Genomic DNA, 270,200 nt, shown 5'->3' on the forward strand with positions numbered 1-270,200 from the left:
TTGTAAAACATACAAGCACAAGAAATAGGAGGGGTCAGATGCCATTCAGCCCCTCGGGCCCACTCCTCCATTCATTGTGACAATGGCTGACCCTCTCTCTCAACTCTATTCTCCCAACTTCTCCTTGATTCCGCTCAGAGAATTACACAACAGCACCACAGCTTTCAAACTATTCCTGATGAAGGGCTTATGCTCGAAACGTCAAATTCTCTATTCCTGAGATGCTGCCTAACCTGCTGTGCTTTGACCAGCAACACATTTGCAGCTGTGATCTCCAGCATCTGCAGACCTCATTTTTTACTCGAAGCTTTCAAACTTAGTCAGACAAGGAATATTTATGCTACAGTGCCAGGCGATGATCATCTCAAACAAGAGTGTAGCTAACTACCTCGACATTCACTGGCATGACCATGACTCAATCACCCAATATCAATATTGAGCAGAAACTGAACTGAACCAGCCATTGATCTTAAAGGAGGGATGGACTAAAACCTGACCAGGGCCAGGTTGGTAAAGAATTTGAGTCTTTTGGAGGTTGAGGCAGAGACCAATTCTTCAGTATACTTCCATGAAGTCACTAAGTGAAGCTTGAAGATTTTATCCCGAGAGAACAGAAATTATATTGTAATCCATATACTGAAGTTCCCCAGCAAGGTTGTGTACTTTCTTGGATTTCCATTGGTTGAGGTTGAAAAGCTTTCTGTCCATCCTGTAGACAATGTCCACACCATCAAGAAACTTGTTCTTGACAAGATAAGAATGGTGGTGATGAAGTTGGAAAAAAACATTAGAGGCAATGACACAACCCTGTTTGATCCCTATCTTGGAAGTCACATACTGCCATGAGCACCATGGCTGACACCTTGGCATTGGAGGAGATGAAAGATATTGGTGAATGTCATTGGACAGCTAGCCTTTGACAGGGTTCTTCCTTGGCACTTCCTGTTTGACTGAGTCAAAGGCTTGGGTCATGTCAGTGAAGGCCATGTAGAATAGTTAGTCCTGATCCAGGCGTTTTCCTTGGAGTTGCAAAACAGTGAAAATCATGTCCATAGTTCCACGCTTTGGTCAGAGGCCCACACTGGCTCACAGGAAGGATTTATTGTGAGACTGGGAGAAGGTGCTGAGTGAGGTGATGATGCTGCTGGCGATGGAGAATAGGAGGATCCCTTGGTGGTTCCCACAGCCCACTTTCTCTCCTTTCTTCAAGACAGTGGTGATGGTAGAATCCCTGAGATCGGCAAGAATTTCTTCTTGTCCCAGATTTTGAGGAACAGTTGACAGAGATGATGGGTAAGCTCGGCTCCTCCAAGGTTGAAAATCTCTGCTGAGATTCCATCTACTCCTTCACCTTTTCCATTCTTCATGTGTCTAATGGAGGCTTCTAGCTCTGCAACATTAGGTTGGAGTCCAACATCATAATTGATGGGGAGTTGGGCTATTTCCTCAGACACATCCTCATCTACAATTGTATTGCAATGTAGAACTTCTTTGAAATGTTCCTTCCATTGGAGGCTGATGTTCTCTCTGTCTCTCAAAAGGGGGCTATCCTTACTCCGCAATGGTTTGAGGCCAAGGCTGTTGGGTCTGTATATTGCCTTAGTGGCACTGAAGAAACATCATGTATCCTGCGTCAATCATCAGGTTCTCCTCTCCAGGAAAAGTTGTAATCACCACCTCCTTCCCTCAGTTGCCCTTCGCCTACTCTTCAAGTCTCCTGCAGGGCAGTGGTATCAATGTGGAAGTGCCTGAACTTACCAGCAACAAGGGATGTTCTTCATTCCAGACAATTGTTTTGCTTGTTGTCCATAAGGGTTCCTACATTTCCAGGTTCCGAGACTGAGCTTGACTTTGGTTTCAGACCACAGATAGATGAGCCCGCTGGATGCAATTTTCCAGCCAGGTTGGTGATGGAACAGGGCATCTTTTCTAGCCCGTTCCTCATGCCAGGTGAGCAGAATGGATCCTGCTGCTCAGCCAAGAAGAAAGCCACTGAAACACTGTCCCGTTTCTATTCCAGAAATGAAACAACCACGTCAAACTCCACCGCCTCTGTGCTACTCTGAATCTAGGGACCTCTGGCTCTCATAATCTCTTCTTGTCACCTCTCACCGATCACCACAGGGGTATTTTTTAGATTAGATTCCCTACAGTGTGGAAACAGGCCCTTTGGACCAACAACTCCACACTGACCCTCCGAACAGCAACCCACCCAGACCCATTCCCCTACATCTAACACTATGGACAATTTAGAGTGGCCAATTCACATGACCTGTATATCTTTGAACTGTGGGAGGAAACCCACGCAGACACAGGGAGAGTGTGCAAACGCCACACAGACAGGTGCCCGAGGCGGGAATTGAACCTGGGTCCCTGGCACTGTGAGGCAGCAGTGCTGACCACTGAGCCACCGTGCCACCGTGTGTTGTGTGTGGTGGGCATGGGGTGGGGGAGTTTGAATTCCTCGAGATAGATGCCTTGTGAGTGACATCTTTTAACTGCTGTTGCACATCAGCTGACAGACAGTCCTTGACAGAGGTAGATCTAATTCCATTGTAATGAAATCTTGATGAGTGGGGATCTCCTAACTGCTGTAGTGTTATTCCGCTGTTGCTGTCATCGATATCATATGAGTATCTTCTGCCTGGATTGCTGTTGATGACTTGTTCTGGATTGCATTTTGTCTTTTCCTCCCTCCAAGCTTACTTACCATGGGTGGCCCTACCAGGAGTTGGAAAATTCCCAACAGCATTGCTGTCAGGATCAGCAGAGCACTCAAGCCACTCACCTCAGCAAGTTGGCAATCCACGGAACCATCTATACTATTTGTAATGTTGATGTTGGATTAGGATCAGGAGAATACTAGCCCTAGCCCTATCACAGGATTTGTTGATTAATAGTTTGCAGAATGATGGATACACAGGAGTGAGCCCCAGGCTGGAGTTTAATCAAGGTGTTTGCATGGTTTATATCTGTAATAATGAGTGATCAGGAGTGTACAAAAGACTGCAATTGTATTGAGAGATTCATATGCTTTATTGGTAGAAAAATAGATTCACAAGAATAAGTTACAGAATGGAATCTAATCAAGAAATCCAGGGTGGCTTTTATATATATAGAATAACACATTCAGAAAGTCAGCTGCAGACTGAAATCTAATCGAGGGTTTCAGGGCTGTTTACTTATAGAATAAGATACCCGGGAGTGAGTTACAGTCTGGAATCTAAATGAGTGGTTCAGAATGGTTTACTGTTGTGGTTCTGCTCGCCGAGCTGTAAGTTTTTGCTGCAAACGTTTCGTTCCCTGGCTAGGGAACATCATCAGTGCGGTGGGAGCCTCGTGTGAAGCGCTGCTTTGATGTTTCTTCTGGTATTTATATTGGTTTGTTCTTGCCGCTAGTAGAGAGAACACCCAACGGAGAATTCACCACAAGGATACACAGGAAACCAACACACACAGACCAAGTCTTAAACTATGAAAGTAACCACCCCAACACACACAAACGAAGCTGCATCAGGACACTATTCAAAAGGGCCACAACACACTGCAGTACACCAGAACTGCGAAAAGAGGAAGAGGAACATCTATACAAGGTATTCGCCAAAAACGGATACCCACGCAACTTTATCACCAGATGCCTAAGAGATAGACCACGGAACGAGGACATGCCACAACCAAAAGGACTAGCCACTCTACCATACGTCAGGAGTGTCTCAGAACTGACAGCCAGACTACTGCGACCCTTAGGACTCATAACAGCACACAAGCCAACATCCACGCTCAGACAACAACTCACTAGAACAAAGGACCCAATACCCAGCATGAACCAAACTAACGTAGTTTACAAAATACCATGCAAGGACTGCACAAAACACTATATAGGACAAACAGGAAGACAGCTAACAATCCGCATCCACGAACATCAGCTAGCCACAAAACGACACGACCAGCTATCTCTAGTAGCCATACACTCAGACAACCAGCAACATGAATTTGACTGGGAAAACACCACTATCATAGGACAAGCCAGACAGAGAACAGCCAGAGAATTCCTAGAAGCATGGCATTCATCCCCAAACTCCATCAATAGACACATTGACCTGGACACCCTATACAAACCACTACAGCTGAAACTGACACCCGGAAACGGCAAGAACATCCATCAACAGACACATCGACCTGGACCCCAGATACAAATCACTGCAGCTGAAACTGACACCCGGAAGCGGCAAGAACAAACCAATATAAATACCAGAAGAAACATCAAAGCAGCGCTTCACACGAGGCTCCCACCGCACTGATGATGTTCCCTAGCCAGGGAACGAAACGTTTGCAGCAAAAACTTACAGCTCGGCGAGCAGAACCACAACAACGGATACCCGAGCTACAAATCTTCAATCAGATTTTAGAATGGTTTACATACAGAATAACAGATACCACAAGTGAGTTATAGTCTGGAATTTAATTGAGGGTTTGGGATAACGTATATCTAGGAGAACAGAGATCAGGAGTGAGCTACAGGTTGGAATCTAATCAAGGGATTCAGAATGATTTGTAAATAGAATAACAGATTCTACGAGTGAGTTATGGACTGGAATCTATTTGAAAGGTTCAAGTTGTTTTTGTAAAGAATAACAAATACCCAGGAGTGAGATGCAGAATCTAGTCAAGAATGACTTGTATATAGAATAACAGATACCATGAAGTGAGTTACATGCTGGAATCTAATCCATGGGTTTGGGTGCTTTGTATATAGCATCTCCATCGCCCCTCCCCCAAGTCCCTCCTCCCTACCTTTTATCTTATCCTGCCTGGCACCCTCTCCTCATTCCTGATGAAGGGCTTATGCCCGAAACGTCGAATTTCCTGTTCCTTGGATGCTGCCTGACCTGCTGTGCTTTAACCAGCAACACATGTTCAAATATAGTATAGACACCCAGGAGTACATACTGTCATCTGATTGAGGGATTTGGGGAGGTTTATATATACAATAACATATACCCAGGAGAGAGTTGCAGACTTGAATATAATTGAGGGATATGAGGTGGTTCATATATAAAATAACAGATACCTGAGACTGAGTTACAAGCTGGAATATAACCAAGAGGTTTGGGGTGATTTATAAATAGAATAATAGACTCCAGGAGAGAGTGACGTACTAGAATATATTTGAGGGGGTCAGGAGTTTTCTGTCCAGTTTGGGAAATCAAAAGATCCAAACAGAAATACTGAAGAGAGGAGTAGGCCATTCTTCCCAATGCACTGTTCAGCATTTTCTTGACTGATCTGCCATCTCGTTCTCTCCTAAAACCCTTTGACAATTTAGTCCCTTGAAATCTGTCTATTTCTTTCTTCAATATATTCAGTGATTTGGCCTCCACAACCTTTATTGGCAGGTTCGCCAATTTCCAAGTGAAGAAACCTCTCCTTGGCTCAGTCCCTATTACCAAAGGAGTGATTAAACACTGCATTCTACCAGAAAAAAACATTTCATTTCGATGCATATTCAGTCAATGTGCTTTGTGTTGCGTGACATCATTGGGGACAATAGTAACAGTCTCTCTGTGTCTCTCTACAGCACTACACTCCGCCTCCTCTCAACGTTGAATACCCTGGAGTCGGTTTTCACAGTCTTAATGCCAAATGTGAAGGTCAACCCCATTTGACTTTTCTGGAGCAGTAGCAGTCTTACCCATTCTGTGTGGCATGGACATTGGTCACTGTTCTGATGACCTGCCGGCGCACTTTCCTGTTCCAGAACCAGACCTCACCTTCCCAAGGGGAGCCGTTATGACATACACTGCAGGCACGAACAAGAGTCAGGTGGTCCCCTCTTTCCAGGACAGTGTCTCTCTGAGAGACGTAGGCTCAATGGGGTGTTCGGGTTCCAACCAGCAGTTGGCATGCTGCCACCTGGTGACGGAGCGCTCACTCTGCCATGCCGTGCCTGGGTGCGCAGTGGCTGTGGGCCCAGAGGCCAGGCTGTACAGGAGCTTGGAGAATCTCCACTGGACTGCGGTGGCCGAGGGAAACGCTCACTCGTTCAGCCCACCTTGCCAAGGCACCGGGAGGGAGTTCATCTTCCACCACCGGACGACAAGCGATTGGTACGAGGTCTCGACAGGGCGCCCTGACATCAACAGCCTGTTGCGTGCTTGCATCAGTCCACGGTCGGGGAGGCCTGAGGTGGGACATTCACCGACTTTCGCCAAAGTGCCGCAATGGCTTTTCCCGTCAATGACTGAGAAGGTCCTGAACGGTGATGCTAAGAGGGGGCTGAAAGAGAAACTCCGGTTCCACAGCCATAAGGCAACAGAGGTCAGCAAACCTATCCGCCCTCAGGCCTTTCCTGAGGATCTTTCTGCTTCAAAAGACTGCACTGGAAGAGTGAACCACGGGCACTGCCCGTCGCGGTATGGCAAGTTCTTGAACAACCCCTTGGCAAGAAAGCCCTCTCAAAATGGCTGCTCAGCTCCTCAGCAAAGATCACAGCGATTGAGCAGTCCTGCGGAGATCAAGGAGGAAGCCATGCGGAGGTTGAAGCTACGCCGTCAGAACAGCACACCAAACCTGATAGCCCTCCCCTCCAAGGAGGAAGGTGGCGAAGTGGTTAAGTCCCAGACCACAGAACCGCTGGCCCAGCCTGAGAAGAACATGCCCAAAGAGCTGTCAACAGCAGCGTCTGAACGGAGGCGAAACTTCAAGGCACGGGTCCACATTCCCTCGTTCGAAGAGTTCAAAAAGCTGAGGAAGAGGGAGAAATGCCAGGCTGTAAGCACTGACGTCCAGTTGCAGGAAAGCAAGAACTTTGCCACTCTCTGTGGCACAGTGAGGAGGACGACTGGTGGCAGTTGTCCATCACTGATTAAGATGGACCACCACAACCCGTGGAAGAGGCAGCTGACCAGATGCCAAGGACTCGCTTGCTGTGACCCCAGACCCTGCCGCTGTCAGCTGGAAGCCCAACAGCTTTGTTCACAGATTGGCCTTATGCCCACTGGGAACAGAGGCCCTGGGAAGGCCTCTCCAGCCCCACGTATCCAGGCGACGACCAGCCTGGGGGAGCATCATGCTTCCCCAGACCCAATCTGCACCAGCCCGGCTCCTGGGTCACCCTTGCAGACAGAAGTGACTCTGCCCCATGGGTGTGAGGATCTGGCGAAGAGGCCAGAGCCCACAAACCATGCAGGATTCAGTCAGGATTCCAACCACGTGGAGAAGAACATGATAGGCGAGGCCCAGTTGTCGTGTTGCCCTTCGCTCCTATTGGAAACGGCTGCCGATCTTTCTGGCTATGGCGTCAGGTTTCAGCAGATGAAAGACGGCCTGATAGGCTCAGCCATCGACCTCATCAAAAAAAGGTAAGGCAAGTTATTAACTCAACCTTTGACTTAAAGCAGTTCATCATCACAGTTACCCAGATAGGCAGTCAACCATTTCTCAAGCTTAGAGTGGTGCTGGAAAATTGACATTTCGGGCAACAGCCCTTCATCAGGAGGATTGATGAAGGGCTTTTGCCCGAAAAGTCGGTTTTCCTGCTCCTCGGATGCTGCCTGACCTGTCGTGCTTTTCCAGCACCGCTCTAACCTTGACTCTAATCTCCAGCATCTGCAGTATCCACTTCCACCTAGTCAACCATTTGTGGCTATTTTCTGCAAGTTTATTGAATTTATTAAGTACCAGCAATCCAAATATGATGCTGTAGTTAATTAGACAAAGAGAGTGTGCAGCCATGAGAGATGAGAACAGTTCTCCCAATCCCAAAGCTGTTCTGTAGAATGGAGGAGCAGGGCAGTGGTTTTGGAGTGGGAGAGTATTTGTTCGCGACATCGTGAGTCTTTGGTGGTAACAATCTTGCTTTTCCCTCGGACAGATATAGGGGGACCCCCGGTCTTCTTTCAAGAAGACGGTAGCTCGATTGGTTCGTGACTTCATGATGCCAGGATGATCATTGTGCCCTTACCGTCTCCAAATGACGGTTGGTTTTCATTCCTTCTAAGGACAAAAACATATTATTTTCTAAAACACTGCCTTCACTATAGAACAGTGGGGCATCCGATAAATACTTTATCTACCTTTGTAGAGGCCTGGTGACTGCTGTACCACAGTTAGGTGAGGTCTCTTGCTGCACAGGAAATACTAAATATAGAATACTAACAGTTTTATAGGAGACCCCAGTTTTCAATTGACCCTAGGCCATCTTGACAAGGTAGTAAATTAATCACTTGCATATTTGACCCTTAGCAGCTATGCAGCTTGCTTTCCCTCACTCCTCCTGATGACTCGGGGATTTAAGAAGCACTGGCCGGACCAATAATATCAATGGAGAGGGTGGGGAGGGGGTGGGAGTGAGGACTGCAGATGCTGCAGATCAGAGTCGCAGAGTGTGGTGCAGCATCCCAGGACCACACTCTTTGACTCTGATCTCCAGCATCTGCAGTCCTCACTTTCTCCCCATTGATATTATTGCCGTACCTGATGAAAAGCTTATGTTCAAAACATCGGCTCTCCTGCTTCTCGGATGCTGCCTGACCAGCTGTGCCTTTCCAGCACCACAGTCCTTGACAATGATATCAAAGGCCTAATGGGATTTCCAAGACATCAAATTAATATACAAACCATTCTGAAAGCTTTTCATAGGTAACAGTCAGACTATGTTTTTTGTCTAGGGTGTAGGTTTGCTCGCTGAGCTGTAGGTTTGATATCCAGACATTTCATTACCTGGCTAGGTAACATCATTAGTGGCGACCTCCTTTCTATTTATATCTTTCTCCAGGATGGGGTTCCTGGGGTTTGTGGTGATGTCATTTCCTGTTCGTTTTCTGAGGGGTTGAAAGCAGGAGACAACAGCTTCGCTTCACTTGGAGGTCGCCACTGATGATGTTACCTAGCCAGGTAATGGAGTGTCTGGATATCAAACCGACAGCTCAGCGAGCAAACCTACACCCTAAACCCCAACCTGAGCTACAAACCTTCACAAACCTTGCGATGTTTTTGTCTTTTGTATAGACAGAAACACAGTTCTATATTATGTGCATGCATGTGTGTTTGTGTTATGTGTCTTGTTAGTGTTAATTTACTGCCACTTGCAGAGATATGAGGAAAGAAAATTTGATTTGACAATTTTGTGGCCTTGATTGCAGGACTGAGAGAACATGTTGAGGTTTCCTGATGGGTAAAGGTGAATCAAACTCAGGCAGTTGATGCAAATGTGAAAACTGGCACTCAGCAAACATATTCAGGAGGGCTGCAGACTCAGGAATAGAGAGGTTAGGGTCAGAGGCTGAGGAGGAAATTCAGCAGAGCTGACAGAGAGGCCCTCTACCAGTTTCCTCATTTCCCCTGCCCCCACCTCACCCCAGCTCCAACCTGCCAGCTCAGCACCATCCTCATGACCGGTCCTACCTGCCAATCTTCCTTCCATCTGCTCCACCCTCCTGTCTGACCTATCACCATCATCCCCACCTCCATCCACCTATTGGACTCTTGGCTACCTTCTCCCCAGCCACACCCCCACCTCCCATTTATCTCTCCACCCCGATGGCTCCCTGCCTCTATTCCTGATGAAGGGCTTTTGCCCAAAATGTCGATTTTCCTGCTCCTTGGATGCTGCCTGACCTGCTGTGCTTTTCCAGCACCACTCAAATCTAGACATCGGTACTCTGCACGTGGTGACCCAAATGAATCCTACTCCTTTTCATAGTAAGGATTTTAACAGCAAAGCATGAAAACGTACATGGTTAGTGGAGGAATCCTGAGCAAACCACAACAGAGTGGGGGTATAGCATGCAGGGATGGAAGGATAATGTACAGGAATGGAGAGACAGTGAATGGGATTGTGAACAGGGATGAAGGGAACAGAATGTGGGATAATGAACAGATATGGGAGAATAGTGAACAGGGATGAGGGACACTGAGCAGGGATGGAGGGATAGAGAACCGAATAGGGAGATAAGGAATGGGTTGGAAGGATAGTGAACAGAGATAGAGAGATAGTGAACAAGGATGGGGGTTAGTAAACAGTGATGGGGGTTAGTAAACAGTGATGGGGGTTAGTAAACAGTGATGAGGATAGTAAACAAGGATAGAGGGATAATGAAGAGGAGGAGGAGGGAAGAAAGAAATAGAGATGAGAGAAAATGTAGTATGATCAATGTCTTATTTTGCTATTTCCCTTCATTTTTAACTGTAATGCTACAGAAAAATTAATTGTTGAGTCATAGAGTCAAACAACACTGAAACAAACCCTCCGGCCCAATTCGTTGATGCCAACGGGATTTCCTAAACTGAACTAGTCCCATTTGTTTGCATTTGGCCGATATCCCTCCAAATCTTTCCTATCCAAATGTCCAAATGTCTTTTTAAATATTGTAATTATACTCACCTCTACCAAATCCTCTGGTAGCTCATTCCATACACCACTCACTGTGTAAAAGGTTTCCCCTCAAGTACATTTCAAATCTTTCCACTCTCAATTTAAACCTGTGCCCTCGAGATTTGGATTCCTCTACCCTGGAGAAAAGACTTGGCTATTCACCTTATCTGTGTTCTTTGTGATGTTATAGATTAGATTAGATTACTTACAGTGTGGAAACAGGCCCTTCGGCCCAATAAGTCTACACCGACCCGCCGATGCGCAACCCACCCATAAACCGATATAAGGTGATAACGAGTATCCAGAAAAAGTATATTCCTGTTAGGGTGAAAGGGAAGTAAAATAAAATTAAGGAGAATCCAAAGAGTTTTTACAAATGCATTAAGGACAAAAGGGTAACTAGGGAGAGAATAGGGCCCCTCAAAGATCAGCAAGGCGGCCTTTGTGTGGAGCCGCAGAAAATGGGGGAGATACTAAATGAGTATTTTGCATCAGTATTTACTGTGGAAAACGATATGGAAGATATAGACTGTAGGGAAATAGATGGTGACATCTTGCAAAATGTCCACATTTACAGAGGAGGAAGTGCTGGATGTCTTGAAATGCATAAAAGTGGATAAATCCCCAGGACCTGATCAGGTAATTCTATTCATTTTAAAATTGTGATGGAAAAGGATAGACCAGATCTAAAAGTTGAAGTTTAAATTGGAGAATGGCCAATTTTGACGGTATTAGGCAAGAACTTTCAAAAGCTGATTGGAGACAGAGGTTTGCAGGTAAAGGGACGGCTGAAAAATGGGAGGCCTTCAGAAATGAGATAACAAGAATCCAGAGAAAGTATATTCCTGTCAAGGTGAAAGGGAAGGCTGGTAGCTGTAGGGAATGCTGGATGACTAAAGAAATTGAGGGTTTGGTTAAGAAAAAGGAGGAAGCATATGTCAGGTATAGACAGGATAGATCGAGTGAATCCTTAGAAGAGTGTAAAGAGAGTACGAGTATACTTAAGAGGGAAATCAGGAGGGCAAAAAGGGGACATGAGATAGCTTTGGCACATAGAATTGACAATCTAAAGGGTTTAACAGATATATTAAGGACAAAAGGGTAACTAGAGAGAGAATAAGGCCCCTCAAAGATCAGCAAGGCGGCCTTTGTGTGGAGCCACAGAAAATGGGGGAGATACTAAATGAATATTTTGCAGCAGTATTTACTGTGGAAAAGAATATGGAAGATATAGACTGTAGGGAAATAGATGGTGACATCTTGCAAAATGTCCAGATTACAGAGGAGGAAGTGCTGGATGTTTTGAAACGGTTAAAAGTCGATAAATCCCTGGCCCTGATCAGGTGTACCCGAGAACTCTGTGGGAAGTGAGAGAAGTGATTGCTGGGCCTCTTGCTGGGAAATTTGTATCATTGATAGTCACAGGTGAGGTGCCGGAAGGTTGGCAAACATGTTGCCACTGTTTAAGAAAGGCAGTAAAGACAAGCCAGGGAACTATAGATCAGTGAGCCTGACCTCGGTGGTGGCAAGTTGTTGGAGGGAATCCTGAGGGACAGGATGTACATGTATTTGGAAAGGCAAAGACTGATTCGGGATAGTCAACATGGCTTTGTGTGAGGGAAATCATGTCTCACAAACTTGATTGAGCTTTTTGAAGAAGTAACAAAGAAGATTGATGAAGGCAGAGCAGTAGATGTGATCTCTGTGGACTTCAGTAAGGCGTTCGACAAGGTTCCTCATGGGAGACTGATTAGCAAGGTTAGATCTCATGGAATACAGGGAGAACTAGCCATTTGGATACAGAACTGGCTCAAAGTTTGAAGACAGAGGGTGGTGGTGGAGGGTTGTTTTTCAGACTGGAGGCCTATGACCAGTGGAGTGCCACAAGGATCGGTGCTGGGCCCTCTACCTTTTGTCATTTACATAAATGATTTGGATGAGAGCATTAGAGGTACAGTTAGTAAGTTTGCAGATGACACCAAAATTGGAGGTGTAGTGGACAGCGAAGAAGGTTACCTAAGATTACAACAGGATCTTGACCAGATGGGCCAATGGGCTGAGAAGTGGCAGATGGAGCTTAATTCAAATAAATGTGAGGTGCTGCATTTTGGGAAAGCAAATCTTAGCAGGACTTATACGCTTAATGGTAAGGTCTTGGGGAATGTTGCTGAACAAAGAGACCTTGGAGTGCAGGTTAATAGCTCCTTGAAAGTGGAGTTACGGGTAGATAGGATAGTGAAGAAGGCGCTTGGTATACTTTCCTTTATTGGTCAGATTATTGAGTACAGGAGTTGGGAGGTCATGTTGCGGCTGTACAGATATTGGTTTGGCCACTGTTGGAATATTGCATGCAATTCTGATCTCCTTCCTATCGGAAAGATGTTGTGAAACTTGAAAGGATTCAGAAAAGATTTACAAGGATGTTGCCAGGGTTGGAAGGTTTGAGCCAAAGGGAGAGGCTGAACAGGCTGGGGCTATTTTCCCTGGAGTGTCAGAGGCTGAGGGGTGAGCTTATAGAGGTTTACAAAATTATAAGGGGCATGGATAGGATAAATAGACAAAGTCTTTTCCCTGGGGTTGGGGAATCCAGAATTAGAGGGCATAGGTTTAAGGTGAGAGGGGAAATATAGAAAAGAGACCTAAGGGGCAACCTTTTCACACAGAGAGTGGTACGTGTATGGAATGAGCTGCCAGAGGAAGTGGTGGAGGCTGGTACAATTGCAGCATTTATGAGGCATTTGGATGGGTATATGAATAGGAAGGGTTTGGAGGGATATGGGCCAGGTGCTGGCAGGTGGGACTAGATTGGGTTGGGATATCTGGTCGACATGGATGGGTTGGACCAAAGGGTCTGTTTCCATGCTGTACACCTTTATGTCTCTATGACTCTGGACTTTCTAGCCTCACTTTATGTAGTTGAGCGCTTTTGGTCTCACCATGAATTCCCGTTACCAGTATCTTCTCTGGAATATATATCTCCTCATCCCTCAGCATCACAGACTGAGAGGATTCTGTATCCCATAATATTGTAACCTCCTTACCTACTGCTCCTAGCCTATCTGAATAAACATTACTCTTGCATGTATACATTTTTAAGCAGATCTGGCACTTCCTCCTTAATCAACCTCTGATCATTTTGTCCATTCTGAGGCAGTGTCTAACTCCCTTTGTGCTTTTTGTTACTAGTCCAACAAAACTCCCAGGCTTGCCTGGTTTTCCTACATCTGGCTTTCTCCTAGCCCACCAACACTGTGATTTTGTATGGCCCACTTTATTATAAAGAAAGCATCGAAGCTTTTTAACTTCTTTGTCCAGCTCAATGGTTTCTTTTTTACCCTGTGGTAAGTTACCCTTATGATCTTCACTGAGATTTACCTGTCCATTTCCACGTGAGGATTTCTCTTTGCCCCAGTTTCTATCCCTCATGGACTGAAACTGATTCTGGAAGCCAAACCATGGACCAGCTCAGAATCATCAGCCCCTTCAGCTGCTAACCCTTCCATTTGAACCCTCTGCTCTTCCACATGAGATCGCAAACTTCCTCACTAAGGTTATCTTCAGCCTTCATCTCCAGCCTTTTAAGCTGACTTTCCTTTTTAAGTGTCAGTTTTTGAAGTTCAAAAGGTCCCTCTTTTTCTTTCTCCTCTGCTGCTCTCTCTCCCCTCTCTTCTGCTTTTAATCAAAACTCAAACTGTTGCATTTCTGCTGCCCCTTCCTTATCCATTGCCTCTAACTCAAGCTGCTTCATTTGCAATTGAATCTCTGCCATCTCGATTGATTCTGATGGTTCCTCCAGCATGTTTAAATGCCGAGCTGCTGCTGTAATTACCTCTCCTTTCCTCACAGGAGCAAGCAGTTCCGATTCCAGTTTGTCCGCTAATTCCTGCAGCTTGGTTTTATTCCCCTTTTGCAAAACTTCCAAAGTCACCGCATCCATTTCCAGAAAACTTGTGGCAACTGAAACAGCCATTGCTATCCCAAACTTTGTCTACCCAACTAAACCAACACTCGAAATAAAGACACTAGCACCTACCACTCGCGGTTTAAAATTCTGCGAAGAGCCCCCAGTCTCTTATGGACTAGGCCAGACCACTCAAAACATTCCTAAGCAGGCAGCCTAGGCCATAACATTGCAATTTGTTTCAGTAAGTATACCGTGAAAATTACCTGGAGTAAGTTAGGTTTTAAAGCAGGCAAAAATTTATTCACAAAATTGCACAATGAAACACAAAGAACAGAATAAAGAACCCCGACAGAACTCAGGCTGTCCAAACTACACTTAATTATGCTGTTCTGAATATACACAATAGTCCCAATAAGCAAACACTCTTAAAACAGTACAAAAAAGGAACAGATGCTTACAGGTTGAAGTTAAGACAGAAAGAGAGTGAGAGAGTTTCCACACAGCTCACTGTTGAACTTCTAACTAGTTCTGGACTGAACTACTCAGCTAGAGAGCTGACCACTTGCCTTTCTTTATACAGGTCACTTCTAAAACATGACCACTTTGGCCTGAAGTCTCATCTGTTTACAGAGAAACAAAAGGCCTCTCAAAATCTTTTTCCTCTCTGTACCAAACCAGACTGATCAGAGGTTGACGACCCGTCTGAAAAAAGTCAAGGACAGAGTACCCTTGAGAAAAGGAACAGCTTTTAGAAAAAAAGGGATTAGCTTTGTGACAACAGTTTCAAAAGTTGGTTGATAATTGTTCTTGGGGAGTGCCTCAGATGTTTTATTGTGTTAAGCGTGCTTTGTAAATATAAGTTATTTTTGTAAATACTGCTAAAAGGAGAGGGGAAGTCGAAGGATGTTGTCTTACACATATCGGAATTGAAAAGCAAGAAAGCAATTTTCGATAGGAGCCAAAATCTGTCGCCTTCAGTCTCTGTTTAGCAATGTTTATGTTCTATACAACAAAGCAATTGCAAGTTATGTTCATTCCTTTTGCCTCTGTTTGGTTAGTACAGCCTTGGTGCAAGTCAATTAGATTAGATTCCCTACAGTGTGGAAACAGGCCCTGAGGCCCAACAAGACTGCGCCGACCTTCTGAAAAGCAACCTACCCAGGTCCATCTCCCTTTAACTAACTTTAGTTAACTAATTTAACTAATGCACCTAACACTATAGGCAATTTAGCATAGCCAATTCACCTAGCCTGCACATCTTTAGAGGAAACCCACACAGACACAGGGAGAACATGCAACCTCCACACAGACAGTCACCTGTGGCTGGAATCGAACCTGGGACCCTCATGCTGTGAGGTAGCAGTACTAACCACTGAGCCACCATACCACCCTTGAAGGGCATTAGAATTATTCACAACTTTCTTCCATTCTTTCATAGGGTCAGCATGTTGCTGACAATGTCGACATTTGCTAATTGTCCTTGAACTGAGTGTAGCCTGCTAGACCAGGTTGGAGGGCAATTAAGAGCCAATCACATTTCTATGGGTCTAGAGTCAATTGTCAGGTCCTGACTCATCATGAATGCTGTGCTAATTCCCAAAGAGAACATGAACATCCTGACAGATTTGATGCCATTGGAATCAGGTGGCACTAATCCATCAGGCATCTTCCCTATTTCTTGTGGGGCTGTCGAGTATTGCCTGGTTTCAACAGAGGAGCTAGCACTGGTGTTAGGAAAAAAGAGATGCTATTTTACAGCTGTTTAATCCATTAACATTTGTTATTTTAAGAGCAAAAAGCAGGATTGAGACCTTTAGAGACTGGATAGCAGAGGTGCATAATCTGTCAGGCATCATCCGAGAAGCAGGAGAGTCGATGTTCATCATGAAGAAGGGCTTATGCTCTAAATGTTAATTCTCCTGCTTCTCAGATGCTGCCTGACCTGCTGTGCTTTTCCAGCACCACACTCTTCAACTCTGATCTCCAGCATCTGCAGTCCTCACTTTTTCCTGAGGTGCATAATCTCCCAGGATGATGCAATTTGTACTTGATTTTGATAAGTTTCTGTTAATTGTTAGGTTTTATTTATATTACAGTGTCCTACCAGGAGCTGTTTAACCCATTTTTAGAAAGGGCAATTCAGAGCTTTTGTGACACAGTGGTCGTGTCTCTATCTCTGAGCCAGAAGACCAAGGTTCATGTCCTACCAGCTCCAGAGGTGTTCCATTACATATCTGAACAGATCAATTAATAATTATTTAAGAAGGATAAATAGTGGCAGCACACTACCTCAAACATGCAGAGTCTAACACAGCAAAGTTACTTGCTGAAAGTGAGAAATGGAGTATGTGACAATCAGACACCTTCAAAGAAGATTTAATCTCTGATTGCGGTGAATTGCAATCATGTAAGTAAGACCTTACAGAAGCAACGATTTCTAATTCATGATGTTCCACTGCGTCTCCAAATATTAATTATTTACGAAGCAATTTCCTTTCTTGGTGACTAATGGTGTCATCAATTGTGAAGTGTGACCCCTGATCGCTTATTGTTGACCTAATGTTGACTGATACGAGCTAATGTTACCAGAGGGGCTAACACTTAAAAGGCATCCCAGCTGATGTGTTTCAAATGTAATTCCATCATTGTGGTTTGATCCAGGATGACTGTTCTCCCCTTTGTCATCATGTGTTTGCGAGGCCAAATTTTCTCTCCCCTTGCATCATTCCTTACCACTTTTCTCACATCCTCTTCACTCTGGGTCACAGTTTGATGGTCACTGCCACTTTTCCAACAACTTCGCCCAGAGACAGTTTAACTATGATGGCATCACTTCACCCAGCGTTATCCTAATGCAATGCCACAATGCGCACGCACACACATACACACACACACCCAGAGTGACCCAGGAGCTGTATTGACTCTGAGACAAGTGATAAAAAGTCTAGTCAAAGGAGAATCTTAAAGGAGGTTGAGAGATAGGGAGGTTTGGAGAGAGGTTTAAAATCAGGGAGATAACACCATAAGACATAGGAGTAGAAGTAAGGCCATTCGGCCCATTGAGTCCATTCCACCATTCAGTCATGGCTGATGGGCATTTCCACTCCACTTACCCACACTCTCCCCATATCCCTTAATTCCTTGCGAGATCAAAAATTTATCAATCTCTGCCTTGAAGATATTTAACGTCCCACTGCGCTCCGTGGCAATGAATTCCACAGGCCCAACACTCTCTGGCTGAAGAAATGTCTCCTCAGTTTTGTGGAGTAATGGTGTAATGGTACTGTCCATGATCCATTACGTCAAAGGCCCAGCTAAAGCACTGGGGACTGGGATTCAAGTCCTATCAAAGCAGTTGGTGGTACTTAAGTTTGATTAATAAAATCTGGAACATGAAGCTAGTCTCGGTGATGGTGGCCAAGGAATCATCATTGCTTGTTGTAAAAGATTGTCTGATTCTTTGGTGTCCTTTAGGGAAGGAAATCTGCCCCCTTCTTGGTCTGGCATACAGTAAAATCTGAAAGCATTGTGAATGCTAGAAATCAGAGACAAAAAAAAGGAATTGCTGGAAAAGCTCAGGTCTTGCAGCATCTGTAGAGGGAAGTCCACGTTAACATTTCGGATCCAGTGACTCTTCCTGTAGCCTACAGTAATATGGTTGACTCTAGCTGTCCTTTCACGTGGTCCTAGCCAGTCACTCAGTTCAAGGGCTATTAAGGACTGGCAACAAATGCTGTTCCTGTCCACACCCCGTTAAAGAAAATATGTTGGAACACGATCTTTTTCCTGCTCAAGAATAACCTCCAACATTGATGGTGATTTCGAATCAGTGCAGGGAAAATTCTTGTCCTGGGTGACAAACATTGAGTATCTGTGAGAATAAAGGCTAATTCTAATTCTGATCTTGGATGTGGAGGATTTTAATGGTTAGATTCACGACATGATGAATCCAACAGCAGGAGTGATTAACCGCGGCAATCACTTTGTAGCATCGAATAACACTTTCAATGCCTTTGGCTGAAAAACAATCAATATGGCGCAAATAAGATTTAGAAGATCAATACTTGGTTATAACAATCAGGAAAGACTGACTGGCTTGGGTATTATTGCTTGTAAAGGGAAGTCTGAAGGGTGACCTGATAGCTGTCTTTATGATTCTAAAAGGCTTTGATCTGTTAGACATAAAGAGAATGTTTCTGATATATATTTTACCAAATCCGCATATCGGTCAGCATGGTATATGCTGTGGTCACCAAAACCATGTAAAACGTTTGTGTAGATTCACTATTATCAATCTTTCTTATTGGTATTCATCTAATTTACTGATAGCTTGTGGGGGAGTATGCTGATATGAGGTTTTCAGCAGAAGTAAAGCTCATCTTGATAAAGAGCATATTTATTACATTGTACTGAATGGCTAATTACATTACATATAATATACACAGTTATCTCTTGTGATATATCAGGCTCAATTTAACAGTAAGTACACATTGGTGAGAGCTACATGGATTTAACACTGGAACAATTGGTACTAAAACTGGTTAACTGCTCTCAAGAACAGGCTGGATGGGTGGAGTTTATGTTGTGATGCCAGTTAATCCTTTCAGATATTAACTGCTTTATCCAACAGTTTCCAGTTAATTGTGGAAGCCAGAGACTCGTGGTACATTTAAATAGAAATGTAGAATATAGAAGCAGGAGTTGGCCATTCGGGCCTTCAAGCCTGCTCTGTCTTAAGAGTCATAGAGTGATACAGCACAGAAACAGACCCTTCGGTCCAACTCATCCATGCTGACTAGGTTTCTCAAACTAGGAATAGCCCCATTTTCCCACACTTGGCCCATTACCTTCTAAACCTTTCCCATTCATGTACCTGTCCAAATCTCTTTTAAATGTTGTAAGTGTACCTGCATCTACCTCAAGAGAGAGGGTAATGGTGGAGGGTTGTTTTTTGGACTGGAGGCCTGTGATCAATGGAGTGCCACAACGATCGGTGCTGACTCCTCTACTTTTTGTCATTTACATAAATGATTTGGATGCAAGCATAAGAGGTATGGTTAGTAAGTTTGCAGATGACACCAAAATTGGAGGTCAATTGGACCGCCAAGAAGGTTACCTCAGATTACAACAGCATCTTGATCAGATGGGCCAATGGGCTAAGGAGTGGCAGATGGAGTTTAATTCAGATAAATGCAAGGTGCTGCATTTTGGGAAAGCAAATCTTAGCAGGATTTATACACTTAATGGTAAGGTCCTAGGGAGTGTTGCTGAACAAAGAGACCTTGGAGTGCAGGTTCATAGCTCCTTGAAAATGGAGTCGTAGACAGATAGGATAGTGAAGAAGGCGTTTGGTATGCTTTCCTTTATTGGTCAGAGTATTGAGTACAGGAGTTGGGAGGTCATGTTGCGGCTGTACTGGACATTGGTTAGGCCACTGTTGGAATATTGCGTGCAATTCTGGTCTCCTTCCTATCGGAAAGATGTTGTGAAACTTGAAAGGGTTCAGAAAAGACTTACAAGGATGTTGCCAGGGTTGGAGGATTCGAGCTATAGGGAGAGGCTGAACAGGCTGGGACTGTTTTCCTTGGAGTGTCGGAGGCTGAGGGGTGAGCTTATAGAGGTTTACAAAATTATGAGGGGCGTGGATAGGATAAATAGGCAAGATCTTTTCCCTGGTGTGGGGAATCCAGAACTAGAGGGCATAGGTTTAGGGTGAGAGGGGAAAGATATAAAAGAGACCTAAGGGGCAACTTTTTCACACAGAGGGTGGTACATGGATGGAATGAGCTACCAGAGGAAGTGGTGGAGGCTGGTACAATTGCAACATTTAATAAGCTTCTGGATGGGTATATGAATAGGAAGGGTTTGGAGGGATATGGGCCGGGGGCTGGTGGGTGGGATTATATTGGGTTGGGATATCTGGTCGGCATGGATGGGTTGGTCCAAAGTGTCTGTTTCCATGCTGTACATCTCTATGATTCTATGACTCTAGTTCATTCCACATATGAACCATTATTGGTGTGAAATGTTGTCCCTGAGACCCCTTTGAAGTCTTTCCCCTCTCACCTTAAATGCCCTCTAGATTTGAATTCCCCTAATCTTGGGAAAAGACCTTTGCTATTCTTCTTACCTGTGACCCTCATCATTTATAAACCTCTATATGGTCACTCGTCAACCTACTACGCTCCAGGAAAATAGACCAAGCCCATCCAGCCTCTTTGTATTACTCAGACCCTCCACTCCCAATAACATCCTTTTATTCACCTGATTATGGCAGATCATCCGACTCAGTGCCCTGTTCCTCTTCCCCCCACCACCCACACACAATTCTTTGATCCCTTTAGTCCTAAGAACTGTTTCTACATCTTTATTGAAAGTTTTCAATAATTGGCCTCAGTTTACTGTGGTGGAGAATTCCACATGCCTACCACTCTCTGAGTGAAGAAATTCCTCCTCATCCTAAAAGGCTTATCCTTTATCCTTTATCCTGGGTCTGGACTCACCAGTTATCCAGAACATCCTTCCTGCATCTTTAGTTATGTTAGAATTTTGTGGGTTTCTAAGAGAGCTGCCGTCATTCTTTTAAACTTTCGTGAATATAGTTCCTGATGAAGGGCTTTTGCCCGAAACATTGATTCTCCTGCTCCTTGGATGCTGCCTGACCTGCTGTGTTTTTCCAGCACCACTCTCTTGACTCCTAGCTAATCCAGTCTCTCCCTGTTGTGAGTCCAGCCACCTCAGGGATCAGTCTGGTAAACCATTGCTGTACTTCCTCCCTAGCTGGAACATCCTTTCTCAGAGCAGGAGACCAAAACAGCATACAATACTCTAGCTGCGCGTTTACAAATGCCACTGTACAGTTGGAACAAGATATCCCTGCTCCTGTACTCAAATCCCCTCTGTACGAAGGCCAACAAACTATTTGCCTTCTTCATCGTACGCGGCACCTACACTCTTATAAGACCATAAGACATAGGAGTGGAAGTAAGGCCATTTGGCCCATCAAGCCCATTCTGCCATTTAATCGTGGCTGATGGGCATTTCAGCTTCACTCTCCTCGTAGCCCTTAATTCCTTGTGAGATCAAGAATTTATCAATCTCTGCCTTGAAGACATTTAATGTTGCAGCCTCCACTGCGCTCCGTGGCAATGAATTCCACAGGCCCACCTGTGGATGCCATTGCTAAGCTCAATAGGCAATTCAGACAAAATGGTGGAGGTCAGGAAGTCTTGAACCTAGGGTGGCTGAGTCCAAAACTAGAGGGTTTAAGGTGAGAGGAGAAAGAATTGAAAAGGAGTAACGTTTTCAAGCAGAGGGTGGTGCATGTGTGGAACGAGCTGCCAGAGGAAGTGGTGGAGGCTGGTACAATTACAACATTTAAAAGGCATCTGGATGGGTATATGAAGAGAAAGGGTTTAGAGGGATATGGACCAAATGGTGGCAAATAGGAATAGGTCAGATTGCGATGTCTGGTCAGCATGAATCTGTTAGACTGAAGGTTCTGTTTCCATGCTGTATGATTCAATAGGAGAAAAGCAGTAACAAGGCCCTCTGGATCTGAATTGAAACCTGAAGAACAATCTCATAAATCCAGGTTTTCCTGCCTGAGAAAGTGCTGATATTTGTAATCAGCAGTCATTGCTGGCTTTTGTGAGACTACATCTTCTGCAGTTCGATTCAGTGTTACATAGGCACTGTTTTTGACCCATGAGCCTCTGAGGGTGGATATGTGGTGAGGGGCTATCGAGGATTTTAGATTAGCCTTTGGTTTCGAACAAATGACCTTGAGGAATGGGAAATTCATTAGCGTATTCATCTCTCTGCTATTTAAGACATTCAATCATCTATTACAAGCGAATTAAAGACTTCCCTGAACTAACAGGGAGGGGAGATGAAGTGAAGGGTTGAACAGTGCAATAAGAAATACAATTTTTAAAAAAATCATTCAGATGTGAAATTGGCATTGCAGGATTTATTGCCCATCCCTAATTTTCTATGAGAAGGTGGCGGGTGAGTCACCTTCAAAAAACTTATGCTGTGCATATGGCACTTAAGTTCATAAGAGCAGAATTAAGGCATTCAGCCCATCGAATCTGATTCGATCACGGCTGATACGCTCCTCACCCCATTTCCCTGCCTTCTCTCCATGTCCCTTCAACCCATCACCAATCCAAAACCTGTCTGACTCCTCCTTAAATTTACTCACTGTCTCAGCATCCACCGCACTTTGCGGTAGCGAATTCCACAGATTCATGTCCCTTTGGGAGAAGTAGTTCCTCCTCAACTCTGTTTTAAATTTGCTACTTAAAACGATGAAGGGGCTTGGAGTAAAAAGAAGTAGATATGAGATTAAGTGTAAGAGGTTAAGGACAGAGAGTGGGTGATTTTTTTTTTATAATAGGCTCTGACCAGAGTGAGTGTTTGAAGCAAAGACCAAATCAACCTTTTGATTAGATTAGATTTACAGTGTGGAAACAGGCCCTTCGGCCCAACAAGTCCACACCGACACGCCGAAGCGCAACCCACCCATACCCCTAACCTAACACTACGGGCAATTTAGCATGGCCAATTCACCTGGCCCGCACATCTTTGGACTGTGGGAGGAAACCGGAGCACCCGGAGGAAACCCACACAGACACGGGGAGAACGTGCAAACTCCACACAGTCAGTCGCCTGAGTCGGGAATTGAACCCGGGTCTCCGGGCGCTGTGAGGCAGCAGTGCTAACCACTGTGCCACCGTGCCGCCCACTAAGAGTGGGTTAGATGATTTAAGAAGCGGGGAGGTACAGAGATGAGGAAATGTAACAGGCACATAGTGCTGTCTAGGACCATTGCTAGTTGCAAAGGATGAGGCCAAATTTGGTCCAATAGAGGTGAGCAACCTGCTTTCTTACTGTAATAGCTAAAACTTAGGTATTGAGCGCCTTTATTGGCAGCAGTTCATCCAACATCCATTCTATCCTAAGAGCCAGGGTATACAAGAGAGAAAAAAGAGGACTGCAGATGCTGGAGATCAGAGTCAAATAGTGTGGTGCTGGAAAAGTACAGCCAGTCAGGCAGCATCCGAGGAGCAGGAGGGTCGACGTTTCGAGCATAAGCTGCTCATAGGGAATGACATTCCTGACAAAGAGCTTATGCTTGTAACCCGGACTCTCCTGCTCCTTGGACTCTGCCTGACTGGCATCACCACACTTTTTGAGCCAGGGTACACATTCCTAATCAAAAACAAAAACAGAAATTGCTGGAAAAACTCAGCAGATCTGGCAGTGACTGTGGAGAGTAATCAAAGGAAACCTTTCAGGTCCGGTGATTCTTCTTCAGAATAGTGAATCGTAACATCCAATGTTCTGCCGTGTCAACACATGGTGAGTTCAATTCCCACTCCAGTGACTCAGGCATAAAATCCAGACTGGGGCAAGCAATGTCAGCATGGAGGGAATGCTACATGGTCAAAGGTACGGTCTTTTTGGATGGAGGCCCTATTTACCCTTTCATGTGAAGGCAAAAGGTCACCTGGCACTACCATAAGGAAGGGCAGGAGGGTTCTTTCAGCCTGCCAGCCATGTTAATCCCTTGATCGTCCTCAATAAAACAAAATAATTTGGTCATAGCAATGTTGTTAAAGAGTCATAGAGATGTACAGCACAGAAACAGACACCTCAGTCCAACCCGTCCATGCCGACCAGATATCCTAATCCAATCTAGTCCCAACTGCCAGAACCCAGCCCATATCCCTCCAAACCCTTCCTATTCATATACCCATCCAAATGCCTCTTAAATGTTGCAATTGTACTAGCCTCCACCACTTTCTCTGGCAGCTCATTCCACACACGCACCACCCTTTGTGTGAAAAAGTTGCCCCTTAGGTCTCTTTTCTATCTTCCCCCTCTCACCCTAAACCTATGCCCTCTAGTTCTGGACTCCCCAACCCCAGGGAAAAAGCCTCAACTATTTACCCTATTCATGACCCTCCTGATTTTATAAACCTCTATAAGGTCACCCCTCAGCCTCAGATGCTCCAGGGAAAACAGCCCTATCCTCCAATCCTGGCAACATCCTTGTAAATCTTTTCTGAACCCTTTCAAGTTTCACAACATCCTTCCGATAGGAGAGAGACCAGAATTGCACACGATATTCCAACAGCGGCCTAACCAATTACCTGTACAGCTGCAACATGACCTCCCAACTCGAGTACTCAACACTCTGATCAATAAAGGAAAGCATTCCAAACGCCTTCTTCACTATCCTATCTACCTGCAACTCTACTTTCAAGGAGCTATGAACCTGCACTCCAAGGTCTGCTTGTTCAGCAACACTTCCTAGGACGTTACCATTAAGTGTATAAGTCCTGCTAAGATTTGCTTTCCCACAATGCAGCACCTTGTGTTGATCTAAATTAAACTCCATCTGCCACTCAAGATCCCATTGTAATCCAAGGTAACCTTCTTCTCTGTCCACTCCACCTCCAATTTTGGTGTCATCTGCAAACTTACTAACTATACCTCTTAAGTTCACATCCAAATCATTTATATAAATGATGAAAAACAATGGACCCAGCACCGATCCATGTTGCACTCCACTGGTCACAGGCCTCCAACACCACCCTCTGTCTTCTACCTTTGAGCCAGTTCTGTATCCAAATGGCTAGTTCTCCCTGTATTCCATTAGATCTAACCTTGCTTACAGTCTCCCATGGGGAACTTTGTCGAATGCCTTACTGAAGTCCATTTAGATCATGTCTATCACTCTGCCCACATCAATCCTTTTTGTTAATTCTTCAAAAAACTCAATCAAGTTTGTGAGACATGATTTCTCACGCGCAGAGCCACGTTCACTATTCCTAATCAATCCTTGCCTTTCCAAATACGTGTACATCCTGTCCCTCAGGATTCTCTCCAACAACTTGTCCACCACCAACGTCAGGCTCACTGGTCAATACTTCCCTAGTTGTCCTTACCACTCTTCTTAAATAGGAGCACCATGTTAGTCAACCTCCAGTCTTCTAGCACCTCACCTGTGACTATTGATGTTTCAAATGTCTCAGCAAGAGGCCCAGCAATCACTTCCCTAACTTCCCACAGAGTTCTAGGGTACACCTGATCAGGTCCTGGGGATTTATCCACTTTAATGTGTTTCAGGACATTCAGCACTTCCTCCTCTGTAATCAGGACATTTTTCAAGATGTCACCGTCTATTTCCCTACGGTCTATATCTTCTATGTCCTTCTCCACAGTAAATACTGCTGCAAAATAATCGTTTAGTATCTCCCCCATCTCCTGCAGCTCCATACAAAGGCCGCCTTGCTGATCTTTGAGGGGCCCTATTCTCTCCCTAGTTACCCTTTTGTCCTTAATATATTTGTAAAAACCCTTTGGATTCTCCTTAATTCTATTTGCCAAAGCTATCTCATGTCCCCGTTTTGCCCTCCTGATTTCTCTCTGAAGTGTACTCCTACTGCCTTTATACTCTTCTAAGGATTCACTCGATCTATCCTGTCTATACCTGACATATGCTTCTTTCTTTTTCTTAACCAAACCCTCAATTTCTCTAGTAATCCAGCATTCCCTATACCTACCAGCCTTCCCTTTCACCCTGACAGGAATATACTTTCTCTGGATTCTCGTTATCTCATTTCTGAAGGCTTCCCATTTTCCAGCCGTCCCTTTACCTGTGAACATCTACGCCCAATCAGCTTTTGAAAGTTCTTGCCTAATACTGTCAAATTTACCCTTTCTCCAATTTAGAAATTCAACTTTTAGATCTGGTCTATCCTTTTCCATCATTATTTTAAAACTAATAGAATTATGGTCGCTGGCCCCAAAGTGCTCCCCCACTCACACCTCAGTCACCTGCGCTGCCTTATTTCCCAAGAGTAGGTCAAGTTTACACCTTCTCTGCTGGTAGGTGGGACTAGATTGGGTTGGGATATCTGGTTGGCATGGACAGGTTGGTCCAAAGAGTCCGTTTCTGTGCTGTACATCTCTATGACTCTAGCTACATTCACATACTGAAACAGAAAATGTTCTTCTGCATGCTTAATAAATTCCTCTCCATCTAAACCCTTAACACTACGTCAGTCCCAGTCTCATAGAGTCATAGAATTACACAGCACGGAAACAGACCCTTCAGTCCAACTAGTCCATGCCGAACATAATCCCAAACTAAACTATTACCACCTGCCTGCTCCTGACTCATTTCCCTCCAAGCCTTTCCCATTAATGTACTTATCCACATTATCTTTTAAATATTGTAATCATACCCACATCCACCACTTCCTCTGGAATTTCATTCCACACAAGAACACCCTCGATGTAAAATTTTGCCCCTCACGTCTTTTTTAAATCTCTCTCCTTCACCTTAAAAATATGCCCACTAGTGTTGAAATCCCTCATCCCAGGGAAATGACACTACCAATAACTCTGTCCATACCTCTCATAACTTTGTAAACTTCTATAAAGTCACCTCTCACCCCTCCTATGTAGCAGTATAAAAAAAGTCAGAACTATCCGGTCCTCAACTTGCACCCCACCAACCTCTGTATACATCACATCATCCTTCGCCATTTCCGCCACCTACAAACAGACCCCACCAGCAGAGAAATGTTTCCCTCCCCACCCCATCCGCTTTCTGTAAAGACTGTTCCCTCCGCAACGACCAGGTCAGGTCCACACACCCCCACCAAACCTCCCTCCTGTCCTGGCACCTTCCCCTGCCACCGCAGGAATTGCAAAACCTGCGCCCACACCTCCTCCCTCACCTCCATCCAAGGCCCCAAAGCAGCCTTCCACATTCTTCAAAGTTTTACCTGCACATCCACCAATGTCATTTATTGTATCCGTTTCGCCCAATGCAGTCTCCTCTACATTGGGGAGACAGGACACCTACTCGCGGAGTGCTTCAGGGAACATCTCCGGGACACCCGCGCCAAATAACCCCACTGCCCTGTGGCCAAACACTTCAACTCCCCCTCCCACCCCACTAGGGGCATGCAGGTCCTGGGCCTCCTCCATCGCCACTCCCTTACCACCTGACACCTGGAGGAAGAATGCCTCATCTTCTGCCTCGGGACCCTCCAACTCCATGGCATCAATGTGGACTTCACCAGTTTCCACATTCCCCCGCCCCCCACCTTATCCCAGTTTCAACCTTTCAGCTCGGCACCGCCCTCATGATTTGTCCTTCCTGTCCATCTTCTTTCCCACCTATCTGCTCCGCCCTCCTCTCCAACCTATCACCTTTACCCCCACCTCCATCTACCTCTCGTACTCTCAGCTACCTTCCCCCAGCCCCACCCCCCTCCCATTTATCTCTCCACCCCCAAGTCTCCTGTTTGACTACCGTACTTCTGTACACCAAGCATTACGCTTCAAAGGTGGCTATGGAGCATCATGGGACATTCATATAAGATGCTGTAGCAATGCAAGATTTTTCCCTTCAATAAATTCACGCAGCAACCTAAAACCCCAGTAAGAGGAAGTATCACCACAAGCTTCTAACAGGTTGTGTGAGAGTCTGGAAAGGGAATGACTGCATGACTCGTGTTCTAAAAGGCTGCAATGTGGGACTTTGTTTTGATCAGTGCGTTCTGCTTCCTTTAACAGCTGCACTGCAGAAGCTGCGGCTGTACCATCAGCCCATCTCCAGGAGCTGGGTGACATCACCATCAATGAACAGGACAATCAATCAGGCCCGGTTTCCACGGCGACCCTGGACTGCGGCGCAGAAGGCAATCAGAAGCTCGCTGGTGTTCATCGGCAGACAGATTGTGTAAATAAGTGCGACTTTATTGCTTTTGGCTGCGAGTCGAGAACGCTTACAGTCGGCTGACCCTCGCAGGCAAGGGAATAAGGCAGGAACAGCTTGGTGGTGGTGACTAATTGCAGCTTGAACCGATACAATCCACTTGGATGTCAGTGGTGTGGCAATGTGATGCATTATGTTATTGATGAACCCTTGAGAGAGATAACAGTGGGAGTGTAGCATTGTAGGGCATTGCTAGATGTAGACAGACCACAGCCTATTGAATATGTCTTCGGTCATCCTGATAGTCATATAAAACAATGCTAATAGAGTTGTTGGTTAATCTGGCAATCAATCTCTATCAATTAGCTTGCAGCAGGCCCAGACATGTGGTGAGGAAAATTGTATCAAGAGATTCAGTTGGTTTACATCTATAGAATACTGGATACTCAGGAGTGCATTACAAGCTGGCATCTAATCAAGAGGTTTGGGTGGTTTTTGTGTAGACTTAAATCTAATCTAGGGTTTAGATGGTTTATAAGCAGAGTAAAAGAGATGGTCTCATGGGACACTGGGTAGCATCTCTACCACATAGCCAGAAGTTCCATGTTCAAGTCCCAGCCTTGATAACCATGGAAAGTGAGGGCACGGTCACACCAGGTCGATGACTAACCTGCTACTCCTTCCAGTATGCCCGATGGCAGACAGTATGAGTTGAAGAGTGTGGTGCTGGAAAAGCACAGCAGATCAGGCAGCATTTGAGGAGCAGTAGAATCAATGTTTCAGGCAGAAGCCCTTCATCAGGAAAGGGTTATGCCCAAAATATTGATTCGCCTGCCCCTCCGATGCTGCCTGACATGCTGTGCTTTTCCAGCACCACACTCTGGACTCTGATCTCCAGCATCTGCAGTCCTCACTTTCTCCTGGCAGACAGTAACAGCCTCAGAGTCTGCTGGTCAGCCAGAACCCCACCTGGGTTAACTCCAATGCAACAGCCTCCCCATGCTAAAAGGCTCCACTTTAGGCTGTACTCCATGGTAAATATCTTTCTCACTTTGAGAGACAAACCAAAAGGTATAATAAAATGATGGATCACCAGGATAATGTACAAGTTGGAATCTAATTGAGAAGTTTAGGTTACTTCTAAAGAAGAATGCTAGACAGCAAGCAGTGAGTTGCAAACTGGAATCTAATCAATAGTTTACATAGTGGATATCTGGGAGTAAATAGCAAGTTGCAATCTAATTGAGGCATTAGGCTTGGTTAAAAGCAAATTACTGCGGATGCTGGAATCTGAAACCAAAAGAGAAAATGCTGGAAAATCTCAGCAGGTCTAGCAGCATCTGTAAGGAGTGAAAAGAGCTGACATTTCGAGTCTAACTGACCCTTTGTCAAAGCTTAGGATTGTTTATATAGCAAGGAGTGAGTTACAGACTGCAATCTAATTGAGGGGGTGTACTCATTTGTACAGCAGGGAGATAGTTAGTGAGTGGAATCTAATCAAGAAGTTGGGTGGATTATATAGCAAGGAATGAGTTACAGACTAGGATCTATTCGAGAGGTTGGGGCGGTTTATAAAGCAAGGAGAGAGTTATGGACTAGAATCTAACCAGAAGGGCTTGAGATCGTTTATGCTAACAACAAAGCAAAATTCTGTGGATGCTGGTAATCTGAAATAAAAACAGAAAATATTGGAATTGGGTCAGGAAGCAGGGATGGGGAGACAAGAACAAAGCTAATATTTCAGATCAATTAACTTTTCTCACAATTGGAATTTAGAAATGTGACCTGTTTTACACAACTGCAGAGATAGGGAAATGGTGCAGGAGGGAGAAAAAGGAAAGGTCATAGGGATATGGTGGAAGGCAGGACAGATTGAATGACAGAAGAGATAATGTTACAAGGCAAATAGGTGATGATGAGACAAATAAAGACACAATTGGTTGAGAGAATGTGTGAAAAATACTTATCAACGGCTGTCATCAGAGAAAATTAGGGCACTTGTTATGAACTGAAACTGTTGAGTTTGCTGCTGCTCCTGAATAAAGATGGGATGCTGCCCCTCGATGCTGCGGTCTCTGAGCTTCATTGGAAGGCTGCAGCAGACAGAGGGAGCATGGGATAAACAATTAAAACAATAGGCAACTAATTACTTGAGGTCACACTTCAAGACTAAATGCAAGCAGTCAATTTGCACTGAGTCTCCCAGGTTCAGAGGGGACAATATTGTGAGTGGAGAAAGTACTAGATCAAAAGATGAAATTTAGAGGCCCTGGACAGTGGGGAAGGGTGGAGGTGAAACAGGTGGTGTGGACCCCCTTGCACTTGTGTGAGAAGATGCTGATGGAAGGGAGAGGGCTGAGGGATAATTGAGGAGTGGACCAGGCTTTATGCAGGGAATGGTTCCTCTCAAAGGCTAATAGAGGAAGACAAAATGAGTTTAGTGGCAACATCACCATTGACTACAGAAGCTGGAAGGGAGGCAAATGAGAACAAGGGGAACCTCTTCAAGATGCTGGGAGAGAGAAGGTGTAAGGGCAGGGAAGTAGGATGGGGGCATCCCATCTGGAGATTTAGAATGATGGGATTACAAGACTCAAGTAGTAGGGGTCTTGGAACCCTCAGCAAGTCTGGCAGCATCTGGAAGAGTGAAACAGAGTTCACATTTCAGGTCGATGACCTTTCATCAGTACTGGAAGATATAATAAATTTAACAGTTTCTAAGCAGGCCTGGAGCCACCAAGCACTGGAAGAGAAGGGAAGAAAAGGGTAGAGTGATTGTCTGCAGTCAGATGGAGGGCAGAGTGATGAACTGATGGAAGGGAAGTTGGTACCAGCAAATAAAGTTGAAAAATGTGATGATGGAAAAACACAGCAGGCCAGGCAGCATCCGAGGAGCAGGAGAATCGACGTTTCGGGCATAAGCCCTTCTTCAGGATTCTTGAAGAAGGGCTTATGCCCGAAACGTCGATTTTCCTGCTCCTCGGATGCTGCCTGGCCTGCTGTGCTTTTCCAGCATCACATTTTTCAACTCTGGTCTCCAGCATCTGCAGTCCTCACTTTCTACCAGCAAATAAAGGACAGTAATGAGGCAAAACAAGAAACAAAGATGGGATCTGGAGATGATGTGAAATGGTGAGAGTGGAATGGCAGAGGGTAAAGGACAAGAAGATCATGGCTTTGGTTGGCTGGGACTGTGATGAGAAGGATCTGACCACCCACTGGTGTGTTTAAATTTGGTTCAGGAATATAGAATTGAAAGCTGGTGGCCACGAAACTATCATTAATTGTTTACAAACCCAATTAGTTCATCAGTAGCCTTTGGGGAAGCAAATCAGCTGACCACCTGGTATGGCCTACATGTAACTTCAGACCCAAAGCAATGTGGTGGACTCTTAACTGCCCTCAGAAATGACGAGGTGAGTCTGTAAATTCCAGGGCATTATGGGATGGACAGCAAATGCTGGGGTGCCAGTGGTACACATCCTGTGAAAGAATAAAGAAAGACAAAAGTGATTGTGACTTGCCCAAGGAGCAGACCACCCTGCTAGCTATTATGTCATGGGGGAGTCCCCAGCTTGCATCAGCAGCCCCCAAACAGTCTCTCCTCTCATTGGCCATGGTAAAGCCCCTTTCATTATCACCACTGATGATATTCCGGAAAAGAATGGATCAATTCTTTGTTTCACGCTCTTTCTAACGTTTCTTTCCCTCTCTTCCTCAGCATTCCCTCCCTGGATGCCGAAGGTCAAGCTCTGACGCAGCCTATGGGACTACAGAGAGTGCCAAGGCCCAACGTGAATGCCGCCTGCGCCCCCATTTCAGCGACCCCATGCCAGCTGATGCAGTCAAACGGAAGCAGTTGGAGATGAGGATAGCGGCTGCTGCCTGGGGCCTCGGTCAGAAGAGACGGCAAGAGAAGGACGGCAACAGTGGGAGTGAGTAAAACACTGGCTGTTGGACTTCCACATGTTGGGTAGCTCAATTGGCATTCGTCTCTCTTGAGTGAGAAGTGGTGGTGTCGAGTTCTGCTTCAGCACAAACAATGGGAGGTGTTGTTTGCATACGGAGGGTCCACCTTTTCATTTCTTTGCTTGCATCATTAGCTTGGAGGACTGCAGACGCTGGAGATCAGAGTCGAAGAGTGTAGTGCTGGAAAAGCACAGCAGGTCAGGCAGCATCCGAGGAGCAGGAGAAGGGCTTGTGCCTTAAACGTTGATTTTCCTGCTCCTCAGATGCTGCCTGACCTGCTGTGCTTTTCCAGCACCACTCTAATCTTCACTCATCTTAGACGGCAAGTGAGTCAACCACATTATGGTGGGTTTGGAGTCGCACATAAGCTAGTCCAAGTGATGACAGCAGATTTCCTTCCCTCAAGGAGGCCAGTCATTGACTGATACACAAACAGTCATTGATAGATTTTCGGGCACTGAGGGTATCCAAAGGTATGGGGTGTGTCAAGAATATGGAATTGCTGTGAACATCAGCCATGATCATATTGTCAGTGAAGCAGGCTTGAGAGACTGAATGGCCTGTTCCAGCTTTTACTTCTTAAATGTCGAGGTATCAGAGGCCGTCTGATGCAAGGGGAACTCTTGCAAGTGGATTTATGTTTGGATTCTTGTTTGTCCTCTTGCCCTTGTGAAGTCTAGAGATTGATAGACCTGAAATATTGAAAGAAATGTTAACTGATTTTGAGAGACCACTGAAATGAGTGCAATCACTGAATAATGAGTACTTACCGGTAAAGCTACCCCTTGGGTATTTAGTTATAATTAAACCTGCACTGATGTCTAAAGTACTCACATTTATTACTTTATAATATCACACAATATTACCCCAATAGTGACTATTGTTGTTATCCTGTAGTACCATCTCATGGTGTGTATTAACTCCTGTGACAGTGTTACTACTGCAATGACCATGTATGTTAGCATGCCATGACAATACATGTTAATATCTCATAACCATGTTGAAGAGTGTGGTGCTGGAGAAGCACAGCCAGTCAGGCTGCATGCGAGAAACAGGAGAGTTGACGTTTCGGGCTTAAGCCCTTCATCAGGACTCTCCTTCTCCTCGGATGCTGTCTGACCGGCTGTGATTTTCCAGCACCACAGTCTTCGACTTCGATCTCTAGCATCTGCAGTCCTCACTTTCTCCTAGTATCTCATAGCCATGTGTATTAATATCCCATAATGTGTGCTCTTTTCCATGATGGTGTGTTACTATCTGCTGATGGTGTGGTTACTGTCCCCTGACATTGTTTTGCATCCCTTGACAATGTGTGTTGCTGCCCCTTGACACCAAGTGCTACTATCACTGATGTATTTGTTCTGTGTTACTAACCTGATCGTGTGCATTGCTACTGTGTTACTATCCTCTGACATTGTGTGTTAATGACACTGTATTTTAATATCCCGACAATGTGTTTTTATCCCTTGACACTATGCATTACTGTCCCTGTCACTGTCTTGCGCTCTCCTGTCACTGTATGTCACTATCCCTGACATTGTGTGCTAATGTTCCCTGCCCATGTGTGTTACTATCCCCTGACACTATTACTGTCCCCTGACATGGTGTGTTACTACCTTATACCATTGTGTTGGTTTCTCCAGCATTGGTACCACATTGGCAATGATCAGATTTCTCAGCTCCCAGAAATCTACTAATGGTTGTGATTTCATCATCTCCAATACACAGATCCACTTTCCAACCCCTCCATCAGGCTGGCTGACTCCTCTTCTAGCTCAAAGCCAAGAGATGGTCACCAGGGAAGAACCGGCTCTGACAACAGATCAAAGCATCGCTGGAGTAACCTCAGCACAGACAGTGGTGTGGTGGGACTGAATGACAGAAGTGAAGAGAGGGAGGAGGAAGAGGCTGAGCGTGAAAGGAAGAGCAGAACAGCAGAAGTAGAGAGAGCGGACAGCGGTATTGGGCCAGCCATGGCCAAGAAATGGAAAAGTCGGGTGGGGGAGACAGCACGTTCAGTGCAGGCCTGGGTTGTCCATCGACCCTGTGTCGACTGCGGAGAGAGAGACTTCTCAGAGGCAGACCTGAGGGATGCCATGAAGATACGAGAGAACCTCTGTGGACAGTGTGCAAAGCGCAGGACTGAGCGTAAGGAGGCCATCTTGGAATTTGTCAACACAGAATCGAGCTATGGGGAGGACCTCCGCATTATCAAGGAGGAGTTTCACCTCCCCATGCAGGCGGCTGGACTCCTGACCCCAGATCAGCTAGCGGTGATCTTCAGTAACATACAGGAACTCATAGAGGTCAATGAGAAATTTCTGGAGAGGCTGCATGATTCCACTGAACAAGCCTTTGATCAGGTGAGCTCAGCCCTACGTTAAAACACAAAGAATTAAGAAGTGGAAGCAGGAGTAAATGAAACAGCCCATCGAGTTTGCTCTGTCATTAAATATAACGATCTTCAGCTTCAATTGCACTTTCCCTTCCCGCTCCCTAAATTCCTTGATTTCCTAATACACCAAAAATCTTTGTGTCGCATAGCCTTAATGATGGAGCATTGAAGGAACAACTCTTCCTCCCTAATATTTGAGATAGACTTGGAAATAAAGTTACTTTGCTTAAATAGCACCTTTGCAAATGTGTTGCTGGTCAAAGCACAGCAGGTTAGGCAGCATCTCAGGAATAGAGAATTCGACGTTTCGAGCATAAGCCCTTCATCAGGAATAAGCACCTTTATCAACACTCAAAGCAATATAGCCAATTAAACATTTTGATATGTAGTCACCATTGCAAGGTAGGAAATACAGCAATCAGTTTGAACACATCAGGGTCCCACAAACAGAAGCGCCTTCTTCAGAAAGGTGACAGAACCTGAAGCATTAACTCTGCTTTCTCTGCACAGATGCTGCCAAACCTGCTGAGTTTTTCCAGCAATTTCTGAATGTTGTTCCTGATTTCCAGCACCTGCGGTTCTTTGGGGTTTTTTTCCCTACAAACAGAAATTTGATATTAGCCAAATTACCTACCTTTTGTTAATTGAGGGGTACATATTTGTCAGATACCAGTGCAGTATCCCCCTAACCCAGAGGTGTGCCTGTCATGGGAGTGTTCGATGGGGGACAATATGGAGGGAGCTTTACTTTCTATCAAATCTGTGCTTTCTGTACCCTGGGAACATTTGATGGGGGGACAGTGAGCTTTACTTTCAGTTTCAAACAGTACAGAGAGGTTTACTTTTAGTTTAAAAGAGTATAGGTACATTTACTTTCACTTTAAAAGCATTGAGAAGTTTTACTCTGAATCTAACCCTGTGCAAAACCTGTCCTGGAAGTGTTTGATTGGGACAGTGTCGAGAAAGTTTTACTTTCAGTTTAAAAGAGGAGAGAAAGCTTTACTTTCTGTTTAAAGGAGTAGAGGGTGCTTTACTCTAAATCTAACACCACGCTGTGCTTGTCTAAGAAGTGTTTGAAGTAGTTGTTACGACTCTGGGTAAACCTCCCCTGCTCATTTCAACCAGCAGCACAGGAAAGATTTACCTGTGTGGAATCTGTGAAACTTCGACAGGCAAAGAACTATCACAAAAGTAAAAGTTAACACCTTTATTTTTTAAACTCTAACAGAGAATAATTAACTAACAATTATTTACAATTCCTTTCTCTATCTTTTACTTTCCCCTCTACAGTCCTGGTGTGATAAAAATCCCAATTAATATTTGCAAAACAAAATTTTTATCTCAAAACCAGGCAGCTTTCAGTTCTTCTCTGTATTCCTGCCTTCTTTTCTTTGTGGGGATTCTGCTTCACGGAACTTTGAGAGATAAAGGTACCTTTAGGAGAGCACTGTTTCTGTAAGCTGTCTTGTTGGTACTGGCTGTTCTTTTTGCTGCTCCGGGTAACTGTCACTGCAAAGCATCAGATTGTTTCATTAGTTTTAATATTGTCAAAATACCAAATTCAAACTTGATTGCAGTTTGGTATCTTGGGGCATAATTTATACTGATTGGCCGAATTTGAATTTGTTTTTGTCTCATAGCAACCCAGGTACTGCTAACTGTTGGACCAAATGTTACATTGTAAATTTTCCAGTACTCTGTGTGCTTCTCTAAGTCCCTGCTGGCTTTTCAACTCTCTTAAAGGTACAGTACACCTTTACACCTTCATAAGTGTCCAAGAGAAAGGGGAGACCCTCACAATTGAACTTGACAAATATTCACATATGAGCACCTTCCATTGCAAAGCAATTAGAATAAGAGGACCTTTCCTCCCAATCTTTGATATAACTAATCATAAGGCAAAAAGTAATCCACAAATGGTAATTCCGGCTGAAATTGGTAAACATCAAATGACCCAGAGATTGACCTCAGCCAAGCACCCTATTATTAGCCTGAGCCATCTTTGCTCACGCTGCCTAGTGACTGGGGGAGATTGGCACCTAAGGAGTGATCAGGAAATGTAACTTAATGAAATCAGTGATCAATTTTAAAGAAACCCTAACCACACTCAAAATAGGAATCCTATAGTTATATTAATTTCAATTCTATCCTCTGCATCTTATCTGTCCGTGTATAGATAGCAGAGAGATTAAATTCCAACCAAAGAATCATAGAATAGTTACAACACAGGAGACCGTTCAACCTGCTTTAATAGTGCTGGCCGTTTGAAGGAACCTAATTCCATCATCCTGCCTTTGATCTCCAGCACCTGCAGCCCTCACTGTCTCCTAGTTGATTTCAACCTTACTGTGAAGCCTCTTTCAAGTATGCCTACCTTGAAGAAGTTCTCCTCCTCTCTCTACAAATATCTCAGTGAATCCGTCTCTCACTGCAACCCCCAAGTCCTCTCCTCTGCCCTGAAGCTCTTCCGCCACGTCCTCTAGCAGACTCTCCATCACTGCCCTTCCTGACCTATCACCTTCTCCCTCACCTTCATCCACCTATCACTTTCCCGGCTACCTCTCCCCCAACTCCAAACCCCTCCCATTTATCTCTCAGCAACGACCCACAAGCCTCATTCATGACGTAGGGCTTATGCTGGAAACGTCGATTTTCTTGCTCCTCGGATACTGCCTGACCTGCTGTGCTTTCCCAGCACGACTCTCTCGACTCTTTCTCCTTTACCTCGTAACCCTTCACATTATTTTCAGATTATAATCAATTCCCTTGACTGTTTCGACTGGACCTGTCTCCACTACATTCTCAGGCAGCGCATTCCAGACCCTAACCATTGACTGTGTGAAAACGTTTATAGGCTTATCATCATTGACTTTTTTTTTAACCAATTATCCAATTTCTGTGTGCTTTTATTTTCAATCCTTCCACCAATAGGAACACTTTCTCCTTATCTAATCTGCAATTACCACATAATTTACAGCAGTGTTTACATAAACAGGCCATTCAGCTCTCTGGTCCCTGCTAGTGCACATGCTCCACTTGAGCTTCCTTCCATTTAACACAACAGCAGTTCCTTCTATTCCATTCTCCATCAGATATTTATCCAGCTTCCCCTAAAACACATCCATGACATTCCTCTCAATAATCCCAGAAGTTTCACATTCTCCACACTCAACAGTTACTAATATTTACCTATCAAAGAGCATCTTATGAAGATACCAAGGATGCTGCTGATTAGTGTTTAAGGGAAACGAATCTGAGTGTGATGCTGAACTGTACAAAAAAGATCTCTCATTTTTACAGATTTGGCTGATGTGAACAGTGGAATGGGGTTATCCTATTAAGTATCATGACGATCTCCAAGCTAGGTGGACAAAATACCCCACAGAGAATCCTGTTGGGTAGCATTGCCTGGGTGGGCACACACAAAAAAGAGGCCATAGCCTTGATTGATTCAGAGCCTGAGGACTTTCACTACAAAGGCTGTCAAGTGAACAAGAGTCACTTTTAGAGATCATGGGAGAGTGTGGAAATTGTATGTCAGTGTTCATCAGCAAGTTCAGGAGAGGAAGGATAGAAATGAAAAGGTCAAACAATATTATTATACCTTGCACTCGCAATCCAGTCACTGTGGTCTTTGTCCTTAGTTGTGCTAAGTCCTGCTCAAACATTCAAAAAAACAGCTGAAAATGTATTGCCGGAAAAGCACAGCAGGTCAGGCAGCATCCAAAGAGCAGGAGAATCGATGTTTTGGACATAAGCCCTTCTTCAGGAATGAGGAAAGTGTGTCCAGCAGGCTAAGATAAAAGGTAGGGAGGAGGGACTTGGGGGAGGGGCGTTGGAGATGCGATAGGTGGAAGGAGGTCAAGGTGAGGGTGATAGGCCGGAGAGGGGGTGGGGCGGAGAGGTCAGGAAGAAGATTGCAAAAAAACAGCTTTAGTATTCTACCACTTGTTTTTAATTCCCTCTGTGGCCTCACTATCCTTTCTGCCTCCAATCTTCTGGAATATCTGCGCTCCTCAAGTACTGGACTTCCGGGCTTAACAAATTTGACTGCCCAATCATTGATGACGCCCTCGGATACTGAGGCCTGAAGCTCTAGAATCTCCTTCCCAAATCTCTCCACATATCACCTGTCCTTTTAGATGCTTCATAAAACCAACTTTTCTGACCAAGGCGATCCTGTGGCTTGGTGTCAGATTTTTGTTGAAGTGGTTACGCAAAAAGTTGTCAGACATTTGACCGCGATAACGGCACTCTATCAATGCCGGTTGTCATTGTCTTCTTACTGTTCTTTCTTTTGAATATGTTGCCAGGACGATGAGGACTTTTTAACCGTGTGCATTGGCGAAATGTTCCTTGAGTTTGTCAACATGCTGCCAGCATTTCAGACATACTGCATCCATCAGTCTACCTCCATCAACATGCTGAACACACTGGAGAAAGAGAAGGAACTCCTCAGGTAAAAATCACCAAACCTCTTCACAATTTGTAGAACCATAAATCACAGAGAAGCATAGGAGCAGAGTAGGCCATTCAGCCCATCGGGACTGTCCACCATTTACCACAATAATGGATGGTTGAACACCTCATTGCCTTTTACTCACACAATTAACACACTCAGTTTACTATACGGAAATATAAATATTTAATCCTCTAAATAGCCCCAGACACACACACACACATAAACAACTCACTGACTAGTGCAGTAAGAGAGACAGGAGAGGACGAAGCTGAGAAATGTTCACAAGAAAATTTAACCATGGAGCAACTCATTCTTTGACCCTTACTCAGAGTTCAGTAAAGTGATGGAAGGGATCAAAACCTGTACGCCATCTACAAGACACAGGGAAGTCTGATGAATTACTCCTCATTAGCCTGGATGGGTGCAGCTGAAAATGTGTTGCTGAAAAAGCGCAGCAGGTCAGGCAGCATCCAAAGAGCAGGAGAATCAACGTTTCGGGCATGAGCCCTTCTTCACATTCCTGTAGAAGAGCTCATGTCTCATGCCCGAAACGTCGATTCTCCTGCTCTTTGGGTGCTGCCTGACCTGCTGCGCTTTTCCAGCAACACATTTTCAGCTCTGATCTCCAGCATCTGCAGTCCTCACTTTCTCCTGGATGGGTGCAGCTGCAACAATACTCAAGAAGCATGACACCATCCAGGGTAAACCAGCCCACTTGAATGGCACCACATCCCCAAATATTAACTCCTTCCACCACCATACTCAGTAGCAGCAGTGTGTACTCTCACCTCACCTCACCTCTGGAATTCAGCTCTTCTGTCTGTGTTTGAACTAAGACTATACTGGGTTCAGGAGTTAAGTAGCCTTGTGAGATTCAAGAACAGCTTCTTCCTGGCTATTATCAGATTTGTGAGTGGACCTCTCGTATCTGAAAGTTGATCTTTCCCACTCTTTCTCTGTGGCTGTAACACTATATTCTGCATTCTGTTCTCTTATCCTGATGTATTCATACAAGGTATGATTTGTCTGGCTGGCAGGCAAAACAATACTTTTCACTGTATCACAGTACATTTGATGACAATAATAAATCAAATCAAATCAAATCCCAAAGTTAGTGTCAGTGAGCAGGTTATTGCTGAGCAGAGGCTGCTTGATGGCACTGTTAGTGATCTTTTCCATCACTTTACTGATGATTAGCTGGTTGGATTTGTCCAGCTTTTTTATACATGGTAATTTTCCACATTGTTGGTAAATGCTAGAGTTGTAGAGTGAGTGTGTGTGTGTGTGTGTCTATTTAGAGTTTAAATATTTATATTTCCATATAATAAACTTGAGTGTGTTATTCAGTTTTGCACTTCCTTTCAATAAGCCCTATATTATAACAAATTAATAATTTAGTGCTGATTAATCTTTATTTAAATAGTAGACAAAGCAAACGACTTGTCATATCAAAAATTGGGTAAAACAAAATTAAATTGGTTTTGTGACCTGCAGAGTAAGGGAACTCGAGTAAAATGGTGCACTCCTCCCATCCTGGTGATAACACAACTCACTGCCTAGTGTAGTAAGTTACATATGGAAGAGAGACAGGAGAGGACGAAGCTGAGAAAAGTTCACAAGAAAATTGAACCATGGAGCAACTCATTCTTTGACCCTTATTCAGAGTTCTTATTTAGTTGGGGAGTTTGGAGAAAGAATTAGAGCCATACCTCTCAGAAGTGAAATTAGGGAAGAATTCTTCATACAAAGGTTGATAGAAATTTAGAACTGTCTTCTGCAAATGACAACTGACGCTGGGTCAATTGATCATTTACATCTGAGATTGTTTGATTTTTATAAAACAGGAGTATACCATCAACAAGATGCACTGCAGAAATTCAATACTCCCTAAACAATACTTTCTTGACAGGACTCAGTTTAGCTCAGTTGGCTAGATTGTTGGTTTACAGAGTGATGTCAACAGCATGGGTTCAATTCCCGTTACCATGGAGGATTCTCCTTCTCAACCTCTTCCCTCAGCTGAGGTCTGGTGACCCTCAGGTTAAGTCACCACCAGTCACTTCTCTCTAACGAGTGAGCAACCCCTATGGTCTGGTAAGACTATTGTGATAGTGTGACTTTCCTTTCTCACGATTATTGTCATCTACAAGGATTTATGAATTTGAATTAGATTACTTACAGTGTGGAAACAGGCCCTTTGGCCCAACAAGTCCACACCAACCCTCCGAAGAGCAACCCACCTAGACACATTCCCCTAACACTACGAGAAATTTAACATGGCCAATTCATCTTACCTGCACATTTTTAGACTGTGGGAAGAAACTGGAGCACCTGGAGGAAACCCACACAGACACAGGGAGAATGTGCAAACTCCACACAGACTGTTGCCTGAGGTGGGAATTGAACCTGGGACCCTGGAGCTGTGAGGCAGCAGTGCTAACCACTGTGCCATCGTATGTAGCAGATACATGGGAATACCACCATCTGCACGCTCCCATCCAAACTTGTAAATATATCACTGTGTCTTCAGTGTCTCTGGATCAAAATCCTGAACATCTTCCCTAACAATGTTGTGGTGGTACTAACGTCAAATATAGTGCAGCAGTTCAAAGAGACAGTTCATCACCTTCTTTAGGGCATTGAGAGGAATAAATACTGACCCAGCTAGCAACAGCCATACTCCACAACAGAATAAAAGAAACAACAGGTTAAAGGGATAAAAAGATTTTTTTCTGCAGAAATTAACCTTTGTCCAATAAGTTTTAGTGCTTGAAGGCAAACAGGATAAGTTTGAGATGTTCAGAGATAGTTGTTGGTCTGATTTTCTCGCACACGTAGACGGTGTCACCAACTGATGCCAGCTGTCTCTGTGACATTGGCAGATGCGAATTGCTTAAGAAACACAGTCTCTAGAAGTCTTCTAGTCAGTCTTCAAAAAGATAAGCAGTTTCCATATTCATTTCATAACAGAAATTAGAGACATGAGCAGCTTGTTTTGTAACAGGCCTCTCTCATCTGAAATGTGAACACAACTCCAAATCCAACAAAATACTGTTCAAAGACAAAAGTAGTAAAACCTAGTTAAAGAAGTTTACGTATATTGCATCCAGTTCTGGTCTCCCTGCTATAAGAAAGATGTTAAAATTGAAAGGATGCAGGAAAGATTTACAAGGATATTGCCAGGGTTGGAGATTATGAGCTATAGGGAGAGGCTGAATAGGCTGGGGCTGTTTTCCCTGGAGCGTCAGAGGCTGAAGGTGATCTTCTAGAAGTTTATAAAATCATGAGGGGCATGGCTCAGGTGAATTGCCAAAGCATTTTTCCCAAGGTAGGGGAGTCCAAAATGAGAAGGCATAGTTTTAAGGTGAGAGGGAAAATATTTAAAAGGGACCTAATGGGGACCTTTTTTTATGTAGAGGGTGGTATGGAATGAGCTGCCAGAGGAAGTGATGGAGGCTGGTACAATTGCAACATTTTAAAAGGCATCTGAATGGGCATGTGAATAGGAAGGATTTAGAGGGATATGGGCCTCTAAATCCTGGCAAACGGGACTAGATTAGTTTAGAATATCCGGTCGTCATCAATGTGTTGGACCGAAGGGCCTGTTTCCATGCTGTTCTCTCTGAAGTGAGTTCAAGCAACCAGGAATAGCAATTATGTGGAATCACTGCCAATATTTCTTACTTTTATCCTTGAAAATAAATCCAGGTACCTTTGTAATCCTTCAAACTCAAGTCTAGAAAAACTTTCAGGTGGCAAGCCATCAGAATAGTTGTTATGGTGGTCAGTATATTGAGTTCAGATGGTGGTGCTGGAAAAGTACAGCAGGTCAGACAGCATCCGAGGAGCAGGAGAATCGATGTTTCAGGCATAAGCCCTTCACCAGGACTGCTGCCTGGTCTTCATGTTGATGTGCTCCAGGTGGGACTCATGGATGCTGCCTGACCTGCTGCACTTTTCCAGCACCACACTCTAGACTCTGATCTCCAGCATCTGCAGTCCTCACTTTCTTCTACGTCAGTATATTGATTACGCAAGTTAGTGACTTGCAATACTAAGTCTGTAAGATGTAAGAGTAGAAGTAAGCTGTTCAATGAGATCAGATTTGATAATGTTCAATTCCACTTTCTTGCCCTTTCCCCAAAACCCTTGATTCCCTTACTGATTACACGTCCGTATTTCTCAGCCTTGAATATAGACAACCTTGATAGCCTTGCGTGGTAAAGAATTCCACGGATTCTCAACCCTCAGAGAAAAATATCCTCGTCTTAAATGTCCGGATCTTTACTGTGAGGTCATGCCTCCTGGACCTAGACATACCCACAAGGAAAAGCAACATTTCAGCATCTACCCTGTCAAGTTCCCTAAAAATTTTATATTTTTCAATCAGGTCACTCACCTCTCATGCTTCCACAATCCACTGAGTACAAACAAAACTTACCCAACCTTCCCTCATAAGAAAGTGCCTCCACATCCAATACTAGGCTAGTGAAAACTTTCTCTGGACTGCTTCTCATGCCAGTCAAAGATCTTGAAGCAATTTGCTCTCACCATTAACCAAGTATTCTTTGACTTACTTCCAGGATCTTCCTTGACGTGTCGCAGAATGACAACACCGCCCTGCGCCGGATGAATCTGCGGTCATTCCTGATGGCTCCACTGCAACGGGTCACCAAGTACCCACTCCTCCTTAGTCGGATCAGTAACTCCACGCCAGAGTACCACCCAGACCACTGCAGCCTGCGGGAGGCAAAGAGCAGGGTGGAGTCCCACCTGGAGCACATCAACATGAAGACCAAGCAGGAGGCTGCCCCACCCTGGTCGCTGCGCTCCTTCCGCCGGGACAGCCGGCGTAACCGGGAGGTGGTCAACATTGAGATGAGGGAGATCGCCATCAAGGCTCTGGGCTGGCCGAGGGAGGATACCCGCTTCCCGATGGAGGGTGTGCTCCAGTCCTCTCAGCCCAGCGACGGCCAGTGGGCCAAGAAGGGAAGCAGGTCACTCAAGTTCCAGACCCTTCACGTGCTCCTGATGGTCAACGTGGGCCGGGAGCCAGAGCCCAGCCAAGATGGCACGGTGGCTGGGAGCGGGTGGGATCCGCCTGTACGGGACGCCGCGCTGGTACTGATCAGGGACAAGAGTGGTGGCAAGTTCTCCCTGTTCCGCCGCCCCATCCACCTCAGCCACTGCGTGGTGTCCTCGGACCCAGACTGTGATGACACGTTTGAGCTGCTGGACATCCGAAAGGAGGCATTCGTCTTCCGCGACACCGACAAGCACCGGACCCGGCACTGGTTCAGGCTGATCAAGCGCTACTCACAGGATCTGGGCTCCTGGCGTAAAAGACGTAATGCACTCCCCAACATCATGATTAATGCGACTTACAGCCGGTCCTGAGCCCCAGAGTGAAATGGGGTCCATCTTGCCAACCCCATTCCCTCCCCTCTCAAATAAAGCAACGTCATTACGGGAATGGATACTAAGTGGGACAGAAGCGGTCGGGGAAGGGAGGTGTGGTTTGGGAGGAATATATAAGGGAGGGCATTAAAACCTGTCCTTCTGGATAGAGTTGCCAACGTCCAGGTTTCCCAGGGATTGAAGGTTAATCTCATCGACAGTACTGTGCAGCAAGAGGGCAAAATCATTGGGGCATTAAACCATAGGAACAATAATTTGGGACAAAACATTCAGAAATACCTGGGGAAATGCAGCTTAAGTAATTGAAGTCAGCATGATTAATTAACAAAAAATTGTGTTTAAGTAACTCACTGGTATTTTTTTGATAAGGAAGGGTTAATGAGGGCAACGAAGTGGGCCAAGAAGGGAAGTGGGTCATCAAGTTGAAGGCAGCACAGTGGCTCAGTGGTTAGCACTACTGCCTCACTGCACCAGGAACCTGGGTTCGATTCCAGCCTCGGGTGACTGTCTATGTGGAGTTTGCACATTCTCCCCATGTCTGCGTGGGTTTTCTCCGGCTGCTCTGGTTTCTTCTCATAATCCAAAGATATGCAGGTCAAGTGAATTGGCCATGGTAATTTGCCCATAGTGTGAGGTGAATTAGTCAGGGGTAAATATAGGGTAGGGGAATGGGCCTGGGTGGGTTATTTTTCGGAGGGTTGGTGTGGACTTGTTGGGCCAAATGGCCTGTTTCCTCACTGTCAGTCGTTTAAACTTCCAGACCATGCACATGCTCCGAATGGTCAGCCTGAGCCCGGCCAAGATGTCTTGGTGGCCAGAAGTCAATGCTGCATATAGACTTCTCCAAAATATCAGATACAGTGTCATGTAACAGACCTAGCAGGAAGATTAGCGCTTATGCACTAAGAGGGACAGTAGCAACATGGATATGAAATTGGCCAAATGACATGAAACAGAGAGTAATGATTCATGGATGTTCTTTGGGCTGGATGAAGGTTTTGAGTGCACTTCCCCAAGGGTCAGTGCTCCTAATATATCAATAACCTAGCTTTTGGAGTATGGGACACAGTTTCAAAGTTAATCGACAATACAGAACTTGTTAAGTATTGTGAATTGTAAATAAGGCAGTGTAGAACTTCGAAAAGGTGCAGACAGGTTGGTGGAATGGGTAATGAAGTGGTAGATTAAGTTCAATTTGGAAAAGTATGAAGTGATTCATTTCAGTTAGAACAATGTAGAGACATGGGAATCTAAAACATAGGAACCTGGGGGTATATGTGTATAAGTCATTGAAGGTTAAGATCATGGTTAATAAAGCATAAGACATGTTTGGCCTTGTCAACAGGGGTATAGAGTGCAAAAAAAAGGAAGCTATGTAAAGAACATGCAGCAGAGAATCTGGCTCTACCTTGCGGGTTGAGGTGACCATTTTTTACAATGTTCAGCTTTCCAGCATCTGCAGTATTTTGTTTTTGTATTAACTCTGGGAGAAAACACTGGCTCGGCCTCTGTTGGACTATTGTGTCCATTTCTGGGCACCACACTTCAGGAAGGATAACAAGACACTAGAGAGAGTGCAGCAACGAATCATGAGAACAGTTTGAAAGGTGAGAAACTTCAGCGATGAATATGGATTTGAGAAGTTAAGACTGTTTTTCTTGGAGCAGGTCGGAAGTGGATTTGATTGAGGTGTTCAAAATCATGAGAGATCCAAACAGTGTAGATCAGGATAAACTGTTTCCAATAGTGTAAGGATCCAGAATTAGAGGGCACCCATTTTAATAAATTAGTGGATATTAGCAGAAACAGTTTCACACGGAGGGTGATTAGGATCTGGAATGTGTATTCTGAGGGAGCCAGAGAATTATAGAATCATACATGTTATGGACCAGGCCAAAGCCCCTCAAAACATTTCAAGGAAGTAACCTGCACCCTAACTATGTTAGTTGTTTTAAGCAGGTGTAAGTGGATATTCAAGGAGTGATGCAGCTGGCCCAAGCACTAAGTTTTAAACAAAACAGAATTTATTTGCAAGATTACCGAATGAAACGCAAATAAAAGAGAACAGAATATATAATAATATAACCTATCCGAAAACCCAACAGATTATCCCAACTTAATGATGCTGTTCCAGATACTTGCAACAATCCCCATAAACATCCCTTGGCACAAAAGATAAAATCAAACACAGGGTCTTCCAGGAGAGAGAGAGATGGCAGAGAGATTCAGCGTGGCACACCTTCTTCCATGGAGCTGTGTCTCGGACCAGCAGCCTCAAAACTGACTGACTTCTCAAACCAAACCACACCAGAGTGAAGCTGTGCTGGGAGAACTGGCCACTCCCCTTTCATTGTGTAAGGGATTGTTTTCTAAAACTTGAAAGCCTTTTTTCTGAGGCAGTATCTGTTAGCTATAATCAAATTGGCCCTAAAACCCTTCAAACCTGGACACCCCAGCACCTGTGTCTGTACAACCATTCTGAAAAAAAACCAAGAACACCATAACCTTGTGAAAGCATCACCACACCTCCCCCCATTTAAAAAACGAACCATCAATATCCAAGCTTGCCTTCATTTTAAAACCCCTTAATGCTAAATTGTTTGTACACGACAATACCTATATACATTACATTGACAATAATCATGTAGGAGAAAGTGAGGACTGCAGATGCTGGAGTACCAGAGTTGATTCCTGAAGAAGGGCTTATGCCCGAAACGTCGATTCTCCTGCTCCTCGGATATTGCCTGGCCTGCTGTGTTTTTCCAGCACCACATTTTTCAACTGTTGACAATAATCATGCAAACATTCACCACTACATTTTGTCCCGGTGTGTTTTACTCCTGCCATTGAATGCCTCCATTTCTCATTCAAATCTCAACAATGCATCAGCAATCACATTTTCTCGTCCTGCCTCATGCACAATTTTCAAATTGATTGGCTGTAACAATAAGCTCCATCTAAACAGTCTGGAATTTTTGTCCTTAAATTTCTCCACAAACTTCAATGGTTTATGATCAATGTATATTATTGTCTCAGATACATTACTGGTCACATAAACATTGAAATGTTGTGACGCCAACACCAAGCTCAAACTCTTCTTCTTAACAGTCGAATATTTCTGCTGATGGATGTTCACCTTCCTGGAGAAGTAACCGATAGGCCTTTCTATCTTCTCGTCATCTTCCTGCAAGGTTGACTGTGTGGAGTTTGCACGTTCTCCCCGTGTCTGCGTGGGTTTCCTCCGGGTGCTCCGGTTTCCTCCCACAGTCCAAAGATGTGCGGGTCAGGTGAATTGGCCGTGCTAAATTGCCCGTAGTGTTAGGTAAGGGGTAAATGTAGGGGTATGGGTGGGTTGCGCTTCGGCGGGTCGGTGTGGACTTGTTGGGCCGAAGGGCCTGTTTCCACACTGTACGTCTAATCTAATCTAAAGAGCACAGTACCAACACCCACATCACTTGCATCGGTAGACACCTTGAATGGCTTTGCGTTATTAGGCGTGGCTAACACTGGGGCAATAGTTTACACAGCTTTCAGGATGTCAATGCCTTCTGATAATTCGCTGTCCACTGAAACTTCTTACCTTTCTTTAGCAATTTGGTGGAGCAGCCAGACTGCTAAAATTTGGCACGAATTTTCAATGAAATCCACGCAATCCCAGGAACCATACTACTGCTCCTTTCGTTGATATGGGAAACTCTCCAATTACCTTTGTTTTTGCATCCCGTGGGGCCATTTGTCCGTGTCCAGTAACATGGCCCAGGAAAGTGACTTGTGCTTTGGCAAGTTCACTTTTAACCAGGTTTATCACCAAGCCTGCCTCCCAAAGTTTGTCAAACAATTCTGTTAAGTGTTGCAAATGTTTCTTCCATTTGTGACTAAAATTCACCAGATCATCAATATCAATTATACAATTGCATAATCCGGAAAATATCTTATTGGTCAGTCTGTGAAATGTGGCTGGTGCATTTTTCATACCAAATGGCATGACTTTAAACTAATAAGTTCATTCAGCATTCTGAAAACCGAAATCATCTTCGCTCTTTCGGACAAAGGTACCTGCCAGTATGCTCTGAGCAAGTCCAACTGAGAAACATAAGATACTTGTCCCACTTTTCAACACAGTCCTCCAAACATGGAATCGGACATGCATCAGACTTTGTAATGGCATTGACTTTGCGATATCCACATCACCATTGGGTATCATCTGGTTTTGGCATCATGACTATGGGTGAGCTCCAGTCACTATAACTCACTTCGATTATGCCATCTTGGAGCATGCATTCAATCTCATTCTGAACCTGTGCCAACTTTAGAGGGTTATGCCTATAAGGATGTTACTTAATCGGAACAGCATCTCCAATATCTACAGCATGCATAGTCAGATTAGTACTTCCGAGCTTATTTCCACATATCTCCCCATGTGATAGTAGTAACTCTTCCAGGTCATTTCGATTTTCCTCTGGAAGGTAACTCAATAATTTATCGCAAGTTTTGACAACATCTTTATTGTCCAATTTAATTTGTGGCATGTCTAATTCAAAATCCTCTTAACTTGGTTCTTCACTCTGTGTTGTAATCAATAACGCAGACTTCCTTTGCTTTCCTTCCCTGTCAAAATTCCTTTTGAGCATATTCACATGACAAACTCTTCTGAGATTTATTTCTGTCTGGAATCCTTATCAAATCGTTCACCTCACTCAATTTCCTTTCAACTTGATAATGTGAAGATATGGCAGTGAACCCATCTGTTAATTAAACCAAACATCCTGAAAAGCTCACCTCACCTCATAATCTATTAAAATAAGAGTGATAGAGACCTCCCAAATTCCACTATTAAAATAAATTAATATAAATTTATTCTTTAACTCTAAAAGTGAACATTAAACAACAATTATTGACAACTCTAAACCCCCTTTCTCTTAACTACTTATTACCTGCCTCCAACTCCCGTGTCTGCGTGGGTTTCCTCCAGGTGCTCCGGTTTCCTCCCACAGTCCAAAGATGTACGGGTCAGGTGAATTGACCACGTTAAATTGTCCGTAGTGTTAGGTAGGGGGTAAATGTAGGGGTATGGGTGGGTCACGCTTCGGTGGGTCGGTGTGGACTTGTTGGGCCGAAGGGCCTATTTCCACACTGTAAGTAATCTAATCTAATCTAATATTCTGTTCCAATAAAACACTAATTAAAATTAAATCAACTTAATTTCTAAACCATTTAGCAGCAGCTGTCATTTCAGTATCTGTCTTTTCTGGCTGAAAATCTCCCTGGGTCATCATCTTTCTTTTTACTGAGAAGATGATTAAAAGGTACCTTTGATAGGGAATGTTTCCTAATCTCTTGGGTCCCTTTCGATAGCAGTTGCTCTGTCTGATTTTCAAACTGCCAGCCATTTTTATATCTCCAACATCAGATTGTCTGATTGGTTTGATGTTGACAAAACAATAAATTTAAACTCAATTGGGTTTGGGGTTAATTCAAACTCATTGGTTAAATTCAAATAGTTGTCAAAACAGCAACCAACTCAAAAGGTTCCTCAAATGCAGGAATAAATATTAAAGGTGCGGGTTTTATTACTAGTTGTGATTTTCCAATTATCTGATATGTATGACATGTCTGGCAAAATTCAACTACATCCTTGTGAAGTCCAGGCCAGTAAAAAAAATGTATTTGTATTTTAGCTTGGGTTTTTCTTACCCCTAAATGACCCCCTACTGGTAGTTCATGCACCACTCACAACATGTCCTTTCTGTAACCCTCTGGCAATACGACTTGATGAACTTCTGCCCATTTCTCATCTCCCTGAATATACAATGGTCTCCATTTCCTCACTAAGGCATCAATTTTAAGATAGTAGCATTCAGGGATACATTCGGATTCTTTTTCCAAGTATGCCTTTTGATACAATTGCTTTAAATGTTCATCTTCAGTTAATTTATTTGAGCTAATGATGTCTGCTTTGTCATCTACCTGCTTCTGGTTTGTTCAACCATCTGATCAAACAGGGTCTCTGCTAATTACATGTCAACTTTTTTATCTATACTTTTTGATCTCTCTGATTTCAAATGGTGACATTGTAACCTCGTTATCACACACAGTTGGGAAAAGTCCCAGGATATGAGTCCTGCAATAGATCAGGTTCCTGAGTTTCCACTGGCTTTTCAACCACAGTAGGCAGCACTCCTACCTGTGAACCAGCTATATCATTAGCAAGAACAAATTGTATTCCTGGAGCTGACAGTTTGTCCAGTACTCATACCTCAACTCCTCCATTCTTCACTGGACAATCTAACCTTGCTCTACATAATTGGTGCTTATTGTCTCATTGTGAATTCCCATTACTAGCAACCTTTTCAGGAAAATTGTCCTTCAGAGGTACATATCTCTTCATCTTTCAACATCAAAGATTGAGAGGATCCTGTACCACTTAATATTGTAACCTCTTTACCTGCTGCTCCTGGCCTATGCGAGTAAACATTACCTTGGCAGGTATATGATTTAAGAAGATCTGGAACCTCCTTAACCAACCTCTGACTGGCTTGTACATTCTGGTGCAACTTTCTAGCCTCCACTAAGCTTCCCATTACCACTCCAATAAAATTCACTGGCTTATCCTGTTTTCCTACATCTGGCATCCTAGTGCTTTTCCCTACCCACCAACACTGTGATTTCATGTGGCCTACTTCATTGCAATGAAAATACCAGAGCTTTTTAACTTCTCTTTCCCCTTCAAGTGTTTCTTTTTTACCCTGCGGTAAGTTAACATTATGATTTTCACCGAGACCTAGCCTTCCCTTTCCATGCGAAGATTTCTCTTTTACTCAATTTCTATCCCTCACGGATAGAAAGCCAAACTTTGATTTACGGACCAATTCATAATTGTCAATCATTCCATCTGCTAAACTTACCATTTTAACTCTGCTCTTCCACATGAATTCTCAGTACACCAGGAAGTGAATCTTTGAACTCCTCCAAAATAATTGTCTCTCTCAGAGCGCCATAGGTTTGCTCTATTTTTAATGCCTTTATCCATCTATCCAAATTACTTTGTTAGGTCCTTTTAAACTTAAGATTTGACAAGGTCCCTCCTGAAACATTCTCTGTAGGTTTTTGGCACAAGCTCATATGCACTTAAGATGGCTTTCCTCACTTCCTCATACTGCCCATGTACAAATACCTCACTAGATCTACCTACAAGTTTTGTGTGGATCAACAAAACCCACATGATCACTGGCCACTGCATTTGTTTAGCCACCTTTTCAAATGAGATGAAAATGGCTTCCACATCCTTCTCCATCAAATTTAGGCAATGCTTATATTTAAACATCCTCACCAGGCCTTTGGCTACCATGGGTTTGCTCATCCTCACTCTCTTCCTCACTTCAGCCTTCATCTCCATCCTTTTAAGCTGAGTTTCCTGTCTAAGTGCCAATTTCTGAAGATCAAACTTCCTCTCTTTCTTCCTTTCCTTTCTTTCTCTTTTTCTTTCTCTACTCTTTTTCTTTCTCTTCTTCTTCTGCTCAAGTGAATGGTTCATTTTCTCTTTCCTCTGCTTTTAATCCTAATTCGAACAGTTTAATTTCTTTTTCCCTTTTCTTTCATTTCTAACTCAAGCTGCTTCATTTTCAGTTGAACTTGAGAGCATCTCTAAGGATTCTGACGGTTTTACTTACCTTTTGTAAAACCCCTAAAGTCACTTCTTCCACCCCCAGAACACCCTTAGTGACTGAAAGAGCCATTGCTCTCCCAACCACTGTTTAAACCAACCAAACTCAACACTCAGAACAAAAGACACTAACACCTGTCACTCGCTGCCTTTGAGTCCAACCACCCTAATCCCAAATTGGAACTATAGAACAAATACTGGACGAGCCCCTCATCTGTTAAGGACCAGGCCAGACCCCCCCCAAAACATTTCTAGAAAGTGTCCCAGACCCTAACTTTGCTCGTTGTTTTAAGCAGGTGTGGAGTGGATATTTCAGGAGTGATGCAGCTGGCCCAACCACTTAGTTTTAAACAAAACAGAATTTATTTGCAAGATTACTGAATGAAACACAAACAAAAGGGAACAGAATACAGAATAACTTAACCTATTTGAAAACCCAACAGATTATCCCAACTTAATAATGCTGTTCCAAATACTTACAACAATCCTCATAAGGAATAACAAGAAGATGGATTACTGGGCTAATGGTAGGCTACTTGGAAGTGTGGATGAGCAGAGGGATGTTGGTGTCCATGTACACAGATCTCTGAAAGTTGCCACCCAGGTAAATAGTGCTGTGAAGAAGGCATATGGCGTACTGGGCTTTATTGGCAGAGGAATTGAGTTCCGGAGTCCTGAGGTCATGTTGCAGTTGTATAAGACTCTGGTGCGGCCTCATCTGGAGTATTGTGTGCAGTTTTGGTCGCCATACTATAGGAAGGACGTGGAGGCACTGGAACAGGTGCAGAGGAGTTTTACCAGGATGTTGCCTGGCATGGTAGGAAGATCGTATGAGGAAAGGCTGAGGCACTTGGGGCTGTTCTTATTGGAGAAAAGAAGGTTTAGGGGAGATTTGATAGAGGTGTACAAGATGATTAGGGGTTTAGATAGGGTTGACCATGAGAACCTTTTTCCACGTATGGAGTCAGCTATTACGAGGGGGCATAGCTTTAAATTAAGGGGTGGTAGGTATAGGACAGATGTTAGGGGTAGATTCTATACTCAGCGGGTTGTGAGTTCATGGAATGCCCTGCCAGTAGCAGTGGTGGACTCTCCCTCTTTATGGTCTTTTAAGCGGGCATTGGATAAGCATATGGAGGTTATTGGGCTAGTGTAGGTTAGGTAGGCTTCGGTCGGCGCAACATCGAGGGTCGAAAGGCCTGTACTGCGCTGTATTTTTCTATGTTCTATGTAAACATCCCTTGGCAAAAGAGAGAAAATCAAACACAAGGCCTACTATGAGAGAGATGTGAGAGAGGTAGCAGAGAGATTCAGCATGCAACATCTTCTTCCATGGAGCTGTTTCTTGGACCAGCAGCCTCAAAACTGACTGACTGATAAAACCAAACCAAACCAGAGAAAAGCTGAGCTGGGAGAACTGGCTACTCCCCTTTCATTGTACAAGTGATTTTTTTAACTTGATAGTCTTTTGCCTGAGGCAGTATCTGTTAGCTATAATCAAATTGACCCTAAAAACCTTCAACCCTGGACACCATTGAACTGGAGTCTTTACAATCTCTCTGAAAAAAGAAACAAGGACAACATAACCTTGTTAAAGGAGAAGCATCATCACATACAGTATAGAAGAGGCATCTCGGTCCATTGAGTTCGTACTGTCAAAATAATGGAGGCAGATTCAGTCAAGGCTTTCAAAGGGGACTGAATTGTGGTCTGAAGAGGGAGAATGTGCAAGGCTATAGGAAGAAAGCAAGAGAAAGGCACTTCATGAGTTGTGCCTCAGAGGGCCAGAACTGACACAAATGACCTCTTTCTATGCCACTACCAATCTATGATTCTGCAAACAAAATCTCCTCGAACAAATTCTCTTAATTGTTTATAAAAATATCGGAAACAAAAAAGACTCAAGTAACTATCAAGTAACTGTGTCCCCTTTAAACTGTATGCCCACACAGTGTTGCCTTTAAGACACGTATAATAAAATTTAAAAGATCCGTGCATTTAAATAGTACTCACACAGCAACCAAATATTAGATTAGATTCCCTACAGTATGGAAACAGGACCTTCGACAGAACAAGGCCACAGCAACCCTCCAAAGCGTAACCCACTGAGACCCATTCCCCTACTCTATATTTACCCCCAACTAATGCACCTAACACTGTGGACAGTTTAGCATGGCCAATTCACCAGGCCTGCACATCTTTGGACTGTGGGAGGAAACCAGAGCACCCAGAGGAAACCTACACAGACACAGGGAGAATGTGCAAACTCCACACGGAATGCCACACAAGGTTGGAATCGAACCTGGCTCCCTGCTGCTGTGAGGCAGCAGTGCTAACCACTGGGCCACTGTGCCACCTCTATTAGAAGGGATATTTGTCAAAGGTTATTCAATCAGGCAATGAGGAGTTCATTCGCTTGTAACTTGATGACAGAATGGCTTAGTCTCCATGATGATGTGTTTAACAACCAACAGCAAAAGGGTTGAGATGGGGAAGTTGAAGGTAGGAAATCAAACCTCCAACAATACATCAAACTACCCTTGGCCGCCCAATCTCTGAGTCTGGCCAACCTTTTCCTCTGGACTGAATGGTGATGGGGGTACAACACAGAATAGAGCTGAGTGAGGCTCTTACATGGGGACAACTCAGTGAGGCTGGGGAGGTTGGGAGGATCTGCTTCACTGCTGTCGAATTGAAAACCTCACAACTCTTGCCCTCAGACAGAACACAAACTGTTTTGCCAAGCTTCTTGAGTCACTGGAGTTTTTGATAGTAATGGTCAATTGCAACTCTAGGATAGTGACCAGCAATGGAAGACATATTCCATATGTTTGAAGGGAAACTAGGAAAGTCATCATATTCTCATGATATTGCTGTTAATTAATTAGGTGGTCACTCTGTCATAGGAAGGATATCATTAAGTTCAGAAAAGATTTACTACGATGTTGTTGAGAATGGAAGGTTTGAATTACAAGGAGACTTGTTTCCCTGAAGCATTGGAAGTTGAGGGGTGACCTTATAGATGTTTATAAAATCATGAGGGGCATAGATAAGATGAATGGCAGATGTCTTTTCGTGAGGGGGCAAGATTTCAAGACTAGAAGGCATATTTTTAAGGTGAGAAGAGAAAGGTTTAGAAAAAGACATGACAGGCAGCTTATTACACAGAGTGGTTTGTGTAAGGAATGAACCTCCAGAGGAAGTGGTGGATGTGGGTTATGTTTAAAAGACATTTGGATAAGTACATGAATAATAAAGGTTTTGAAGGATATGGGCCAAGTGCAGGTAGATGGGACTAGTTTAGTTTGGGAATATGGTCAGCATGGACTGGTTGGACCGAAAAGTCTTTTCCTGTGCTGTATGACTCTATGAACTCTCTGGCAGGTTATGGCCATTTTGGGAAGGACCTGCAGGTGGGAATAGGTTACCAAGACTCTAGTTGCAGATATTCCTGGAGAGATTGGGGGGTGGGGGGAGGGAAGGAGGGTGCATTGCATCGCATGATCTCCAATTGTCAATCCCCACACTTCCCAACATATTATCTCCAATATTATTGTGATGAATAAACAAATGTCTTCTGAAATATTGAACGGAAAAATGTTCTTAAATGACTCGTCCACCACCCGTTTTGCCCACAGTAGTGTCCTGGAGATTAATCTCTGACATCTGGATGAATCCTGGAGAGTTGGCAACGCTACTGAAGGGCTGGTATGGGGAGAAAAATGAACATTTGTGTGTTTAAAAATACAAACATTTCACATCCCTCTCACATTTCAGAAGTGTATGGATATAAATTTGAGCCTGAGACGTATCAGGTTACTACCTCCAATAAAAGCACAGTGCAGTATTGAATGCACTTTCCTGTCTTCACATTGGTCTACCCACCAGGAAAGTTGACTGTGCACAATTATGTTCTGTGTATTAGTCTAGTTCATGATACATTCTCTGTTAGTATCTCTCCTCCAGGAGTGTCCAATCCGGTTGATTTTTGACTGAACCCAACAGTTTAGGCACGTCAGTGTCACAGTATTTGATGCTTATTTAACATTGTTCAATATTTCTATCCAGAGGCGGAACTGGTTTCTGTCAGTCTGTTTATTCGTTCCAAATATTTATTTTCTTTTTGACGGGCTCCACTTTATGTCCAAAACAAGTACAGAGAATGCTGGAGAAAGTCGGCTGGCCTGGCAGCATCCATGGGGCGAGGGAAACCGAGGGTCCGAAAGTGAAAGGTGTTGGGAAATTTGAGAGAGGCAGAGGGTCGGTTAAAATGGTGAAGAAGGTCACCGACACTTCTTCAGAACTGTTCTGCATGTCTGTCATGTCGTACCCAGACCGGTCTCACCAGTGGTTGGCATGAGCTTGTGTTTTGGGGTCCCACTAGCAGCCCTTAGCAGCCTTCTCCAGGCCTCAGGAAGCCTCTCGAATAAACAACATAGCTCTTCCTAAGGTTAATGTGGGAGGTCAGGTGAGGCTGGGCTCGCACGCCAGTGGCGTGAGCGACTGGAGTCCATTGGGTTCTCTCTTCGGCGGGATCTTTAAAACCACCATCTTGGATTTCCATCTGCTCCCTTCTCCCTGCCACATTTGGGGGGAAGGCTGAATGTGGAACCAGATTCGAGATTAAAACCCTCCAATTTGGAGACAGGTCTTGGCTTATCGGTCATCAAAAAACAGTCCTATTCTGGTCTCACTCCTCCCGTAACCACTGTTGGGCTGAATGGCCTCCATCTGTGCTGTAACGATTCTGTGATTCTGCTGCTCCCCTCCCTTTTCCATCTGCCCCATTGAGGATAACATTTGAGAACCCATTTGTTTTTGAGGGGGCAATTGAAAGCTGGTGGGTTAATCCAAGGAGCTAATTGGACCAATGGGTGATCTGGCCAGGATCTTTAAAGTGGTATATAAAGGAAGCAAGGGTGATGTGAGAGGATAGGAGAAAGTGAGGACTGCAGATGCTGGAGATCAGAGCTGAAAATGTGTTGCTGGAAAAGCGCAGCAGGTCAGGCAGTATCCAAGGAGCAGGAGAATTGATGTTTCAGGCATGAGCCTTTCCTGAAGAAGGGCTCATGCCCGAAACGTCGATTCTCCTGTTCTTTGGATGCTGCCTGACCTGCTGCGCTTTTCCAGCAATACATTTTCAGCTCTGATGTGAGAGGATAACCCATTTTCACTTGGCTAGTTGTTCTGGAATGCATTACCTGGAAATCTGATGGCACTAGGTTTAGTTGAGACATTCCTGAGAGTACTGGATGATTATTTGTATAGAAAGTGCATGGGCGATATAGAGAAAAGGCAGGAGATTTGGCACCGGGTAAGAAAGCAGCAGACACGATGGACCGAATAGGTCCTTTCTGCGCTGTAACAAGCCTGTGATTTTGTTGCTTCCCACTCCCCAAACGACCCAGACGGAAATGTTTTGGAACTACTGCTTTAATGCCGCATCAGATGTCACACTGTAGAATGTTCCAGGGGATAACAAAATAGTAACAAAAGCAGCAGTACATGGAAAATGAATAGTACTCGTACAGAAAATACTAGTCATTTGCAAGTTGTTCTTCTGCAATCCTACTTTGCAACAAATGGACAACAATTGAGATGGGGGTTGGATTGGGGGTGGGGCGGAAGGAAGGAAAAAACAGACCCATTTTGATCCAGAATCTGAAATGTACAAGCTATTGCAACTTTCCTCTGAATGATGTCAGCCTGTTTATGCGTGGTTAATATTTATGAATTTCAAGCACTATCCAGGGGTTCTTGTGGCTCCTTGTTAGGATCTGCACCTCTGGACCAGAGGAGGCCTGGGTTTAAGTCCCACCTGTTGCAGAGGTGTGTAATAACATACCTGAGCAAATTATTTAGACAATATCGAAAAGCACACCTCAAGCGATCTTGTGGCATCGTGGTCATTTCTCTACCTTTGAGTCTGCTTCAGTGTGTAATAAACAGCTCCCAGGTTGGTTCAAAAGTATCTAAAAGCACAGCACATGTTAACACCTTTACTCCAGATCCCACAGTGCAGTGAGCAGATCAGCCACAGGGCGTTGTATATATAAAAATGTCACATTTCTCAGCAATATAGAGGTCTGCTACCTCACCTGAGTTGGGTTAAAAACAGCAATAAAAGAAGCTGGTGCTGCAGCAGGTTATCACTCACTGGGATCTGAGTTTAACAGGAAGACAGTCTCCTGACTTGCACTCCTTAGTATTAACATTTCTCCACTTGGCGAGCACAGAATTTCACGAGGAAACCTAATTCACTTGGAACATAGATTCATAGTAGAGGGGTCAGTGTAAACATGTCACACTGTCATTAGTGTCGATAGTGTGGTGCTGGAAAAGCACAGCAGGTCAGGCAGCATCCGAGAAGCAGGAGAATTGACATTCCTGACTGAAGGGCTTTTGTCCAAAACGTCGACTCTCCTGCTCCATGGAAGTTGTCTGACCTGTGCTTTTCCAGCACTACACTCTCGACTCTAACCTCCAACATCTGCAGTCCTCACTTTCGCCACAGTCATTAGTCCCTCAATAGTGCTGCTGTTGGTAGCAAATTGTACTGCAGTGTGAGATGTTTACAAGAAGAGTTGATAACTAAACCATAAGAATCAATTGGAGTCTAATGACCTGAAACGTGATATTCCTCAACCCATAGATGCTACTGAACAGTGCCTTTAATGGACTAAGATGGCCCAAGATGTTTCAGCATTTTCTGTTATCACTGCATCGTAAATGTGGGTTTATAATGGAAATTTCTGATAAAAGGCACACTTTGTCAAAGCTTTTCATCTTGTTCTTCGGACAATTCTCAAGAAATGTAGATGTGAAGAGAAGCCAAAATTTACATTATGTGAAAAGAGAATGCTGACTGGCAATGCCATGCTTGTTCTCCATGGTAATGCTTCCATTGATCAGCACCCCTCTGCCAACCAACCAATCAGAACTCTGCTCTCACTCAGTAAAAATGAATTCTTCCGCGGTTACGTTAGGGCCCGGGTGTCCTTGGAGAAGGAGCATGCGGTGTCCACCAACACCCTGGAGTTGTTCAGGGAGAGGTGGGCGCCGCAGGGAGTGGAGTGCATCATTTCCCCCTCCAACGCTATTTTAATTTAGTCCTTGCCCTCCCCTTCACTGTTTTGATCACACAGCATTGCCCTTTGATGTGAAGGGCACTGCTTGTCACAGGCCACTCGGGTGTTTTTCCTACTTTTCCTGGTGGAAGAGAAAAAAAATAAAAATGAATTCTTGCAAATTGTCCAGATGAGTGCAAGACAAAATGTCTCACTAAAATGTGTCTTTTTGCGGCAATACTAAGGCTCTGTACGACGAAACAATTATTTGCATAATGGAAATGTTAAAGGAAGACTTTGAAAAGGAGTACAAAATTGTCTCTGTGCATTGAAAGAGGAACCACAATTAGTTATGTGCAATATTAGCATCAGAAATTTTTGCATTTATATCGCACTTTCCATGACCAGCATATATTGCAAAAGCTTTACGTTCAATGTTGTATGTTTGAAGTGTAGTCACGTTGCAGCATCAGAGATGTGGCAAGGGAGGCAGCGATGCCACGGTAATATCACTGGACTAATATTCCAGAACCGCAGGTTGATAATCTGGGTCACTCCCACCATGGCTGATTGTGAAACGTGCATCAATAAAAATCTGCAACAACAATGCTAGCCTAATGGTGGTCTGATTGTCAAAAATACCTTCTAGTTCATTAATGCCCATTCAGGAAGATCTGGTCTGCTCTACATGTGACTCTAGGAGAAAGTGAGGACTGCAGACGCTGGAGATCAGAGCTGAAAATGTGTTGCTGAGTAGGTTAAAATCTTCTAGGAGAAAGTGAGGACTGGGAAGTTGATTTCAGTAAGCCTGACATGATTTGAACACGCAACCTTATGATCTGGAGTCAGACGCGCTACCGTTGCGCCACAAGCATTTTCAGATGTGACTCTAGACCCACAACAATGTGGTTAACTCTTAACTGCCCTGCGGAGAATTACGGCTGAACAATAAATGTTTGACTTTCCAGCAACACTCGCATCCTGTAATGAATTGTAAAGAAGCTCTATAACAGTACTGTAATAATGATCTTGAGATATCTAATTTTGTGATGTTAATTTAAGATAAATATTGGCCAGGATGCCAGGGCGTTCTTCCCTAATCCTTTTTTTGAAATAGTACCCTGGCGACCAGATGCATGTCGGTTTAATAGCTGATCCAAACATCTGTACTACCAACTGTACAACACTCTCTCAGTTCTGCACACAAGTGTCAGCATGGATTTCAGCACAAAAATCAACGATTGGGATATGAATCCAAAAACCTCTGAGAGAATTCTGTCAACAGGGTTCAAAGATTTCACAATTTTAGTGCACAAAGCAGCATGTACATGAGAATACTTCCCAGGCTGTTCTCTTTGTTCTTTAATGGGATGTGGGTGTTGCTGTTGTACTCGTTGCCCATCCTTAATTGCTATTGAATTGATGGTTTGCCTCACAGATTTATGACTTGAATTTAAATTCCACTGTCTGTCCAAGTAGGATCTGTACATCAGAGTTTACAGAATTTATCAGACATTACTGGAACTCAGTTGATGTTTGCCCTGTATAATCTTGAACAGTTCAATTGATTCTGGAAAATCTTGAAGTCCATCTTGTGTGACTATAAATCACATATTTCCTTCACTGCCGGTGACTTTGAATTATTGAATTGCTTGGAACTCAAAAATGTTCAGGAGAGATGTTAGCACTTCTACACACAAAGGGAGGTAGAGTTTTGGAACATGTTTCCACAAATGGCAGTTGATATTACATCAGTTGTTAATTTTAAGTCAGATTCATACATGTTTGTTAAGCAAAGGTATTAAAGGATATGGGCCAAAGGCTGGTATATAGAGTTAACCCACAAATAGCCATGAGTTCAGTTAATGGCAGAATAGGGTCAAGGGGCTGAATGACTTACTACTGTTCCTGTGTTCCTATAATAAATGTTATCCTCACCATCAGGTAATCACTGCATTTAAATTGGAAAAATCAGGCATCCCAACTCATTAGGTAAGAAACAAAATCTTAAAAACCAAACTCTACCATTCCCCTGTTGATATCTAAATTTCTATGGTTGGATTCTGATGATTATAAAGCAAGGAAGTGAAACTGTAACTTGACAACTGGCCGACCACATTTGGAATATTGTGTTCAGTTCTGGACATCTTATTTAAGGAAGAATGTTAAAGCCTGAAGGAACTGCAAAGGAGATTTACTAGAATGAATGGGTTGGTGATGTCATTTCTTATGGTAATGTCATTTCCTGTTCCTTCTTTCAGAAAAAAAAGCAGGAAATGACATCACCAACCCAAACACATAAATAGAAAGCAGGAATCATTAGCAATGCTTCACCCGGAGGCCCACTGAAGATGTTACCTAGTAGAGTGATGAAATGTCTGAAAATGAACCTTCTAGCTCAGCAAGCAAACCTACATCCAGAACCTCAACCTAAACAACATGTCTTCTCAAAACTCGCTAATAAGGTTCTTTGCTGAACATCAACATTCATCAAAAGCCTCATTAACTGATTTATGCACACTGAGCCAAGCAAAGCTAAATTGGAATGTTAGGTGATTTTCAAAAATTAAGTATTTTGATATCTAATTTGCACATTAGAAACTTAGAAATCTGGCCACTCGGGTGTTTTCCTATCTTCCTGGTGGTAGAAATTGAATAAAGATCCGTGCACCTTGTGTCTCTCACTGTGTCTCACACCTGCACACACACACACCATGGGTGCTGGGGAATAAATAAGCACTACTGCAGTTAGGTGGTAGTGTGGGGGTTTTAAAAATAAAAAAAAGAACAGGAGTGTCAGAGGTTCTGTTCACTCTGACAGCTGGCTCTGAGGGAGCTGGATCAGTGTGTGCGTTTTCAAGGACTCTCCTCCTTGAAGGTGTCAGAGGGGAAGGGGGCTGTCTCTGAACCAGCTGCCCCACACACAAAAAAATAGAAACTTAGAAGTAATTTATTCACAAAATATGTCGTGGGATAGACCGGAGTCATGAATTGGATGCAACTACAGCATCAATGTTGTGAAGTATTGTCAGAAAGCCTTCTGTCAATACTGTTATTATACAGAAGCTTGAGGAGTCTGTTGTTCCTTGTTGCTTTCTCTGCTACAGGTCAGCCAATCTGAGTCAACAGGTCAACCAGGCGGCATCCTGCTCTCCTCTGGCATGTTAGTGTGACTGCTTGAAATTGGGCATTCTCGCATTTGTCTTGCTAAGTGCAAGATAAAAACCTTCGGCAAACAGTATCTCTTTTCTACAGTAAGCAGGAGAGTAGATATTGGAAAAGTTGATGATCTGAGTCATCTGGCGTTAATAGACCAAATGTCTTCACCAGAAGTTCCTTTTAATAATTTAGTGTGAGAACTTCTAATTTCTTTTTTGCACAGCTACATACCCTTGAGCCTTTCACCAAACCTAGTCGAGGCCAGATAGCTCAGAAAAACAAAGTTGGTGAAATATTCACAATTATAATGAACTTTTCACCTCAGCAAGTAAAAACATTTTACAACAGAATTTTATTCGAAATTTTATGCAGTTCCCTTTTCCAAGGATCTCTATATAGACAAATGTTTTAAGGAGCTGCACAGAACATCGAGTCTGACTACTACTCAAATGGTGGCTGTTCTTTTTCTTAAATCTATCTACCTGCCTTGGTTCAGTAGTTACACTGTTTTTATTATTAATGAAGTGTAGTGACTGCTGCAGTGTAGGAAGTGTGGCAACCAGTTCGTGTAGAGTGACCTACCACAAGCAACAATACGATAATCAACTTTTCCTCAACGTGCAGCTGCTCAGATGGTCTGTGCGTGCCATTCAATGCGTCAATACCATTCACGGCATGGACTTCCAGTTCCTGAAGTAACTGCTGCGCACAGAGCTCTGGAAGCCCATGCAGTAGGAAACAAAATTAGTGGAAAGGCTGATGATAATGACCAGATAATTCTGTTTTCAGTGATGGGGTTTCAGGGACACTTCTCAGCCTTGACACTACTGCTGTTCAGAATACTGCCATGAGTACCTTTACAGCTGTGCCAAGGGTTAGACGGTGAGTTGGTTTAATATTTCATCTGAAAGCATGAATTGGTAGCTTACATTTTGTACTCAGGTCCCTGGTGTTATACTTGAATCCATGATCATCTGACACAGAGGTGACAGTGTTTACCATTGAGCCCAGCTAATCTCGAAAATGTTGAATGAACACGGTTACATAATTATCCCAGAAAAAACAAAGCTCCTCAATTTATTAGAAACAGTATACTGTTTCCCATGAGACAGTTCCTAAGTACTGTCAAATACTTCTTTACAATTATTTAAAGGTACAGGAGGAGGCCATTCAGCTGTTTGTACCTGTTCTGCCATTCAGTGAAAGCCTGGCTTTTCTCTATCTTAACTCCATCTACCCGCCTTGGTTCTGTGCCATATGGTTTTCATTCCAACTTTCAAGCTCCTTTCTTTAAAATTTAAGCTATTTTTCTAATCAACCTGTTCAGAGATGCTATTACACACCTCTGGACTACAAGATGATCCCTACCCAATGTGGTAAACGTGATACTTTCTTAAAATGGAGCAAAAAAGACAAAACAGCCACTTGACTGGCAGCACATCCAACACCTTCAACGATCACTTCTTCCACCACAGACACACAGGATACACTTCAACAACACCCCTTACACAGCACCTTCCAAGCCAGTGATCTCCACCACCACTGTTACATGGGAACACCACCACTTGCAAGTTATATCCAAGCATTCTGACTCGGAAATATATCACCATTCCTTCACTGTCACTTGGTCAAAATCCTGGAACTCCTTCCTTAACAGAGCTTAAAAATGTGTTGCTGGAAAAGCGCAGGTCAGGCAGCATCAAAGGAGCAGGAGAATCGACGTTTCGGGCAAAAGCCCTTCTTCAGGTTTCCTGAAGGCTTATGCCCGAAACGTCGATTCTCCTGCTCCTTTGATGCTGCCTGACCTGCTGCGCTTTTCCAGCAACACATTTTTAAGCTCTGATACTCCAGCATCTGCAGTCCTCACTTTCTCCTTCCTTAACGGCACTTTGCACCAAAGGATTGCAGCAGTTTGAGAAGGATGTTCACCATCACCTTCTCCAGGTTAATTAGAGATGGGCAATAACTGGCCCAGCCAGCAATGCCGACATTCTGTGAATGTATTTTTAAAATCTTAGTCTATATTAGGTGTTCATTAGCTAGGCCACCTTACTACATACACCTCTCTCTCCATCATGTTTGACAGCTCATCACTGCCTGGATTGTGGCTACACCATAATCTGGCCTTTTTAAAAAACTATCTATAGTTAACACCACCTGCAAACTTACAAGCAAAGATTCAGGCTGTTGTTGTATAATGAAAATAAATGCACATTTGTCCTGAAACCTCAAGACTCATGAGAAACTGACTTGTGAACTGTGTTTTAACTTTGTAAACTTTTTTTCCTCTCTGGAATGTTTTTTGTAGCATAATTGTAGGTAACTCCTTGTTGATTTAAAACTTGGACCAGATGTTACTGAGATGTGTACAGTGTATTATTGTGCATCTTATAATAATTAAAACACTATTGCATCAGATGTTTCCATAAAAGTTCTTGATAAATCTAGAGGATGGTCAAAAAATGCAGTTTTTAAAAATCAACGTCAATTACAGTACCCTCACCTTTCTTCCAGATCAAGAGGAGCTGGGCAGGGCTTGTAGTGCAGTGATAGTGTTTCTACCACAGGTCCAGAAGGCTCAAGAACCACCTGCTCCAGAGGTGTGCCATCATACATCTAGATAGGTTGATTTTGTTTTTGGAAAGACCATCTAAACAGCTGATAACATCTGAAAAGCCTGTTTATTCGTTACAATTCTGAACTATACTGTACTCTGAATCATAGGGCTCTTGCAGGACAGGAGGCTATTCAGCCCATTTTATCTGAGCTGGCCTTTTGAAAGCATTCTCTGTTTACACTGATTTCCTACTTTTTTCCATTGGAAGTATTTATGCAATTTCGTTTTAAAGTTATACTGAGTCTGCTTCCACCACCTTTTCAGGCAATGTATGCATGATCATAACTCTGCATATTCCTCGTGGACCCTTCGGTTCTTTTGCCAGTGATCTCAATTTTGTGTCCTCTGCCGGTGGAAACAGTTTCTCCTTATTTATTGTCACAGTCTTTCTTGATATTAAATGTTTCTCCTGAACTGCCATCTTAACCTTCTCTGCTTTAACCTAAGGACAGTAACCCCACCGTCTGTACATAACTGCGGGCTCCCTTGACCACTTGAATGATCCATTTTCCAAGAGCACACACAAAAGATGACAGCCTGAGACAGTGTGCAGGAGAGGAGCCAAGACAGTAAGGAGACAGAGTCAAAGAGGGAAATGTGGAAATATAATCAATTGTAAACATGTTAATAAGCTGGCATTCTCGATTGTGGGAGGACAGAGCCCTCTGGTGGAGAATTATTTCAGTTCCAGTTACTGCGGTCACAATGTAATCAAAGCCAGCCAACCCCATCTTGTTATATAGAGATAAAGAGATGTACAGCACAGAAAGACACTTCGGTCCAACTTGTCAATCCCAACCAGACATCCCAAATTAACCCAGTCCTAGTTACCAGCATTGGCCCATCTCCTGCTAAACCCTTCCTATTCCTATACCCATCCAGATGCCTTTTAAGTGTTGGAATTGTACCAGCCTCCACCACTTCCACTGACAGCTCATTCTGTACGTGCACCATCCTCTTTATGAGATAGAATTAAAAGGGAACCTAAGGGGTAACTTTCTCCTCTCACCTTAAACCTATGCTCTCCAGTTTTGGGCTCCGCAACCCTGGGGAAATGACCTTGGCTATTCTCTCTATTCACGCCCTTCATGATTTTATAAGCTTGTATAGTGCTTTTGGGGTGGACAAATACAGTCTGTTCTGACATAACATGATAGTTCCATTCCTGTGCTATCCCGCGTTATAAGAAAATTGTACATGAGCATCACCATTTAAACCAATGGAGCCGGAATCGCGTTATAGCCAGTACAGGTAAGGAAAGTTCACATTCTACAAATAATGGTCAAAATTCTTCAATGGTGTCATGCCCTTTAACTTGCTTGTCGATAATTAATCGATCTCAGGCTTCACTGCTCTCTAGGGAAGAAAATTCTACAAACAACATTCCAGAAACTTTCTCTTCGTCTCCTTAAGATGGGGAACCTCTTAATTTAATCACTAATCCCAGTTCTAGACTCTCCCTCAAGCAGAGGTATCCTCTCAGCAACCACTCTGTCAAGTCTCCTTAGGATTTTTATACATTTAAGAAAAATCATCTCACATTTTTTTAAACAACAATATATGCAGACCCAACCTGATTCCCTCAGATCTCCCATTTTATTAGTCATAGAGATGTACAGCATGGAAACAGACCCTTCGGTCCAACCTGTCTATGCTGACCAGATATCCCAACCCAATCTAGTCCCACCTGCCAGTACCCGGCCCATATCCCTCCAAACCCTTCCTATTCATGTACCCATCCAAATGCCTCTTGAACATTGCAATTGTACCAGCCTCCACCACATCCTCTGGCAGCTCATTCCATAAATGTATCACCCTCTGCTTGAAAAAGTTGCCCCTTGGGTCTCTTTTATATCTTTCCCCACTCACCCTAAACCTATGACCACTAGTTCTGGACTCTCCCACCCAAGGGACAAGACTTTGTCTATTTATCCTATCCATGCCCCTCATAATTTTATAAGTCTCTATAAGGTCACCCCTCAGCCTCTGACGCTCCAGGAAAAACAGCCCCAGCCTGTTCAGCATCTCCCTATAGCTCAAATCCTCCAACTCTGGCAACATCCTTGTACATCTTTTCTGAATCCTTTCAAGTTTCACAACATCTTTCCGAGAGGAAGGAGACCAAAATTGCACGCAATATTCCAACAGTGACCTAACCAATGTCGTGTACAGCTACAGCCACAACATGACCTCCCAACTCCTGTACTCAATACTCTGACCAATAAAGGAAAGCATACCAAATGCCTTCTTCACTATCCTATCTACCTGTGACTCCATTTTCAAGGAGCTATGAACCTGCACTCCAAGGTCTCTGTTCAGCAACACTCCCGAGGACCTTACCATTAAGTGTATAAGTGCTGCTAAGATTTGCTTTCCCAAAATGCAGCACCTCGCATTTATCTGAATTAAACTCCATCTGCCACTTCTCAGCTGGAATTCAAATTCCAAGCCAAATGGCATCCTTCTACACTAAGCCGTTCTATCAGATAATCTTCTTTCTCCCAGCACATCTTCCAAAAATAAAAACACAAGCAATCCTTTACATTTGGTTTATTCCACTTGCAGTCCATAAAAAGCCTATTCTAAAATTAAATGAATTGAGCAAACTTTCAGTGACAACGGTAAGAATGTATTATATATTTCCAAGAAACATCATCACTAGAAAAATAATCGGTGGCATGGATATTTCTTTAGAAGAAAATAAAGATGCGCCCAACGCCGCTTAACACAGAGGGAAATTTAACCTCTTAACAACTAAATTGTGGCAGTATGGGCTAAGTTCATTCCCTTGGCCATACAACCAAAATCTTCCCTCTTTCCACTGACATGGTTCCATCAAAAACCCATGTCTGTCAATACTGTATTTTCGTCCTTCAACACACCATCAGCCCTTCTCCTCCCCCTCCCCCACCGCCCACAACTTCCACCAGAAGTTATTTTTCTGGCACCTTTCCCTCAATGGGTGCATCTCCTTTTCCTAGCCCTCGTATTGACAGATCGTACACCACTTCCTCTATTTTTTTCACATCGTACTTCAGGCCGTCATAGCGCTTCCGCAGGGAGTCGTTCTTCAGATTCAGCAAGCGAAATCCGGAATCCAGCTCATTGATAAAGGAGGAGATTCGGAGTGGCCGGGAGTAGTCACCAGCAGTGACGCTGTTCAGAGCGAGCCTTGACTACCCAGTGGCAAGCAGGAAGAGAATGGGAAATATTATGTTATTACAAGAGCTGGTGTAAGCAAATCCATTTCATTACCCCTCCAACTACCCTCCTCCTACAAACATACAAATCAGGAGGAAGCTACTTGGCTTCTCAAGACCGCTCCACCCTTCAGTACGATCAAGTGGATCTGACCACTCCACGTTCTTAATTATTACTTAACAAGAATCTATCCACTTCTGCATTAAAAATATTCAGGTGCTTTGGTGCCACCACATTTTGAGGAAGAGATCCAAAGACTCATGACCCTTTGAGAAAACATTTCAAATGGGTGACCCCTTATTTTGAAAGTCACCCCTAGTTCTAGATTCTCCCAGAAAAGGGAACATCCTCTCCACAACTAGCCTATAAAGACTCTTCAGGTTCATACCTGTTTCAATAAAATTGCTTCTTATCCTTTTAAACTCCAGTAGATGAGAGCTTAGTCTGTCCAACGTTTTCTCATTAGACGACCTGCCTAAGCCAGATATTACTCAAGGAAACCTTAGAGTCATAGAGATGTACAGCATGGAAACAGACCCTTCAGTCCAACCTGTCCATGCCAACCAGATATCCCAACCCAATCTAGTCCCACCTGCCAGCACCTGGCCCATATCCCTCCAAACCCTTCCTATTCATATACCCATCCAAATGCCTATTAAAATGTTGCAATTGTACCAGCCTCCACCACATCCTCTAGCAGCTCATTCCATACACGTACCACCCTCTGCTTGAAAACGTTGCCCCTTAGGTCTCTTTTATATCTTTCCCCTCTCACCCTAAACCTATGTCCTCTAGTTCTGGACTCCCTGACCCCAGGGAAAAGACTTTGTCTACATATCCTATCCATGCCCCTCAAAATTTTGTAAACCTCTATAAGGTCAACCCTCAGGCTATTTCGCTCCAGGGAACATCCTTGTAAATCTTTTCTGAATCCTTTCAAGTTTCACAACATATTTCTAATAGGAAGGAGACCAGAATTGCAATATTCCAACAGTGGCCTAACTAATGTCCTGTATAGCCGCAACATGACCTCCCAACTCCTGCACTCAATACTCTGACCAATAAAGGAAAGCATACCAAACGCCTTCTTCACTATCCTATCTACCAGCGACTCCACTTTCAAGGAGCTATGAACCCGCACTCCAAGGTCTCTTTGTTCAGCAACACTCCCTAGGACCTTACCATTAAGTGTATAAGTCCTGTTAAAATTTGCTTTCCCAAAATGCAGCACCTCGCATTTATCCGAATTAAACTCCATCTGCCACTTCTCAGCCCATTGGCCCATCTGGTCCAGATCATGTTGTAATCTGAGGTAACCCCCTCCCCCACCACTATCAGTTCTCCCACCACTAAATTACCAATGTACAACTCCTCCCTGCATTGCCAGTCCCTCCCCTCCCCCAGCACCCCATCACCAATGTTCTTCACTGCAGAACAAGGAGTTGAGGCTGGCTGACACGATAGTAAAGTGGGGGGGGGATAATGGGGAAAGCAGGGGTAAAGAAGGACATAAAAGAATGAACTGCTCTCAGGTTCCCCACTTATGCGGCCATTGCTTTTGCTTTCATGACAAGTGAATAACAGCAAGTTATGGCTCAAGGAGCAAGATGCAGGGAGGACATTTAATACAAACAGGCCCTGTCACTCATGCATCACCCACAAATGGAGACAACTTTGCAAGAGCAAGAAGCTTTGCTCATTTTCCTCTTCTAACCACCTCCCCCGCCCCCATCCCTCCTGCTCTCCAAAGATGGATAACTCACTGGTAATAGGGGAAACATTTGTCATTAAATCCAACATGGGTCTGATGTGAGAGCAAGGAAGACGGGGGAAAAGAGTCTCTGGAGCTTTTATAGTGATCAACCAGGACCTGTGCCTGTACTGCACACAGGCAAAAGAAAAAGAACCAAATCTAAAAAGGAAATTACAGCACAAACAGAGTGGGACAAACAGTGTCTCAGCAGGAATCAAACAAAGATACCGGTCTCAAATCCAGGATATTTGGTCACCCTGCCCCCACTCCCACATGACAGTTTCCCTGCCAGGACTTAAACCAAGAAATTTACCTATCAGTGCAGCTCAGCTATTTCCTGATAATTCATCCATATAGTGAAGTCCAGGACAAAGCTTGAGATGCAAATATTGGCAGTGTTTGTCAGCAAGACTGAATAGATTCTTGACTGTAGAAAAGAGAAATCTGAGGGGTGAACTGATAAACGGCGTTAAGATTAGGAATGGATACTAGGCAAATGTTGGAAGATATTTCCAGCAGGGAGTCCTTCACTATTTGATAATCACAGACAAATATAACTGTGAAATCAGGAGAAATTAATTTACCCAGGGAGTCATGAGAATGTGGAACTCACTACCACGAGGAATAGTCAAAGTGAATATCATAGATAGAAAGGAAAAGATAGATATGTTGACAGGGTGAGATCAAGTAGGGAGGGAGAAGGCAGACATAGAGCATAAACACAACATGGACCAGTTGGGCAGAATGGCCTATTCCATCATGGCTGAGCCAGTCCTTTCTTCACATTTAGGAACCTCTCTAACAGAGGTCGCCAGGCAGTGTAGGAATTCTGTCCAACTTATGTCCTTCTGTAGCTCACTCTTACCACCTAGCAGTGTGAAGTGTTGGTTAGACAATCTCTCCTTGAAGACACTGGAATAAAGGAATCTCACCCACAAGAGACGGTGTGAGCAGCATGACCGAATTGTATATTCCCAAAGAAAAATCCAGCACATAGACTTTTGACCAGGGTTGGGATGAAGTACAAATGAAAACTCCAGGAGAACAGCAAACAATGTAACTGCTGTGGTATTTGAAGGAAGTGTTAGTATTAATTTAATAAACTGGTTACATGGAGCATCATCAATGATTAAGAGATCACAAGAATCAAAGATTCACGGGTGCTTTAATGAGTCATTGTGCAGCAATTGGTAGCATGCATTCTGTCTACTTTCTCCATTGCCTAGTCCAGAGAGATAGTAAAAAGTGAGGTCTGCAGATGCTGGAGATCACAGCTGAAAATGTGTTGCTGGTTAAAGCACAGCAGGTCAGGCAGCATCCAAGGAACAGGAAATTCGACGTTTCGGGCCAGAGCCCTCATTCCTGATGAAGGGCTCTGGCCCGAAACGTCGAATTTCCTGTTCCTTGGATGCTGCCTGACCTGCTGTGCTTTAACCAGCAACACATTTTCAGCTCTGCTTAGTCCAGAGAAAGGCAATTTTGAAATACTGTCTATAAGATTATGAATGGGCCTGATGGAATTGATGCTGAGGGGATGTTTCCTCTCCTGAGCAGTCTAGAACTAGGGATCACAGGTTAAAAATAGGAGGCTTCCCATTTACAGGACAGTCATTACTCTTGAGAATTCTCTTCCTCAGTGAACAGTGGAGATACTTTCATTTAATATATTTAAGGCTGAGTTTGACAGATTATTAATAAAAGGGAGACAGGCAAGAAAGTGCAGTTAAGGCTTCAATCAAAAGATCAGCCTGATGTTATTGAATAGCAGAGCAGACTTGATGGGCTGAATGGCCTGCTCCAAATAAGACCCTAAGACATAGGAGCAGAATTAGATCATTCAGCCCATTAAGTCTGTTCCACCATTTAATAAGATCAAGGCTGATCTGATAATCCTTAACTCCACTTTCCAATGGCCTCAAGACACTGCAACTCTTGTCCGAAACGTTGATTTTCTTGCTCCTTGGATGCTGCCTGACCTGCTGTGCTTATCCAGCACCACTCTAATCTAAACTCTGGTTTCCAGCATCTGCGGTCCTTGTTATTACCCACTTAAACTGACTTAATCTCATTGTATGGGACTGCAGAGAGCAACTGCTTAAAGTTATGCCTGTTAAAGTCCTGATGGATAAAGCAAGAGCTATTAAAAAGAGTCTTACAAGGTGGACTGAAACCGGAAAGCAGGTAGTTTGCAGTCAAACACTGATGTAATCATTTACTTCTCCCAGTGATATTTTATAACTTATACCTCGCAACGTTAGTTTTAGAACGAATCAAGAATGACTACATGGAGCTAGTTAATTGTGGTCCTATTTAGTATTGAAGGTGCTAGAAAAGCGTAGCAGGTCAGGCAGCATCCAAGAAGCAGGACAATCGACGTTTCGGGCATTAGTCCTTCTCCGGCTCCCCGGATGCTGCCTGACCTGCTGTGGCCAGCACCACACTCTCTACTCTGGTCTTCAGCATCTGCAGTCCTCATTTTCTACTAGTCGTATTTAGTGGTTTAATTACAGATTAATGGAGGATTTGTCGAATTTAAGAAAAATCTAACCTGGTTGGACACCTCTGTGGCCATCAGCCCGAGATGGGATTTGAACCTGCATCTTCTAGCCCAGAGGCAGAAACACAGCGCCACAAGACCCAGATGAATATATGTGAATAGCTGACCATCTTATTATAATTTCTTAATCATCAACTACACTCCAATCTAACTAGTTCATTGAGATGTTAAACAAATATTAAATCATTTGCACTTATTGTGGGCGTGAGCTAGGGACTGGAATCTGATGGTTAGTTAACATGATTTGCCTACAGAATAATAGTTTGTGGGGATCAATACTACAGTACAAGAGATCCACAACCCTCGTGTTTGCGTAAACAATCAATCTTTCAGTTATTTGCTCTGCTGGTCTGTCCACCTCTAGGTGACATTCCTTCAATCATTGCTCTGTCTTACCAGTTCATTCGCCAGGATCAGCAGTCCTGAAAGATAGTCCTCAATATCGAGATGAAAGCCTTTCTCTCGGTGCACTTCAACTGCATCCCAGTTTCCAAAAAGAAAGTTAGAATTAGAGACTTAGCGAGTGTATCTTTAGACAATTAAAACATCCTCTAAATAAGGTGCAAAACACAAACTAATACAAGACACAAGATTGCCATTTGGCCGATCATGCCTGTGTCAGCTCTTTGCAAGAGCTATCGAAAGAGTTAATAGCATTCACCTGCCCTTTCCTACAACTTTTTGCCCTTCAACGTGGAGTACCGAATCTGTTTCCACTGCTCTCTTCAGCAGTAAATTCAAAATCATAATTTGCTGTATAAAAAAAAATTCTTTAATTCCCCATCTATTTCTTCTGCTAGTGATCTTTCCTAACTGAGACTTCTGCTATAGTGGGACAGTTTTTGCTTGTTTACGCTATCAAACATCTCTTTTATTTTCATGTATGTCCATTACATCACCTTTACCGTTCCCTGGTAGCAGGGGAGAATTCTCAGCTTCCCTCAACAACAAAAATCCCTCAGCCCATGTAAATTCTTCTCTCCAAAGGAAGTCCATCCCAAACCATTCAAGACAGACTTGGCTCTGGTTGAAGCCGAATTAGTAAAGTATAAAGTTTTGGTATAATTTTTCCTACTATACACTGTTTGTAACACCCAGGATCTAGTTTTACTTTATGTTGTACTTTCTCCTTCAAAACATGCTTCTATATATGAACCATAACTTACTCTACTACTGCAACCTATTACAATTATATCAATGTTGATTCATTTATTCTTTCATGGAATCTGGGAGTCACTAGCAAGTACAATATTTGTTGTCCTTCCCTGATTGTCCTCAAATTGAGTGACTTGCTTGGCCAGTGAAGAATCACCTATGTTGCTCAGGGTCTGGAGTTGAATGTAAGCCCAACTAGATAAATTTCCTAAAAGAACCTTGACAAACCAGATGGGATTTTTATATTTATTCATTGGATATTGATATTGCTGGATGGGCCAGCATTTGTTGCTGGCCCCTAGTTACTCCAGAGTGGTGATGAGTAGCTGCCTTGAAGCCTATTTGCTGTAGGTACTCCTATAATGCTGAGAGAGGGGCTTGCTGAACTTTGACCCAGCAACATTGAAGGAATGGTGATATATTTCCAAATCAGAATGGTGTGGGACTTGGAATGGAACATGCAGATTGTGGTGTTCCCATGCATCTGCTGCCCTTGTCCTCCAGGTGATACAGGTACAGATTTGAATGCAGATGAAGAATGGGCTGCTGAGTCCTGAATGATGTTCAGCTTTTTTGGTGTTGTTGGAGCTACATTCATCCATGCAATACACTTGTGATCTGTGCCTAGTAGAGGTGGATAGTTTTGGGGAGTCAGGCAGTGAAGGTTACCCATTGCAGAATTCTTAGTCTATGATTTTGTCTGGTTGTTATAACATTTATATGGCTAGTCTGGCTGCAAAGCGACCAGAATTCCATACAATATTCGAAATGTGGCCTAACTAAAATTCTACACAGCTGCAACGTAACTTGGCCATTTTTATATTCTATACCAATGAAGGCAAGCATGCTGCATGTCTCCACCTTCAGGGAGCTATGGACCTGGATCCCTCTGTATGTTGATACTACTAAGGGTTCTGGCATTTACTGTATACTTCCCTCCTCCATTAGATCTTCCAAAACACATCACTTTGCATTTGTCTGGATTCCCCAGCTGCCATTTCTCTGCCCAAGTCTCCAGCCTATCGATATCCTACTGTGTCGTCTAGCAACCCTCCTCACTATCAGCAGCTCCACCATTCTTTGGGTCATCTGCAAACTTACTATCATTTATATTTATTACAAACAGCAGGGGTCCCAGTACTTTTCCCTGCAGAACACCACGAGGTCATAGATTTCCAGTCAGAAAAATTCCCTTCCACCACTACTTTCTGTTTTCTATGACTATGTTTTCATCTTAATTGCTCATTGCACATCCCATGTGACTTCACCTTTTCTATCAGCCTGCCACGAGGGACCGTGTCAAAAGTCTTGCTAAAGTCCATATAAAAACATCTTTCCAGCCCTCAACCATCTTTTACACAAAAAAACCCAATCAAGTTTCTGAGATATGACCTTCCTGACATAAAGCTATGCTGCCCCTCACTAACAAGTCCATCATTTTTCCAGATGTGAGTAAATCCTATCCCTATGAATCTTCTCCAATGATTTCCCAACCACTGATGCAAGGCTCAATGGCCTGTAATTTCCCAGATTGTTCTTTTGTTTAAGAAGGACAGCAGGAATAATGTTGCCATTCTTCAGTTATCTAGGACCTGTCCTGTGATTAAACAGGATAGAGATTTCATACAAGGCCCCAACAATTTCCTTGCTTGCCCGAGAATATCAACATACTCCTCTCAAGCTTCACCATCCACCATGTTCTTTTGTGAATAGCGATGCAAAGTATTCGTTAAGGACCTCACCAACTTCCTCCAATTCCAAGCATAAATTCTCTCCATTGCCCTCGAGTGGACCTACTCTTTCCCTAGCTACCTTCTTGCTCCTTACACAATAAACTTTGTTTTACCTGGCATTTTTTAAACCAGCACACTCAGTAAACGGGCAAAAGTTATACACCTGAAATACCAGAAGTTTACTGTATTATTGCTATTTCCAAAGATGCGCGTTGGAATGCTCTCTGTCAATAAGTTTTAAGGCAAAGTTGCATTATTATTTTGTGCCATGAATAAAGTATAACAGTGATGTGCATACCCCATGCATTACGTTTCTATTACTTTTTACACAGATTATGTGGACCTCTTGATTAAGCAGAATATTTGATCAACTGGTAAACTCCTTGTTCCATAGGAGCCAACTAGTAAAATGTTTGTTGAATGTGTAAAAATCACCTTGGGATTTTTCTTAATCCTGTTTGCCAAAGGGCCTCTTCCAGCCCTCTTAATTCCTTGTTTGAGTTCTTTCCTGCTATCTTTGTATTGTTCAATGACTCTGTCTGTCTTCAGTTTCCTAAATCTTATTTCTCCATTTTCTTTTTTGACTAAGTTCTTTTTTTCATCCAAGGAATCTTGCCATCCTTATCCTTCATTTTCACAGGAACATGGTAGTCCTGATCGTTAATCAACTGGGCTTTAAAAGACTCCAACGTGCCAGATGTGGACCTACCCTCAAAACAGTCGCTCCCAAGATATATTGTGCAGCTCTTGCCTAATATTGTGGTTGTAAGTCTTTCCCAATTTAGTACTTTCACCTAAGGTCTACTCTTAACCTTCACAAAAAGTAATTTAAAACGTACAGAATTATGATCACTGTTCCTGAAATGCTTCCCCACTGAAACTTTGATCAGCTGGCCTGGCTCATTCCCCAATACCAGGTGTGATATGGCCCTTTCCCTCATTAGGCTATTTACATATTGTTTCAAAAAACTACCAAGGATACACCTAACAAACGCTCCCAATATTCAAGCCCCTCTAAGGGAGTCGCAATCAGTACAGAAGTTAAAATCACCAAAGTTTTTACACTTTTCGATGATCTGTCCACACATCTGTTCCTCTATCATGCTGACTGTTGGGAAGCCTGTGGTACAATCACATCAAAGTGATTGCACCCTTCCTATTCCTGAGCTCTACCTGTATGGCCCGCCCCCACCACCACATATCCTCCATCAGTACAGCTATAACATTCACCAATAAATCAATCATATTTAGTTCCCTTCTCCACATCTTTAATAAGTGCTGTGAATCAGAATGACCCAGCAAGCCACTCAATTCAAGGACAATGAGGGATATACAAGTGCTGGCCTTGCTAATGATGTCAACATCCAAGAACACTAATAAAGAAAAACAGTAGTGTCACGCACTTCCTAGTATTCCTGCAACAGCTTCTCGGGTCACCAGGGTTTCAGACTCCAGATAGACGACAAATGCTGCAAGGAAGATGAGGCGTTGCAGCACGAACCTCCAGTGCTCATTAAATCTGTAGAACAAAATTCAGCATAAGCACGAAGCATTTGTATCTGCACTGATGACACCATTATATACGGTGGGGTATTGGTTACAGTGCCGATTAGCAATGTAACATTCAAATCTCAATGTGGGTGATTAAAAGTGGACAATTTTCATATCCAGAAATACAAAAGCTGGCACGGATCGGGTATCCTTTACCTGAAAACCTCGGGATCAACCCGCCCCCCCCGCCTCCACAGAAGTAAAATTTTTAAAATTTTTAGTTTTTCAATACAAGGCATTAAATAGATTTGCACAGCTTTTTTTAAAATCGCTTTTCCTAACTTGGGAAGTAGGGTTAAAATACTTTGCGGTGTCCTTTCGAATTTCTGGGACATGTTGAGATCTGCCAATTGTATTGAGAGACCTTTGTCACCTCGTTTAATGGATCAGTTAAATAATTCAGAATGATTATTACCTCCTGCAATGACTGCACCCAACTATTATTGATGAGGCTTATGTATATCAGTAACTATTCGCAGGGGAGAAGAACCACATCCAAAACAATCACCAATAGACCAGCACTTACTAGGATACACCTGAGTCTACTATAGGTCTTTTTGGGTCTTTTGGGAAAGAAACTTTGCTTAATCTGAGTGAACCTAAAAGCAACATTTCCAGCCCCCCACCAACCAAACACACTTGATCAGACCTGTAGGCATGTTGAGTTCACACCTTTGGAAAATAGCTTCAGTTTTCGACCTGCTCAAGTGAAGCTCAGTTTTTATCCAAAAGGCACAAACCCAATGTGTCTACTGGTCTGTTCAGGTTCACTTTTGAAAAGACCTTTCAGTTTTCAGACGGGCGGAAAAAGGACACCTGACCTGCATCAATTATGGCAACTACAAAGTTAATTGCCAGCAAAATCTCAATTGGTTCACAAATGTCCCTTGGGGAGAAATACTGGCAACAAACCAATATGATTGACTTTGAAACTCCCTCTGAAGTGGCCTCATCAAATTATAACTATGGATTGGGCAAAAACACCAGTCTTGCCAGTGGTAGGAATTTTTAACAAGGCATGCAATGAATGACTGATCAGAGCACTTATTTAGATAGTCTTTTTCTGTTCTTTCAAAGGATGTGGGCATCATTAGTTAAGCCTACATTTATTGCCCATCAGTTAATTGCTGTGGAGCAGGTAGTGATGAGCCACCTTTGTGAACTGCTGTTTAGTACAAGCATACTGCTGTTGGAAAGGCAATTCCAGGAGCCTGACACAGTAACAGTGAAGCAATAGTTCTGACTTTGAATGATGCATGGCTTAGTGAAGAACCTGTAGCAGCATAGTGTTCTCATGTACCTGCTGCCCTTGCCCTTCAATGTAACAGAGATCGATTATTTGGAAGTTGCTGCCTAAGGATCCTTAATGAGTTTACTGCAGCGCATTTTGTACATAGTACAGACTGCTGCTATTGAGCATCAGTGTTAGAGGGAGTGAACGTTTGTGGATAGGATACCAATCAAGCGGGCTGCTTTGTTCCGGTTGATGTCAAGCTTCTTCAGTGTTGTTGAAGCTACATTCATCCAGGCAGCTGCGGAGCCTCTGAGCTGCTCCTGTAACCACAGTATTTAACCACAGTGAGTCAAGTTTAGTTTCTGGTCAATGGTAAACACGGAGGATGCTGGCACAGCATCAAAACTCATTTCTGATTTTTAGAGATGACAATTCTTTCTTACTTTTTAAAAACAAATAATTATTTTGCCGTAGCCTGAACAAAGCTTATGTTCAGGTGCAGATAAGTTGTAGAAACATAGACAGCAGCAGCACTGATGTGTTGTTAAACCTGACCCTGAGTGTTTGGGGGAGAAAGGCAGCCTAGATTCTTTAAAAGGAGTAGAGAAAAAAAAAGTTGAAAGAGTTACAAATCAAAGCAAAGCATTGGGAAGGAAAAGAACAGATGGCCCATCAAGAGCGTCATGTACTCGATGGCTACAGCACCATAACTAGGCACTGGGAATTCTACCTTGAGTCTGAAACAGAGCCCTCTTAAAAACTGCAGAGTCAACAAGCCAGCAAAGTTGACTCCAGCTCACCAATGTTTGGAGAAACAGGAGCCGCTCAACACTCTGTCTACTCTCCATGAAGGTTTTGTTCCTGTCTTTATATCCCTCTGAAGACTCGTCCTCATCATTCGCCCTGCCATCTATTTTTATGTCATCTGTCATTGTCCAGAGATTGGACAAAAAGATTTCACCCAAAACTAACCCATTTTTTCTACGCAGAAATTTAGGGGTTTACTTTTCCCATCCTGATATTTCTCACTAACCTGTAATAATGGTCTGCAGGGAATTTGGTTTTCAGTTCGTCCAGTTGTGACCTCACAGCAGCAAAATGTTCACGTGCTTTCTGGCACTTCTTCGTTACTTACACATGTGGAAAAAAGATCAATTTGACTAACATAAATCTTTATTAACAGGGCATCTTATTATGTTAAGACCATTAAGTTCACCACCATAATTTGAAGGAAAACAGAGAGATTCTCTCTCAGGTACTGGCCCAATATTAATCTATCCATCAAAAGCAGATTATCAGGTCATCAACACTGTTTTATTGTAGGAGTTTGCAGTGCCCAAATTTAATGCTGATTTCCTACAACCGTGAATATTCCTCAAAGTACTTAATTGGCTGTAAAACAGCAATTGGACAACTTGAGATTGTGGAAGGAGCTGTTCTTTCTTTATATTATGCCCTAATGTTTGGATGGCCAAGGCATGCTTGAGAGACTAACAACGCACTTCACTGCATCGCGATCTGAAGAGGTTGTCTGCAGTTGTTTTGCAGCTTTATAAGACCTTGGTTAGGCCACACTGTGTTCATTACAGGGAGGATGTGGAGGCTTTGGAGAGGGTGCAGAAGAGATTTACCAGGGTTCTGCCTGGATTAGATGGGTATGAACTATAAGAAGAGGCTAGAAAAACTTTGGCTGTTCTCTCAGCTGAGTGTTCTCTCTGGAGAGGCTGAGGCTGAGGCTGAGGGGAGACTTGATAAAAGTCTATAAAATTCTGAAATGCATAGATAGGGTTGATAGTCAGAATCTTTTTCCAAGTGTTGAAATGTATAAAACTAGAGGGAGATGCATTTAAGGTGGGGGGGGGAAATATGAAAAGGAGATGTGAGGGGCAAGTTTTTTTTTTACACAGTGTGGCAAGAGTGGTGGTGGTGGAGGCAGATACAAAAGGGTGGTTTCAGAGATAAGCACATGAGTATTGCAAGAAATGGAGGGATATAGACCAAGGGCAGGCAGAAGGGATTAGTTTAATTTGACGTCATGTTCGGCACAACATCATGGGCTGAAGGGCCCGTTCTTGTTCTATGTACCTGCACAGGGATTCGGGTCTCAGATCAGTTAAACAAAGATAAAATACTGTACATACTGGGGACTGGAAATAAAAACTGAAAATACTGGAAAAACTTAGTGGATCTGGCTATACCTGGAGTATTGGGCACAGCTTTGGTCCCCTTATTTAAGGAAATGTTAAATTAGATTAGATTAGATTCCATACAGCATGGAAACAGGCCCTTTGCCCAACAAGCCCACACTGACCCGCCAAAGAGTAATCCACCCAGACCCATTTCCCTCTGACTAATGCAACTAACACCATGGGCAATTTATCGTGATCAATTCACCTGGCCTGCACATCATTGGACCTTGGGAGAAAACCGGAGCACCCAGAGGAAACCCACGCAAACACGGGAAGAACGTGCAAACTCCACAGAGACAGCCACCTGAGGCGGGAATTGAACCCGGGCCCCTGGTGCTGTGAGATAACAGTGCTAAAGATGTAGTGGCATTGGAGGCAGTTCACAGGAGGTCCACTAGATTGCTCCCAGAGATGAGGGGTTTGTCGTATGAAGAGAGATTGAACAGTTTAAACCTATACTCTCTGAAGTTTAGAAGAATGAGATACTCAAGATGATAAAAGATGTGGATAAAGTAGACGTAGAGCGGATGCTTCCTCTTGTGGGGCATTCTAGGATGAGAGGTCATAGTCTTAGGATAAGGGATAGCAAATTTAAAATAGAGTCAAGGAGAAACTACTTCTCCCAAAGGATTGTGAATCTGTGGAATTCGCTATTCCAAAGTGCAGTGGATACCGGGACAGTGAGTAAATTTAGGGAGGGGTTACGACAGATTTTTAATTGATAACGGGTTGAAGCGTTATGGGGAGAAGGCAGGAAAATGGGGGAAGAGGAGCATTTCAGCCATGACGAATGGTGGAGCAGACTCAATGGGCCGAATGGCCCTGTATCTTATGAACATCTAAAGACTCTTCTCAAAACATGGACTCTCCTTCTCACTTTACAGATGCCTCCAGACCTGCTGACAATCTTCCAGCACTTTCTCTTCAAATCCACCACAGTAGCTGCGATTCTTAAGTAATAAGGGGGGTCAAATGGGGGTAAGAGGGAGTGTAGAGCTGAGGCTAGTATTGCACAACAATCTCTCATCAACAGCAATGGTCAGACAAGCTGTTATATGTGATGTTAACTGAGAGATAGCATCAGTCAGCACAATGGGAAGAAATGCCTTTAAAATGATTCCATAGGACTGTTTTCATCCACTCATGCAAGGTAAGGTATCAAACTAATATCTCATTGGAAAGATTGCATCTCTCTGGGTGGAACATTCCTCAGTTGTGCTCAAGCCCTGGAATGGGGATTGATGATGGAACTTTGTGATTCAAGGCAAGAATGCTATCAATTGGGCTACAGCTGATGCACAAAGCTATCACAAAGTTCTGTCAGACACTCAACAAAAAGACCACTGGGCACATCATACGTGGACTCACTGACAATACAATGCACTTCCACCCCACAACCACCCCCTCATGTCCCTGCCCGATTATTTCATCTTGTTTCAAAGAACCAAAGAAAGAGACAGAAGAGGGAAAACAGGAGAGAGACACACATGCAAAAACATTACAACTTTACTATCTTCCATGGTGCAATGAGAAAATAAAATTGAACAGCCAAAATAAAGAAAGACATCACTGACTCCCTCTTCTTCCATAGCAGCACATGAAAAAGTCAATACAGCCCATCGTATCCATGTCAGTTCTCCAGTCATGCTACTCAACAAGTTCCATTCCCCTGCTCTTTCTCTCATACTCACCATCTTTCAGGCCGGATGCCTGATGGACAGTCTGCAGCAGGGTAAGTATCTCACGAGCTGTCTGTTCAAGGACTTGGACAACTTTTCTTATTTCCTACAAAAGAGCAAGAACAATGACAGAATGGGATGTACACAGTCACAAAGCGAGTTAAAGGAGGAGAAACCTCAGAATCCGCCACTTTAGTCAGAAACAATCTGTGGACCAAAACATGATACTGAAACAGGTAGACAGGGTGGTGAAGAAGGGATTTAACATGCTGGCTTTCATCAGTCAAAGCACTGAGTATAGGAGTTGGGATATTATGTTACAGTTGTACAAGTTGTTGATGAGGCCGCACTTGGAGTACGGTGTTCAGTTTTGGTCACCCCATCATAGGGAAGACGCTGCTAAATGGAAAGAGGACAAAGAAGATTTAGGATTTAGGAGGCCTGAGTTACAGGGAGAGGTTGGTCAGAATAGGACTTTATTCCTTGGAATATAGGAGAATGAGGGATGACCTTGTTGAGGTGTATAAAATCATGAGCAGCATAGACAGGATGAATGCATATAGTATTTTTCCCAGGGATGAGCAATTGAAAACTAGAAGGCACAGGTTTAAGGTAAGAGGGAAGAAGCTGAGGGGCGTCTTCACACAGAGAATGGGGAGTACATGGAACGGGCTGCCAGAGAAAGTGGTTGAGGTAGGTACAATAGTAACATTTTAAAACCATTTGGATAGGTACATGGATGGGAAGGATTTAGAGGGATATGGACCAATGTGGGGAAATGGAACTAGCTGAGTGGGCATGGGTCAGCATGGACCAATTTGGGCCAAAGGGTCTGTTTCCATGCTGTACTACTTTATGACTCTTGGTATCCTGTGGGCAGAGCAAGCTGCTATAGCACTGGATTTCATTTTTGTATTCTTTCATAGGATGTGGGCATTACTGACAAGGCAAGTATTTGTTGTCCATCCCAGCTGCCCTTGGACTGAACTTGTTAGGCCATTTTAGAGGGCAGTTAGGAATTAACCATATTGGTATGGGTCTCAAGTCACATATAGGCCAGACTAGCTGGGGCAGATTGTCTTCCCGAAAGGATTTAAACAATTCAGGTGCGCTTTTACAACAATTGACAATGGTCCATTGTTAGACTAGCTTTTTTTTGAAAAAGATCACTCCAGAATATATTCGATTACAACTTTACTATCTCCCATGGTGCAATGTGAACTGATGCCCTTCTAGCCCAGGGCTCTGGATTGCAAGTCCAGTGGGCACTGGTTTCTTATATCCCATCGTTCTTGTTATCTTCTCTGGGGTTCCAGATGTCCTACATTATTCCAAACATTGGGTTAAATTTGTACTGAAAAGTTATGAAGACTAAACATAAGATTTTTAGGCATGGGAGCAATCCAAGTAGAACTTGGCCCCACCTGAATGGAAGAAGTCTGCTACAAATGTAGAAAGCTGGAAAAACTAAACAGGTCTGGTAGGATCTGTGAAGAAAGCAGAATTAATGTTTCAAGTCTGGTATAACGTTTCTTCAGAACCATTTCCACTGATGGTGCCAGAGTTTTGTCAGAATTATGGGTTTGTAGCAGATTACAGTATCTACAGTATTTTGTCTTTATTTGAGGAAAGACCTGCTGTTAGTTATGGTAATTTCAAACTCCCTTCCTCCCTTTTTCAATCTCATTGGAAATGTAATATCCCTATATCGTGTTAGCCATGGCTCAGTAGGTAGATTCTGTGGTAGCGACTGAGATTCCCAGATGGTATGTTGCCTCCCGGGTACCAGGGATGTCCTGGATCAAGTCTACAGGATTCTTAAAGGGAGAGGGCGAGCAGCCTGAAGTCATGGTATACATCAGTACGAATGACACAGCTAGGAAAAGGGATAAGGACCTGAAAAGCGAATAAGGTAGTTAGGTCAGAAGCTAAAAGGCAGGATAAGCAGAGTAGTAATCTCAAGATTGCCACCAGTGCCACAGGCTACTGAGGGTAGGAAAAGAGAGCGAATGCAGCTGAATACTTAGCTGCAGAACTGGTATAGGAGGGAGGGCTTCAGATGTGCAGATCATTGGGACATCTTCTGGAGGATGTGGGACCTGGAGGATGTAGAAGGATGACGGGTTATACCTGAATGTGAGGGGCACCAATATCTTGGATGGGTGGTTTCTTTGAGCTCTTCACGAGGGTTTAAACTAGTTTGGCAGGGGGATAGGAACCAGAGCTATGGATCAGAGCACGGGATAGCTGGTGAAAAGGCAGATACAGCGTGATGGATTGAAGTGTGTCCATTTTAATGCAACAAGTGTCAGCAATAAGGGTGATGAACTTAAGAGAATGGATCAGTACTTGGAACTACAATGTTGTGGCCATTACAGAGACTTGGATATCACAGGGGTGGGAATGGATGTTGGATGTTCCAGGGTATAGGTGTTTCAAAAGGAATGGGGAGGAAGGTAAAAGAATGGGGGGAGTGGCATTGCTAATCAGGGATAGCATAACAGCTGCAGAAAGGAAGGTCGTCTAGGAATGTTTGTTTAAGAGTCAATAAGAGTCCTTATTCCAAATAGTTTGGGATGGAACAGATTTTTTTTAAGGTGTGTCCAGAAAGGATTCCTGACTCAATATGTAGATAGGCTGACTAGAGGGGAGACCATATTGGATTTGGTGCCTGGTAACAAACTAGGTCAAGTGTCAGATCTCTCAGTGAGAGAGCGTTTTGGTGATAGTGATCACAACTGACTGACTGTCCTTAGTCATGGAGAGGGACAGGCGCAGACGGTATGAGCAAGTATTTAATTGGGGAAGGGGGAATTACATTGCTATTAGGCAGAAACTGTGGAACCTAAATTGAGAAGAGATATTCTCAGGGAGGTTGTTTAAGTGCACTTGCTGCGAGTGCTGAATAGGTTTGTCCTACTGAGGCAAGGAAGAGATTGTAGGGCGAAGCAAACTTGGATAACAAGAGATGTGGAACATCTAGTCAATAGGAAGAAGGAGGCTTACTTAAGGTTTTGGAAACAAGGATCAAACAGGGCTGTCGAGGGTTACAAGGTAGCCAGGAAGGAACAGAAGAATGGACTTAAGGGAGCATGAAAAAGTCTTGGCAGGTAGGATTAAGGAAAACCCCAAGGCATTCTACACTTGTAGGAGAAACAAGAAGATGGCCAGTGTGAGGGTTGGGCTGATCAGGGATCATGGAGGGAACTTGTGCCAGGAGTCAGAGGAGGTCCTTAATGAATACTTTGCTTCAGTATTCACTAGGAGAGGGACCTGGTCATTTGTGAGGATAGCAGAAAACAGGCTGATGCGCTTGAACAGCTTAAGAAGAAGGATGTGCTTGAAATTTTGAAAAACATGAGGATAGATAAGTCCCCTTGGGCCACATGGGATATACCCATGGTTACTATGGGAAGCAAGTGAGGAAACTGCTGCGCCTTTGGTGATGATCTTTATGTCCTCACTGTCCACATGATTGGAGGGTGGCAAATGTTATTCCTTTGTTAAAGAAAGGGAAGAGTGATAAACCTGGGAATTACAGACCTGTCAATCTTACGTCAGTGGTGGGCAAATTATTGGAGGGGATTCTGAGACAGGGTTTATGATTATTTGGAAAAGCATAGCTTGGTTAGAGATAGTCAGCATTCTTTGAGGATATGACATGAGGGTGGAGCAGTGGATGTAGTGTTTATTGATTTTAGTAAGACTTTAGTTCCCCATGGTAGGCTCATTCAGAAAGTAAGAACGAAGGAGATACGTGAAAATTTGGCTGTCTGGATACAGAATTGGCTGGCCCATAGAAGACAAAGGGTAATAGTTGATGGGAAGTATTCAACCTAGAGCTTAGTGACCAGTGTAGTTGCATAGGGATCTGGGACCTCTGCTCTTTGTGGTTTTTATAAGTGACTTGGATGAGGAAGTGGAAGGGTGGCTTAGTAAGTTTGCTGATGACACGAAAGTTAGTGGAGTTGTGGATAGTGTGAAGGGCTGTTGTAGGCCGAGACGAAACACTGACAGGATGCAGAGCTGGGCTGAGAAGTGGGAGATGGAGTTCAACCTGAAAAAGTATGAAGTGATTCATTTTGGAAGGTTAAATTTGAATGCAGATTACACGGTTAAATGCAGGATTCTTGGCAGTGTAGAGGAACAGAGAGATCTTGGGGTCCATGTTCATAGATCCCTCGAAGATGCCACTCAAGTTGATAGGGTTTTCAAGAAGGCGTACAGTGCACTGGTTTTCATGAACACGGGGATTGAGTTTAAGAGCCGTGAAGTTATGCTGCAGCTCTATAGAGCCCTGGTTAGACCACACTTGGAATATTGTGTTCAGTTCTGGTCACCTCATTATAGGAAGAATGTGGAAGCTCTAGAGAGGGTGCACAGGAGATTTACCAGGATGCTGCCTGGACTGCAAGGCATGTCTTATGGTTGAGGGAACAAGGGCTTTTCTCATTGGAGTGAAGAAGGATGAGAGGTAACTTGCTAGAGATGATGACTGGCATAGATAGGGTGGATAGCCAGAGACTTTTCCCCAGGTGGAAATGGCTGTCACAGGGGGGCATAATTTTAAGGTAACTGGAGGAAGGTTTTGGGAAGATGTCGGAGCTGGGTTCTTTACAGAGTGTGTGGTGGGTGCCTGAAATCACATCCAGCAATGGTAGTACAGTCAGATACATTACGGACATTGAAATGACTCTTGGATAGGCACATGGATGATAATAAAATGGAGGGTACGTAGGTTAGTTTAATCCACGAGTAGGGTAAAAGTTCGGCACAACATCGAGGGCCGATGGGCCTGTACAGTGCTGTATGTTCTATATGCCATGCTGACTTGGAACAGTCTTGACTATTCCTTCTGGGTCACAAGGTCAAGATCCTGGAATTCGCTTCCTAACGGCATTGCAGGTGTGTTTTGCTGTACTTCAAGAACTGTAGTGGTTCAGAATGCTGAAGCTGCTCTCCAGAGCAAGTAGCGATAGTTATCCAGATGGAGAAAACCATCACTGTTCATAATGGACCTCCGTTTTGAAGCATTGTGACGTGGAGATGTCGGTGTTGGACTGAGATGGACAACGTTAAAAATCCCACAACACACCATTATAGTCGAGAGTGTGCTTTTGGAAAAGCACAGCAGGTCAGGCAGCATCGGAGGAGCAGGAGAACATACGCCCACACCACTCCCTTCACCTCTGTCCAAGGCCTCAAAGTATCCTTCCACATCCAACAAAAATTTACCCGTACCTCTGTCAATGTCATCTACTGCATCCGTTGCGGTTTCCTGTGCATCGGGGAGACAGGACGCCTACTTGTGGATAGTTTCAGAGAACATCTCTGGGACACCCACACCAACCAACCCCATTGCCCTGTGGCTGAACACTTCAACTCCCTCCCCCACTCCGTCAAGGACGTGCAGGCCTCCTCCGTCGCCAAACCCTTACCAACCGATGCCTGGAGGAAGAACACCTCATATTCTGCCTTGGGACCCTGCCATCACACGGGATCAATGTGGATTTCAACAGTTTCCTCATTTCCCCATCCCCCACATTATCCCAGTCCCAAGCCTCCAATTCAGCACCACCCTGTGACTTGTCCATCACCTTCCCCATTTATCCGTTCCACTGTTCTCTCCAACATATCACCTTCTGCCTCACCTTCATCTACCTATCGCTTTCTGAGCTAACTTCCCGACACCCCCACCTCCCACTTATCTCTCAGTCTCCTGGCCCACAAGCCTCATTCTTAATGAAGGGCTTTGCCAGAAACGTCGATTCTCCTGCTCCTCAGATGCTGTCTGACCTGCTGTGTTTTTCCAGTACCACACTCTCGACTCTGACCTCGAGCATTGACAGTCCTCACTAACACCAGGTTAGAGTCCAACGGGTTTATTTGGAAGTACTAGCAGCGCTCTAGTACTTCCAAACAAACCCTGTTGGACTCTAACCTGGTGTTGTGAGATTTTTAACATTGAAGTATGAGAGTCGGACCAGCACGTTATTTGACAGTTCTACTGTTTTTTTTATTCCACCCCCGCAACAAAAGCTGAAGGTGCATTGACTTGAAAAAGTGGCAAGACTTTAATTCCCAATGAAGGGGTCTTGCTCCTGCTCCTTGGATGCTGCCTGACCGGTTGTGCTTTTCCAGCACCACACTCTTTCACTCTGATCCCCAGCATCTGCAGTCCTCACTTTCTCCAAGGCCATGATTTGGAGATGCAGGTGTTGGACTGGGGTGTACAAAGTTAAAAATCACAGAACACCAGGTTAGGGTCCAACAGGTTTAATTGGAAGCACTAGCTTTCGGGGCGACGCTCCTTCATCAGGTGATTGTCAATCATCTGATGAAGGAGCAGCTCTCAGAAAGCTACTGCTTCCAATTAAACCTGTTGGACCATAACCTGGTGTTATGTGATTTTTTTTAACCTTCTCCAAGGCTGGTAGAGTGGCGAGGGAGTGCACACTGCCAGAGATGCCTCCCTTTCTGACGAATTGTTAAACCAGGGTCCCTTCCTAAGGGGATATTAAAAGATTCCCAGGGACCCAACTACGATTGCTTGGGGGGGGGGGGGGTAAATGTTTCCCAACGGACAATCCCCCTCATAAAAGCAAATTACTGCGGATGTTGGAATCTGAAACCAAAAGAGAAAATACTGGAAAATCTCAGCACATCTGGCAGCATCTGTAAGGAGGGAAAAGAGCTGACATTTCGAGTCTAACTGACCCTTTGTCAAAGCTTAAAAAAAAGGGAGAAATAGGGAGGTATTTATACTAGGCTGAGAGAAGGTGAGTCATGGCTCCAGAAGCATTTTCTCTTATGGACAATTCCCCCACCCTCCCTAACTCACTTGGCAGCATCTTGCTGCAGATGCTGGAAACCAGATTCGAGACTAAAGTGGTACTGGAAAAGCACAGCAGGTCAGGCAGCATCCAAGGAGCAGGAAAAGTGACGTTTCGGGCAAAAGCCCTTCATCAGGAATGGCTACCTACCTTAGTTCTGGATCAGTGGTGCTGGAGGAGCACAGCAGTCCAGGCAGCATCCGAGGAGCAGCGAAATCGACGTTTTGGGCAAAAGCCCTTCATCAGGAATATTCCTGATGAAGGGCTTTTGCCCGAAACGTCGATTTTGCTGCTCCTTGGATGCTGCCTGGACTGCTGTGCTCCTCCAGCACCACTGATCCAGAATCTGGTTTCCAGCATCTGCAGCCATTGTTTTTACCTACCTACCTTAGTGTGCTTCCAAATTAAAGCTGTTGGACCATAACCTGGTGTTGTGTGATTTTTAACTTTGCACCTAAAGAGGTTCTCCTCCTCTCTCCATCAGAATCTCAGTGATTCTCTCTCTCTGTAAGCCCCAGGGCTTCCTGCTGTGCCCACAGGGGGCCGCCCCTCATTGGACAGGGCCACAGCCAATCAGCGGCCGCCTTGGTGCGGCCCGGCCCCGCCCCCTCACCTCCTCCCTCCAGCGTCCCTCATCCTCCCATCCTCCCTCCCTCCGCTGTCATGGCGACCGGACCCACCTCCCTCACGTCCTGGTCCGCGGAGAGGGAGCTCTGGATCACACTGAACAAATCCGTCACCGACATCGCCGCCACCAACAGTGAACGCTGCGGCAATATCCCAATGAAGCGGCGGCGGCGGCGGCGGCGGCACCTTGTCCTCCTCACAGCAACAGCAGCAGGACACGCGCGCGACAAAGGGGCCCTTCCCTACAACTCGTCGCATCCAAGGTCCGTCCAGAATGAGCGCCTGATTCTCATCGTGTTTTTAAACGCACGCACGTCGCTAATTTACAAAAAAACAAACATCCTCCACCTTGCAAAAATAGCACGGAAAAGCTCCGGTCTTATTTCCTCAACGCGAATTCTTTTTTTTTCCCTCCGCATACATTAACCCACAGCGGCTTTCGGGACACATGCGACCACAACAAAAAAAATGGCGACGCGAGGGCCCCGGCGGAAGTCCGCATTTAACCTCTGACCTCGCGGCATCACTTCCTCTTTCTTTTCTGGGGGGCCGTTGGAGCTGCTGAAAGGTGTCCGCCATGGTGAGTGTAAGCGGATACAATCCATCGCCATCCGCCTCATCGGGGCTGGCGTATCGTTCAGTAAATATGGCGAATCCGTCTGGAAAGGCCCGCTGTAACATTCAGCATGTGTATTGAAACGGAAAGCCGTAAGGATGAAGTAAATAACCTATTTTATTTTTCCTTCCCGGCGTTAAGCTACTGGAGAGTGGCTCATCCAGCCTCAGACCGGTGTGTGGTGTGCAGCCCTGATGGGTACCGCGCCCCAAAAACCTTTCTAAAGCAAGCCGAGGGGAAAAGTGTCTCTGTCTTTTCAGCGAATGATGTCAGTATATGGGATGGCCACACAACATTGGGGCAGTTGGGCATCTTGCCCCCACCCCCACCTCCCCAAATGTGTTAGTGTTACAGATGCAAGTCCCATTAAAGTTCAACCAGGGCACTTATCATCAGAGCAGCAGGGACTTTGCAAGAGCTGTGTTTTCCCAAAGTGCAAGGGAGGGGGGGGGGGGGGGGGGGGGGGGGGGTAGTGGAGATTTCTGGCAGGGAAATATGAAAACTGACTGTGCTGAACTGAATTTGCAATGAAACGCTTGTAAACGTCTGAAAGTCTTCTTGCTGCTTAGTTCAACATGTGAATCTTGGTCTGTTACATGGCACTTCATCTCATGTCGAACTAAAGGTTTGCCCGGACCTTCAGCTTTGGTTATAGTGGATGAAGTTGAAAATGTGTTGCCGGTTAAAGCACAGCAGGTTAGGCAGCATCCAAGGAACAGGAACCAGCATCTCTTCTGTGTCATTCACCGGGCTTTCCGATCTGTCCTGAATCCCCGGCTCCAGAATCGTTTCCAGGTTTGGCTCCACTTCAGGGAGATGAGGTGACTAACCATCGCAGTTTTTGTAACTGGCCTGTATTAGAGACTGGCACCTCAGCTGCTGGTGTGAGGAAGCTGTGTCCCTTTTTGTTTCAGGCAGTGGAGGCAGAAACACCTCACCTGGGCGTGCACCTCTTAAGTGCTGTAACGTTCAGGACTACAGATCAAATGCTTGAAAATGGGACTGGGTTGACCCTCTTTGTGCCATAAGCTAACATTTCATCTTTATTTTTTTGAAGACTAACTTTTACCTTGTGGTCCACTGTGACATATGGTAGCAAAGCTGTACTCTCCACGCAGTAGCCTCCCACCTGACAGGTTTGGCAGGTTCCCACTGCACCACTTCCCCCATTTATAAAATTACAACTGACAAAGTGTTCTTCATTCATTTTTCACATGTCACTGTAGACATTGTGATTCAAATATTCATTTGTCCATTCGTTTCTTTTATTCTTGTAGCCATCCCATAAAACTTTCAGGATCAAGCGTGTCCTCGCCAAGAAGATGAAGCAAAACCGACCAATTCCACAGTGGATCCGCATGAAAACTGGCAACAAGATCAGGTACTGGGAAATTCCCTTCCCCTCTATTCCTTTCAACTCATGTCTTAAAACTGATTTTGGTCAAGTTTTTCGACAGCACTCCTTTCACAATTCAGCAGAGAATCATAAACCAGTTTTCAGTGTGCTACAAGAGATCTTTGTTCCTATAACGTCACCCTTAGTGGTTGAACCATCATTAGAACTCAGATTTCTCCAGTTTCCTCATTTCCCCCCCCCCCCCACCTTATCTCAGTCAAATCCCTCGAACTCAGCACCGCCTTGCTAACCTGCAATCTTCTTCCTGACCTCTCCACCCCCACCCCACTCCGGCCTATCACCCTCACCTTGACCTCCTTCCACCTATCGCATCTCCATCGCCCCTCCCCCAAGTCCCTCCTCCCTACCTTTTATCTTAGCCTGCTTGGCACACTCTCCTCATTCCTGAAAAAGGTCTTATGCCCGAAACGTCGAATCTCCTGTTCCTTGGATGCTGTCTGACCTGCTGCGCTTTTCCAGTGACACATTTTCAGCATCATGAGCATACTGTCATGATCAGAGCTATGACTTGCGTATCAACTTTTTAAGGTAAAAAATCCACATCCGGGAATCTTGTCTGACCACCCGATCCTCATTGGATCATAAGAGGCAGCTTAGGAATGACTTGGTGAAAAGTTTCCAATGTTGAGGGTTTTGCATTGCTTCATGTTGCATGCCTGTCCTGAAAATTCCCACCCTGGTGTGTCAGTGGATGCTCATTATTTCTGGTGCACAAAACTAAGTGATGTTCTGGTGTAAGTGTACAAAATGCTGAGGTGAGCTGACATTTTGGATACTGACAGGATGTTTCCCCTTTGAGGAATCTGGTACTGGATGAAGAGCTTTTGCTCGAAACGTTGATTTTACTGCTCCTCGGATGCTGCCTGAACTGCTGAGCTCTTCCAGCAACACTAATCCAGAATCTGATTTCCAGTATCTGCAGTCATTGTTTTTACCTGGATGATACAGGTAAATATTTGGCTGGCCTCCCATTTAGGTCAGATAGGAGGAATTATTTTCTCTTGCAGGATTGTTTGTCTGGGGAACACTTCTCAGAAGTCAATGCAGGTGGCAGAAGCATTGAATTTAGGCACAGCTGACTTGGATGTGTTTTTGATTTGGGAGTCAAGGCTGTGGATGGCAGACAAGGAAGAGAAGTTAGACGATGACGATGTCTGCCACTGTCTTGTCGAATGGAGGAACAGGCTTGCGGGATCAGATGGTCCTAAATCCTGTATTACAATATCAGAGATTCCATGCACTGCGCACTGTTCTTTCATTGTTTCTGATGTTTGTTCCTGTATTCCTTTGACTTCAATCCCATCTTGAGTAGTAATCTTTAACTGTTGTAAACACTTTTATTGCTCAAAGATCCATTCCAAGGTCTTCCTAAGAGTACGTCACGTTTGCAGATGCCACAAAAATAGGTGGGAAGGCAAGTGGTAAGGCTGACACACACAGTCTGCAGAGTGCTATAGATAGATTAGGCCAGTCAGCAAAACAACTTGTTTGGTGGAATATTGTGTGGCAAAATGAGAGATTATGCACTTTCGCAGGGAGAATAATGGAGCTGAACATCATTTATATTGCGAAAGCTGCGGTACAGAGGAATTTGGGAATCCTTGTGAATGGATCACAGAAAACTAGTGTACAAGTCTACTTTTTCTCATTTACGTAAATGATTTGGATGCGAGCCTAAGAGATACACTTAGTACGTTTGCAGATGACACCAAAATTGGAGGTGTAGTGGACAGCGAAGATGGTTACCTCAGATTACAACAGGATCTTGACCAGATGGGCCAATGGGCTGAGAAGTGGCAGATGGAGTTTAATTCAGATAAATGCGAAGTGCTGCATTTTGGGAAAGCAAATCTTAGCAGGACTTATACACTTAATGGTAAGGTGCTAGGGAGTGTTGCTGAACAAAGAGACCTTGGAGTGCAGGTTCATAGCTTCAAAATGTTTAAATGTATTGAAATATTTCACGTAACATCAACAAATCAGCTGCCAGAGCTCTGTTCAGAATGTACTGATGCTTACAATTTCAAAGTGGAGTCACAGGTAGATAGGATAGTGAAGAAGGCGTTAGATAGGATAGTGAAGAAGGCGTTTGGTATGCTTTCCTTTATTGCTCAGAGTATTGAGTACAGGAGTTGGGAGGTCATGTTGCGGCTGTACAGGACATTGGTTAGGCCACTGTTGGAATATTGTGTGCAATTATGATCTCCTTCCTATCAGAAAGATGTTGTGAAACTTGAAAGGGTTCAGAAAAGGATTACAAGGATGTTGCCAGGGTTGGAGGATTTGAGCTATAGGGAGAGACTGAACATGCTGGGGCTGTTTTCCCTTGAGCGTTGGAGACTGGGGGGGTGACCTTATAGAGGTTTCCAAAATTGAGGGGCATGGATAGGATAAATAGACAAAGTCTTTTCCCTGGGGTTGGGGAGTCGAGAACTAGAGGGCATAGGTTTAGGGTGAGAGGGGAAAGAAATAAAAGAGACCTAAGGGGCAACTTTTTCACGCAGAGGGTGGTACGTGTATGGAATGAGCTGCCAGAGGATGTGGTGGAGGCTGGTACAATTGCAACATTTAAGAGGCACCTGGATGGGTATATGAATAGGAAGGGTTTGGAGGGATATGGGCCAGGTGCTGGCAGGTGGGACTAGATTGGATTGGGATATCTGTTCGGTATGGACGGGCTGGACCAAAGGGTCTGTTTTCATGTTGTACCTCTCTATGACTCAGTTCAGTGGGTAGTGGGAAAGAAGACTGGAATGTTGGCCTTTATTACAAAGGAAATGGAGTACAAAATTCTTAAAATTATATAATACGATAATTAGTCCACTTTTGGAATACTGTTAAACTTTGATCCCTTATGTAGGGAAACATCACTGGCATTAGAGGCAGTCCAGAGAAGGTTCATTTGACTGAGCCTAGGTATGAAGGAATGGTCTCATAGGGGGAGGTTGAACATATACTTATTGGACTTTAAAATGAATGAGATGCAATCCTATTGAAATGTAGAAGATTAGTGAGTTTAGAGAAGATTTGTAGCTCAGGTTGAGGTTCTGGGTGTAGGTTTGCTCACTGAGCTGGAAGGTTCATTTTCAGACATTACATCACTATACCAGGTGGTATCTTCAGTGAGCCTCTGGATGAAGCACTGGTAGTGTAGCCCCTTTTCTATTTATGTTTGGGTTTCCTTGGGTTGGCAATGTCATTTCCTGTTGTGATGTCATCTCCTATGGTGATGTCATTTCCTGTTCTTTTTTCAAGGGGTGTTCAATGGGATCCAAGTTAATGTGTTTTTGATAAGAATTCCGGTTGGAATGCTAACCCAAGGAAACCTAAACACACAAATAGAACGGGGGCTTCAGTACTTCATCCAGAGGCTCACTGAAGATGTTACCTGGTATGGTGATGAAATGTCTGAAAACGAATCCTCCAGCTCAGCGAACAAACCTACATCCATGTAGAAGATTCTTAGGGGAATTGACAAGGTAGATGTGGAAAGGTTATTTCTCTTTGTGGGAGAGTATAGGACCTGAGAGCATAATTTCAGAAAAAAAGGGGTTGCCTTTTTAAGACTAGAGGAGGAATTACTTCTTGGGCTGGTGAAACTGGACGGTTATAGAGGGTTTGGTTGTTAATTATATTCACGGCTGAGATAGATTTTTAAACAGTAAGGGAATCGAGGGTTATGAGAAAAGGGCAGGAAAGTAGAGTTGAGGATGATCAGATCAGTTGTGAATGGCAAAGCAGAATCACTGGGCTACATGGCCCACTGCTGCTCCTGTGTCTTGTGGTATGTCTTTTAATTCCTGTTTGAATTATACATGCAAAGAGCAACAATCTTATTGGTGGGTAGAGCAGGCTCAAGGGGTCAAATGGCATGCTCCTGCTCCCAATTCTTGTGTTTTCAGTATTGCTGGCTCTTGTCTGCACAATTGTGGGTACTTGTACATAGATTATCTAAAAATAAAACACTACAGATGCTGAAAATCTGAAACAAACAATGCTGGAGAAACTCAGCAGGCCTGGTAGCATCTGGGGAGACAGAAAAACTGAATTTTTGTTTTAGGCCTGGCAGGACTCTTCATCAGAGGAGGCTGCAAGTAGGAAGAAAAGATGTTCTTGCCATAGAGGGGATGTAGCATAGGTTGAACAGGAAATAGAAATTGTTGGAGAAACTCAACAGGTCTGGCAACATCTGTGGAGTGAAAGCAGAGTCAACATTTTGAGTCCAGTGACCCCTCAGAACATGAATATTTTATTTTAATGCATCCTGGGTTGGCAGATTTATCATCCAAGATGATATTGGGTCAACTAGGCTTCTATTCACTGGAGTTTAGTAGAATGAGGGAGAATCTCATTGTAACGTATAAAACTGCGATGAGGCTGGACAGACTAGTTGCAAAAATGGTGTTACTCTGCTCAGGAAATCTAGAACCAGAGATCACAGCCTCAGGATAGGAGACCATTTAGGACTGAGATGAGAACTGTTTTTCCTCAAATGGCGGTGCTCTGTGGGGATTTTCTACTACATAAGGTGGCAGGGGGCCAAGTCACTAGTTTATTCGGAAAAGAAATAAACTTTGAGGCTGAAGGTATTGGTAGAGAGCAGGAGTGTGGTGTTGAGTTGAAGGATCAAATTGAACGGCGGTGGAGGCTTGTTGGGCCAAATTGCTGACTCTTGCTTCTGTTGTCTGTTTCTATTAAGAGTAGGTTGATGGAGAAGGAGGCTGCAAGGGAAATGGGGCAGGAGGAGTTTGGGAGGGAGGGGAACTTTTTTTATTGTTTGAACTCTATCCCATTGTTCTAGTCTCTTACTAGGGAAAATATATATGTATCTGGGTGTCCTTGTAACCAATCAATGAACATAGGCATGTGCAGCAAGCAGTTAGGAAGGTATCTTGTATATTAGCCTTCATTGCAAGAGGATTTCAGGTCAGGCTTGACATACTGCAGTTTTACGTGGCCTATTGTGTGTGCAGCTTTTGATCTGCTTGCCAAAGTGAGAATGTACTTACCACAGAAGGAATGCAGGGGAGGTTTGCCAGGCTGATGATGATAAATGTTGTACAAGGAAAGTTTGGCTCAACAGGCCTGTAATCTCAAGCATTTAGAGGGTGAGAGGGGATCTTATTGAAACATATAAAAATCCAACAGGCTGGACAAACTAGATGTGGGGAAGTAAATGTCTAGTGACATTATCAGTGGACTGTTAATGCAGAGAGGGGACCTGGGGGACTGGTAATGCAGAGAGGGGACCTGGGTTCAAATCTAACCATGCCAGATGGTGACATTTAAATTATCAATAAGTATCTGAAATTAAGAGTGTAATGCTGACCATGAATCCATTGTTGGTTGATGGAAAAAACCCACCTGGTTCACGAATGCCCTTTAGGGAAGGGAACGGTCATCCTTACCTGGTCTGGCCTATATGTGACTCTAGACCCACAGCAATGTGATTGACTCTTAACTGCCCTCTGGTGGGCAATAAATGCTAGTCGAGTCAGTGATGCCCTCATCTTGTGAATGAACGACAAAAAATTGCAGAAAGGATGTTTTCCCTGTCTAGCAAGTCTGGAACTAAGAAGCAGTCTCGGGACCATTTAGGCTGAGATGAAGGAATCTTTCTTCACTCAGCGTAGTGAAACCTGTAGAATTTTCTACCACAGAAGGCTGTGGGGGCCAAGTCATTGAATCTCTTCAAAGAAGATGCTGAAGGCATCAAGGGGGATGGGCAGAAAGTAGTGAAAGAAAATTTGGCATAGAAGTAGCAGATTGGCCATTATAGGATTTAATAGCGAGAAGGCTTGAAGAGCTCACCATCCAGCTTCCATGTTTCTATGAAATATTGTAGCATCCAAACAGGTTCACCCTTCATTCTTATAATTCCTCAAAAGACTATCAGTGACTCTTCCCTAGAAGCACGTGATTCTCAGGTCTCTGAGCAAAAGCTGGAGTGACTGAGCATGGTGTGTGGGTTATCACGTTAATGGGTATATTTAGTAATTTGATGCTTCCTCTGCTCAATTCAAATCAAACAGAAAATGTGACAATGGGGCTTTAATAATTGCTCTTCAATAACATAGACTGTGGCATTGTACAGATGTTCAAATTCTGTACATTATTTCTGGTACTAGATTAGATTAGATTACTTAGTGTGGAAACAGGCCCTTCGGCCCAACAAGTCCACACCGACCCACCGAAGCGGTTGAACCCATGTCCCTAGAACGTTAACCTGGGCAAACAAGTAGTGAACTGGACACTGACAGTGTTCTGTTGAAAATGTGTTGCTGGTTAAAGCACAGCAGGTCAGGCAGCATCCAAGGAATAGGAAATTCGACGTTTCGGGCATAAGCCCTTTCTCCCCAAAACATGTTAAACCTCCTCTTAGTCTCAGGTAATTAATCTTCTAGTTGTTGCCTATCTGAATACATGATGTGGAGAAAGGTTAAGAATCTGCCTAGATGAGGAAGGTGTTGCAGTGAGGCCGGGCTCCTGGCCAGCAGGAGAGTCTCGAGACAACTTCAGATGTTTCGTCACCATACTAGCTAACATCTTCAGTGAGCCTCTGGAGGTTCACTGAAGAATCAACATTTTGAGCATAAGGCCTTCATCAGTAAGCAAGCCTACATCCAGAATATCTCAACTCACAATCTGCCTTTCCATTTATTTTGAGAGATCTACAAATTTAGCTACAGTACATTAATTTCCTTCCTCCAGATTACTAATATATATTGTAAAGTGTGGTCCTAGCACAGGTTGCTAACTTGAAAAAAAACCCCTTGTCCCTAACTCAGTGCTGGCACTATCTTGATACAAGCTAGAATGGATCTGGATCAAAGTGTCTCTTACCAAGAAGGCATCCATAGTCCTTGTTTTAATTACAAAAGTGACCTTTTATTTTTGTCACAAAGGCAAATACTCTGGATGTTGGAAATCTGAAATGAAAATACTAAATGCTGGAAATATTCAAAAAAATAAGCAATGTATGTGGACAGAAATAGCTATTGTTTAATGTCTGTTACCCCATTTCTGAGCTGAAAATGTATTGCTGGAAAAGCACAGCAGGTCAGGCAGCATGCAAGGAGCAGGAGAGTCGACATTTCGGGCATGAGCCCTTCTTCAGGAATGAGGAAAGTCCATTTCTGACGTAACATCTTTGACCGGAAATGTGAAGTGCTTTACTGACGTCAGACATTGTTATATCTTGCTCTCTTTTCTCCCTTTTGAAAGCAGGTCTGCAATTGCAGTACTTCTCTCGGTGATGTGCTGTCATTTACCCTGCTAATATCAAAGGCTATTGATGTTCTGTCTAGTCTTGCCTTCTCGTGGTGAGATCTGTTATAACAGCTACATGTCTATCAAACTGCATTGCATGTTAAATGTTGTTCAGCACAAAGAATTAAGATGCAAATATTAGTTGAAATTTGTTCAACGATACTTTGCTTCTGCTTGCATTTGGAAACTAAGCTCTGATCTCAGCTGTTTCTTGTACATTATAGGTACAACTCCAAAAGGAGACACTGGAGAAGAACTAAATTGGGCCTATAAAGGAACTCACCGCTGGCGTACAACTATCTTCCCCGATTGCTTTTTCATACAGAGTCGTGGAAGTATGGATTTGAGCAAAGGTTGACCACAAATGGCAATTTTTTCCCTGTCTCCTGTTTTCTATTGTGGAAAATAAATAATGAGATTGCTGTCTGCTTGTCATTCACTGCAATTTAACCTGAAGTACACTCATTGGTGTGATTTGACTTCCTTTTGGATTGGAAAAATGCTGAAATCAAATAGATTCCTCAGTGTTGGAAAATCCAAAGAACTACAGATGCTGAAGATCAGGCAGCATTGTGAAGAAAGAATTAACATTTCGGCTCCAAACTGGACCAGAAGTGTTAATATTTTCTAGCAATTTCTGACAGCAGGAACACTGGACTGGAAATGTTTCTCCACAAATGCTATCTGACCTGAGTTTTTCCAGCACTTTGATTTAGATTGTTAATGAACTTCAAATTTCTCATGTGTTAGTCTGTGAGCATACTATGACATTGTCCAATTCTTTCTTTCTCAGCTCATTTACTGCTGAAACACTGCAATGCCTTTTCTTACTGCTAGACTTGTCTATTCCAACATAATAGCTCCTTTTGTACGGTCATTGCAGACAACTCTCCATATGCTCCAGTAAACATTTTTAAAACTGCAGCCATGTCTGCCCAGTTTCCTTTTTTAAAAAGATGTGAACAATTGGCTGCTTTAAAGGTCAGCAAGATGATCCCAGGAACAGCACTAATAAATGAGGTTGTCCATTTTGGAAGGACAAATAAGAATGCGGAATACAGGGTTAACGGTAGGGTTCTTAGTAAGGTGGAGGAGCAGAGGGATCTTGGGGTCTACGTTCATAGCTCTTTGAAAGTTGCCACTTAGGCCTTCTTACAAGCTCTAGCCACCTATGGTGTATTAGTGTTCATTAGCAGAGGGATTGAATTCAAGAGTTGTGAGGTGATGTTGCAGCTGTACAGGACCTTGGTAAGGCCACATTTGGAGTACTGTGTGCAGTTCTGGTCACCTCATTTTAGGAAAGATGTGGAAGCTTTGAAGAGGGTGCAGAGGAGATCTACCAGGATGTTGCCTGGATTGGAGAATAGGTCGTACGAGGAGCGTGCTAGGCCTTTTCTCATTGGAATGACGAAGGATGAGGGGTGACTTGATAGAGGTTTATAAGATGATCAGTGGAATAGATAGAGTAGACAGTCAGACTTTTTCCCCGGGTACAACAGTTATAAGGGGACATAAATTTAAGGTGAAGGGTGGAAGATATGGGGGGGATGTCAGGGGTAAGTTCTTTACCCAGAGAGTGGTGGAGGCATGGAATGCACTGCCTGTGGGAGTGGCAGAGTCAGAATCATTGGTGATCTTTACGCCACAATTGGATAGGTGCTTAAGTTAGAACAAATGGTCAGCACAACAGCGTGGGCTGAAGGGCCTGTTCTGTGCTGTATTGTTCTATGTTTAGTAATAGTAGTTGTAGGATAAATACTGGGCAAGTGCAGTTTGGGATGGTTGTGGTGGGAATTTGCCTTGCACTTGCTATGGGAGTCTTAGACCCAGCTGAATAGGATTAGATAATGCCTTATTCAAAACTAAGAGTGGGAGGAAAATAAGACACTGAAAAGCTAAAACATACAAATTTTAAACAAAAATTAATTCCTTTATTACTTGAAAGTCCCAGAAGGCAAGGAAGCCTAGTAAATTCAGTACAAGCAAACTGTTTCATTCTTGCTGACATCTGGCATCTCTATATATTACAGCACTCAATGAAGAAAGAATAAAATTAAAAAGGGTTCTCAGACAGATACAAAATAAAAACAACTTGAAGGAAAAGATTAATCCTACACTCCCAATTACAATGATCGAGCATCACACACAAAAGCATGTCAAGAGTGGGGAAACCAGTCAAAACTGCTACCCAGTGATTTTTTTCATTATGGGAGGAATAAAGTAAAGTACAACTATAAACAATCTGTTCAACATATGGTATGATAGAATTTATTCAGGGGTCAGTAGGGCAAGGAAGAAATTGGTTTCCATCTTATTGTGCTGATTAAATACAAGTAATTTATATAAATAAAATCAAGTTAAAATAAAAGGGAGCAAAGATTTAATAGCAAAATAAAATGACTAATATCTCTTTCCTTCAAGCCTGTTCTTGCTACTGAGTTGTGAGTGTACATAGTCTACAGCCTAGTCTTTAACTCAAAAATCCCAGAAAATCTCCAGTACCTTGCAGACTAAGTATGTATGTGGGCTATCAAAACAGCCACCTCACATGAGCTCTACCTACATTCTACAAAGTGGTAGGAGCATTGAAGTTCTTAAATTTAGGAAATGCTTGATAAATTAGATTATAGAATAGGTGTTTCTTCTGGGCAAGTCCACATATACAAGACAGTCACTAATTAGGGGAGTGCAACAGAAACATCTCCCAGAAGTCCAAGAGTGAATTTAAGGCAAAATTGGATAATCAGGGAGAAAAGGACAAGGCGGTGACATAGGGAGGCCTGCAGAGTTTTAAGTGCTAACAATGATCAATCGGGTTACATGGTCTTGCAGTGTTGTAAATTCTATATAAACAAAACAAAGTGGCAAGAAAATTCCAAAACTAAATGGAATTAAAAAGTGCCTCATGAACAGCAGATTGTACATAAGTCTGATGGGTTCCAGCCAGAATGGACTGCACAAACAACTGCTCTGCAGACCACACAAAATCAGCCTCACAAGGGAGTTGGTCATTCCCTAGCTAGATCACAAATACTTTCTCAGTTAAGGCTGCCAGCCATGTGAGAGAGAAAAACTGCAATAGTTAAAAGCAGAAACATAGAATGGGTTTATGTGAGGGACAGCTTACTGAAGATTCAGTGGCCAAATAGAAGGCAAAACAGATTCATGAAAAGATTTGTAATTGAACATAAGTGTCTTGTTTTTAGTTTTGGGTGGGCAAAACAGAATACCTGGTTAAAAATCAGTCCTAAAAATGGTTTGGACACAGACATTGGCTAGTCTTTATCTAGCTTTACCTGATCTGCATACAACACTGTCGAGACCTACAGTTGCACACAGATCCAGTTAAAGAGAAAAACACTTCCCAACATTGAGAAGGAAGAGCATTACAAATGCAGCATGTCTTCATTGCTAACAATCATTCACTCCTCCTCTCCCTGCCACTCTCCCAATACTTCCATTAACGCAGTAATCAATTTGAGTTGATCACATCCAGTTCTGTCTGTTAGTGGATAATAGCTACTTGATTAATTTGTATTACATCTTACACTAATTTGGTGTTGAAATGGTCATTAAAACTTCAAAACTCAATTGATCTATATTTCTTTTTGTAAATCATCAGCTATCCAAAGTCCCAAGAGCAAGGACATGAGATTGTAATTAAATGCAACAAAAATTCTGCATTTTAGCTAGTCCTGCTTCAAAACATTTATTCATAAAAATGAAGTCAAAATGTGGCAAGGAGACAGGATGTGGGATAAAGAGTATGGGATCTGTGTTATAAAAGTCTATTACAATCCCTCAATGTGAAGACAGGATACATTCTTCAGAGTACTAAAAAAGATACGAGCACTGCACTGCACTCCCTCGGTGATCGTTCTAAAGACTAAAGTTTATAATCACTTAAACTCCAACCCCCGCAATAATAACCCTACCCCTCGCCGCAAAGATTCAGCAAGTGTTAATGAGTGACATGCAAATTCGTGGGGGGGGTGAGCAGGAGTTAACAAATACAGAATTGAAACAATTCCAACATAACTTTGATCATCAGTAAACGCGGAGATGGGAAAACAAAGGAATGTGGATGATTCTCTTAAAGCTTTAGTGTCAGGGGAGAATTATCCCAGAACTGATCAACTGATTGATTGTGCAAGATTTTGTAGGTTTGAAAGTGTGTGGGCAACATGCAACAGGTTTTTGTCGAGAAGAAAAGTGCAACTTGTCGATCACTGCCAGTCAGGATACAAACTATAGAATCACTTATGCTGCTACGATACTTAAAAATGAGAAAAAAAAGCACAGCAATCTGGGTCACTGTATGAGTGCAACAAATGAAGGATGTAAATTGGTACCAAGTCAGACATAACCAAATTAGCATTGCCTATGCTAACTTAGGATGAATTCGACAGGTCAAAAGAAAAAGTACGGAAACTAGGACTGATAGCTCAGTTGGTAAAGCCAGTGCTCTGGAGCCTTACAGAGCTCAATACTCTTAATATGCTCACCACACTGTCAAATGATCCCCTAGATTGCTTTCCGCACTGTGAATTCTCTAATAAGCACCCCACACCATTTTGATTTACTCATTTCCTTCGAACAAACCAAGCTGAAATGATTATTTCAAAGCCCCTGGTGTTGCTTTCGGGTATCTTTTCAATCTCAATTCATTCACAGAAGGCCCTGCCACGATCAATCGCGTTCCAAACACCTTCGCTTGGTTTTGGAACCTGATCAGCTTGAGTGAGTAAAACTATGGGTGAACCAGAAGGACACAGCAAAAACTGGAAACCTGAAGACCAGGATAAACTAGAGCCTTGCCCTGGTCATACCCTTCAGCAGGTTTGGGCAGTGATACTCATTTCTGTCAAGTGCTGTCTCTTCAGGTGGACACCTAGACTAGGTTCCAAAACAAAAGGCCACATCATTCCTAGCTCTCGTTTGAGGCAGGCATTGAAACAACGAGCATTTATACAAATTCCTTCGGGTAGCCCTGCAAGATCGTGCATTTTCTTTTGACTTGAACCCTGGCCATTTCCATCACCCAAGAGTACTGCAGCCAATAGCAGCCTCTCTCCAGTTGAGTTCAGATTATCAAGAAAACTTTGCGCTTACTCTCATCTAGCTCAGAGATCGCAGCAGGACTGCACAAGGGTATTTTGGGACTGTGATCTTTTGTAGTTCTTATATTGCCACTGAGGCTATGGGGAAATATGAATCAATTACAGATTCCACAATTTACAGCAAATGGCAACTAACCAGAGCTGCCAATCGTGTGAATAGCAGAGGGAGTAAGACCACCATGCAAACACATTAAACAATATGTAGAGTGGAGAAATACATCTAAAGATTACAAAAAATTTAGTATTACTTTTCATTAAAGAGGGAGGCAGAAACATTACTGCCTACAGTAAATGCCCAATATAGGGGATCCCTACTTACTGGTATAGAAGCCCCATTGTGTGGCAAAATCTCAGCAGGGCAGTATGTAGCACAATAACACGGAAACCAGGTCACCTGCTGAAAGGCTCACATGAGCTGCACTTCTCAAAGCAGAGGCTGCTGAAAATAGTTAGAGTGGTGCTGAGGAATATGCTGGGCTTGGGAGACCATGGGGTAGCCAGCAGCAGGAGGTCCACTGACAGTAGTGTTCTGATAGGCGGACATGTCGTTATTCAGTCCTGCTTGCGCTGTGTAGGGAGCAGCTGGTCCAGTCGTCACCTGAAGGCTTGCTGCTTGCGTCATGTAGGCTTGTGGCGGTCCGGTGCTGTTTAACAAAATTAGAAAGAAACATCTTTTCAGAAAGTTGCCTTCAAGTAAATGGAGCACAGTTAGTCACGGGCTTTTGCCTGAAACGTCGATTTTCCTGCTCCTCAGATGCTGCCTGAACTGCTGTGCATTTCCAGCACCACTGTAATCTAGAATCTGGTTTCCAGCATCTGCAACCCTTGTTTTTACAGTCAGTCAGACCTATTCATGAGGGCATATAGTGCAAAAGAAAGTAAGTTATGTTTAACTGATGGATTGTGTTAGGTTCTTCCTTATTTATTCTTTACATTAGGGAGAGGTTTTATTCTTTCATAGAATATGGGTGTCGCTGGCTGGATCAGCATTTGTTGCCTAGTGCACAGTAGTGCACCTAGTGCACCTTCTTGAACAGCTGCAGTTCATCAGGGCATCCCAGTTTAAGAAGGGCATCAACTCATTAGATACTACAGAAAAAGATTCTCAAGAATGATTCCAGGGATAACGACTCAGTTACGGAAGTAGGTTGGGCGAACTTGGATGTTTTCTCCATGGAGAAGAGAAAGCAGAGAAGTGAGGAATCAAAATCACGAGTGTATCTGGACAAGAGTAGACAGTGAGAAACGTCCGATTGGTAAGAGCATCGAAAACAAGAGGGCACAGATTGAAGGTAAAATTAGCAAAAAAAAAACCACTGGAGAGAAAAGGAATGAGTGGTTAAGAATCAGAAAGCACTGTGAATGCGTTGAAGAGGCAGTTTTAGAAGCATTCAAAAAGCAACTGGATTATTATCCAAATCGGAAGAACATACAGAGCTGCAGGAAGATGACAGGGGAATAAGATCAGGAGAACTGGTCAGACAGTAAGAGCAGACACGATGGCATGAAACGGTTAATCATGACCTGCTTACTGCACTATTCCAGATCACTATATTTTTATTTAACTTATGCATTTATGGGTTAGGAATATCATTGCCCACTCTAATTGCCCTTGAGACACTTAAGAGGACAGTTGAGAGTGAACCACATTGCTACGTGTAGCATGTCAGCCAAAGGAGGACGACATCAGGCATCCTTCCCTGAAAGAAAGTAGTGAACCAGATGGATTTTTCCCACAATTTGGTAATTTTAGGGTCAACATTATAGGACTGACTTTGTTCCATGTTCACTGACCAACTGAATTTAGATACCCTAGCTGCAGTGACAGATGGAAATTGGGGATATTTTTATCGGATGTGGGCACCAATTTCAAAGTGATTTCATTTATCACCCATCCCTAATTGCCATCTTGAACTGTGGCACTGAATGTGATGTGGCAACACCCACAGTGCTATTCGGGAGGAAGTTTACAGGATTTTCACCCAGCAACGTATTTATAAGTTAGGATGGTGATTGACTTGGATGGGAACTTGCAGTTTCCATGTATATGCCACCCCTATCCTTCGAGCTGGTACAGGTAGTGGCGGGTGCTGTGGTTGGAACTTGACAGTTGCTAGTCTATTTTGTTGATGATACACACAGCTGCCATTACACGTCTGTGGAGAAGGAGGTCAGTGTTAAATGTGGTGAACAAGACATTAATCAAGCCAGCTGCTTTGATTTGGACAGTGTTAAGCTTCATCATGTTGTACACCATCACACTCCTGAAAGGTGCCTTGTAGATGGTGGGCAAATTTCGAGGAGTCAGGAGGAGAGAGTTACTGACCACAGAATTACATAGACAGTAAAGGGGAGGTGGCTAGATTCTCTCTTGCTGGAGATCCTCCTCGCGGATACAGGTCCAGTGCTGGTCAGAGGCGGCAGAGGATCAACTCCAGTGCTGTCTGGAATCGGCTGATTGGACCATGTTCAAACAGTCCGCAGGTACCTTGGACGACTACGCCACCACCATCACAGACTTTATCAGCAAGTGTGTGGAGGACTGCATACAGAGGAAGTCAATCCAGGTGTTCCCCAGCAGGAAACCCTGGATGAACCTGCTAAAAACCAGGTGTGAGGCCTTCAGATCAGGAGACCCACTCAAATATAAAGAACCCAAGTATGACCTTCGCAAAGCCACTAAGACAGCCAAGGACCAATACTGATCCAAACTAGAGACCCAGATAGACACCCGGCAACTATTGCCGGGACTGAATGACATCACAGGTTCTAAAAAGAGACAATGACGTACCCCTCCCAGATTGTCTCAACGCCTTCTATGCTCGCTTTGAGCAAAATTTCAAAGGAGAGATAACACCTATTCTGATGAATCTATCCCAACAGTCACTACATGAGGTCAGATCAGTGTTCCTTCATGTGAATCAAAGGAAAGCAATGGGATCAGAGGAGTACCAGGCAGCGCACTCAGAGCATGCGCAGATCAACTGGCAGAGGTCTTCTCGGACATCTTCAAACTCTCCCTGCAGCAGGCCACTGTCCCTGCCTGCTTCAAGAGAGCCAACATCATCCCTGTGCCTAAGAAGTTTCATGCAGCATGTCTCAATGACTACTGCCCAGTGACCCTAACTTCGGTGGTCATGAAGTGCTTTGAAAGGCTGGTCATGGCATTAATCAACTCCAGCCTCCCCACTACTCTTGACCCACTCCAATTTGCCTTTCGGACCAACAGATCCACATCAGATGCCACATCACTTGCCCTTCACTCCTCCCTAGAACATCTTGACACCAAGAACAGCTACATAAGAATCCTACTCTGACTACATTTCAGCCTTCAACACTATTATCCCCTCGAGACTGATTATTAAACTTAGTGATCTTGGACTAAGCCCCATTCTCTGCAACTGGATCCTCAGTTTTCTGACCCACAGGCCACAATGTTTCATCTTCACTAACATTCAACACTGGAGCCCCCCAGGGGTGCGTACTCAGCCCCCTGCACTCACTGCATACCCATAACTTCATTGCCAAATACCAGACTAACGCTATTTACAAGTTCGCTGATGACACCACCACAGTCAGTCGAATCTCAGATGGCAACGAAACAGATTACCGACAGGAGGTGGAAGACCTGGAAAAATGGTGCACTGAGAACAACCTAGCTCTTAATGCTGGCAAAACCAAGGAACTCATTATTGACTTTCAGCGGGATGTTACTCATGCCCCCCTACACACTAACAGCACAGAGGTGGAACAAGTGGAGAGTGTCAAGCTCCTGGGAGTGGTTATCCACAACAAGCTTTCTTGGACTCTTCATGCGGACGCACTGGTTACAAAGGCCCAACAATATCTCTTCTTCCTCAGGCAGCTGAGGAAATTTGGCGTGATGGCGAATACCCTTGCCAACTTTTATAGGTGCACCATCAAGAGCATTCTGTCTGGATGTATCACTACCTGGTATGGCAACTGTACCGTTCAAGATCAGAGATGGTTACAGAGAGTGGTGAACTCGGCCTGGACAATCACAAAGGCCAACCTCCCATCTATCGAATCCATCTACCAGGCCCGATGTCAAGGAAAGGCCACCAGCATTCTCAAAGATCCACCCCACCCTGGCAATGTTTTCCTACAACCTCTACCATCGGGGAGAAGGTACAGAAGCCTGAACACACGCACCAGCCGGTCTTGCAATAGTTTCTACCCTGTTGTTAGAATACTGAATGGATTCGAAACTGTTCACATTCGCCTGTACCTGTGTTTATCTATTATTTACTTATCTATGCTATTTAACTCTGCCTGTATTGCTTGCAAGACAAAGCTTTTCACTGTGCCTCAGTACACGTGACAATAAATTCAATTCAATTCAATTCAATTCATGATCATTGACTAGCAATTATGTGGCATGAACATTACTCGTGACTTGTCAGAGTCAGAAAGTGTAGCACTGGAAAAGCACAGCAGGTCAGGCAGCATCCAAGGAGCAGAGAATCGACATTTCAGGCATAAGCCTTCACCAGGAATGTTGGGGGGAGGGGGGCAGAGAGGGGTGGGGCCAGGGAGATAGGTAGTTGGGAAATCAATTAGGTAGATTAGAGTGTTGGGGGGGGGTGGCAGGGTGGCGGGGTGGGTGGGCGCGGTGGTGATGGTGCTAGTTCGGAGCAGAGGGTGGAGAGGATAGGTGGGAAGGAAGATGGTCAGGTAAGGACAGTGCCAAGTTGGAGGATTGGATCAGGGATAAGGCGGAGGGAGGGGAGATGAGGAAACTGGTGAAATCAACATTGATGCTGTGTGGTTGGAATGAAAGCTTCACCAGTTTCATCTCCCCTCCCCCACCTCATCCAAGATCCAACCCTCCAACTTGGCACCACCCTCTTGAACTGTCCTACCTGTCCACCTTCTTTCTCACTTATCTGCTCCACCCCCCGCTCTGACCTAGCACCATTACCCCCACCTGCATCTACCTATCGCCTTTCTCGCTCCCTTCTCCCCCCACTTCACATTCCTGATGAAGGGACTATGCCCGAAATGCCCATTCTCCTGCTTCTTGGATGCTGTCTGACCTGCTATGCTTTTCCAGCGCTACACTTTTCAACTCTGATCTCTACCATCTGTAGTCCTCACTCTCTCCTTGCCCCTCGCCAGCCCAAGCCTTGATACTGTCCGGGTCTCTCATTTGAACACAGGCTGCTTCAATATCTCACTCTAAATGATATCAAGAAATGGCTGAAAAAGCTGGATGATACGAGCTGAGAACATCCTGGTGATAGTAGTGAACGTACATGCTCCAAAACTTGGCGCATCCCAAAACGAGCTATTCCAGTACAGTTGCAACACTGGCATCTATCTAATAATGCAGACAATTTTTAAAGATTAGATTAGGTACACTACAATGTGGGAACAACCAATCCACACCGACCCTCCGAAGACTAACTCACCCAGACCCATTTCCCTCTGAATAATGCACCTAAAACTATGGGCAATTTAGCATGACCAATTCACCTGACCTGCACATTTTTGGACTATGGGAGGAAACCGGAGCATCCGGAGGAAACCCACGCAGACACAGAGAGAATGTGCAAAATTCACAGACAGTTACCCGAGGCTGGAATTGAACCTGGGACCCTAGTGCTGTGAGGCAGCAGTGCTAACCACTGAGCCACCATGCCAGCCCAAATTGCACAGGTATATCCTGTACACAAAAAGCAGGACATTTCTAACCCAGCCAATTACCACACCATCAGTCCTTTCTTGATCATCAGTAAAATGATGGAAGGAGTCACAAACAGTGCTTCCAAGCAACACCTGCCCATTGCTCAGTGTTGCCCATTTGGGTTCTGCCAGAGCCACTCAGCTCCTGACTCATTATAACCTTGGCTCAAACATGGAGAAAAGAGCCAAATTCCAGAGATGAGGCAAGAGTGACAGGCCTTCACATCAAGGGTGCATTTGATTGTGTGGGGCATCTAGGAGCCCTACCACAACTGGAGTTAATGGGAATCCAAAGAAATCTCTCTGCTGCTCAGAGCTGTACTTTGGGAGGTCAGTCATCTTAGCTTTAGAACTTCGGGGGTTGGGGCGGGGGGGGGGGTGCTGCATGGAGATTCAGAAATTCAAAGAGAATGGATGAAGCATCAGAACAGTAAGGTGATATGGATGAAGATGAGCAGAGTCAAATAGGAAGGGACAAAAAGCTTAGAAGTTCTACAGCCACAATGAAGTTCAATACGGGAAAGAGGGGTAAAAAAAGGTTTCTTTTGATCTTAAGGACTAAGCAAAAAGACTCTGAAGCTGAGTGTGTAGAATACTGCGCTGACAGTTCCTTGGAGAAATACATTGTGGAACTGTCTAGTGATAAAGTTATCTTCGATCTAATATTGTTTAATGAAGCATGATTAATCGATGTTGCAACAGTAGACCTTCTTCTGGGAAAAATACTATTGAATTCTGTGTGAAGTTTCAAAAGTTATCCAAAATCGAACAAGAATCTTTAACAAAGTCAATCATATAGATGTGTGAAAATAACGGACCAGAGTTAATTTGGAATATGGACTAAAAGTTATGGCTGTAAATGAACTTGGGAAACATTCAGAAATAATTCAAAATCTTCAACGAGATGACAGATTGATTTTAATGTAGGGAAATGTGAAATGATTTGTTTTGTCACAGGACTATAAAAGCAGATTTCTTTTAACATAAAAGGTTGAAAACTTGTAAATGAAGTTCAGAGTGTCTCAGATACGCTCATTCAAGCAGTTAGGAAGGAAAATAGCATACTGGCCTCTACACAAAGGAGATTGTAATGCAGGGGGAAAAAAAAGGTTTGTTACAATTGTGAGACCACATTTAGAATATTGTCTACAGTTTTGATTTAAGTTTAACCAAAAGATACATGTGCATTCGAGACAATACAGCAAAGGATTACTAAATTAGTCCCTGAAATGAGGGAGTGGATCTATCATGAAAGGTTGAGCAAATTGGGTCTATATTCAATGAGTTTACAAAAGAGCAGATCTCATTGAAACATATGTGATTTTGAAGGTGCTTGACAGATTAAACACAAATTATTTCTACTGGTCATTGGGGCACAGAGCATGAAAACAGATGCTTTGGTCCAACCAGACCATACTAATCATAATCCCAAATTAAAGTAGACCCATCTACCTTCTCCTCGCCCATATCCCTCCAAACCTTCCCTATTGATGTCCTTATCCAAATGTTTTTTTAAACGTTGTAACTCTACCCACATCCACCACTTCCTCAGGGAGGTCATTCCACACACACACACACACACACACACACACACACACACACACAAACCAACCACGACATAAAAAAATTTGCCCCTCAATTCTTTTTTCAAAACCTTTCTCCTCTCACCTTAAAAATGTATGGGAACTAAAACAGTCTCAGATCAGGGAGAAATCATCATTTTAGATTTAGAGGACAATAAATATCTTCAACCAGAGAGTTGTGAATTTTTGAAATTCTCTGCCCCAGAAAGTTATGGAGTCTCCATCATTGAATACATTTGACTCTGGGACAGAGAGACTCTTGGTCTCTCAAGGAATCAAGAGACATGGGGAGTGGTCAAAAAGTAGCGTTGAAGCCTAAGATCAGCCATTACCTTATTCAATTGGCAAGTACAAACTTGATGGACAATATGGTCTTGTCCTATTATTTCTTGTATTCTTGTGGTTGAGATGATTTGCCTTCAACCACAACCATCTTCTTTTCTTCCAGATATGATTTCTGACCAGTAGAGAGATCTTCCTGCTAATTCACATGGTCAAAATTTGACCAAGTTCCTTTGTGCAAAGTCAGTGCATCACTCTCATCTCATGTCTGCAATTAAACTCTTTCGTCCATATTGTAATGGGCCACAATAGGTCAGGAACTGAGTGCCCAGGTGGAACTCAGACTGAGCATCAGTAAGTACGATGTTGCTGAGCAAGTTCTCCTTGATAGCACTGCTGATGACACCTTCCATCATTTTGCTGATGACAGAATAGATTGATGGGGTGACAACATTGAACCTATCCAACCAGGCCAGTTATGGGCACTGGACACACCTGGGCCATTGTCCATATTTTTAGGTAGGTGTACTGGAGTAGCTTGGCTGCAGATGTGGCTAGCGCTGGAGTACTAGTTCTCAGTACAATTACCAGACTAGCCCACAACTACTGCAGTGTCTAGTACTTCAGCTGTTTATCAATACCACATGGAGTGAATCGAATTGGCTGAAGACTGGCATCAGAGATGCAGGGGCCCTCCTGAGGCGGCCAAGGTAGATTATCATATGGAACTTCTGGCTGAAGATGGTCACAAGTGTTTCAGCCTTATCTTTTGCACTGGTGTGCTGGACTTCCCCATCATTGAGGATAGGGTTACTCATGGATCTACATCCCTCTGTTACCTGGGAAATACCATTACTGGAAGTGGCAGTTGTGGAATTACTGCACACTGGCTGTCACAGTCAGCTTCCACTGCTTTGGCATGCAAGTAGTCCCATGGTCTACCTTCATTAGACTGGCACCCCAGCCTGGGGCTGCTTTTGTTATACCTTTGTGCACTCTTCATTGAACCAGAGTTGATGGCAATGGTAGATTGAGGGATATCAATCATTTGAATTCCCTGTCCCAGAAGGTTGTGGAGTCACTGTCATTGAATACGTAGATACATAATTCTGTTGCTGCCACTGAGTCGTCTTTGGCTCACTAGTCAATGTCTGTGGATTACTAGCCCAGGAACAATATTGTCAAGCTAACATCCCCACTCTCTCCCTCTACAAGCAGGAAGAACTTCAGTTCTGCCATTCAAAACTAAAAAAAGTAGAATTTTTCACGTATGGAGTCAGCTATTACGAGGGGGCATAGCTTTAAATTAAGGGGAGGTAGGTATAGGACAGATGTTAGGGGTAGATTCTTAACTCAGCGAGTCGTGAGTTCATGGAATGCCCTGCCAGTAGCAGTGGTGGACTCTCCCTCTTTATGGGCATTTAAACGGGCATTGGCTAGGCATATGGAGGATAGTGGGCTAGTGTAGGTTAGGTGGGCTTGGGACGGCGCAACATCGAGGGCCGAAGGGCCTGTACTGCGCTGTATTTTTCTATGTTCTATGCTACCCAGGAGATCAGATTGGTCTAGTAAAAGCCAGTGGAGAAAGTGAGGACTGCAGGTGCTGGAGATCAGAGCTGAAAGTGTATTGCTGGAAAAGCGCAGCAGATCAGGCAGCATCCAAGGAACAGGAGATTCGACGTTTTGGGCATAAGCCCTTCTTCAGGAATGAGGAAAGTGTGTCCAGCAGGCTAAGACTTGGCCTGCTGGACACACTTTCCTCATTCCTGAAGAAGGGCTTATGCCCAAAACGTCGAATCTCCTGTTCCTTGGATGCTGCCTGACCTGCTGCGCTTTTCCAGCAACATATTTTCAGCTGTAAAAGCCAGTGACAAGTGAATGATGCATCATTTACTTTGTCCTACCCAGTTTCAAATAAGATATTCTTATCGTGCGCTCCATATCAGGACAGTTCAGGACAGTTGGCCAGCATCTGCTTCTCAGCCTCTACAGCAGCCTAAACCTCACAAACACATCAGGCCAACAGCCAACTTGCCCTCCTGTTTGCATTCTCACAGGAGAAGGTGATGAGCATGCCTGACCTGTGTGAGACAGCACTGTGGGACCAGGAACTCACTGCTTGATGGGAGCAGAGAGGCAGATGTTCCTGCTTCTTGTCATTGATTTATGGCTTCTTTGAAAGACAGCGCCTTGCCACTCTTGGTACTGTTTCAGCCTGGAATTTGGATGACTGTTTCTCGAGAAATGCACAACCTCCCAATCAGGTGGTTGCCATGCAAGTTCAAAATCAGGCTAAGCTGCTCACCACAGTCTGATGTGATAAATATGTTGGGAAACTGTGCGATTGCAGCCCATGAGCAAACAAAAAACACATACATAAAGTTAAGCTGTGACAGCACTGTACCTCATGTAGGGCATCTGGCTGCTCTGGGTTGCACTGGCTGAGTTTATAGTCGGAGGCAGAGACCGCAGTGGACCAATTTGTTCAGGTCCTAAACTGTAGCCCTGGCTGGCGGTCACCTGCGAGATGCCCGCTGGCATATACGTCCCACTCTGTGTCTGTCCTGGATACACCTGGGGAAAACAAAAAGGTAGCAACATTACAAACACTTGCAGAAGCGAGGAGTACCACGTAATTCGGAAGATAGAAACACATGAAAGAGATGGTGATAACAAGGGAATGGAATAAGCTAAGGAATGGGAGATTGACCGGAGCAGCAGACCGGTTGGAAGTATTTCGGAAATGGGGTCCCCGATGGGTCAGAATTGGGACCATTGCTTTTAGTTTGTAATGAATGACCTGCACACAACCTGTTTGTCTCTAACTTTTCTCAGCTCTCTGAAAAGCTCATTGACCTGAAAGCTTAGCTCGTGTTTCTTTCTCTACAGCTGCTGAATATTTCCAGCTTTTTCGGTTTTCATTTCAGATTTCCAATATCCACAATATTCTGCTGTTTGACCTGCATTCAGGTACATACTGTACAATTTCAACATTTGAGCACAATTCAAACTTGACCACACAGTACATCCTGACAGGCAAGTGAGAAACTTCAGGAAGGCCTAGGCTAGCAATAAGGGAAGGTATTGCTTAATGCCACTAAGTGTGAAGTGATGCACTTCAGCTGAAACAGAGGTAGTACAAGTTGCTAACAGTATTGTGTTGAGGTTGAAACAAAAATAGAGGGACTTGACGGGGCATATAAAACAAAGAACATTACAGCACAGGAACAGCACAGCCCTCCAAGCCTGCGTCGATCCAGATCCCCTAACTAAACCTGTTGCTTGTTTTCTAAGGATCTGTATCCCTCTGCTCCCTGCCCATTCATGCATCTATCTCCATACATCTTAAATGACACTATCGTGCCCACCAATTCCGCCTAGGCTGACAATGTGTTCCAGGCATCCACCACCCTCTGTGGAAACAACTTTCCACACATATCTCCCTTAAACTTTTCCCCCCTCACTTTGACCTCATGACCCCTTGTAATTGAGTTATGAAGATGGCACAGTAAGTCAAGAAAATATTTCAGAAAGCATGTGGAACACCTTTTTTAAAAAAAAATGGCACTGAATTCAAAGGACAAGGACAGCAGATAAAAGGGAACACCACTGTCTACATGTTCTCCTCTAAGACACTCACCATCCAGACTTGGAAATATATTGCTGCTCTTTCACTGTCAGAGTCAAAATCTTAGAACTCTTTCTCTAACAACATTGTGTGTCCCTATACCAAATGTACTTCAGCAGTTCAACTACCCTTCTCAGTAGAAACTGGAAATAAGGAATATAATGCCCAGGCAACAACACCACCCACATCCTGTGAATTCATAAAACAAGCTCAAGGTAGTCAGGACTTGCAGCTTGAGTGAATGCTCAACCCATTCCCAAGTTATCTGGCACAACACCCAAAACAATGCCAGATGCACTAACAATTAGCCATGGCCCCTTTATTTTAAGGTAGTGAGGTCAGTAAGAGTACCAAATTGGTTAACTACCAATTCTCTAAACTAGAGGAATGTCTCAATGCTGACTTAGAAGTGGAGTCACATGTAGTTAGGATAGTGAAGACAGCATTTGGTATGCTTGTCTTTATTGGTCAGTGTATTGAGTACAGGAGTTGGGAGCTGAAAATGTATTGCTGAAAAAGTGCAGCAGGTCAGGCAGCATCCAAGGAACAGGAGATTCGACGTTTCGGGCATAAGCTCTTCTTCAGGAATGAGGAAAGTTTCCTCATTCCTGAAGAAGGGCTTATGCCCGAAACGTCAAATCTCCTGCTCCTTGGATGCTGCCTAACCTGCTGCGCTTTTCCAGCAACACATTTTCAGCTCTGATCTCCAGCATCTGCAGACCTCACTTTCTCCTACAGGAGTTGGGAGATCATGTTACAGCTATACAGGACATTGGTTAGGCCACTTTTAGAATACTGTGTGCAATTCTGGTCTCCCTGCTGTAGGAAAGGTGTTGTGAAACTTGAAAGGGTTCAGAAAAGATTTACAAGGATGTTGCCAGGGTTGGAGGCTTTGAGCTACACAGAGAGACTGAACAGGCTGGGGCTGTTTTCCCTGCAGCGTCAGAGGCTAAGGGGTGATCTTACAGATGTTTATAAGATCATGAGGGGCATGGATAGGATAAATAGACATGGCCTTTTCCCTGGGACAGGGCAAGTCCAAAACTAAAAGGCAAGGTTTAAAGAAAGAAGGGAAGGTTTAAAAAACGGACCTCGGGTGCAACTTTTTCACAGAGAGGGTGGTTTGTGTATGGAATGAGCTGCCAGAGGAAGTGGAGGTGGCTGGTACAATTACAGCATTTAAAAAGGCATATGGGTGGTTATATGAATAGGAAGTGTTTAGAGGGCCAAGTGCTACAAATGGGACTAGACTTATCTAGGATATCTGATCCTCATGGATGAGTTGTACTGAAGGGTCATGTTCAGCATGGAAACACTCTAGAAGAGTATTGCTGAAAAGAACATTTAACAGTATTAAAATTAATTGAAAAATGCTCACCACGAAAGCTATGAATGTTCTTATCTAACTGAGCTTCATGGAATACACAGAATCTCACTTTTTCCAATAAAAACCAAAAGAACTGCAGATGCTGGAAATCAAGCAAAAACAAATTGCTGGGAAAACTCAGCAGGTCTGATGGAATCTGTGCAGAGATATATCAGAGTTAATGTTTCAGATCTTGTTCTGAGGAAGGGTCACTGGACCCAAAACATTAACTCTGCCTTTTCTCCACAGATGCTGCCAGACCTGTTGAGCTTTTCAGCAATTTCTGTTTTAGTTTCTCACTCTTCCAAGCTGGGTGAGTCAGACACTGTACACAGATCACAGAACAGAACAGCACAGTACAGGCCTTTCGACCCTCGATGTTGTGCCAATCTTTTATCTTACTTTAAGATCAAACTAACCTATATACCCTTCATTTTACTCTCACCCAAGATCCTATCCAAGAGTCATTTAAATGTCCCAAATGTATCTGACTCGACTATCATTGCTGGCAGTACATTCCACACACCCACCACTCTCTGTGTAACCTACCTCTGACATCTCACCAAACCTTCCTCCATTCACGTTAAAATTATGTCCCCTCGTGACAGCCATTTCCATCATGGGGAAAAGTCTCTGACTTTCCACTCTATGCCTCCCATCATGTTGTACACCTCTATCAATTCACACCTCATCCTTTGCTCTAATGTGAAAAGCCCTAGCTCCCTCAACCTCTCTTCATAAGACATGCTCTCCAGTCCAGGCAGCATCCTGGTAAATCTATTCTGCACCCGTTCTAAAGCTTCCACATCCTTCCAATGAGGTGACCAGAACTGAACACAATATTCTAAGTGTGGTCTAACCAGGGGTCTATACCGCTGCAGCATAACCTCGCAGCTCTTAAACTCAATCCTCCTGCTAATGAAAGCCAACGCACCATAAACCTTCTTAACAACCCTATCAACTTGGGTGGCAACTTTGAGGGATCTATGGACGTGGACCCCAAGATCCCTCTGTTCCTCCACATTGTGCCTTTGACCCTGTAATCTGCATTCAAAGTTGACCTTCCAAAATGAATCACTTTACACTTTTCCAGGTTGAACTCCACCTGCCACTAATCAGCCCAGCTCTGCTTCCTGTCAATGTCCTGTCGCAACCTACTACAGCCCTCCACACTATCCACCACTCCACCAACCTTTGTATCATTGGCAAACTTTCTAACTCACCCTTCCACTTCCTGATCCAAGTCATTTATAAAAACCACAAACAGCAGAGGTCCTAGAACAGATCCCTGGAGAACACCATTGGTCACTGAACTCCAGGCTGAATACTTTCTATCTATCACCACAGTCTTCTATGGGCCAACCAATTCTGTATCCAGACAGCCAAGTTTCCTTGTATCCTATGCCTCCTTAGTTTCTGAATGAGCCTAGCATGGGGAACCTCATCAAAAGCCTTACCACAATCCATATACACCATATCCATTGCTCTGCCTTCAACGTGTTTTGTCATATCCTCCAATAATGCAGTAAGCCTTGTGAGGCATGACCTGCCCCTCAAATCCATGCTGATAATCTCTAATCAAGCTATGCTTTTCCAAATAATCTTAAATCTTGTCTCAGAATCCTCTCCACTCGTTTGCCCAACATCAACTCAAGACTGATGGGTCTATAATTCCTAGGATTATCCCTGTTCCCTTTCTTGAACAAGGGAATAACATTTGCTACCCTCCAATCATCTGGTATTATTCCAATGGACAGTAAGGATGCAAAGGTCATTGCCAAAGGCACAGCAATCTCTTCCCTCGCTTCCTGGAGTAACCTTGAGTCCATCTCAGCTGGCCCAGGGGACTTATCTTATGTTTTTCAAACGTTTCCAGCACATCCTCCTTAACAACCTGTTCGAGCGTATCAGCCTGTTTTACGCTATCCTCACAGATGACAAAGGTCCCTCTCACTCATGAATATTGAAGCAAACGTATTCATTAAGGACCTCCCCTACCTCCTGCTACTCCAGGCACAAGTTCCCTCCACTATCCCTGACTTGCCAGATCCTCACTCTGGCCATCCTCCTGTTCCTCACAGAAATGTACAACGCCTTCGGATTTTCCTTAATCCGACCCGCCAAGGCTTTTTCATTCCTCCTTCTCGCTCTAAGTCCATTCTTCAGTTCCTTCCTGGCTACCTTGTAACCGTTTAAAGCCCCGTCTCATCCTGCTTCCTCAACCTTAAGTAAGCTGCCTACTTCCCCTTAACTAGATAGAGCCATACAGTCATAGAGATGTACAGCACGGAAATAGGCCTTTCGATCCAACCCGTCCATGCCGACCAGATATCCCAACCCAATCTAGTCCTACCTGCCAGCATCTGGCCCATATCCCTCCAAACTCTTCCTATTCATATAACTATCCAAATGCCTTTTAAATGTTGCAATTGTACTAGCTTTCACCACTTCTTCTGGCAGCTTATTCCATACATGCACCAGCCTCTGCGTGAAAAAGTTGCCCCATAGGTCTCTTTTACATATTTCCCCTCTCACCCTAAACCTATGCCCTCTAGTTCTGGTCTCCCCCACTCCAGGGAAAAGACCTTGTCTACTTATCCTATCCATGCCATTCATGATTTTATAAACCTCTACAAGGTCATCCCTCAGCCTTCAATGCTCCAGGGAAAACAGCCTATTCAACATCTCCCTATAGTTCAAATTCCCCAACCCTTTCAAGTTTCACAACATCTTTCCGATAGGAAGGAGACCAGAACTGCATGCAATATTCCAATTGTCGCCTAACCAATTTCCTGTATAGCTGCAACATGACCTCCCAACTCCTGCGCTCAATACTCTGACCAATAAAAGAAAGCATACCAAACGCCGCCTTCACTATCCTATCTACCTGCAACTCCACTTTCAAGCAGCTATGAACCTGCACTCCAAGGTCTCTTTGTTCAGCAACACTCCCTAGGACCTTACCATTAAGTGTATAAGTCCTGCTAAGATTTGTTTTCCCAAAATGCAGCACCTCGCATTTACCCGAATTATCCACTTCTCAGCCCATTGGCGCATCTGGTCCAGATCCTGTTGTAATTTGAGGTTCCCTCTTCGCTGTCCACAACACCTCCAATTTTGGTGTCATCTGCAAACTTACTAACTGTACCCCTTATGCTCACATCCAAATCATTTATATAACATGATGAAACGTAATGGACCCAGCATCAATCCTTGTGGCACTCCACTGGTCACGAGCCTGCAGTTTGAAAAACAACTCTCCACCATCACCTTTGAGCCTTCTACCTTTGAGCCAATTCTATATCCAAATGGCCAGTTCTTCCTGCATTCCATGAGATGTTCCACATCTCGTCATCCAAGGTTCCTTCATCCTACCATCCCTTTCCTCAGTGGGACAAACCTATCCAGCACTCGAATCAACTGCTCCTTAAATGGCCATCACATTTCTATCATGCAATTTTTTGAGAATATGCCCCAATTGATGCTCCACAGTTCCTGCCTAATAGCATTGTCATTCCCCCCTCCCCCAATTAAATACCTGCCCATACCATCTGCTTCTATCCCTCTCCCTAAGTATGGTAAGGGTCAGGTCCTTGTGATCACTATGACCGAAATGCTCTCCCACTGAGAGGTCGGACACCTGGCCTGGTTTGTTGCCAATATGGCCTCCCTCTTCAGCCTATCTACATATTGAAAGACAATGAGGTCTGCAGATGCTGGAGATCAGAGTTGAGTGTGTTGCTGGAAAAGCACAGCAGGTCAGGCAGCGCCCGATAAGCAGAAAAATCGACGTTTTGGGCTGGAACCCTTCATCAGGAATGAGGCTGGGAGCCTCAGGGATGGAGATATAAATGAAGGGGGGTGGGGCTGGGAAGAAGGTAGCTGAGAGTGCCATAGGTAGATGGAGGTGGGGGTAAAGCTGGGAGGAGGGTGGAACGGATAGGTGGGAAGGAAGAGTGACAAGTAGGACAGGTCATGAGGGTGGTACTGAGATGGAAGGTTGGAACTGGGGTAAGATGGGGGGAATGAAAATGAAGAAGCTGGTAAGGTCCACATTGATGCCCTGGGGCTGAAGGGTCCTGAGGTGGAAGATAAGGCATTCTTCCTCTGGGCATCAGGTGGTGAAGGAGCGGCGATGGAGGTGGCCCAGAACTTGCATGTCCTCGGCAAGGGGGGGGGGGGGGGGGGGGGGGAGGAGAGAAAGAGAGGAGAGAGAAATGTTCCGCCACAGGACACTGGGGTTAATTGGTGAGGGTGTCCCGGAGATGTTCTCTAAAGCGTTCTGCGAGAAGACGTCCAGTCTCTCCAATGTAGAGGAGACTGCATCAGGAGCAACGGATACAATAAATGATGTGTGAAAGTGCAAGTGAACCTTTGATGGATGTGCTAGGCTCCTTTGGGGCCTTGGACCGAGGTAAAGGTTGGTGGGGTGGGGGGGGTGTGTGTGGATGGTGTGGGAAGGTGCCAGGACAGGAGGGTGCGCTGTAGGGGGGAGTGGACCTGACCGGGCAATCACAGAGGGAACGGTCTTTGCGGAAAGCAGATGGAATGGAGAGACGAATATATCCCTGGTGGTGGGGTCCATTTGTAGGTGGCTGAAATGTCAGCGGATGATGCGATTTATGCAAAGGTTGGAAGAGAGGAAGGTGAGGACCAGGGAGGTTCTGTCCTTGTCGCGGTTGGAGGGGTGGGATTGGAGGGCAGAGGTGCGGACGTGGATGAGATGAGTTGGAGAAATTTTGGTCTTTAAAAGGAGGCGGCCATCTGATGTATTCTGTAGTGGAACTGGTCCTCCTGGGAGCAGATGCAGCGGAGGCAGAGGAATTGGGAATACAGGATAGCATTTTTGCAGGAGGTAGGGTGGGAGGAGGTGTAATCCAGGTAGCTGTGGGAGTCGGTGGGTTTGGTAAAAAATGTCAGTCCTTGTGGATGGAGATGGAGAGATCTAGGAAGAGGAGGGAGCTGTTGTAGCGGAGGAAGAGGTGGGGAGTGGTGCCTGTGTAACTTTGGACGATGGACTGTTCTACGTAGCCACCAAAGAGACAGGCACAGATGTGGCCCTTTCATCTGGAGGAAGTGGGAGGATTGGAAGCAGAAATTGTTGAGGGTGAGGACTGGTTCAGCTAAACGAATAAGAGTGTCAGTGGAAGGTACTGGTGGGGAAGTCGGGAGAGGAAGAAACGGAGGGCTTTAAGGCATTGGTCACTGTAGATGGAGGTGCAGAGGGACTGGATGTTCATGGTGAAGAGGAGATGTGGGAGCTGGTGAAACGGAAGACTTGGAGGAGGTCAAGGGTGTGGGTGGTGGCCGAATGTATGTGGGAAGTTCTTGCACCGGAGGGGATAGGACAGTATCGAGGCGTGTGGAAATGAATTTGGTGGGGGAGTGGGGCGGGAGCAGGCTTAGATGATGGGTCGGCCTGGGTAGTCAGGCTCGTGGATCTTGGGTAGGACGTAGAACCAGGCGATGCGGGGTTCCCGAACTATAAAGCTGTGGGTGGGATATCCCTGGAGGTGATGAGGTTGTGTATGATCTGGGAGATGATGGTTTGGTGATTTGGGAAGGGGGGGGGAGGGGGAAGAAGGGGGTGAGGCCATGGTCGAGGGGGCAGTGGCAGGAGGGAGGTGTCTTTGTGTTAGTGCGCCAAATTACCACTGCGCTCCCTTTGTTCACTGGTTTGATGGTGATGTTGGGGTTGGAGCAGAAGGAGTGGAGAGCTGCGCATTGTGAGGGTGAGAGGCTGGAGGGATGAGGCAGTTAGATAGGTTGAGGCAGTTGATGTCACGGTGGCAGTTTGAAATGAAGAGGTCAAGGGTTGGTAACAGGCCAACATGGGTAGGGGTGCGTGGGAGGTGGGAGAAGGGGCCCTCGATGGGAGAGTGAGTGTCTTGGTCGTAAAAGTAGGCACGGAGGCAGAGGCAGCAGAAGAAACATTCAAGGTCACAGCATGCATCGAACTCCTTAACCTGGGAGCAGACAGGGATACAGTGAGACCTTTACTGGAGGACTAAACATTTGTCCTCAGTGAGGGGGGAGGTCTGGGTGAATGGTGAAGACATAGCAAGGACGGGAGCTAGCACCTGGAGTGGGGTTGGAGTTCAAGGTGGGGGCAGAGACAGTGGCTTGAATGGACGTGGTTATGGGGTCAGTAGTGACATCACCAAAGGATGCTGACAAAGGGGGCGGAAGTGGTGCTTGTGGCTGTGTTAATGGGGGCAGAAGTTATGTAGTTATTGTAGGCTGGACGCCTTCTCACAGAGCGCTTGAGGGAACATCTCTGGGACACCCGCATCAATCAACCCCACCGCCCCGTGGCCGAACATTTCAACTTCCCCTTCACTCTGCCGAGGACATGCATGCCCTGGGCCTCCTCCATTCCTACTCCCTCACCACCTGATGCCTGCAAGAGGAATGCCTCATCTTCTGCGTCAGAACACTTCAACCCCAGGGCATCAATGTGGACTTCACCAGTTCCCTCATTTCCCCTCCCCCCACCTGACCCCAGTTCCAACCTTCCAGCTCAGAACCAGCCCCATGACCTGTCCCATGGGTCAATCTTCCTTCCCACCTATCCGTTCCACCCTTCTCCCCGACCTATCACCTTTACCCCCACCCCCACCCACTTATTGCACTCTCAGCTACCTTCTCCCCAGCTTCACCCCCTCCCATTTATCTCTCCACCCCTGAGGTTCCCAGCCTCATTCCTGATGAAGGGCTCCGGCCCAAAAAGTCGATTTTCCTGTTCCTCGGATGCTGCCTGACTGGCTGCGCTTTTCCAGCAACATACACTCAATTATCTACATATCGAGTCAGGAATACTTCCTGGACACACCTAACAAAATCTGTTCTATCCAAACTATTTGGAATAAAGAGGTTCCAATCAATATTCGGGAAGTTGAAGTCACCCATGACAACAATCTGTTACTTCTGCACCTTTCCAAAATCTGCCTCACAATCTGCGCCTCAGTGTCTCTGCTATGGGCGGGGGGGGGGGGGGGGGGGGGGGGGGGGGGCTACATAAAACTCCCAGTAAAGAGACTACTCCTTTCCTGTTTCTCATGTCCACCCAGACAGACTCTGTAGACAAACCCTCCTCGACGACCTCCCTTTCTGCAGCTGAGATACCATCCCAATTAGCAATGCCATTCCTCCATCTCTTCTACCTCCCCCCTCCCTCATTCCTTTTGAAACATCTATAACCCTGGAACATCCAACAACCATTCCTACCCCTGTGATATCCAAGTCTCCGTCATGGCCATAACATTGTAGCTCCAAATACTGATCCATGCTCTAAGTTCATCACCCTTATTCCTGACACTTCTTGCGTTAAATTAGACACACTTCAACCCATCACTCTGACTGCAAGTCTGCCCTACCAACTGTCTACCTTTCCTCACAGACTCTCTGCACGCTGTATCTGCCTGTTCACCAGCTACCGCATCCTCTGATCCGTAGTTCCGGTTCCCATCCCCCTGCCAAACTAGTTGAAACCTTCCCAAAGAGCTCCAGCAAACCACCTGCCCAGAATATTGGTCCCCCTCCAGTTCAGGTGCAACACATCCTTCTTGTACAGATCTCACCTCTCCCAGAAGATATCCCAATGATCCACATCTGAAGCCTATATAATCAACTCCTATATCAGCCCTGCAGTCCCATGTTCAGCTGCACTCGCTCTCTTTCCTAGCCTCACTAGCCCTTGGTACTGGTAGCGATCCTGAGACTACTACACTGCTTGTCCTGCCTTTTAGCTTCCAACCTAATTCACTTTACAAGTCCTCATCACTTTTCCTAGCTATGGCATTAGTACTGATGTGTACCATGACTTCTGGCTGCTCTTCCCACCCTACCCTTAATAATCCTGTAGACTCGATCAGAGACATGCCTGACCCTGGCACCTGGGAGACAATGTACTTTCCAGGAGTCTCATTCGCAATCCTCTAACGATTGAATCTCCTATCATTATCCTCTCCTATCCTCCCTCCTTCCCTTCTGAGCCACACAGCCACGCTCAGTTCCAGAGACCTGGTCACTGTGGCTTTCCCCGGTAGGTCCCCCCACAAACAGTATCCAAAACGGTATACTTATTATTGAGGGGGGACAGCCACAGGGAGTCCCTGGCACTGTCTATTCACTTTCCCTCTCCTGTCACCCAACTACTTTTACCCTGTAACGTAGGAGCGTCTACCTCCCTATAACTCCTCTCTCTCACCCCCTCAGCCTCCCAAATGATACCTTAGTATATTATGGAAAAGGGGGATGCAATGTCTGAACAGTATTCCACATTACTATCTTTGTTCATGGTGTCAATAATAGATGGACTACGGCATCAAGGCTTCACCTGCTGTCCACAAGACAAGTCCAAAGCTCCAACGAGGGACAGAACAGTTTATTCAAGTAAATTCTAACTTTGCAGAGCTTCTGACCCTACAACCCCCGAAGAGTGAAGCATTCTGCACCCAATATCCAAATTAAATACATCTATGGTGAATTACTAAGCATCCTTTTTCTTACCCAACGACCTTTCTTGGTTGCTATCTCAGCAATAAAGCCCCTCCAGTACATGTGCCACATTCTTTCTCTATGCAGTTTCTACAAAAAAAAACCATCAAGCTTCTCCACTGTTTTGGACCAACCTGCATAGGAACAGCAGCTGACTGGTGTGTATAGTAAGCCTGAGCTTGGGACTGGGACTGAGGCTTGGAATACATGGAGGCGTACATAGGCACGTCATTCATCAATTTGTTGTACAGCTCCAGGGCTTCTAAAACCTTCAAATTCAGCTCCGACAGCTCAGAATGCTTCCTGAAATGAGATAATAGGGATGGCCACTTGTGAGAGCAGTCATTATACACAAAGAACACACAAGAAATAGTATTTCAACATCATGCACACCTCTTGCAGACGTGCAGATTTTTTTTGTTCCAAAGTAATGTCAGACAATGGCATAGATGAACCAATTTTCTGTTGTGCATCAAAAGGATGGAAATTTCAACTTCACCCTTGAACATTTCAATACTAAATCCTCTTTAGAATTTGAGGGGTGGGCAAGACTAGCATTTATGTAATATTTTGAAAAATCTGATTTGTTATTCTATGTATGTCATTGGTTGCTAAGCATGAGACGTTTGGGGATTTCTACCTCAGGTAGTTCAAACAACACAAAGCAGCTTGACTGGAGTCTACAGGTTCCACGCTCCTCTCTAAACAGGCACTGCCTTCCCTGTCATCTTGACCCTAGAGGAATCAGTACTGCGTGTCAAATACAAAGCATGCAGTAGATCAGCGCTCAAGGTTAATTATGCGGTAAAGCACGAAACTTGACACACTGAATGCTTCCAAGTAATTCATGGAGCTCCAATGCTTTATGTGCAAGAATAGAAAATGTTTTGAGTTGGAATTTTCAATGCTAAAGCCATCAGAAAGATTAAACAAACAGTAAAATTCACACCCTTGCTTTCAAATCTCCCAATGACGTTTACCCTAGCCCATAAACCTCCTACAGTTCTCAGAGGTATCTATTCTGATTCTCATCTCGTGTTCATCCCTTACTGCAGTTGCTCCATCTTAGTGACCGTGCCTCGACTGGCTGAGCCACAAGCTTGGAATCTTTCACTAAACCTCTCAATGTGTCTCCCCAGTTACAACTGCAGAGCGAGCGCGCGGGAGAGAGAGCGAGCGCGCGGGAGAGAGAGCGAGCGCGCGGGAGAGAGAGCGAGCGCGCGGGAGAGAGAGCGAGCGCGCGGGAGAGAGAGCGAGCGCGCGGGAGAGAGAGCGAGCGCGCGGGAGAGAGAGCGAGCGCGCGGGAGAGAGAGCGAGCGCGCGGGAGAGAGAGCGAGCGCGCGATCTCGAGACCAACATTAACATTGGAGCAATCCATTCAAAAGTCCAATAAAAGCAGGGAAGAAACTGCTCTTGGATCCATTCAGTCAGATATTTAAACTTTTACATCTTCTGCCTGATGGAACAGGATGGGAGAGGGTATAAAAGATATGGGAGGGGCTTTTGCTTGATACTCATTGTGAATATTGTTTGCACAGCTGTTGCTTACATCAATAGTTGCAGATGAACTGGAGTCAAAGGGCTGTGTACAAACTAGAGCATTAGTTGGCAACAAGCAGTAGGTTAATGATCAGTTGTCAACGAAAAACATGTCCTTCTTGCCAACAATTATGTAATTGGTTCACAGCTAGCAGAACAGCTTGAGGCTGTGAACAAGATTAGGAGAGGGGATTCAGACCATCACCACTTCACAAGCTCACTCTCTCTCTATTCTCTGCAGTGAAAGCTCAAAGCAGACCAGTTTGTCTTTTGCTCAGCGGTTGGTGCAAGCTGCAACATTTACTCATTGACCTTTTTAATGAATGAACCCTGTGTCTCTGGCAAACCAGTGGAAACGTCCAGAAAAAGACCAAGCAGCAGCAGCAGCATTCTGATCAGCATAACAACCAACTCAACAGATCCTTTGAACAATGACCAGTAACTGTTTTCTCAGTTTGTTTTCCTTCTGTCCACAACATCTATGTGTGGTTTTTCCTGTCTGTGCTCCTGTCTCCGTCAGCATGCGCCTGCCTCTGTTTGTAAGAGGGAATTTAAGGGGATTAGCGTTTTAGATTTTTAGATTAGACTTACAGTGTGGAAACAGGCCCTTCGGCCCAACAAGTCCACACCGACCCGCCGAAGCGCAACCCACCCATACCCCTACATTTACCCCTTACCTAACACTACGGGCAATTTTAGCTTGGCCAATTCACCTGACCCGCACATCTTTGGACTGTGGAAGGAAACCGGAGCACCCGGAGGAAACCCACGCAGACACGGTGAGAACGTGCAAACTCCACACAGTCAGTCACCTGAGTCGGGAATTGAACCCGGGTCTACAGGCGCTGTGAGGCAGCAGTGCTAACCACTGTGCCACCGTGCCGCCAAGTTAGTAAATTTATGCATCTACAGTTCATAACTGTTTACCTGTAACTACAGTCTAATTACTTGGAATAAACAGCAATGCTTGTTAAGTACAGAAACCTGATTGATTTTTTTATGTCAACCTGGATCTGAAAATGAGCTAAATTGAGGAATTTTGCATAGTTTTTAAAATCATTAATCTTTGTCACTACTGAGAATAGTGGGGCTCGATTTCTAGCGCTATTGTATATTATATAAACTGTTGTTGAAAGCTCCAGGTTGAGCTCAATTCGACATTATGTGGAGTGTTACGTCGCACAACAAAATCAGTATTACTGCCCTTGGGGATTCAGGAGAGGAACAAGCAAGAGTTCTGTGATTGACCTCTGTCTAGTATCCCCTGTGACAAAGACTAGGTCAGGCTCAGCTATAACACAATCGATGACAAAATACCCCGACACTTTGGTGTGCTCAGGATTGCAGCTGAGTGAGATGCTCAAAGAGGGTTGACACAGACTGGATCCCAGTGGGAATTTCCAAGGAAGGAGCAGTAAGAATCACAAAAGGCAACAGGAGATTTATGGAGTTGCATTATCAATCACCCATTTTTATAGCTAAGACTTCAAAACAGAGGACCCCAGGGCAAAAGAGGGCTTTGATCCATCTGGACCTGAGCAATCTCTGGTGATTCATCCTGCTCTGAAGAGGGTGCTGTCTGTGGAAACAGGGAGGCCAAACAGATAGATTTGAAGTGACAGTACTCTGGCCTTTTTATACATTCTTGTAATTCATAAACAATGACATTTGTAATGCTAATTTCAAATCAGTATTACATTTTGGATACACAGAGTCACACAAGATTCTAACTCAGTCATAAAAATATTTAATGAGCCAGCCTCCACTGTTCAGAAGATGTTTTAGAAATGGTGACTATGAAACTAGAATTGATTGCCTTTGAAATAATCTCATTTATTTGTTATGGACTAGGCCAGACCACTCAAAACATTCTTAAGCAGGCAGCCCAGACCATAACTCTGCAATTTGTTTCGCTAAGTGTAGTGAAAATTAGCCAGATTAAGTTAACTGGGTTGACTACCAGGCTTTAAAACAGACACAGATTTATTCACAAAATTACACAATGAAGGACAAAGAACATAATAAAGAACTCCTACAGAACTCAGTCTATCCAAACTGGACTTAATTATGCTGCTCGAATATATACAACAGTCCCAATAAGCAAACCGTCTGGGAAAACAGAACAGATGCTTACAGGTTGAATTTAGAAGGGCAGAAAGAAAGTTTTCCACACAGCTCACTGTTGAACTCCCAATCAGTTCTGCACTGAACTGCTCTGCTAGAGAGCTGACCACTCCCCTTTCATTATGCAGGTCACTTCTAAAACATGACCACTTTGGCCTGAAGTCTCATCTGTTTACATATAAACAAAAGGGCCTCTTAAAACCCTTTCATCTCTGTACCAAACCATCAGCATCGGGAGCATTTACAACCCCTCTAAACAACTAAGGACACAGTATCTTGAGAAAAGGAACAGCTTTGAGGAAAAAAGGGACCAGCTTTGTGATACACTAATGTACTTTAGGGAAGGAAATCTGCTGTCCTTACTAGTCTGGCCTATGTATGACTTCAGAACCACATTAATGTTGTTGACTTTTAATTGCCCTCTGAAAACTAGTCAGTTCAAGGTCAGTTAGAGATGGACAATAAGTCCTGGCCTTGCCACACATCCTATGAAAGGATAAAAAGATTGTTAAAAAGTTCCATAGCCTAATGATGCTTGGAAAAAATGTCTTCTCACTCTAACTTTTAAGAGTCCCCAAGTTCAAGTCTGTCCAGGAAGGGTAAACATTTTCTTGGCAATGATAGGGAGACAGGTTTTAAAAAAATTAAATTCAGAGTCAGATTGGTTGCAAAATGCATCACCATAAAAGAGAAATACATAAAAATCAGGAAAATAGGTTATTTGTATGGTTTCCTACCTGTCTATTTCTTCAAGCTTCTCATCAATGATTGGCCCCATTTGTTGACAGACATCTAGAAATAAAGACACAAGGCAGGCAATTTGTCAAAACTGAACAAAGACCAACAAGTAGGTCATAGAGATGTACAGCATGGAAACAGACCCTTCAGTCCAACCCGTCCATGCCGACCAGATATACTAACGCAATCTAGTCCCACCTGCCAGCACCCGGTCCATATCCCTACAAACCTTCCTATTCATATACCCATCCAAATGCCTTTTAAATGTTGCAATTGTACCAGCCTCCACCACATCCTCTGGCAGCTTATTCCATTCACGTACCATCCTCTGCGTGAAAACGTTGCCCCTGAAGTCTCTTTTATATCTTTCCCCTCTCACCCTAAACCTATGCCCTCTAGTTCTGGACTCCCCGACCCCAGGGAAAATACTTTGTCTATTTATCCTATCCATGACCCTCAATTTTGTAAACTTCTATAAGGTCACCCCTCAGCCTCCAACGCTCCAGGAAAAACAGCCCCAGCCTCTTCAGCCTCTCCTTGTAGCTCAGATCCTCCAACCCTGGCAACATCCTTGTAAATCTTTTCTGAACCCTTTCAAGTTTCACAACATCTTTCCGATAGGAAAGAGACCAGAATTGCACGCAATATTCCAACAGTAGCCTAACCAATACCCTGTATAGCTGCAACATGACCTCCCAACTCCTATACTCAATACTCTGACCAATAAAGGAAAGCACACCAAATGTCTTCTTCACTATCCTATCTACCTGCGACTCCACTTTCAAGGAGCTATGAAAATGCACTCCAAGGTCTCTTTGTTCAGCAACACTCCCTAGGAGCTTACCATTAAGTGTATAAGTCCTGCTAAGATTTGCTTTTCCAAAATGCAGCACCTTGCATTTATCTGAATTAAACTCCATCTGCCACTTCTCAGCCGATTGGCCCATCTGGTCCAGATCCTGTTGTAATCGGAGGTAACCCTCTTAGCTGTCCACTACACCTCCAATTTTGGTGTCATCTGCAAACTTACTAACTGTACCTCTTCTGCTCACATCCAAATCATTTAGGTAAATGACAAAGCGTAGAGGGCCCAGTCCCGATCCTTGGGGCACATATCAGTTATCCCAACCTCAAGACAACAGGGGTTTGAATACGTACAGTGAGAGAAAAGCAAACTACAGGCCAGCTCATACTTTTAGCTCACTATTATGCAGAGACAAACCTGATAGTTTTATTAACATCCCAAAATTGGATGATTGGATTAGATTACTAATCTAATCTAATCTAGCAGTGCTCAATCATCCAATACAGGCATCTCATACCCAATTGATCCAGGAGACAGAGTAACTTAGTTCTCAGCCTAGCCATTATACAAAGAAACTTCTTTCTCTGCTCATGCAGTAGTTCATAGCACCGGACAGAATTGTTTTAGTCTCCTTTTCAGATGGCTCAACATTTCAGATTGCAACACCACAGGTAAATGATAAGCTGTTCAAACAATTGCAATATTGGAACAAAATCAGGCACAACCACTGCTTGGGACTGGGGCTGACACAGTTAAAGGGACACACACTCCAATCAAAAATGGAGTCCTTCTTACTCATAAGATTTCACATCTTTTTCCAAAGTTAGACATTCTGACCCAGACATTAGTCAAACAACAGCCTGACATCACCAGACTCAGAATCAGGTGTTATTAGTACATTCAGTACTGGATTGGGTCATGTTCCAGCTGTACAGAGCATTGGTTAGGCCACTATTGGATTACTGTGTGCAATTCTGGTCTCCCTCGTTCAGGGAAGGATGTTGTAAAACTTGAATGGGTTCAGAAAAGATTTACAAGGATGTTGCCAGGGTTGGAGGGTTTGAGCTATAGAGAGGCTGAATAGAGTGGGACTGTTTTCCCTGGAGTGTCGGAGGCTGAGGGGTGACCTTACACAGGTTTATAAAATCATAAGGGGCATTGATAAGGTAAATAGACAAGGCCTTTTTCCTGGGGTGGTGGAGTCCAAAACTAGAAGGCAATTAAGGTGAGAGGGGAAAGATTTAAAAGGGACCTAAGAGACAATATTTTCATGCAGTGGGTGGTGTGTGTGTGGAATGAGCTGCCACAGGAAGTGGTGGAGACTAGTACAATTACAACATTTAAAAAAGGCATCCAGATGGGTATATGACTAGGAGGGATTGAGGGGGTTTTGGGCCAAATGCTGGCAAATGGGACTAGATTTATTTAGGATATCTGGTTGGCATGGACGAGAGTGTCCGTTTCTGTGTTGCATATCTCTATGACTACATAATCAATGAGCCAGACTCCTTCATTATCAATTTTAATTACATCATACCATATCACTGTGTCTGGAACACATTGCCAGAGGAGGTGGTGGGACCTGAGACAACAGCAGCATTCAAGACCTATCTGGATGAATACATGAATAGGAAGGGAATAGAGGGACACGGATCCTGTAAGTGAAGGCATTTTTAGTATGGAAGGGCAAAACGTGGCAGCACAGGTTTGAAGAGCCAAAAGGTTTTGTTCCTGTGCTGTATTATTATTCTTTGTTCATTGGAGGTAGTGGCACAGATTCACAGCAGTGGATTGAACTCTGGACACCTCGAAACAATGCAGGAAAATAAACTTGTTACTGATCATCAACTACCACCCTCCTCAGCTGAAAAATCAGCACTCCCTCATATTGAATATCTCTTAGAAGAAACTCCAATGACACAGAATGTAATCTGGATGGAAAACTTTTCTATCAATCACCAAAATAGCTTGGGGGTACAGGTACTGACTGGTGCTCAGCAAAAGAACTGGAGGTAACAGGAAAAGCACTTTCATGCCATGAGCAATTAGGATTTGGAGTGTATTCGATTAATTCCCAGTGTGGAAACAAACCCTTCCGACCAACCAGTTCACATTGACCCTCTGAAGAGTAATCCACCCAGACCCATTTCCCTCTGACTAATGCACTTAACACTATTGGCAATTTAACATGGCCAATTCACCTGAGCTGCGCATCTTTGGGAGGAAACCGGAGTACCCGGAGGAAGCAAATATGGGAAAATGTGCAAACTCCACAGAGACAGTCACCAGAGGCTGGAATCGAACCTGGGACCCTGGTGCTGTGAGGCAGCAGTGCTAACCACTGAGCCACCATGGGCATTGCCTGATAAGGCGGTGGATAAAGACTCAAGAGTAGCATTCAAAAAAAGAAATTTGATAATATCTGAAGGTTAAGAAAAAAGGGCATGGAGTCGGGGAAAAGAGCAGTAGAATGGGATCAATTCTTCAATGGAGCTGGCACAGACCTGATTTGACCAAATGACTTTCTTCTATGCTGCACTATTTCATGATTCCATTAAAATGAGAAACAAGAAAATGATTTAATTTCTGGATTGCATTTAGAAAAAACAAAACCAGGAATGTTGATACAAAAGCAAAATATGGTGCATGATGGAATTATTAAATAAAAATTAAAAAACGCAGGAGATGCCAGCAGGTCAGCACAGTAGCTCAGTGGTTAGCACTGCTGCCTCAGTGTCAAGGACTTGGGTTCGATTCCAATCTTGGGTGACTGTCTGCTTGGAGTTTGTACATTCTCCCGGTATCTGCGTGGATTTCCTCCCACAGTCCAAAGATATGAAGGTTAGGTGGATTAGGCTAAATTGCCCAGAGTGACCAGGAATGTACAGGCTAGATGGGTTAGCCATAAGAAATGATGGATTCTAGGGAAAGGGAGTGGGTCTGGGTGAGATGCTGTTCGGAGAATCGATGGGCTAAATGGCCTGCTTCCACACTGTAGGGATTCTATAATTCTAAAGTTTGGCTGCATCTGCAGAGAGAGTGTAACAGATTTAACGTTTAAGTCTGATCTAACTGCTCTTCAGCAGTTCTGAAGAGGAGGAGTTTTTGACCTCGAAACATTAACTTAATTTTTCACTCCACAAATGTTGCCAGAGCTACTGGGTTTCTGCAGCTTTTATCTCAGCAATGCTCATGGTCTGACACTGATTACCTTCTAAATGTAGCAGTTCTGCCGAGTCAGGTTGCTGGTCAGTGGGAATTGCATTTTGAAGCAACTGCAAAACCTGGTCCATCTTTTCCTGTTTAAAAAAAGACCCATACAATTAATTTTAAAAGTTACAACATTAAAAGCAGTAGCAGGTGCAGGGATCTTGAATTCAGTTTTTAAAACAGACACACACAGATAGGTATTGAATCTTCTTGGGGTTGTGACACTCAGTCACATCTCTAACATTTCTAAAAATGACAATGAGCAACTTGAGGGACATTGCCAGGTTGGCCAAATGGAAAGACATGACAGATGAATTGTAATGCAAATAAATGTGAGGTAATGCATTTTGCAAGAAGAAACACAGAAACAATACATATCAGTGGTAAAAACCTGAGGGGAACACAGAAGCAAAGTGTCTCAGGATTCATGTGCATAATTCTCTGAAGGTGGCCAGGCAACTTGACATGGTTGTTCAGAGGGCTACTAGGATCTTTGGGTTTATAAATAGAGATAAAGTATAAAAGCAAGGAAGTGACACTAAACCTTTACAAAGCATTGGTAAGATCACATTTGGAGTACTGCGTTCAGTTCTAAGCATCTTATTTAAAGGAAGGATGTTAAAGCACTGGAGAAACTGCAAAAGCAGTTTACTAGAATGGTACCAGGAAAGATTAGATAAATTGCGCTTAATCTAGTTTGTTCCAAGGAGAATACGAGGTGACCTAATTGAGGTGTTCAAAATTCTGAACAATTTTGACAGGGTAAGGAAAGATATTCTGTTTCCACTTGTGGCATGTTACTAACTAGAGGTCACAATTTTAAGACTGTCAGCGAAAGAGGTGGAGTGAGAGGAGGAGAAACCTTTTTACTCAGTTGTTAGGATTTGAAAATGTGCTACCTGGGAGAGTGATGGAAGTAAATTCCACAGAAGATTTCAAATGAGAGCTCGATATACAATTGAAAGTGATGAATTAGAGGGCTACAGAGATAGGACTGGATAATGGGACTAGCTGGGTAGCTCTTTCAGGAGTCACTACAGACACAATAGGTTGAATGGCCTTCTTCCAGACTAAGTTCTAAACTCTATCTACTACAAGAGTATTCTTGTGCCTCAAAACAGAAGAAGGGACACTGTACTTGAAAGCAGAGTCAAAAAGTGTGGTGCTGATGAAGAGCTTATGCTTGAACAGATGCAAGCCTGGCTTTTCCAGCAATTTTTGGTTTTGTTAGAGATTTTCAGCATCCACAGTTCTTCGAGTATGCTGGACATACCTTGGCCAGAGAACCAATTAATAGCTATCACCTATTTTGTCCATTTGAAACAGATGCAGTGTATATATTTTTTGTGTCTACAAAGACCTGTGTATTAAACGCCATAAGTGGTGGTGGCCACAAACAGGATGCTACTGTCATCGCACAAATGAACAGTGGTATATGAACATCCATGTCAGTAGGATACCAGGCATGTTGTTAGGTACAAGTCCCAAGGTCTGGCTGACTATATCAAACAGCACATCCCTTTGGCTGTTCACAACAAACAAGGTACAGACCCTACGTAATCAATTCATGATTGCAAAATCACAACAATGTTCAACATTAGTTGCGATTCTACAATTGGATATTAGCTAGATAATCCTAAGCGTGAGAACCCAATTTAGGATTGTCAGTCAGGCTTGCAGTACAGTGCAGTTGTGTGTATTGGAAACGACATGTATTAAATGTAAAGAGAGAGAAAATGCCCATATACACCAACTTTTTTAAAAATCAATAAAATGTGGCAACCATTTGGTGATTCATTTCTGAGGGTAATGCCATAACCAGATTCAACCAGCCTGGTTTAATATTTAAGCAAAATCTGAAAACTGTTACATCAGCATAAACGTGCATTCTTTATGGGAACATTTTAATGAATCAGACTCCATCTGCTAACCAATCAGCACTCTCCTATTCTCAGTGATTGTGGTTTTACTGATCATAGAATCCCTAGCCATTCAGCCCATTGACTCCACAATGACCCTCCAAACATCCCACCCAGGCCCACCCCTTACACTAATCCTATTTTTCCCCATGGCTTATCCACTTAGCTGTACACTATGGCAGTTTAGCGTGGTCAATTCACCTGATCTGTACATCTTTAGACTGTGGGAGGAAACCAGAGCACCCAGAGATAACCCACACAGACACAGGGAGAATGTGCAAATTTCACACAGACAGCTGCCCGAGGCTGGAATTGAACCCAGGTCCCTGGCTCTGTGACAAAGTAATGCTAACTACTGAGCCAACATGCCACCCAATAGCTAGCAATGCACCTTTAACATAAGAATGCTCAGGATAGTAGTACTTCTAAAAAAAAAAGCTGTAATTCTCATCAATAACTTCATACTGTTGTGAAGGGAGTTGACCACGTTATAATTGCAAGCCAACTTCATCTGTTTTTGCAAAGAAATACTTTAAGTTGTCAGTTAAGCTAATTTTTTTAAAAAATCAATCCCATTTTATTCAGAAGCTTGTTCATTCACGTTATTTACCATTGTACCTCACTTTTTATCTCAAATATCTTTTGGTTTAAACCTCTACAATTACTATCAAAGCTGAAAAGTGATCTACTAAAACACCACCTTCGCATCTGCTGTTTTATTGAAGGAAAAAGAACTTGCATTTGTGTAGCACATTGAGCCACACGAGGAAGTATGAAGACAAGGTGACCAAACATTTGAACAAGGAGGTGGGCTTTCATGAACCTTTATAAAATGTCAATAGAGACAGGGAGGCAGAAGGGCTCAGCATTTGATGCCCAGACAGCCCAAGGTACATTTGTCAACGGTGTTGTCAAGGTATATTATGGCTGTGCAAGTGGCCACAGCTAGTGGAATGCAGAGCACCCTGATAATGACCATCATCTAGGCTAAGCCAAGGAAGAATGTCCAGTTGGGTGGAATACTGGAGATCTGTTAACATTTAGGAGGACTCTGTGCCCAAAAGGTGAGGAGAAGGTAGAATATTGACTTTCTGTCTCTGTCATTATGTTGAAACCTGAACAAAAGCTACATACCTCATCTATATAAACTGGCTCAGGCTCGGAAGGCTGAATATCTTGTACAGACGTCTCCTCCGTCACGACCACCTTCTCTGTAATCAATGCAGAGCAAACAGAACGCCATAAGTAATTTCATATGTTCCTTTACAGTACCCTTCCAATCACACCATTCCAGACCTACGATGCTGCTTCTATCACAAACACCCGGTTCCTTACAGAAATCAAGATGAATCACAGGTTAGAATGTTTGCATTGAGAGCTGCAGTAACAGGACAGAAATCTAAAGCACTGTGCATGACTGTAGTCAAAAGGAGCTGAAAATGTGTTGCTGGAAAAGCGCAGCAGGTCAGGCAGCATTCAAGGAACAGGAAATTCGACGTTTCGTGCAAAAGCCCTTCATCAGGAATAAAGGCAGAGAGCCTGAAGCGTGGAGAGATAAGCTAGAGGAGGGTGGGGGTGGGGAGAAAGTAGCATAGAGTACAATAGGTGAGTGGGGAGGGGATGAAGGTGATAGGTCAGGGAGGAAAGGGTGGAGTGGATAGGTGGAAAAGATGATAGGCAGGTAGGACAGGTCATGGGGACAGTGGTGAGCTGGAAGTTTGGAACTAGGGTGAGGTGGGGGAAGGAGATATGAGGAAACTGTTGAAGTCCACATTGATGCCATGGGGTTGAAGTGTTCCGAGGCGGAAGATGAGGCGTTCTTCCTCCAGGCGTCTGGTGTGAGGGAACGGCAGTGAAGGAGGCCCACGACCTCCATGTCCTCGGCAGAGTGGGAGGGGGGAGTTGAAATGTTGGGCCACAGGGCAGTGTGGTTGATTGGTGCGGGTATCTCGGAGATGTTTCCTAAAGCGCTCTGCTAGGAGGCGCCCAGTCTCCCCAATGTAGAGGAGACCGCATCGGGAGCAACGGATACAATAAATGATATTAGTGGATGTGCAGGTAAAACTTTGATGAATGTGGAAGGCTCCTTAAGGGTCTTGGATGGAGGTGCGGGAGGTGGTGTGGGCACAGGTTTTGCAGTTCCTGCGGTGGCAGGGGAAGGTGCCAGGGTGGGTTGTAGGGTGGTGTGGACCTGACCAGGTAGTCACTGAGGGAAGGGTCTTTGCGGAAGGCGGAAAGGGGTGGGGAGGGAAATATATCCCTGGTGGTGGGGTCTTTTTGGAGGTGGCAGAAATGTCGGCGGATGATTTGGTTTATGCGAAGGTTTGTAGGGTGGAAGGTGAGCATCAGGGGCGTTCTGTCCTTATTACGGTTGGAGGGGTGGGGTCTGAGGGCGGAGGTGTGGGATGTGGACGATGTGCGTTGGAGGGCATCTTTAACCACGGGGAAGGGAAACTGTGGTCTCTAAAGAAGGCGGCCATCTGGTGTGTTCTGTGTGGAACTGGTCCTCCTGGGAGCAGATACGGCAGAGGTTGAGGAATTGGGAATACGGGATGGCATTTTTGCAAGAGGTAGTGTGGGAAGAGGTGTAATCCAGGTAGCTGTGGGAGTCAGTGGGTTTGTAAAAAAATGTCAGTGTCAAGTCGGTCGTCATTAATGGAGATGGAGAGGTCCAGGGAGGGGAGGGAGGTGTCAGAGATGGTCCAGGTAAATTTAAGGTCAGGGTGGAGTGTGTTGGTGAAAGGACTGCAGATGCTGGAGATCAGAGCTGAAAAATGTGTTGCTGGAAAAGTGCAGCAGGTCAGGCAGCATCCAGGGAGCAGGAGAATCGACGTTGAGTATAAGGCCTTCTTCAGGAACATCGATTCTCCTGCTCCTTGGATGCTGCCTGATCTGCTGTGCTTTTCCAACAACACATTTTTCAGCACTGATGGATAGAGAGTCAGGCACAGTGAGAATAACTGCACTGTTCCTCAAAAGAGCTGGCTCAGATTCAACGGGTCAAATGGCCTCTGAGATGTCCTATTTTAGAGGAGGAAATTACTGCAGGATGCTGGAATCTGTACTGAAAACAAAACAAATTGTAAGTCATGGGGATCGGGCAGTTCTGATGAAATGTCATCTAGGTTAGAACCATTAACTTGCTCTCTTTCCCCACAGATGCTGCCTGATCTGCTGCAATTGCCAGCATCTTGTGTTTTATTTTATGTTCCTCCCATTCACTAGCCAAACCAGTGATACAAAACTAAGAATACATCATAACCCTTATTCACCTTGAAAAGGACAAAGGATTCAAAACAGAACCTCTTGAAGTTGCAAATCTGAAAACCAGTGCAGATTATAAACACTTAATTTTCTCCGCACTGCAACCCAGAATCTACAGGAACTCTGAATGATTCGCAACAGACACAAAAGACAGATCATTTCTACAGCCTGTTAACTGAATGATGCAGCACTGCCTAAAAGTGAATAGGCTGCAGGCAGGGCAGTGGTATGTGTGGGAGGCATTCTATTTGAGCTGGAACTACTTTGTCATTAATCCACTTTACTTACCTAATGCTGTTATATTCTCCTTACCTGAAAAACATTATTCAAAACACCATTTCAAAACTTTCTGGGGGCAAGAAATCCTCATTCCAAAATAATTACTTTGTTCCACACACAATACTTCAGGAATAAAGTACATGGGAGTGAACTGGTTCTTGGGACAAGACTGCAAACAGCCACTTTGGATAGTCAAAGGGGATAATTACAAACTAGCCACGACGGAGGTAAGGAACAATTAGAAATTTCAACCATATGTGCGCAGGTGTGTGCATAACAGACTACACAGTTGACGTGTTCATCCAAACTGATCCTGTGATTGTTGGCACTAAACAATTTTCTCTGTCCCCCAAGTAATTCACTCGTACTGCAACTATCTAGTAGAGGCTGCGCCACTTACTCTAGTCCCAGTTGCAAGGCAGAGAGAAACAGGAGGCGCAGTGAAAGGGGAGAGAGAAAAGTCACCAGGCAGTAAGCCAACTTGTGGCATGAGTTGACACCAAAAGTTACGAGCAAAACTTGAGCTGTTTGTCAAGTTATCAGCAACAGCACTGATTAAACTGCTGTTTGGAATTCTGTCCAATGTTCTGCCAAACATTCCAAAGAGAGGTTTTAAAAACACACACACTCCTGTAACTTGCTCTGCCATTTAACTTCAGGATAAAACAAGTACAGGCAAAGGAGATCACGACATGTCGTACCACTCAGACCAAAACTCAGAGGTACAGCAAGCAATTAGGAAGGCAAATACCATGTTGGCTTTTAATCGCAAGGGAAATAAATTAAAGGAAATGAAGAAGTCTTGCTACAATTGCACAGGGTGGATTCTCGTTATATCATTTCTGAAGGCTTCCCATTTTCCAGCCATCCCTTCACCTGCGAACATCTGCTCCCAATCAGTTTTCGAAAGCAATTGTGCTTGCCTTGTTTGCAACATTAATAATATCATATCTGACAAACTGTACTGCCTTGGTCTCCAATTTTAAAGAAAATACTGACACTGGAGGCAGTACAGTGAAGGTTCAACAGATTGCTTCCTAGGATGAGAGAATTGTGCAACGCTGACCAACTGAGTGAAATGGGGTCTATATTCCTGGAGTTAAGAATGAAATTGGCTTGATAAGGTAGATGCTGAGATTGGTTCCATGACTCAGGGAATCTCAAATCTAGGGGCAGTTTCAGATGGGAGGGACAATCAGGACTGAGGGGAGGAGAAATTACTTCACTCAAAAGGGTTGTGCATCATTGGAATTCCCTACTGATAGCATTGTGAATGCTTCCTCTTTGAATATATTCATAGAAAGGGAGAGAGAGCAGGCGAAAGGAAGGAAGGAGAGAGCGCGTGAAAGCAGGCAACAGAGAAATGGTGTGTCTGGGTCTGCTGAAGCACACAATTGGTCCTAAATACAGCAGCACGACAGACAGGCTAAATGGTCTACTTGGGTTTCTATTTCTTATGCAGCTCCTCCACGTTCATTAGCAACTTTTTTTTTTACATTCATTATGGGATATGGGCGTCACTGGCAGGGCTGAATTATTGCTCTTGAGCTGAGTGACTTTCAGCACTGTTGGGAGTTTAGAGTTACATGTAGGCTAGACCAGGGAAGAAAGGCAGATACCCTTCCCTAAAGTAGTTCAGTGCTCCTTAAAAAGGTATGAAACTTTTTCCAAGACCCTTGCAAAGCATCAGACAAAATGTGACACTAAGCCAGAAAAGGAGACATCCGGATTGACATTTGTAAGTTTTAGAAAAAGGAACATCTTACATAATGAGGGGATGTAGAGATTTAGGGAGAAAATTCCAGAGTTTAGCCAATAGTACAGTCATCAATGGTGGATCACTTAAAACTGATAATGATTAACAGGCCGGAGAAGGATGAGCAGGTGGTTATCTAAATATGAAAAGGCAATGTTCTAGGCTAGGGAAATGAAAGCTTGATAAAAGGGTAAACTTTTTTTTTCAAAAAAGGTATTGACTCAGCAGGAGTCAAGATACCTCAGCAAGCACAGGGGCAGAACACAAAGAGTAATATTTTGGAACAGTACAAGTTTACAGGAAGTTGCATGTTCAACGTGCTCATTTTTTAAGGAAGGAAATAAGGCAATATCATGCTAAGCATTAGGCAAGGGTCACCCAACAGTAACTAGGAGTGGGAACTCCAATCTCTTTGCCCCTGCTTCCTTAGAGTGGCTACGCATAGATCAATTATTGAATTTTGACCCCATCCTGGTTGATTTATTTGGAAAGTAAACAACAGATCTGACTGTCTCAGGATAGGGCACTAACCATTTCAGATTTGGATAGGAAAATAATTTCTTTACTCAAGAGTTGCGGAACTTATTGTTGAGTCTTAAATATACTCTGAAATCCTAAGATTGTTGAGCACTAACAGAACCAATGGATGTGAGAATAGGGCATGAAAGTGGGAGTGAGAAGATCACAGTTAACTTACAAAATGGTATAGCAGGCTTGTAGTGAGTATATGACTATTCCCATCTATTACAATATCAAGGGTTTTTCGTTCACGAGAACATAGAAAGGTACAGAACAGAACAGGCCCTTTGGCCCACAGTGTTGTGCTGAGATTTAATCCTAATGCAAAATATAGTAACTTAACCTATGCACCCCTCAACTCACAGCTATCCATGTGCTCAACTTGCAGGTACATTTTTTCAAGACCATTGTCAGAAAGAAATTACCTTCACACACAAACTTCTCAGTATAAGTAAGCTTTCAGCAAGGTTTCACTATGCTATCTTAGCCATAGGAGAAGCACTCATTGCCGACTGTTAATCAGCACATCGTACTGTTCTCCACATGAAGCATTTGACGATATCAAATAATTACCATAACACAGTAAGTCGACTTCACTTACCTGGCTCAGGCTCTGCATTCAGACTGGTTGATACAAAATTCGATGGAAAAAGTCCAACTCCTCTTTTCGTCTCGCCTCTCCACCAGTTGGGGTCACTAAACAAGACAGCAAAACATAACTATAATCTCTTAAATTTGGATATCAGGATATTTTCGTTACAATGGCTATACGTGTGTTATATTTTGTTGAAGCCTTAATTCAGTTTCTACACTTATAACGCAACGTGTGAGACTTAAATACATATCATACTAAAATACACATCTCTTTTGGAATTTGAACCAGTGGCATATGGGTTTGTGTGTCTAAGGGAGTTTAGTGATTAATTTGTAATGATTTCTCTTAAAACACAGTCTGAAAGAAAGACTTCTTGAATTGTGTTCTTGTTTATGCTCAGAATTTTATGAGAGGACAAGGTAAATAGCTTTTAGCCAGAAGGTTGTGTTTTTTTTTAGGGCTGAGGGAAACACCTACAGCCTGGAAGACAGCTTTTTCATTTCAGTTTGGGGCAGTTTTGCAGGATTTTTAGCTGAAACTGGATGTGTAAAGCCACTGATCCTCCGAAATAGAGGTAGTTTTAGATTGTCTACTCTGAAAACACTCCCTTTCACTCAAGCCTTTCCATGCTGCTTTCTCAGACACTCAGATGACAGGAGTGCATTTTTCCTCCTTCTGAAAAATCACAGACTATTAAAGTGTATTGTTTCCGGGACCTAGTCTCATATACTCCCTCAAACTACAAACTCTGCCACTGGTTCACGTTTAAGGGATGTTTCGACTCTGGAAGTAAGCATCGGTGATTAGTTGCTAGGATATCTTAGCCAATATGAGTTTGTGAACAATCATTTGTGATATCATCCCTCCTCCTCTGCTGCTTGAGTGCACGGCCACAGTTAAGCAAGCTCAATTGGACAGCTCTTTCAGAGGCCAACATGTGAGAGGGCAAACGACTTCCTTCTGTTCTTTACAATTCTGCAGAATAGCTAATGTGCTGTGAATATTAGTTGCTGGGAAGGATCCACACCAGTGCATTTTGATACTGGGAATTTGACTCCAACTTCATGGGAGGAAAGAATCAAGCTTGACCAATGGATTCATTTCCAACCTACCTGTCATCTAAAATGGTGATAATTTCTCCAGCTTTAAAAGTAAGCTCATTGTCTTCCACAGCCTCAAAGTCATACAGGGCACGAACCATGCGTACTTCACTTCTGTGGCTATTTGTAGCACTTTCTGTTGATGGGTACAGGGACTTGGTTTCCGTCTGTTGCTGTTTCTGCTCCTGCAAAGAAAGCTCAATAGCTGGAAAGCCAACAGGAAAATGATTATTTTGTGACCTGCTACTCCACAGCACTTTTTCTTTAAAAACCTCATCCTCCAAAACGAACCCAAATTAATTAGATTTGTTTTGTTCAAGCAATTTTCTGAAATAGCACCTCATACTATATTAAAATTTTGCATCGTACACACTAAGTTCATAATGGAAAGGGTAATACCACATACACCTTTCCTATCATAAATACCTTCTGTTATCCATATTTTTGATAGGGTATTGTCCATCTAAATATGCCACAGTACAACTGCCATCTTATCAAGCAGCGTGTAGGCAAAGGTTCTCTAAAGTAAAGACTGGGACCCCTAGTGGGATCACAAATAAAGTGTTGAGATCCAAGCTTCAAGGCAGCAGCGTGTTTAAAAGATTGTCTCCTCCAGTGTTCCCCATTCCCTCAATAAAAGGATCACAATAACAACCAAACCTCAAAATGGACTCACAGTGGGATCAATTTTAGGAAGCACTGAGATTGATAAACATAGCATATAAAGTTTGCACAGTTTGCATTATAAATGGGATCAGAGATTTTTTTCACAGCAATATATGTTAAATCAAGGACAGAGTGCATAATTGTAAAGTTTTAATTGAATTACATTTGTGAGTTTTGATCGGATCAGTCTTCGAAACTTAGTTCCTCAACAGCGACTGGATAACTACTTTGTTCAATCTGGATGGACAGCCTGTTGAATGTAGAGAGGGTTACACTGCTAGGGGCCATGCTAGCTTTTGAAGGATACAGCATGATTGTTAGTTGGAGTGCAACACCAACACCAACATCGAGACCATAATGCTGGTCCCTGTTGGAAAACATTTCCTTCAGATAGCTGGCCACACTCGTGGAGCTCTTAAACAAGGCTCTTCATGCTTTTCCGCCTCAGTGATGATAACCTCTTTTGAAACAAAGGGGTGTAAGGGACTATGCACAAATATCACTAAAATGAAGTGTTCAGGCATACAAAAAAAATTCAAAAGGCTATGGAACGCTATCTGTAGGGTTGGTATATGAAAGGGAAGTTTGAGTAAGTTTAAAGTAGGGATTGATATAGAACATAGAACATAGAACATAGAAGGATACAGCGCAGTACAGGCCCTTCGGCCCTCGATGTTGCGCCGACCGAATCCTACCTAACCTATACTAGCCCAATAACTTCCAAATGCCTATCCAATGCCCGCTTAAATGACCATAAAGAAGGAGAGTTCACCACTGATACGGGCAGGGCATTCCATGAACTCACAACCCGCTGTGTGAAGAATCTACCCCTAACATCTGTCCTATACCTACCACCCCTTAATTTAAAGCTATGTCCCCTAGTAACACCTGACTCCATTAGCGGTAAAAAATGATTTCCAATAAATAGTGAAGAGGATTACGGGGTTGGGGCAAGTACAAAGCATTGAAGCATTTGATTGGCCATGATTATACTGAATGAGGAGGCAAGTCCTGTATCCATGTTCCTTTGTTTCTTAAAGCTAAACAGAGCCCTAGTTAGACCAAACCTAGAGCCTAGCATAGACATGACAGGTCAACTAGAAACGCTCGTTTTTCTACGGCTCTATGAAATACAGTGTTCAATTCAGAGAACACAACTTCACAAGTATATTACCTTGAATACAGAGTTACTAGAATGTTGCCAGAGCTCAAAAGGGTTAAATTATGAGAGATGGGATGACAAACTGATTAGGTATTCCCTACAACTGAGATTTTTAGGATTCTGAATGGAGGTAATGAGAGAGAAATATTTTTCCACTAGTGGAGGAACTGAAGACAAATAGACTCTGGTAATTAGAGCCTGGTAATTCAAGGAAGAAATTAGTAAATACAACTCAATGCAATGAGTGGTAAAAGCATATAGAATCACAGGACCATTCCAACAAAAGCAGTAGGAACAAGTAGTATTAACAATGTTCACTCTTAGATCAATAGATTTTAGCAAGCCAAGGTAAGAGGAGGCATGGAGCCACGGTGTGCTTCCTGATAATTGAACCCACGTGTAATTCTGTATTGGACCATTCTGTCATGAAGTGAGTTTGAATCAGAGTCAGATTTGAACAACTCCCAGAGCAGAACGGCTCTGTGCATAGCAGCTCAAGGTAAACATCAAAATTGCTGGAAATACTGAGCAAGTCAGGGAACATCTGTACAGAGAATGAGTTAACATTTCAGTTCAAGGCGATGATTCATTGGAACTATTCTGTCCCAGGTGTGGTCCAACTGCAAAAGTGTGGCTAATGTTCACACATTAGCTGCAAAAGGAAATTTCAGCAGTTTATTCAACCTTAAGAACATCTAATGCGCATTTCTACATTTGGTCTCTAGGAATCAGCAACCCAACGATTTCTAACGTTCTCCATCCCTCTTCCTCCAACCCCACCACCTTCTACATGTGATCCACTAACCAGACAGATAAAGACAAAACATGTCAATACTAGTTCAAATTGGCACAGCTACTCTCAAAGCCACAACAGACACAGAAGCACAATAACTCTCTCAATAGTCAGGTTTCTGTCTTCCCCTTTTGTATGCCAACATGATGTCATGTTCTGGCCTTTATTATTTTTTAAAAGCAAATTTGGGTTCAAGTTCTGACTTGCTCATGTAAAAATGCATAGCCCACAAATTATAAAAATGCAAAATATTCACATGATGATCTTATTCCTTACCTTTAGCTAGGTCAACATCTTCAGTACTTCTACTTACTCCTGTTACACTGTCTTTAGATGAATTTGAAGTGTTCTGGCTCTATTTAAAAAGAAATGGAACACTTACTAAAATACATTCTCATCAAGCCAGCTGTGGTCCCTCTGTTGGCCTTGGTTTTATATTTCCATACCCTTTGAAATAAAGTAGGTTTTACTACAGCTGTAATATTGTGAACAGTTTTGGGTCCCTTATGTGAAGGCATTGGAGGCAGCCCAGAGAAGGTTGACCAAGTTTATCCCAGGTATTTTCTTATGAGGACAGATTGTGCAGATTGATCAGATTACCAAGTGTGGAAACAGACCCTTCAGCCCAACTGGTCCACACTGACCCTCTGAAGAATTACCCACCCAGACCCATTTCCCCCTGACTAAGGCACCTAAACACTTTGGGCCGCTTACCATGGCCAATTCACCTGACCTGCACATCTTTGGACTGTGGGAGGAGACCAGAGCACCCGGAGGAAACCCACGCAGACACGGGGAGAATGTGCAAACTCCACAAAGACAGTCACCCGAGGCTGGAATCGGATCTGGGACCTTGGCGCTGTGAGTCAGCAGTGCTAACCATTGAGCTTGTACTAACTGGAGTTCAGAAGATGATCTTGTTGAAATATACAAGACTCTAAGGAGACTTGACAGAGTGGCTGCGGAAAGGCAGCTTCCTTCTGTGGGAGAAACTAGAATCAGAGGACATAAATGCGAGATTCCTTATCCTGAGATTATGTCCTCTGATTCTAGTTTCTCCCACAGAAGGAAGCTGCCTTTCCGCAGCCCCTCTGTCAAGTCTCCTTAGAGTCTTGTATATTTCAACAAGATCATCTTCTGAACTCCACAGTTAGTACAAGCTCAATGGTTAGCACTGCTGACTCAGCGCCAGGGTCCCAGATTCGATTCTAGCCTCGGGTGACTGTCTGCGTGGAGTTTGCACATTCTCCTCGGGTCTGCGTGGGTTTCCTCCGGGTGCTCTGGTCTCCTCCCACAGTCCAAAGATGTGCAGGTCCGGTGAATTGGCCATGCGAAATTACCTGTAGTGTTGGGGGATGTGTAGGTTAGATGCATTAGTCAGGGGAATGGGTCTGGGTGGGATCCTCATCTCCACTTTTTCCTACATTTTCTCCATAACTCTCGATTCCCTTCCTGAATAAAAATCTGTCTGTCTATCTCAGTTATCTGAATAGACTGAGTAACACGGCCTCAATCCTGTGCAGTAAAGAATTCCACAGATTCACTACCCTCAGAAAAAGAATCCCTCCTCACTCCTTCTTAATCTTAGGATAAGGAATCTCACATTTAAGAAGGAGTGAGGAGGGATTCTTTTTCTCTGAGGATAGTGAATCTGTGGAATTCTTTACTGCACAGGATTGAGGCCATGTTACTCAGTCTATTCAGATAACTGAGATAGGCAGATTTTTATTCAGGAAGGTAATCAAGAGTTATGGAGAAAAAGTGGAGATGAGGATCCCACCCTGACTAATGCACCTAACCTACACATCCCCCAACACTACAGGTAATTTACCATGGCCAATTCACCTGACCTGCACATTTTTGGACTATGGGAGAAAACCAGAGCACCCGGAGGAAACTCCATACAGACAGTTGCCAGAGGCTGGAATCGAACCCGGGTACCTGGTGTTATGAGGCAGCAGTGCTAACTGCTGAGCCACTGTGCTGCCCATCTCATTAAATAGTGGAGCAGGCTCAAATGGGATGAATGGCTGACTTCTATTCCTACATCTTGTGATCTTTGGGTGCAGTTTGGGGTCAATGCTCATTTGTCAAGTATTCTTCCTTTCTTTACCGACAGTATTAAAATGCTCAGAGGTGCTTTTAACTCTAACATGGACAGGAAGGGTTTTGTTCAATACTGAACAAAATTGTGGAAATTTCAGCAAAGGCAGAGCACAAATGATGCACTATGACTGTTTGATTAGCATCCCATGCACCCACTACCTTTAAAATTCTCTCCTTCTATAATCAGCACGGAGGAACATGATGCCTCATCCACATGATGCACTGTGCACTAAGCCACCTTCAAAAGCAGTGATTGAACCTGCAATCTCAAACACATGGACAACTGGCAGACGGAAGCACCCAGCACAGCGAGTTTTCCCCAAAAGTTATGTCACACCCTGGCATGGCACGAAGATTATCATTCCTTCACGGTGGCTGGTTTTACATCCTGGAAACTCCTCTCTGATAGGGTAGTGGGAGACTTATACCATACGAACTGCAGTGGTGCAAGGTAACACACCATCACCTTCTCAAGGAAAATTAAAGGAATGACAACATTAGTCTCTTCAACATTACGCTCATCCCAAGAGCAATTTTTTAAAAAATACTTTGGCCCAAAGATCTGGAGCTGGTCTTGTTAAACTTCACCAGAAGGGAAATCAGATGCAAGATCATAGTATGCCGACAGGTAGGTTCTCTTTTTCTCACATGATTTTTGTGATGCAATAGCAAATCCTGCATTGAGATTGATGTCAATTTTGTCCTTCTAGAAAAGTGAAGAGATTTGATTCAACTCATATACAGCAGACCATGAGAAATAGGAACAGGAATAAGCCTCTCTAACATTTAGGGTGTTGAGACATCAATATGTTTCTCTGGTCAAGAGAGTTACTGTGGTGTAATATCTTCCAGGCTCACAATCCCATCACCCAGAATGGTGAAAGCAGCAGCTGCAGGAATGCATCAAGTTCTCCTCCGAGTTACACACAACACCCAGGTGTAGACTCATGTCATTGAGAGTTCATTCTCACAGGGGTAAAATCTTGGAACTCCCTTACCTAACAACACCATAGCAAACCTTCATCATTTGATCTCCAGCAGGTCACCAAGGTTTCCAGTGCCACCCATTTCCCATAAACGAACATATTCCAAAGGTACCTGTGAGCTCATTGAAGGAAAGGAGACACCATCTTCTTTAAGTGCCTTGATGGTAGCAGCAATAAGACTGAGCTGGGGATCCTTTTGAAACTCCTCCACCCATTCCACCAATAATGCCTTCAGCTTTTCACATACTTTCGGATGAGCCTGGGGAGAAATAGCAAGACAGGTCATCATACAGATGTGCTTTCAAAAGAAAAAAAAAATTAAGCTGTATAATCAACTTGCAGCGACATTTTTGACAGAAGCTTCATCTGCAAGGGAAGCTTCCTGATGTAGTATTAAAATTCCACACAGTAAAGATTCACATGCTCAAATTCAAGTCCATTACAAGGAATGAAGGTCAAATGCAGCAGTCAGATGTTGGCAAATGTCAGCAAATGTCACCAGCAATGTCACAATGACATTTTACTGCATTTCTATTAAATATTACATAGTGTACAATGCAGAAACAGTGAGTTACACAGGTGAAAGGCTGCAAAGCTCAACATTACACAAGACTCAATACCTTTCTCATCATACCCCATTTCTAACATTCTTCTATTCTCTTCTTTCTCATCTTTCCATTTCGTTTACCCTCTAATACACCAAAGTCATTTGCTTCACCCAATACTTATGCATGGCACTCCAACCACTCTCCAGGTATACTGTATACTTGCCTCTTAAGGGGTTTGTATGCTCAGAAAACTTCAATGTGGTGAAGAATAGTGGGAAGCCAGAGGACTGAGAAGCCTTTAAAAATCAGCAGAGGCTATAAAAGCAATAAGGAGAAGGAAGGGAGAAGATAAAATATGAGGGCAAGTGAAATAAATGTAGACAGGCTGGTATCTCATCACCAGGTCACCATTTATTTGCATATGCACCGTATACTAGCTGTGACCAGCCAGCTCAGTCAGACCCTGAAGTCAGGAAGCTCTCTGAATCCCCCTGTATATAATCGGTCAACCAGGGCTCGCTGATTGGCCCAGGTCAACAATACCAATCAAGGATCCCAGTCAACAAGTTCCACCTAGTTCCAATCACAACAGTAAGATAGCTCGTAATATAAAAGAAAATTGCAAGAATTTTGTTTAGGAATATATAAAAGGTAAGAGAGCCACAAGAGTGGACATTGGACTGTTGGAAAATGAGGCTGTGAAACAGTAATGACAAATCAAAGAAGTGACTGGGAAACAGAACAGGTACTTTGCATCAGTCTTTACAGTGCAATACATTACCAGGACACCAGAACTTCATGAGTCGGTGGGCAGGGGCAGCGCGGCAATGTGAGTGCAGAAGGTGCCATTAAGGAGAAGGTACTAGGGAAGCTGAAAGGTCTGAAGATGAATAAATCAAGTGGGTCAGATGGACTACACCCTTCGTTCCAAAAGAGAACTTGCAAGAGATTGTTCGGGCATTGGTGATGATATTTCAGGAAGCTGGGAGGAGTCCCAGAGGTCTGGAAAATAGCTAATATAACACTTCCGTTTAAGGGAGGGGAGGGAGGCAGAAGACAGGAAACTATAGGCCAATTAGCCTGACCTCAGTCATTTAAGAGAATCTGTTATTAAGGATGCGATTACTTGGAGGTTCATTATTCAATAGGACTGAGTCAACAATGGTTTCATCAAGGGAGGACGAAACTGTCAGAATTCTTTGGGGAGGTAATGAGCAAGTTAGACAAAGAAGCGCCAGTGGATGTGATCTATGTGCACTTCCAGAAGGCCTTTAATAAGGAGGCTGCTAAGTAAGACATGACCCGAAGGTGTTAGGGGAAGATACTGGCATGGATAGAGGAGTGGCTGACTAGCAGAAGGTGGAGAATGTGAATAAAGGGGCCTTTTTAGGATGGCATGTGGTGGCTTGTGGAGTTCTGCAGGGGTCAGTGTTGGGAGCACAACTACTCACAATATGCATTAATGATCTGGGTGAAGAAATTGAAGGTGTTGTTGCTAAGTTTGCAGATGACAAAATTAGGTAGAGTGACAGGCAGCGTTGAGGAAATGTGGAGGCTGCAGGACTTGGGCAGACTACAGAAAGAATGGACAAAGAAACGGCAGATGGAATACAATATGGGAAAGTATGTGGTAGGAAGAAGAGGCATAGATTATTTTCTAAACAAGGAAAGGCTTCAGAAATCTGAAACAAAAGGTACTTGGAGACCTAGTTCAGGATTCTCTGAACATTAACATGCAGTTGGTAGTTAGGAAGGCAAAAGCAATGTTTGTGTTCTTTATAAGACGGCTAAAATACAAGAAGAGAGATGTACTTCTAAAGCCGTGTAAGGCTCTGGTCATACTTCACATGAAACACTGAGCAGTTTTGGGCCTGGTATCTAAGGGCAGACGTAAACTCCCTCCACCACAAGCATAAGAATAATCCTAAGGGCTTGTCATATGAGGCGCAGCTGAGGACCCTCCATTCAGTGGAGTTTAGAAGGATAAAAGGGAACTGAATGAAACTTACAAAAGATTGAGGGGCACCTGGATACAGAAGATATGGAGAGGGTATTTCCAATAGTTAGAGAGACTAAGATCCAAGGGCACAGCCCCAGAATGAAGGTATGACTCTTCAGAACTAAGAGGAGGAGGAATTTCTTCAGCCAGAAGGTGGTGAATCTGTGGAATTTATTGCCACAGAAAACTGTGGGCGCCCAGTCATCAAGTCATAAGGCAGAAAAAGATTGACTAAGGGTTACAGGGAGAAAACAGGAGAATGGGGTTCAGAAACCAATCGGCCACAAACAAATAGTGGAATAGACTTGATGGACTGAATGGCCTAATTCTAAATCTTTTATCTATGGTCTTATGGCTTGACAGATTAAATGCTGAGAGCATACTTCCCTTCATGGGGAGAAACTAGGACCAGAGGGCATAGTCTCAGAAAGACAATAAAAGGAACAGCAAAGGAATGAAGAGTTATGGTGATTGGCTGGGTATGTGGAGTTGAGTCCACAAAAAAGATGAACCATCAACTTACTGAATGGTGGAGAAAGTTCAATGGGCCAGATGGCCGATTCCTCCTCCTAATCCTTATGTTCTTAAGTAAAAGAGGCATCCATTTAAAACAGAGATCAGCACAAATTTCGTCTCTCAGGAGATCGGAGACTCTTATGAATTTGCTGCCACAGGCACCCATGGGGCAGAGTCTTTGTGTGTATCTAAGGCTGAGATAGTTAGATTCTTGATCGGTAGGGGTATCAAGGATTACAGGGAAAGGGCAGAAAAGCAGACATGAGGAATGTTGGATCAGCCATGAACGGTGGAGCAAGCTCAAGCAGCCCAATGGACTACTCCTGTTCCCAATTCTTTTGGTCTACAGGATACAAATTGAATCTAACTTCTTTGCTTTTCTGGAGGGCAAAATTGACCTCAATGGTTGTGCTGGATTTGGTATTACATCACAGTAGGTAAAGAGTGGAGCTGGAAAAGCAATACAGGTCAGGCAGCATCAGAGGAAGAGGGGAGTTGCTTGTTCAGGTTCTAACCTGAAACATCAACTCCCCTCTTCCTCTGATGCTGTCTGACCTGCTGTGCTTTTTCCAGCTCCACTCTGACTCTCATTATCTCCAACTTGTTGTTATATCACAGCAATCAGTGTGAGAAAAATAAATTAAGCTGCAAAATTCCTGTATTAGTACCAGTGAGTTTTGTAAGAGACAAGAGTAGCAAATGTAGCAGCTTATAGTAACTTAGTGACAGCGCCAGGTACTCGTGCATCTTTCCTGATCAATGGCCACTTTCAGGCACAGAAAACTACCGAGTGTTAAACAAAATCTCAACTGCTGCTGATGATAGGGTGCAGCTATTACAGTTAACCTTGAATGTTTTGGACAAGGGTCTTGGCAAAAGAAAACAAGAGGTCCAAGAAATTTTGTGCTGGTATCTTCGATTACATCGTGATTGTGGCCCGAGCTTTCATGAAGATCCAGGGAATTATGATTATTTTATTCCGAGACTGCATGTATAAATGCATATGACACCTTGATTTATTAGGCAAGGAAACAAAAAATAACAGCAACAGTTGCATTAGAAATTTATCACAGGCACAGACAATGATTAAAAGATGACCAAAAAGTTGGTTACTATACCTTATTATATACACTTAATAAATTTCCAACTTCACTTGTGAAATCACGAGAACATATTTCTAAGTGGAAGATCTTCCCACAGTTTGAGACACAAGCACCTAGTAACTGCAAAATGAGACACAAAGATAATCAGCAGACTATAAAAAAAAACTGGAAGAGGGTTTACAAAGAGCATTAGGAACAAGTCAATAAGTGTTATCTAGTTGGACCCCTGGATAGCATTTAAACACAGCCAGAGGACTATACAGATGGTTAAGCTGCTATCATATTGTACCAGAATTTTCTTTTAAAAATCCGTTCATGAAATGAGCGCGTCACAGGCTAGGCCAACATTTATTGCCTATCCCTAATTGCTCAGAAGGTAGTTCAGAATCAACCACATTGCTGAGGGTCTAGAGTCACATAGGCCAGACCAGGTAAGGAGGTTCGTGAACCAAATGGGTTTTTCTGACAATTAACAATGGATTCATGGTCACCACTGAACGCTCAATTGCAGATTTTTAAAAAATTGAATTCAAATGCCACCATGTGTCAGGATTCGAATCCTGGTTTCGAGAACGTTATCTGGGTATCTGGATGAATAGTCTAGCAATAATACTACTAGACCATCACCTCCCCATGTTCATGTTTTACCATTTTGTAACAGGAAACATTTGACAAGTAGGGACACATGCTGGAAATAAGTATTCCCAACTTTCTGTTCTAAACACGGACAACAGATTACTCATGATTTGGAGATGCTGTGTTGGACTGGGCTGTACAAAGTTTAAAATCACATAACACCAGATTATAGTCCAACAGGTTTAATTGGAAGCACTAACTTTCGGAGTGCTGCATCAACTACCTGATGAAGCAGTAGCACTCCAAAAGCTAGTGCTTCCAATTAAACTTGTTGGACGATAACCAGGTGTTGTGTGATTTTTAACAATGGATTATTCCTTCACGAACTGGATGTCCACCGCAGCAAGTATTGTGATTACATAGTTGAAAGAGGCTGTGTCTTGTATATTTTCTATTTAGTTATGGCATTCATTTCTAGTTGGGTTTGGGGAGGGTGGGGAAACACTGCTAGCTCAGGGGTTGATTGAGGTTTCTGGCAGTACCACTGTCTTTCTAGGGAGTGCAGACATTACTGCGGAGATTACTGAGCTGGCAAGCTCAAAATAGAGTTGGATGGAGGATGCTAGTTGTGGTGAACATTGCTGAGTTAAACCATCACTGCACCATTTTACAAACTCTGCGATGCCCAGTGGTTCTGATGTCCTCAAGGATGCTCCCAGAGGGGGATTCACTAGTATGTGCCTCATTCTTAACCAGATTTTCACAATGTCCCGCTCGATTGACATCACACCCACAAACATCCATTCCCTCCACCACCAGCACTCAGTAACAATGTGCACCATTTACAAAATGCAGGAAAGATCCTTAGACAGTGCCTTCCAAATCCATGACCATTTCCATCTGAAATGACAAGGGCAGTAGATACATGGGAATACCACCAGCAAAAAGTTCCACGTCAAGCCACTCTCCATCCTAACAGCAGATGGATGGAATCAGTTCAAGGAGGCAGCTCATCACCACCATCTCAGGGTCAACTAGGGATGGGCAATAAATAATGGCAAGCCAGCAATGGCATCCCATGAATGAATTCGGAAAATAAAAATCAGTCCCTCTCAAATTAACAGAATTAGAGAAAAGGGAAACTCCCAGTCAGTGTAGTTGAGCAAGACAAAACAAGTCAGATGTCTGCACACAATCACATTCTTTAAGAAAGATTTCGTCAAAGTCTGCAGGAAGAGATGAAAGAGTTGGCGCTGCACTGATTCCACTCACCGTTAAGGCCTTCATTGCCACGTGAGGATTTTTATGATTTACTCTCTTCATAATCGCCTTCAAACAATCTTTTGGCCTGATGTTAAAACAATGGAGAAAATTACTTGCGTTGAAATGGAAATGAAACACCCAACAGGAATGATGCATGCAAAATGTACATTGAATGTACTATAAGTTACACCCAGCTGTTCCAATTCACTGAGAGCACAAAACAAGTCACAAAGGTGCTTTGTACTTCTTAAATGCCAAACGGCAGGTTCCAGATGCCAGCATTCGGAGGACCAACAACAACTAAAATGACTGACCTATGATCTCAGTCATCTTAAATTATAATTAAACTCCTCTTAAGAATGCCAGTTGGATCCAGTGAATGACAAACTGGATAATAAGGAAGCAAAGCAATTTTCCAACACAGCATGAAATCAGCACACATCGGCATGGAAGTGTACTTTAGCAGAATTGTGTTACTTGGCTCCTGCCTTTATGAAATACTACATGCTCTGACTGTCAGTGAAGTTATGCATCAATGCAGATAAAAATAACAGCACGTTTTGACAGCGTCTCACCAAAATCATTAGCCTTGTTTTGCTCTTTTCAATATTTCTACTTTGTAGTTTAAATTAACATATTCGCAGACATTTTTAAGTTTCCAATTTTGCTAAATACATTCATCTGTTGGTAAATTGCGTACAAGGTAAGTACGTACTACAGCATTAGGACAGTTACTGATAATACACACAAAATCATTGCAACGATGCACAGGAACGATGGAGCCTTCACAATGGGTGATCAAACTCTGATGCCCAGAAACAAGCCAACTTTTTTTTAAAAAATATCAACAATGGCTCTGCTCCAGCTTCCCATAATTTAAAAATTAAATTTCACCATCATTAAGTGAACTTGAATAAATGAAAATAATAATACTTGAATGGTATGTAACTACAGTCAACTTCCAAAGCCTTTTCAAAGTTAGCAATATTTGTGAATGAGATCCATCAATTGACAAATGCAAGATGGCTTGCTAGACAGAGATCAGGAGGGAGAATAATGACCAATTTAACCCCTCCTGTTCCTAGGGGTGAGGGAAGTGGAAGGGTATTGGAAACTAAGTGAAGCATTTTTTCCATCCATACCCATTTGGTGTAGTCCCAACACGATCGCAGATATCCATGATAAGAGTCCAGTCTTCACTGGTGTTGTGTTCATTTGTGGCTTTTTCTGAAAGAAAAACATTAATAACAATTCAGCAGAATCACAGAATTGTTATGATGCAAAAGGGGATTTGGCCGATTGTACCTGCAATGGCTCTCTGAGCATTTTAACTTAGTCCTGCATTTTCCCTGCAACCCTATACATTGGGTGATTGTTTAAATAAAAACCATGTCCTCTTGAGTGCCTCAATTGAAATTGCCTCCACCACACTTGGAGTCAGTGCATTCTATATCTGAACTATTTGATACTCGAAAACATTTTTCTCATCCCGCATTCGCTTCTTTTGTGAAATTCTTTAAAAGAACATAAGGAAGAGATGATGATTCGAGATTGTGCACTACTCTAAGATGTTGGCAGATCCGTCCGAGGATTCAACTCCTGTTTTGTGCTACTCATCATAACCCTCTACTCGCTGAAAATTTCAAACATCAACCTACCTCCTCTTTAAATACTTATGACCAGACGTCCACAATGCAGAATTACAGACATTTACTGCACTCCGGGAGAAGACATTTGTTCACATCCCAGTTTTAATCAAGTGTTCCTTATTCTGTAACTATATTCCCTATTTTGACATTCGCCCACTGGTGGAAACATAGAATCCCTACAACGAAAGCAGGCCATTTGGCCCATCAAGTCCACACTAACCCTCTGAACAGCATCCCACCCAGACCCATTCCCCTACCCAATCACTGTTACCCTGCACTTCCCATATCTAATCCTGTACATCTTTGGACTGAGGGGGGAAACCAGAGCACCCAGAGGAAACCCACCAGGAGAATGTGCAAACTTTACACAGACTGTTGCCCAAGGGTGGAACCAAACCCGGATCCCTGGTGCTGTCAGCAGCAGTGCTAGCCACTGAGCTGCCCCACCACACCTATCCTGTCAAGTTGTTACAGGATAAGATTACCCCTCATTCTCTTAATGAACAAACGCCTAACCTGTTTAGCTGTAATTGATAAGTCAATTTCTTTAATACAGGTACCAAGACTGTACACAACACTACAGATGAAGCGTCAATGCCTCTGCACAGTTGTAGCAAGACGTCTCCATTTTTAGACTTTAATCCACTAGCAATAAAAGGACAAAATTCAATTTACCTTAATTACTTGCTGTTTGTGATTCATGCATAAGTACACCCAGATCCAATTTTAAGTCTCTCTATGTAAACAGTAGTCTGCCTTTTGATTCATCTTACCAAAGTGCATAAGAGCACAATTTCTACTTGAAACTCCATTTGCTGAGTTTTTGTCAACTCACTCAATCTACAACACTTTCAGATTCCTTATGTCCTCATCAAAACAAGCCCTCCCACCTATTTCTGCATCAGCAGCCAATTTAGATGTCTTACACTCTTTCCTCTCCCCGAGTCAGGAGTAAATAATTGAGGATTAAGGACTGATCAACGTGGCACTTCATGAGTTCTCTTTCCAATTTGCAAAGGACCCATTAATCCTGACTGACTTCTAAGTATGAACTAATTCTCAAAGCATGCTAAAACATTACCAGTAATTCTGTGAGCTCATATTTTGTCGTCACCTGTCAAGTGCATTCTGGAAATCCAAATAAACTACATCTACCAGTCCTCCTTTATTAACTCTTTGTCATTTCCTCAAAGTACTCTAGCAAATTTATCAAACATGATTTCCCTTTCACAAAACTATGTTGCCTCTGTTAGACTGCATTAGATTTGCTCTAGAAAGCTTTCTCTTCCATAAAAGTGAACTCGAATTTTCTCAGTGACAGACGTTCGGCTAACTGAACACATTCTCCTGCTGAGTCTTTCTTGACCGGGTGTCACATAAGCGGTTTCCACATCTGCTGGACCCCACCCCACCAGATCCAGCCAGTTCTGGAATATTCTGACCAATGCTTTCACAATCTCTGCAGCTACTTCCTTTAAAATCCATGGATGCGGTTCTGTTGACCTGTCTGCCTTCAATCCTGTTTGTTTGTTGTGACCCTTTGTTAAGCAGTAATAATTTCTATCCATGCTTTCCAGATCCCTCCTGGTTTTGAAAACTTCTCAGACTTTGCCTTCGCTTCAGGAAGGAAAACAGTCCTAGCTCCTCCGATCCTTCCTCATAAGTGAAGTAACTCATCCCTGGAACTGAGATATCAAAAGTTAATTTGCTCTGCTGACCTGCAAGAGTAGGGTAGGGTGGGATGTCTCTGTTCTACAGGTAGAATATAAGGAACTTACATTCCCATCCCTTGCCATTCGCAACCATTTGCGTAGCCATTTCGTAGTTGTTCAGAAGCCAATTTATATTATCTTCTCCTATTATTGACATTAATCAGAAATCAAGAACGTTACAGTTGGAATTTTGACTACTCCCGGCAGTAAAAAAAAGATGATTCACAACAAATTTGACTATTAAGGGATGATTTACATGATACTGTTTCTGGAAATGATGTGATCACTGCTTTGTGACTTAAGTGGCATGTGACTGTGGGGGAATGGCTGAAGGTTGTAACCCACTAAGGTGAAACTCTTGCACTGTACAAAGGAGGGACTGTTTCCTTTGTACAGAGCGATCCCTTGACATGGCTTCACAAGCATTATGAAGAGTGTTAAAGGGTTCCTCCAGAAAGCTTGTACTGTGCTTGCTTATTAAAATTTTGCTTGTTCACAGAAGTTGGCATGTTGCAGTTGCATCAAGTGGGCACGCATCTTCAAGAAAACAAAAATGAACAACATTCTCAAAGGCTCTTTTATATCCACTCAAAGAATTCACATCACAGGAGGTGATGGCACAGCAGTCTCATCACTAGACCATTAATTCAGAGACCAGGGTTCACATCCTGCCATGGCAGATGTTAGAATTTGAACTCAATAAAAGGAAAAATCTGGAATTGACAGAGTCTAATGATTACCAGGAAATTGTCGACTACTGTTGGAAAAAGCCCATTAGGTTCACGAATGTCCTTCAGGCAAGGAAATTTGCTGTCCTTACCTGATCTAGCCTACATGTGACCCCCAAAACAAGAGAACTGTGTCTGAGGCACGACTTTCCTCTGTGCAGTTTGGGGTGGGCAATAAATGTTGGCCTACTCAGTAATATCCAAATCCCACAGATGAATAAAACATCTTTCCTGCAAGTGTGGCTCCCAAGGCTGTAAAGAATAATCCAACTAATGTGCAACCAGTGAAAGCAAAATACTGCAGATGTGGGAAATGTGAAACTCAGCAGGTTTGGCAACATCTTTGGAGAGACAGAGTTAAAGTTTCAAGTTTGATATGACTTGAAACTTTACCTCGGTTTCTTTCTCCAACGATGCTGCCAAACCTGCTGAGTTTCTCCAACATTGTGTTTGACATGTAAGCAGTGTTCCATGTTCATGATAATCTCCCTGCTCTCACTCTTTCTGCTTCTACTTACAAAGTCTAGAATACTGTACATTTTAACAGCTTTCAACCAGTCCTGCCAGCTTTAATGAGTGAAACATAGATACAACCTGGGGTTTCTGTTCCTGCACGTTTTGTAGAATAGGACCCTTTATATTGTACAGACTCCACATGTTCTGGATACCAAAGTGCATCACCTCACTCCTCTCCGTGCTGAACTATCCAAATCTACCATCAAGTCAAGATCTTTGCTAGGTTCTACATTCGCCTCCTCAGAATTCATTATCCTGCAAAGATTTGTGTCGTCAACAAACTTTCAAATCGCCTCCTACACACCAAGATCTAGATCGTTCTATTCATACGCAAAGCAACGGTCCCAATATTGACTTTTAGGGAACTCCCTGCAAAACCTTCTACCAGCCCAAGAAATATTCAGTAACTATTCTTCAGTTTCTACTCCTTGACCAATTGTATATTTAAACATGGAACACTTTTTTTGGATTAGGAAGAAATAGGCCTAAAATAGCACTGGCTGAGATGAAAACATTTTTTTGGTACAGTATCATTTGGTGGAGTAGCAGAAAGCATAAGGGACTGTCAGAGAATATGGGAGGATTTAGATAGACTGGAAAATTGAGCGGATAAATGACAGATGGTTTCCAATCCAGACAAAGATGAGGTGATGCATTTAGGCAAGTCTAATTCTAGAGCGAATTATACAATTAACAGAAGAGCCTTGGGAAAATTTGATGGGCAGAGAGATCTGGGAGTGCAGAACCATTGTATCCTGAAAGTTGCTGCACAGGTGGGTAGAGTGGTCAAGAAGGCATATCGTATGCTTGCCTTCATCGGATGGGGTACTGAGTATAAGAGCTGGCAAGTCATGTTAAAATTGTACAAGACATTGGTTCAGCCACATTTAGAATACTGTGTACAGTGCTGGTCGCCACATTACCAAAACGATGTGGACACTTCGGAGAGGATGCAGAGAAGGTTTACAAGGATATTGCCTGGTAAGGAAGGTGCTAGCTATGAAGAGAGGTTGAGTAGGTTTGGTTTGTTTTCATTAGAAAAAAGGTGATTGAGGGGAGACCTGATTGAGGTTTATAAAATCATGAAGGGTATAGACAGGGTGGATAGAGACAAGCTTTTTCCCAGGGTGGAGGGTTCAATAACGAGAGGTCAAGATGAGAGGTGGGAAGTTTAAAGGGGGATACACGTGGCAAGTACTTCACACAGAGGGTGGTGAGCATTTGGAACGTGTTGCCAGCAGAGGTGGTAGAGGCAGGCACGGTAGATTTGTTTAAGATGCATCTGGACAGATGCACGAGGAGGTGGGGAGCAGAGGGATACAGATGCTTAGGAATTGACCGACAGGTTTAGACAGTACATTTGGATTGGCTCAGACTTGGAGGGCCGAAGGCCTTGTTATTTAACTGACCAATGCAGGAGGAGGCAATCATTTTATTGCTATTCCCACAATGTCCTCTTCAGCCTCTGCACACTATTTCCCACATTGTTATTCACAACAGGCAGAGTCAGAGCACAATAACTCAAAAGCATATTATTGTTTCAAACATGAAACATTCTGTCACAGTGCCAGCATTTGTTGCCCATCCCTCATTGCCTCTGTACTGAATCGCTCAGTAGACCATTTGAGTGTGATTAGAAGTCAACCATCTCTGGATATAGATTTGCTCCCCGAGCTGGAAGATTCATTCAGATGTTTCGTCACCATACTGAGTTAACATCTTCAGTGAGCCTCCAGACAAAGCACTGATGTTTCCTGCTTTCTATTTATATGTTTGGGTTTCCTTGGGTTGGTGATGTCATTTCCTGTGGTGACGTTATTCCCTATGGTGATGTCATTTCCTTTTTTTCCCTCTTGAGGGTGGTAAACGGGGTCCAAGTCAATGTGTTTGTTGATATAGAGTTCCAGTTGGAATGCCATGCTTCTAGGAATTCTCATGCGTGTCTCTGTTCAGCTTGCCCCAGGATGGATGCGTTGTGCCAGTAGAAGGGGTGTCCTTCCTTATCTGTATGTAAGGATACTAGTGAGAGAGGGTCATGTTGTTTTGTGACTAGTCGTTAGCAGTCTGTGGGTCTACAGCCGCACCAGTAGTTTGAGCAGTTTCCTTCCCTAAAAAAGGATAGCCATGAACCAGATGGATTTTTAGTTATGAATGACATTTTCATGGTCACCATCACCAAGACTAGCTTCATATTCCAGACTTACTAACTGAATTTCAAATCCATTGTCATGGTAGGTTTTGAGCTTGTTTCCCGACGACGAGCAGAAAAAGTGAGGACTGTAAACGCTAGAGAATCGGAGGCAAAAAGGTGTGGCGCTGGAGAAGCACAGCAGGTCAGACAGCATCAGAGCAGGAGTGTCGATATTCGAGCATACGCCCTTCACCAGGAATTCCTGATGCTCGAAATGTTGACTCTCCTCTTCAGATGCTGCCTGACCTGCTGTGCTTTTCCAGCACCCCTCCAGATTACTAGTTGTGTGATATTACCATTAGATCATCAGCATTTCAGTATCTCACCAAAGTAAACATGAAGTCATTCCAAAATAGACCAAATGAATTTGAGGGCAGGGTGGAAGTTGTCGGAGAAGTCGATGCATTTTCCAGTTCAGCATGGGTGCAGGACGCAGCACTGGTGCAGTCATTGATGTAACGGTGGAAGAGTTGGGGAACAGTACCTGAGCAATTCATCGAATTCGCCAACAACTTCCACCCTGCCCTCAAATTCACTTGGTCTCTCTCAGACACCCCATATCCTGCAAAAACTCCATCCTATTTTCCCAATTCCTGTCTTCATTGCATCTGCTCTGAAGAGGAGACTTTCCATTCCCAAGCATCCTTGATGTCTACCTACTTTGAACGACGTGCTTTCTCCCTTCTGTCATCCAGATAGCCCTCCACACCATGTGCATTCCCCTCTCCACTGCTCTAAACACCACCCCTCCCCTACAACAGAGAAGACCCGTTCTCACTTTCCACCTCACTAGTCTCATCCTCAAGCACTTCCGCCAACTCAAATTGGACCCCACCGCTAAGAACATCTTCCCCTCCCACCACTCTCTGCCTTCTGCAAGGACCATTCCCTTGTCAGTCCTTGCGCCCCCTCCCCCACCCATTTCCCTTGCAACCGTCAAAGATGCAAAACTTACCGGTACACCACATCTCTCATGACCATCCAGGGGCCCGAACATTCCTTCCAGGTGAAACAGAGGTTTACCTGCCTCTCCTCTAACTTAGTTTACTGCATCTGGTGCTCCCGACATGGTCTTCTCTATATCGGTGAGAGCAAACGTAAACTAAGAGAACGTTTCACCAACAATTTCAGCTCGTTGGGCCTGTAAGGGCCAACCTGACATCCTAGTCACCGTTGATTTCAATTCCCCTTCGCACTCCATCTCCGACACGTCCATCCTTTGCCTCTGCTATTGCCACAGTGAATCAGACCATAAATTGGACGAACACTACCTTATCTTCTGCCTGAGCAGCCTACAGTCCAGAGGACTCAACATTGTGTTCTCCAACTTCAGATAACCTTCCCACCCATCCCCCAACTACCCCTCCAGCTCTACCTCCTCCCTTCCATTCCTCCTACTGACCCTTCCTTCCAGCTCTTAACCAGAATCATTCCTCCCATTGACCAACAGGTCATACCCACCACCTATCACCACCTCACTATTCTGACCCTCTCCCTAGCCATAACCCTGTCCCTCAGTCTTTATCTGCAGCTCCCCCATGCCCAGCTCCATTCCTGAAAGAGGGTTATACCCTAAATGTCGATTTCTCCACCTCCTAATGCTGCCTGCCTTGCTGTGTTCCTCCAGCCTCCTGTTTGTCTACTAAACCATGAAGGCACATGGCCAGGACAGTGAACAACAAATTAGTAGCAAGAATTGCAAACTGTCTTTTTGGACCCCACCATCAGCTGAGGGTCAACAAGTTTGACATCAGATCATGCAACATTAGCCAGGCTTCACAAAACCATTTGGGACCACAAATGGCATTTTAAGCTATTGAGTCCTTTACTTGGGGAAAAAAAACGGGAGTGAAAACATTTACATATCGCTTTGTAGAAAGACAACAAACCGTCACGAGTCATAGCAAAAAACATTTCCAGCTGCGCAACTTAGCCGCAAACACTAACAACAAGAAGTTGCAGTGGTACAGCAACACTGGAGCTGAGTATTCTCAGGAGTAATCACAAGGCAGCATCTCATACTAAACAGGAGTTGCAAGAGTTGATCAAGGAGACTACAGAAAGTGGGTAAAGACAAACAAGGGGAACGAAAATGTACAGCATACACTTCTGGAACATAGGGAGAACAGAACAGACGAAAGCTGGAGGGAAAGAATTCACAGAATAACGCAGCACACAAGACTGCCAGAAACACATCAGGTCTGTGCTGGAACTTCAAAAAGCAATCCTGTTAGTCCTGCTCTTTTCCGCCTTCCCAAAAGCTTTTCCTTCTTAAAAATGTTGTTCCAATTTCCTTCTCATTGAATCGGATTTTACCACCTTTTAGGTTCTCCATCCTGCAGACCTGGAAATAGTTCACTTTAAATCAACTTTATCTAAACACTTGATAGATTTTGGATGCTTTTATTAAATATTCTCCAAGTCGACTCTACTTCAAGTTCAATCATAGTTTATCTATCTACTTGAATAATTGGAACCATCATGTCAAGGCCAGATGAAGGGAAGAATAGAACATGCAGAACTTACAAACAATTATAAGGACTTTTAAAAACAATGGAACGCACAAGGTGGAAGTCAAAGGAAGGTAACAAAATGCAACAAACTTCAAACGCTCCCTTTAAACTGAACCCAACTATACAAGACAAAACTTTACGAGGGCTATAACTAAAACTTCTCTAGATGTAAATTAATCAGGGCTCCATTTTCCTAAATAGAATTTTTTCCGAAGATATAATGTGAAGTCATCACCATACTCTGCACATTCCAGTGAAACAGCAAAGGTAGGATACTGGAGCAGAGACTCAGACATTCTGGGAACATTAGGATTACTCTAACTGGCTCTTTTCTCCAGGCTGTGCTCCAGAGTGGGAGGGACATGTACCCAAGGGAAACAAATATCACCCCCACTAAACTATTTTCTTTCTACCTTGTCGTTCTTAGCCGTCATCCTCAATACACAGCTGAGGTGATCAGGTGACCCATTTCCCAATGCGAGGGCTATGAAGAAGCAGATATAGTTATACAGCACAGAAACAGACCCTTTGGTCCAGCCTGTCCATGCTGACCAGGCATCCCAAACTGAACTAGTTCCATTTGCCTGCATTTGGTTGACATCTTTCTAAACCTTTCCTATTCATGCATCTGTCGAAACTCCTTTTAAATGTTGTGATTGGACCCACCTCTACCATAGGCTGATCAAAACTCAGCTCCAAGGACAAGGTTTGTGCCTTCATTTAGGGACTTTCTAAAATTAACACTATTGAGATCCAGGAATCCATTGATCTACTCATCCTGTATGTCTATACTGCTATAAATCAATACAAATGTTTTGACAATCAATATGTTTATGTTAGAAACATTAAGCAAATACACCAACTAGGCTACACAGACAATGCTGAACACTGGGTCATTTAAATGATGAGAACAGGGCCAAAGACAAGAGAGGGTATAAACAGGGTGGTGGGTAGAAATGGCGTTTAGAGAGCATACGAGAAGCATGTGTGTGTCCAAAGAGACAGAGACACATCAGGTGAGGGATCAGACCAAAATCACCAGCTGAATGGTCTATGAGAAAGTGAAGCTTGCAGATGCTGGAGATCAAAAGTGTGGCGCTGGAAAAGCACAGCAGGTCAGGGAGCATTGGAGGAGCAGGAGAGTTGACTTCCTGATGAAGAGTTTATGCTTGAAACGTTCACTCTCCTGCTCCTTGGATGCTGCCTGACTTGCTGTGCTTTTCCAGTGCCATGCTTTTGACAGCTGAAAAGTTGATGCCTGCTGTATTAGCTTACAAAAGTAGGGGCTCGGGGCCGGTGTTAAGAGCTAAATGCCATTCAAATAATCATTAGTCTTGTTGCTGAAGATACCAGATGTGCTCACAGCAAGTACCTGACCAGCACCAAGCCTTTCAAAAGTCATGACATTCAATCTCTGGTAGAAATTTATAGACACTCCCCTTTCATGATCATGTCACTTGTTAGTAACACCAAGGAATATGGTAACCTTTCATGAAATATGGTGTTCCTAATGAGCTTACCATTCTTGCTCACAAGGAATTGCCCTTGACCTTTGTAGATTGTTTTGACTATTTCAGAAAGCACTTTACTGAAAGTAGGAAGTAACATGTAGGCAAGACCCTGTAAAGGCAGCAGATTTTCTTCATTAAAAAACATCAATAGAGAACCAGATGGGTTTAATAAAAATCGATGATTAGCTTTAGGCTTAAAGTTTGTGAATTAAATTTAAATTCCACCTGCTGCTGTGGTGGGATTTGAATCTAAGGCTCTCTGAAATATTAGTCCAGTGTCATTATGACAACACCACTAACTCCTCCCAAAATCAATTAATTAAAAAAAGCAGAAAAAAAAACTTTTGAAGCTTACTCTTTCAGGTCTAATGAAAAATTCCAGGAAATTGCAAGTTCAAGGACTCTCTGGAATTACAAATCACAGAATCCCTAGAGAGGGGAAGCAGGTCATTTGGCCAATCGAGGGGCATCCCACCCAGACCCACACCCCTGTAACCCTGCATTTCCTGAGGCAAATCCCTATAAACTGTCAGTTTACTGTTAAAGGGCTATCATAATTTCATACCTGTAGGGTAATTACTTATTCTAGGAGGGTAATGACTGGTTCATGGCATCTACCTAGTTTAATATCAACACAGAGTCATGCAGCACACAAACAGACCCTTTGACCAACTTGTCCAAGTCAACCAGTTTTCCTAAACGGAACAGTCCTATGAGCCTGTTTGGCCCATATGACTTCACAACCATTAACATCAAGTCAGAGATCAACCCTGGTTCAAAGAAGAGTGCAGGTAGGCATGTCAGGAGTAGCACCTTTACAAACATTCTTGGTGCAGCTACAAAGCATGTATACTTGTGAGCCAAACAGCATAAGCTGCAAGTATTAGATGGAATTAAGCAATCCCATAACCAACAGATCAAATCTAAACTCTGCAGTCCTACCAAGCCACTTGTGAATGGTGGTGGTCAAACAACTCACTGGAGGAGGCAGCTCCATAAATATCCCTATCCTCAATAATGGGAGAGCTAAGTACATCACTGCGAAAAAAAAAGTGAAACATTTAAGAGCATAAGACAGAGGAGTGGAAGTAAGGCCATTCGGCCCATCGAGTCCACTCCGCCATTCAATCATGGCTGATGGGCATTTCAACTCCACTTACCAGCGTTCTCCCCGTAGCCCTTAATTCCTCAAGATAACAAGAGTTGATCAATCTCTGCCTTGAAGACATTTAGCGTCCCGGCCTCCACTGCACTCTGCGGCAATGAATTCCACAGGCCCACCACTCTCTGGCTGAAGAAATGTCTCCGCATTTCTGTTCTGAATTTACCCCCTCTAATTCTCAGGCTGTGTCCACAGGTCCTAGTCTCCTCGCCTAATGGAAACAATTTCCTAGCATCCACCCTTTCCAAGCCATGTATTATCCATGAAATATTTACAACAATATTCAACCAAATGTGCCAAGTGGATGATCCATCGTGGCCTCCTCCAGTGGTCCCAAGCAGCACAAATGCAGTTTTCAGCCAATTGAATTTACTCTATATATCAAGAAATGGTTGGAGGCACCAGATACCACAAAGGCTGTAGGCCCTGACAACATTACGGCAATAGTACTCAAGACTTCTGCTCCCGAACTTGCTGCATCCTTTGCCAAGCTGTTTCAGTACAGCTACAACACTGGCATCTACCTGACAAATGTGGGAAATTGCCCGGGTATGTGCTGTACACAACAAGCAGGACAAATCAAAACTTGCCAATCCTGTCCTGTCAGTCTACTCTTGATCGTCAGTAAAAGTGATGGAAGGTATCAGCAACAGTACTAATCAAGCAGGCACCTGCTCAGCAACAACCTGCACATTGATGCCCAGTTTGGGTTCCACCTGGGGCACTCAGCTCCTGACCTCATTGCAGCCTTGGTTCTAAGATGGACAGAACAGCTGAATTCCAGAGGTGAGGCTAGAGTGATAACCCTTGACGTCAAGGCCAAATTTGACTAAGTGTGGCATCAAGGAGCCTGAGCAAAACCTCAGTCAAAGGGAATTGGGTGTAAATTCTCCAATGCTTGGAGTCATTCCTGGCACACAAGATAATGGTTGTGGTTGTTGGAGGTCAGTCATTGCAGATCCAGGATCTCTCTGCACTAGTTCCTGATGGTTGAGATCAGCCAGGCTGAACCACAACCTCACCTCCATCATAAGGTTAGAAGATGGGACATTCGCCAATAGTTACATAGACATGGATTGCTTCAGTATCTAAATGCAGTAAGACCTGGGCAATATCTAGGCTTCAGCTGAAAAACAACGTTGCAATCGCACCACACAAATGCCAGGTAATTACCATCTCTAATAAGACAAACCCCTTGACATTCAATGACATTACCATTACCATCAATAGCTTGTGGGTTATCTTTGACCAGAAACTGAACTCACCTTATAAATAGTGGCTACAGGAGTAGGTCAGAGGCTAGGAATACTGCAGCAAGTAACTCATCTTCTGACCTCCCAAAGCTTGCCTTCCATTCACAGTGAACAAGGCAGGAGTCCGATGCAACACATCCCACGCAGACACGGGGAGAATGTACAAACCACATATAGACATTGGCCCAAGGCTGGAATCGAACCAGAGTCCCTGGCACTACGATGCAGCAGTGCTAACCACTGAGCCACCATGCCATTTGTGGATATGGTGCTATTCAGTTACTCGATCACTGACTCTTAGTAGCAGCAGTGTGTGGTATCTGCAAGATGCACTACAGAAATTTACCGAAGATCTACACACTCTAAACCCAAGAAAACTATCACCTAGAAGGACAAGGACAGCAAATATATAGGAACACCACCAGCTGCAGGATCTCCAAGTCACTCACCACCCTAACCTGGAAATATATCGCCATTTGTTCATTGTCATTGGAACAAAATTCTAGAAGGCTCTCCCTTATGACATTGCGAATCAGACTATAGTGGTTCAAGAAGGCAACTCACCATCACCTGCTCAAGAGCAATAAATGCTGGCGTCATATCCCATAAGTGAACAAAAATAAAAATACAACACAGAAGGCAGCCAGTTTGCTCACTGATTCTGGTGTCTGCTCCTTTGAAGGGCAATTTGTCTCACTCCTGGGCTCCCTCCCAGAATCGTCGCAATTTTATCTCCAAATAAATATTCATCCAGTTTCGAGGGAAGGCTACAATTTTTACAAGATTGTATCACTTGTATAAAAGAAAATTGTTTTTCCTCATGCCATCTCTGCCAGTCACCATAAACCAGTGCCTTCTGCTTGCTGAACCTTCAGCTATTGGAAATAGCTTTTACTTACTCCATCTAAACCCTTCAGTGATTTTGAACACCTCTCAAATCTCCTCACAGCCCTCCCAGTCTGAGGAAAACAATCTCAACCATGCCAATCTCCCAATCTCCCAACACTGAAATACTGTCTCACGCCTGAAATCAATGTCTTCTGTATATCTCTCCCATAACTCTTCCAAAACCTGTACATCTTTGCTAATGTGTGGTACCCAGTATTCGACATAGAATTCCAATGTGAGCCAAGTCAATGTTCTGCATGGGCTCAGCCAAACCTCCTTGCTTTTCTACTCTCTTTCTCTATTTATAAAACTTAGGATCCCAGATGCTTTAATAATCTTCATGGCCCCTGATTTCACTATGTTTAGCCATTTCCAATAAATGGTAATCAGATAGCATTCAATGCCTTCATTACTGTACATTTAAAAAAAATGCAATAATGCCTAACAGAAACTAGAAAATCACATGTTAAGTGACCTCAACAGGAGCACTTGACTGGGCAAGCTACGGTTGATTTCTGTAAACAGAAAAACATGCAAAACTGCATTAAGTATTCAGTGGCCTCAATAGTAGTATAAAGGACCTAGATCCCTTACCAGATGAGGGTGATTTAGAATAATTGACAGAAGAATTAGAGGGGGCTCATGCAGAAAGTGGTGTTGCAGACTTAGGGACTCACTGTCTGAAAGTGTGGAAGAGATAGAAACACTGCAATTAGGAGTAGAATGGACATATTTAAAATGAATCATGGTTAAACTGAAAATGTATAAAGAAACAATTTCCTTTATGGGGAAACTCAGAACAAGAATTATAAATGTTCATTCTCTAATTTCAAATTAAGACTTCCCCCCCCTAACAACTGCATATGTAGGAGGGTCAATTGCAAGTTTCAAGGCCTAATTTGAACAGAGCAACAGACTTTAGAGGCTACATGAGCCAATTTGTTCCTTTTTCTAAAAACAATTAGTACATGCTATGATAATGGTACATGTGTACACTTATTTTTGACTTCTATCATTGGATTGTTAAACTTGAGAGAGTTCAGAAAACATCTGCTACAGTTGGAGAGTTTGAGCTATTGGGTGAGCCAAGGTCTTTTCCTCAGCGGAGGGTAGTCTGAAACTAGAGGGCACAGGTTCAAGGTGAGAGGGCAAAGATTTGAAAGGGGCCTAAGGGGCAACATTTGCACACAGATAGTCGTGTTTGTATGGAATGAGTTGCCAGAGGAAGTAATGGTGGCTGGGACAATTACATTTAAAAGGCGTCTGGATAGGTATATGAATAGGAAGGGTTTAGAGGGATATGAGCCAAATGCTGACAAATGGGACTAGATTTATTTAGGATATCTGGTCAGCATGGACAACTTGGACTGAAGAATCTGTTTCAGTGCTGTAAATCTCTATGACTCTATTACTGAATGGCCTTTCCTCATTAAGAAAGGAAAACTATTGATTGCTCTACCCAAGACTTTTCAAGGACTAAAAACTGTTTTATAAAAAGGAAGAAACAAGGATGTAAAATGGCTGTAGTGATCACCTGACCACAGATCGTGTCAAGATTTGGGATGTCTGTGAAATAAACAACATTTAACAGAGAAATTCGCACTTTCTAGTTAATTCACACACGTATGTAATTTTATATTTTAAAGAGATGAAAGACTCGCCTGCCAGTAAACCAGCTTGGAAAGAGCTGGACTCCAGAACGTTCACTCAACTATAATTCAACAGCTGCATTTGAGCAACAGAGCATAGCAAAATAAAAATTAATTTGTGACAAGAACTGGATCTCTCTCTCCCAGTTTGTTTCTCTCATTGTCTTGGAAAATAGAACCTGGCGCAAAAGCAAAGCAGCATTAGGGAATTCAAAGATAGTTACAGATTCTACTACTGTGAGGATACAAAGTCAACTACAAAAGGGATGTGATATCAGGCTGTAAGCTTTGTGCCATAAAATCTCGAAGGACTGTTCAACTGCATAATTGTTACTTTCCTCGATTGTACCAGATATTCTCCCTTTTAAAACTTGCTACCTGCGTATGATGTTGTAATTTTACTTTTGTTGTTTCAGGGTTATTGGATAGTAAAATCTCTTTTTCACTCAAAAACACCTTGGAAACTACGTCCATTATTTTCAAACAAACGATGTTCTAAATGAAATGTGATACTTGCAGACTCCAAAACAGTTTTTAATCTGATCACATCAAGGTCGAGATTGATCGATTTTGGTTGGGCGAGGGCATCAAGGGATATAGATGGAAGTTCTGACAAATGGAGGAGTTGAGGTACAGATTCTCCATAACTTAATTTGAATAGTGCAACGTAATTCAGAGGCTAAATGGCCCAATTTTATCTTTTTTTTTTAAAAAAAGAGCATTGGACAGAGCTAAAGGATATCAAATGCAGTGAAGATCAACTTTGCTAATCACATCTGGGAATTGGAGGGACAAAAGTGGGTAAAGCACCCAAGTTAACCCCACAGCATATCACTTGCGACTATAAACTTAGAAAAACAAGACCTGTTATCATACTATTAGAACCAGACACTGGGGCTGACATGGTCTTTTTTGGAATATACACTATTCCTATGTGCACTTAAATGATACAAGACACATGAACATAGTTAAGGCTTTCTTAATTTAGTCAGTAACAACATCAATCTTGCTCACATGAACTAAGCACATCTGGACTCCAAATGTCTGCATTTCAATCTGAGAATAATGTAGATAAACAATAACTCCAAAAGCTTGCCTCACACGCTTCCCTGCTCATTCACCATGACATGCCAATTCAATTGAAGCCTGACAAGATCCTGAAGTGCTATTCAAAGCACTGACCCTGGGTTTTGCCTGAAACAAATACTGTCCAGTTTTGCACTTAATTTAAACAAATAAACATATTTGTCAGTCAGCAAATTATTGCTCAGCACGTAGAGGTTTTGGAAGAAGTCAGGAAAATGTAAGCAGTGACTCAGACCATTTAAAATAACCATCTAACATTCCTGAAGGATTTTCACATGTCACCATATGGAGTCTGTTAGACAACATATCCCTTAAAACATGCTTAATCCCTTACTCAGCTCATTACAGATAACAACCCATTAAATACCCATTTACTGCTTTGTTTCCAAAACTGTCACACCACATATTTCATTCTCATCATTCTTTTACAAGGCTGTACATTTTTTTAAATGGGGCATAGGGATGAGTGGGGCAAGTGATGAATACATCTTGTGCTAGCAAGAGTGTTGAAACTGCATCATTTCCTTGCTGCAGAGGCAAAGACAAATTTCAGCATTGCTCCCACTGTACTAACTGGTAGTGCTGTTCAAACTCAGGAAAAGACACTTGGATTTTACCCACTATCTACAGAACAGAAAAAGGTCATTCTGTCCAACAGGTTTTTGTTGGTTTTACTTTTCACTTAAATTCTCACATTCTTCATTCATCTGTATAATTCTGTCCCCTTCCACCAGACAGGATTACAGAAGAACCTCGATTATCCGAATACCGGCTAACTGAAAATCAGATTCGGAGATTTCAAAGTCCCGATAGAAACATTACATCAAGGAAGTATTTCCAGTGATCGTGTCTTTTGTTTACGGTGATTAAAACAGGCAGAGTCTCCAAATGTCTGACCTCCCACCCTCTCTCTCCCCACACTTTCCTTGAAGTTCTGCAGAGGGGTGTACCCTAAACCACCCCCCCATCCCCCAGATAATCTGACCAACATTGTCCTATACAGGGCAGAGGTGAAACCTGTCAAAACAGCAAGGAGAGAGCGAGAATGGGGACAGACTTTAAAAACTCCGAGCCCCAGATTAACCGAATACAATCGATTATCCGAATGAAATAGTGCCCACCCATCTCGTTTGGATAATCGAGGTTCCCCTGTATTCCAGTTTCCCCTTCAATGCATCTTTGCTATTTGCCTCAACCATTCTTGACATACCGAACTCCATATTTATATCATCAAGGAAAGAAATTTCTTTCAGATTCCTGATTGGATTTAGTGGCAAACTTCACCAGAAAGAACCCACCATGTTGTTGCTAAAACTAAAAGATAGCTGTATTTAAACAGAATTCAAGTGCACAGTTTTATGAGAGAGTTTTCCTTCAGTTAGCCAAACTCCATAAAACTCTCAACCCACTGATAGTTGTATAAACACAGGGAATTAACAAACTCAAATCCAATTAACGCTTAACTAATACAGCCATCAGCCATTTCCTCATGACATCAGGCCTGAAGCATTCCTTCAGAACAGATCACATGCACACGTGACTGGGGGACAGGAGCTCGGGTGTGGCTGTGGCCCTTGCCCAAGAGCCCACTGATTCAGCCATGAAGCTTGATGGACCGTGTAACTAGTGGTATGCAGTGATCAGTACTGGGGCCATAATTATTTACGACATTCATTTATGATATATACTAGCAATCTGGACGAGGAAAGTGAATATGCTATAGTCAAACCTGCAGTTGACAAAAATAGGTAGGATATAGACAAGCTAAGTGAGGGGCAAAAGCTTGGCATATGGAATATAATGTGGGAAATGTAAGATTACATACTTTGGCAGGGAGAATAGAGGAGATAAATATCAGTTTATATCAGTCATCAGTCACCTGGATGAATAGGAAGGTTTGAGGGATATGGGCTGGGTGCTGGCAGGTGGGACCAGATTGGGTTGGGATATCTGGTCGGCATGGACGGGTTGGACCGAATGACTGTTTCCATGCTGTACATATCTATGACTCCATGAAATTGAGAAAGACTGTAAAAAAGTTACGGAAGAGATATTCAGGATTCCTCATCGACGAGTCACAAAAAGGTCAGCATTCACATTCAGCAGGTTATAGGAAAACAATTTTTTTTTAAATTCACTCATGAGATATGGGTGTTGCTGGCTGCCAGAATGTATTACCCAGCCCTCATTACTATTGAGATGGTGGTGGTGAGCTGCCGTCTTGAAATGCTGCAATCTGTGTGCTGGAGTAGACCCACAATGCGCTTAGGAAGGGAATTCCAGAACTTAGACACAGTCATAGCAAAAGAATGTCATTATATTTCCAAGTTCAGGATGGAGAGTGACTTCAATGGAAACTTGCAGGTCATGGTGTTCCCTTGTATCTGCTGTTCTTGTCATTAAGTCAAAGAGATGTACAGCATGAAAAAAGATCCGTTGGTCTAATTCGTCCATGCTAACCAGATATCCTAAATTGACCTAGTCCCATTTACAAGCATTTGGCCGATAGCCCTCCAAATCCTTCCTATTCATTAATTCATCCAGATGCCTTTTAAATGTCGCTATTGTACCAGGCTCCAACACTTCCCTCTGCAGCTCAATCCATACACTCATCACCCTCTGTGTGAAAATGTTACCCCTTACTTCCCTTTTAAAATTTTCCCCCCTCAGTTTAAACCGATACCCTCTCCTACCATGGGGAAAAGATCCTGGCTATTATCCCTTTCTATGCTTCCCCCCCCCCCAATCATTGTATAAACCTCTAGATGGTCCACCGTCAGCCTCTGCCTTCTAGACAAGGTGGCCATGAGTTTGGAAGGTGCTGCCTAAGGACCTTGAATGAATTTCTGCAGTGCATCTTGTAGCTAATACACACTATTTCTACAGGACAGTGGTGAAGAGGCTGAAGCTTGTTGGAAGTGATCTCAATGAATATAGAGAGAGCAGTTGAGTTTCTAGTCAATGATAACCCCTGGATGTTATAAAGGGAGTCATAAAGGTGACACCATTGAATGTTAAGGAGCAGTGGTTAGATTGTCCCTTATTGAAGATGGTAATTGCCTCACTTTTGCAAAGCATGAATGTTACTTGCTATGTGTTAGCCTGGATATTGTGCAGTTCTTATTGTATTTAAACATGGACTGCTTCAGTATCCGAGGAGTCACAAATGGTGCTGAACATTATTTGCTGATGATGGCACATTCCTGTTTCTGACCTCATGATGGTGGGAAGGTCATTGATGAAGCAGCTAAAGATAGTTTGGCCGAGGACAATGGAACGCTGGCCTTTATTTCAAGGGAAGGGTACATAAAGATTTTGCTGAAATTTTACAAGCCACTTGTCAGACCACAGCTAAAATACCAAGAATAGTTTTGGTCACCTTATCTAAGCAAAGATATAAATAGCATTCAAGGCACTCTGAGAAGATTCACTCGGCTGATATCAGATATGAATGGACTGTTTAAAGTCACAGAGACGTACAGTACAGAAACAGACCCTTCGGTCCAACTCGTCCATGCCAACCAGATATCCCAATCCAATCCAGTCCCGTCTGCCAGCACCCAACCGACATCCCTCCAAATCCTTCCTATTCATATACCCATCCAGATGCCTTTTAAATGTTGCAATTGTACTAGCCTCTACCACTTCCTTTGGCAGCTCATTCCATACACGTACCCCCTTTGTGTGAAAAAGTTGCCCCTTACGTCTCTTTTATATCTTTCCCCTCTCACCCTAAACCTATGCCCTCTAGTTCTCTACTCCCCCACCCCAGGGAAGAGACTTTGTCTATTTACCCTCTCCATGCCCCTACTGATTTTACAAACCTTTATAAGGTCACCCCTCAGCCTCGAATGCTCCAGGGAAAATAGTCCCAGCCTGTTCAGCCTCTACCTATAGCTCCAACCCTGGCAACATCCTTGTAAATCTTTTCTGAACCCTTTCAAGTTTCACAACATCATTCCGTTAAGAAGGAGACCAGATTTGCACAAAAAGAAGTTGAGTATTTTGGGCCTGTGCCAGCTGGCATAGACAAGAATGAGGGGCGACCTTACTGAAAGATGGAACATTCTCCAAGAGCTTGACAGGGTGGATGCAGGAAGGTTACTTCCTCTTTAGGCAGTGTCTAAGTCCAGAGGACATAATCTCAGAATAAGGTCTCATACATTTAAGACACAGATAAGTAGTAATTCCTTCTGTCAGAGGGTTGTGAATCTGTGAATTTAAAACCACAGAGGGCTATGAGGATGGATTCTTTAAGTATATTCAAGGCTGAGATGGGCAGATTTTTAAATCGGCGAGGGCAGGAAAATGGAGTTGAGGATTATCAGATCAGCCATAATCTCATTGATTGGCGAAGCAGACTCAATAAGCTGAATGGCCTACTTCTCTTTCATTATCATTCTGAATTTTGTCTTAAACTCTGAAAGAACACAGATGACATTCCATGCTGCATATGTTGGAATATGTTGAAAACATTGAGGAATTTATTACTGTTCAATTGAGAGAACATGATGCCCAAGTCTGATATCTATTAGTGCACTAAAATCAGTGAAGATCGAAGTGAAGGAGCCATTGGGAAGTAGTGACCATAATGCAATAACCTTCAATCTGCAATGAGAGAGGGAGAGGGTACAATCGGAAGTGACAATATTTCAGTTGAATAAAGGGAACTATGGAGCTATGAGGGAGGAGCTGGCCAAAGTTCAATGGTGCAATACCTTAGCAGGGATGACAGTGCAGGAACAATGGCAGATATTGCTGTGTATAATGCAGAAGATGCAGGATCAATTCATTCCAAAAAGGAAGAAAAATCCTAGGAGGAGGCATGGGTGACCGTGGCTGACGAGGGAAGTTAAGAAACATATAAAGTTAAGAGAAAAAGTATAACATAGCAAAGATAAGTGGGAAAACGGAGGACTGGGAAGCTTTTTAAAAAACAGAGGATTACTAAGAAGGAAATATGCAGAGAAAAAAATGAGGTACGAAGGTGAACTGGACAAAAATATAAAGGAGGAGGAGAGTAAAAGCTTTTTTAGGTATGTGAAAGGCAAAAAAATGGTTAAGACTAAAATTGGGCCCTTGAAGACAGAAACAGGGGAATATATTACGGGGGACAAAGAAATGGCAGAAGAATTGAATTAGTACTTCAGATCTGTGTTCACTGGGGAAGACACAAGCAATCTCCCTGAGGTAACAGTGGCTGAAGGATCTGAACTGAAGGGAATTTATATTTGCCAGGAATTGGTGTTGGAGAGACTGTTAGGACTGAATGTTGATAAGTCCCCGGGGCCTGATGGTCTACATCCCAGGGTACTGAAGGAGGTGGCTCGAGAAATCGTGGATGCATTGGTGATTAGTTTCCAGAGTTCGATAGATTCAGGATCAGTTCCTGCGGATTGGAGGATGGCTAATGTTGTACCACTTTTTAAGGTGGGAGAGAGAAAGCAGGAAATTATAGACCAGTTAGTCTGACCTCAATGGTGGGAAAGATGCTGGAGTCTATTATAAAGGATGAAATTACGACACATCTGGTTAGTAGTAACAGGAAAGGTCAGAGTCAGCATGGATTTATGAAGGGGAAATCCTGCTTGACTAATCTTCTGGAATTTTTTGAGGATGTAACTCTGAAGATGGACGAGGGAGATCCAATAGATGTAGCGTACCTGGACTTTCAGAAAGCTTTTGATAAAGTCCCACATTGGAGGTTAGTGAGCAAAATTAGGGCGCATGGTAATGGGGGCAAAGTACTAACTTGGATTGAAAGTTGATTGGCTGACAGGAAACAAAGAGTAGTGATAAATGGGTCCATTTCAGAATGGCAGGCAGTGACCAGTGGGGTACCACAGGGATCAGAGCTGGGACCGCAGCTTTTTTACAATATATATTAAATGATATAGAAGATGGTATTAGTAATAACATTAGCAAATTTGCTGATAATACTAAGCTGGGTGGCAGAGTGAAATGTGAGGAGGATGTTAGGAGATTACAGGGTGACCTGGACAGGTTAGGTGAGTGGTCAGATGCAGTTTAATGTGGATAAATGCATGGTTATCCACTTTGGTGGCAAGAACAGGAAGGCAGATTACTACTTAAATGGAATCAATTTAGGTAAAGGGGCAGTACAGAGAGATCTGGGTGTTCTTGTACACCAGTCAATGAAGGTAAGCATGCAGGTACAGCAGGTAACGAAGGTGGCTAATAGCATGCTGGCCTTCATAACAAGAGAGATCGAATATAGAAGCAGAAGCAAAGAGGTGCTTCTGCAGCTGTACAGGGCCCTGGTGAGACCACACCTGGAGTACTGTGTGCAGTTCTGGTCTCCAAATTTGAGGAAAGACATTCTGGCTATTGAGGGAGGTTCACGAGGTCAATTCCTGGAATGGTGGGATGACCTTATACTGAAAGACTGGAGCGACTGGGCTTGTATACCCTTGAGTTTAGAAGACTGAGAGGGGATCTGATGGAGACATAAGATCATTAAAGGATTGGACACTCTGGCAGCAGGTGATTGACGAACCAGAGGACACAGTTTAGGACAGAGATGAGGAGAAACTTCTTCACCCAGAGAGTGGTGGCTGTGTGGCATGCTCTGCCCCAGAGGGCAGTGGAGGCCCAGTCTCTGGATTCATTTAAGAAAGAGTTGGATAGAGCTCTCAACGATAGTGGAATCAAGGGTTATGGGGATAAGGCAGGAACAGGATACTGATTAAGGATGATCAGCCATGGTCATATTAAATGGTGGTGCAGGCTCGAAGGGCAGAATGGCCTACTCCTGCACCTATTGTCTATCTTCCTCGCTTAGAATCAGAGACTTATTGTTGACCCAATAAAATAACCAAGATAAGTTCCCTATGTTCCAATGAAGTCAACTTTTTTAAATGAAAACAAATCTTATTAAATCTAAAGCACCTTGCACTATCTAGGGGTTGTGAATGATACTACAATATATAAATACAAAACTGGCTTTAAAAAATTCATTTTGCAACAAAAAATTGTATTGTTATCAATGGTTTAGTCAGTGATAAATTGATATAATGAAATATTACTAACTTTAATATACATCTTCACAATAATCATCTTTGCCCAATCCAGCTGCCCTGGAGAACATGGAGGCGAGCTGCATTCTGGAACCATGGCAGGTGGTTATCGGATTTGGTGGTCTCGCTGTCTTGTCACTGACCATTAATGCTGAAACCTATGTTTGAATCCGACCATGGCAGGTGGTGTTATTTGAATTTAATTAATCGATCAATTTCTGATGACGGTGTAACCACTGTCAACTATCACAAATACTCAGCTCGCTCACTGCTACTCTTCAGATAAGGGAAACTACCACCCTTGTCTGGTCTGGTCTGGTCTGCATGTGACTCCACACCAGCAGCAAGGGATTAGCTCTTAACTGTCCCCTGGAAAAGGTCTAGCAAGCCATTCAGTTGGATCAAACCATTGAGAAGTCTTCATGTTGACCACATTAAAATATAAAGTGGCATCAGCAAGTTTGGAAACTATGGCCTATATACTCCGCTATATAAGGAACAATAATTCCATTGTCAATATCCTGGCGGACATAGTTCGACACTTTCTTCATCCCAAAGAAAAGCTGCTCACCAATACTCTGCTCAATTCACTTCTGTGCTGACACTGCCCCATTAGTCACAAGTCTTAAAGCAAAAGCTTTGTGTTGAGTGGCGCAGTCCGAATCCGCACAAAACACAAACCTTCTTCAAACTGTGATCTTAACACGTCAGGCTATTATCTTCCCCTACAGATAGCAACACAAGCACAAATTCAGAACTATATTTGATGGTCTAATGATGAACTGCTCGTTTTGCTATGATGGACACCCAAACACACATATCAACGATTCAAGCTTAATTCTGAAAGGCAGCTCCCCAATGCAAAGGGAAAGGCATTTAGATGTCAAAATTAAGAAGAGTGCAGGCAAACAGGAAATAAACAAAATGAAAAAATTTGATACATAGTTCACAAGGCCAACTTGATACAATTTCTAGGCTGTGAAACATGCAGTTTGAAAACCTGTCCCATTAGTGAGCGAACTGATCACTGGGTCCTGGTTCTCACTTTTCAGAAAGTATGACTTTTTAAATCAAAATCAGTCTGATTCTTCAAAACAAAATAATATTCAGTGGGAATTCAATACCATCCACGAGTGTATATTTTTTCAAAAAATAAAATCCTATTTCTCCATGCTCTCAAATCCCCGCTCTGAAACAGCCAACAGTTCAAAATTATCCCAAGGCTTTACGCTTTGCAGGACTTTTTGAATCATTTAAACAAAGTATCAACTTTATGACAGCAGTCTTATGGTGCAATATGGCATTCCCACCATTAGGCCAGAAGCTTCTGAATTCATGCCCCCTTCTAAGTTCTGATGGCTGCATCATGAACACACTTTCCTTGGTCCAAACAGCTTGTGGATCAACTTGAAAATCCTTTACACAGGCATCAATTACAGATGATGAAAGCTGGAGAGATTCATGTCAGCCTTGTGATGGGCTGGATTCAGGAGCTGTACCTCTGGACTGGAAATTTACACATGTCACTCTACTCTAAGAAGGGTGACAGAGGGAAACTAGGGAATTACAGACCAGTTAACCTAATATCTGTTCTGGGAAATTATTGGAGTCAATTAGGGACAGGGTAACTGATCACCTTGAAAATTTCAGTTCATCAGGGAGAGTCAGCATGGATTGGTGAAGGGTAGGTCATACCTGACAGACTTTCCTTTGAAGAGATGACAAATGTGATGGACAGAGATATGTCAATAGATGTTGTCTATCTGGACTTTCAGAGACTGCTAACTAAGGTGGAAACCCATGGAACTGAGGGAAAATTGATATAATTAGAAAATCAGCTAAATGGCAGGATACAGAATTGGAATAATGGGATAGTGCTCAAATTAGCAGGATGTGACCAGTGGTGTCCCACAAGGATCTGTGTTGAGAATCACAAAATATTCACAATGCTCATTAACAACTTGGATAGTGGCATAAAAAGTCAAATATCCAAATTTGGTGATGATGCAATATTGGATAGCACTATAGCTGTGTTGACAACAGGAAATTGATAGCTTCGGTGAATGCGCAAAGCTGTGGCAGATTGACTTTAACTTAAGCAAGTGTGAGGTTATCCATTAGACTGAAAATGGATAGATCAGGGTTTTTAAATTCAAAAAAAAAGGCACCAAGTTAAATAGAAAAAGTGGATGCCCAACGGGATTTGAAAGTTCAGGTGTATAGCTGGTTAAAATGCCAAAAACAGGTGCAGAAAATAGTCAAAGCAGCTAATTGAATGCTGACCTTCATACCTAAAGGTTGTAATATAAAAAAAACTTACCTGGAAACGAAATTGTCGAGTCTGAGGGGCGTGTCCTCGGCGTTCGGAGGTCACGTAGTCCTCTGATGCACGCGCAGATGATCACGTGATGCTCCGAGACACGGGCGCGGTCACGTGGTCTCCCTGTTTCGCGCTCCGGGAGGTCACGTGATCGGCCGTTTCATGCCCCGGAAGTGGGCGAGACTGCCGTTTCGCGCTCAAAAGGAGGCCGCATGGTGGTCCTTTGTCTCCGAAAAGGGAAGGTCACGTGAGGTCGGACAGCCGGAAATGCGAGGAGGCGGGGAATGGAGTCGGAGCAACAGCCAATGAGAAGACAATTTCACTTGAGTGATGGTATGATGTTTTGTATGGTATACAAGACTGGATCAGGGACAGAGAGAGGTCTTTTGTTCTTCCTGAACTAACTGACTGAGTAGTTTGTCAGGGACAGAAAGGTTTAGACCCAGAGCTCTGTACACTTTATCGACTTACTGCTAGAATAAAACTAAAAGTGTAAGATTAGATATTTTTTCCTATTGCTTTATTTAAAGAGCACGCAGGACTTGGCTCACACACAAAAGATAATAAGTTTGTAGATTGAGCCTAAAGTCCGTCAAGGTTGAGTTATAGGAATTCACATGATTTGCTATAGTTATACAAAACCCTAATTAGACCCCTACTTAGAGCACTGTGAGCAGTCACCACACCTTAGGATGGATGTTTTGGCCTTGGAGGTACAACAATGCAGGCTTACAAACGTAATATCTGGACTTCAGTGTCAGATTATGAGGACAGATTAGACAAATGAAGTATTTATTCTCTAGAAGGTTAAGGGGTGATCTAATTGAGGTTTTCAGGATATTAAACAGGGTAAGAGTGTGATAAACTATTCCCACTAGTTGAAGATTCTAGAATCAGAGAGCACAGTCAAGGAAATAGGGCCAGGCCATTCAGGAGAAATGTCAGAAAGCACTTCTAAATGTAAAGAGTGATGGATTTTTGGAACTTGCTTCATCAGATGGTGATCAATGCTAACTTAAACTGTTAAATTTAAATCTGAGATAGATAAATTTTTATTAAGGGTATCAAGGGACACGGGCAAGGCAGGCATATGGAATTAAGTCACAGATCAACTTTCTGAATGGCAGAGTAGGCTCGAGGGGCTGAATGGTCTACTCCAGTTCCTATGTTTCTATGGAATCTCTACAATCACTTTCTGTAGCTCCAAATGACAATGTGTCTGCAAAAGTGCATGTTGCTACAATAGGTTAGAATCAAGTGAGATGCCACCACATTGAGATGAACAGAGGGTAATAGTGAGAAGTGACAGAGGTGGATTCTGGGAGAAATTAGCTCATTCACCACAACTGAGAATGGGATGATGCAGAACCCAGTGCTCAACAGGATGAAGAGCATCCAATAAAGGCTAGTAATGAGAAATAACTGAGGAGGATTCTAGGAGAAGCTTTTCCCTCCTACTGGCAGCATATAAGGGGAAACAAGCTCTAGAGGGGGTACGAGGTCTATGGTACATGAGGGCAAGGTTTTTTCTTTTCTTTTACTATGACAGTTATAGTGTGCTCCTCCTGAGATGGGGGAGGCCAGGAAAAAGTCAAAATGTCCTTGACAACGATGTCTGCAGGAAATGTCCACCCACAGATCCTCACATGGATCAACTGGACTCAGTGAGAAGTATATAGGAGGCAGGAAACTTTCCAGATACAAGTCTCAGGAATGTGGTTGCACCAAAGGTTCAACTAGATTGATGAGTGACCACAGATGGGGCAGGCAATACAAGAGTCCCCTGTGGGTATCCCCGCTCAGATACATTGCTTTTGATACTATTGGGAGGGTGTGGCCTCTAAGGAAAGCAACAGCAGCAGCCAGATCAGTGGCAGCATGTTGTACAGCAGGTAAGGTTGAAGTGCAGGTGAGCAGAAGTGAAAAGTAGTTCTATAGTCAGGACCCAGTTAGCGGTTTCTATGGCTGCAAGCAAGACTCCAGGACGGTGTGTTGCCTCCCTGTCAACAGGGTCAAGGAAGTCTCGAAGCAGGCATAGGACTTTCTGAAAGGCGAAGGTGAGCAGCCAGATGGTTATGGTCCATATTGGTATTAACAATATAGGCAGGAAGAGAGACAAGGTCCTGCAAAGGGAATTAGGTAGAAATGTGAAGAAAAGGACCTCGAATGTTGTAATCTCAGGATTACTCCATGCAAGCGAGGTCAGAAATGGGAAGATAATACAGTTGATTTAGTGGCAAAGAGCTCACGTAGGAGGTAGCGCTTCAGATACTGGATCAATGAGATCTCCTCCAGGGCAGGAGGGATTTGTACAAGTAGGAAGGGTTACACTCAAACCAGAGGGGCAGCCATAACACTGCAAGGAGGTTTGCTAGTGCCACTTGAGAATATTTAAATAGTCTGGCAGGAATGTGGGAACCAGAGCAATAGGTCAATGTGTAGAGTGCATGTGGAGAGGGTTAAGGTTCAGTTGGTGGGACAGGCTGTCTAAAGTACATTTATTTTAATGCAGGTTCATAGTTCCTTGAAAGAGTCACAGATAGATCGGATAGTATGCTTTCCTTTATTGGTCAGAGTATTGAGTACAAGAGTTGGGAGGTCATGTTGCAGCTGTACAGGACATTTGTTGGAATACTGCATGCAGTTCTCATCTCCTTCTTATCAGAAGGATGTTGTGAAACTTGAAAGGGTTCAGAAAAGATTTACAAGAATATTTCCAGAGTTGGAGGATTTGAGCTATAGGGAGAGGCTGAACGGGCTGAGGCTGTTTTCCCTGGAGCGTCAGATGCTGAGGGTGACCTTATAGAGGTTTACAAAATTTTGAGGGGCATGGATAGGATAAATATACAAAGTTTTTCGCCTGTGGTGGGAGAGTCCAGAACTAGAGGAAAAGGTTTAGGTGAGAGGGGAAGATATAAAAGAGACCTAAGGGCAGCTTTTCACACAGAGAGGATGGTGAGTGTATGGAATGAGCTGCCAGAGGAAGTGGAGGTAGCTGATACAATTACAATATTTCAAAGGCATCCGAATGGGTATATATGAATAGGAAGGATTGAGAGGGATATGGGCCAAGTGCTGGCAAATGGGACTAGATTAGGTTAGCATACCTAGTCAGCATGGACGAGTTGGACCGAAGGGTCTGTTTCTGTGCTCTGTGACTCTATAATGGGCAAGGCAGATGAGCTGAGAGCCTTAATTAATACATGGTACTACAATTTTGGAGCCATTATGGAAAGCTGCTTGACATAAAGGCAGTACTGCTAGATGAATGTTCCAGGATTAGATGTTTCAAGCATAATAGAGGGGTTTAAAAGGGATTGGGGATTTGCATGATTGAATGAAGAGAATGACAAAGTTGCACTAAGACAGGATGTCTTAGAGGGCTCATCCAGCAAGGCCATATGGTTAGAATTGGAAGAGCGCAATCACTATACTGTAGTCCTAACAGCAGGAAAGAGAGGAACAGATAAGTAAACAATAGGGTTGTTTTAATGAGTGACTTTAACTAATCTAATATTGACCTGGACTCCTTTGGTGACAGAGGTTTAGATGGGGCAGAATTTGTTATGAGCATCCAGGAGGGCTTCATGAAACAATACGTTGAGATTCCAAGAAGGAAAGGGGCTGTACTAGACCTTGTATTGGGTTTGGTGCCTGACATTTCAGTGAGTGCGCATTTTGGGAACGGTGATCAAAATTCCATAAATTTTAAGATAGTTATGGATTAGGAAAAGACAAAGATTGGTCCTCGGGTGAAAGTGCTAAATTGGGGCTGGGGTCTAATTAAAACAGTATTAGGCATGGATTGGAGAAATTAGATTTAGGGCAGCTGTTTGAGGATAACTCCACATCTGTCATGTGGGAATCTATTAAAGGCCAGTTCGTCAGAGTGAGGGTAAAAGATAAAGATAAAACATTTGGGAACCCTGTAGACCTTGGATGAGAACAGCTCGAAGAGAAAAAGTAAGGTTTAGAAAAACTCAAATTAGAGGAATACAAAGGAAGCAGGAAAGAACTTAAACAAGTAATTAGGATGGCTGAAAGTGACCATGAAATGTCCTCGGCAAGTAGGATGAAGAATTCAAGGCATTTTATGCCTGTATTAAAAGGGTGGCAATAAAAAGGGCGAATTTATGCATGGAGTGAGGTCCTTATTTGTACTTCACATCTGATTCACCAAGGAGTAGGACATGGACCATGGGCAAGATTAGGGAAGGGTATGATATTGTAGGGCATGGCAGCTCAGCGGTTAGCACTGCTGCCTCACAGCACCAGGATCCCAGCTTTGATTCCAGCCTTGGGTGACTGTGCTAGGTTTGTACATTCTCCCCATGTCTGCGTGGGTTTCCTCCCACGGTCCAAAGATGGGCAGGTTAGGGGGATTGGCCATGCTAAATTGCCCATAGTGTTCAGGGATGTGTCGGTTAGGTGGATTGGTCATGGGAAATGTAGAGCAAGAGGTTAGGGGAATAAGTTTGGTTGGGATACTTTTCAGAGAGTTGGTGTGGACATGTTGGGCCAAATGGCCTGTTTCCAAACTGTAGGGATTCCATGATTCTATGCTGATACTAAGGAGGCAGCGGTGTCGGATTACTTGCAAAATACGAAGTCAGTAAGTCCTCAGGCCCTGATGAGATCGGAGGGAGGCAATAGTGGACATTGCTCTGGCCTTGACAGGGATCTTTGGATTAACCACAGGTGAGGTCCCAGAAGACTGGAGAATGGCTAATGTTGTTCCTTTATTTAAGTCGGGCAACAGTGATAACCCAGGAAACTATCGGCCAGTAGGCCTTATATTAGTGACAGGGAAATTGATGCAGAAAATTCTTTATTACAAGATTTTCTCCCATTTGGAAAATAACAGACTTGTTAAACATGGGGTAGTCAGGTGTTGTCTCATAAATTTGATTTAGTTGTTTGAGGAATGTTGATGATGATTGATGAGAATAGGCAGTGGATGACGTCTACATGCACTTTACTAAAATATTTGATTTAGGCCCTCCTGGCAGGTTGGTCCAGAAGATTAAATCATGTGGGATCCACAGTGAGTTGATAAGTAGAGTAAAAAATTGGTTTGATCATGGAAGATAGAGAGCAGTTGCGAGGGGTCTTTTTAGGACCGGTGGGACTGTGACCAGTGGTGTTCCACAAGGATCAGAGCTGATAACCTCTATTATTTGTAATATAAATGATTTGGATGAAAATGTAGGAAATCTGATGAGCAAAACAACATGAAAATTGGTGAGTTGTGGATAGTGAGGAAGGTTGTCAAAGGATACAGCAGGATATAGATCAATTAGAAAGTTGCGCAGAGAAATGCCAGATGGAGATTAATCCAGTCAAGTGTGAGTTGATGAATTTTGGGAAGTCAAATGGCAGAGGAAGGTACATAGTAAATGGCAGGACCCTTGGAGCATTGATATACAGAGGGGTCTTGGTGTGCAAGTTCATAGCTCCCTCAAAGTGGCAACACATGGGATAAAGTGGTTTCAAAAAAAGCGTATGGTGTGTTCGTCTTCATTGGTCAGGGCAGAGTATAAAAGTTGGCAACTCAAGTTGCAGCTGTACAGAACTTTAGTGAGGCCACATTTCAAGTACTGGGTATAGTTCTAATGGCCATTCCATGGTAAGGATGTGGAGGCTTTGGAGAGGGTGCAGAAGAGGTCTATCAGGATGCTGTCTGGATTGGAGTGTATTTGACACAAGTTTAATTGGGTAAAACTTGCATTGTTTTCATGAAAGCAAAGGCTGAGGAGCTTCCTGACAGAAGTATATAAAAGGTATGGAGAGGGTAGATAATTGGAGACTTTGTCCCAGGGTAACAACTTCAAATATTAGGGGGCATAGGCTTAAGAGAAGAGGGGCAACATTTAAAGGATATTTGCAAAGCAAACTTTTTTTTTCAAAAAAATACACAGGTGGTAGATATCTGGAACACATCACCAGGGGAGGTAGAGTCATAGAGTCAGACAGGCACACAGCATGGAAACAGAACCTTCGTTCCAACTTGTCCATGCTGACCAGATATCTTATGTTTAATTTAAGAGCCATTTGCCAACATTTGGCCTATATCCCTAATAAACCCTTCCTACTCATGTATCCACCCAGATGCCTTTTAAATGTTGTAATGGTACCCTCCTCCAGCACTTCCTCTGGCAGCCTGTTCCAGATACACACACCATCATCTGTGTGAAAAAGTTGCCTTTAGGTCCTTGTTAAACTTTCCCCTCTCACCTTAAATACTTACGCCCTCTAGTTTTTGACAAACCCCACTTCCCCACCACTATGGGGAAAAGACCCTGGCTGTTCACACTCTGGCGAGTTTTGAGAGGATTTGTAGCTCGGGTTGAGGTTCTGGATGTAGGTTTGGTTGGTAAGCTGGAAGGTTCATTTTCAGACATTTCATCACCATACTAAGTATGATCAGTGAGCCTCTAGATGAAGCACTGCTGATGATTCCTGCTTTCTATTTATATGTTTGGGTTAGCTATGTTGTTTCCTGCGGTGATGTCATTTCCTGTTTTTTTTCTCAGGGGATGGTAAATCGGGTCCAAGTCCATGTGCTTGTTGATAGAGTTCCAGTTGGAATGCCATGCTTCTAGGGATTCTTGTGTCTCTCTGTTTGACTTGCCCTAGGATGGATGTGTTGTCCCAGTCAAAGTGGTATCTTACCTCCTCCATATGTGAGGATACCAGTGAGAGAGGGTCATGTCTTTTTGTGGCTAGTTGGTGTTCATGTACCCTGGTGGTTAGTTTTCTGCTTATTTGTCCAATTTTGTGTTTGTTACAGTTCTTGCACAATATTTTGTAAGTTACGTTAGTTTTGCTTGTTGTCTGTACAGGGTCTTTCAAATTCATTAGCTGCTGTTTTAGTGTGTTGGTGGGTTTGTGGGCTACCATGATGCCAAGGGGTCTGAGTAGTCTCAGAAACCCTAGCCACTCTCCCCTACTTCAAAACATCTCGCAAAAGGCTACTCAAAACCCATGGCATCATGGTAGCCCACAAACTCACCAACACACTAAAATAACAGCTAATGAATTTGAAAGACTCTTATACAGACAACAATCAAAACTAATGCCATTTACAAAATATCGTGCAAGGACTGTAACAAACACTACATTGGACAAACAGACAGCAAACCAGCCACCAGGACATAACATCAACAAGCCACAAAAAGACATGACATGACCTTCTCTCACTAGTATCCTTATACGCAGATGTGGAAGGACACCACTTTGACTGGGACAACACATCCGTCGGAGGACAAGCCAAACAGAGACATGTACGAGAATTCCTGGAAGCAGAGAGGTCCAGTCAGAATGCCATCAACAAACACGTAGACTTGGACATGACTTACCACTCCCTGAGAAAAAGAACAGGAAATGACACCACCAAACCAAACAAACCCAAACATATACATAGAAAGCAGGAATCATCAGCAGTGCTTTGTCGGGAGGCTCACTGAAGATGTTACCTACATCTAAAAATGAACCTTCCAGCTCAGTGAGCAAACCTACATGTTCCCCCTATCCATGAAGCAGAAACAATAGCAATGTTTAAGAGGCAATTAACTAGACAGATGAACAGGCAGAAAATAGAGGGATACATATGCCACATGTAGACAGATGGGATTAGTTTAAAATGAATCATTGGCCCAACATGTCTGTATAAACAAAGGGCCTGTTTTTGTGTCGTCCTGATGTGTACTAAGATCAGCCTTCTCTCTCTTCTTGACCTGTACATCCCAGCTCACATGTCTAAGAAAATGTGAACAAAGCACACAGCTGCAGTCTGGCTAAGTAACAGAACCATTTCAGCACAATACCACAGAAACTGGCCCGCAATGAAGAAGATTTAAAAGAGGCAATGTTAACTTCTCTACTCCCTTTCATAACAATACCTGGTGGACAGGAGTTTAGGGGCTATAATCTTAGCTTACAGTTTGTGATATTGATATATGGTACTTATTTTATAATCACAAGAGATACATATTTTAAAAATGAATATTAAAGTTCTCTGGGGATCAGTTAGCTAGTCAGTTGATTGTAGTGCAGTGATGCCAACACAATGGATTCAATTCCTGCTCTGGTCAAGCTTACAAGAACTCCTTCTCAAATTCTTCCCCCTCACCTCGGCATGACGACCATCATGTTAAACAACCTTTGGTTGTCTCTCTCTCTCTCTCGCTCTACATGAAAGCAGCTCTCCATGACAAAAGAATTTTAAAAACCTTCATTCACACACATATACGCATATGAATTCCTCAACTAAAGATTCCAATAAGTAACTGTCAAATTTATTATTTCCTCCACAATTAATCTTTGTGGATGATTACATTCAAAATAAACAAAGTTATATAAAAATGATCGACATAACCGTTCCCAATCCTCACACCAAGTAACAGTACGTTAGGCTGTATTTTTCTGATTTTAAGTTGGTTGATCACTTTTCATGTCATTTTCTCTAATTAAAAATCCTTTTTAAAAATCAAACACTTTTGTTGCAAGCAATCCTTCAGGGAGGACCCGTATAGAATGCTACTAATTTTTCAGAGTTAATTCACACTCCAATACTGACTCAGCACAGCCAAAGGTGTGACAGAAGTGCAAAGCTTCAATCTGGTGGCATGCAGTGTTTTTAAATGTACAAATACAAGAATGTTTTCAGACATTTTAAAAGGTAAAATTTGTTGTCTCAAGTCCATGCTGCCTACAGTGCTACAGACATGCCATCTTCAAAAGTCCAGTGAACAGGAATTTTGAATTGGAAACAGAAACTGCTCAATAGTACAGTTTCTTTATGTTGTGACAGCTTTATGTCGATGTTGCTCACCAGACTGGAAATTGATTCAGGGCAGCAATCCAACCCAGCCTTGCTCAAGGGGCACTTTCAGAATTCTGCAAAGACAGAGTCTGTAACCTCCCAAATGGCTGGCTCCCAACTTCAATCAGACCATTATCATTAGTTCCAAATGAAGGTGAAGCATATCTTTCAGGGAAAATAAAAAATATATAAGTTCTATTTGTTAACTCTGTGTCTTTCCATGGACTGAATAGGATAAGCCTGCTAGGTTTATCTCCTCAGGGAGCAATGTCTCCCAATGCAGTCAATTCTAGGAATGTTTTGAAGCAAGTTCTTGAGGCACACAAAACAGAGCACTGTGTCAAACGAGACCCACAAATTCTTGAGCATCTGATGGCGTGCACGACACAACCACAGAAATTGGCCAATGCCATCCCTGTGCTCAACAATATCGGAAAATAAAATATTCATGCCAAGAAGAAACTAGTAAAGTATGTGCACAGATGTGCAAGTTCAGGAGCTCGATGTTGTTCAATTCGGGACCTGCATCTGCCTGCAGCATGTAACGTAGAAATGGGTTGACAAGGCCAACTGAGGTTCCCAAACTAGACTGTTATGCAGTGATGGCTACCAGACAGCGTGCAGCTTTTTGATGAAAGCTGGCCCAGGCTCCTGTGGGCCACACTCTCAAATCAATTCAAATTCTGAACTATATAAATTTTAAACAAGGCTGTATTTAAGGAACAACAACAATCCTGAACGGCTGTGAGAATTTATGTCTGTGTTGCTGGTTTATTATCTCCCCTGAAGCTACTAACACGCTGCAGAACAATTCCATAAGAATTTAATCTTTTTTAAATTTAAAGTTATTTTTCTAATCAATACGACACACCTCTGGAGCAGATGGAATTAACTTATGAGCACTGGGAAAAGGTGGCAGATAGTCTTCTTGCAGATCCACACAGGATTACTCCTGTTCCTTAAACTCAGTCTATAGTATTCGTTTTAAAACTCTTATGAACATAATTAGCAGTCAAGCATTTGACAGAGCAATACCTGAAGATAATTTGTGTCAGTGTCAACAGGGAGCTTGCAACATATTTATGCAGACAGTGTCTTAACAAAGTGTCACAATCAGAAAGAAGCAGATGGAGCATATGGTAATTTAAAGAGATTAAGGACAAGTTAACAAAAATGTTGCCCACCTTAGGTAATTCCCACTTTCCAACATTTATAACCTTCAGCTCAAACAACCATATCACTCTTATCCCACACCAAGTCCTGTTCACCCTCTACTTCTGTGCTACGTGCAATTTAAAAATCTGTGAATGCTCAACAATTCTCAGATAACACCACTTCTCTCATCCTGGCCTCTTACCTATCCTGGAATTTCACTGCTCCAAGATGGTCTGTCATGCCTGAGACCTTAGCTCCCCAAATCTCATCTCTCTCCTTCTCTCATCATCGCTAGATTTCTGGTTACAATTGCCAAATGCAGTCTGATGGCACATTTTCATAGAATGATTACAACACATGTCTGTGTTGATCAAATTCCCTTTCAAAATCCACCATTGCACCCGCCTCTACCATAGTCTAAGAAAATTTAATCCAAGCCCCAAAAACTTGCTGTTAAAAGCCACTTGCATTAGATCAGTCACGATTTTACTAACAAAGTTGGTTAGTTAGGCCAAATGATTGCCACCTGTTCCCATTTCTTATGATCTTAATTACATACCTACACAAGATCTTGAGGGTATACTAGACATCAACTGTATTACTGGATTTTACATTTCATTTGAGTTAGAATGTAGGATTTTTTTTTAAAGAAAAGGTTATGCTTGTCTGCAAAGGGAGCACACACATTTATGTTTAATGGCACTAGGTGACTTTATAGCGAAAGAGAACAACAAGGAAAGGAAGAATTAAGTTAAGACTCATTGATTGGGCCCTGGCGTACTGCATCCATTTCAGGACCTAACTCCTGTCAGGATGGCAAACTGAGGTTCTGCATAAGCTTATTAATGCCATTTCAGTGTTTAATAAAGGAAATCATGTTGCAGCTGTACAGTACATTGGTCAGGCCACTTTTGGAATACTGTGTGCAATTCTGGTCTCCCTGCTGTAGGAAGGATGTTGTGAAGCTTGAAAGGGTTCAGCAAAGATTTGCAACAATGTTGCCAAGATTGGAGGCTTTCAGCTATAGGAAGAGGCTGAATAGACTGGGTTGTTTTCCCTGGAGCTGAGGAGTGACCTTATAGAGGTTTATAAAATCATGATTAGGGTGAATAGCCAAGGTCTTTTCTGGGGGGTGGGGTCCAAAATGAGACAGAATAGGTTTAAGGAGAGAGGGGAAAGATTTCAAAGGGACCTCAGGGGCAACCTTTTCATGCAGAGAATGGTGTGTGTAATGGTATGAGCTGCCTGAAGTAGTGGTGGAGGCTGGTACAATTACAACATTTAAAATGCATCTGAATGAGTATATGAATGGGAAGGATTTAAAAGGATACAGCCCAAATGCTAGCAAGTGGGGCTGGAATTATTTAGGATATCTGGTCAGCATGGACGAGTTAGACTGAAAGGTCTGTTTCCGTGCTGTACATCTCTCTGACTCTAACAAAGGAACAACAGAGTGTCTAACTGTGGTTTTAGTAGAAATGACATACTTGCAAACATGACTAAATATACATTTGTAGCAAACATATGCAGATAGATATTGGTGCAGGGGATGAAGACTTTCAGTGGAGAGGTGGAGAAGAATATGAATTAGGAGGCGTAGGTCATTCAGACCCTCAAGCCAATGACCACACCTGTTTGTGGCTTCAACTCCACTTTTCTGTCTGCAGATATTTTCTGTTCAAGCTATTCAGTGATGTTATTATACACCTCTGGAGTAGATGGGACTTGAACTTTGGCCTCTTGGTTCAGAAGTTGGGACACTACCACAAGAGCTCTACATTTTTGCTTGCAACACTACAACCCCCAAACCCTGAGACTATCAATGAAAAATCCAACTACAACCTTGATTACATTCAACGACCCAGCTTTCACTGCTGTCTGAGGTAGAGAATTCCAGACTAAATCTTACAAGACAAGAAATTCCATCTGAAGTATGTATTCACTGCTCCAAGTTTCTTAGGGCGTGGCGGTGCTTGATGTACTTTTTACACATTAAGTAATCCTTCCGTAATAAGTAGTTTCATATCTTGTCAGCTTTCATACATATTCCCATTTTAAAGGCCCTACCTACGTGTCCTGAGAAATCTATACAGGTTGGATAAATGTGTGACTTAACTATAAGCACAGTTCCTTTTGAACTTAGAGCATCAAAATCCAAGGCAAAAGGAAAAAAAGAAAATACAATTAATGCAAGCTAGCAAATACATCCCATCTAAAAACAATATGCAGTCAGGTTCAAGTCCTAGCTCCAGATGATGGTCTGGTTTCTCCTCATGAAGGAAATCTAGAATTGGGGACATAATATCAGACAAAGGGACCACTTAAAAAAAGGGTGAGGCAAGGAGGAAAGTCTCCTCTCAGAGGACAATGTTAAAAATCACAAAAAAAAGCTTATAATCCAACAAGGTTTCCTCTCGGACAGTCACTCATCTTGGCAATTGTTGACCAGTGTGGATGCTATTGTGGAACACATTTGAGACCAGGATAGATTTTTAAAACCACAGGATATTTGAGAGTTTTGAGGCGGCGGAGAGGCAGAAATGACAGAGGTAAGTCGAGCTCAGATTAAGATCAGTTCAGCCATGATCTTAAAATGTACAGCGAAGAAAGCTCATGAGTCTGAATGGATTCCTCCTACTTTACACACACTGCAGTATTTTCATCTTGTCCCAACAGCAAAGGGAGACAAAATGAAAAATAAAAGTAAGGACCTGAGTTTCTCCAGCACTTTCCATTTATATTCCATCTTGAGCATCTGCTGCATTTTGGAACACAGGAATACAAGTCGACCATTCAGCCCCTCAAGTCTGTTCCACTATTCAATGAGGTCAAAACTGATCTGTGACCTACCTCCAAGTACCAACATTGGCCCATATCACTTAATACCACTGCTGAACAAACTTTACATCTAACACAGAAATTTTAACAACTGATCTAGCATCAATTACCATTTGGGGAAGAGAATTCCAAACCTCTATCACCTTGTTTGTATATCAGTGCTTCCATGGGTGAGTTGGACCAAAGGATCAGTTTCTCTGCTGTACATCTCTATGCCTCTAACTACTCTTATTTGACAGACTAAGATGAGAGCTTACAAAAGTTGCTCAAAAAATTTCAGCAGAGCAAATGAGAAGCAGCTTTGAGTGACAGAAGGACCAAAGACCTTACCAAAGACCTTCGAGGAATTAAGGGCTACAGGGAGAACGCTGGTAAGTGGAGATGAAATGCCCATCAGCCATGATTGAATGGCAGAGTGGACTCGATGGGGCGAATGGCCTTACTTCCACTCCTACGTCTTATGGTCTTAAAACAAAGATAAAGAAATCAAGTTTTGTTTTAAAACAAAAAAAATCACAATCCTTGAAAATTAGGGAACATTTTCTGACGCAACAAGTGGCTGAAAGGATGTAAATTCCACAGCAATTCTAAAAACAAAACAGACAAATCCTTTGGGGGTGGGGAAGTTGCAGGATTGTTGGAGTGGGGGGGGGCTGAAAAATTGGAGAGTCAAGGGAGGAGGGGCCGAACGGCTGCCTTGGATGCTGCATCATGCGCCGGGCAACATTTCCTGCTTCCCGTAGACCCCCCCTTTGGCTACCCCAGAAGCTGATATAATCATGTCATTCAGAAGTGATGTGTCACCTAAATAAAACTGTGTGTGTGTTTTAAAAGCCCCCCCCCCCAAAAAAGGGGTGGGCAGTGTTATTAAAATAAAACACTAAAAGTCCCTCACAAAATAACTTACCGACATCCTGGTCGAAGGGGTTCACGGCGAAGAAGGGCATGGCTGGGTTCACAGAAGGAAGATTTTCTTTTTTTTAAAAAGAAAGTGAGAAGTAGCCTTCTAGAGGTGGGCCGCAATCAGGCCGCGGCGTTTCTTCAGCTCGAAGCCCGCAGCAGTCGCTCCTCCGCCAGCCCCTGGAACATCCTAACAGTCGAGGCCTCCGACCAAGTCCCCCACTTTCGCTCTCGGTTTCTTTCACCGGCTAAAAGCCGGGAATTATTCTCAGCTTTTTTTTTCCACCTCACCCCCCCTCTCCAGGAGACGAAATGGCGTCGTGTGATGGGGGGGTGGATGTGAAGAAATTATAAAATAAATAATAACTTCACGCCGGTCAGGTGACTCCTCTTGGTCTCCGCCCCGCTCTCTTCCATTGGAGGTGGTCGCCGAGTGGTCCTCCAGAAGGATTCAGCCAAGCTAGGGGGCAGTATTCATCACCCGTCCGGGCACTGCGATTCGCTGTCTGCCGGGCCAGAGGGCAGCATCGCGGGATGTTCAGCAGACGGAATTTGCTGTCTGCCCGGCCAGGGGGCAGCATCGAGGGAGGCGTGGCAATTCATTGGCAGCCAGCATCGGGCAATGTACTGGTGTCGGGAAGCCAAGCTGGGAGAAAGGCAAGAGAGGTAGTTCGCTGTCAGCTAGTCTAGAGGGCAGTGTCGACGGGGTGCAGGGCAGATGCGGCGATGTAAGGTCATCCCGTCAGGAGGGCGGTATTGCCCCCTTTGAACGCATGGGCGGTAATTCAAGGTCAGCTAGTACAGGGGGCAGTATGGAGGTGGGAGTGCGTGAGTAGCAGTTCAATGTCAGCCAGTACAGGGGGCAGTATGGAGAGAGAAATGCGTGAGTAGCAATTCAATGTCAGCCAGTACAGGGGGCAGTATGGAGGTGGGAGTGCGTGAGTAGCAATTCAATGTCAGCCAGTACAGGGGGCAGTATGGAGGTGGGAGTGCGTGAGTAGCAATTCAATGTCAGCCAGTACAGGGGGCAGTATGGAGGTGGGAGTGCGTGAGTAGCAATTCAATGTCAGCCAGTACAGGGGGCAGTATGGAGGTGGGAGTGCGTGAGTAGCAATTCAATGTCAGCCAGTACAGGGGGCAGTATGGAGGTGGGAGTGCGTGAGTAGCAATTCAATGTCAGCCAGTACAGGGGGCAGTATGGAGGTGGGAGTGCGTGAGTAGCAATTCAATGTCAGCCAGTACAGGGGGCAGTATGGAGAGGTGTTGCTGGAAAAGCGCAGCAGGTCAGGCAGCATCCAAGGAGCAGGAGAGTCGACGTTTCAGGCATGAGCCCTTCTTCAGGAATGAGGAAAGTGTGTCCAGCAGGCTAAGATACAAGGTAGGGAGGAGGGACTTGGGGAGGAGTGTTGGAAATGCGATAGGTGGAAGGAGGTCATGGTGAGGGTGATAGGCCGGAGTGGGGGTGGGGGTGGAGAGGTCAGGAAGAAGATTGCAGGTTAGGAAGGCGGTGCTGAGTTCGAGGGATTTGACTGAGACAAGGTTGGGGGAGGGGAAATGAGGAAACTGGAGAAATCTAGGTTCATCCCTTGTGGTTGGAGGGTTCCTAGGCGAAAGATGAGGCGCTCTTCCTCCAGGCGTCGTGTTGCTATGGTCTGGCGATGGAGGAGTCCAAGGACCTGCATGTCCTTGGCAGAGTGGGAGGGGGAGTTGAAGTGTTGAGCCACAGGGTGGTTGGGTTGGTTGGTCCGGGTGTCCCAGAGGTGTTCCCTGAAGCGTTCTGCAAGTAGGCGGCCTGTCTCCCCAATAGAGAGGAGGCCACATCAGGTGCAGCGGATGCAGTAAATGATGTGTGTGGAGTTGCAGGTGAATTTGTGGCGGATATGGAAGGATCCCTTGGGGCCTTGGAGGGGAGTAAGGGGGGAGGTGTGGGCGCACGTTTTGCCTTTCTTGCAGTTGCAGGGGAAGGTGCCGGGAGTGGAGTTTGGGTTGGTGGGGGGTGTGGACCTGACGAGGGAGTCACGGAGGGAGTGGTCTTTTGGGAACGCTGATAGGGGAGGGGAGGGAAATATATCTCTGGTGGTGGGGTCCGTTTGGAGGTGGCAGAAATGATGACGGGGCAGTACAGAAGGGGTAATGCGTGAGTAGCGTTTCAATGTCAGCCAGTACAGGGGACAGTATGGAGGGGGGAATGCGTTTGTAGCAATTTAAGGCCATGATTTGAAGGTGCCAGTGTTGGACTGGGGTGTACAAAGTTAAAAATCACACAACACCAGGTTATAGTCCATCAGGTTTGTTTGGAAGCACTAGCTTTCGGTGCACTGCTCCTTCATCAGGTGATTGTGGAGAATAAGATCATAAGACACAGAATTTATAGCAAACGTTTATGGTGTGATGTATCTGAAATTAATATATTGAAAAAGACCTGCCTGTTAAGTCTCTCATCTTTTAGAATGACCCATGTGGATTTCAGTTCTTTCATGATCGAACATTTTTCAAGTTACATTCTCAAATAAACTTTAATGATAGGTGTCATGTCGACCCAGATAATCCATTGATTTAGAGATGCCGGTGTTGGACTTAGGTGTACAAAGTTAATGAAGGAGTGTGCCCCGAAAGCTAATGTTTCCAATAACAGACAATCAATTTTTCAATGTATAATTTCAGTTACATCACACTAAATTTTTGCTATAAATTCTGTGTGTTAGGATTGAGCCCTCTACTATCACCTGATGAAGGAGCGACACTCTGAAACTTAGTGTGCTTCCAATTTAACCTGTTGGACTATAACCTGGTGTTGTGTGATTTTTGACTTCATAATCCATTGAAAGTGTGAGCTGCCCTGTGTGAGGCTGTCAGTGCCCCAATGGTCAGACTGATTCTAATCTAAAAGAAGGGATTACAGAACCTTACGTGGATTCATGTAGTTTTTGAGCAAAATAAAATGTAATTCTGCAAGTACAAATAAACCCCACAAATTTGTATGTGTGTGTGCATGTGGGGGTGTGCGTGTGCAGGGGATATGAGTGTCTGTGAGAGAATGTGTGGGGGTAAGAGTGTATAGGTCTGTGAGAGGGTGTATAGGAGTGTATGTGTGAGCATATGAGAGAGAACTTGTTTATGAGAGAGGGTCTGTGTGAGTGTATGGGTCTGTAGGAGTGAGTGTGTGCCTGTCTGTAGGATGTGTGTTCTGGATTAGTGGTGCTGGAAGAACACAGCAGTTCAGGCAGCATCCAAGGAGCAGGAAAATCGACGTTTCGGGCAAAAGCCTTCATCAGGAATAAAGGCAGAGAGCCTGAAGCGTGGAGAGATAAGCTAGAGGAGGGTGGGGTTGGAGAGAAAGTAGCATAGAGTACAATAGGTGAGTGGGGGAGGGGATGAAGGTGATAGTTCAGGGAGGAGGGTGGAGTGGATAGGTGGAAAAGAAGATAGGCAGGTAGGACAAGTCATGGGGACAGTGCTGAGCTGGAAGTTTGGAGCTAGGGTGAGGTGGGGGAAGGGGAAATGAGGAAACTGTTGAAGTCTACATTGATGCCCTGGGGTTGAAGTGTTCCGAGGCAGAAGATGGTCTTTGGTAGCGGGTTTGTTTCAGGACATGGTTGAAGACCTTCAGGGCAGAGGAAATGACCTGGGAGTTGCAGTGAGAGAGGAACTCCTTGAGATTCCTGTAGAGAGAGGAGGAAAACTTCTTCAAGGCAGGCATCCTTGCAAGAGGATTTGCAGGAGGGTTAAAATCAACTAGGTAAAAACAATGACTGCAGATGCTGGAAACCAGATTCTGGATTAGTGGTGCTGGAAGAGCACAGCAGTTCAGGCAGCATCCGAGGAGCAGCAAAATCGACATTTTGGGCAAAAGCCCTTCATCAGGAATAAACGCAGAGAGCCTGAAGCATGGAGAGATAAGCTAGAGGAGGGTGGGGGTGGGGAGAAAGTGGCATAGAGTACAATACGTGAATGGGGTAGGGGATGAAGGTGATAGGTCGGGGTCGGGGGGAGGGTGGAGTGGATAGCTGGAAAGAAGATAGGCAGGTAGGACGTTGTCCAGTACTTCCCAGGAGCTGAAAAACTACGCCATGTTCTTCGCAGTCTGCAACACATTATCAATGAGGATGAGCACCTCGCCAAGAAGACCTTTCCCATGCCTTGACTTCTTGCCTTTAAACACTACCAAACCTCAACAGATCATCATTCACAGTGAACTGCCCAGCTTTCAAGACAACACCATACAACCTTGTCACGGTAGACTCTGCAAGACGTTTCAGTGCGTCGACACAGATACCACCATTACATGTAGGAACACCTTCCACCATGTACATGGCAGGTACTCATGTGACTCGGCCAACAATCAACAGACAGAAGTGTTTTCTCCCAATCAGGGAATACTTCTGCAGTCCAGGACATTCAGCCTCGGATCATCCTCCAAGGCAGACTTTGGACAGTCAACAACACAAAATGGCCAAGCAAAGGATGACAACTAAGTTCAGTACCCATGGGGATGGCCATAACTGGGACCCAAGGTTCATGCCACTACTGCAGGTGACCCCACTGCACTAGACGCATACACAGACACTCCTACAGGCACACACACACACACACTTATGGGCAGGCGTACACTCCTACAGACACATACAGTCATGGAGACCTCTCATACACAAGCTCTCTCATATGCTCAAAAGCATCCTCTCACAGATTTATACCTCTTTACACTCACATTCATCTCTCATCTTCCGCAACTACACTGGCACCACCCCCCACCTTTTCCTCCGCTACATCGATGACTGTATCGGCGCTGCCTCGTGCTCCCACGAGGAGGTTGAACAGTTCATCAACTTTACTAACACCTTCCATCCCGACCTGAAATTCACCTGGACTGTCTCAGACTCCTCCCTCCCCTTCCTAGACCTTTCCATCTCTATCTCGGGCGACCGACTCAACACAGACATCTACTATAAACCGACTGACTCCCACAGCTACCTGGACTACACCTCCTCCCACCCTGCCCCCTGCAAAAACTCCATCCCATATTCCCAATTCCTTCGTCTCCGCCACATCTGCTCCCAGGAGGACCAGTTCCAACACCGCACAGCCCAGATGGCCTCCTTCTTCAAGGACCACAGATTCCCCCCAGACGTGATCGACGATGCCCTGCACCGCATCTCCTCCACTTCCCACTCCTCCGCCCTTGAGCCCCGCTCCTCCAACCGCCACCTAGACAGAACCCCACTGGTTCTCACCTACCACCCCACCAACCTCCGCATACAACGTATCATCCACCGCCATTTCCGCCACCTCCAAACGGACCCCACCACCAAGGATATATTTCCCTCCCCTCCCCTATCAGCGTTCCGCAAGGACCACTCCCTTCGTGACTCCCTCGTCAGATCCACACCCCCCACCAACCCAACCTCCACCCCCGGCACCTTCCCCTGCAACCGCAGGAAATGTAAAACTTGCGCCCACACCTCCACACTCACTTCCCTCCAAGGCCCCAAGGGATCCTTCCATATCCGCCACAAGTTCACCTGTACCTCCACGCACATCATCTATTGCATCCGCTGCACCCGATGTGGCCTCCTCTATATTGGGGAGACAGGCCGCTTACTTGCGGAACACTTCAGAGAACACCTCTGGGTCGCCCGGACCAACCAACCCAACCACCCCGTGGCTCAACACTTTAACTCTCCCTCCCACTCCACCGAGGACATGCAGGTCCTTGGACTCCTCCACCGGCAGAACATAACAACACGACGGCTGGAGGAGGAGCGCCTCATCTTCCGCCTGGGAACCCTCCAACCACAAGGTATGAATTCAGATTTCTCCAGTTTCCTCATCTCCCCTCCCCCCACCTTGTCTCAGTCGGTTCCCTCAACTCAGCACCGCCCTCCTAACCTGCAATCTCCTTACTGACCTCTCCGCCCCCACCCCACTCCGGCCTATCACCCTCACCTTGACCTCCTTCCACCTATCCCACCTCCATCGCCCCTCCCCCAAGTCCCTCCTCCCTACCTTTTATCTTAGCTACTCTCTCTCATTCCTGATGAAGGGCTTATGCTCGAAACGTCGAATTCCCTATTCCTGAGATGCTGCCTAACGTGCTGTGCTTTAACCAGCAACACATTTTCAGCTGACTCACATTCATCTCACAAACATTCATACACCCTGCACACACACACACATACAAATAAGTTTGTGGGGTGAATTTATACTTGCAGAATTATATTTTATTTTGCTCAAAACTGCATGAATCCATGCAAGATTCTGTAAATTTTTATTTAAGATGAGAATCAGTCTGAACATTGGGGCACAGACATCCTCACACAGGCACCTTACACCTTCAATTCATTACCTGGGCCGCCTTGACAGCTATTGTTAAAGTTGGGTGGCACGGTGGCACAGTGGTTAGCACTGCTGCCTCACAGTGCCTGAGACCCGGGTTCAATTCCCGTCTCAGGCGACTGACTGTGTGGAGTTTGCACGTTCTCCCCGTGTCTGCGTGGGTTTCCTCCGGGTGCTCCAGTTTCCTCCCACAGTCCAAAGATGTGCGGGTCAGGTGAATTGGCCATGCTAAATTGCCCGTAGTGTTAGGTTAGGGGTAAATGTATGGGTATGGGTGGGTTGCGCTTCAGCGGGTCGGTGTGGACTTGTTGGGCCGAAGGGCCTGTTTCCACACTGTAAGTCATCTAATCTAATTCACTTGAGAATGAAACTTGTAAAAAGTTCTGGGATTAACATATGAAGACTTAACAAACAAACCAGGTCTTTTTCAAGATATAATTTCAGATCCATCATACTGTAAACTTTTGCTATAAATTCTGTGTCTGATGATCATATTCTCCACAACCACCTGATGAAGGAGCAGCGCTCTGAAAGCTAGTCCTTCCAAATAAACCTGTTGGACTGGAACCTGGTGTTGTTTAAATTCAAAGTCAGCCCCTCCAGCGAGTGGCACCAGGGGTGACATGAGGGAGGCGGGATCAGTAGTCAGCCAATCAATGAGGAGGGGTGGGGTCACCCAGTGTAGGGGCGGCACCAAGGGTGACTCGAGGGAGCAGTAGTCAACCAATCACTGAAGAGGGGTGGGGTCACCCGGTGTAGGGGCGGCACCAAAGGTGACATGAGGGAGCAGTAGGCAGCCAATCAATGAGGAGGGGTGGGGTCACCCAGTGTAGGGGCGGCACCAAGGGTGACTCGAGGGAGCAGTAGTCAACCAATCACTGAAGAGGGGTGGGGTCACCCGGTGTAGGGGCGGGGTCACCCGGTGTAGGGGCGGCACCAAAGGTGACATGAGGGAGCAGTAGGCAGCCAATCAATGAGGAGGGGTGGGGTCACCCTGTGTAGGGGCGGCACCAAGGGGTGACATGAGGGAGCAGTAGTCAACCAATCAATGAGGAGGGGCGGGGTCACCCTGTGTAGGGGCGGCACCAAAGGTGACATGAGGGAGCAGTAGTCAACCAATCACTGAGGAGGGGTGGGGTCTCCCGGTGTAGGGGCGGCATCAAGAGTGACATGCAGGAGGCGGGATCAGTTGTCAGCCAATCCACCAGGAGTCATCCCGTGCTGAGGGCGGCACCAAGAAGGGGGTGACAGGCGGCGTGGGGGGGGGGCGGGATCAGTAGCCAGCCAATCCATGAAGACGGGGTGGGGTCATCCTGGGGGTAGATAGTGCGCAGGCGCAGTAGCTCAGTGACGGTTTGATCACCATGGCGTCGGTTGGGAGTGGGCTTGAACATCAACGTGGGGCTCATGAAGGGCCGCAGAGGAAACGAAGGGGCCCGGGACCCCTCGCCACTGCTTACATGGTCATCTACAACGTGGTGATGACGGCCGGGTGAGAGCTTGCACTTTTTAAGCCGGGTCCCGATCAGCTATTCCGGCTCAGGGGCTGTTGGCAAATGACCATTTGTCTCGATAAGCCGCTGCTATCCCTCAGTGTTGGCTTAATTATTATAATAATGCAATAGGTTTTAGTAATGAACGAGTTTGCAATCCAAACCACGTTACTCCTCCGTGTTCCCCTCTCTTGCAGGATTGTTTCCTATTTCTGAAAGGTTCCTGAGTGAGTGACCCTATGACACTGGCCCTGGGAGGGAAACGGCTATGATTTGCGGGACTTGCATTTGAAATGCAGCAAGGGTCGGCAAATCAGCGCATCGGAAGAAAAAAAATAAACCCTCTTGCTTTTCCTTCCACCGAAACCGCATGTGCACTAGTGATTAAGTACGTCCAGCTGCTAATTGCTGGTGAATACTGTTATAACGCAACAGCGAACTTTGTTCTGCTTTTCTGTTCCCGTGTTACGAAACCCAACTGATTTCGTTCTGTCATAACAACTCTCCCCTTCAGGTCTTTGGGTGGTACAGATTGAACTTCCCGCTGAGCGAAGTTGGCAAGCTTTGTAGGCAATAGTGAAAGCAGCTGCAAATGTGTTGCTGGTCAAAGCACAGCAGGCCAGGCAGCATCTCAGGAATAGAGAATTCGACGTTTCGAGCATAAGCCCTTATGTTCGAAACGTCGAATTCCCTATTCCTGAGATGCTGCCTGACCTGCTGTGCTTTGACCAGCAACACATTTGCAGCTGTGATCTCCAGCATCTGCAGACCTCACTTTTTACTAATAGTGAAAGCAAACTAAGGGCTTGGTACATATTTTACTGGAGATTTGGTGCAAATGTGTTATCTCCAAATGGCAGCTATCAGCAAGCAAGTTGACTCCCTGTCCTTGGATTGAAAGTAATGATTTTTTTGCCAGTTTATCCTTTGCAGTATATGCAGAAGTTGGCGTTTCACTTTCCTTGGGGAGAAAGGAATGTTTAAGGTTATCAAAGGATGTCTTTATTTATAGCCCTCTCAATTGTGACTTTTGGGTGGATTGTTTGTTTGTTAGGCCACAATGTTCTTGTCACTGAACTATAGGCTAGGATGTGATTACACCAGAGAGGCAGTGGAAGAAATTTACCAAGATATTTCCTGGGCTGGATTAATTCAGCTATGAAGGGAGAGTAGATAGACTGGGATTGTTTTCTTTAGAGCCAGTAAAGCTGAGAGGTGTGGGGTCTGGGGAAGGACTGATCTGAAATGTTTAGAGGGGCAATGATAGAGATTAGTTTAGTTCCCTACAGAATGGAAACCGGCCACTAGGCCCAACAAGTCCACCTTGCACTATGAGTAACTTAGCATAGCCTGCACATCTTTGGATTGTGGGAGGAAACTGGAGCACATGGAGGAAACCCACACACACTGGGAGAATGTGCAGACTCCACACAGACAGTCACCCAAGGTGTGGATCAAACCTGGGTCCCTGGTGCTGTGAGGCATTAGTGCTAACCACTGAGCCACGGTGCTGCACTTAAATAGGAACGTATACCTATCCCCTTGGTTAATAACCAGAAGCACAGTCTTAAGGCAGGTGATTTGAGAAAAATATTGTTACCTGAAGTGACGTGCCATAGCATTCAAGGCTGAGGGATACGTGCTGGAAAATGGGATGATGAAGGGTTTACGAACATAGCGTCGATTCTCCAGCTGCTTGACTGGCATAGACACAATGGGCCAAACAGTCTCTTTGTTTGACAAAGTAAAAAGGCTTTTGAAGGAAATAAACATCTTTTTCTAAATAAAAGCAGAAAGGCTTTTGTAGGGTATTGGGATCTCTCCAGACATGTGACTGTAGGAAACTGGCAGCCAATTCATGTTCATTGTTTCCACAAGCATTGCAGGAATAAAATCTTCTATTGATGATGATGATGATTGAAGATAAATGTTGACCAGGACACCAACTCTGGGAGTTTGAAGGGAGCATAGGAACAAAAGGAGCCATTTTTCACTTGAGTCCTGTTCGCCATTAACTAAAATAATGGTTGATCAGTGACCAAGCTCCATATACCTAAATTTACCCAATGTCCCTTTAGGTTTTTGACAAGCAGTGGTATTATCAATCTGAATTTTTGAAATCCACAATTGATGTCCCATTCATTACTCTTTGGGTGTGAAATTACAAACTTCTAAACAGACATGCAAGTTAAGAGCAGGATGAAGCCATTCAGCCCCTCTAGCCTGTCCCCATCCCCATTAATAAGGTCACTGTAATTTGTAGTTCACATTTCAGTCAGTCCCTGATAAGCCTGGATCTGAAGGTTATCAAGAATCTAGACACACATTTTAAAAACATTTAGAGAACTCCTCCAGCTTTGAAACTTTTCTAATCTGCTAAAATGCATTTTTTGGTAGTTGCTTTTCTTTTAATGTTAAACTAGTTTTTGTCTGATTTTAAAGACACTTTACAACGTGATGAAAACTTAAATGAGCTTCAGAATGAATTTTCTTTTAATTATTAAGCAGACTGGAATTCAGACTTGATTACCCTCTGCATTTACTCCAGTATTGCTAACCTCATACATTGTCCTCATAAATGAGTCTATTTTAGGAAAGTGCCAAGAGATTGCACTTGTCCTATTATTGGTGCCTTCTGCCTTTGTTGCAGTACAGTGTTAGAGAAATAAAGGGGGGGGGCACAAAAATTACAAATATCTTTTCCTGATCGGAAATGGAAATCTAATGAGCAAACCCCCCCCCCCCCCCCCCAATCTGCTGCCTCAGTCAGTAGGGGGTAACTGACCTCTTGTTGACTTGAGGTTTATATTAATTGGTCTGCAACCTTAAACATTTGTGGCAGCAGAATAATACAGCAGGCGTGAGATGATTGAAGTCGTGTGTTACTATTAATACTGTCTAAAAATGCTTGTCTTTACATAAATGACCTGAATACCACTGAAAAAAGATATGTTGCTGGCATTTAAAATATGATGTTCTTAGATTCACATGCCGTATTTCAAGGGATAGAGTATGAGTGGGCAGAATAGTGTTTTCCAAATTTTGACCATGAGCCCATTTAATGTCTTAAATTGACCCTGTCACCTCACCTTAAAAACTGAAAACTTGGAGGGAAAATTCTATGAAAGCAGAGGTCAGTAGGGAAAAGACAAGTGAGAGAGGAGTCGGAGCTCCCCAGCAGTCATTGCTGTCCTGGGGTTTGGAACTCCCAATTTCACTTTGTGACTTCCACTGTGCTTCTGACCTCCACTTTGGGAAGCTCTGGGATTGAATCATAGTTATATACAGAACCTTGATTAAACCACAGTTGGATCACCACGCAGAATACAGGTGTGACTGGGTCAGCATTTATTTACCATCTAATTGCATTAGTGAAAGTAATACTAAGCTGCCTTGATGTGACTGTCCGAGGGGTACAACTGCACCTATAGTGTTAGAAACTAATTCCAGGATTTTGACCCAGTGACAGTGAGGAACAGTGATACACTTTCAAGTCAGGATGGTATGGGGCTTAGAGGTGCTCCCCACACTTTTGCTGCCCTTTCCTTTCTAGTTGGCAGTAATTGCTGGTTTGGAAGGACCTGGGTAGGCACACTTAGGATGCAAGTTGGGAAAAGCTGCAAGTCTTTTGAAGGTGTCAGGGCAAATTAATAAGCCAGTAACTGAAATGTAAGCATTTTCAGCTATATGCATCAAAGTCAAAGAAAGTCATGTTAAACCTTTACAAATCCTTGATTAGGTGTCTAATGGAGTGCTCTTGGCAATTCTGAACACTGCTGTTTAGGAAGAATTTCCATGTCTTCGAGGAGATTCTGGAATGTTTAGCAGCATAACGCCAAAGAAAAAGGGCTTTCTCAATTATGTGGACAACTTGGAGAACCTGAGATTGTTTCCCCTTGGAGTATGAAAGGTTAAAGTGTTGGAAATGAATGGCAGTATTCAGAAAATCGGGTTTAGATTAAGGAAGGAGGAGAAAGTCTTAGGTTTTTTGGCAAATTATTTTAAACCTAGAAAGGAGATGTTTTTATGTAGTGGGTTGTTAAGATCTGGGGGAAGTTACTTTTTTAAAAATGAAACATGTGTTGGGCCAGCATTTTTTTTAGATTAGACTTAGTGTGGAAACAGGCCCTTCGGCCCAACAAGTCCACACCGACCCGCCGAAGCGAAACCCACCCATACCCCTACATTTACCCCTTACCTAACACTACGGGCAATTTAGCATGGCCAATTCACCTGACCCGCACATCTTTGGACTGTGGGAGGAAACCGGAGCACCCGGAGGAAACCCACGCAGACACGGGGAGAACGTGCAAACTCCACACAGTCAGTCGCCTGAGGCGGGAATTGAACCCGGGTCTCAGGTGCTGTGAGGCAGCAGTGCTAACCACTGTACCACCGTGCCGCCCACGATTTATTGCTCATCCCCGGTTGCCTTGAATAGCTTATAGTGAGCTGTTAGCTTGAACCTCTGCAGTCCATGTGCTCGAGTGGCAGATTCTGAAGGGCTTCCTGAAAGGCAGTTATCAAGTGGAATGTTGGTTGATGTGGAATAACTTGGAAGGAAAGAACTGGAGTGTGAACCTAAATTAGACAACATTTTTTAAACAGATATAAAAACCCAACAAACTGTGGATGTTGTAAATCAAAAACAAAAACAACCTGCTGAAAAATGTCAGCAGGTCTGGCAGCATCTGTACAGAGAAATCAAAGTTAATGTTTTGAGTCTGGTGACCCTTGCGTAGAACTGCCAGACTTGCTGAGCTTTTTCAGCAATTCTTGTTTTCTGTTGGCATAGGTATGCTGGGCTGAATGGTTTGTTAGACTTAAGATTCTGCATGACCATTCAAAACCAGGTCCAGGCTCAGCTGTCATGACTCTCTGCTGTATCTGGACAATCTATTAACTATATCTATCTATTAATTGTTCTGGCTTGGAGACTGCAGATATCTGGAATTGTAAAGTGGTCTTAGTGACCATCGCAACAATGACCAACTATTGTTTGTTTTGATCTATCCGGATCCCGCGTGTCCTTCAGGGAAGAAAATCTGTTGTTCTTGTGTTTTAAAGTACCAATCTGAGACGCCTTGGGAATCCCGGGACTTGTAGGAGAAAGTGAGGTATGCAGATGCTGGAGATCAGAACCTAAAATGTGTTGCTGGAAAAGCGCAGCAGGTCAGGCAGCATCCAAGGAGCAGGAGAGTAGACGTTTCGGGCATGAGCCCTTCAGGAATGAGGAAAGTGTCCAGCAGGTTAAGGTAAAAGGTAGGGAGGGGGGACTTGGGCGAGGGGTGTTGGAAATGGGATAGGTGGAACGAGGTCAAGGTGAGGGTGATGAGATGGGGGCAGAGAGGTCAGGAAGAAGACTGTAGGTTAGGAAGGCGGTGCTGAGTTCAAGGGATTTGACTGAGACAAGGTGGGGGGAGGGGGAATTAGGAAACTGGAGAAATCTAGGTTCATCCCTTGTGGTTGGAGGGTTCCTAGGTGGAAGATGAGGCATTCTTCCTCCAGCCGTCATGTTGCCATGGTCTTGCGATGGAGGAGTCCAAGGACCTGCATGTCCTTGGTGGAGTGGGAGAGGGAGTTGAAGTGTTGAGCCACAGGATGGTTGGGTTGGTTGGTCTGGGTGTCCTAGAGGTGTTCCCTGAAACTTTCCGCAAGTAGGTGGCCTGTCTCCCCAATATAGAGGAGGCTGCATTGGGTGAGTAAATGATGTGTGTGGAGGTGCAGGTGAATTTGTGGCGGATATGGAAGGATCCCTTGGGGCCTTGGAGGGAAAGGAGCGGGGAGGTGTGGGCATACGTTTCGCATTTCTTGCGGTTGCAGGGGAAGGTGCTGGGAGTGGAGGTTGGGTTGGTGGGGGGTGTGGACCTGACGAGGGAGTCACGGAGGGAGTGGGAGATCCTCTGAGGTGATGAGATTATGGATGGTCTGGGAGATGATGGTTTGGTGGTGGGAGGTGGGGTCATAGTCAAGAGGGCAGTAGGAGGAGGTGTTCACGAGCTGGCACTTAGCCTCAGCGGTGACCTGGACCATCTCAGATTCCTCCCTCCCCTTCCTAGACCTTTCCATTTCTATCTCGGATGACTGAATCAACATGGACACTTACTACAAACCGACCGACTCCCACAGCTACCTAGACTACACCTCCCACCCTGCCCCCTGTAAAAACGCCATTCCTTACTCCCAATTCCTTTGTCTCCGCCGCATCTGCTCCCAGGAGGACCCGTTCCAATATCGTACAGCCCAGATGGCCTCCTTCTTCAAAGACCACAATATCCCCCCCCCCCCCCCCCCCCAGACGTGATCGACAATGCCCTCCACCACATCTCCTCCACTTCCCGCTCCTCTGCCCTTGAGCCTCGCCCCTCCAGTCGACACCAGGACAGAACCCCACTGGTCCTCATCTACCACCCCACCAACCTCCACATACGTCATATCATCCGTCGTCATTTCTGCCACCCCCAAAACGGATCCCACCACCAGGGATATATTTCCCTCCCCTATCTGCGTTCCAAAAAGACCACATTTCCACCCCCCCCCCGGTGACTCTCGTAAGGTCCACACCCCCCACCAACCCAACCTCCACTCCCGGCACCTTCCCCTGCAATCGCAAGAAATGCAAAACTTGCGCCCACACCTTCTCCACCCCCCCCCACCCCACTTCCCTCCAAGGCCCCAAGGGATCCCTCCATATCCGCCGCAAATTCACCTGCACCTCGACGCACATCATTTACTCACCCAATGCGGCCTCCTCTATATTGGGGAGACAGGCCACCTACTTGCAGAACGTTTCAGGGAACACTTCTGGGACACCTGGACCAACCAACCCAACCGCCCCGTGGCTCAACACTTCAATTCCCCCTCCCACTCTGCCAAGGATGTGCAGGTCCTTGGACTCCTCCATCACCAGACCATAGCAACACGACGGCTGGAGGAAGAGCGCCTCATCTTCCGCCTAGGAACCCTCCAACCACAAGGGATGAACCTAGATTTCTCCAGTTTCCTCATTTCCCCTCCTCCCCCACCTTGTCTCAGTCAAATCCCTCAAACTCAGCACCGCCTTCCTAACCTGCAATCTTCTTCCTGACCTCTCCGGCCTATCACCCTCACCTTGACCTCCTTCCACCTATTGCATTTCCAATGCCCCTCCCCTAAGTCCCTCCTCCCTACCTTTTATCTTAGCCTGCTGGACACACTTTCCTCATTCCTGAAGAAGGGCTCATGCCCAAAACATCGATTCTCCTTCTCCTTGGATGCTGCCTGACCTGCTGCGCTTTTCCAGCAACACATTTTCAATCCTGGGACTTGACCTATAGGCCTCTCTTGGTTCATCCTGGAGATTGTACTCTGTGGTAGTCTGGAATATGAAACTTTTAGAGACAGTTTAGTTTATTACCTTTTTTTAATTTACCAGTGGCATCTATGTTACCCTATAAGATAGTTCAAGCCTGGCTTGTAGGTATCTAAGGTTCTAACTCTATTGGCAGATTAGCAGCACCAGCTCTTACCCCTAAGAGTGCTTTCGGGCTACTCTTATTGCCGCAAACAAGCTATCTTTATACAGAATTTGGTATTAGTTAAAAAAAAATGCCACATGTCCTTAATCAGATAAGCAGCAATAAAATGGCAAAAATTTGCAGAAGTAGAGGAACTCATTTGACAGGTTTGTGTATGCTTGACTAATTAAGCTGCGTGCATGTCAAAGTGGGAAACCTTGATCAAGCCAGGCCCCAAGTGGCTGATTGCTTTGACATTTCCTTTTAACTGTATATCATAATAAGGAACTAGTCTAAACTATGTGGAAAGGTCATGAGGTAAACTTGTTCAACTAACATGTCTAATACCATTGTCCTACAAAATGGCTTTTTCTTTTAAAATCATCTTAGATTCCCAGAATGCAAATTAAATTCATAACGTTCCCAGATGTCGAGCATCAGGGCACAGTACACAAACATTCAATCCATGACAAACCAGTGTTCACTCAAATCAGACCACAAAGTTATTCTTTCCATTGGCTTCAGTCCTGGCTGTCTGTCCCTGACACCCTTCAGTCAGTGAATGAAATGCCCCCCTCCCCAGCTGCCAGTCAAGCACTTACCTGCATTTCCTTAGCAGATGTATAACATGTAAGGCTGCAAACTTTCTCACTTATATAAACGTGACTCCAGATGCACAGTAATGTGCGGTTGACTCTGAACTGTCCTCTGGAATAGCCAAGCAAAGCACTTAGTTCAAAGGCAATTGGGGATGGATAACAGATGCTGGTTTCGCCAGCAGTGCCTACATCCCGAAAGAGTTGTTGGTGTTGAGACAGGCATGAAACTGTTGGGACTCTTGTGAAGGGGAGTTGCAACTGATGTGGTTGAAGACAACTTAACACTGTGCAAGTAGGAACTGCTGCTCCCATACTGTAGCTAAATAAACTGGATTAACCAAAAGAGAGATGCTGGTGTCCTTAATGGCTGTGACACCAGGTTTGCTGCTGTACAGTACAGCAATTTTACTTGATAAATATTCTGTTTCTTCAGGTGGTTGGTCATCGCAGTGGGTTTGATCCGAGCTGGCTTGGCAAGGGGCACGTACCATGGTCTTTATTATTCCATCGAGAAGCCACTGAAGTTCTTTCAGACAGGAGCTTTGCTGGAGGTGGGTAACGCATATGGTGTCCTTTTATGGAGAGCAGTTATGGCTGGGGCCTCCTTTGGCATGATGTGAGAAACATGTTGTAATATTTATTTCACTCAACTTTGTGCTGTTGCAGAGTTTGTAGCTCAGCAATGCTGTTGTAATTCTGGTAATGGTAGAACTGCTTATTATTCAAAATGGATGTAGCCCTTTATGAACACATCAACCATCTTGTATCTTAGAACCAAACAGGGATTGTGTAATGTTTCTACCCCTATTGGATGGTGCAAGAACTGTCAATTGCTTAGTTGTTTTGGTACTAAAACTTCGCTGGTTAGTGCCTGGCTATATTGTGGTTAATCTACACAAACCACAGGAGGACTTTAGTGTGCAGGTTAAGATTAGATTCTCTACAGTGTGGAAACAGGCTCTTCAGCCCAACAAGTCCACACCGTCCCTCCGAAGAGAAACCCATTCCCCTACGTGATATTTACCCCTGACTAACGCACTTAACACTGTGGGAAATTTAGCATGACTAAGTTACTTGACCTGCACATCTTTGGATTGAGAGAGGAACCCGGAGCATCCAGAGGAAACCCACGCAGACTCGGAGAATGTGCAAACTCCACACAGACAGCTGGGAATCGACCCTAGTGCTGTGAGGCAGCAGTGCTAACCACTGAGTCACTGTGCTGCCCACAAATAACTTCAGGCTATTTGAATAAAGCTGAAGAGAGCTGCAAATGTGTTGCTGGTCAAAGCACAGCAGGCCAGGCAGCATCTCAGGAATAGAGAATTCGACGTTTCGAGCATAAGCCGTTCATCAGGAATAAGAGAGAGCAGCCAAGCAGGCTAAGATAAAAGGTAGGGGGAGGGGCGATGGAGGTGGGATAGGTGGAAGGAGGTCAAGGTGAGGGTGATAGGCCGGAGTGGGGTGGGGGCGGAGAGGTCAGGAAGAGGATTGCAGGTTAGGAGGGCGGTGCTGAGTTGAGGGAACCGACTGAGACAAGGTGGGGGGAGGGGAAAGGAGGAAACTGGAGAAATCTGAATTCATACCTTGTGGTTGGAGGGTTCCCAGGCGGAAGATGAGGCGCTCCTCCTCCAGCCGTTGTGTTGTTATGTTCTGCCGGTGGAGGCGTCCAAGGACCTGCATGTCCTCGGTGGAGTGGGAGGGAGAGTTAAAGTGTTGAGCCACGGGGTGATTGGGTTGGTTGGTTCGGGCGGCCCGGAGGTGTTCTCTGAAGCGTTCCGCAAGTAAGCAGCCTGTCTCACCAATATAGAGGAGGCCACATCGGGTGCAGCGGATGCAATAGATGGTGTGTGGAGGTACAGGTGAACTTGTGGCGGATATGGAAGGATCCCTTGGGGCCTTGGAGGGAAGTGAGTGTGGAGGTGTGGGCGCAAGTTTTACATTTCCTGCGGTTGCAGGGGAAGGTGCCGGGGTGGAGGTTGGGTTGGTGGGGGGTGTGGATCTGACGGAGTCACGAAGGGAGTGGTCCTTGTGGAACGCTGATAGGGGAGGGAAGGGAAATATATCCTTGGTGGTGGGGTCTGTTTGGAGGTGGCGGAAATGGCAGCGGATGATACGTTGTATGCGGAGGTTGGTGGGGTGGTAGGTGAGAACCAGTGGGGTTCTGTCTTGGTTGCTGAACCCAAGAGGACTGACTGTCCACCCCCCCCCCCCCCCCCCCCCCCCCCCCCCCCCCGGAGGTCAACCTGGCGCCAGGAGTCTACCTTAGGCTGGCTAAACAGAATTGCCCATTTGCTCTGTCTGACACATGCAGAAAACCATCAACCTTTTATAGCCCTGTCATTACGTATGCATATGTTGCTTACCTTTCATCTTTTACTATAAACAGAAATCTTCAGTCCTAGTCTTTCTCTTATCCTGTCTCCAGGAATCTGTTTGCACTCTTGTATGCTGCCAAGGCTGTTTCAGGCCTTAGATTCCTTTTCAGTCACATCCCCTGGCATGGATCCTTGTGGTGATCAAAGTTTATGTCTGCAAAAAATGTGCCTTACGGTACTAGCCTATAAGATATCATCTACTCCTGTTTTTTTTTCATAAAATCTGATTTAATTCCCACTACATCTGCAAAAGGACAGAAGAGTAGGTGCTGGAGGTCTTAAAACACTAAAAGGTAGCTAAATCCTTGACCTGATCAAATGTATCCCATACCATTGTGGGAAGTTAGGGAAGAAATTGTGCAGCCCTTAGTCAACGTATTTGTATCATCAGCTACAAAGCATCATGCATCGGAAGACTGGATAGTGGCTAATGTGCCATTTTAAGGTTGCAAGGAAGAGCGAGGGAACTATAGACTGGGGCGCCTAACATTAGTGGTGGCGGGTAAGTTGGAGGGGATTCGAGGTTACACCTCTGTCAAAAAACAAGGGCTGATTAGGTATAGTCAGCACTGAGGTTTATGAAGTAGAACAACATAGTTAACAAAAGTGTTTAAGGCTTTATAGTGAATAGAAGCGGTTAGTTCAAGGCTCAAAAGTCACACCTCCAATGTAGTACTCTCTCTGGTTTACTCTGTCACATTCTCATGAGTAGGAATTAAAAAATGAATAGAGAAATCAATGGCAGAAGAGGTGGTGCAATGTGCCACAAATCAGATTTTTGGATCATTGAGATCTCTCCTGGAGCAGGAAAACCCATCCCAAAGGGATGGTTTTCACCTGAACTGCCAAAAGTTGGCAGGATCCTAAGTAGCGCAAAAATAGAAAGACGGATGAAGATGGTGTGGAGTCAGAAAACAGTAAGTCTAAGAATCAGGTAACTCTCAAGAATTGAATTAATTTCATGCAAGGGGCCTTACAGGTAAGGCTAAACTCTGGGCATGTGTGGGAACATTGGACTGGGATATCATAGCTATCGCAGAAACTTGGCTGAGCGAAGGACATTACTGGCAGCTTAGTGTTCTGGGTTTTCCATCTTGTAGGAAGGATGGAAAAGGAGATGAGAGCAGAGGGAGTGCTGTTCTTGATTTAAGGAAAGCGTTTATTACTGTAGTTGGAGACAGTATTTCTGAGGGATCATCCTGGGTAGAAATAGAAATAAGGGCTGAAGAAGGGCTTATGCCCGAAACGTCGAATTTCCTGTTCCTTGGATGCTGCCTGACCTGCGCTTTTCCAGCAACACATTTTCAGCTCTGATCTCCAACATCTGCAGTCCTCACTTTCTCCTAGAAATAGAAATAAGAAAGGGATGATCACCTTGATGGGGTTGTACTATAGGTCTTCTAATAATCAGAGGGATATTGAGAAACAAATACAGAGAGAGGTCTCTGATATATGTACGAATAAGGTTGGAATAGTTGGGGGTGGGTTAATTTTCCAAACATTTACCCGGGCCGCCATCGTGTTAAAGGCTCGGATGGGGAGGAATTTGTTAAACGTGTTCAAAAAATTTTGATTATTGATTTATGTCAATACTCCTACTAGAAAAGGAGCAAAACCTGATCTCCTTTCAGGAAATAAGTGAAGTGTAAGAGGGACACTTTGTGACTAGTGATCATAATTCTGTTAATTTTTAAAATAGTTATGAGGCTAAGCCTTCCATTAAAAATTTAAGTTCTTAATTGGAGTCAAGAAAATTTTAATGGTATGAGACAAGAATTTTCAGAAGTTGGTTGGAGTAGATTGTTTGTTTGTTTGTTTGTTTGTTTGTAGGTAAAGGGACAGCTGACAAGTGGGAGACTTTCAAAAGTATGATAGAGTTCAGGGGCGCAATGGATGAATAACGATATTGACATTGTCTTCAAGAGTAAGAAAAGAATTATAGATGTAGAAAACTGGGATCAGATAACACTTAAGAATTCCCCAACACTTTGTATTCTAAGTGAAATCAGTAGGGCAAAGAGGGAATAGGAAATAGCTTTGGCAGATAAGGTTAAGGATAATCCAAAGAGTTCCTACAAGTATATTGAGAGCAGTACGTGAATGGGACCTCTTCAACACCGATTACCTCATTGATTTTTAACCTGAGGTGATGGGAGAGATAGTGAAAATTAACATGCAGTATTTACTGTGAAGAGAAAAGGAGGCCAGAGAACTTGGGGAAATTTTGATGTTGTGAAAACATTTCACATTACCAAAGAGGAGATGCTAGAGTTCTAAACACAAGTGGATAAATCTCTGGGACCTAGTAAAGTGTATTCTAGGATGCTGTGGCAAGTTACAGAAAAAATTGTGGGGCTCCAAACAAAAATATGTCACCTCTAATCGAGTGAGGTGTCAGAGGACTGAAGTGTTTTTAATATTTTTAAAAAAGGCTATAGGGAGAAGCCTAGGAACTAAAGATTTGTGCCTGATATCAGTGGTGGATAACTTGTTAGAGGTGATTCTGAAAGATAAGATTTACATGCATTTGGAAAGGCAAGGATTGATTCGGGATAATTAACGTGGTTGTGGGAGGGCAATGATGTCTCTCAAACTTGATTGTCGTTTTTGAGGAAGCAACCAAAAACATTGAGGGCAGCATGGTAGACATTTACGTGGACCTTTTACTAAAATCTTTGACCGGGTTCTGCATGGTAGATTAATTAGTAAAGTTAGATCACGTGGGATTCAGGTGAGCTTGCCAGCTGAATACAAAATTGGCTTGATGGTGGTGTAAGGTTTTAGGACTGGAGGCCTGTGATCAGTGGTATTCCATAGGAATTTGTTGCTGGTTCCACTTGTTTTTTTTTACATCGTTTTATCAGCTATTTGGATGAGAATTTATGAACTGTTAGTCAGTTTTGGATGACGCCAAAAATTGGTGTTATAGTGGACAGTGAAGAAGTTTATCCAAGAGTTCAATGGGATCTTGATCAACTGGACCAGTGGGCTGAGGAATGGCAAAGGGGGTTTAATTCTGATATGTGAATTGCATTTTGGTAAGATGAACAAGGGCAGGACTTGCACAGTTAATGGTAGGGCTCTGGGGAGTGTTATAGAACAAGGAGACCAAGGGGTGCTGGTTCCTTACGTCTCGTCACAAGTAGACAAGATGGTTAAGAAGGCATTGGCACATTTGCCTTCGTTTGTCAGAACACTGAGTATAAAAGCTGGGACATAATGTTACAGTTGTACAAGACATTGGTGAGGCTAACAATGGTTGAACAATAAATGTTCACTTTGCCAGTGATGCCCACATCCTACAAGTGAATAAAAACTGGACAAGACTAGAACATGAGGTTAGAGTTTGTAGTATATTTGCATATGTACAACTCTAGTTGCCTTGCTATAGGAATGATGTTATTAAACTGGGATGTTTTTTCCCCAGTTGACCTGGAGTCTACTCCAGTATTCAATTCAATATTGGCTTTTCTAATTGCAGCCTCAGATTTGCGTTCATTTCCATTCCCATAATTCTTAGTCCTTTGCTTGGAAAATTACTTAACTTGAATGAATTCCATGATTCACCTCTGGAGGAGAGAATTGCAAAAACGAATAAACATTTTTAGAAAAACTTGGCCTTTTTTTAAAATTCCCTTGTGGGATGTGGGTGTCACTGACGAGGCCAATATTTATTGCCCAATCCTAATTGTCTTTGAGAAGCTGGTGGCAGCCCAGCAACACTGAAGGAATGATGTTTTATTTCCAACTCAGGATGGTGAGTGGCATTGAGTAAAATCTCCAGGAGATGCTGGTGTTCCCACACTTCGTCTGCCTTTGTCCTTCTAGCTTCAAGTGGTCATGGTTTTGAAGGTGCTATCAAAGGATTGTTTGAATTTTATGGTACCCTTTATAACAGGGGTGGACAATTAATTCTTCCAAGGGGCTACATGAGAAACCTGGAGGGTCAAACCATCAATTAAGTTGAACATTAATTCTGCTCAGTATTAATTTTTGTCCCACTGTAAAAAGTACTAAATCATAGTTTTGCACTGATTCTTAGAATCAAAATAAAGATATTCTGTTACAATAAAAATGAAATTGTGGAGTAGGTCAAATAAAGAAGAAATAAACAGTAAGAATAATTTCAATTTCATTTTATTTTTAACATGTTAATCTCAAACCAATAATGAAAGGTTGTTTCATTAAGTATTACAGACCACTCTGCACAAAAAGTAATAAGTGCTTTTGATGTTTTTCAATTCATTTTACTTTTTAGTGAGAAAAATTCAGTCTGTTCTGGGCTTGAACAAGTGCACTGAAATCTGGTTGAATATCTGAGGTGGATATGCAAAGGACAGTTGAGAGGTGAACATCCGTGATGGAGGATCTGTATTTGGATTTGTTGAACTTCATCACTGAGAATATCTGTTCGCATATATAAGTAGATCCAAAGAGGACTAGAATCTTCTGAGCATGCCTCATGTGTGGAAAGTTCTCCTCTTTGCTCGTTTTTTTTTCCTCTTCGCTCAGTGAGACTGATCTAAAGTACTCTGCCAGAAGAGTGTCAGACTGCAGGTCACTGAGTTCAAGCTGAACATCACTAGGTGCATTCTCCACATTACACGTAAATGGGGAAAAAATCATGTGCATTTCATTCTCAACAATTTTTTAAAGTCTTGAAATCGCCTTGAAAATTCACCACGCAGTGCTGCTAATATAGATGAGTACCTGTGGAGGTGATCAGCTGAAGGTGTGGCTTCCTTCAAGTGGGTGAGAATGTTGTCCTCCATTTGGCTTGAGAAGCTGCAACTTTCTCAAAAGCCTTCAAGTTGTACATTTTAGGCACAATAAGGCCCTTGCACTGCAGTTTCACATTTAGTTCGTGCATAAATGCAGTCACATCAACCGCAAAACCAAGGTCTGCAATCCAGTCTGCATCTGAAAGCTGTGGAATGCCATTCCCTTTCTTCACACAGAAATCTTGAATCTCTTCTCCCAGGTCCCATACACTTTTCAGCATTTTGCCCAGGCTGAGGCTACCACACAGCTATCAGGTGGCTATGTCACAATGTTCAGTCTCATTTTCTCAAAGTGCAACAAACTGCCTGTGATTCAAAGCTCTTGCCCTGATGAAGTTACTATTTTAGTTACAACATCAACCACATGGTTAATTTTTAACACTGACTTACAACACTTCTTGATGTATAATACAATGCAAAAATACCAATTTCTGTTCAGGGTCAATTTCTGTCACTTTATCCTGCATTCTCTTTAAGAGTCCAACATTTTTTCGTATTAGATTTGGACAACCATCTGTTGTCACACCCATCAGTTTGTCCCATTTTAGTCCCAAAGTGTCCAAACATGCATTTACCTCCGTGAACAAATCATTACCAGTTGTTCCTTTCATTGGCTGCCAGCTCCTCCGTGATTTTAAAGTCCATAGTTGTCCCACATAAGAAGAGTAGTAGCTTTGCTGTGTCAAATATGTTATAGCTCTCATCCAAAGCCAAGGGGAAAAAGTCCAAGTTGACTGCTCTGCTGCAGCTGAAGCTCCAGATTTCTCGCGATGTTCCCAATCCTTCTCGTTACAGTGCGTCAGGAGAGAGGCATATTCTCAAAAGCCTCCTTTTTTTTTCCTGCATATTAGTTCTGTAGAGTCCAACAAGCACTCCTTAATAAACTCTCCATCAGAAAACAGTTTATGGTTTTTGGAGATTTTGTGGGATATGACATAACTTGTCTTGACAGCTGCATCTCTGGATATGTGAAGTTTAGTAAAAAGTCTTTGGTTATGCAGCTTAGCTAGCAAAGCATCCGACTCTCTTGCCCGCTCTTGATCAGACAAGTTGTTGTACTTCTCGACGTGTTTGGTCACATAGTGGCGATTCAAATCATATTCCTTGAACACAGCGACCTGTGCACCACAAACCAAGCACACTGCTTTACCTCTGATTTCTGTAAGTAAATATCTAGCAGTCCATGTCTCATTAAAAACGCAGCGTTCTGTATCAACCTTCCATTTTTTGGCGTGAGCTGACATTTTGAAGGCTAGCCAACAAGCATCACTTTTAGCTGTTCACACATGAACATACATGGACATGTGCATCTATACATAAATTTAAAAAAGCATCCTTTTCAAAACAAAAGCAACACAGTTGTATTGTGTGCATGGCGTAAATACTTTTTCATTTATGTTCTAATTTAAGATTGATGTCACGTGGGCTGGACAGGAATGACCAAAGGGCCGGATATGGCCTGTGGGCCATGAAATGTCCAAGTCTGCTTTATAACCTTGCAGAACAATGTGATTCATAGTCCAGAAAATACATCATTGGATTTTAGTCAACAGATCAAGCAGTATTTGTGGAGGAAGAAGGAATGGTCAACATTCCACCTCTGGACTGCTCATCCCAGGTGGAAAAGTGTAATATGTCCTGAGCACTTTTGTAAGCTCAAAGGTCAGACAGGAAGAGGTGGAAGATAGGCAGTACAGAACAGAAGGAGACATTTGGTTCACCAAGCATGTGCCAGAATAATCCAGTTAGCCAGTTCTGCATTGTCATTCTGAGTAATTGTTGAGTAGGAAACATTGCAGCCCAACTTGCACAGATCAAGGCCATACAGTTCAGAGAAAATTGATCATGTAATACGTTGAATACAGTTGGCTCTGCTATAATGAGCTTTTGTTTGTGAATTGGCTATAATGCAATTGAAGAATTTAAACCATTTGTAGAACATGAACCTTCCTTCCTTGTGTTGGCTAGAATGTGGTTCTGGTCCCATTGGTTTAAATGGTGCTGCTAATGTGGCTTTCTTAACATGGGATCATGTTATATCAGAACAGACTGTACTGGGAAGACCCATGCGTCAGGTGAAATCGGAAAAGGTGAACTGAGTTAAGGTTCCATGTAAACAATATCATCAGCACAAAAACAGTGAAGGTAACTGTCTTTGTAATATTTGAGTTTTGCACTCTGTTTGAAAGAAGAGTGGGCCCAAGATTCGTATTTAAAACTTGAATAAGAACAGTTAAAAAGACATGAGGACAGAGCTCACGGCAATGAGCTGCCAAATTAGATTAAGGGATAATCAGTGGAGATGCAGCTGCAGACATTTTAGTGAGAGAACACAATTCACTTCAAGCAAGAAGTCCAACGTTCTAGTTAAGCAAGGATGCTGGATCCAAAAAGTTTAAACCTTGTGCTTTTTAATTTGACACTAGGACAAGTAATAGGTCAGTCGATTGTACAGAATTTAAGTGACAGCAAAGAATGGCTAAGATTCATCGGAAATGAAAAGTAATAGTATGAGGGAAAGCTAGTCTGAAATATCTTAAAAATCAAAAATTGGTACAAATATTTTTACAAGATTTGACTATGTGAGCACTGGTCTTAAATAGTAAAGGAATCTGGAGAGTTAGGCACAGTAGGGAGCTGACACTTAAAGGAATCTTGCATTGGTCCTCACTATAAAAGATACAGGTAACATCCAAAGAAAACTGAATCGGGAAATGGAAAGGAGGGAAGACCTCAAAAAAAAAAGGACAGGGACACAAATGATCCTGAACAAATTCAGAGCTGCAGTCTGAAATATCCTCACTCTTAATGAACAGGCACAAATACCCAAATTAGCAGAAGTAGGCCATTTGGCCCCATGAGCCAGCTGTCATTCAATACAATGATAGCTGATCTGCTAGTGTTTTGAGTTCCACATTGGTTTTGAAATAGACAGCAGCGATTTTCCCCTGTGCCTAGCAAGACACTGTCTGCCTCCTTTTAAGATTCAATGACCTGTCATCACCTTCTGAGGCAGTTTCAAAGTGTCGCAACCCTCAAATTCCCCTTATCTCTGTAGCACCTTATCAAAAAAAAACAAAGGTTATTGTGGGAAATAAAAGTTAAAGGTGTGGTAATACTGCCGTGGATAGAATATTGACTGGCTAATAGGGCACAAACAGCATAAATAGATGTTCTTTGTGATTGGCAATATGTAACGAGCTGTCACAGGAACCAGTACTGGGACCTCTATTTTGCAATTTATAGAAATTATGAATGAGGAACCGAGGTATCGGTGCTAAATTTTCATTATGAAATGAAGGTAGGTAGCAGAATAAGTTGTGAATAGGGCACAGGGTTGCTTTATGATATATACAGGAGAAAGTGAGGACTGCAGATGCTAGAGACCAGAGTTGAAAAATGTGGTGCTGGAAAAACACAGCAGGCCAGGCAGCATCCGAGGAGCAGGAGAATCGACATTTTGGGCATAAGCCCTCCTTCAGGAATGTGATATATACAAGTTAGTATGGTTTGCTCTTGCTCTGAGAGCAACCCTGTGGACCTCTGCAGTATGGCTTCAATTTGGATGGATTTATAACCACCTGTGCTATGTGGCACAATCCTGGCTGAAAAAACGGGTATCTAGCCGAAAACCACTTCTAGATTTTGGCCTATTGAGGGCTTTTGAGTGCCTTTTGAATATTGTACAAGTCTTTGTGGCAATCATTCAGGTGACACTTGCCGTGAGGGAGCACAAGTCAATCCTGATTTGAGTTTGATTAAAAAGTCTGATTTTTGTTTGGGGGGGATGCAGTTGAATCTTACGCCCTTATATCACCAGTTTTTGTTTGTTTTTTGTGAAGGTCTTTACTAACTGGGATGAATTGGACTCTCGAGTAGACAGGGTAGTGAAGGTGTTTAGTGTGCTTGCGGTACACTTTTGAGTATAGGAGTCATGTTGCAGCTACGCAGGACATTGGTTAGTCCACGTTTGGAATTTTGTGTTCGGTTCTGGTCTCCCTGTTGTAGGAAAGATTTAAACTTGAAAGGGTTCAGAAAAGATTTAGAGATGTTGCCAGGGTTGGAGGATTTGAGCTAGAGGGAGAGGCTGAACAGGCTGGGGCTACTTTCCCTGGAGTGTCAGAAGCTGAGGGGTGACCAACACAGAACAATACAGTGCTGAACAGGCCCTTCAGCCCTCTGCACTGACCTGTGAACTAATCTAAGCCCAACCCCCTATATTGTTCCATCATCCATGTGCTTATCCAAGGACTGTGTTTAAATCTCTCTAATGTGGCTGAGTTAACTACATTGATAGGCAGGTATATTCCACAGCCTTGCCATGGAGTAAAGAATCTGCCTCTGGCATCTGTCTTATATCTATCACCCCTCAATTTGCAGCTGTGCCCCCTGAACAAGCCAGCATCGTCATCCTCCAAAAAAGACTCACTGTCCACCCTATCTAATGCTCTGATCATCTTGTATGTCTCTATTAAATCCCCTCTTAGCCTTCTCTAGAGAAATTAAGTCATGAGGGGTATGGATAGGGTACATAGCCAAGAATCTCTAACGTAGCTTGGAAATTTAATATTCCATCATGGGCTTTTGTGTGAGAATGACTTCCTGAATGGGATTTGGTGATTTTGTTTGACTCTTAACTGCCCTCTGAAGTGACAAGCCATTCCATTCAAGGGAAGCTAAGAATGGTCAGCAAGGGCTGGCCTTGTCATTGGCACACACATCCCATGACAGAAAAAGTGAGCAGTTTGATGAATGGGTTGTTTTGCAGTTTAGCAATAGAGCCTGCTGTCCTGTACATTTGAAGAGGAATTATACAAATAGCTGAAAGAATAGCAGCACCATGTTTAATATTTGACTTGTCTCCTTTTTTCTTTCAGATTCTTCATTGTGCTGTAGGTATGTATGCACCTCTTTTTCCCTTATTTTCTCTTTCCACCCTTCTCTCCCCCCCCCCGCCCCCCCCTCTCAAGGACAAGGTAACCATTTGATTTTTTTCTTTAAAAGTCCATCGTAAGTTAGTTTTACATATGGTGGACAGTGTTGCATGTTCATCAAACCCTCATGCATCAGATGGTATGTCTCTATCTTGATGAGCTAGTACATTTTTAAAACCCTGATTTAGGTAACCAACTGGAAGGATCAGGTTTATTGAATTATTGTTGGATCTCACTAGTGTTAAGACAGTAGGAAATTGGAGGGAAAGTAGGTCACTTGACCTGTCAACTGTTATTCAAGCAAACTATTGCCATTTACCCCCTCCGCCATCCAGAAATCTATCCATTTTCATCTTGAATATCCTCCAGTGATTAAGCTTCCACAGTTGTCTGTAGAGAATTCCAAATCTTCAGATGAAGTTTTATCTCATCTCAGTCTTCAATATCCTGGTTCATATTCGGAATGCCATCTGGTTCTCGAACTAGGCAAATATCCTCCCTGCATCTTTTTCCCAGTGTGGATTCTGTTCAGCAAGAAGCACCGGATATGATCCAACCTTTATCCTCACCAACAGATCACCACATACCCAATACATATGGAAACTAGGTCAAGCAAGGCTAAACATTACACCAACTCTGTGCCTCTCATCGCCACCTACTTCAGTGATTTAAATTCAACATTGCCAGTATTGAAGCAGTGCTTATTGGTCAGCTAGGTGAGGCTTCCAAATCAAGCTTGCTGCTTTAAGGTCCATTATGGCAAGTAATTACCGAGAGGATGGAGGAAACGTTTCAAGGATGTCCTCAAAGCCTCCCTAAATATATGCAACATCTCCAACTCTTGTCCAAGACACTCAGACAAGAGAAGAAACATCGATGAAGCTGCCAAACGTCTCGAACATCTCTAGACCCAGTTAGAAGCCAAGTGCATACTGTGAAAGGAGTGTGCAACCTCTGTGTCCCATTCACCTACCTCACCTGTGGCAGGGTGTGAAAATCCAAATTGGACTGTTTAGTCACGTTAGGAATTGCATCCCCAAAGTGGAAATAAGTCATCCTTGTTCGCAAGCAACTTCTGACGAAAGTCTTTCTTGGTTTCAATCAGATCATCTCTCATTCTTAGAAACTCCCTGCAGATACAGAACCAATTTCTTCAACCTCTAAGATAGTCCCACCATTCCAGGGTTAACCTCTATTTCACTCCAATGGCAAGTGTATCCTTCCCCCTTAAGAAAACCAAAGTTCAGGCTACAGGCATGGTCTCACCAGACTCTACACAGATACATCAAGACCTCATGTGCTGTAGTCCCTTGCAATGAAGGCCTTTCCAGTTACTTGCTGACCTACACGCTAGCTTTTAGTATGCTGTATTTCATATCTTTTTATTCTTTTTTGGATGAATAAGGGCATTCAGATCCCTTTGGACATCAACTCTCTCCAACCCTTTGACCTTTTTGAAGTAGGTGGATGTACCTACCAGAGAAGGTGCAAAACATGCCCTACTGTTGAGAAATAAGGCAGAGCAGGTGACTGGGGTGTCAGCGAAGGAGCACTTGGGGACCAACAACAATAATTCTTAGTTTTACAATAATGATGGAAAAGGATAGACCAGGTCTAAAAGTTGAAGTTCTAAATTGGAGGAAGGCCAATTTTGACGGTATTGGGCAAGAACCTTAAAGCTGATTGGGGGCAAATGTTCACAGGTAAAGGGGCAGCTGGAAAATGGGAAGTCTTCAGAAATGAGATAACAAGAATCCAGAGAAAGTATATTCCTGTTAGGGAATGCTGGATGGCTAAAGAAATTGAGGGTTTGGTTAAGAAAAAGAAGGAAGCATATGTCTGGTATAGACAGGATAGATCGAGTGAATCCTTAGAAGAGTATAAAGGAAGTAGGAATATACTTGAGAGGGAAATCAGGAGGGCAAAAAGGAGACATGAGATAACTTTGGCAAATAGAATTAAGGATAATCCAAAGGGTTTTTACAAATGTATTAAGGACAAAAGGGTAACTAGGGAGAGAATAGGGCCCCTCAAAGATCTGTAAGGCAGCCTATTTGTGAAGCTGCAGGAGATGGAGATGCTAAACAAGTATTTTGCATCAGTGTTTGTTGTGGAGAAGAACATGGAAGATACAGAATGAGGGGAAATAGATGGTAACGTCTTGAAAAATATCCATATTACAGAGGAGGAAGTGCTTTTTGTCTTGAAATCCATAACCATGGATAAATCCCCAGGACCTGATCAGGTGTACCCTGGAGCTCTGAGAAGCTAGGGAAGTGATTGCTGGGCCCCTTGTTGAGACATTTTGTATCATCAGTCACAGGTGAAGTGCTACAAGACTGGAGGTTGGCTACCGTGGTGCCACTGTTTAAGGGTAAGATAAAGCCAGAGAACTACAGACTGGTGAGCCTATCGTTGGGAGTGGGCAAGCTGCTGGAGGGAAAGAAAAAGACTGATTGGGGTAGTCAGCATGGCTTTGTGTGTGAAATCACATCTCATGAACTTGATTTGAGTTTTTTGAAGAAGTAACAGAGGATTGAGGGTAGAGCAATGGACATGATCTGTATGCACCTCGGTAATGAGTTTGACCAGGTTCCCCATGGGAGAATGATTGATTAGCAAGGTTAGATCTTGTGGGATAAAAGGAGAACTAGCCATTTGGATACAGAACTGGCTCAAAGGTAGAGGGTGATGGTAGTGGGATGCTTTTCAGACTGGAGGCCTGTGACCAGTGGAGTGCCACAAGGATCAGTGCAAGATTCACTACTTTGTCATTTATGTAAATGATTTGGATGTGAGCAAAAGAGGAATTGTTAGTATGTTTGTAGATGACCCCAAAATTGGAGGTGTAGTGGACAGCAAGGAAGGATCTTCCTGGGATAAGGATGCAAATACCAACACCTCATGATGCAGTGGGTTAACTCTTGTCACCTTTTCACCCATGAGCTGGATTTCAAATAGCATAACAAAATAGAGGGGCCACCTCTGAATCTTCAGGAAAAACAAACTACTGGTCCTCTGAATGAAGTTCCACAAGAGTGGGGACATGCGCAGCATTTCAGGTTTCCATGTTCACTCAGCCTGCAGGAGTAGCTAATTTGGAAAACTCCAACATTGCTCATGCAGAACTTTGAGAGCAGATGCAGTATCAAGTCTTCTATGTACCTGACCTTGGAGTATAAGATGCTGAGACTTGTTAATTAAAATGGAAAGTATTTAATTCCCTGTGCTAATGTCCTGAAATGCACTTTCTTTCAAGGTATAGAAAAAAAAACTTGATTCATGCAATTTTGCAAATCTTGAGGTAGTGGGTATGGCAGTAATGACACTGGCCTGATAATACAGAACCCCAGCTAATGTTCTCCGATGGATTCTAATTCCACCATGATGTATGTCTCAAACCTCTTTACTGATTGTAAACTCCTGTCCGGTTCACAAATATCTTTTTAGAGAAGGAAATCTGCCAACCTAAGTCTGGCCCACATGATTGCAGACCCACAGCAATGTTGTTAATTCTTAATGACTGAGTCTGAAATGGCTCAGCAAGCCATTCAGTTGTGAAATTACTACTTTAAAGAAAGAAATGAAACTAGATGATGACTTAGGTGCCAGAAACAGCAATGGCAAACCCTACCCTATTGACTCTGCAAAGTCCTCTGTGCTGATTTATCTGGAGAATTTTATCCCAAAGATAGGAGTGACTGCTGGACCACAGACTAATCAAATGATAGCACGATGATATTATCTGGAAAAGCTGTACTTCCCAGACTTTCTTTTTTTTTTCCCTACTTTGAATTCATTTCAAGGCTTGAAAGCTGTTGTGAACTCCAAGAATTAAAAGTTGGGCTGTGGGAACGGGTGCCTGTTGGAGAGAGAGCACTGTGACAACTGATTAGTTCCGGTGTGGCCATTACTTCACAGCTTGTGACCCACTTGTAGTCCTGATCCCAATCTGAAGTCATGTTGTTGTAGTATATGATTCTGTGGGTATGATGTCCCAGCAACCATTATCACCATCCTTGGATATGTATTGTCTTCTTGGCAGGACAGATCCACCAGAGGTTTGGTGGTTACAATCAGTAATCACTCTTGTGTTTTTGTCTGTCTCTGACAAATATTTGAAGGAGAAAATGTTTACTCAGTAATGGGGAAAGGGGCTAATGTTATCTAACATGGTTACCCTAATTCTAACAGTGGGTTGCAGGGATGATAGATGGAATGGTGCCTTTTGTTTATATTATTGTGTTTCTGACTGTAATCCAAACTAATATTAAGACATCTGGGGTAACCTTATGGGATATTCCCACAGGATTTGAGACCTCCAACCTTCAGGACAAGGTTGGAAAGGCCAGTATTTGTACTCATCGCTGTTTGCTCTTAAACTAAATAGGTCAGATCAGATTGAATGGCAGATTTCCCTCTTCCCAAAACATTAGTGAATCAGATTGTTGAATATCTGAGATTCAAGTTGACCATTACTGATACTAGTTTTTAAATTCCAGATATTTTAATTGAATTTGAGCTCCGCTAGCTGTTATGATGGGATTTGAATCCCTGTCCTCAGTGCGTTAATTTTTAATGGTTTTTTGATTACAATTATCACTCTGCCACCATCAAACGCACACTGTTGCCAGTTGTGCCCTTAGCTAGTGGGGTCCCTGTTCCTGCATCCTTCCTTATCTCTGACTAACTCGAGTGCTTTGAAATTTTTCGCATGCACCTTAGTTTGTGGTTCCGTTCGCTTTGTGCCCCTCTGAAGTGTCTTGGAGTGCTTCACTACCTCGTTAAACGAATTTTGTTAATGGGAATTGTGTTTCACAGGAATCGTTCCATCCTCTGTGGTCCTGACTGGGTTCCAGGTGATGTCGAGGGTATTTTTAACATGGGCAGTAACACACAGCGTCAAACAGGTAAGATGGGAAATGTGCAACCGATCACTTTCAGTGCATATTTGAAAGTCCCATTTTTCTGCTTTTTAAATATTTTAGCAATTTTCCTTTTTTTTTGTTTTTTCTATTGAAACAAAAATAGAAATAGTGATCAGTAATAGAAAACTTTCTGCACCGTCTCCTTCTCTGATATCCAGCTCTGTTGCAGCATCTTCATTACTTTTGCAGTTAATGAATCAGGTTGAGTGTTTTCTGAAGCATATACCCCAATCTAACATAGGATAGTGCATTATCCAGGCTTGTCTCAGAACAGTAGGGATTGTGTGGAAAGGAGGCACCTCTTGGGAGATTGTGTCCCTGTGCAGCTTTCAGAGTAAAGGAATAAGATAACTATGAATGGTCCTACCCCCTCGGCTGTATTTAAAAGACCCCTTGGCACACTTTCAACAAAGATCAAGTGTCTCTTCCAGAATTGCACAGAATCGACCCCACAACCAACACTGAAATACATATTTGCTGCCTGAGGTCTTGATGTTTATGCAAATTATAATAATTTGTTTCAATCCTGCAAAAAACAAACACTCAGTTGGCTATAAATCAGTTGCCATATTGTGAGGTTGTAGGTGCCATATTGTTCATCCAGACTCTCCCACAAGGCGCAAAGCAGCAAATGTCTCTCTCCCATTACCCTGCAACCACCCCCCAGCCCCCGGCCAATTGCTGTGATTATGATCATTTATGTTATATTTAATGCACGTTTTCTTTTGTCTCTAATTGCCTGCCTCTACAGCTATATACCTTGCATTAGGAGTCAGCCACGTAATGTCGGCTTGGAATCACAGCAGTCCTGTGAAGAATTTGAGTCCCTTTCTACCCCCTTTTCTTTCCTCAGTGCTGTTTTACATAGAAATATAGAAAGTAGGAGCAGGAGTAAAGTCGCAATGGGTCAAATGGATACAGTTCCTTCTGTACTGTAAACATGAAAACGTGGAAAATAGGAACAAGCCAGTCAGCCTTTCAAATCTGCTCTCCCGCTCAACATGATCATGGCTGAGCATCCAACTCCGTACCTTTGTTCTCATTTTATCCTCATGCTGTTTGCACCCGTTAATCATAATGACTACTCCTTGAAAACATTCAATGTTTTGGCCTTAACCACTTTCTGTAGCAGAGAATTCCACAGGCTCACCACTCTCTGGGTGAAGTCATTTCTCTTTGTTACATCAATTAGGATTAAAACAATATCTGTCAATTGTGACCCTGGATCTGGACTGGTCATTAGATCATCCTTCTTGCATTTGCTTTGTCTAATACTGTTTAGAATTTTATGGAGTCCTATAAGTTCTACCCTCTGTCTTCTAAACTCTTGTGAAATATAACTCTAAGCAACGCTTCCTGTAAGCTGTGTGTGTGCGCAGTACTCTAATGTTCTATGCACAGTGATCGACCAAAAAGAACCAGAGAGTGTTCCAATTCCAGCTGCCGATAATGCTGGACAAAGCAGAAAGACCTTGGTGGACAAATGAAACCTTTTTTCTTTGTCTACCCTCATTCTGTGGACATATTCACAAGATGCTGTCAATGTACCTTTTTTAATAAAGATCATAAATGTTTATTCGCAAAAGGGGGAAGAAATTACCTGTATTACAACTATACAAGAACTGTTTGAAAGTCCTATTCCCATAGCAGATAGAGAGATTCAACCTTTTCACTACAGCTGTTCAAACCTCAGTGAGACCTCACCCTGTCTCCGTGTTAAATCTCCTTGTTCAATCAGCACAGTTGTAATGTGTTTCCTTTCTCATCCCAACTCTGTTCATTGGCTCAGTGCTGTTTTTATTTGTTAATGGCCCTTTCCGAGACCCTTAAGTCTGATGTTCCACAGCTTTGTTTCTGGAGCTTTTTTCTGCTGACTTCACATGAACTCAAGACTATTGTTTTCACCCCATCCTGCAAATAACCTCTGCTGTTCTGGTCCAGTTCTCTTTGAATACACCTGTGTATTCTATGAATTCTTATGAATTGTTCGAACCTCCCTAGCAATGGGAGTCCATAACACCAACAATTTTTCCCTACTAATCCTTTTTAATGTCCTGAACTATTCACCTCCAGTGTTAAAGTTCTCATAATACAAACATAGAAATGCAAATAAACTGTAAAGCTAGACATCCTTGCTCCACTTTAGAATTCAAGATTTCAACCAATAATATCACCTTTTATGGAGTGATTTCTAATGTAATGATTAATGATCTGGAATGCAGTGCCTGAAAGGGTGTTGGAAGCAATTTCAATCTTTCAGAAGTGGACTGGATAAATATCAGGAAAGGTCGGTTAGGGGCGCAGTGTGAAGAAGGAAGTGCAGGGCCGAAAGGAAAGAGTAGGTGTTGAAATTATTGGGTAAATCTTTCTCCAATATCATAAATGACATTGTACAGACAATTCAGTTAAGTGTAAGGTCAGTGTCCTAACTGCCACACCACAGTTTAGTTTGTGCAAATGCTGTACAAAAATTGGGTAAATCTCCATCTTGGTGTGATGTTCTGCTACTAATGAAATTTTGATTGTTTTCTTTATCTGCCCCTCCAGGTGCAGAGTGAAGACAGCGTGCTCTTGTTTGTCACTGCGTGGACAATCACGGAGATCGTTCGCTATTCCTTTTACACCTTCAGCCTCCTGAACCATCTGCCCTATGTGATCAAATGGGCCAGGTAAGAAATGTCTCGTCCAAAGAGATACTGGCTTACTAATTCATTCCTCTTGTGCAGTAGGATGGAATATAAGCAGTTTGTGAAACTTTTTTTTTCTAGTATCTTTTTTGACCTTATCAATCATTGGACAATTAGCTCAGGCCACCTATTTTTTTTTCCCCCCTCTTTCCTCTTTGCCCAGTGGCTCCTGGTGGAAGTGTTTCAGTGATGACTGAATTGGTCCTGCGTATAATGCCCCCTTTAGTGAAATAGCCTGCTGACTGTCAAGTAGTCATACAAGATAAATGGCAAATAAGGACCAGCAGTTTTGAAAACTAATAAAAAAACTGTACATGGAGATCATGACGATGAATTCTCCTGTTGCTTTGATGGATAAGTGCTTAGCGCAGTTCCATATTAAGGTATAATATGGCCACCTACAAGGCACAAGTCAGCAGTGTCATAGAATACTCCCCATTTACCTGAATGTGTGCAGCTCAAACAACACTCTGAGCTGGGCACCCAATCCAACACCTTTTTTTTTTAAATATTTTACGTCCTTTGGATGTAGGTTTGCTCGCTTCACTGGGAGGTTAGTTTTCAGACATTTCGTCACCATACTAGGTAACATTCAGTGAGCCTCTGAATGAAACACTTGTGTAGCCTGCTTTCTATTTGTCTGGGTTTCCTTGGGTTGGTGACATTTCCTATGGTGATGTCCTTTCCTATTTTCTCAGGGGTGGTAAAGGGGATCCAAGTCTGTGTTTGAGTTCCAGCTGAAATGCCATGCTTCTAGGAATTCTCCGTGCATGTCTGTTTGGCTTGTCCTAGGATGGATGTTTTGTCGATGTGGTATCCTTCATGTGTACGTAAGGATACTAGTGAGAGTGGGTCATGGTGTTTTGTGGCTAGTTTTCCACCTGTTTGTTTAATGTAGTGTTTGTTACAGTTCTTGCAAGTACTTTGTAAATTACATGAGTTTTGTTATCTGTATAGGGTCTTTCAAGTTCATTAGCTGTTCTTTTAGCGTGTTGGTGGGTTTGTGGGCTACCATGACGCCATGGGGTCTGAGTATTCAGGTCTCCACCTGAGTTATCCCCTTGGATTTTGTTTTTCTCTTTTTACATGCTGATACCTTGCTGTGCATTTCCAGTTTGGTTTTCTTTACTTTGCAGCCTTTTGTGATTCATATGGAAAAGGTAGCTGTGGGGTGGAATTTTCCCACCATCTCTTTAATGACAATAAACTCTCGTCTGGTCAGCGAGAGATGCTGTAAGACAGCAGTTATTGTGCATGTGCGCGCATGACAGTGGAATTGCTTAACTTCTGGCCATTTGCGGTTTTGGTTTTGAAGAATGTAAAAGTATCTGCTGCCTTTTTAAAAACCGGCCATTGACTCCTATTGTTTGTTCATGTGGCAGCAGGCTAACTACTGAATGTTCCTGTTCTGCATGTGTTTTTGCTGTGTGGGGAAGTGATGTCAGTGAGGGATCCCAAAGTGTTCTTTCCCTTGGGTTGTTATATTTTGACTTTCTGTAACCCATTATAGAGCTTGTATTGCGTGAGCTGCTGCCCCCTGCCCCCTGCAAAGACTTGGCACTGGTCATTGTTTCAAAAGTTACTATGGCCACTCAACTGACATTTGCCATTTGCCTCTCCTCCACCGAGGCTTCCAGCCTCATTCCTTATTGAGTTTAGATTAGATTACTTACAGTGTGGAAACAGGCCCTTCGGCCCAACAAGTCCACACCGACCCGCCGCAGCGCAACCCACCCATACCCCTACATATACCCCTTACCTAACACTACGGGCAATTTAGCATGGCCAATTCACCTGACCCGCACATCTTTTTGGACTGTGGGAGGAAACCGGAGCACCCGGAGGAAACCCACGCAGACACGGGGAGAACGTGCAAACTCCACACAGTCAGTCGCCTGAGTCGGGAATCGAACCCAGGTCCCTGGCGCTGTGAGGCCGCAGTGCTAACCACTGTGCCACCGTGCCGCCGTTTAGATCACTTAGTGTGGAAACAGGCCCTTCGGCCCAACAAGTCCACACTGATCTTAAGAGCAACCCACCCAGACCCATTCCACTACATTTACCCCTTCACCTAATACTATGGGCAATTTAGCCTGGCCAACTTGCCTAACCTGTACATTTTTGCACTGTGGGAGGAAACCCACGCAGACACTGGGAGAATGTGCAAACTCCACACACAGTTGCCCGAGGTAGGAATTAAACCCGGGTCTCTGGCGCTATGAGGCAACAGTGCTAACCACTGTGCCACCGTGCTGCCCGTAGGGCTCCTGTCCGAAACGTTGATTTTCCTGCTCCTCTGATACTGCCTGACCTGCTGGGCTTTTCCACTTTGATCTTGATTCTACTTCACCCAGTCGCCATTCCCAAACTTCATAGGAACAGAATGGGAGGTGACCCCACCCCACATCAGCCAAAGTTTATGGGCCATTCACTTGGCTTTGCATGATTGCTGAGTGGAGATCCTGGAGCATGACACGTGCCTAACCAGCTTGTCTGAGTCACAAATAAAAGTTGTAGGACTTTGGTCTTTCTTAGCCACAGCCTCTTTGTGATGTTGGTGTGTCCTGGCAGCAGATAATGGGCACTATCCCCCTCAATCTCCTAAAGTTTCCTTTAAATATGTATTTTTTGTATTCAAGGTACTGCCATTCAGTCCAGCTGCACTGTATCAGTGTTTGTGCTTCTCAACCTTCACTTCTTGCATTGTTGTTTCAACATAGGAGTCATAGAGATGTAGTGCTCAGAAACAGACCTTTTGGTCCAACTAGTCCATGCTGACCAGACTTCCCCATGCATCTAGAATTTTCCAACATTTGTCCTATATCCCTCTTAACCCTTCATGTACCCATCCAGATGCCTTTTAAGTGTTGTAATTGTACCAGCTTCCACCACCTCTGGCAGCTCATTCCATACATGCACCATCTTCTGAGAAAGCTGCTCCTTTCTCCTTAAATCTATGCCCTCTAGTGCTGGACTTGCCCCCACTCCTGGGAAACACCTTACCTATTTACCCTATCCCCATTCTTCATGCTTATTATAAGCCTCTACAAGGTCATCCCACTGGCTCTGCTCCAGGGAAAATAGCCCCAGCCTAATCAGCCTTTCCCTATAGATCTAACCCTGGCAACAACCCTAAATCATTTCTGAATGCTTTCAATTGTCTCAACATTCTTCCTTCTAGCAGGAAGACCAAAATTGCATAGACTGGTGAGGCCACTGTTGGAACAATGTCCTGTACAGCTGCAACATAGCCTCCTAACTCCCATATGCAATGCACTGATGATTTAGCTGCTGCCTTCACTATCCAACCTGTGACTCCACTTTCAAGGTACCATGAACCTGCACTCCAAGGTCTTTGTTCATCAACACTCCCCAGGTCCTTACCATTAAGTGTATAAGTCCTGCTAAGATTTGCCTTCCCAAAAATGCAGCGACTCATTTATCTAAATTAAACTTCATCTGCCCATTGGCCCATCCAATCAAGATCCCATAGTACTGAGGTATCTTTCTTTACTGTCCACCACACCTCCAAGTTTGGTATCATCTGCAAACTTAATTACTATACCCCTCATGCTCACATCCAAATCCTTTTATGTAAATGATGAAAAGTAGAGGACCCTGCTCTGATACTTGTGGCACTCCACTGGTCACAGGCCTCCAGTCTGGAAAAACAACCCTCCACCACCACCACCACCACCCTCGGTCTTCTACCTTTTGGAACCAGTTCTGTATCCAAATGGCTACTTCTCCCTGTATTCTAACCTTGCTCACCAGTCTCCCATAGGGATCCTTGTCAAATGCCTTAATAAAGTCCATATAGCCTCATTAATCTTATTTGTTACTACTTGAAAAAACTCAATCAAGTTTGTGAGACATGATTTCCCATGCACAAAGCCATGTTGACTATCCCTAATCAGTTCTTGCCTTTCCAAATACATGTACATCCTGTCCCTCAAGGTTCCCTCCAACAACTTGCCCACCACTGACATCAGGCTCACCAGTCTATAGTTCCCTGGCTTGTCCTTACCATCTTTCTTAAACAATGGTACCATGTTAGCCCGTCTTCCGGCACCTCACCTGTGACTATCGATGACACAAATCTCTCAGTAAGAGGCCCAGCAATCACTTCTCTAGCTTCCCACAGAATTCTAGGCTACACCTGATCAGGTCCTGGGGATTTATCCACCTTTTATGCGTTTCAAGACATCCAGCACTTCCTCCTCAGTAATATAGACATTCTTTTTCCCCAAGGTGTCACCTTCTATTTCCCTACATTGTATATCTTCCATGTCTTTACAGTAAATAGTGATGCAAAATACTCATTTATATCTGCCCCACCTCCTGTGGTTCCACACAAAGGCCGCCATGCTGATCTTTTGAGGGTCCCTATTCTCTTCCTAGTTACCCTTTTTTGTCCTTAATATATTTGTAAGAACCCGTTGGATTCTCCTTAACTCTATTTGCCAAAGCTATCTCATCCCCTTTTTGCCCTCCTGATTTCCCTCTTAAGTATACTCCTACTCCTACTTCCTTTATACTCTTCTAAGGATTCACTCGATCTATCCTGTCTATACCTGACATATGCTTCCTCTTTTTTTTTCTTAACCAAGCCCTCCATTTCTTTAGGTATAGGGAATGCTGGATGATTATCAGCCTTTCCTTTCACCCTAACAGGAATATACTCTCTGGATTCTCGTTATGTCATTTCTGAAGGCTTCCCATTTTCCAGCTGTCCCTTACCTGCGAACATCTGCCCCAATCTGCTTTTGAAAGTTCTTGCCTCATACTGTCAAAATTGGCCTCTCTCCAGTTTAGAACTTCAACCTTTAGATCTGGTCTATCCTTTTCCATCACTATTTTAAAACCTCTTTTGTTTTTTTTTAAAGGGATGGTTCTACACAAGTGAGGCATTTGAAAATGGGATCCAGATAGAATGAGATTCATAATGAGGCAGAGATTTGGCTTTTAAAAATAAAAAGGAAGGTGTGGAAACCATTTTCCTGATGAAGCGAAAAAGAGGCAGCTTTTCCATAACAATAGTTTGACAGGCTTTGAGCTCAAGTGTAACCTGTGACTACTTGGCTACAATTCTGTAGGAGCCTGGTGAGACCACACCTGGGGTAGTATGTGCAGTTTTGATCTCCTTACCACAGGAAAGGTAGTATTGCCGTAGAGGAAGTATAACTAAGGTTCAACAAACTTCTCCACAAAAATAAAACTGGACAATTGGACAGTATTCTCATGAGTCTCAAATAATGAGGTTACCTTATTGAAACCCATAAAATATTTTGAGGGATAGACATGGTGGAAACCTAGAACCAGGGGCAGAAGGGGAATGTCGGTGAGGACTGAGATGAGAACTTTTTATTTTTACACGTTGTGCATCTTGGAGTTCTTGATGTCAGAGCTGTGAAAGCTCAGTTATTGACTACATTTGAACTAGAGAATGAGATATTTCTAATTAGCAATGGCACAAAAGTTAAGAGGATGGGGGAGTGGGGGATGTAAATGGTATTGAAGTGTTCGATCAGCCACAATCACATTAAATGGTAGAGCAGGCTTGATGGACTGAATGACCTAGTTCTCTTATATTCCTGTATTGATGATAAAATGTGTTGTGGTACGCTGGGGAAGGATAAGAGGACTCTCCTAAATCTGTTTAGCCAAATGGTTTGAGACTGCTGTAAATTCATTGCAGTACCTTCTTGGGTGTCTTTTTCCAGGCTGTTACAGTCTACCAGTCCCAGAACTCAGACTCAGCAAGCATGTCAAAAAAAATTTGAATAGCAAAGTTCACCAGCTGTTTGGCCCAAAGTGCACTACAGTCACTGACATACTTTTTAAAATGTGGCTGCCATAGAAATGTAGGAATTACAGTGGCAAATTACACAATAGTAAGCTATCACAAGCAGCAATAAGATGTCCTGTGCCATAAGCTTTCATTGTTTATCTGACCATACCATCTTTTGTTTGAAAGATGGATAAATATTGGTTAGATCACTGGAGACATCTCCCTTGCTGCTTGTTGAAATAGTGATGTGGAATCTCCTGCATTCATCTGGGAGGGCTGCATAGTGAGCTCATGTACCTGACAAAAATGTGCATCCATCATCACAATCTGGGGATTCGCTATGTCTATTTCAGTTTCCATTCACCACATCTCTGAAGGGATATGGTGATGGACCTAACAGTGTGAATTGAGGGCAATGTGTGCAGACACTAACATTTAGGGGTGGGGAACAGTGTATGCACGCTGGCAGTGGGATTGGGGTGCAGTATGTGCAGGCCCTAACCCTGAAATTTTGGGCATGTGCAATGCTTTAAGAAAAGTGTAATTAAAGGTTCTGTTTAAAAACCCTCTTATTCCTACCCATCTAGATACACGCTGTTCATCGTACTGTATCCAATGGGAGTCACTGGCGAGCTACTTACAATATATGCAGCCCTGCCTCATGTTCGAAGGTCGGGCTTGTATTCTGTGACCCTGCCAAACAAGTATAACATCTCCTTTGACTATTACACAGTGCTGATCCTGGTCATGATTTCTTACATCCCAAGTAAGTTATCAGCTTGATCACTTACGGTGCGCAGTGTCAAAACTTGGCAGATGGAATCTAATGTGCGGAAATGTGAAGTTATGCACTTCTACAGAAAGAATAGACTAGCACTATATTATTTAAACTGAGAATGTGCTGTGCCTTTCTGCAATCTGAGGGATTTGTGGGACCTTCTGCATGAATCACAAAAAGCTAGCATCAAAGTTCAGGTAACAAGGCAAGTTGAATATTGGTCTTTATTTCAAAGGGAATGGAATATAAAACTAGGGAGTTCTTGCTAAGACTATACAAGGCATGAGTCAGACTGCATCTGGGAATAGCTTTTGTCCCATCATTAAGGGAAAGATGTACTGGATTTGGAGGCAATTTAGAGAAGATTCACTGGGTTAATCCCAGGTATTGTGGGTTTTTTCTGAGTAGAAGTTGAATAAGTTGTGCCTGTATTCATTTGAGTTAGGATGGGTGGAAACCGTATTAATACAAAGTTCATCGATGGCATAACAACTGTAGAGAGATTATTTACCTCTGTGGGAGAATCTAGGGCTGGAGTATGGAGTCACCCATTTAAAACTGAGGAATTAAGATTAGTGACTCTGTCTCACAGCTCTGTCAGGCTGGCTTGTTAAAGCTGAGATGGACTGAGTTTTAATCGTAAGGGAATTTAGGGTTATGGAGGGGGGTGGAGGAAGAGGCAGGGAAGTGGAGTTGAGGATTATCAGATCAATCTTGATCGCTCTGAATAGTGAAGCAAACTTGTTAACAGAATGACCTCCTTCTACTCCCATGTTCTGTAGAGTTAGTTGTTAAGTTGGCTGTTCAGTCACAGTGCCAACTTCTTTCTGCATTCTGTTCTATGAAACTAGTAAGGAAGTAATAGGTTTCCGAGTGAGCATAGGAAAGAGCTTGGTCATGTGTTAAGCCCCGAACTTAAGCCCCGTTCTTCCAAATGTCAGGTTTAAAAAAGGCGAGAAGGAAAGAGGGAAGTGATGACCTATCCAGGCCTTATACTGCATAAAACAAAGGAATATGAAAAGCATTGGTGAAATTACTCAAAAATTGAGGAAGCAAATCAGGCATGAAATAGAATAGAATTCCTACAGTGTGGTAACAGGCCATTTGGCCCAGCATATCCACGCTAACTCTCCGCACCCCCACCCTATCCCTGTAACCCTACATTTCCCATGGCTAATCCATCTAGCCTGCACATCCCTGGATGCTATGGGGCAATTTAACATGGCCAATCCACCTAACCTGCACATGTTTGGACTGTGGTAGGAAACTCGAACACCTGGCACAAACCCCCACAGATGTGAGAATGTTTTGAGTTTGCACAGTCATCTGAGGCTGGAATTGCATCTGGCTCCCTGGTGCTGAGAAGCAGCAGTGCTAACCACTCAGCCACCACGCTGTCCTCTAATAGTATTGGCAAGTAAAGCTTCAAACAAAAAAACAGTTCTTAAATGCATAAATTGAAAGAGCGCAGCTAAGTAGAGCTGTTACAGGGAGTTAAGAGTAACCTGTGCATGGACCTTGCTATGTTTCAAGAATACTTTGCCTCTTGCAGAAGCAGATGCAGGAAAAGAACAGTGTGAAATAGTAAATGGAATTACAGCAGTGAGAGGTGATGACTAATAACGGGTAAATAGAACATAGAATGTTACAGTGCAGTACAGGCCCTTTGGCCCTTAATGTTGCGCTGATCTGTGAAATTAATCTGATGCCCATCTAACCTACACTGTTCCTTTATTATCCATTGTATATGTCCAATGCCCATTTAAATGCCTTTAATGTCAGCGAGTCTACTATTGTTGCAGGCAGGCCATTCCACCCCCCTGAGTAAAGAAACTATCCCTGATATGTCATAAATCTATTACCCCTCAATTGAAAGCTACGTCCCCTCGTGTTAGCCTTTACCATCCGAGGAGAAAGGCTCTCTGTCCACCCTGTCTAACCCTCTGATTATCTTTTATGTCTCAACTAAGTCACCTCTCAACCTTCTCTCCAATGAAAACAGCCTCCACCTTTCCTCGTAAGACATTCCTTCCATACCAGGCAATATCAGAGTAAATCTTCTCTGAACCCTTTCCAAAGCTTCCACGTCCCTCCTTATAATGCGGTGACCAGAACTGTACGCAGTACTCCGGTGTGGCTCCGAAACTCGATCCTTCTACCAATAAACGCCAACACCCCCACGTGCCTTCTTGACAACCCTATTAACTTGGGTGGCAACTTTCAGGGATTTATGCACCTGGACACCGATCTCTGTTCATCTACACTACCAAGAATGTTACCATTAGACCATTACTCTGCATTCATATTACTACTTAAGTGAACTACCTCTTCTTTTTTTCTCTCTCTGTATGAAACTCCATTTGCCACTTCTCAGCACAGCTCTGCATCTTATCTATGTCCCCCTATAACCCACAACATTCTTTGGCACTATCCACAACTCTGCCTACCTTTAGTGCCATCTGCAAATTTACTAACCCATCCTTCTACGCCCACATCCAGATCATTGATACAAATGACATGTGCCACAAGGATCATTTTGGGTCCAACCACTGGTAACTGACCTCCAGGATGAACATTCTTTCACTTCTGATCCAAACCACTAAATCACCTTCAATCCCAAAACTGTATTTTGTGCAATAACCTACTGTGTAGCCTTACCAAACGCCTTAAGTAATATGCATCAACTGCTTTACCTTTATCCACCTGTTTTATCACCTTCTCAAAGAAGGTTAGTGAGGCACGACCTAGCTTTCACAAAACCATGTTGTCTATCCCTAATCAAATTAATCCTTTCTAGATAAATCCTATCTCTTACAACTTTTCCAACACCTTACCCACTACCAAAGTAAGGCTCACTGGCCTATAATTTACCAGGGTTGTCTCTACTCCCCTCCTTATACAAGGGAACAACATTTGCTATCCTCCAATCTAGCACTACTCCTGTTGACAATGATGACATAAAGATCGAAGCCAAAGGCTCTGCGTTCCCCTCCCTAGCTTCCCAGAGAATGAGGATAAATCCCATCCAGACCAGCAGTCTTACCTATTTTCAGATCTTCCAAAATTGCAGAAATCTCCTCTGTCAACCACAATCTCCTCTAATCTAGTAGCCTGTATCTCCATATTCTCATTAACATTACCCTTTTCTAATGTGAATACTGACAAAAGAAATTCATTAAGTGCTTTCCCCTATGTCTTCAGATTCCACACACAACTTTCCACTACTATTTTTTGGCCTTAATCTTACTCTAGTCTGTCTTTTATTCCTGGTAAGCATATAAAAGGCCTTGGTTTTCCTTGATCCATTCTACCAACAACTTATGTCCCCTCCTGACTCTTCTTAGCCCCCTCTTTACATCTTTTCTGGCTCACTTAACTTTCAAGCTCCCTCTCTGAGCCTTCACATCTCATCCTCACATAAGCCACCTTCGTCTTGGCAAGAGCTTCAACTTCTTGAGTAAACCATGGCTCCTTCTCTTGATAACTACATCCCTGCTTGATAGGTGTATACTTATCAAGGATCTGCTGTAGCTGTTCCTGGAATAAGCTTATTTCAAGTGTGTCCATCCCCTGCAGTTTCCTTCCCCATCCTATGCATCCTAAATCTAGCTTAATCACATCATAATTGCCTCTCCCCCAATTATACGTCTTTCCCTGTGGTATATACTTATCCCTGGCCATGCTATTGTAAACATAACCAATGTATGGTCAGTATTGCCAAAGTGCTCACCTGCTTCCAAATCTGACACCTGGCCAGGTTCATTCCCCAGTACCAAATCCAATATGGCATTGCCCCCTATTGGCCTGTCTACATACTCAGAAAACCCTCCTGCACACATTGAACAAAAACTGATCCATCTAAACTACTTGAACTATAGTATTCCCACTCAATATTGGGGTAGTTAGTCCCCCATAACAACTACCCTGTTGTTCTTGCTCCTATCCAGAATCATCTTTGCTATCCTTTCCCCTACATCCCTGGAAAATTCAGAGGCCAAGAGAACTCCCAACAGGGTGACCTCTCCTTTCCAGTTTCCAGGGGAAAACAAAACACAAGAAAACACTTGTCACTTTAGCAACTGACGCACAAAACTTTTTTTTTGGTTAGAGCAGAGTGGGTCGGAGACATTACCTGAGTAATGTTTCGAGTAAAGCAACCACACAAATACGTAATCTCCTGACTGCCCCACTGCCTGCTGGAACTAAAAAAATGTAAAATATACATTCTTACGTATCCCAACAGGCTGTGCTCCCTGGTGACAATATCTTTGAAAATAGATAATCCCCCAGGCTCGGGTGCATTGTGCCCCAGGTTTAGAAGCAGTGGAAGAAAGGTGGAATGATTTGTCAGAGGAAATGACCATTATTTTCTCATCCTCACCTAGCCGCAAGTGTAGTGCCAGCAGAGGGTTACAGCGGGACATCCATAGGTACCTGAATGCAGATTGTGATCCTTCTTGATTACCCACCTTTGTCTACTACAGCTTCAAAGAATTGTGGACATACATTCCACAGTGTCTCAATTCCTACTCCTTCACACCCCTCTTTCCCACCCACCTGCATACCCTCCTGTTTGTTTTTCCCTAGATTTGTTTCATGCATCTGTCTTCAGATTGAATTCCATGTACTACTTTTAGTCTTACTCAGTGAATCAATTGATGCCCTCCCCTAACAGACAGTAGGAGATATGTAAGTGTGCTGTAGCTGAAGTATTTAGAGGTTGACCTAAAAGTTGTCTTCTGTCCATCTGCTCAAACTAGGGAACACTGACTTATATGGATGAAGGTTGGTATTCAAGTCTGAATCTTGGCAAATAAGCGAATAACTTGTTAATCTTAAACGTGAGATCAATCTATTCATCCCTTAAATATTTTCTGTTAACTAGAAGTTAGTTCACAGGTCAGACATGATCTAATTAAATGATGGAATAGGCTAAAGGTGCAGATTGGCCTCTTGCTGTTACTACATTTCTAATTCCATTTTTGTGAATCAGTTTTTCCACAGCTCTATTTCCATATGCTCCGCCAGAGGAGGAAGGTCCTGACCACAGATGAAAGCAAGAAGAGCGAGTAGCTGCAGCAAAGAGGAAGAAGGGAGGGGGGTTTGGGGGCAAAGGGCACCTTGACCGGACTCTTTCCTCAGGATGATTGTTACGTCCCTAATGAACTTGAGCAATTGGTATGATTTTTGTTTTTGATTGGACATCTTTGTGACTAGTGTTCACCTCAAAGGGTGAAGGGTATGTTGACCATCTGAACCATGACTCTCCAAATCTGAATTTAGTTTGTCTTGGCAGTGCATTTGGTGAGAGGGAAAGGTAACAAAGGGGAAAATTCAAACTTCCTGAACTCATTACAGGACCTGAGGAATTGATGTCCAAACACACACCAAATTGCACATTAAATCTTCAGTTGCATTACTTCTGATTTTTTTTTCCCCTCTGGATGGAAAAGTTGTTTGACTCTCGGGGCCTGAAGAAGGGAGCCTGTCTCCATGTGCTTCACTAAGTGGAGATGAAGCAGCAGCTGGTGAGGACTACTAACTGTCTGGAGTTTCTAGGCTAAAATCCTTTTATTCTTTATGTTGAAGAGTGACCTTAAGGTTGATCATTGTGTGTGAGGTTTCAACACCCTTGGAAAAGATGCCAAGATGAATTTGTTAATCTAGCCTGTTTAATGAGGATTTATTTCAGTTGCCTTGGCTGAGTGGCCCCGGCTCGAGGCTAACATAAGGCAAACAGTTGGAGTCATTCCTAAGGTCCCTTTGCTGTGAGTTACTGCCGACTTCCCCCACCCCCTCCAGAATTGGTTGCCTGTCACACCCATACTTGTGACACACTGCCTTCCTGCACCAATCAGAAAGCAAATAGACCTTTCCCTGATTGGATGATTCTTGACTGTTAATCAATATTGGCCTCTTTAACCCCTTGATGTCTGACTTTTATAATGCATGAACTGAAATCTTGAAGCCATGAGAGAAGCATGTTCTCTTGATGCTCCGTTTATAGTTTTCCTCCAGGGTTTTTCTGGCCTGGAAATAAACCTTTTTTGATTTCTGGAGACTCCAGCCTGTTCCTGGAGCGTTGACAACCCCATGCTGGCAATACTGCTGGTGTTGGTGACCGTGTAGTTCATTGACAAACCTTCGAGAACTAGAAGTGGAAGCTATGCCATCTGAACAATTTTATGATCCACTTCGTTTGTTCCCACCTCCACCTGCTTTCACCCACCCTTACTCCCCTCCCCCCAACTTGTCACACCCCAACCATGTTTTGAAAACAAGACATCTACTGTTTTTGTTTTGATTGTTAAAGGTGAAAGTCGCTTCAAACTGTGAAGAGTTTATGTTGTGATACCACTCCTTTTGAAGGACTGAACTGAGATTGTGATTTCAGCTTCCCAGGAAAGGTGGCCATTCCAGACTCCTGCAATCAGTTTGTAGTAAAACTGGGCAGATTGATAAGACAGGACCATAACTGGATCACGTAATGTTTGAAAATAATTTAAGAAAAGATTTAAGTGCAAGTCCGGCTCGGCCCGTGCATCAACAGATCTTAACATGTTCTTTTGTATATTTGGGATTGTTCTTCATAATTAAGGACTTAAAGACTTAGCTTTCTCAAATTTGCACTTTTTTTTTGCATGAGTATTTGTAATTAAACTTTCCTAAATGTCTCTAGGTCGGTGTGTAGATAGGAAAAAGTAACAGATGACTGTAACACTATTGCTTGTTATCTTGTTTGCAAATTTGTCAATCATCTCAGAAAAAGAGCATGGTTTGGTTTCTATTCATTCGCATTTTGCGTTTTAACCCCAAAATTCTTATCAATTTTTCAAATTTGCTATGTAGTAAAGGTATCGGGCTTTCTGTCGATGCCTAGGCCTGGAAGTATTTTCTATAACCTATTTAAATTGTCTTAATCTTGTATTCTGAGAACCGAAGAAATACTTTTGAGTTTGCATGGTCATCCTTGGCACAGATCAACTAGAAGAAACTCCTATCCGTGTTATAATTAAACTTGTGGAACAGCAGCAACGTTGTGGACTGTTATTTGTAGATTAAGGGGGAAGCTATGTTCCACTTCCTAGATATTGTCTATTTGTGAGTGATATTGTAACCAGTAGATAAGGCAAAGATACCACTAGATGGTGCTGTAGGTCAAAAATTATAAACACCATTTAATCCAGGCATTTAACAGTAGAAGATTCGTAAGGTTTACCTGGAGTCGTTATTCCAGGAGTTTAATATCACCATATTCTTGGGTTAAGCAAAACCAGGGAAAAAGCTTAACCAAAGAAGCTTCATAGGAGGAAGCCATTCAGCCCATTAAAGAAGTCCCATCATTCAATCTGACTTTTGTAGGTGATTTGAATAGCCTTTTACCCAGACTACCAATGTTTTATTATCCCCATAACTGTATACCAATCAAAGACTGAACTGTGAAGAATGTTACCTCGCATTACAATGGAATCATGATCAAATGGGCCACTGGGCTGAGGAGTAGCAGGTGGAGTTTAATTTAGATAAATGAGATGCTGCATATTGGAAAGGCAAATCTTAGCAGGACTTATACACTAAATGGCAAGGTCCTAGGGAGTGTTGCTGAACAAAGAGACCTTGGCGTGCAGGTTCAGAGCTCCTTGAAAGTGGAGTCGCAGGTAGATAGGATAGTGAAGGTGGCATTTGGTATGCTTTCCTTTATTGGTCAGAGTATTGAGTACAGGAGTTGGAAGGTCGTGTTGTGGCTGTACAGGACATTGGTTAGGCCACCGTTGGAATATTGTGCTGTTCTGGTCTATCAAAGATGTTGTGAAACTTGAAAGGGTTCAGGAAAGATTTACAAGATGTTGCCAGGTTTGGAAGGTTTGAGCTAATAGAGGCTGAACAGGCTGGAACTGTTCCCTGGAACATCAAAGGCTGAGGGCATGACCTTTTATAGAGGTTTATAAAATCATGAGGGGCATGGATAGGATATTAGACAAAGTCTTTTCCCTGGAGTGGGGGAGTTCAGAAATAGAAGGCATGGGTTTAGGGTGGGAGGGAAGATTTAAAAGGGACCAAGGGGCAACATTTTCACGGAGAGGGTGGTGTGTATATGGAATGAGCTGCCAGGGGAAGTGGTGGAGGCTGGTACAATTACAACACTTAAAAGGCACCTGGATGGATGTATGAATAGGATGGGTCTAGAGGGAAATGGGCCTAATTTTGGCAAATGGGGCTAGATTAGTTTTGGATATCTGGTTGGTCCAACCTGTCCATGCCAGAGGGTCTTTGTGCTGTACATCTGACTGTCTAATTCCACAGGGTTGTGGGGTTCGAGTTCCAAAGGTTCATACCTGCTGAGTTTAAAAAAAAATGACCTCTGGTCCTAAGTGGTATCTCACTTTTTTGCTTGTTCCCTGGTTCTATATTCTCAAACATGAAATGCATCTTACCTGTATCTACACTGTCTATCCCTTTTGAAAATTACAGAAAACTTAATGAGATCAGCACCTCTCACTCTGCAACTCGAGAGAATACAGGCCCAGTTTGTCCGATCTCTCCTTATGGACAGTTCAGCCATCCCAGGAACAAATCTGTTGAACCTTTTGCTGCACTCCCTCTATGGCAATGATGTTTTTTTTTGAATTCAGGAAACCAAACCTCTACACAACACTTCAGGTGCAGTCTAACCAAGTATCTAAATAATTGAAGCATGACTTTCACACTGGTGCTTATAGAACATAGAACAATACAGCACAGAACAGGCCCTTCGGCCCACGATGTTGTGCCGAACATCTATCCTAGATTAAGCACCCATCCATGTACCTATCTAATTGCCGCTTAAAGGTCGCCAATGATTCTGACTCTACCACTCCCACAGGCAGTGCATTCCATGCCCCCACCACTCTCTGGGTAAAGAACCCACCCCTGACATCTCCCCTATACCTTCCACCCTTTATCTTAAATTTATGTCCCCTTGTAACACGCTGCTGTACCTGGGGAAAAAGTTTCTGACAGTCTATATATTCCACTGATCATCTTATAAACCTCTATCAAGTCACCCCTCATCCTTCGCCGTTCCAACGAGCAAAGGCTGAGAACTCTCAACCTATCCTCGTACGACCTATTCTCCATTCCAGGCAACATCCTGGTAAATCTTCTCTGCACCCTCTCCAAAGCTTCCACATCTTTCCTAAAGTGAGGCGACCAGAACTGCACACAGTACTCCAAATGTGGCCTAACCAAAGTCCTGTACAGCTGCAACATCACTTCACGACTCTTGAATTCAATCCCTCTGCTAATGAACGCTAATACACCATAGGCCTTCTTACAAGCTCTATCCACCTGAGTGGCAACTTTCAAAGATCTATGTACATAGACCCCAAGATCCCTCTGTTCCTCCACCTGACTAAGAACCCTACTGTTAACCCTGTATTCCGCATTCTTATTTGGTCTTCCAAAATGGACAACCTCACACTTGGCAGGGTTGAACTCCATCTGCCACTCCTCAGCCCAGCTCTGCATCATATCTAAGTCCCTTTGCAGCCGACAACAGCCCTCCTCACTGTCCAGAACTCCACCAATCTTCGTATCATCTGCAAATTTACTGACCCACCCTTCGACTCCCTCATCCAAGTCATTAATAAAAATTACAAACAGCAGAGGACCCAGAACTGATCTCTGCGGAACTCCACTTGTACCATCTACCACCACTGAAAATGTGTTGCTGGTTAAAGCACAGCAGGTTAGGCAGCATCTCAGGAATAGGGAATTTGACGTTTCGAGCATAAGCCCTTCATCAGGAATGAGAGAGAGTAGCCAAGCAGGCTAAGATAAAAGGTAGGGGGGAGGGGTGATGGAGGTGGGATAGGTGGAAGGAGGTCAAGGTGAGGGTGATAGGCCGGAGTGGGGTGGGGGCGGAGAGGTCAGGAAGAGGATTGCAGGTTAGGAGGGCGGTGCTGAGTTGAGGGAACCAACTGAGACAAGGTGGGGGGAGGGGAAATGAGGAAACTGGAGAAATCTGAATTCATACCTTGTGGTTGGAGGGTTCCCAGGCGGAAGATGAGGCGCTCCTCCTCCAGCTGTCGTGTTGTTACGTTCTGCCGGTGGAGGCGTCCAAGGACCTGCATGTCCTCGGTGGAGTGGGAGGGAGAGTTAAAGTGTTGAGCCACGGGGTGGTTGGGTTGGTTGGTCCGGGCGGCCCAGAGGTGTTCTTTGAAGCGTTCCGCAAGTAAGCGGCCTGTCTCCCCAATATAGAGGAGGCCACATCGGGTGCAGCGGATGCAATAGATCTACCACCACTCTCTGACTTCGGCCAGTTTTCTATCCAATTGGCCAAATTTCCCTCTATCCCATGCCTCCTGACTTTCCGCATAGTCCTCCTGAAATAAAGCCTAATAATCCAACTGTCTTCCTAATAGCTTACTGTACCTGCATGTTACTCTTCAGTTGCTTGTCAACAGGACATCCCAGTCCCTTTATACACAGACTTACCATCTATTGAAGTCGATTTAATTCTGCACATTATATTTCACCTTCTGTGTTTCTGCCTACTTACCAAGGTTGTTCAAATCCTCCTGAAAATATTTTACAACTTCTTTACAACACATGTTTCTGCTCAACTTTATATTCCCCCCGCCACAAATTTGGCGATATGTACGATTCTCACATCTGCCTGTGAGAGACTGACCGACCTTCTGTTTTCAAGCCTATCCCACACCACTACTTTATACCAGTACACTTGCGGTTCTATGATGAATTAATCAATGATGGGTGTGGGTGCCTGTCTGTCAGTACCCTTTCCAATTCTGGTCAACGCAAGACCAAAACCCCATCAGCAGAGTTGTCTGAGCTGGACATATCATCTTACATTCAGCCTAGAACCAGGAAATCTGGCCATCCATGAGCACGGAGTTTAACTAGGCATTTTTGATGTGTTGTATGTAGTTCTGGTTCCCCAGACTATAGGAAGGATGTGGAGGCTTTGGAAAAGGTGCAAAAGAGGTTTACCAGTGTTTGGCCTAAGGAAACATTGGACAAACCTGGATAGATTTCACTGGAATGTCGGAGGCTGAGGGGAGACTTTATAGAAGTGTATAAAATTGAGGTGCGTAAAGTTTGAGAGAAGATTTGTAGCTCAGGTGCTCGTTGTTGTGGTTCTGTTCGCCGAGCTGGGAGTTTTTGTTGCATATGAGGTGCATAATTAGGATGGATAGTCTGGTGTCTCTTTCTCAGGATAGAAATGTTGAATACTTTGGGGGGTGGTGGGTGGGTCTAGGTTTACGTTGAGGAGGGAAATAATTTTGAGGGAGATGTGGTAGGCAAGTGTTTTACATGCAGTTGTAAGTGTCTAAAACACTCCCAGGTGGGGTGGTAGAAGCAGATGTGTTAGCATTTAGATGAGTGAACAGGCAGAGAATAGAGGGATACTGACCATGTGTAGGTGGATGGGATTAGTTTAGCATCATGGTTGGTACAGACATCTTGGACCAAAGGAGGGCTTTTGCCAGAAACGTAGATTTTCCTGCTCCTCGGATGCTGCCTGACCTGCTGTGCTTTTCCAGCACCACTCTCATATTGACTGATTTCCAGCAACTGCAGTCCTTCCTTTTGCCTATCTTGGACCAAAGAGCCTATTCCTGTGCTGTACTGGTCCAAGCAGAGACTGTGTTCATGCACCCATTCACTGTTCTCCAACCTGTCCGATTGTAACTTTAAATTCTTTTTCTCCCTCCTGTGTTTGTCCAACTTCCCTGAAATGTATTTCTGCTTTTTAACATTTTTTTTTGGGATGTGGGCATTGATGAATTCATCAATCATGGCTGTGGATCACTGTAACCCTTGGTGTAGGGCCAACCACAGTAAGGGAACTCCAAGATTTTGATTCAGCAATGCAAAGGTAATGGGGAAGCATTTCCAAGTCAGGATGGTGTGTGACCTGGAAGATAACTTGCAGTTGATAGTATTATCATGTTCTGCTATACTGGGCCCTCTAGACGGTAGTGATTGGGGGTTAGGAAGATGTTGTCTAAGTAACTTTAGTAAATTTTTTGCAGTGCATCTTGTAGATGGTACATGCTGTTGCTACTGAGGCTTAGTGATGGAGGGAGTAAATGTTTGTGGATGTGGTGCCAATTCAAGTGGACAACTTTGTCCTGCACGACATCAAGCTTAAAGTGTAGCTGGTGAACAGGCATTGGGCACTTACAAGTAGTTGGCAACTCCTTTTGTAACAAGTTTTGTAACCTTGTCATACTGAATGTGCAAGTTGAACTTGATAATGAATCCATCAGTGTAAATCATAACCTACTTCCAAAGTGGAGGGATTCTATTTGGCCCATTGAGTCAACAGCAACCCACCAAAGAACATCTCACCCAGACCCCTATCCAACCACAATAACCCTACATTTCACATGGTTAATCCACCTAGCCTGCACATCTTTAGTTTGAGAAGAAACCCACGCAAACACAGACATGCAATCTCTGAGGCTGGAATCAAACTCCGATCCCATGTGCTGTGAGGCAGCAGTGCTAATCGCTGAGCCAACAAGCTGCCCAATTGCATATGTTTAGCTGGTTAAACCCCCTCACCCTATCTCTCTCCATTTTAAGCAGAAGGTGAGCTGCTCAATGGAGAGAGTAATACCAGTCCTGTACACCTGCCAAACAGAAACCTCTTTCTCCGCCATCCGCCAACCACTCCGGATCAATTTGTAGCATCAATCGCACTGGTGTTTCCATGGTTTTGAGTTTGCAGCTGACCAAAAGAACAGCAGCAACGCACTGGCCCTTTTGTACTATTTCAAATTCACAGCAAGGCTACAAAAAAAAATCTCATTCATACAAAATTAAAGAGCTTATGAGAAATGCATTAATTTCATTTTAGAATGAAACTGGAGATGTCATAAAAAGGAGCATCATGGAGTGATACTAAGCTAAGTTGAAAATGTGTTGCTGGTTAAAGCACAGCAGGTCAGGCAGCATCCAAGGAACAGGAAATTCGACGTTTCGGGCATAAGCCCTTCATCAGGAATGATACTAAGCTAAGTCAATCTCTGTCAGTTCTCAGACTGGCAGGCAAGGTTAGTCATGGAATATCACACTCCAAATAAGGGGCTCTTAGCTGGACTTGTGGACTGGCATAAGGGCTGCCAGTTTCCTGGACCACCTGCTCTCTGTAGCCCACCCTTTGCCAAGCAATATTTTTGTCCCTTTGCAATATCTTTATAACTAATAAGCATGCAGAGAAATTGAAAGGAAAGAAAATGTATTTTTAAAATGTGCTGAGCCTGGTTCTGCCAAGTTGCCTGCAGCGTTATTAAAGATTATTTTTAAATTCCTGGACACTTTGGGGCAATGCTGGAAGGTTAGTAACCTTGGCAAAGGCACATTGCTGAAACAGTGTGGACAGAACATTTCTCTGTTAAATCCCATGCTTTAACTGATGTGGGAGTATTTTGATGGTGACAGTGTCAAGAGCATTACTTCTAGTGTAAAAGAGTAAAAGGAGCTTTACACTGTGTTTAACCCTGTGCTGTACCTAGCCTGGTGAGTACAGTGTTGACATTGACTCTCAGTTTAAGAATAGAGAAGCAGCTTTACTCTATCTTATCCCGAGCTATCAGGTGGAACAATGTAGAGGTAGCTTTATTTGTTGTCTAAAAGAGGGGAAGGAGCTTTATTTTTCAGTTTAAAGGAGTAGAGGAACCTTTACACTGGATCTATCCTCACGTTGTACCCAGCCTGAGAGTGTTTAATGGGAATAGTGTAGGAGCACCTTTGCTTTCAGTTTAAGAGTAGAGAGAGTTTTACTCTGTACCTACTGTCCGTATCCTCTGGGTCCTTGATGGGAACTATGTAGGGAGAACTTCATTTTGTATCTAACCCCATGCAGTATCTTTCCTGGAATGATTGGGAGTAGTGTAGAGGAGTTTTGACTTTCTATTTAAAAAATGTAGAGGAACTTCTACTCTGATTTAACCTGTCCCTCGAGTGTTTGAGGGGACCATGTGAAAGCAATACTTCTATTGCTATACTGTATTTCAAAACAGTCGCAACACCAACTGAAGTGTGTTGACAAGTGTACTGCTTTCACGTAGTTTTATTGTCATGCTATTGAAGTGTAGACATAGAAAAAGCAACAGCCTACGTATAAATATCAAATCCCTAAAATAGTAAGTACATAATGACCAGGTAAGGTGTTTTGTTTATACTGTTTGAAGATAAATGTTGGTCAGGACCCTGATTTTACTCAACACCATACCATAAAATATATGTCCCCCCTTCGGAAGGAACGCATTATCTTAGTTTAGCTTCTCATCCGTAAAACAATACCTCTGACAATGTTACACTCCTTTGGTATTGCACTGCACTCCGTATCAATAATGACTTGTGTTTAGGTGGGACTTTTAATTGTAGTAAAGGTGCTTGACAGGCACATTATAAAACAAAGTTTAACTTCTGAGTCACATGATATGATGCTACGTCAGATGATCAAAGTGAGACATTTTGTCTTAAGTGCCTAGAGAGGTAAGAGAAGGATTTCTTTGGGACCGGGGCGGGGCGGTGTTGGTGGTGGTGAGTGGATTGGAAACCAGAAAGACATTGCTTTGACTGGAAGCCATTGTAGGTCAGCAAACACAGGGGTGATGAGCGAACAGGAGGAAGTGCGAGTTGACACACAGCAAGTATTTGGAGGGCAGCAAGTGGATGGCAAATGAGATAGTGTTAGAGTTGAGTATTTATTGATGTAATAAAGGGCTGAGTGAAGATTTCAGCAGCAGGATGACCTACATGTGAAGGTTGGAAATGGTTTGCCTTGGTGTTACCATGAAAGAAGACGGGAAATTTATCTCCAGATCAAATGTGACACCAAGGTTACCAAAAAATTATTTAACTCCTGGCTATTGACCAAGGGATAGAGACAGTCACTAGGGAGTGGAGTTTGCAGAGAGTGAAAACAATGGTTTCAGTCTTTCCAATATTTATCTGAAGGAGACTTCAGTTTTGGTTGTCTGATAAGCAGTCTGATCATTTTAATAACAACAAAGAGAGGCGGTGGTGACGTAGCCTTGCATCAGTTTGCTTGCGAGAATTAATACTCTCCCTAGGAATGATGTTGCTGAGGAGAAACATACAAGATTCTTCAGGGACTTAGCAGGGCAGATGTGGAAAGTTGTTCCCTCTTGTGGGAGAGTCTAGAACCAGAAGACAATCTCAGATTAAGAGTTCATGCATATTTAAGTCAAAGATCAGGAGGAATTTCTTCTCTTAAAGAGTAGTCAGTCTGTGGATACTTTACCACAGAGGGATGTATAAGCTGGGCCATTAAGTACATTAAGGCTTAGATAGATAAATTTTTAATCAATAGGGGTTCAATGGTTATGGGAAAAGACAGGAAAGTGGAGTTGAGGAGAATCAAAAGAGCCATGATCTCATTGAATGTGGACTTGATGGGCTGAATGGCCTATTTCTGCTCCTATGTTTTATGGACATGAAATTTCCAGGATGGACAATCATACTTTTTTATCATGTGATTGTCAACAACAAGGAGATAAGAAATAGGAGGGTTCCCAGGATGGATCTTACCGTCCCAATAACTCTAGGCTCAACAGAATGCAGTGAATTCTGAAGCACAATTTTCTGACTCTGAGCCAGTGTTGCTGTGTCCTGAGCCACAGCAGGGGACGAGCTAATGTTGAACCTCATGAACATCAGGGCATGATGCAAATGTGTGGTGCTGGTGCCAAGGAACCTCCTTTGGAAAAGACCTCTAAAGATGGTTCACAATGAGTTAATCATTCTACCCAGTTCCTTTTCAATTGTCCTTGATCTTGTAGAAATACCACCTCTTCAAAGTAAACATTCACACTTATTTGTTCTATAGGAGAGAACAGACCACAGCAGTAAGATTTGATTACGTACTGGTATATCCCTGCACATCACAACAGGCTAACTGAAGTGTCTGACACAGCACATGTTCAGGTATCTTATGTTAATAGCTCCTTTGAAGAACAGCCACTTCCCTTTGATATTCACTGAGCAGATGAAAATTAGCAGCGATTTTAAGTGGGAAGTCATTGAAAATGGCCTCGGGATATTAATGAGAGATTTTAATTTACATCCTTGGTTTGGGCAATTCAAACTCAGTTGAGACATTAGACACTTCCGAATTAGACGCTTGGTTCATAGCATATTTGGCATTTAATTGAATTCCTGACTTGAAGCCAAGAAAATCTTCTACATATGTAGCACCCTTGCTTTAGTTCTTTTATTAGAGTCATATAGTCAAAGAGGGCTACAACATGGAGGCCAGCCCTTTGGCCCAAACTGGTCCATGCCAACCACAATAACCGTCTACCCTAACCTCATTTCCTTGAACTGACCCAATTCCTTCTAATCCTTTCCTTTTCATGCATTTGTACAAATGGCTGTTAAATGGTGTTAATGTACCTACCTCAAGCACTTCTGCTGGCAGATCGTTCCATATGCATACCAACCTCTGGGTAAAAGATTTGCCCCTTAGGTTCCCATTTATTCTTTCCCCTCTAATCTTAAACTGATGCCCTCTAGTCCTTGATTCCCCAACCCTGGGAAAAAGACTGAGTGCATTCACCCTATCCATGCCTCTCATGATTGTATACACCTCTATGAGGTTCTCCCCCCCCCCCCCCCCAGTCTCCTATGCTCTAAAGAAAAAAATCCTAGCTTGGCCAACCTCTCCCTGTACCTCAGACCATTGACTCATGGCAACACCCTTGTAAATTTCTTCTGCACATTTTTCAGTTTAATAACTTGCTTCCTACATCAATGACTTGGTGGAGCCAATGTTGGACTGGGGTGGAAAATGTGTTGCTGGAAAAGCGCAGTAGGCCAGGCAGCATCCAAGGAGCAGGAGAATCGATATTTCGGGCATAAGCCCTTCTTCAGGAATCTTGGGGTGGACCAAGTTAAAAATCTCACAACATCAGGTTACTGTCCAGCAGGTTTATTTGGAAACACTAGCTTTCGAAGCGCTGCTGCTTCCTCTGATGGTGTGAAGGATGAGTTAATAAGACACAAAATTTATAGCCAAATGAGTACAGTGTCATGGAGATGTGATGAAACATTAAACAATTTTAGATCAAGTCTTTCCTCTTTTAGAATAGGATGTGTTGGTTTCTGTTCTTTGATATGTAAAGCCCAGAAGTTTTTTTAAATTGCATTCTCAAGAAAGATCTATCTTTTCTAACAATAGAACATAGAACATAGAAAAATACACCGCAGTACAGGCCCTTCGGCCCTCGATGTTGCGCCGACCGAAGCCTACCTAACCTACACTAGCCCAATAACCTCTATATGCTTATCCAATGCCCGCTTAAATGACCATAAAGAGGGAGAGTCCACCACTGCTACTGGCAGGGCATTCCATGAACTCACAACCCGCTGAGTAAAGAATCTACCCCTAACATCTGTCCTATACCTACCACCCCTTAATTTAAAGCTGTGTCCCCTAGTAACAGCTGACTCCATTAGCGGAAAAAGGTTCTCACTGTCAACCCGATCTAAACCCCTAATCATCTTGTACACCTCTATCAAATCTCCCCTAAACCTTCTTTTCTCCAATGAGAACAGCCCCAAGTGCCTCAGCCTTTCCTCATACGATCTTCCTACCATGCCAGGCAACATCCTGGTAAACCTCCTCTGCACTCGTTCCAATTCCTCCACATCCTTCCTATAGTATGGTGACCAAAACTGCACACAATACTCCAGATGAGGCCGCACCAGAGTCTTATACAACTGCAACACGACCTCAGGACTCAGGAACTCAATTCCTCTACCAATAAAGCCCAGTACACCATATGCCTTCTTCACAGTACTATTTACCTGGGTGGCAACTTTCAGAGATCTGTGTACATGGACACCAAGATCCCTCTGCTCATCCACACTACCAAGTAGCCTACCATTAGCCCAATAATCCATCTTCTTGTTACTACTACCGAAGTGAATGACTTCACACTTAGCTACATTGAACTCCATTTGCCACCTTTCTGCCCAGCTCTGCAACTTATCTATATCCCGCTGTAACCTGCCACATCCTTCTTCGCTGTCCACAACTCCACCGACTTTCGTGTCATCCGCAAACTTGCTCACCCAGTCTTCTAGCCCCTCCTCTAGGTCATTTATAAAAATGACAAACAGCAATGGTCCCAAAACAGATCCTTGTGGAACACCGCTAGTAACTGCCATCTCAGCTCAGACAATGCATTAAGGTGTGAGGTCTGTCTGTGGCCCAGTGTTGAGTTAGACTGGTTCTATTTCTAAAGTGGCATTTACAGAGTTTTACATGGATTCATGTAGTTTTTTGAGCAAAATAAAATGTAATTCTGCAAAAACAAATTTACCCCATAAACTTATACATGTGTGCGTGTAGGAAAGAGTGTGTGTGAGTGTGATTGGGTATACACCTGTGAGAGGGTGTGTGCATGTGTGAGAGTGCATGGGGTGTATGTGTGTGCATATGAGAGAGAGAGAGGGTCTGTGTGGGCGTGTGAGTATGTAGGAGGTGCGCGTGCAAGAGTGTATAGTGCAGTGGGGTCACCTGTAGTGTGACATGAACACACGGTCTCGGTTGAGGCCGTTCCCATGGGTACCGAACTTAGCTATCAGCCTCTGCTCTGCCCCATTGTGTTGTTGCTTGTCCCAAAATCCATCTTGGAGGATGGTCACTTGAAGATCTGAGGCTGAATGTCCCTGACCGCTGAAGTGTTCCCCCGACTGGGAGGGAACACTCCCTGTCTGGTGATTGTTGTGCAGTGTCCATTCATCTCTTGTCATAGCATCTGCTCAGTCTCAACAAAGTACCATGCCTTGGCATCATGTGACTCGGCTAATATTGTCTATCTCATACGCTGCAGACAAGGATGCCCTGAAGCATGGTATATTGGTGAGACCAAGCAGACACTATGACAATGAATGAAACTCCTGTCTTGATTTGACTTTTCAAAATGCAAGACCTCATACTTATCTATATTAAACTCCATTTGCCATTTCTCGGCTCACTTCCCCAGCTTATCAAGATCCTTCTGCAATTTATGATAACCTTACTCACTCTCCATGATATTGCCTATTTTAGTGTCATCAACAAACTTACTAATCATGTCTTGTACATTCTCATCCAAATCATTGGTACAGATAACATATAGCAATAGGCCCAGCACCGACCCCTGAGGCACTCCACTAGTCACAGGTCTCCAGTCCGACAAGCGTCCTTCCGCTATTGCCCTCTGCTTCCTACCATCAAGCTAATTATGTATTCAATTTGCCAGGTCCCCCTGGATTCAATGTAATCTAACCTTACAGAGCAACCCACCATGTGGAAACTTATCAAAGGCCTTACTGAAATCCATATCGACGACATCTACTGCCCTAGGAGAAAGTGAGGGCTGCAGATGCTGGAGACTAGAATTGAAAAGTGTGGTGCTGGAAAAACACAGCAGGCCAGGCAGCATCCGAGGAGTGGGAGAATCGACGTTTTGGGCAGAAGCCCTTCATTAGGAATGAGGCTCATTCCTGAAGAAGGGCTTATGCCCAAAACGTCGATTCACCTGCTCCTCGGATGCTGCCTGGCCTGCTGTGTTTTTCCAGCACCATACTCTACATCTACTGCCCTGCCTTTGTCAATCTTCCTGGTTGCTTCATCAAAGAACTCTAACAAATTTGTGAGGCATGATCTCCCACTCACAAAGCCATGTTGATTAGTCCTACTCAAACCCTGTCTTTCCAAATGCATGTACATCTTATCCTTCAGAATCTTCTCTAGTAATTTGCCCACCACAGATGTAAAACTTACTGGTCTATAGTTCCCAGGCTTTACTTTGCAGTCCTTCTTGAATAATGGCACAACATTCGCTACCCTCCGGTCTTCTGAGACTTTGCCTGTGGCTTTTATTATATGTGTGCATCACTGGCAAGACCAACATCTGTTGCCCTTAACTAATTTCCCTTGAATGGATTGGCTTATACTGCCATCTCAGAGGGCATCTAAAGGTTAAAAGACACCAATGTTGCTGGTGGCTTGGCATCACTTGTGGGCCTGACAGAATAAGAATGGTTGATTTTCTTCCCTAAAGGATATTAATGGACCAGATTGGTTTTATAATAATTGTTGATGATTGTCAGGGTCACCAACCCTGAGAATTTCATTTTCTTAAAATTAAGCCACCTCAAAATCACCCATGTCACTAATTACACAAATAATTTACAGGAACAGAGTTGAGACAAAAAATACTCCAGGTGCCAGAATGCAAAGTAGACAAACAACACAAAGAACAGAGGGTTTTTGCCCGAAACGTCGATTTTCCTGCTCCTCGGATGCTGCCTGAACTGCTGTGCTTTTCCAGCACCGCTCTAATCTAGAATCTGGTTTCCAGCATCTGCAGTCATTGTTTTTACCTGGAAGAACACAGCAAGCCAGGCAGCATCAGGAGGTCCTGAAGAAGGGTTATAGTTGAAATGTTGACGTCCCCATCTCCTGATGCTGCCTGGCTTGCAGTGTTCTTCCAGCCTCCTGTTTGTCTAAATTACAAGTTCTGTCCACCAGAGGCAGTGCAACAATAATAAAAGGAAAGATTAGGGAAAGAAATGAAATTGGAATTTGTGGGGATGGAACCTGGCTTTTTAATTTCAGATTTTCTTTTAAAGAGTTTAAATCCTATCAGCTGCCATGGTGGGATTTGACCCTACATCCTCAGAGCATTTCAAGATGAGAACTTCACCTAAAGAACAGTACCTCATTCTCCACTTGGGGACCCTGCAGCCATCTGGACTCAATATCGAGTTCAAAATAATTTTAGGGCTTGAGCTCTCTCATGTCCTTATTCCAATCCCCACACACCAGGCCTTGTTATCATTTAATCTGCTATTACACACAACTGGAGGAAGAATGCCTCATCTTCTGCCTTGGGAGCCTTCAACCATACAGCATCAACATCAACTTCACTACTTTTCAAATCTCCACTCTCCCCCCCCCAACCCTCCAACTCGGCGCTGCCCTCTTGAACCTGCCCATCTTCTCACATATCCACTCTGCCTTCTCCACTGACCTATCACAATTATCCCCCACCTGCATCCACCTATCGCCTTCCCACCTAACTTCCCCCAGCCCCACCCTCATGCCCTCTATTTATCTCTCAGCCCCCTTCCCCCTCCACATCTCTGATGAAGGGTTTATGCCCGAAACATTGACCCTCTTGCTCCTTGGATGCTGCCTGACACACTGTGCTTTCCCAGCACCACCCTTTTCAATATTACTCATAACCCATTATTAGTCACTAACAATCCCCATTAAGTGCAATTCACCCTCCTAGCCACATCGTTATCCATTCCATTGCCTGTCCAACTATTCTTCTCTCTTATAAAAAACAAAAGAATTGCAGATGCTGTAAATCAGAAACAGTTTTCCAGCAATTTCTGTTTTTGTTCTTCTCTCTCTTTGGGCTGTATCCCCATCTATCATTTACACTTTACCTCTTTCCCCTCCCCCCATCTTCTGCATCTCGGTCAGAAGTCATATGATGGAGAAAGTGAGGACTGCAGATGCTGGAGATCAGAGCTGAAAACTGCGTTGCTAGAAAGGCGCAGCAGGTCAGGCAGCATCCAAGGAGCAGGAGAATTGACATAAGTCCTTCGTCAGGAATGAGGAGGGTGTGCCAAGCAGGCTAAGATAAAAGGAGGGACTTGGGGGAGGGGCATTGGGAATGCGATAGGTGGAAGGAGGTTAAGGTGGGGGTGATAGGCCGGAGAGGGGGTGGGGGCGAAGAGGTCGGGAAGAAGATTGCAGGTCAAGAAGGCGGTGCTGAGTCCGAGGGTTGGGATTGAAATAAGGTGGGGGGATGGGAAATGAGGAAACTGGAGAAATCTACATATGATACCAGGCTATGGTCCAACAGAAACAAAAACAGAAGTTGCTGGAAAAGCTCAGCAGGTCTGGAAGCATCTGTGAAGAGAAATCTGAGTTAACGTTTTGGGTGTGGTGACCCTTCCTGATAGTAGTGAGGAAATTGTCATTTTTTTCAGCAGAAAATAGGGTGAGGGGAGGGCGTAAGGAGTAAACAATAGGTGGGGATCGAGCCCAACGAGGGAGAAGAACAGTTGGACAGGCAAAGGAGTGGATAACAATCTGACTGGGAGGGTGAATAGCTGTTAGAGTCATAGAGATATACAGTACGGAAACAGGCCCTTCGGTCCAACGCGTCCATGCTGACCAGATATCCAAACCAATGGAGATTGTTAGTGGCTAACAACATGTAGTGTGTAATGGCAGACTTTGTGATAACAAGGCCTGGTGTGTGGGGTGGGGACTAGGACATACGTGAGTTCAAGCCCTAAAATTATTGAATTCAATATTGAGTCCAGAAGGCTGCAGGGTTCCCAAGTGGAAAATGAGGTGTTGTTCTTCCAGCCTGCACTGGTCTTCGCTGAGCACTGCAGTAAGCCTGGGTCAGAGATATTGGCCAGGGAACGGGAGGGTGGGGTATTAAAGTGGCAGGCGAACTGGAAGCTCAGGGTTATTTTCTGTGAAGTAGTCACCCAGTTCAGGCTTCATTTCCCCAGTGTAGAGGACACCACATTGTGAGCAGCGAGTGCAGTCGAGTAGATTGTGTGAAGGAGAAAGTGAGGACTGCAGATGCTGGAGATCAGAGACTAAAGGTGAGTACCTGTCCATCTTCCTTCCCACCTATCTGCTCCACCCTCCTCTCCGACCTATCACCATCACTCCATACCTTTATCTACCTATCACAGTCTCAGATACCTTCCCCGCCCCCCCAGCCGTACACTCCCTCCCCCCTTTATCTCTCAGCCCCCTTGGTCTCCCTTCAATATTCCTGATGAAGATCTTCTACTCGAAACATTGACTCTCCTGCTCCTTGGCTACTTCCTGATAGATTGTATGAAGTGCAGTTAAAGCACTGCTTCACCCGAAACGTACATGTGGGCCCTTGGATGCTAGACTTCTGATTTGCAGCATCTGCAGTTCTTTTGGTTTTCATATCATCCAACAGTTTTATTTGATATCACAAGCTTTTGGAGTGCTGCTCCTTCTGCATATAAACTGACATTTTCCTAGCTTTCATCAATTCTGTGGAAGGGTCAGTTGACCTGAAACATTAATTGTCATTTCTCTCCCCTGATGTTATCAGACCTGCTGAGCGTTTCCAGTAACTTCTCTTCTTGTTTTCTCAGAGCGTCTGTCTGGATTACTAATCCACTACCCCACACTTTCTGAACACACAAAGTGGAGTGCAGAACAGACCCTTCAGCCCATTGAATCTACACCAACCTATCTAAACTAATCCCACTTTTCAGCACTTGACCCCTTGTCTTGAACGCCATGACATTTCAAGTACTCCTCTAAGTATCTTTTTAACAGTTATGAGGTTCCCAACTCTTAGCAAGTTTGTAGTTCAGGTTGAGGTTCTGGATGTAGGTTTGCTTGCTGAGCTGGAAGGTTCATTTTCAGACGTTTCGTCACCCTACTAGATAACATCTTCAGTGGGCCTCTGGGCGAAGCAGTGCTGATAATTCCTGCTTTCTATTTATATGTTTGGATTTCTTTGAGTTGGTGATGTCATCTCCTGTGATGACGTCATTTTCTGCCATGACATCTTCCTGAAGAAGGGCTTATGCCCGAAACGTCGATTCTCCTGCTCCTCGAATGCTGCCTGGCCTGCTGTGTTTTTCCAGCACCACATTTTTCAACTCTGGTCTCCAGCATGTGCAGTCCTCACTTTCTCTTCTGTCATGACATCACCAACCCAAAGAAACCCAACCATATAAATAGAAAGCAAGAATTATCAGCAGTGTTTTGCCTGGAGGCCCACTGAAGATGGTTGAAAATGTGTTGCTGGAAAAGCGCAGCAGGTCAGGCAGCATCCAAGGAACAGGAAATTCGACGTTTCAGGCATAAGCCCTTCATCAGGTTTCCTGATGAAGGGCTTATGCCCGAAACGTCGATTCTCCTTCTCCTTGGATGCTGCCTGACCTGCTGCGCTTTTCCAGCAACACATTTTCAGCTCTGATCTCCAGCATCTGCAGTCCTCACTTTCTCCACTGAAGATATTATCTAGCAGGGTGACGAAGCGTCTGGAAGTGAATATTGCAGCTCAGCGAGCGAACCTACATCCCGTTCTCACCTCTCCTACTTTAAATTATAGCTTTAAATTAAGGGGTGGTAGGTATAGGACAGATGTTAGGGGTAGATTCTTCACACAGCGGGTTGTGAGTTCATGGAATGCCCTGCCCGTATCAGTGGTGAACTCTCCTTCTTTATGTTCATTTAAGCGGGCATTGGATAGGCATTTGGAAGTTATTGGGCTAGTATAGGTTAGGTAGGACTCGGTCGGCGCAACATCGAGGGCCGAAGGGCCTGTACTGCGCTGTATCCTTCTATGTTCTATGTTCTATGTACCCTTCCAGATCCCACTACCTTCTGGGTGAAATGATGTGTCCTCAAATCCCCTCTAAACATCCTACCTTTCACCTTAAAATATGCTCCCTTGTTATTAACCCTTCAAAAGTGGTTCTGTCCCAGCTCTGAACCAGAAGGCCTGGGCTCAAGTCCCACCTCCTCTAAAGGTGTGTAATAACCTCTCTGAACAGGTTGATAAGAAAATATGTATTAAATGCCTTCTCTGCTCTAAATGGATTGGCCAAACAATGCTTTGGGATGTCCTTTGCTTGTGAAGTGTGCTATATAAATGCAAATATTTCTTTTGATGAAGTTCCTTTGAAGTGTAGTCCCTGTTATAAATGTAGGGGAATGTGACAAAGCACCAACTGTATTGCATCCAAACTTGACAACTATATAGAAATAGGTAGTAATGCAAAAAGAGGATGCAGAGTCTGCAAAGGGATATAGAAAGGCTAAGTGAGTGGGCTTTAAATTGACAGCTCAAGTTTACTTTAGATTAGATTACTTACAGTGTGGAAACAGGCTCTTCGGCCCAACAAGTCCACACTGACCCTCCGAAGAGCAACCCACTCCCCTACATTTACCCCTTCACCTAACACTACAGGCAATGTAGCGTGGTCAATTCACCTAACCTGCACATCTGTGGACTGTAGGAGGAAACCGGAGCACTCGGAGGAAGCCCATGCAGACACGGGGAGAACGTGCAAACTCCACACAAACAGTTGCCCGAGGTGGGAATTGAACCGGGGTCTCTGGCGCTGTGAGGCAGCAGTGCTAACCACTGTGCCACCGTGCACAGTTTAATGTACGTGAGCGTGATATTGTCTACTTTGACAAGAACAGAAAAGCAGAATGTATTTAAATAGAGAGAGTCTGCGGAACGCTGCAGAACAGAGTGGGTGTCCTTGTATAGGAATCACAAAATGTTAACATGTAAGTACAGGATGTAATTTTGGTGGTGATCCTCTGCACAAAGCTTAGGATGAGAATTCTAATCAAAAGTGTCTCCCACAATCAAAGAAATCTCAACACAGACCGGCAATGTGCCTTACAAGAATCACAATGAGAGTTGTAATACAGATTTATGTGGTGCCTCCTGGTGTCTGGGATGTCAAAAGTGCTTCACAACCAACAAAGCACTTCTGAAGACATGTCTGAACTCCCTTGTAAATAATAATCTATCTAACTCATTCTTTAAGATAGTCAATGACGCAGTCTCCAGTGTTCTCTATTGGAAACGAATTCCAATGCCTCACAACGCATTGACATGGGAACAGGAGTAGGCTATTTAGCCCCTCAAGCGTATTCTGCCATTTAGTGAGATCGTTGTTGATCTATTGCCTAACTCCATAAACCTGTTCTGAAAAAAGGTTACTAGACCCAAAGCATTAACTCTGCTTTCTCTCCACAGATGCTGCCAGACCTACTGAGTTTCTCCAGCAATTTCTATTTTTGTTCCACAAACCTGCTTTTGGCCCATATCCCTTAATACCTTTGCTTGACAAAAATTTATTTACCTCAGATTTAAAATTAACAACTACCATTTATGAAAGAGAATTCCAAACTTCACCACCCATGTGTGAAGTGCTTCCTTTTCACCTCTCCTGGATATTCTGGTCCTAATTCTCAGACTATCATCATAGAACCGTAGAATCCCTACAGTGTGGAAACATGCTATTCAGCCCAACAGGTCCATTCCGACCCTCCGAACAGTAACCCACCGAGACGCATTCCCTACATTTACCCCTGACTAATACACCTAACCTACACATTCCTGAACACTATAGTGCAATTTAGCATGGCCAATCCACCTAACCTGCACATCTTTGGATTGTGGGATGAAACCGGAGCATCCAAAGGAAACCCACACAGACACGGGGAGAATGTGCAAACTCCACACAGACAGTCGTCTGAGGCTGGAATCAAACCTGGGTTTGATTCCAGCCTCAGTGGGCGGCACGGTGGCACAGTGGTTAGCACTGCTGCCTCACAGCGCCTGTAGACCCGGGTTCAATTCCCAACTCAGGCGACTGACTGTGTGGAGTTTGCACGTTCTCCCCGTGTCTGCGTGGGTTTCCTCCGGGTGCTCCGGTTTCCTCCCACAGTCCAAAGATGTGCGGGTCAGGTGAATTGGCCAAGCTAAAATTGCCCGTAGTGTTAGGTAAGGGGTAAATGTAGGGGTATGGGTGGGTTGCGCTTCGGCGGGTCGGTGTGGACTTGTTGGGCCGAAGGGCCTGTTTCCACACTGTAAGTCTAATCTAATCTAATCTAATCTTATCACTGGGAGACAGTAGTGCTAACCACCGAGACACCAAGCTGCCCAACAAATGAATGAATTCCTTACCATGTTTCTTTAGCACATGTCAGGGGTAAAGTGGGGAGAACACGCTCTGCTGTGACTTGGATTCAAAGCGAGGTTGCTGCAGCCACAACGTAGAGTTACAGGTACACAATCCTTTATCCGAAATCCTTGGGGCCAGTTGATTTTTTGGATTTCAGAATAAATGGCATTTTCACAGGGAAATAAAAAACATCTCACTGAACGGCAGACACACGTGTGAATAGTACAAGCACTGAGACACAATTGACCCCTGCCAGTGCTGGGCCACACCACCACATCACATCTGAGTGACGTGGGTTGGGTGGGTGTGGAGCTGGATCACCTGTTTGCATGCCAAACAACCTTGTTCTGCAGAAAAAGATTTTGGATTTTGGAGCTTTTCAGAGCTTGGAATTTCGGTTGAAGGATTGTGTACCTGTTAAACCACGATACGATCAAGTGTCACCACGTCTCTAATTCTAGAATCCCCAACCAGTGAACATTTTTTATCTTTACCTATTCTGTTTTTTCCTTTTAATATTTCAAAGACTTCCTTTTGGGAGAGGAAATTCTTCCTCATCTCCATATTAAATAGGGCACTTCTTATTTTTGAAGCTGGACTCCCTAGTTCTAGATTTCCTCACAAGTGGAAACATCCTCCCAATGTCCACCCTTTCAAGTTCCCTCAGGATTTTAAGTTTTAATAGATTGGGGTGACACAGTGGCTCAGTGGTTAGCATTGCAGCCTCACAGCACCAGGCACCTGGGTTTGACTCCACCTCGGGCGACTGTCTGTGTGGGTATCCTCCGCGTGCTCAGCTTTCCTCCAAAGATGTTTCGGTTCGGTGGATTGGCCATGCTGTGATGTACAGGCGTGGTGGGTTAGCTATGGGAAATTGCAGGTTTACAGGGGTGGGGTGGGTCTGGATGGGATGTTATTCAGAAGGTCGGTGTGGATTGTACACTCTCATTCTTCTAAACTCCCATAGAGTACCGGCCCAAATATTCCTCTTAAAGCAACCCCCTTATCCCAGAAATCAGCTTAACTAACATTCTCTGAACTGCCTGTAATGCTAATAAAGTTTGCACAGTCTCTCAAATGGCAATGTGATTATAATTAGACATTTTAATTGATTGAAGGAGAAATTTAGAGAAGGAGGGAGAACAGTGTTGGTTCAATTCCCATATTAGCTGAGGTGAATATGACAGACCCTCCTTCTCGATCCCTCCCCTTGTTTGAGATGTAATGGCCCACAGGTTACACTACCGCCAATTGTCTCCATCTAATGAGGGAGCAGTCCTATGTTCCAAGGGAAGCTTTACTGAAGTTTTCTGCTTTGCAATCATCAGGACAATTTGCAAGAAAACCAATGTAAAAACAAAATTACTACACAAAGAAACTATATGAAAGGAATGCAAGTAGACCTTGTCATTGTACAAGTAATACCTCAGGATCCACTGGGACACTGGAACCTGAACGTTGGTTATCTTGAGGACAGCATCTAAAATAATATAATGCTCACTCTGTAAGGAAGTGGCTGAGATTCTGAGTTTAGGTTCCAGAATGGTATAGGAACAGACAGGGATAGGGGGAGGAATGCTTTTCAAAGGGTTGGTGTGAACTTGATGGGTGAATGGCCTGTTTCCACACTTACAAGGATTTTTTGATTCTATGGTGTTTGAACCCATGAGCTTCTGACTAGTGTTAGCTTTAGTTCAGTGTCAATGGTTGTGAGTTCAAGTTTTCTTTCTGGAGACTTAAGCAGAAAAGTTCAGTCTAACATTGAAATGTAATTCTGGGGCAATGCTGCAGGGTTGGAGATGTTAGCTTTTGGATTTAACATTGAACCAAGGCCATTTCTGCACATGTCATATCTTCTGGTTCCCAGATATTTGAAATAGTCACATTTATTTTAAGCTTAAAAAAAAGAGCTGTTTTGTCTAAATCAAAATTATCATGCTGCAATATTCAGGAAAGTGCCAGATGATGGCTGGTGTTGTGTTAGATACAATATCTGACTCTTCAGTGCAGCTGTGAATATGGCTGTACAGGAACAATTACACATTACAATTAGTTCCTGCCTATTAATTCCCAATTTTTTACAGGCAATTTAGTTTCGTCTGGTCATAGAATATGGATATTGCTAACTAAACCAGGATTTATTTCCCATCCTTAAATGCCCTTAAGAAGGGCAATATTACATATATTGCCAATGCAGTGATGTGTAGAATGCTATGGCACAATTTCAAAGAGGAAGAAGGAAGTTCTCCCTGTTATCCTAGTCAATATTTATCTGCATCACTGAAAACAAATTATCAGGTCATTAGTACATTACTGCGACTCCCATTGCATGGGTGTTTCCTGCGTACAATTTGGCTGTACCTTTCCTATGGCGCAACATTGAATACATTTAAAAGGTTATGGCTGCACAAACACTCTGAAGCAATCTGAAGCCGTGAAAACTGCAAGTTGTTCTCTCTGGGAGCAAAAGGAAGTGCACCCTGCAATACATGGTGACACAGGAATGCTATCCCACAGCTTGTTTCCAAACAATGTATTACACGGAACAGTCTCTGATATCTTAGTTTCTAGCACTAATGTGTTTTTATGACTTTGTCTGCAGAAGATAAGCAAGTTTCAAAGTGCATGTTTGCCATTTGCTGACAATATCCATTAGCTGGTAACTTGTAGCCTTAGAATGACTTTCAGAAATCTATAATGTGCAATGCTTTGAATGCGGAAACTTGGGTCAGTCTTCTATCCATCATTTTGTTTTGTTGGTAGCAGTATTTCCCTTTATTTGACATCCTTCACTTTGGTACCTTGCAAACCTACTTTATACAAGAATTTACCCCCAATGTGCAAAACGTGTGGTATGTAGGCGGTAAAGTAGCCATTCAATGTTGCATAGAGTCCAGTACCAAAGGGTTGCTAAGCACCTGTGGACATACAATAAATATTATCTTGTAACACTCAAATAGGATGAGAGTTTGAATTCTACTACAGCAGCTTGAGGGCTTGATTTCAATTTTTAAAATGTTGATTAAAATCCAACTAAAGCTGGCATCAGTTAAAGTGACAAGCTGAGGAAACTTCATTATAAAAATCCAACTGATTCATTTGGTCTCCTTTTAGGCGACAAACCTACCATCCTTACCCAACCTGGCCTATATGTGATGCTAAACTCATACCAACAGAGTTTGTTCCCTCTAAAATGCCCCAGAACAGCACTTGCTCATTTCAGACGGCTAAAATAAGTAAGATTAAAGTATTGCAGGTGCACCCACCATAAAAGTAGGTCAGTGGTTATAAAACGGTACACATTCTCAAGGGCAGCATTCCCAAAATCACTGACCATCCTCACTTGGAATATATCATAGAACATAGAACATTACAGCGCAGTACAGGCCCTTTGGCCCTCGATGTTGTGCCGACCTGCCATACCAATCTGAAGCCCATCTAACCTACACTATTCCATGTATGTCTATATGCTTGTCCAATGATGACTTAAATGTACTTAAAGTTGGCGAATCTACCACTGTTGCAGGCAAAGCACTCCATACTCTTACTACTCTCTGAGTAAAGAAACTACCTCTGACATCTGTCCTATATCTATCACCCCTCAATTTAAAGCTATGCTCATGTCACCATATTTGGAAAAAGGCTCTCCTTGTCCACCCTATCTAACCCTCTGATTATCTTATATGTCTCTAATAAGTCACCTCTCAACCTTCTTCTCTCTAACGAAAACAGCCTCAAGTCCCTCAGCCTTTCCTCATAAGACCTTCCCTCCAAACCAAGCAGCATCCTAGTAAATCTCCTCTGCACCCTTTCCAAAGCTTCCATATCCTTTTTATAATGCGGTGACCAGAACTGTACACAATACTCCAAGTGCAGCCGCACTAGGGCTTCGTACAGCTGTAGCATAAGCTCATGGTTCCGAAACTCAATCCCTGTATTGATAAAAGCTAAAACACTGTATGCCTTTTTAACAACCCTGTCAATCTGGGTGGCAACCTTCAAGGATCTGTGTACCTGGACACCGAGATCTCTCTGCTCATCTACACTGCCAAGCATCTTACCATTAGCCCAGTACTTTGCATTCCGGTTACTCCGACCAAAGTGAATCGCCTTACACTTGTCCGCATTAAACTCCATTTGCCACCTCTCAGCCCAGCTCTGCAACTTATCTATATGTCTCTTTGTAACCTACAACATCCTTCGTTACTATCCACAACTCTACCGACCTTAGTGTCGTCTGCAAATTTACTAACCCACCCTTCTACGTCCTCATCCAGGTCGTTTATAAAAATGACGAACAGCAGTGGACCCAACACTAACCCTTGCGGTACACTACTGGTCACTGGACTCCAGGATGAACATTTCCCATCAACCCCCACCCTCTGTCTTCTTTCAGCAAGCCGATTACTGATCCAAACTGCTATATCTCCGACAATCCCATTCTTCCGCATTTTGTAGCTGAAAATGTGTTGCTGGTTAAAGCACAACAGGTCAGGCAGAATCCAAGGAACAGGAAATTCGATGTTTCGGGCCAGAGCCCTTCATCATCCTGATGAAGGGCTTACGCCCGAAACGTCGAATTTCCTGTTCCTTGGATGCTGCCTAACCTGCTGTGCTTTAACCAGCAACACATTTTCTGCTGTGATCTCCAGCATCTGTAGGCCTCATTTTTTACCCTCAACAATCTCCTCCCTGGCTTCCCAGAGGATCCTAGGATAAACCCCATCCAGCCCAGGGGACTTATCTATTTTCACACTCTGCAGGATTTCTAATACCTCTTCCTTGTGAACTTCAATCACACCTCGTCTAGTAGCCTGTATCTCAGTAATCTCCTTGACAACATTATCATTTTCTAGAGTGAATACTGTCAAAAAATATTCATTTAGTGCTTCCCCTATCTCCTTTGGCTCCACACACAACTTCCCACTACTGTCCTTGATTGGCCCTAATCTTACTCTTGTCATTCTTTTATTCCTTAAATATCTATAGAAAACATTAGGGTTTACTCTGATCCTATCTGCCAACAACTTCTTTTCTCCTTCTGGCTCTTTTGAGCTCTCTCTTTAGGTCTTTCCTGGCTACCTTGTAACCCTCAAGCAACCTTACTGAGCCTTCACATCTCATCCTAACATAAGCCTTCTTTTTCCTCTTGACCAGAGATTCCACTTCCTTCGTAAACCATGGCTCCCGCGCTCTACAGCTTCCTCCCTGCCTGACAGGTACATATTTATCTAGGACACTCAGGAGCTTTTCCTTGAATAAGCTCCACATTTCTAATGTGTCCATCCCCTGCAGTTTCCTTCCCCCATCCTATGCTTTCTAAATCTTACCTAATCGCATCGTAATTGCCTTTCCCCCAGCTGTAAACACCTATCCCTTTCCATCACTAAAGTAAACATAACAGAATTGTGATCGCTATCACTAAAGTGCTCACCTACTTCCAAGTCTAACACCTGGTCGGGCTCATTACCCAGTACCAAATCTAATGTGGCTTCGCCCCTTGTTGGCCTGTCTACATACTGTGTCAGGAAGCCCTCCTGCACACACTGGACAAAAACTGACCCATCTATAGTACTTGTACTATAATGTTCCTAGTCAATCTTTGGAAAGTTGAAGTCCCCCATGACAACTAACTTGTCTCTCTCACTCCTATTGAGAATCATCTTTGCTATCCTTTTCTCTACATCTCTAGAACTATTCGGAGGCCTATAGAAAACTCCCAACAGAGTGGCCTCCCCTTTCCTGTTTCTAACCTTAGCCCATACTACCTCAGTTGACGAGTCCCCAAACATCCTTTCTGCAACTGTAATACTGTCCTTGACCAACAATGCCACACCTCCCTCTCTTTTACCATCTTCTCTGTTCTTACTGAAACGTTTAAATCCTGGAACCTGCAACAATTATTCCTGTCCCTGCTCTATCCATGTCTCCGAAATGGCCACAACATCGAAGTCCCAGGTACCAACCCATGCTGCAAGTTCACCCACCTTATTCCGGATGCTCCTGGCGTTGAAGTAGACACACTTCAAACCAACTTCTTGCTTGCCGGTGCCATCTTGCGTCCCTGAAACTTGATTTCAGATCTCCCTACTCTCAACCTTTTCTATACTTGAACTACAATTTTGGTTCCCATCCCCCTGCTGGATTAGTTTAAACACACCCCAATAGCCTTAACGAATACCCCCCCCCCAGGATAGTGGTACCCCTCTGGTTCAGATGAAGACCATCCTGCTTTTAGCGGTCCCACCTACCCCAGAAAGAGCCCCAATTATCCAACAAAGCAAAACCCTCCCTGCTGCACCATCCCTGTACCCATATATTCAACTCCTCTCTTGCCCTATTCCTTGCCTCACTCGCACATGACACGGTCAACAAACCAGAGACCTTCATCAGGAAACTTATGCCCGAAACATCAAATTTCCTATTCCTTGGATGCTGCCTGACCTGTTGCACTTTAACCAGCAACACATTTTCAGCTCTGATCTCCAGCATCTGCAGGCCTCACTTTTTTCAACAAACCAGAGACAACAACTCTGTTTGTCCTAGCTCTAAAGTTCCATCCTAGCTCCCTGAATTTCTGCCTTACATCCCCATCTCTCTTCCTACCTATGTCATTCGTGCCTATGTGGACCACAACATGGGGTTGCTCCCCCTCCCCCTTAAGGATCCCAAAAACACAATCAGAGACATCACGAACCCTGGCACCTGGGAGGCAACACACCAACCGTGAGTCTCTCTTGTCCCCACAGAACCTCCTATCTGTGGAGTCCCCAATGACTACTGCTCTGCTCCTCTTACCCCTTCCCTTCTGAGCAGCAGGGACAGACTCTGTGCCAGAGCCCTGTGCCCCACTGCTTTCCCCTGGTAAGTTGTCCCCCCCAACAGTATCCAAAACGGTATACTTATTGTTGAGGGGAATGGCCACAGGGGATCCCTGCACTGCCAGCCAGTTGCCTTT

The 270,200-nt window shown here is 43.8% G+C and overlaps 5 protein-coding genes across 5 annotated transcripts; 3 read left to right on the top strand and 2 right to left on the bottom strand.

The window, feature by feature from the left end:
- Positions 1 to 5,871: 5,871 nt before the first annotated feature.
- Positions 5,872 to 44,246, top strand: si:dkey-91i10.2 (uncharacterized protein LOC555224 homolog). The gene is made up of 6 exons (XM_060827731.1): positions 5,872 to 7,361; positions 27,882 to 28,047; positions 31,745 to 31,962; positions 33,767 to 34,355; positions 38,701 to 38,846; positions 43,433 to 44,246. Exons 1-6 carry the CDS (start codon positions 5,872 to 5,874, stop codon positions 44,244 to 44,246), a joined length of 3,423 nt encoding a protein of 1,140 aa, XP_060683714.1.
- Positions 44,247 to 67,308: 23,062 nt separating this feature from the next.
- Positions 67,309 to 89,730, bottom strand: tsn (translin). The gene is made up of 6 exons (XM_060828267.1): positions 89,339 to 89,730; positions 81,838 to 81,931; positions 78,991 to 79,087; positions 76,576 to 76,691; positions 72,681 to 72,760; positions 67,309 to 67,949 (listed from the first exon to the last, which is right to left on the bottom strand). The coding sequence occupies exons 1-6, from the start codon at positions 89,402 to 89,404 to the stop codon at positions 67,707 to 67,709; spliced, it is 696 nt and encodes a 231-aa protein (XP_060684250.1). The 5' UTR covers positions 89,405 to 89,730; the 3' UTR covers positions 67,309 to 67,706.
- Positions 89,731 to 89,767: 37 nt separating this feature from the next.
- LOC132817728 (large ribosomal subunit protein eL39) lies at positions 89,768 to 99,009 on the top strand. The gene is made up of 3 exons (XM_060828268.1): positions 89,768 to 89,865; positions 91,179 to 91,282; positions 98,812 to 99,009. Exons 1-3 carry the CDS (start codon positions 89,863 to 89,865, stop codon positions 98,858 to 98,860), a joined length of 156 nt encoding a protein of 51 aa, XP_060684251.1. The 5' UTR covers positions 89,768 to 89,862; the 3' UTR covers positions 98,861 to 99,009.
- A 1,483-nt stretch (positions 99,010 to 100,492) lies between these two features.
- stam2 (signal transducing adaptor molecule (SH3 domain and ITAM motif) 2) lies at positions 100,493 to 194,679 on the bottom strand. The gene is made up of 14 exons (XM_060828266.1): positions 194,277 to 194,679; positions 155,480 to 155,564; positions 154,347 to 154,422; positions 152,514 to 152,618; positions 148,445 to 148,591; positions 145,517 to 145,595; positions 142,632 to 142,824; positions 141,526 to 141,620; positions 136,241 to 136,317; positions 133,189 to 133,276; positions 129,172 to 129,226; positions 124,906 to 125,074; positions 113,683 to 113,852; positions 100,493 to 104,351 (listed from the first exon to the last, which is right to left on the bottom strand). Exons 1-14 carry the CDS (start codon positions 194,314 to 194,316, stop codon positions 104,132 to 104,134), a joined length of 1,599 nt encoding a protein of 532 aa, XP_060684249.1. The 5' UTR covers positions 194,317 to 194,679; the 3' UTR covers positions 100,493 to 104,131.
- Positions 194,680 to 201,960: 7,281 nt separating this feature from the next.
- On the top strand, positions 201,961 to 243,498 carry hacd2 (3-hydroxyacyl-CoA dehydratase 2). Its single transcript, XM_060828271.1, has 7 exons — positions 201,961 to 202,094; positions 210,624 to 210,741; positions 222,227 to 222,245; positions 227,105 to 227,193; positions 229,759 to 229,880; positions 236,277 to 236,455; positions 241,461 to 243,498. The coding sequence occupies exons 1-7, from the start codon at positions 201,967 to 201,969 to the stop codon at positions 241,538 to 241,540; spliced, it is 735 nt and encodes a 244-aa protein (XP_060684254.1). The 5' UTR covers positions 201,961 to 201,966; the 3' UTR covers positions 241,541 to 243,498.
- Positions 243,499 to 270,200: the final 26,702 nt, after the last annotated feature.

Source organism: Hemiscyllium ocellatum, chromosome 7 (genome assembly GCF_020745735.1).
Source record: "Hemiscyllium ocellatum isolate sHemOce1 chromosome 7, sHemOce1.pat.X.cur, whole genome shotgun sequence".
NCBI lineage: Eukaryota > Metazoa > Chordata > Chondrichthyes > Orectolobiformes > Hemiscylliidae > Hemiscyllium > Hemiscyllium ocellatum.

Bases quoted from the DNA above. Each gene is read 5' to 3' on its own strand.
- si:dkey-91i10.2 (XM_060827731.1), top strand. From the start codon at position 5,872: ATGGGGTGTTCGGGTTCCAACCAGCAGTTGGCATGCTGCCACCTGGTG. The intron at 7,362-27,881 runs GTAAGGCAAGTT...TTCCTTTAACAG, and splicing joins ATCGACCTCATCAAAAAAAG to CTGCACTGCAGAAGCTGCGG. The intron at 38,847-43,432 runs GTAAAAATCACC...ACTTACTTCCAG, and splicing joins AAAGAGAAGGAACTCCTCAG to GATCTTCCTTGACGTGTCGC.
- tsn (XM_060828267.1), bottom strand. From the start codon at position 89,404: ATGTCGGTGACGGATTTGTTCAGTGTGATCCAGAGCTCCCTCTCCGCG. The intron at 81,932-89,338 runs GTGGGTCCGGTC...GCTCTTTTGTAG, and splicing joins CGGACCAGGACGTGAGGGAG to GAAATAAGAAAAGTTGTCCA. The intron at 72,761-76,575 runs GTGCGTGACACT...ACTGGGATGCAG, and splicing joins TGTTGCAGGAATACTAGGAA to TTGAAGTGCACCGAGAGAAA.
- LOC132817728 (XM_060828268.1), top strand. The intron at 91,283-98,811 runs GTACTGGGAAAT...TGTACATTATAG, and splicing joins AAAACTGGCAACAAGATCAG to GTACAACTCCAAAAGGAGAC.
- stam2 (XM_060828266.1), bottom strand. From the start codon at position 194,316: ATGCCCTTCTTCGCCGTGAACCCCTTCGACCAGGATGTCG. The intron at 154,423-155,479 runs GTATGGATGGAA...TTTTAACATCAG, and splicing joins GTTGGGACTACACCAAATGG to GCCAAAAGATTGTTTGAAGG. The intron at 104,352-113,682 runs GTACAGTGCTGT...TTTGTTAAACAG, and splicing joins AGCCAGATGCCCTACATGAG to CACCGGACCGCCACAAGCCT.
- hacd2 (XM_060828271.1), top strand. From the start codon at position 201,967: ATGGCGTCGGTTGGGAGTGGGCTTGAACATCAACGTGGGGCTCATGAA. The intron at 202,095-210,623 runs GTGAGAGCTTGC...CTGTTTCTTCAG, and splicing joins AACGTGGTGATGACGGCCGG to GTGGTTGGTCATCGCAGTGG. The intron at 227,194-229,758 runs GTAAGATGGGAA...CTGCCCCTCCAG, and splicing joins TAACACACAGCGTCAAACAG to GTGCAGAGTGAAGACAGCGT.